The sequence below is a fragment of the Sinohyriopsis cumingii genome, chromosome 10 (assembly GCF_028554795.1).
Source record: "Sinohyriopsis cumingii isolate HCF-2022 chromosome 10, ASM2855479v2, whole genome shotgun sequence".
Lineage (NCBI taxonomy): Eukaryota > Metazoa > Mollusca > Bivalvia > Unionida > Unionidae > Sinohyriopsis > Sinohyriopsis cumingii.
Window position 1 is genome coordinate 79,241,419 of NC_142970.1, and position 244,000 is coordinate 79,485,418.

Below are 244,000 nucleotides of genomic sequence, written 5' to 3' on the forward strand. Positions count from 1 at the left end.
CACATTTATACATATTTTCCAGATTTTATCAATCCCGTGCTGAAAAATATTTAAAATATATATGCTTTTGTTGTTGTTTTGGATTAGGTTGATTATAGCTTTTAAGATAGCGGGTCCACACTGGCCAAAAAAAATCAAGCCAGTTATCTGTTAGTAACACCTTGACTGCAAGAAAATTCTTGTATAATCAAGTTAAGGTTTTGAATATGAGCCATACTTTATCTCTTTATAATTTACATTTATTGCCTGTGTGTATATATTATAGAAGCAGTACACAGGTGTGTTTGATTATAACTCTTGCATGATATCAAACCTTATCTTCCATTTATTATAACTTAACACTAACTATGAAACCATTGAGATACACATGCGATATTACCGTAAGTCTCCAATGATAAGTCCATCTCCCGTATTTACATTTATTGCCTGTGTGTAGATATTGTTGAAGCAGTACACAAGTGTCTTTGATTATAACTTCCTTCTTGATATCAAACCTTATCTTCCATTTATTATAACTTAACACAGCTAACTGTGAAACCATTGAGATACACATGCGATATTACCGTAAGTCCCCATTGATGAGTCCATCTCCCTTTTTTTATACTAAATAATGGTTAATGGAAACTATTTTTGTATTTTTATTAATAAATTAAACCTTCCCTGACTAATCCCCATGCTTCCAGCTTTCAAAAATTCAGAGCACCTCCCGCTCCCCCCAATTTCCAGTTAATTATGAGAGAAAAATTGTACATTAATCTAAGTACAGTTTTGGTTGAATATGGAAACAGAAGTTAGGTAAAACTGTCTGCAGAAAGACAAGTACTACAAAGTTCTGTGTTATAAAATAATTGTTACATCTGTGAAAAAAATGTCAATATTTTCAGAAATAGTCAACAAAACAAATCTGCTAATATTTTGTGCCAGTAGAGATATAATATAGATATATATTTTATTTTTAGTCAAATAAATTTAAAATCTCAGATGTTTAAGCAAAATGCTTAGGACATTCCACGTTTTATATTGTCCACAATTAGAATATTGTAGTTAAAGATCTAGTTGTTCAGAAAGCAGTCACTACTGTTTAATGGGTGAAGTTTGATGATGTCACAGTATATGAATATTCTTGTGTATTTAATCATTATGGCATCAACATTGCACATAAATTGCAAAATCAGCCATTCCTTGACAGTTTGTAAGAATTTACAAAACCCTTCTTAAGTATTGAGATAGTATCACTGTACACATTTGAAATTGTGCATATATCTGCAGAATGAATTAAATAATAAATTATCAGATTAGATTTCACATTGTTTCCATGTAACATCAGCATCATTTGCATTGCATCCCAAAGTCTGATAGATGTTATTCCAGTCTCATCAGTTTTCAACCATGTTTGATCTTTGGAAGTATATTTATTGACAGATTTCATAACAAGCTGTAAACATTTAGCAACATTAGAATTTCCGACTGTTTTCTGAATGTTATTAATTTGTTTGGTGTCAGAATAGTATGTCTTGGATTCTTACAAAATATTGGTGGCAACTGGAAAAAGAGCTGATTGTGTCAACACCAAGCAGTGTTTATTTTAAAGTTTCTATACACTGCTCATTTATGATAGCTTGATGTATGATATTTAGTTGTTAGGCAGATGAAAGGGAACTATGAGTACTCCAAGCAGTGTTTATTTTACAGTGTCTATACACTGCTCATTTATGATAGCTTGATGTATGATATTTAGTTGTTAGGCAGATGAAAGGGAACTATGAGTACTCCAAGCAGTGTTTATTTTGCAGTGTCTATACACGGCTTATTTATGATAGCTTGATGTATGATATTTAGTTGTTAGGCAGATGAAAGGGAACTATGAGTATTCCAAGCAGTGTTTATTTTACATTGTCTATACACTACTCATTTATGATTTCTTGATGTATGATATTTAGTTGTTAGGCAGATGAAAGGGAACTATGAGTACTCCAAGCAGTGTTTATTTTGTAGTGTCTATACACTACTCATTTATGATTGCTTGATGTATATTTAGTTGTTAGGCAGATGAAAGGGAACTATGAGTACTCCAAGCAGTGTTTATTTTACAGTGTCTATACACTACTCATTTATGATAGCTTGATGTATGATATTTAGTTGTTAGGCAGATGAAAGGGAACTATGAGTACTTTCTGGCCACTTATATCTGTGTAACTGATCATTTATGTATGGAGTTTTCTGCTGAATGAAAATGATAATAACATAATTAATTATAAATTAGTGAATGATTTCAATTTACATGGCATTTTGCTTTCAGTTCATGCAGAAATTATTCGTTTGCTGTAACTGAATTTCACGAACTTTAGATTTTCTGGTCTCTGTTCATTGGATAATAGGTTTGAATATTTCTTACCTATCACTGTTGTGTATCGGTTACTTTTTTGTGCTCAAAAACCTCACCCTTTTTTATGTGAATACATCCTCCCTTTGAGTTGAGAATTGTGGATAAGATATGGTCCACTTGTGCACCTGGTATGCACATGCGCAGAACAGTTTCAAGAAATGCTTGTTAATGGAAGTTACCAGAGAAGAACTTCTTAATGTTGTAGTACACTACTTGGGGGTCAGTGGGCCCCCTGCAGTATACTAGTTCTTCAGTTTGGAAGAACACACTTAGGGCTGTGGAGGTTATGGGACCAGTCTCATTGGAGATGGGTGAAGCCCATCCTTAGGAGGGAATCAATGATTGAGGAGTAGATTGCCTCCCTAGAAAGTCTAACACTTCTCATGCTTAGAGTGGTGTTTTGCTCCCTTTTGCTAGGAAGGATATGTACTGCTTGTCTGACATCATGGGTAGGATCATACCCTTCAGAGCAGGAGGAGCTGCACAATACCCAACACTTCCATGGTAGTGTGGCACCCTCCTGAGGGGGAGGAGCAGCATTGCACCTTGCTGAGTGATGAGTCAGACAAACTAGGCTCGGACATATTTATGTCGCCTGAATGGTCCATATCTGGTGACCTATCACCGGTTGCCAGACACCGGTCAGTTTTTGAAAGTGACCAGTCAGTGTGTGCTGACTGTTCATGGTGACCATTGAGATTGTTACCTGTCACCAGTCAACATTCACCTCATTTGGTTGCCCATCTTTCACTGGTCATTACCTGGAGGTCTTATGGTTGTTGTTGTTGTTGTTTTTGTGGGTTTAACGCCATTTTTCAGCACAAGATAGGCTATACATGGCGGCCAGTATTAATGGTGGAAGAAGAACCCAGGAAATCCCTGGAAAGAACCACTGACCCTCGAGAAGCTACTGGCAAGCTTTCTCACATACCCACGTTGGCCGAATCCGAGACTCGAACCTACGCAGACAGAGGTGAGATGGCAGTGATCCATAATGGAGAGTGCTTTAGACCACTCGGCCACTCAGGGCCCCAGGTCTTATGGTACTGGGTTAGGGTTTGGACTGAATTTCCCCCTTCCACACTCTACCATCACAATCAGTGCAGGATTGGGAGTCTGTCCACTGGGTTCAGACTCAGGATGGGGATTGGATTGGTATCCTCCCTCAAGCAGTCTTGTCTTTCCACTGGGACTTCTTGCATGCATAGAGCCCCTAATGACAATGAAGTGTTGCAGGCATTTTGCAGACCACTACTGTGTCACCTTCTCCAACTGAAGGTTATCATGGTGCCATTCTCTTGCTCAGAGTGTACTAGCTAGTGATAATTCCTTCTCTGTCCATATCAACTCCAGTGAATTTAACGTTCAATCAACTCCACTGATGCCTCACATCATATCCCATAAGGAGTAAGTTCTATAACCTTTCTTTCTAAGGAAGGATGGGGAGGGGGACAGCCAAGCTACTGGTACCCTTTTCTGCATGCATTTCTCTCAAACATCCCTATATAGGTGCTTGTTGTAGCCTTTTTTCAGATTTTTGGTCAGACATCATGGATAATGAGTGTTCTTTTTCCTCATGAGCAAGGTTTATCAGGAAACCCTCTGTTAAGGTTCCCAATACTTCTTCACTGATCTCTCTGGTAAAATCAAAGAATGAACGGGGCATTTGAGAGGGTTTTGAATCCCTCAGTCTACTCCTTAATCTTCCTGGTCACCATTGACAATGGAATGTTTCATCTCATAATCGATCTTTCCTCCATATCTTGTTTCTTCTGGAGGAACCTTTCAAGATGGAGACCATGATGTTTAATCCTAATGCAAAGCATCCGTCAGATTGGGCAATCTCCATCAACCTGAAAATCCCAGTGTTCCTCATGCATCACGTTTTTCTTGGATCAGGATGTTTTCCAATTCTGAGTTCTGCTGTTTGGCATCGCTTGGATACCCATCCAGTTTTGGATTAGTAGTGGCATGCCTCCAATTGCTAGAAACTCAGATTCTCCCATACTTTAACAATCGACTGATCAACAAGCTGTTCCAGTGCTGGTCTACAGTAACTCAGTTGGGTCTCTTGTCTAACCTGGAGTAGTCAGAGCTCACTCCATCTCAGGACTTTAGTTACATGGTTATGACTTCCTCAAGAACCAGAAGTTAGTCTGGATCCCATGGGACCTGATAGAATAAATTCTGACACTTCTAGCAGATCTATGAGCAAGACATTGTTTTCGGCTCACCGTTTCTTATCCCTGTTGGGAACTTTGAATGCCATTGCAAATCTGGTTCCTTTAAGATGTCTCTATATGTGCTCTTTGCACTTTCTCCCTCTTGCAGGTAGGAAACCATGCAGAGATTCACTCTTGGCTATGATTTAGTTAAGACTCGATTTACATGCAAACCTGTGATTGGACAGATTTGTGACTTAGGTCCTCAGGCACACACACAATTCCCACTGCTGTATATAAGAGTTGAAGTTCCCTTTGGAAAATTCTTAAAATGATAGGTTGGATATTATTCAAGAATTTCATTTAAAAAACAAAACTAAATAGTAATAATAAATAAATAAATAAATTCAGTCTCTATAAGTTCTTGTCATGCCAAGGGCTATGTGGTACAGTAGGCATTCATGAGTTTTCTCCAGACCCTGGCAGTCGGCTTTTTGGCGGTGTCCTGTTGTTCTATTACAAGTACTTCACACAACTGTCCATTGACAAAGTTCCCCTGTGGATTGCAGGCTCTGCACCTTGCTGATGATGACGCTGTTAAATGGCTGAGCAATCACTGCACATAATAATAATTACAAGTACGGCATATAAATTTAAATAAGAAATTTTATGCAAGTGGTTTTACATACGTAGCAACATTAGTTGATTTTAGTATTTTTGTTTGTTATTTAAACATGCTAATTTATGCACATAAGGGTGAAGGCTTACAAAAAGAAAATGGACGCCCATCTGAGAATACTTGGGGGTATTTTCGGAGTAAGTCAGGGCCTGAGCATTTATAATTCCTCCATTGACAATGTTTTCCACCTGATTGTTATTTCCTACTTAACATAAAGAAGTGGTTTCAAAATATGACGTTGAGTGGGGACAATCGCTCTTACATTACAGTTGTCATGGGATCTTTAAAGGGCATGTCTCATGGGAGTGCGAGTGTTAACAGGCAAATTTATATATGCTTAGTCTTCAGCTTTCTCCAGTAATGTTAATAATTCTGTGCTGTTTGCAGTTGAAAATCAACTTACAAAAGTGAGTAAATATGGTATTGGATGTTTTTTAAATACATGACGGTGTTTTTAATGTTTTTGCGGATTCATGAACCATAGTATATTAACATTACTGTGTCCAATGTTTTATTGATTTGCTATTTTTTTACTTAAAGAAATCTGTCTTTGTAAATAGTCCTTGTTTTCCCAACATTACCTGGTTATAATTAGTAGTAGTTTAAAATTAAATGTAATAATATAAAATTCAATGCAATCATTGAAAATAAAATGTTAGAATTTAAAATTAAATTACATGAGTTAAAATGAGCTTAAGGCTTTAATAGCAGCATTCTGTAGATGTAAAACTTTTTCAACTATATTTTTTTCCAGAAGTATGATTAAATATTATAAAATCAGTTTTTGTAAGTGTTCACTGATTTGGCTAAACCAGGGATTTATACATATACAGGGATTTGAAACTCCCAATCGATAGATGCCCCAACTGCATGATGCATACTGACCAAATCTCAAAAGATTTTTTGGAAGAAAGTGAAAACAAAAGAGCAGATGGAACCTGCTTGTTGTAAAATGAAATTAATATTGTTTAAATAAACACAAACTTCAGTCATTTTATGGTAACTGAGATTTAAATTCTGCTTAAAATTGGTAAAGTGAAATGGCATCAGATCTTTTATTCTGGTATTTGTTTAGATATATTTTTCCACATTAGGCATTTTTGTTATAGCACACAACATGTATTTGGACATAACCAATATGAAGTGAATTTTTTAATTTATAAAGGATCTGGCTTGTAGAATGCATGTCAGAGATCTTTAAAGTTGAAGTTAAGTCTAATGGCAAAGATTAGTTTTCAGGTTAAATGGTTGTGGTCATGGTTGAGGCTATTTCTGAATACATCCTAATACATTGACTTCCAAGAGATTTTCCATTAGCCTAATGCCTAGCTGTGTTAGAAACATCATTTTCCATTGGTTATTTTGCTTGCGCATGAGCAGAAGGGTAAAAGTTAGAGTTCTCTTCCTTTTTTTTGCTTAACAAACCCATCATTTTCGTATCAAGACCACACTTTATTCCAAATGACCATCTTATCCTACTTTTTGTAAAGGTTCACCTGTCTGTGTGCAGTTCAGAAGACTGGTCTGAGTCCAAAAAGTCTAAATTCCAGACACAAAATCAGATTCTGACCACGGGCAAATTTTGGGTGGAAAAAAAAAAACGGGTCCAAAAAATTTGGGTTTTCCCTCTGTATTTTGTAGTGGAACTAAAATGTCCAGATTATTTGGTATCATTGTAGAGCTACATTTTCCTACCTTTCTGTAATATTATATATGCCAAACATATTTATTTCATACAAGGATAATAAGTAAAGACATTAAATCAGATAATTAGATTCAGTGTCCATACTTACATATATCAGATAATATTGTTTACTTTCCATACTTAAATGATATCAAATAATTAAATTAAATACACTGTCCATACCTGATAATATAAATTCATTATCCATAATTTCAGATACATTTGTAGGAACATTTTACTCTGCTCTCCGATTTTAAACATTTATTGCACATTTTTGGTTATATAACTTTAACGAAAACAATCTCAACAATTTGCATTTTTCATATGTTGATATATCCTTCTTTCTCAGTTATTTTCACAAGGCTAATAGTTTGTGTATAACACGCGTTAAGAAAGTTATAACACAAGTTCGATAAGAACATTATAACACAAATTCGATAAGTCAGCTGATTTGTAATTCTGAATATTTTAATCCAGAATTTTTTTATTTTCTTTTTAAAAATGGAACACAGTATTTTAATGGATTCAGAGGAACTTAACAAAGAAATAATTACATTAGCTATCATGATGATAAATGAGTGTAATTAATGCAGATGGAATATTTATTCATATTTGGGTGTAAATATCGTACAATATTCAGATTAAATAACATGCCCAGTGACTTTTTTTGTAGTTCCATTTTCATTTTGACTTTTGAAACATCAAATGTCGGACGGTGCATGCAATAACTTTCAGCATGATTTTTCTTTGCTTATGCTGACACGTAATAACTCTCAAACTTGTTGGGGTCTTTAGACAACATTTCTGATTGCCACCAGCAAATTCATCTAGAACAGCCTTCTTAAAATTAGTTTAATTCTGTTTAACTTTCCTTGCATCAAATATGTAAGTTTTAAAAATCCAATTATTTCACAGATTCCGTCATATTACTTTGGTTCGCCTTTTATATCAATATTGATCCACGTGACCATTGTAAAATTGCACAGTATGATTTAAAAAAGAGACTGCTTGTAAGAACATGCTCTACAAGTCAATAATAAATGGATACTCATAAATATTCATATTTGTTGTCTTTATCTATGTCGCTCTTTCTAACTTAGCATCATTTTATACTCGTTTTTAACCAGAAGTATGTCTATGTAATATATGTATGCGAACACACATTCATTGGTTGATATACATTCCCATGAACCAGATGAAAGAAGACAGACATACAGACAGACAGACAGATAGGTGAGAACCACAAATGTCTTATTCATGCATAGTGTCTAACATCGATATTTCTCCAAATTGTATACTCTAAAATTTGCAACCGTTCAAGGAAATAAAATTAAAATAATCATCAAGGAGACTTGTACATGCACCTGTCTGTTCAAGCGTGGTTGACATTTGTGCATTTTGAAAAAAACTCGAGTTATTTCATGAAAAATATAATGAACATTAATAGAAAAGCAACGGTCTAAATCAATAATAAAAAACCCTTAAGAAGTTATAATTTTTTTCTCGTTGTCGTTCAGCCTCCATTAACTGCTATGATTGAATCTGTACAAAATAAACATATTTTCATTATTCTTCAAGCGAGATAAATTGCAAGCACTTTTTACGCAGCGATACACTTTTGCTCAATCAAATAATACAAACTAGAGCATAAGGTAGTAGTGGAAAGATAATGAAGTTCTGAAATGGGCAGATAATATTTATTTGAAAGCTGGGAGCATTGCAAGTTAGTGATAAAAAATAAAAGATGTAAAAAAAATTGATCAAATATTGATATAATTTCTTGTGAAGGAAATGAAAATTGTTCTTGGATGTTATTAAAAAATTCTTTGCAGTGAACTGTAAGATAAGCGACTCTTTCTTTTTCATTACCTGATAATATACTGAATCACATTAATGAATTATTGTAACGTTACCATCAGAATCTGAATCAAGACATTACCATCAAGACATTACCATCAGACATTACCATCAAGACATTACCATCAAGATATTACCATCATGATATTACCATCAGACATTACCCTCAAGACATTGCCATCAAGACATTACCATCAAGACATTACCATCAGACATTACCATCAAGACATTACCATCAAGATATTACCATCATGATATTACCATCAGACATTACCATCAAGACATTACCATCAGACATTACCATCAAGACATTACCATCAAGATATTACCATCATGATATTACCATCAGACATTACCGTCAAGACATTACCATCAAGACATTACCATCAAGAGATTACCATCAAGACATTATCATCAAGATATTACCATCAAGACATTACCATCAAGATACTAAAGATATTACGATCAAGAAATTACCATCAACATTACCTGATTCATGTTCAAAACTTGCTGTTTTATTATAGTATTTTTAGTTTTATTATACTGTGAAAAGAATACATATTGCAGCAAAAAATGCACTTATTTTGTTTCAGTCCCCATCAAGAATGTAAGATTTATGCCAATAAAAAATCGACTGGTAGAGGAGCCAATGTACTGATTAAAATTTGTAAATCTACTGGTTTGAGATCCTGGTTCAGTCACTTGTATGATATAAGAGCACAGTTTTGATATAGGGGGAATTACAGCCAAGTCGTCCTTGATTTTGTACAGTGTACAGTAATGAATGCGTGGATTTCATTATCTTTGCCCTTTCATATGGCACTTAGACTGTCATATCGGTCAAGCCTTTAACGATGGCTAGCTGTTTCACCTTACTGGACTTTTCAATGAAATAAGGCAGGTGTAACACAACATTTAGTGACCCCATATGTCAAAATAGCCTGCATGGACATTGTATTAAACCGTAAGTACAAACTTTGTGACATGGTCTCTAAGTTTCAGTATATAAACTTAGCTAAGACGGTATTCCAAGGGTGAAACAGCCTGATAGAAATTCACATTGTTATACAATCTACGGTACAGTCATCTCCCTGGAAATCAAAAGTTATATTCTTTGTTGCAGTAATTTAGGCTGCTATCTCGTATATGCAAAAAATTTACCATCGGTTAGCAAATATAACATGCATCCAAGTATAACATGCACTCATTTATTACTTGCAGTTTTTTTGCGTGTAAAAAAATATCTTACATTACCCTTGGACTTACATAATGTGCAGGTGTTCATAAAGATTTTTTTGTTGTTGTGGGGTTTAACGCCATTTTTCAGCACACGATAGGCTATATATGGCGGCCAGTATTAATGGTGGAGGAAGAACCCGGGAAAACCCCGGAAAGAACCGTTCATAAAGATAATAAATAAGCAAAAAATGTGTTGGCTTCTTTGTGTTATAAACATTGTATAAAATATTAGGGTATGATGGAATCATCATTTCTGTTTACCATTGAATCCCATAATTATTTAAATTTCAATCCACATGCTTCACTTGATAATAAGGGAAATACTGCAGCAGAGTCTTTTGAACTCGTCTGGGTGAATTCAAAATTAGTTTCCTCACCTCAAGCCATCTCAACCATTCCACGATGACGCCACATGCTATCTTTGTTAAATCAGGAACGAAACCGTACCTATCCATTAATTCAAAATAAATAAAATAATCACCTACCCATAAATAATCGCCAGATGGCATGAATTACCCACCTTTCGATTTTACAGTAAACATTATGATCAGTTGGGTATGGAATGAATAACACTGGATACTATTTGTAATTGATTCCGTAAATTTGAAATTCTTCTGGAAGTCAACTAGTCTAGCTCAGAATCCGACTACGACAGCGAGTCAGATACAGCATCACATGTCTTGACCATCAATGAATCACGCCTAGCCAAAGTTATGGATGTTTTTCCAGACAGCGAATATGTTAAAATTCAAATTAATTAAAATTTTTAATATTATTGACATTGATACTGATCTACTGTGCTATAGAACTTAATATTCTAAATTTATATCTATGGCACTTTAAGATTTTAGTAAACAAAACATTGCCGCTCTTCATAAATTAATAAGTTATTAAATTGAAGATGATGGTTTTATTGTGTTGATCTTGTCTTCATGTTATTCTAACATCTTTAAACTTCAAAAAATTTAGCTGAAATGTGAAACATAAATTTTTAGGTGAAATGTGAAACAAATTTTTAGGTGAAATGTGAAACATAAATTTTTAGCTGAAATGTGAAACATAATTATATAATCAACATAAGACTCATTTACTATTTCAAACTTGGTGCCTTATTTGAAATAAGAAATGAATCTTTTAGAATACAGTGTATTACTACATCATTGTAATACAAACAAAAATCAAATTGTGTAACACATGGACATGTATACCCCATGAGGGTGTGTGTGTTAGGGAAAAATGTGGATAACATGCATGTTAAAATGGTATACTGTAGACTTTGAGATGTAAACAAGCTTTATAATTTTTCAAAAGATGGATGGGCATGCCAGAATATCTCTTTTCACTGATATCTTTTTTAAGTTTTTAAATAATGGATTGTATTCATCATGACAACCTAGTTATAAAGGAAGAAAGAACAATGCTAGATAGCAACAAACTCAAAGTTCTGTTTGACAGTTTAACCTGAATATGAACTTACATTAAATTACTGGTCTATTTGTAGATAAAAGTCTAACCAGGTCAATTTACATTAAATGTTTTGGGGAAAAAAAAGTACTCTCTTTAGCTACCTAAGAAAATCAGAATATTCTTTCCTATTCTGCATAGAGTCATCTTTCATAAAAGTTGTATTCAGTCATTTATTGTATTGTAATTTGAGGTAATGCCTCAAATTCAAACATAACAAAACTTTTCAAGACTCCAAAAGATTGGATTGGATGTGATGACTTGGCTCCTGCATCCAGTAAAATTCACAGATCCAAATTACAGATACACAATGATACGCCAAGGTGTAGATAGGGTTATCATATTGGAACCATGGCTAGTAAAGATGAGAAAGATGTTGACGGTACATCAAATTTAAGGTTGGTTAGAAGTAAAAAATTTGTTATACCAGAGCCAAAGAAGGAATTGCTAAAAAAGAGTATGGACAATGTTGCAGCTAGTAGCATTAATTCTTTTTATAAGCAGTGTCTCAAATGGATGAAATCGACACTTGAACAATGTCTCAAATGAATGAAATCTTAAGACACTTGAACAATATCTCAAATGGATGAAATCTTAAGACACTCAAACAATGACTGAAATGGATGAAATCTTAAGACACTCGAACAATGTCTGAAATGGACGAAATCTTAAGACACTCGAACATTGTCTGAAATGGATGAAATCTTAAGACACTCGAACAAATTCTCAAATGGATGAAATCTTAAGACACTCGAACAATGACTCAAATGGATGAAATCTTAAGACACTCGAACAGTGTCTCAAATGGCCGAAATCTTAAGACACTCGAAAAATGTCTGAAATGGATGAAATCTTAAGACACTCAAACAAGGTCTGAAATGGATGAAATCTTAAGACACTCGAACAATGTCTGAAATGGATGAAATCTTAAGACACTCGAACAAATTCTCAAATGGATGAAATCTTAAGACACTCAAACAGTGACTCAAATGGATGAAATCTTAAGACACTCGAACAGTGTCTCAAATGGATGAAATCTTAAGACACTCGAAAAATGTCTGAAATGGATGAAATCTTAAGACACTCAAACAAGGTCTCAAATGGATGAAATCTTAAGACACTCGAACAATGACTCAAATGGATAAAATCTTAAGACATTCAAACAATGTCTGAAATGGATGAAATCTTAAGACACTCGAACATTGTCTCAAATGGATGAAATCTTAAGACACTCAAACAATGTCTCAAATGGATGAAATCTTAAGACACTTAAATAGGTCTAAGTAATATAAATACCTCCTGCTTTTCTCTGCTTAGACATCTTTTTATACAGAAGAATTTTTCAATACAATATGATATTTTTTATTTTATTTATGTGCTTGCTGATGCTTGTTTATTATAAGCATGACACTTTGGTTTTCAGAATAACTCTTATTGTTTAGTGTTGAGCTAAATTGTTGCCACATTGTGCTGTATATAACAGAATGCCTGAAGGTAGATTAGCTGTGTTGCCTTCTCTGAATACAGTTATTGTTGCTATTACTGTTATTATTGTAATTATTATTATTATTTCTGGAAACGAAGTTACAAAAAATCCCTGAAGCAATGTCACCATGTATACATGCATCAATATTAAGTTGAAGGCAAGAACATCTGAAATCTAGACAAGACTAGAGGAATGGAGAAAGGTAATCCTCTGCATAGATATTTCTCAGCATTCCTTAATGACTTGCAATCTTTAAAGTACATAAATTTTGTTGACTGATTTATGTTTTTATGTCAATTTTGATATAGTCATTTTCATGTTTAAAAGTGTGAATGCATGAAAAGTTTCTTTGCTTGATTCTTCCACCATGACGTATCAATTTAACTATGACATACTGTGTGAAAGATTTTTGTTGTTGTTGTTGTTGTTGTTGTAGGGTTTAATGCCATTTTTCAGCACACGATAGACTATACACGGCGGCCAGTATTAATGGTGGAGGAAGAACCCGGGAAAACCCCAGAAAGAACCACCGACCAATGAGAAGCTACTGGCAAGCTTTCTCACATACCCACATTAGCCGAATCCGAGACTCGAACCCATGCAGACAGAGGTGAGATGGCAGTGATCCATGACGGAAAGCGCTTTAGACCACTCGGAAAGTTTGTTGTCAATATTTTTCTCCTAAGTAAATTTATTGAGCTTTCCATTAATAATCTAATTCATTTAGTTTTTTATTTCACCAGGCAGTTTTATACATAAAACTTGAAACAGCTGAACAGAGATAAGTGCATTTAAGTTGGTAAGTAAAAGAATAGACATAAGAATAAAATGAATGAAAGAATGAGAAAATGAATGAATGAACAGTAAATGAATATAAGTGAAGGCAAATAGGAGAATTGCAGAATTTACACATGAATGTGAATAAATAAGATGGTAATAAAGGAATATAAAATTTTGCAAAATAGGCAAAATTAGGAATGGAAGCACAGGAGCAAATTACTAGACTGGACAATAAAACAGTCTATCTTCTTAGCTGATATATCACTAATTTCCCCAAATTAGAGGACACAAACACTGTCAAACAAGTCTTTAATTGTGTTATGTACTAAATCTGGTAAGTATTTTATCTTTCAGTGTTATTTTGTATAGATTATATAGATTAATATGGTCAGAGGAACCTTGTTAAAATACATAGCTCAGCATTGGTAGAGGAGTACAATACATTGGTAATGGAGTACAATACATTGTAAAGGAGTACAATACATTGGTAGTGGAGTACAATACATTGGTAATTAAGTACAATACATGCTCAGCATTAAGATCATATTGCACAGTTTTCTAAGTTTGTTCTGTTTGTCTGATGAGGGTGCATCAGGTTGCATGGGTAAATAAGGTCAACTTCTTTTTATAGCAACAAGTTGAATTCATAACTTGCCCTATGTAAAAATATTGTTTGATATGTGCATTATTTACTTCTAAAATTAAAATGAATGAAATGCTGTTGAAACTTGGTAACTTAAAGTTTACAGTCATGTTTTTCTAAACCAGTAAACATAAATTATTCCACTTTTTACAAAGTGTTGTTTCTTTTATATTTTGACATAATACCATCTCACAGTTTAATTTTGCTAATGTTGATAATAGAGAAGCCTGACTGATAATGGCATCAGTGGTGAAAAATGGCGACATAATGGCTTGGAAATGATACAGATACTGCAATCTGGGTCAGTACTAGAAGTTTGTTAATAGCAAAAGGAAGGAATCCAGAATCTTTGAAAATTTCAGATTATAAAATCCATCAGCATAGAATTTGTGAAGCAGTAAGGCTTCCACATTGGGTTTTTGGAGCGTTGAATTTTGAACCTTGTAGAAATTTTAAAACAGAATGATCAGCAGGATGAAGTCTTACCATTAATTAGATTTGCATTTGTTGCTTTGACCGTTTGTTTTGTGCAGAATTTGTCAGTCTGTGGGTTGTGTTTGATTGCGCTGTCATTTGTAGAAGAGGGAAAATCAGATCAATATACATGGTAGTGAAGAATGTATTGCTTTTCTTCACAGTTGACCCAGTATTTCTAGACAGGGGTAAATGGTTGCACAGATTTTTTTCTATGACCTTAAGTGCCCTAATGTCTACTGGCAAATGTACATGTGATTTATCAGTATTAGTTTTCAGCCATACAATGATGGATCGACATAAAAACAATGTTTATTTATTTTGATGGTTTTGATCATTAGAATAAAATGAAAATTATTATTAGGACAAATTGATTCGATAATAACTGTCAGAATTTTAAAATTGTTATTGGGATAGATCTATCCGATAATGACCTTCAGAATTAAACATTGTTATCAGGATAAATTGATCTGATAATGACCATGTCATGTTTGCTCAGCCCCAGTTCGTAAGTTGTGTGTATAAACTAAGGTATTAGTACAAGCTATATTTGATGTCTGAACATAGACGCAGGCTAGAGTTAATCTCTTCACAAGATTACCATGACCAGAGAGAAGATCTGGCATCTTAAATCTGCATCTGTCATTGCTTACCAGTAGTATGGCAGCTGTGACACCTGACATGTAGCAGTGTGTACCATTAGTATGGTAGCTGTGACACCTGACATCTAGCACTGTGTATCAGTAGTATGGCAGATGTGACATCTGACATCTAGCATTCCACATAGCACTGTGTACCAGTAGTATGGCAGCATTGACACCTGACATCTAGCACTGTGTACCATTAGTATGGCAGCTGTGACACCTGACATCTAGCATTGTGTACCAGTAGTATGGTAGCTGTGACAGCTGACATCTAGCACTGTGAACCAGTAGTATGGCAGCTGTGACACCTGCCATCTAGCATTGTGTACCAGTAGTATGGTAGCTGTTTGTTCCTGCCATCTAGCATTGTGTACCAGTAATATGGCAGCTGTTTGTTCCTGCTTACCCACATTATGAAACAGAGATCTAAATTCATTACCAAGAACTGAAGTATTAATAACATTCAATATACACTCTATTCACAATTATTATCATTCCATATTTCCCAAAAATATTTCTGAAACAGTTAGAAATGTCACTTGTATTTTTTGAATTATTACATTTTCCCCAACGTTCACTTAGTGATATACACATGACATGCTACAAGATTCAAGATTGAAGTTGAAGGTGTTAAAAATCCCATACAATGTATATAAAATACAGTATGAAATAGTATAAAATTCATCAAATATAGGGTCATATTTTTATTCAAAATGCACTTCGTCAAAAAGTTCAAGATTCTGAGGTGGTAAAGAATTATAAAATTCTATCATGGAGTTATGCAAAGCTTTTCTAATAGAGTGGAGGTCAATGTACTTGACAAGAATGTGTTCCCCACCCACCCACAGTGGAGACGGGCAATGATCCTGGTCAGTATACAAATAAATTGGGTTGTATATGAAGAACACCTTGAATGAGTTAAGTAACCAAGACAATATCAGTTGATCTTCTATCCATGATGTCAGTTTCAAGGTCTAAGGCTATGACCCAAACGTTTGTACTGCACTTGTCCTGTGAACATGCTAGCTTGCTAAGAAAATTATTTTTGTTATCAACTTTGTTATTTTGGAGTCTCTCAGAAAATCAGAAATTATTTCAGTATCAGAATTTAAGAAAAGGTAATTGAAGAGAATACAAAATGGACCTTAAGTTGATTCCACAGAGTTCTTTTTGGCCAGTTGAGTGTCAGTCCCTTTGATGGACTCTTGGTTTTGAAGTGATATCACAAAAGACACTAAATTAGCACTTATTTATATCAACCATTTTCTAGACCAAGTGACTCTAACGGTTTTCAACACTTTCATCAGCTGGAACAATTATACATACGCAGGAAAGCCAGAGGTGTTCCAAATGCATGTTATGTAGGTTTTGGTTTGGGTTGGTGCTTTATGGCACTTCAACACAAGTAGGTTACCTATTAGCTGAGACAATTGGAATAAAGTGTCTTGCCCAAAGAAACACCAGATTAGCTGACTCAGGCTGGTTTGATGGTAGGTTTCGAACCCACACCCTTTTAGTCATGAGCTTAGCACATAAACAACTGAGTTACAGTTTTTCCCCTATGATGAAGGTTGTCTGCCCAGTGCATACATTTCATTGTTTCTCCTTTGATAAGCCGAGTTGGTTAGCCTTAAGAAAAGGGACTAGCTTTTGAATAAACAGAAATATCATTTGAAAATTGTTTTGCAGATTTTTGTATAGTGTGGGAATATTTTGAGACATGGGGCTGTTTCTCGAAAAATACGGTATGTTAATGGATTTTTTGAGTCTGAAAGTTAATTGGTACTTAGTTTTCTAGAGGGGAATTCTGTGACAGGTAAATTTAATAGATTCTAATGAAATAATTAGACAGCTGTAGATAATTATAAAGCATACACAACTCAAGTCAGACATATAAATTAAATCTACAACTGACATTAACTTGTGGGTTAACAATATTGTTTCTGCCATCAGATCTTGGTCAGAGAAAATTGTGTTAGTAGAGAGAAGGCAGCATACTGGATTGATTTAGTGTTGAGTCAAAATTGGTTTGAGAAGAGGTTTAGGTTTTTTTGTGAACAAATCAGTTATTTGACCCTAATCTATTTTAGCATATCAGGCTTGACTTTGACCATGATATTTCTAGTGCATTTTCTTCCCATTTCTACTTGCAACATATTGATGCATGATGTCTTTATATTGTGATTGATTGGAACAGAGCTTGTTATCATTTTACCATAGGTTTTGTTACAGTATCAAGCACAAATCTTATAGCATTCATCAATCCAACTGTCCTTTTGCGTGTTACTTTTTATTACTGATTGAAATTTTGTGATAAAAAATCAGCTTGTCATCGCTGCAATTGTTATCATTTTTTGCACACTCATGTCTGGCCATTTACAGTATTTTGTAATGTGACTTCAGCCATTAGGCGGATATTCAGTTCATTGATTTAAGTCTTTGGGCAATTGGTCAGTTTATTGACTTAAGCCTTTGGGCAGTTAGTCAGTTTATTGATTTAAGCCTTTGGGCAATTAGTCAGTTTATTGATTTAAGCCATTGGGCAATTGGTCAGTTCATTGATTTAAGTCTCTTGGCAATTGGTCAGTTTATTGATTTAAGCCTTTGGGCAATTGGTCAGTTCCTTGATTTAAGCATTTGGGCAATTAGTCAGTTTGTTGATTTAAGCCTTTGGGCAATTAGCCCATTGATTTGATTCCAGCCATTAGGCAGTTAGCCAGTTCATTAAACTTGGCTTCATATTAGTGTTTATCATGCCTTGCCCATCTGTGCTTGTTCATCTGTGAAGTAAATCAATTTTGTACCTGAGTTCTATTCTGAGGGATTTCAGTGTATCAATGTAAACTTTGTTTACATGTTGAACCAGATCAAGAGAATTAAAAAACCCAGGGCAAACAAAAAACAGGGTTGTTGCAGGTGGTGGTGGTTATCATTATCTAAAGGATTTTATAGACCAAAGCGTTTATTACTCATATTGAGTAAATAATAAAATAAAATATGAAATTTAATGGATGGAATAAACAGAGATCTGAGCAATGATATAGACAGTATGAGCCCTTGTATGTAAAATATAGCAATTTAATCAGTTATATCAATAAAATGAGATTAAAAATGACATTTGAAGGATATACTTCTCTTAGAAATAATGACCAAGTTTATCAAAATTAAAATTAGCCATTCTGTTTAAACTGATAAGACCAATTCCATCATGAAATCGAGTGAAAAATTGAACTCAGTTGCCCAGCATGCCTGCATAACCCGGAGATTGCTTGCTGGTCCATTCAGGTTCAATGTTGATGGCAGGTTAGAGTCAAAATATTCCTTTCCTTTTTTTCTCTTCCTCTCCAGCATCCGTTTCGGTCATCAGCTGTAATTTGGTTGTCTCCTCCCTTTGCCCACTATATGGGTGTATTTATAGAGCTATTTCCCTTTTAAAATAAGTCATAGACAACACAAACATTTGTCAAGATTTTTGTTCTGGATTTTATGGATTTTTCTTTAATCCCCTCTCTCGTCATGTCAGATATCATATTGTAATTCATCAGCAAGTAAGACTAATATGGGTCACTCATTAGCTTGACAACTGATACACAAACCCTCGTTAAGAAGATTAATGTATCTCCCTATTGGCTATTCAGCACACCTAATTGAACCATGACATAATCTTGACCTGTTACCAAACTATTATGCCCTGCTGAGTACTGTAAGTCACTAACTGGACTAAATATCACCTGGTAGGTACCCTTAATGCTAATACTATTGATTCTTGGTTAAAAGAATTCACATTTTATTATGCAAATGAATCAGTGATATTCACTTATTGTCATTACCCAAATATTTGCAGACTAACAATCTATAGTGTGAATATCCTATGACATAGAACTGCTCATTTCTTAGTATACATGATTCATAACATTTAAGACAAATAAATTCACAGTTATCTCAAGAAATTCTTAGCAAGGAAAGAATGTGTGGAATTCTTTGAATAAACAAGTCATCTAACATTTAAGACAAATACAAGCAATAGACTTCTGAACTCATCAAGGGAAAATTGTTGTACGAATTTAAGAAAATAAATTCATGCAATTACAAACTCCTATGATGGAAATTGCATGAGATTGAGTCAAATACTTGGTGATTTTCAAGATCCACTTGCTTCTTCATAGCAGAATCTTTCTGTACCTTTAAGGTTCTGTGTCCCTCAAAATTTTAGACACTTACTGCTTGGACAGTTTTAGTGAGAAAAGATGCTTCCTATTTTTCCTTGGCACTAAGAGCTTCTTGACTTCCTGCATCAACTGATTAATTTTTCAAAGGAGATTGAATTTCATCTGGGAAAGATGCTCCCTGTATTTAGCTTTGCCAGTCAGGATTAAATTTGTCTAACAGCTGTTATTAATACACAGCCATCAAAGTAACAGTAATTTTGTCTAAATTCAGTCCTTATTAAGTAATAATTTGGGGAAAATTTTATTTTATGACACTTATTTCAAATGACCAGAAATTGTCTCTCTATCATCTCAACTTTGTTCTTTTTGATACTTAAACCCCAAATTCACCTTGCCTCATCCATGTGTTGGACACTTATAAAAATGGATTCTAATTTAAAAGCAATCAGTCCCCATGTCAGGGATATTAAACACTAGCCGAGCTTAGACTTAATACGGTACCTAAGCCCATTCGTCAATTTTAATTGTTGCATATCACATTGACCACGGCTAATTTGACTCAGTTACGTGTTGCCATTCACAATGTTATTAGGGTTTGGGGAAAATTATTCCAAGCACTCATTCCTGTGATGATTGTTGCAAGTGTTGCTTGTCCTTGTATTCATACTTAATACTATACACATTTTCACTACACAGCCTATACTTTTATGAAAGAATCATGAGTACCTGATCCAAGCCTGATACCATGAAATACATAGCCCCCTTGATAAACATAATAAGAGACAAGATTTATAACTAGAGGTAGAAATTTCAGCTGCACACATAGCCCTGATTTAATAGTGGTATTTGCATTTACAGTGAAACCTTTCAGTATTCTAAGCATCAGGAGTATTCATTTCAATGAGCGGTCATGCATCTTTATGAGTTAGATATGGGAGAAGTTAAGAGACAAAGATTGTCAGAAATTTATGATTTTCATCTCATCAGACATTGTTGTGCTTGTCCAAGATCATCAGTATTTTGAAGACTTTTGATTGATTGATTGGATTTACGTTGCGTGCATCCAGTGACATATTATTTATTAATATCTTGTCACGCCAAAGTAATGACCCCAGCAGATATTTATACATGTATGTAATTACCTTTTTTACAAGTATATAATTACCTTATACAAGTATGTAATTACTTTTTATAAGGATGTAATTACATGTACCTTTTATACAAGTATATAATTACATTTTATACAAGGATGTAATTATCTTTTATACAAGTATGTAATAACTTTTTACAATATGTAATTACCTTTTACAAGAAAAATAACTTGTGTCTGAAAGAATTCCAGTCATCTCAACTTTTGTACTAAATAATCTGCTTTGGTCAAACAGGTGCATCAGCGGGATATTCTTGATTGTCCCAAAGAACTGGAACATTTCTAGGTCACTGCCCCAACTAGATTTTGACCAATCTGCTGTTGTCTTGACATATTAGCTTGATAAACAGATTACAACAGCATCCATCTGGGTCACTTACACCACTTACATGTATTTTGAATGCTAATAGAAATATCTGCTGGCATCATGTTTTTGGTGTGACAATCTGTCAATAAAGATTGTCTTAAAAATACCAATGATGTGGAGAGAGAGAGTGTGTGTGTGTGTGATTTGGATTTTTAATGTAGTTTTTATAAAAAATAAGTCATATCGCTATGATGTCTATAGTGTGGCAGTTTATAGTGATGTTTAGGGCTGGGGCATCATGCCACAGACATGTAGCACTATGTCCCACCCAGTCACATTATCCTGACACCACACTATCCTCTTAATGCTGAGTGCCATACAAGGCAGCTTATGGTACAATTTTTATGTCTTTGGTATGACTTGGCCGGGGGATTGAACCAGCAGCCTTCCGCATCCAAGGTGGATCCTCTAACCACTTGACCACTGGAGCAGTTAGTAATGTGGGGTAACTGTAACATTGCAAGACCAGATGAAAAATAACACAGACCTTGACAATCTTTGTCTACTAACATTTCACAAGCCTGATTTGTACAGCTGTGTAATAGTTTTTTGAAAGGGAGACAGTGCCTAAATTACTGAAAAGTGACACTTCAAATGCAAACAGCATTATGAAGTCAAGAGTTGTATGTGAAACTGCAACACACATTTGTAATTTTTTTTCCATTTTAGAGTCAAGCATGGATAAAATACCTGTGTAAGAAAAAAGTAAAGAAAGTGAAGTCATTTCAACTGCAATATGTTCTATGCTGACAAGAAGTTTACCAATTAAGCACAGGTTATTTATAACGGGCATGTACCAAATGTTAAGAACTTCAATGCTTCTTAAGAGTAGCAAATGCATTATTATTAAGGTGCAACCACTTGGCACAGTGAAGTTTTACTTGGCCCAGCCATTTCCTACACAGCGAGCACGAGTTTCTTCCAAGTCCCAAACAAACATTACTTCCCATAAACTTTGATTATAATTAATTTGCTTCCTCTGTAATGAGTTCTGTCAGTTGCCTACTCTATAACAAAAGAATCAAAAGCAGGAAAAGAGAGTAATTTGTGTAGTTTTATAAAAAAGTAACATATTAATATTAAACATTGTGTAAAATAGGCAGCTCAGTCTCTCCGATTGTGCAGGTAATTTCCTAACCTCTTGGTCAAGCAGATGTTTTAATTAAATTATTTAGCATTATTTAGCATATATATTTAGTGTGTGTGACAAGTTCCTGTGGTATTTACCTCAGTCTCTATTGCTTTCACCACACATCAGAAGGAATGGATTTCTGTATGCACCTGTCTGATAAAGCAGTCAGATCAGTAGAAATCAACTGTGGCATAAGTAGTTGTAGTTGTAGTTGTTGTAGGGTTTAATGCCATTTTTCAGCACACAATAGGTTATACATGGCGGCCAGTATTAACGGTGGAGGAAGAACCTGGGAAAACCCCAGAAAGAACCACCGACCCATGAGAAGCTACTGGCAAGCTTTCTCACATACCCACATTAGCCGAATCTGAAACTCAAACCCACGCAGACAGAGGTGAGATGGCAGTGATCCATAACATAGAACGATTTAGACCACTCAGCCACTCGGGGCCCCTGTGGCATAAGCAAGGGTATGAGATAATAAATGAGTCAAAAAACTATTGACCAGGTGTATCTTTTGCTTTGACAGGGCTCTGAAGCATGCAAATTGTATAGTAGTAGAATATATGACTTTTCATGCCAAATACTAAATCTGGAAAGATAATGGAGACTAATATTCTGATATAAATACAAGTAATTAGAGGCCTCAGGAATAATAAATTTAAAGTTGTGATGACATTATATATATTTACCATTAGTCTCAAAGAAGGCACATTATAATGAACTAATTATGCTTCTAATGGCCCCAGATTTAAAAAGTTTGCTTTGAATTTATGACAGAAATGCAGCCTAATAGTTTTTAAAAAAATATGCCTGCTATAAGGCGGAGCATGCTATGTTGTGATTTTGTATCTGCACATTAACTCCATATTTACAATTTTCTGACTTTGTAAGTAGCTTGCATTTTGGGCAAGGAAGAAATTTATTTGATGGTGGGCAAAAAAGATCTGAGCTCAAGGTCACAGAGACTGATTAAAGGTAAATTTTTCCACACAGTAACTTGACCTTTTCACCAGACATCTTGACCAAATTCCATAAATTGCATTTGTAGTTAAGAAAGACAAGGAATTGATTTTGAGGTCAAAAAGTCAAAGGTGAAAATTACAGTGATTCTTAGCTGAACAATGGTTTCTGTACAGTATCTAGAGTTCATTGTCACCAAACTTAATGGAAGGCTTATATTTGAAATGAAGATGACACCCATTCATTTTTGGTGTCACTATATATGTATGTATTGGATTGAATGGCACATCAGCAAACGCCAATTGAAGGTTAATTTGTAAAAATGCAAATATAAAGAATTGCCCTAATACTGTATGAAAATAAACTCATCCAAATAAATGTAAACATATGGTACTGTACTATGAAGAATTAAAGAGACAACATTTTTAAATTGTGTTAAATAAAAGATTAAGATTAAATAAATAAACACTTGAAAAATTAAAATTTAAAATATCAAGATCACTGGGATTAAAAGAAGAAAAATGGTTTCTGCAAACGTTTTGTGGCTTTTACAAATTTTTTGTGGACAATGACTTCCATTTAAGAAGTTATATATCTACCTGTCATTTTTTTATTGAAAAGGTAAAGTATTTGCCAAATGAAAGAGTGTTCTGTATGAAAGAAATATAATGACACTATTTAGCTTAAAGTGGAAAAATAATGGACTCGTGTCCTAGGCCCAAAACTAGGACCAGAGTTTGTGGTTGGCTTTGCATTTGAGATGAGAAAGACATTAATAGAATTTTGACTCTAATGTAAAGTTTGCAAATACTGAGAGAACAAAAAAGGTTTCTGCATAATAAATTGAATTCTTTGACTTTTACTCTGACTAGATATTACAGATGGCTTGCATTTAAAGACAAGTAAGGGATGTATTGATTTCAGATTCAAAAGGTCAAGTATCCAGTTGATAAAATAGCATTTTACATAACAGAAGTGATTGAAGCTATTTATCACATGGCAGGCATATCACGTACTGTTCATAGTGTTCTTCTTAATGCTTGTTTTAGTTAGTAATGAAATGAAGTCAGTTTTAGCTATAATGCCCGAATTATTAGATGTTATCTTCCAAGTAGGTCTTCCTCATTACAGATGAATGTTAATTGTGTTAATTACAGATGAATGTTAATGATAAAATTACAGATGAATGTTAATTATGTTAATTACACATGAATGTTAATGGTAAAATTACAGATGAATGTTAATTATGCTAATTACAGATGAATGTTAATTGTGTTAATTACAGATGAATGTTAATTATGTTAATTACATATGAATGTTAATTGTGTTAATTACATATTAATGTTAATTGTGTTAATTACCGATGCATGTTAATTGTGTTAATTACAGATGCATAATAATTGTGTTAATTACAGATACATGTTAATGGTGTTAAGTACAGATGCATGTTACTTGTGTCAATTACAGATGAATGTTAATTATGTTAATTACAGATGAATGTTAATTATGTTAATTACAGATGAATGTTAATTGTGTTAATTACAGACAAATGTTTATTATGTTAATTACAGATGCATGTTAATTGTGTTAATTACAGATGAATGTTAATTGTAATGTTGGGTTTATGTGCAATGTTATCAGCTAACATCTGCCAAGCAACCTTATAAATGAACAGAGGAAAAACATTTTTGAAATTGAAGATTATAGTGAAATCACTATACATAAAAGTCTTTCAAATTTATAATGATGATGCTAATCTGCTATAAGCATCAAATATATTGCTGCCACTACAAAGAAAAGAAAAAAAGAAAATCATTTGAGCAACTTGATGTATAAAAAAACTAAATATTATGATGAGACATCACAGGAAGCATCCTGGCAAAAAGACCTTTCAATATTGGGCAAATGATTTACAAAAATGGATGAAGATGTAAATAAGAGAAACTTTGAAAACAGTTGATTTCATAAGATTTGAAGTCATCTGTATTGGGAGAAATTTCTGTGGAATGTATTCCACTGAACCAAACTATTTAGCAAACTACTCTTGCATTTGACTATTGGGCAGATGTCTGCTAGATGAGTAACCTTGTGCACACTTGGGTGCCTTTTTTCTAATATACCATGCCCAGGAAAGCATTTTCTCACACACAGGCCAATGGGAAATTAGCTTTTGAAAGATCACTTGCTCTGCATAAAAATCAGCTCAGCTGGTCACAAGGCAAGAAATACACACCAATCCATAAAGTTTATAGATTGTTGAATCAGCATGGGGTTGTCACTAACAGACTGTTCATCTGAACTCCAATATGGCCAACACAGTGACCATCTTGAAAATCTTGTTATGGGTATTGTTCTAGATGGCAGGTTAATTCAACCTTGTGCTTTCACCAAACGACTTGTGATGTCTTCTTGGTCCTAAATGGAATTGGTGCCTTATTAGGATCTGAAGACTCTGGTATGGCCCCCATGGCAGCCATCTTAAAAATATTATCATTACTCCTTTATAACAGATGGTAATATAAATATTTTTTTCTTCACTTTTGTAAATCACTTTCATAAATCAGATGATGCCAATCTGATGTCCAGGCAGCCATGTTGAAAATATTGTTACAAATACTTCTCTTAAATGGAAATTCATTTTGTCATGGGTTTCTTTGAAAAGAGTTCTTTTGTGTTTGGTTGGTGCTAAAAAAAACATTATCCAGACTGGCTCACTTTTCCCAAAACTTGAGGCCTTCTTTTTGATACCTGTTTGTTGTAATTTACATTGGTACCAGTCATAAATCCAACATGGCTGCGTTGATGGTCATCATGAAAACCTTGTTGTCACTCTACTTCTGACTGGCATGAGATTTTCACCAAAAGGCTTCTAATGATGTCTACTTGGTCCGAAATGAAAATGGTGCCAATCTGACATCCATTACGGCCACTACAGCAGCTGATCTGAAAATCTTAGTTATTACTAAAGAATATGAGAGACACTTTCAACACTTGGCAGTTAAAAGGAAGAAAAATGGCTTTGAATTCCTGGAAAACCTTTTCTACCAGTAGAGTGTCAGTCCGTTTTAGGTATTCTTGTTTTAAAAAGTAGTAATTACTCCAGGATTTCATAAGCAATCATCCTTAAAATTGTCATGTTTTTCAGGTTATTCATCTATTTGCCAATGCATAATATAATAATTTATAATACTAAACCCATCTGTAAACAACATTGACTCAGATCTTCAGTTACATAATGTTCTGTTGGATCTGTCACATGATCTACACTTTAATCATTAAGATTTTTTAAGCAAACACCACAGATGTGCATTGTGCAATAGTAAACACCATGGTCTCTCAGGGCAGTCATAAAAGTATACTGTGATGCATATAAATTACTACTAACATGTATGATGACCATGAAGTGACCTCTAGTCTCAGGCTATAGCTAATCAATGAGCTATTTTGGAAGGTTTTGTGTCTTTTGGAGACATTTGTTGCTCCCATCATTTTGTGATTTGATAAGCTCAGCAGAAATGCCAAAGTGGAAATAAGCAAACCTAGTTCTGTCTCATCAGAAAGAATGACCTGAAAATATATGCTGATTTAATTCCAGCCATAGCTGAAAGTATTTCCACATGGGAAATAAATGTAAAGTTGGTTAAAGGGACTGTTCCCAAGAGGGATTGTTACTGAAAGGCAGGACTGCTCTGGTAGTCTAGGTAGTTAGAACAACTGCCTTGGATGTGGGAGGTTGCGGATTCAAATCCCGGCTGAGAGATAACAAAGATTTATAAAAATGGTACTAAGAGCTGCCTCTCTTGGTGCTCAGCATTAAGAGGCTAGTGTTATTATGGTCAGCCTGGTGTCAGGATAACATGTCTGGATGGGACATCATGCTACATGTCTGCAGCACAATGCCCCAGTGCTAGACATCACTATAAACTGTCACACTGCAGGCATCGTAGCGATATGACTGAATTTTTTTAAACCTATGTTAAAATTCCAAATCACACACACATATACACGTACTGAAATCCAGGAGATGAGGACAGATTTAAATGAACAATATCAAAAAAGAAGATGGGAAGTGGGTCGATCAGGCAATATGCATTATGGGACAATGTAGACCCAAATGGTCTTGGACCATTGCACTGATATAAGTGCTCCTTCTGAGGTCAAAGAAATATTTGATTTAAATAAATGTCAAATAGGGTCAAAACTCTGTATGGTTGGAACTAAGAAATTAGCAATTGCAGGAAATGGACAATAATGCAGTTAAATAGAAAGTTAATGCAAATGATTTGACAGGTATGCAATGCAACAGAAGTTGTAAAATATTGATCGTTATCGGCAGCTTTGGAGAAGTAATGTCACCTAATGGAGTCCATTTGTGTGTGGCTGTGATAATTATAGACACTAGTTCTTTGCTGTAAATTAAAGTAAAACTAATTCAAGAAGCCAAAACAGATGATAATATTTCATACAAAATGCGTTAGCAGAGACTTGATATTGAGGGTAAACGTTTGATGCTGAGACAGACTGCATTTGTGGTTGCTGCCTGTTTTGCCTGTCTATAAAATTCTTTGGAGGAATACTTGCCTGTTATTTAATTCACTTAGCTGAAAATTTTAATTTGCCCATACGGTACTGTGGTTGTCTCATGTTTGTATGTTGTCACAGCTTTAAGGAGGTAAAGCTTTTGTTTTAAGATGGATGGTTTGTCATCAGGATGTCTGATGGTCATTAAAATGAAATCAAGCATAATACAAAAGAATGTTATCTGTGCTGATATATACCATAAAATCAGGGCTCTATAGTACAAGTCATATGGGTCATGTAAGCATTCATCACTATTTCAGTAATGGGTGTCATTTTTAGAATCAGATCTTACATACCTTTAATTGTCAAATATTCACTTCATTTGGATTCGTGTACATCCATATTTCTTTGGAAGGTCATTTTTTAGATGCCCTGCGAGGTGCATGCAGCAAAATGAATATTATAGTATGTAGACATTTTTTGGACGAAATGAACCTAAAGGTGTGATGCAGTGCAGTCTGGATTTAATGTTGTGCATGGTGATGTCATAATGAAAGCTACGCATATTGATAAACAAGTTCATACTACCTTTGATTTTGACGATTCCACTGGATACACTCTTCACTCTTGTCTGTATCAAAGTATAGTATATTGAAACCATTGTAAAAGACCATAGAGATCAATAATTTTCATCTGGACATTTCTTGATGACAGTTAAGGTGCAGAGAATTCAATAATCAGGATTGAATAGACTTTGGTTAAAGAAAATTAGCGTTAATTTTTAAAAGAACAATTTATATTTAATTTTAAATGAGTAAATGTGCATACATGACCCATATGACTTGTACCATAGTTTAGAATTTAGTAAGTTATACACTCAGGTTTGGAACAAATATGTATACACCTGCCATAAAGTGGAGTTTTTTATGATGTCTGTCTATCCATTTGTCTGTCCATACAAATTTGGTTTCATCACAATGACTTTAGCTTTCCCCAATCTACAGTTACCAAACTTTGTGGATACCTTGCAATTTGGGAGATGGGGCTTACAGGTAAGGTCATAGTTGCTGTGGAAATGATCAATAGGTAAAAGGTCAGGGTGACAGAAAAAAACATTAGTCTTGACATCATGATAGCTTCAGATATCCATCTATTGTAACCAAACACTGTGAATAGGATGAAATGAGTTAGAGGTAGAACCCTATTGACTTCAAAGTTAAGAGAGTAACGATCAAGGTCATTGTGTCTTGAAGAAGAATATGTTCTCTGTTCAATAACATTATTTTTATGCTTGTATTTGGGGGGAAGAAGGCTATTGATTTGCTTACTCTAGAAACATGATGATGGTTTCTGCACAATAGCATTAGTTCTACATCACAGACCTGGCCTATTCTGTGTGAATGATTTGCACTTGAATAGGAAAGAAGCCTACTGATCTTGAGAACAAAAGGTCAAAGTTCAGGGTCATATGGTGACTGACAGAAAAACAATCGTTTCTGCACAGAAATTTCAGTTATCAAAAATGTGTTTGTGTTTAATCTGCAATTCACTGTACTCATTTTTTTTGGTTGTAAATTCGAAGTTACCATATATACTTGTGTATAAAACTGTTTGTACATAAGCTAACCCCCAAACTGAATGAGTATAAACACTAAAAAGTGCATGACCCGTATATAAGCCAACCCACAACTCTGAGACAACAAGATGCACAAGGTATGTTCTAAATGCCTTTATTTAGACAAACTTATATTTTAAAAAAATTACGTGTATACTTATCTCGAGGTTGGCATCCATGATTATTAAAAAGAAATGGTATAAATTTGCTTGAAAAAGTAATTTATTTAATTTTCTGTTTTCTTGTTGTTTCTGCCTAAGTTAGATTTGTGTATAATTTGATCGAACGATGACAAGAATTTAGCAATCGCGAGTTGCTGTAACACTACCTCTCCCTTTTTATTTGATTTTTGTTTGTTTATGCGTTATTGCACTGGACAGTTTATATCAGTACACGGGTAATTTATGCATTGTTGCATTGGACAGTTTATATCAGTACATGGGTAATTATGTTTTTACTTTGCTTTGAAATTGTAAATGCCTAACTCATTAAAATGTAATCCTAGTATGATAAAACAATGAACAACAATATGGTTCAATTCAATGCTCACAGTTTGACTACTGAATGTATTTATATAACGGCACCAACACATGTACATTGTAGGTTTGATTAGGCGCTTAATTAAGTACATCCCTTGGAGTCGAATCATGGGCGCCATTTTGCTAAACTTTAATGATACCGCCAAAATACAATAATGAAGTTTCAGAAATAATGCTTAGAAAATAATGCTAATACCGTAAAAGCTGAGTTATAGTTTGCTTTGATGTAAGCGACATGTAAATTATGCTGGTTATGTGCCTTGTATGATTAAACATGCGTACCTTTTTAAAAATATTACCTCAATTTGTAGGATTGCTTATATCATTGAAAATGAGTAACGCATGAGCGCATGATTCAACGTAAATGAAACAGCTATTAAGGTCTAGCTGAAAAGTTATCTGGAAGAATGCAATTTGGTTGAAACAATGAATAAATCAAAATCTGCATCTAATATGTTTGGGAATAAATAAGGGTGTAAGTGATGTATTGCACTGTGTAAGTAATGCAGATTATAGTTAAGCCTGGTCGCCTGGGTAAACTCAACTGGCTCACAAATTATGAAAAGTCTGTATTTACCATTATTTAATTTTGTGTTAGAGAAATCAGAAAATATGCACATGCAAAATAATAACAAGAACAATCATAGTACATTATAACAGTTTAATAAGTGTTGAGTCACCAAAAGTTATTATTTTTACATGCCTATGTCGTGGGATATGGAAAATATTATTGTTTCATGTTCCAAGATTTACAGCCATTACAGTAGTCAACAAAAAGACCTAAAAACTGTCAAGTTTAGACATTAACCCGTAGATAAGCCTCCCCCCTTCTTCCAGGCCTTTATTTTTTCCTAAATTATTTGGCTTATATGCGAGTATATACAGTATTTTGTGAATAAAATGCAAAATATAAACTTTTTAAATTCCAGATGGAGTCTCAGTTTTCAAGAAGTTCAAATTGCTTAGTTATTAAGACTGATTCATGGTGGGTGAAGGATTGCCACACAAACAAAAGCATGGCTGTGGTGTTATCTATCATTTTCTGATGATATTCCTGAATTTGATCAATTCTGAATTGATTCTTCTTTGGCATTCAGGAGACACCATTCTTGAATTTCAAACTTCTGTCTTGCACTGATAATGTGATTCCAGTTATGAGGCACTTAGTGGTCACATTTAATAACAGAATTATAAAATTCATAGATTTGGTAAACATAACTATGTTCACTTCAGCAGCAATGAAAATTTCCAATAATTGCTACCAAAACATTGTATGTCTGATTGGTGCTGTGCTATGATATTATCTATTGGAGGGAGAGTAGCTACCGCCTGCTGTAGGCTTCGGTGATCACGATAGAAAAATGGATGAATATGATTGGATTGGAGTTGCTCTACTCAGCTTCCTACAGGTGAACAAACAATTTCAACCACTGAGTTTGTATCCCAGCAACTAAATGTATCTAAGTTGGGACTTGGATAGGAGAAAGAAGGACCTAAATGAAAAGTTATGGCTTAAGTAGGTAGATGACTGGCATCATTGAGGTACCATTTATATGGGGAAGCAATGTTCATACTCGGTAAATTGTTGATGAAATATTAATTCTGTCTAGGGATTTGTAGGTATTATCTACATGGACAGCTCTAGGTTGGTTTCTAATGGCACCTTGAATGCTACTAAAATAATTATTGGTTTTGAAACCTTTTGTATGTGCATGACATGGTTAATACATTTAACACTCATCATTGGAAGGAATACTAGGAAATCATTGAATACTAGGAAATCATTGAATACTAGGAAATCATTGAATAAGAGAGATACAGGGATTGATAGATGATAATTCTTTCATCGCAGGCTGCAGGAAAATTTAGAGAAGAAGCAGAATTGTATTTTATGAAGGTAAATACTCTGTTTACAGTTTTACATTGCCTTTTATGGTAGATTTAATACAGCCATTCTTCTTTGACAAATCTGTTTTATGAAAAAAAAACTTTTCCCATGCATATTTTATTAGGGATGATGGCATAGTGTTACCCTTTTGGTTGTGAAAAGGTAAAGGAGCTGTGAAGATTGATGGTGAATTAAACAACAGAGACTGAAAATGTGTCATTATTTGTATTTGTAAATATATAAGGCCATATAAAAAAGATGCATGCTTCTGTTTGCACTTGTTTTAAATTAGGGTAGGCAGGTCAGATCTTTTTAAACATTATATATATTTGATAAGATTTTTTTTAAAAACATTTTTATTTTTTTATTTTTTTACGGCGTGAGTGCTAGGGTTGACAGTGAGAAAAGGAATGGTCGGCTGACCAGGAACACTTTATTTTTTGTGTAAAATTGAACAGTTCAAGCAATATTTTGTTTTGTATGTAATTGGCTACAATAACTTTTAAGCAGTATCTATTGGATTTCCATTTAGTCAGTTATTCAGTCATCATGGGAAGAACATGAATGTTGGGTCATGTGACCATGCTATTCAGTGCTTGAAAGAACTGTTCCCCGTAATCAATAATTTTTTTTCATTGACTTCATCCTATGCATTAATGATGCATACTTGCCATAATACAACATGTCATGATTAAAACAGTTTTGAACTACCAAACCCCTTGGACATGGTTATGTTTATAAAAGCACAATTTTCTGTTCTCTTAAAGAAAACAACAGAAAATTGACACAAACAAAGCAATAAACAACACCTCAGTATATACCTATAACATGTAGCTTGTATAAACAGTAAACAGTTCTACTAATGGCAGTTATACAGCATATTGTCACATGTAGCATGTATAAACGGTAAACAGTTCTACTAATGGCAGTTTATACAGCATATTGTCACATGTAGCATGTATAAACAGTAAACAGTTCTACTAATGGCAGTTTATATAGCATATTGTCACAGAGGCAGTGAAAAGGCAAGGATATCAGGTATAAACATTGACGATTTAATGTTTTCATTAATTAGCTGACAATAGCTAAGTCCTTTGAAGACTGCTGTGGGGGAGCCCATTATGCTCATTTGCATAGGTAAAGTTCACAAAGTGAACAACCCAATTTGTTTTAATTTGTAGGTAAATCAAAGAGATGAATGTTGAAGAAAGAAGTTATTACACATCATTGCCCTGAATGAGAATTTGTAACCCACCTGTATTAAAGATTATTGGCAAGTATGTGAACAGCTGCAGTGTTTCCTTGAAGTCAGATTTTACTGAAGATTCATGTATATAAAACAAAGCATGTTTATTTCAGTTGTTGGATTAGTGTTCAGATAATAAGCAAAATGCAGCAAAAATAAATTTTTCAACTTGTAGTTGCCGGAGTTTTACAGCATATAGCAGTATTTAACGTATTGCACCTGCTGCAAACTGCATAAGTCATTCCAGAATATCTGTGTTAGAAATTTAGCATGCCAAGTTGAACATTCATATTACTTCTCTTCATTATCTTGTTAAAATACTAATCTATTAATTGATTCAAGCTATTCAGGTTCATTTTAGCCCTGAAATAGATTGATCAAAAGATAATAATAAGCACACGTTTGTGTTTGCACAGTTGATTTATGTCTGATAAAGCATTTACACCTGTACCAGACAATAATAAGCATTTGCACCTGGACTAGACAAAGGTATTTATTACCGTTGAATAGCCCTGTAAAGCCCAACCCTATCCCCCATTTCACTTAAACATATTATAGCGCACCCACTCCAGCAATGAAATAGTAAGTCCATATGTGATGTATATTCAATCTTTATAGAGACACTCATATCTTATCATCAAACAGCAACAGATACAAAAGTTACAATTCTGATAATACAGGCATTATGGTTGTCAAGAACAACTCCAATCAGAATCCAGCCTGCAAGTTTGAACATTAGTACATCCAGTCTCTAGTGAGTGCAAGGATAAACACTAATGACACTTGCATTACCTTCAAACCTCCAGTTAATTTGTTGAGATTAGTATGACTGCCTCTAATGCTACTTTAATTTTGCTGTACAATGGATTTAAAAAACAAAAACTTGTTTTTATGTAATGTTAGTATGGATGTGATTTTGTGAGCGTTTGAACATATGTGTATGCATGTTAAGTGATGATTTTTGATAAAGCCACGTCTATCAACTACTTTTTCATTGTGCGTGTATTAAATGCTTTCAAGAAATTATATCGGACAAGTCATTTTATTTTATTTCTGATCATTTGTTATAGGCTTATATTAAAAGATAGCTTAGTCTCAGTTGGATGACATGACCTTTGTTTGCCATGCACTGTGACTGACCCCACTTTATACCTCAGAACACATCTTGAGTCTCACCCCAACACCCCAATGTCTACTACATGTATTGGGGGCCCCGAGTGGCCGAGTGGTCTAAAGCGCTCACCGTTCCGGATCACTGCCATCTCACCTTTGTCTGCGTGGGTTCGAGTCCAAGGCTCAGCTAGCGTGGGTACATGGGAAAGCCTGCCAGTAGCTTCTCGTGGGTTGGTGGTTCTTCCCTGGGTTTTCCAGGGTTTTTCCTCCACCAGTTATACTGGCCGCCATGTATAGCCTATCTTGTGCTGAAAAATGGCGTTAAACCCTAGAATAACAACAACAACAACAACAACTACATGTATCTGTGGATATGGCAGGTATGATGGCATTTTTGTATGTATTAACAACGTATGATCCTATGTATTAATGACATCAACATATTTATTAAACTACTTAGAACTTAATATTTGTTCCTTAAAAGATGTGATTTGTTAAATAGTAGATCACATGTTTCATTTATCTTCTGATAAAATATAATATTGGAAAAGAGATGATTTTGTTTTAAGATAAAATATTGTGTTATGAGTATCTTAAAACGATTTTCCAGTTTTTTTAGATTTTAATAAAATAATTTAGAAATTACTGAGGTTGAGAGTTTTAACACTGAATTATAATAAGGTCTGAGTAAACCAGTCTAACACTGCATTATAATAATTTCTGATTAAACCAGTCTAACACTGCATTATAATATGGTCTGAGTAAACCAGTCTAACACTGCATTATCACAAGGTCTTTGTAAACATGTCTAACACTGAATTATAATAAGGTCTGAGAAAACAAATCTAACACTGAATTCTTAGGTCTGAGTAAACCAGTCTAACACTGAATTATAACAAGTAAACCAGCTGTTTTCATTTACCAGAACTGGGTGTCAGCCAGTATATGAAAAGCTGTGGATTACACATACATGCCATGACATGAAGTGTCAGATGAAAAAAATGAATTTGGACACCAAAACGTCCAACATGGTTGTGTTGAGAAAAAGCCTCAAAGTGTTTTCAACAACAAAACTCCCCCACCATCTTTCTTGCCCACTGCAATATATGCATATAATCTATGTGTATGGACAGGAAACAGTCCTGCTCCAAGCTCAGCTCAAGCTATCCTTGTGACATGCATATAAGGCATTTCAAAATAAAAGTGTTAAGATAAACAACTGCTTTTCAGAGAATTTACTTAATTGGTTGACAGTTGTTTGGGTGATGTGTGATGTCGGTTTCAGCTGTGGGTGAGTTCATTTAGTTAGTTTGCATAGGTAAAGTAAACAAATTTGCATACGTAAAGGAAAAAGAAAAGAACCCAGTTGTCAGAAGTACATAGAAAATGTGTGCTGAAAAAAACATCACTGCATTGTATGATACGGTAGAAACCAACTTTAATTTTGTTATCAGCAGCAATGTTTCTTTGAAGTCAGATGTTTACTCCATGTATAAAGTACCAAACATGATTATTTCATTTGTTTGAATAGGTTTCAAGTGTGATTCATTTATGAAGAGTGTGATTCTGGAAACAATGTGATGTATGCAATGCCCAGCAGAAATAAATTGCAAACTCCAGGTAGACAAGTTTTACTTTGTCAGGCATGAAGTGGGAGCATTTAATTCCTTGCAGTACTTCAAATGACAAGAAATATATGATGTTTGTTGTCCATTAAAGTAGAAGCATCACCTGTATGTTGCTGATGTGCTGAATTGAACAGTCTTTGTATTTATTATTTGATATCTTAATTTTGTTAAAATACTAACTATTAATTGCGGGCCCCAAGTGGCCAAGTGGTCTAAGTGCTCACTGTTCCGGATCTCTGCCATCTCACCTCTGTCTGCGTGGGTCGAGTCTCAGGCTTGGCTAATGTGGGTATGAGAGAAAGCCTGCCAGTAGCTTATCATGGGTTGGTGGTTCTTCCCGGGGTTTTCCAGGGTTCTTCCTCCACCAGTTATACTGGCTGCCATGAATAGCCTATCTTGTGCTGAAAAATGGCATTAAACCCTACAGCATCAACAAGAACAACAACAACCACAACAACAACTACTATTAATTGACCCAGGCTTGTCATGATGAGTTTAGCCATGAAATATGGTAGATTGATTGAATGACAATATTAATCACATGCTTTGATTTGTGCTGATAAAGTGTTAACACCAGTGCTGGACAGGTACATTTATTTCTGCTGTATTACCTGTAAGACCCCCATTAACTTGAAAATATGATGTTCATCCCTATCCCTTAATGAAATGGTCAGTCCTAAATGTGATATTTATCAGTTGTTCTATAGAGACAAACATATCTCATTGTCAGATTGCTGCATAATACTGTTCTGACGATGATGATGGTATGGTAATTATGAATAACTAAATTATGACCAGTGTTCACTTGGAGAATCAAGCTGGGAAGTTTCAACAACAATACCATCCAGTCTCTAGTGAATGCAAACATGAACACTAATGACACTTGTATTACTTTCAGGAATTCCCCCATAAACTATTGAAAGCAGGAATGACTGCATCAGATTAATTGTATATTTTGCCATGCAATGGATTTTAAAGACAGAAACATGCAGTTTGTTTTTATTTAATATCGGTGTGCTTGCAGTTATGTGAGTCTTTACACATGTGTACCTGTATGGCATTGATATTTTACGATCTTAAATCCACCAACTATATTTTTCTTCCTAAATGTGTTAAAAGCTTTGAACAAAACCCCAGACATGTTAATTGTTTTTATTCAGATTTGAACTTCCAACCATTTTCAACAGACTTAATTTAATGTCATTGCAATTTTTGGTCATGTGCACTGATACCCCTGTGACCTTCAGCAATTTATGAGTCTCATCCCCCATCAACACTGTCTGGGAGTATGGCAGGTATGGTTACAAATGGTTTGTTGCTTGGTTTTTAATGGCACATTATTATTGGCTTTATCATGTGAAAGGAAATAGAGATATCTGTGCATTTCCCAAAGACCTCACAAAGTAGCCAACCTGGGCTGGAATGGGCAAACCTGCAACATCTCTGTCATTGGTAATGAATTAACATGGCTCACAAGTCAATATGATGGTTCAGTATGCAAAATTCCAGCAGACTGCTGTGACACAATCCAAAAAACACCACCACAAGTCAGTTTTGTCAGCTTTTTCAGAATTTACAATAAATCCAAACTGGCTGAAGTTTTGTAGGACACTGAGCTATTTACAGTACAGTTAAACCTGTTTTTAAAGACTACTGCAATGAGAGACCACATGTCTTGAGAGACCACCTTCTTGATGCATGGATTTATTATTATATTGTGTTGTGACCTGTCATGAGAGCTCACCTGTCTTGAGAGACCATTATTATTTGGCACAAGCAGGTGGTTTTTCAGGACAGGCTGTACTGTATTTTAAACACATACCCAGCTTCAGAAAAATGTGAAATATATTAGAGAAATCTTTTTTGAATGATAAATCCATCCCAGTTATTCAGATATGAATACCAGGGTTTCTCATTGAATGCATACAGTATTCTTTATTAATGAGTGAAAGGAAAGCATTCATATTTTCTCAATAAATCTGCCATGCATTGATAACATTTATAAGGTCATATTGGAAATCTATACTGATAAACAAGACAATTATTCTTTGGTTTTTTCTCTCTCCAAGTAAAGGTTATTTACCAATTATGGTAATACGGTTTGTATAAACAGGATATGAGTATTATTGATTTCATTGTAGGACTGGGTGTCAAATAAAAATGGACAAAAGAACATTGAAAAGCATCCAGAATTAGTTCATTATTGATTAATGAAGTATTCATGGCAATTATATACCACCTTTACAAGCTAGTCAGTGAGAGTGTTCGCTATGCTGGTTATCATTGACAGCTTACGGAATGGCCTGTTATCCCTCTGTCCATTAGCAAGAGTTGTCACTGCTTCTCTTCAACTACTTCAAGAATTGTCAGAAAACGTTGATCACTGAATGACATTTCACAAAGTCTGGATGGTCCTAATTAAAATGGTGCCGATCTAACATCCATTATGGTCATTCTCTTGAAAACCTTGTTATCACTATTCCTCATGTAAGGAAAGCCATATCAGTATGGGTTTTTCAATGGAAGACTTCTTATAATGTCTAATCTGTGAAAATGATGCCAATCTAATGGCCAGCATGTCCTTCATTTGCAATCAATATAAAAATTTAAACAAAAAGTCGTATAGTGATGGTGTTTTCATGCATTTGGTCTGTTATTAACTTCATCCACTGGAACACTTTGACTTCTTACTATTTTTATTTGAGGTAATTGCTTACTATTTTATTTGAGGTAATTGCTTACTATTTTTTTTGAGGTAATTGCTTACAATTTTATTTGAGGAAATTGCTTACTGTTTTTATTTGAGGTAATTGCTTTCTATTTCTATTTACCAAAATTGCATACTATTCCTCAGTTTTGTTTTTAGACTTCATACACTGGCTGTACATGGTTTGTACAACCTTGAAAAAAAGTTGAATCAGAGGAGTTTCTTTGAAAAGGCCTTGAATGTGTTGATAAACTTTTAATGTTCTTTTGTCCATCTGTGTGTCTCTCTGTCTTCACTTCAGCGTTAAAGTTTTGTTTGTGGTCAGTTTTTCAAGTGCATTTGGTATGTGCATACATTTTGATGTATGCAATACTGATTTACCAAACATTCCATGGTTATCTTGACATGCAGGCAGATTCCTTCAGATATATTGGTCTGTTGTTTTATTAGACCCAATGGAACAAATCACAAGTCATTATGATTTCAAACATGAATTGACTGACACCTGTCACTTTCAGCCAGAATTGTTACTCTCATACCTTTTTTCCTGTATTGTTCATCTGCAATGTTGATCTTGTGTCCTGTTAAAAAAAATCAGTCTTTTGTCAGTTGGAATAAGTTTATTACACCAGTCTGATTTCTGGGGAGTTCAATACAACATGTTTCTAATCAACCTCACGGCACTGCTAAAATTGCTTTCTATATTTGAGTATTGTCATACAAGGTACAAAATCAATATGATTTGATCAAGAAGTGTGAACATGTTTGGATGAGCAAATTACTTTCTATTCCCCTAGTTTTCATGAAACTTTATATGTTGTCTGTACATGGTTTGTACAACCTTGAAAAGTCTTTTTGAATCTGATTGGTTACATTGCACTTCTGTAAGAAGCTGTACATGTTTGATAAACCTTTTATATATTACAATAATATTGGTTATTTTATACAGGAAATGTGCATTAATCATCTTGAAGAATACTTTTATAACCCATGTTGTCATTTGCACCCACAGTGAATGTTATTCATGATGTTTTTTTGGTGAATGTTGTTCACCTGGATATAATACGGTTATTTTGCACCCTTCACTGTCATGTGTGAAATGCTGCTTCCTTGAAGCAGTTGTTATTTCTCTTTCCCGCTTGTTGTGATTTTGTTGGATCCAATTTTCAATTCGATAACATTTTGAAACCCTTGAGGATAACCAATCATGATTCATTTATACATCTTCATGTCGGTGAATAATACATCAATATTTTTACCCAACATTTGGATTTTGGATAGTGGATACATTTGTGTCATTACACATAAATTTCTTATGAAGAACAAAAACTAAAAATAAAATAAATAAGAACAGTAGGTTTATTTGGTGTATTATTAAATAAGGATTATATTTACCTACTTTATTATACCAGTTTGATGTATATTTACCTAATTTATTACATCAGTATGATGTATATTTACCTATTTTATTACACCAGTCTGATGTATATTTACCTACTTTATTACACCAGTCTGATGTATATTTACCTTCTTTATTACACCAGTCTGATGTATATTTACCTACTTTATTACACCAGTCTGATGTATATTTACCTACTTTATTACACCAGTCTGATGTATATTTACCTTCTTTATTACACCAGTCTGATGTATATTTACCTACTTTATTACACCAGTCTGATGTATATTTACCTACTTTATTACACCAGTCTGATGTATATTTACCTTCTTTATTACACCAGTCTGATGTATATTTACCTACTTTATTACACCAGTCTGATGTATATTTACCTACTTTATTACACCAGTCTGTTATATATTTACCTACTTTAGTATATCATGTTGGGGTTGCAGCAAATTCAACAGTTTGTTTTATTTTTGTATAACGTATGATAGATGATCTATGTAGCAAAAAAAAATTACCACAAGTTATGGGACAGGAGAAAAAAAAATCAGTAATTTTATCTTGCCCCCTCCTATTAAATAAATACAGTACTTACTGTCTCTTCTCTTGGAAGATTTTATTCAAAAATTTGACAAAATTTAACATTTGTTTCTGAGTTTTACTATAAATAAATCTTATAAAGTTTTGTAATGAAGGCCAGTTGGAAAGGGAGCCATAAAAGATTTTTTTCTTCTTTCATCTTGATAGGGGTGTCACATTTGCTCAGCCCCAGTTTATAAGTCATTTATAAACTAAGGTATTATTACAAGCCATGTTTGATGTCTGAACATTGCCGCAGGCTAGAGTTAATCTCTTACACATGGTTACCAGACCTAAGAGAAGACCCGACATCTTGGATCGGCACAGGCGTTAGCTTGAGTGACTTCCCACCTATGTGTTACAGCTTTGTCCTAAGATCAGAGGAACACGCGAGGAATGGGGCATGTTCTAAATCTGTCCCCACATGGACAGACAGTGAGAAGGACATTTTCCAGTAAGTTTGATTGGATTGAATCAAAGCGACATCCAATTGGAATTGAGATGGAGGGTGTGATAACAATTTCAATCTGAGTTATAACTTATAAGTAGCAAGTGAAAATGTAGTCTTGCCTAGGAAGATTACTGAGCAATATAGGGTTGCTATGAAAAAGAGACTCGTAATTTGGTGGTTAAACTTTGAGAGGAGATTCTAAGGAAAGACAAAGCTTTGTAAAGGAAGCTTCTTGGGGGGACAGAACTTCCAGTTTAGATAAGTCCTAAGTCTCTTTGGGGTTAGATTGTAATGAGACTAGCAGAGCAGTTGGAGTCAACAAGTCTAGTTGGTGGAGAGAGTTGAGCAGGAGGAAAAGGAGTTGAGGAGGAGAAAGTGGAGAAGGAGGAGGAGTATAGAGAAGTTGAGGAGGAGAAGGAATTTGGAGAAAGTTGGGAGGAAGAGGAGAAGGAATTGGAAAAATAGGAGAGAAAAATACACAGATGAGTAGAATACAAAGACAGGTTGAACTCAGTCTCACACTACTAATCAAATGATGCAATAGACTATCACAGGGTTAAGTGGAAGGAGTTGTTGTTGTTGTTGTTGTTGTTGGGTTTAACGCCATTTTTCAGCACACGATAGGCTATACATGGCGGCCAGTATTAATGGTGGAGGAAGAACCCGGGAAAACCCTGGAAAGAACCACCGACCCACGAGAAGCTACTGACAAGCTTTCTCACATACCCACATTGGCTGAATCCGAGACTCGAATCGGCGCAGACAGAGGTGAGATGGCAGTGATCTGTAACGGAGAGCGCTTTAGACCACACGGCCACTCGGGGCCCCTAAGTGGAAGGAGAGTACTGGGGACATTTTAATCATTTGACTATTAAATTGTCATTAAATTGTTTTCATTGAATTTCACTTTGTTTGGTATATTCAATCATTTAACCATCGGCATTGCTGACTGGGGGCTTGGAGCTTTACATCTCTCTTTCACTAATTTAACTTTCAACCAACATTGAGCCTGACTGTGGGACTTCTATAATAATTTTTAAAAAATATTGGGAGCACCTTGATTTATAGGATTTATAGGGCAAATTAAAAGAAAATGATATCTTGATTTATAGGATTTATAGGGCAAATTAAAAGAAAATGAAATCTTGATTTATAGGATTTATAGGGCAAATTAAAAGAAAATGAAATCTTGATTTATAGGATATATAGGGCAAATTAAAAGAAAATGAAATCTTGATTTATAGGATTTAAAGGGCAAATTAAAAGAAAATGAAATCTTGATTTATAGGATTTATAGGGCAAATTAAAAGAAAATGAAATCTTGATTTATAGGATCTATAGGGCAAATTAAAAGAAAATGAAATATTGATTTATAGGATCTACAGGGCAAATTAAAAGAAAATGAAATCTTGATTTTTATAGGATTTACAGGGCAAATTAAAAGAAAATGAAATCTTGATTTATAGTATTTAAATGGCAAATTAAAAGAAAATGAAATCTTGATTATAGGATCTATAGGGCAAATTAAAAGAAAATGAAATATTGATTTATAGGATCTACAGGGCAAATTAAAAGAATATGAAATCTTGATTTATAGCATTTAAAGGGCAAATTAAAAGAATATGAAATCTTGATTTATAGGATCTATAGGGCAAATTAAAAGAAAATGTAAACTTGATTTATAGTATTTAAAGGGCAAATTAAAAGAAAATTAAATCTTGATTTATAGGATTTATCGGGCAAATTAAAAGAAAATGAAATCTTGATTCAGTTGCATCAAAATAATTACATTTTCTGAGATACTTTGCATTGCCATCATATCATCCTGCTTTATCTGAAAACTTATGTGAAGATATTAGGCCAAACAAAGAAATACATGGTTGTGGTTACATTGAGAATTAAATTTAGGCCAGGTAGATACGTCTGTACAAACTTCTTTTTTCTTTTGTTGGTCCAGATGGAAGCATAAACTACATACTTTTTTATTTGGCCTAATCTGAAGGTTTCTTAATTGTTTTTCTCAAAAGGATGTTTAGCTTTTTTGTGTAATTAACTAACTTGTGTATTTGTGATAGTCCTCTTAAATACTGGCTGAATTTATTAATTGATGCCAAATTTTGTCAAGTCCACATAATGGAAGAAGCTGAACAATGTGATTTCTTTAATTGGCATCCATGTGTGTATGCATTCATCTAATGGTGCTTTGATCCATCTGTGTACTGATTCTCAATGTTACGGTTTTATTTTGCGGTCACGTTCCCGTGTGCAGATGTCCAAAGAGCTGTGTTACCTTTGCTTGATATGCAGGTTGTGTCCAGCTTCTTGTAGATTTGTTGGTCTCGTGATCGCTGTATTAACCAAGCCAGTGAAATATTTACATAGTACTGATTAATTTGAACATTATGGCTGTTTCCTGGTATTTCCGTCAGTATTGTCCCTGTTTGTGTGCCAATCTTCTTATATCATTTACTTGTCATATTAATCTTGTGTCCTGTTCCAATTGCTGTCTTTGTCAGTCTTTTGTCTGTTGGACTTGTGATGATTTCCTAGATAATCTGGTAGTGTTATATGATTATAGGGCTGATTACCGTCATAATCTAGTAATATTATATGTTTATAGGGCTGATTACCTATCTGGTAATGTTATATGTTTATAGAGCTGATTTCCTATCTAGTAGTGTTATATGTTTATAGAGCTGATTTCCTATCTAGTAATGTTATATGTTTATAGAGCTGATTTCCTATCTAGTAATGTTATATGTTTATAGAGCTGATTTCCTATCTAGTAATGTTATATATTTATAGAGCTGATTTCCTATCTGGTAATGTTATATGTTTATAGGGATGATTACCTACATAATATGATAATGTTATTTGTTGATAGGGCTCATTACCTACATGATCTGGTAAATCTGTCTTTACAATTAACCTCTTAGGAGACCTAAAATGATTTAGCTATATCCATTGATCATTTTATTCTTTTTGCAGGGAAATCCTGCTTTAAAGTGGGATTGGGGTCCATGGGAGCTGACCTTGTATTTACTAAAGCATGGTATAATTAGAATATAAAAAAAATCAATACATTTGTGTAAGTGTTGCGGGTGGGAGTCGAGTGGGGTTGGGGTAAACAAACATAAGGTAATAGGTATTACCAGTTTTTTTAAAGTCTGGATTAATATGACTCTATGTTCAACAAGAAGTAATCATTGCTGTGTAGGAACATTAATTACAATCTGTAAGCTTTACATTTCTGACAGTCTGCCCAGACAGACTGGGCTCATTAGCCTTGGCAGGCAACCAGTCTAAGAGAAGGGAAACTCTGACCCCAAACCCGGGCAGATGAAACTCGTTAGCCTTGTCAGGCAGTTCATCTAGGAGAAGGAAACTCTGATTCAAAACCAACCAAGTCCCATCCATTGGATTATGGCTCCACTGCCTTGTGGATATCTTCGGGAGAAGGAAAGGCTACGGGAGTAAACCCAGACAGAAAATCAGGAGTGGAGCCCCTAAGGCGGCTGGGGGTCGACTACGACCTCCTTCCGGCAGCTCCTGCATCCAAACTGGTGCCAAATGTCATGCTCAGCATTCCTTTGGACCCCACCAGCAAGGACGAGAGGGGGATCCTGACGTCTGGGTAGCCCAGGATCTCCATACTCCACGCCCAGGCTTGCGCCCTGGAGAGGACACTCCAGTCTCGCTACTGAGTGAGGAAACAACACGGAAGCTGACAGTTTACGGGTTATAAGTCCCACCCGATTGGCGTAGGGAAGGGGCGCCACGGGTCAGCTTTGACGGTGGGAGGGATCATCGTGTCCCACAGGCCAACTATCACCCGCCTCAAGCCGGGCAGCCCCCGGTCAATAAGGTGTTCACCCGCCATCGTCTGCCTGCTCCAGTGGGTGTCTGGAGCTCAGTGTGTTGTTCAGCATGACAAGCAGACGGTAATTCCACACCAGACAAAAGAAACAAGAAACCAATAAAGAAGACTCCAGCTCTTCGATTTGCAAGCTGGAATGTGCGCACCATGTGTACAGGCATCTCCGACGACCTCAGAGAAGTGGACGACACCAGAAAGACAGCCATCATCGATAGAGAACTCACCAGACTAAATATCAGCATAGCTGCCCTCCAGGAAACCAGGCTCGCCTCTAGTGGCTCCCTCAGAGAGGAAAACTACACCTTCTTCTGGAAGGGTCGAGAACCTGAGGAGCCCCGTCAGCACGGAGTGGGCTTTGCCATCAAAAACAATCTCCTGGCCTCGGTTGAACCTCCCACAGGGGGCACTGAGCGTTTCTTGTCCATCCGCCTCACCACTACTTCAGGTCCTGTCAACATCATCAGTGTCTACGCCCCAACCCTCACGTCATCAGAAGACGTGAAGGATCAGTTCTATGGGCAGCTGGACGAACAGATCAAAGGATGCCCCAAAAATGAACCACTATTCCTCCTCGGCAACTTTAATGCCAGAGTAGGTGCGGACCAGGAGTCCTGGCCTACCTGCCTCGGATATCATGGCACTGGAAAGACCAACGAAAATGGCCAGAGACTGCTGGAGCTATGCACCTACCATGGCCTGTGCATCACAAACACCTTGTTCAAGTGTAAGCCACAACACAACGTGTCATGGAAACACCCCAGATCTCATCACTGGCACCAACTCGACTTGGTCATCACCAGGCGCTCTGCCCTTAACAGCGTCCTCTCCACCAGAACCTACCACAGTGCAGACTGTGACTCCGACCATGCCCTTGTGAGCAGCAGAGTGCGACTACAGCCACACGCGCTACACCGCTCAAAACCAAAAGGACGTCCTCGCATAAACACTGCACAGATGTCAGTCCCTGCCAAGGTGGAGGAGTATGTGTCTGCCCTGAACAAGGCTCTCCAGGACCTGCCTGAGTATGACGCTACAGCCAAGTGGAACGCCATGAAGGGTGCCATCTACAGTACAGCTATGTCAACGTTTGGCAAGAAGGAACGACCCAGCCAGGACTGGTTCAATGCACACCTATCAAGGATGGAGCCACAAATCGAGGAGAAACGAAAAGCCTTCATAGCTTACAAAAAATGCCCTAATGAACGGACGCTTGCTGCTCTCAGAAGTGCCCGAAGTAACACCCAACACATTGCTAGACAGTGTGCGAATGAGTACTGGCAACAACTGTGTGTAGGAATCCAGCGCAGTGCCGAGTCCGGACACATCCAAGGCATGTACAGTGGCATCAAGAAGGCTCTAGGCCCTACAGTGAAAGGGGTCGCTCCCCTGAAATCCCTGACGGGAGAGAAGATCACAGACCGTGGGCAACAGATGGCCAGATGGGTGGAGCACTACTCAGAACTATACTCCCGAGAAACGTCAGTCACTGATGCAGCCCTCAGCAGCATAAAGAATCTGCCCACCATGGAAGAGCTCGACAAAGTGCCAACCTTAGAGGAGCTCAGCAAAGCAATCGACTGCCTTCCAAACGACAAAGGACCAGGTAGTGACAGCATCCCGCCCGAAGCTATCAAACGTGGAAAACCAGCATTGATTAAACCACTGCACGACCTACTTTGCCGCTGCTGGGAGGAAGGAGTAGTCCCCCAAGACATGCATGATGCCACAATTGTGACCCTTTACAAAAACAAGGGCGACCGCAGTGACTGTAATAATTACAGAGGGATCTCGCTCTTGAGTATTGTTGGTAAAGTGTATACCCGCATCATACTCAACAGGCTGCAGTTGCTGGCAGACCGTGTGTACTCGGAATCACAGTGCGGCTTCAGAGCAGGCAGGTCGACGACAGACATGATCTTCTCCCTACGACAACTCCAAGAGAAGAGCAGAGAGCAAGGTCAACCACTCTACATGATGTTCATCGACCTCACCAAGGCCTTTGACTTGGTCAGCAGGAAGGGCCTTTTTGAACTTCTGAGTAAGATCGGTTGCCCCCCAAAACACCTCAGCATGATAATCTCTTTCCATGCAGATATGAAGGGAACAGTCCTGTATGATGGATCATCCTCAACTTCCTTCCCAATTAACAGTGGTGTGAAGCAGGGCTGTGTGCTGGCACCAACACTTTTTGGGATCATCTTCTCCCTGCTCCTGTCCTACGCCTTCGACACGTCCACGGATGGCATATATCTACACACCAGGTCTGATGGGAGGCTGTTCAACCTGGCACGACTGCGCTCAAAGACCAAAGTGAGAGCTGTGCTCATCAGGGAGATGCTTTTTGCAGATGACGCAGCTCTTGTGGCCCACACCGAGGAAGCCCTCCAGAGACTGGGAGACCGTTTTGCTGTTGCCTGCACACAGTTTGGTCTCACAATCAGCTTGGAAAAAACAAATGTCAGCGTGCAAGATACCACCATTGCCCCTTCAATCAAAATCAGCGGTGTCACCCTGGAAGCAGTCAACAACTTTACCTACCTAGGGTCAACCATCAGCAACACTCTCTCGATTGATATGGAGCTGGACAGAAGGCTTGGAAAGGCAAACACCATCATGGCTCGATTAACAAAGAGGGTTTGGGAAAACAACGCGCTGACAGAGCACATCAAGGTCCGAGTCTACCAGGCCTGCGTTCTCAGCACCCTTCTGTATGGAAGTGAGACGTGGAGTACCTACATGAGGCAAGAACGCCGGCTCAACTCCTTCCATATATGGTGCCTAAAACGCATCCTGAAAATCAGCTGGCAAGACCGTGTTCCACACAGCGAGATCCTGCAGCATGCAAGTACCCCCAGCATGTACTCCCTGCTAATTAAACGCCGCCTTCGATGGCTGGGTCACGTCCGACGCATGGAGGATGGAAGGCTGCCAGAGGACATCTTATATGGACAGCTGGCCACTGGCATGAGAAGAGTCGGACGCCCCTCACTCCGTTTCAAAGATGTGTGCAAGAGGGACATGAAGGCATGCAACATTTCACCCGATGGCTGGGAAGAGCTGGCTGAGGACCGAGGCACCTGGAGACTGATGGTAAACAATGGCATATCAGTCGCTGATGCGAGGAGAGGCCAGTTGGCGGCAGAGAAACGTAAGAGAAAGAAGAACGCAACAACAACCACAGTAACGCAGACTTCCCAGTATGTCTGCACCAACTGCAGTAGGGACTGTCACTCACGTATAGGCCTGCACAGCCACAGCAGACGTTGCCAACAGAGACAGACAACACCCCAAGGGCGCTATTCGCATGGTCTTTCGAGACCGAGTTGCCAATGATGATGACATTTCTGACATTTAACTGAATTATTTTTATTTGTTACTTTGGCTGATGTTTTCAGGAATATATATATATATATATATGTGTGTGTGTGTGTGTATATATATATACTTTGTCAAGTTCTGACATTTTGTTTATAAAACTCCCAACAGGCAAGCACATTGTTAAGGAATTGCAAGATTTTGCGAGAGCGTTATTTTCAGGTATTGTGAAACTGGTCCAGTATACCAAAGTGAATTTGCATACTTGATGAAGTGTAAAATATAAATTTATACAGGTGAACTTTGTACTCACCATTGTACCAAAGTGAATTTGCATACTTAATGAAGTGTAAAATATAAATTTATACAGGTGAACTTTGTACTCACCATTGTACCAAAGTGAATTTGCATACTTGATCAAGTGTAAAATATAAATTTATACAGGTGAACTTTGTATTCACCATTGTACCAAAGTGAATTTGCATACTTGACAAAGTGTAAAATATAAATTTATACAGGTGAACTTTGTATTCAGAATTGTACCAAAATGAAGTTGCATACTTGACAAAGTGTAAAATATAAATTTATACAGGTGAACTTTGTATTCACAATTGTATTGTGCATCAACATTATGAGTTAAAACTTGCATTCACATTTGTATGGAATGTGGTTATTTAATGAATTTATAAGGATTTTATATTTTTTTCTTCATATTTAAATTTTTTAATTATTTTACTACATTGTTTAGAATTTTAACATTGTTATTATTTATATTGCAGTACATCATTTACTTTTTTTGGAAAGGGTTTTTCTTCTTAAAGTTTTTGTGATATGCTTAATTTTTTTCATTTAATTGGGACCTCATAGCGATTATTTTGCCATGGTGCAATTAGCACTAATTCATACATGTGTTGATGTCAAATGTTTTTTTTATTACTATAAATGCTGTTACGGTCTGGTGGTGGTAATCCAGATGATGATTTACCTATGTGTCTAATTGCCCAGATTGAGTGAATAATACAAATATGAAATTAATGGATGGAATAAACGGAGATCTGAGCATAGATAAAGAATAGAACAACATGTATAAAATATAACAATTCAGTCAATTAGATAAACAAAATAAAATTGTACAAGACACTTGATAGATTTCTACCAGAAATAAGTACTGAAAATTATTTAAAAAAATGCAATTAGCAGTTCTGTTTATACAGATATGACAGATTTCTTCATAAAATCGAGTGAGCACTTGAACTTGATTTTCAGGTACGACTGCATTACCTGATGATTTGGTTGTTGGTCACTCCAGATTTCATGCTGATAGGTTGGGGTGAATCTGTTCCCTCTGGCTTCTCTGCAATGACCTATCATGCATCCAGAATCTTATGAGTCTCAACTACAATATGAATTGCATTTCTTCTGTGTCCTTGTATGGGGTTGCTTCCCTTTGAAAAAAATAGATAAATACGATATAGTCCTATCACAATTCAAACAGACACTAACTGCTAATACGGTTCCAGGTCACGACCTTTCCATACCATGGAGTAATTTATGTGCATACTACTTCATTAAATAGTATAGGAATTTAATGTATTCCCTTAATGCATCCAGCTACCATATAAATTTTTGCTCATTTCCTTCCATAAACAGAACATGCACAGGAAGATTAATGTATTTCTCTGATGGATCATTTATCGTCACTAATCGATCTATAGCACAGTCTCGCCTAAGCTTGATAAACAAATATGCCCCTGCTGTGTGAATTATTAATCACCATCATGACTAACATCAGACACATGTACACATATGGTGTACACAATAAATAGCGCTGATTATTGCTTCAATGCTAATACCATCGATTCTAGGTTTTAAAAAAATCACATCTTAATTACACAAATGTCTTATCTGTATTATATGCTAACTTACAATTCAGTGACACAACTTCCTATATACCTAAGAATAATAATTCCAGGCATACATGATTTCTGGGTCAATGTAAAATATAAAAAAGTCAAAATCTTCATAATACTGAATACACATCTGAGAAGCTCATGCTTGATTCAAAGCCCATCTCTAATTTGTATCTGCTGAGGATATCTTGTCCAATAATAACCAATTCCACAACTTTGGAACAAATTTATTAAACTGGCCCCCTGGTCTTATCATGAGAGAATTTTTAAAAATATTTTAACATAATTCGACTTTGCACATGCAATGTTTATGATGATGCACTTGTGAATTTTTTGCATTAATACGGCACAGTCTGGAAATTTTTCCCCAGCAAGCATACATGCATATGCAGAAAAGTAATTAAAATAATTAATTATGTTAATTAATAAATATATTACCATAATTAATTATGCAACTCTTACATAATGGGCACATTTTCACTGTCTCTATCCTTCATTTGGGGAACGCGCTATATTTTAAAGGGGGAAAGGAAAATAGTTGGTCGTTATTATAGCACAAATAATGCTAAAAGACAATGAGGTATCTTATTTGCTTAATAGCTTTGCCACCTTAACTTCATTGTTAGTACTGTACTGTCATCTTTTTCTTGGATACTAGCATTATTGTAATAAATGTTTTAACAAGTACTGTTACTCTGGTAACTCATTTCTGACTATTGGGTTCACTGGCAGTGAGCTGTACAATAGAATTTTCCACTACCTAATTTTGCTGTCATTTGAGTTTAGTGTTTACTTTTTATCTGCCAGCATTTGTGTTTAATAATTCTCATTTTTGTCTGAATTATTTATCTTTTCAGGTTAATAATGTATTGATTAAATGACAGATTGTGTATTTGCATATATATAGTCCCTTTTGTTAGTAATCCAGCCTAAGAATAAATCTTTGTCGATGTAAATGTGTTCAGCCTCAAAGATGGATTACAAATTCAGACAACAAAGACTTTACATTATGTTATGGCAGACTACTGCAAAAACCTACGATGTCTTGATTGCCAAATTTTGTTGTTTTAAAATGGATGTTAATTGCAATCTTAGTGACTCGGACCATTGTTAGTGCAAAATACTGAGGTGGACAAATGTGTGGAATAGAAATGTAATAGGCATGTTTTACTGACTTGGATTTTCCTGATGGAAAAGTGCACTCAGTGTACAAAATAAGTCATTAGACCTTAGGGATATAGGTGAAAAAGTTTGGAAAACACATGATCCCATACTTAAGTTGCAGCACTGCATTTTGTTATTTTCAGTTTTATTATTTATATTTCTGGTTTTGTTGTTGAAATAAATCTGATTTAACAAAAGTAAGATTGCTTGTTTACATATGTGTAAATTGTAAAATATAAGAATACATGAAAGAACTTTTTGACCAAAATCTTGATCCCTTTACGTGAAGGTCGATGACACAGAGCCATACCTTTGAAACTCACAAAATCCAATACTATACAGATTTGGCATGGTTTTAAATAGTTTGGGTGAAAGACAGGAAACTTCCTGCTTGCACATTTTTTAAAAATAAATATGACAAAATGGAGAGGTCAGCTTGGGACAAATTGGCAGATTTGCAGAAATTGATCAGCAGTTTTGACTTCAAATTATAAGGATTTCCATTTACCAGATTTTTAGCATGCAAATTGATAAAAATGACAATGATTTAATAAATTTACTTTTTCTATATTAGATTATGCACACCATCTCATTACATCAGTCCTTTCACAATAATTTGATGCCATTCATGTTCTTCTTATATGTGCCACAAGCATTTTTAGCTTTTCATTGCCTGGATTATATTTGTGGCAGTCCTCATTATTGTTGATCTCAGCACCTAGGAGATAATGAATTGTTACCAGATCCAGACTTCCTCTGGATCAATCCGAATATTACTCATAACAGAAAATGTCCTCTACTGAGTCCACCTTGAAGTTTACATTATTTCCTGCCTGTGGGTTGATTCAAATTGCTGACTGCCTGTGGGTTGATTCAGGTTGCTGACTGCCTGTGGGTTGATTCAGGTTGCTGACTGCCCGTGGGTTGATTCAGGTTGCTGACTGCCCGTAAGAACTGCTCAAGATTAATGCCATCTGGGTTGAATTTGGGAAGTTTTTCTTAGATCAGCTTCACAGGAATGGCAGAATTCATATTCATGCCTCGTTAGACTTGATTCCAACCAATGAAATTAATGTTCCCATTCATTATTGAAATTCTCATGGATGGTCAGATTTTGATGTTTTGGAAATAATGCATAATTTGATATCTCAATGGATTTAAATACAAAAGCCATGTGTTTTATGCCACTGGAGCTCTTAGTAATGACTAATCCACCATAATCCATTAATGTCTAATTGTTTCTGAATTGCTTTTGATCACACATAGTATTTGTTCATCTCAACAAGCTTCAAAACTTGCAGCCAAGATGACCCTGCCAAAAGAAAAACAATGTCAGTTTTTTTATGCTGCATGAACTCTTTAGTAATTGAACCATAATCCATTAATGTGTTGACCCCTTTAAAAATTACTACTAATCACAGATAGTTTAATCCAGTGATTACATTTCTTGTTGCTATCTGTAAAATTATTTATTAAAGTGTTTGTGTAAGCCTCCAGTCATGTGATCACAGGAAGTCTTTACCGCATATACTAAATTGGAAGTAACATGTGAACCTCCAAAAAGGTTTTCCACACAGCATGAGGGGTGTCTCCTGTCTGTCCCATCACTCACTGAAATCTCCTATGCACTCAAAATTATTTTTTTAAAGAAATTTTAGAATGTGTTTATTTTACATGTGCTCACCAACAATGCATTTGTTCTGAATTGTAATGTTGGTGAGCACATATAAAATAAACACATTGTTAATTAAAAAATTTAAGCTTTATTCAGGTTTGATTCTGTTGATTTCTAAGAAATGTGACAGTGCATATTCTTACCTTGACAAAAGAATGTCAGTCAAGGTAAGATAAAGGTGATTGGTTGGGTGTTGTACAGTACAGCAACACAAATTGGTTATTTAGTACCAAGGCAATTGGGGTAGAATGCATTGCCCAAGGCCCAGGCTGATCCGATGATAGGATTTTAACTTGCAACCTTTTTGTCACAAGTCCAGGACACTAACCACCAAACCACCATGGCTTCAGATGAATATGTGGTCAGAAAGATTTTGCAATGATTTTCATATTTTCATAATTGGCTTGTAACTAGCAAACACTACATCAGCACCAATTTAGAGGATAATAATATTTTGTGCAATATATTGTGAAGATGGATGCAGCAATGGTTTCACAATGGGGATGTGGGATGTGGTTGGAATAATGTCAAAAAGTAATAAAATGTACCAATATTTGTGTTTCTTTGTTGAGCATACTTATTAAATTTGTCTTTTTCTGCTTAATTGCAGGTCATCATTATTGAACTTGATCATTAATCAATTTGACTATAGTGGAGGAATTTAAATGATTTGGTGGTGGAGTGTGAACAAACGAGATGCTTTCCATACGGAAAAGTCATCCAATAGACAGCCAGGGAAGTGCACCAATTCGGGATCTAGGGTCCTTCGTCAGAAATCCTGTACCCAGTGAATCTGAGATTCAAGGTAAATTATGTTCTTTTCAACTTGCTAATCTGATTGAAATTATTTTAATTCAAAATTTTTGACAGTGCTGATAAGTTAGAAAGAATACTGAATTCTTGAAAATAATGTTTGGATTGAAGACTATATTATAGAAAATAAAAGTTTCACACTTCTTGGAAAAATAATGCATTTGCTAAACCTGCCCTTTCACCAAAAAATAATTCACAAAAGCAAGTCATATTTAAAAAAGAAATATGATTGTATCTGTATATATTGGGTATTTATCTTTGGCCGTTTCCACTTTTTTAAATCAGAAATTGTGATAGCACATACCCCAGATAACATCTCACAAATGCATTGGCTCAAACCACAGCAATGCCATTAAGCGTTGTGGGTGATACATTTTAACTTGTCTGGCCATTAAGCCAAATGGTTTATGGTCTGTAAACTTCTATTTTAAATTTCTGTAAACCATGGAACTAAATTTCCACCAAATATGGAAGAGAGCATTCTGGCTTGAAGGTTTTTCAACTTTATACAAATTATCCAGACTCATCATCCAGTATGGACACCATTACTATACAGTAAATAGAACAGCCATTAAACAATTTCTTTACAAAATGCTAAACAAATTTTTATTACAGTTGATAGCGACTTGGTAGGAAGGGTTGTCAGGTTTGTACGAATGATGCTGGTTCGTCATAGTATATGGCTAGCATTACTAAAAGTAGAAAAATCTTGAAACATATTTTTCTGAAAAACCACTCCATAGAATATGACCAAACCTGATGGAAAGTACCTGACCATCATGAAGTGCTTTCAATTTTCTACATATGCTGATCCACAGAAAATGACTGCATTTGCCAAAAATCAAAAAATCTTTGAAAGGTTTTTTCACAAAAACCACTTAGAAGAATTTGACCAGATTTGACAGGATTTGCATGCTGGTATGATTTAAATTTATACACACAACTGGTAATCCTCAATCAAATATGGCCACCATTAAAAATAATGGAAGCTTATTTAACAGCTTATTCTCAAAAACACTGCAACAGAACAGAATATGACCAACTTTGAGCATGAATATGACCAACTTTGAGCAACGTCAGGTTAAGAACCATACTGTGAAGGGCTTGAAAGTTGAAAAGCTGCCCTAAAATAATGCATTGTAACATTTTGTCTCAAAAAACACTCAGCAGAACAGTTTTGACTGAAAGCATCCTGACATGAAAGCCTTTCATGTTTGTACAAATCTAATGTTCAATTTATTTGCCATTACTAAATATAGAAATACTTGTAACCAACGTCACTTGTACGTATGTGTGATTTCTTTTTCTTTCAACAGCAGATTCTGTCTTAGCCAGAGTAAACTTATTATATTTCGTGATGTACTTAAAGTCTTTAGTACTTAAAGTCTTTAGTACTTAAATTCTTTAGTACTTAAAGTCTTTAGTACTTAAATTCTTTAGTATTCTTTGCTTGGAAATCTTTATCATGTTTTGTAATATGTATATGTCAGTTCATTTTAATGTTTGAGTCTTTGAATAAAACCATGTAAATCTTGCCCTGTCTAATGTACCACACTTGACAGGTAAGTTTCACACAATGTCCTCTATTACATAATTATTTAGCAATGACTTTCCCGTTGGTGCAATAAAACATTGATTCACAGTGACCACTTGTGACAGGAATTAGTCAGAATTTCATAATTGATAATAGGTTCCACTTGACCAACTGATATTTGATCATAATTGTTTACTAAGAGCAAATTTTAATTTTTGTTTGTTATACAGTTATATGTTTGATCAAGAGTTCTATATGTTAATAAATGTACAGGGGTAATATGTTAATAAATGTACAGGGGTAATATGTTAATAAATGTACAGGGGTAATATGTTCATAAATGTACAGGGGTAATATGTTAATAAATGTACAGGGGTAAACTCTTGTAATGACATGTATAATTTAACCTGATAAAAATATTACATTTTGTTTCTGTTTTATTGTTATTTTTGTTTTACAACTTGGTTAAATGAAAGCAACTTTCTACGCTGATCAGTTTTATGTAACTCAAAACTGTTGCAATCCCCATAATACTTTAAATCATATGTGATGTGCCTGACATTTAAAGTGTAGTAGGACAAGTTTTTCTTGTTTACAAATACTGCAATCAAAGTATCTTTTATTTAGACTGCAAAAATGATTAAAATTTATTCAAAAATTTAACAGTATAATCATGTAACCATAACTGTATTCCAAATCATAAACAGTTGCACCTATGCAGTATGGTATGGTTTTATATTTATAAGTTATGAAGTGAATAAATTGAACAAATATAACAGATCAACTGTAGCAGATCAGAAGTCCTATAGCTTACCATTTGCACAGGAATTTACTAACCTTTGCGTTTTGCAAGTGACTAAAAGGAAGAAGCAAAGTTAGGATACTGGTCTTTTTCATAGTACGTACTGGAGTACATGTTTAGTGAAAATAATTTTAAAAAAATGTGTCCTGTGATTAAATAAATGAAAATAGCTGAACCCGCCTTCTTTTGCATACTCTTTTGCAGAGTTTGTATATAATCTTTGTCATATCTAAATTCTGCTTTATGAGTGGTCTGCCCCTTGCTTTTTTAAAATGTCATTTAGAATCCTCTGTTTTCCTCCCAGACATATGGAGAAGGAACTAGTCTGTTCTGTGTGCTTCATAGTAGTGTCCCTTTCTCTGCAATCGATTATGGAGTTTCACAGTTGATTACCTTATTGGTTCACTGAACCAACTGATTTTTATTATAATCAATAATTGGAATAACACTAATGACCACCATATCCAGTTCATGACACAGAAAATCATGGATGGAATTATCTCCAGTCTGGTTCATGATGCATGTACTGCATGTTGGTTCTGAATGAGAATGGTGTTCCTTAGATTGCCTGTGTATCTGACATGGCAGCCAGAGTTTTGTATCACTACTTCTTCAGAATGGACAGTTATAGTCACAAAGACTGTTCACAGAGGATCTCATGTGATACCTGGTTGGTTGCAAATGAAAATCGTGCTGGTCAGAGATCCAATTTTAAGCTCCATTGTTGTCATCTTTAAAGATATTGTCATCATTTTATTTTACCTTGAACCAGAAAAAAGTTTTTTTCGGTAACCAAATTTGGTAATTTTGAGCTTCTCAAGAAAATCAGCAGTTAAAAAGTATAGTAGGGCAGAAGAAATATATTTTTCTTGGATTCCTGGAAATTCTTGAGGACTGAAGAAATGGATTTATCTCGGATTCCAGTGGAAATTATACAAGGACAGAAGAAATGAATTTATTATGGAAATCCCACAATTCTACAAGGACAGAAGAATGGATTTTTGTTGGATTCCTGGAAATTCTACTCATCTGGCAGAACATAAATCCATTTGAGTGATTCTTGTCATGAGACCTTGGCTCAGTTCATTTGTCAGCATAAATCCCTGTGAGAGATTCTTGTCAGCTCAATTGTCAGCATTCTGCATCATTTTTTGGTATAGCTCTTGAGATCAGACTTACCTAATTTTGTCCCTGATTGTAACATGCAGCCAATTTCCATTCCGCACATGACCGTAAACAAATTTAGTAGGCAATTTGTCATGTATGAGGGTATTTGAAAAGTTCTGAATACATGTATTTTGTTTTAGCTTTTTTGTTTGCATGAACCTGTCAACATAGTGTCATGCCAACCTATAGACAAATTAAAGTTCTGTGAAATGATTCGCAGCTAGCTACAGCAAATGTAACATAACGTTGGTAAAAAAAAACTTATGGAGACCATTCACTATCTCGCTACAAAGATTATATTATTGAAGGGAACAGTTAATCGATTCTCACATCTGAGGTTATTAAACTGAAGGAAACAGACTTCTAATGCAGCAGCTAAGAAGAACCCTACCATTGCCACCTGCACCACATGCCAAAGTAGCAACTAATCCCACAACCATCCCACAGGGCTCTAGTGTAATTCACTAAGCCTTGGACTGGAAAAAATAACAAAGCCCCCCCTGAAAAAAATTGAGGGACCCAAAATAAGCAGCATACAAACAAATAGGCAGAGCACAAACAGTCAAAGGAAGCAGCATTCCCCAAACTGGACTTGTATAGTAAACAAGAGATATTTGTTAATAGGGAACTTTCTTGTGAATGGCATAAATAGAAAAGGTCATAGAGGAGGTATCCACTGTCACAGTATCACTGAAGCATCAGTTGAGACCATCAATCAATGTATCAAGCTCTTAACCTGGAAAACTTTTCATCTGTCTCAGCTGGAGGCTATGATTCCTTTAGTGGAATTGATCTAGAGTATTGTCAGGAAAAGATGGATCAGATTACATGTACATCAGAAATGCTAATTCACAATGTCCGATAAATGTCTGTGGTACATTTATACCCCTGTAGAGACTGATATATCGGAATACAATCACATCAGCCCTAATCTTATCCAAGACTACGGTCTGATCATTTTTACAGTGCAACCTCACACTTCACTCAATCGACTTCTCACCTGTTGGAGTCAAAAGGGTTCCTGGATGCTATTGAGAAAAGTTGCCCAAATGCGAAGTTGGTTAACGATTTCCACTCATGAGTCTTTACCAGAAAAAAATTGGTTAAAAGTTTAAAGACTTCAGAAAGGAGCCACCAGAATTATCTGTGACAACAAAATTGAAAATCTCCACAAATGTATGAAGGATTTGAAGATTATGTCTGCCTATGAAAGAAGAAGCTACATTTATGTATAAAGTTTCTAATGGTTCTGTGCCCAACTATATAAATGATATGTTCAGTATAAGGACAAATAATATCAATACAGTTTCTAGTCTATTGATGCTACTCTCTCTGTCATCTAATAGCTTTCTTCTTCCTAAGCCCCAAAAGGAATTGTATAAAAATAGTTTGGTTTCCTTGAGTCCAATCATTTGGAACTGTCAACCTAAAGATGTTAAAAGGGTATCATCAGTGTCTTCCTTTCATCACAGAGGTTTGAAATGGATGCAATCCAGATAATGTCTATAACCGGTTATGGCCAACATTATAGTATATTTGTATATGTATATATTATATAACATGTCTCAGGGTGTTCATATGTGTGTATATCTGAATGAAAAACTTTTCAGTTATGCATCTTTGTGTATACAATGCTCTGTGTGCTGAATCAATACTTAGCTGCTTATTTTGATTGTGACCTAAAAATGTAGGAGGAGAACCAGTCAGAAAGTATACTGTAAAATCAGCCACTCATAATGTATACTCCAACTGATATCAAGGCTGACTTAGATGAAGTTTACTTGTATAAATCTTTCTCAGGTCTTATAATTTTGAGGTGCTTCATTATTTTGAAAATGTACATAAACCAATGGAAGATGACGTGCTCTGGAAGACCAATGTTGATAATTGGGAATTAAGTAACTGCTTTGAATGGGACAATTGATGAAAATACATTGATACACGGTGGAGGATATCAATATCGGAGGCATTGATTTGTCAGCATTTTTTTAAATAATTCTTTTGGGAATCAGAAAGGTTTGTGCATGATGGTTATCACATTTGTTTCATGAATTTTTCACAGGTGATGAAAGTTGGATTTACTTTTTTTCAACATGACAAGAGAGAAAAATAATAAAGTATAGATCGGAGAAAACAAGCAGAGACCACATTTTGTTTGATGTAGTCAGACTCTTTAGAGATGTTTATATGCAGGCCTTTTGATCATCACCATGCATTTTTATGCTCCATGGAATACGACTGAACTACCTGTCTATGAAATGGTACCAAAGTATCCATGCAGTCCACAACCATGCACCATTGCACAAATCTTGGTTGAACATTATTATATATTTCTTGTACATGCCATGTTTTGGTAGAGTAATTGTCTCATATTGTGAAATGAGGTTGGGTAAAAATTTATTTATGGTCAGATTTCACAGCATCAGCATTGGCTCTACAGAACTTTATACTGGTACTGATATTATCAGGCTCACAGAACTTTATACTGGTACTGATATTATCAGGCTTACAGAACTTTATACTGGTACTGATATTATCAGGCTCACAGAACGTATAATGGTACTGATATCAGGCATACAGAACTTTATACTGGTACTGATATCAGGCATACAGAACTTTATACTGGTACTGATATTATCAGGCTCACAGAACTTTATACTGGTGCTGATATTATCAGGCTCACAGAACTTTATACTGGTACTGATATTATCAGGCTCACAGAACTTTATACTGGTACTGATATTATCAGGCTCACAGAACTTTATACTGGTACTGATATTATCAGGCTCACAGAACTTTATACTGGTACTGATATTATCAGGCTCACAGAACTTTATACTGGTACTGATATTATCAGGCTCACAGAACTTTATACTGGTACTGATATTATCAGGCTCACAGAACTTTATACTGGTACTGATATTATCAGGCTCACAGAACTTTATACTGGTGCTGATATTATCAGGCTCACAGAACTTTATAATGGTACTGATATTATCAGGCTCACAGAACTTTATACTGGTACTGATATTATCAGGCTCACAGAACTTTATACTGGTGCTGATATTATCAGGCTTACAGAACTTTATACTGGTACTGATATTATCAGGCTTACAGAACTTTATACTGGTACTGATATCAGGCATACAGAACTTTATACTGGTACTGATATCAGGCTCACAGAACTTTATACTGGTACTGATATTATCAGGCTCACAGAACTTTATACTGGTGCTGATATTATCAGGCTCACAGAACTTATAATGGTACTGATATTATCAGGCTAACAGAACTTTATACTGGTACTGATATTATCAGGCTCACAGAACGTATAATGGTACTGATATTATCAGGCTCACAGAACTTTATACTGGTATTGATATTATCAGGCTCACAGAACTTTATACTGGTGCTGATATTACCAGGCTCACGGAACTTTATATGGGTACTGATATTATCAGGCTCACGGAACTTTATATGGGTACTGATATTATCAGGCTCACAGACTTTCCTTTTTGCACAATAACCCATTTAATAATTATAGGTTACTGCATTTGTGTGGGAAAATATGAACGAGTTTTACTGCTGGAAATACTGCAAGACCTTGTGAGTGCAGTATATCCATCTGACAAAATGAGTTCATATTTTCCCATACAAATGCAGTAACCTTTTTATTATATGCTCATTTTCTTATTCTACCTACGGCTTAATTATGTGAATAAAAATACACTACACAAAACAAAGTGACTGAATGTATGCCGCATTCCGAACTAAATACACAAATGCTGATTCATCACTACATAACAACAACATTATTAATGTACACATAACTCTGCCCAGATAAATTAGAACTTAGTCTTGCACTTGATATAACTTTCAAAAGAAAATGGCCTTTTGGTTAACTTAAAATTGAAATTTGGAGTCATATTGTGAATGAATGCGCATTGCAACAACTTTTCCATTTTATCTGGAATGAATCGATTTTGGTATTTTTGTTGTTTCTGTGAAATTTCTTGATTATGGACTGGATTTATGTGCCAATTCTACATGAAGTACATCGGATTTCAGCGTAGACGGAGTAGCGTGTTGACATCTGCAAGTGTGTTTCTGTTCTGCCATTGAATATTTGAAATCATAATGTGGGAAAAATATGAAGACTTTCAATTGCAATGATCAAAAAGATGCTTTGAAATGTAATGTTTATTTCATTTTGAGTACAGTAAGGAGGATGTAATTGCATTTGGAATATCGAAATTACAGTATAATTTTGAAATGTGTAATCAAGCTAGAGAACCTATGACATGGCTCATGTAATTCAGATTTGCAGAACTAAGAAAGTACATTTTGAGGAAATTCAGGATGTAAAATTGTAAGTATATTTTTTGTCATTCATATTAGCAGCTAACAAAGACAGTGTATGCCTTGCCACTTGCATGTTATTTGTAAAGACCCTGTCTGGCATCTATAGCTAGCCTAAATGCGAAACATTGTATCAAAAGTTTATGCAGAATGTGCCAAAGCAGCTGGTATGTGGCAGTCCATGAGAAATCTGCTTTAGTTCATTAAGTTGGTTTACTTCATCCACAGACAAATATAATAAAACAAAAGTGTTGGAATCTGTGTCCATTATTTACAGTAGAAAGTAGTTCCTTTATTCATGCGAGTTCTATATGAATTGCATGCGAGTTCAGTATCCTAAAATACTGCATGATTCAGACAATGTAAAGTTAACGGAGAAAAAAATGAGCATATAATAACTTTTTTCATGACATCTTGACTTAGTTTAAGTTTTCAGTGTTCAGTCAACAATATATTTTTGATTAGTTGTGGACCTTGGTTCTTTAACCCACCCACTTTGTTTCCACACAATAATTCCCTTATTAGTTTTGGTTTTGAAAAAAAAATTGTATGCAACATTTTATGAGTATAACTTAAGCACAGTATCATTATCAGCTGCAAGTATCATCATCAGGTAGAGTTATGGCCCCTGAATGTTGGACCCACACATTTTGTATGCATCTTTATATTGATGGGCTCTCGCCTGGGTTCCAAAGCCGTGTATTACATCATCAATTAGTGTCTTCCTTTGAAAATGTACCTTAACTCGTATACTATATCACCATTGTCATATAGGCCAGTAATCTCCAAAACTATACTATACTCCCCTATTTGAAATGAAAATTGGCAGATGTCAGTTCCTGGAATTAACTTTACATTTCTTTTAATTAGAACACCGGTCCGCTGAGAAAGTGTACATAGGCCTTCATCTCCCACACAAACATCATCGTCGTCATCGACATCAAGATAGAAGTAACAAAAAAACTAGTGAGGAGCCAAGTCAGGATTCTTCTGCAGCACCAGATTGTAAGTTCTTGTATTTGAAGGTTTCTGTAAGAAAATAGCAGGTAACTTTCCATAACGTCCAACTCCATTAAATAGCTGCCTTTTCTATACAGCTAATTGTCTAGTTTTTCCAAACTGTAAATTTTCAAAGTGGATTGTACATTAAGGATATATGTAATTGAACTCACTTGGGCGTAGGTCCAAGTAAATTTATTTTATGGCCCTTCATCTGTTTTGCGGCATACAAGCTCCATCAACAGTCATTTTCATCATTATCTCCAAAACCAATGAAAAGAATTTGACCACATTTGAAGGAAAACATTCACATGTAAAGATGTTTCCAGTTTATACAGTTGATGCAACTCTGCAATGAAATATGGCTACTATCTCTAAAAGGAAAAACACTGTTAAATGACCACTTCTCCAAAATTGCTTAGACCAAATAGAAGAGTGTGGTTCTGGTTATATTTTCAAAATTAGGGTTGGTAGGTTGGTACAAACCTTTTTATGATTTTTTGTTTGTGTTGATCTGAATGGCTTTAAGTGAAGCATAAACTAGAAAATGAGTGTCATTTGCATCTTGACTTACATCCCTTTGTTAATTTTCTCCTGACATTTTTCTCCTTTTTTGCTCCAGAAATGATATGGTCAGCAGAAAAAAATAGGGTTGGTCTGGTAACCAGAACCAGACATACTTTTTTGCCAAATAGGTTTAACAGAACATGACCAAAATTGACAGAAAGCATGCTGGTTTGAACACTTTTAAGATTTGTACAAATGAATCTCACCTATCTTCAGAAATGGCCATTATTACTAAGAATAAAAACTTCAAAATAAATTCCTTTAAGAACCAGCTGAATAGAATTTTACCAGATTTGGCAGAAAGCACCCTTGAATCAAGGTCTTTCAGTTTTATACAAATCATACTGTTCCACCATCATATATGGTCACCACTACTAAAAAAATGTGAAAGAAATAAATCGCTTGTCAAACCATGCTTTGCATAATTTTGCTAATTTTTTTGGGCTTTTACTTTTGACCAGATAACGCTAGCCTGTCATCAAATATGGCCTGAGCTGCTGAAAATGACGTAACCTTTATGTGACTTTACCAAAATGATGCTGCTGAACAGAATTTAAGTAAATCTGAAAGGAAGCATTTTGGCATTAAACTCTTAAAGGACTAAGGACACTGATTCACTTTCATATATGGCCACTGTTACTAAAAATAGAAAAACCTTTAACTGACTTCCTAAAAACCACTAGATGGTATTAGATCAAATTTGGAAGAAGTATTCAGACATGAAGGCCTTTTAAATTTGTACAAAGTATATTTATCTTTCATAAAATATGGCTGGCTATAGTAAAAATATAAAACCATTTTTAAACAACATCTCTCAATCTGCTGAACAGAATTTGACCAAATTGAACCAAAAGCACTCTGGCATGAAAGCATTCTGGCAAGAAGGTCTTCCAGTTTGACCAAGTGATACTATCCATTCAGTATGACCATTATTACTAAAAATAGAACAATCTCAAAACAATATCTCCAAACCTGATTGGCAGAATCTGACACAGTTTTGCAGTAGGCATTCTGGTTTAAAATTTGAATAATAGATGCTTCCTGATAAGGTCACTAGCAGACAATATTCTGCCCATTTTACCTGGACGATGGGTAGCCTTGCAGTTTCTCCTATATGCAGCCACTAAAATTGACCATTTCTAAACAAGGCACACTGAGGTAAAATCAACTTATAAATTACAAATATAGATACTAACAGAAAGCCTGATTTGTGTTCTTTTTATGTATTTTTGTAACATTATCTTGAGATTCAGTGAATTTATTTCAACTTCCAAACACCTTATAAACTCAATGGTAGATTTGCCAGCATACCACAAATATGGCTGCTGATGATGTCATTCTGGATCTATCTATAATGCCAATATGGCTGCTGATACTGTCATTCTGGATCTATCTGTAATGCCAGTATGGCTGCTGATGATGTCATTCTGGATCTGTCTATAATGCCAATATGGTAGCTGATGATGTCATTCTGGATCTTTCTATAATGCCAATATGGCTGATGATGTCATTCTGGATCTATCTATAATGCCAATATGGCTGCCATTACTAAATTCATGGCTTTGTATATCAGAAACAGAGAACCTGAAATAATGATGGCACTTGCCAGACATTATTAATGTGCTAATCTAGTATCTGTAAATTGCAGTATAAAACATTAACAGGAGGTATGTAAAGTAGTAATAAAAAGAAAATCTTGATATACCCAAGCTATTGAATGTCTCCCATTTTGGTTCCAGGTTGCTTTCACTTCTGATTTGTCTTTCTTTTTTAAACCTGTACTGTAAAATTTAGCAATATGTATACCACCATACAATATAGTTGAAAAGCACATGTTTTGAGTTACTGATGTAATATTTTTGTTGTGCATACCTTGAGGCCATCACATTGTTTACTGTTTCAAGGTATTGATGTGATATTTATTGTGCATACGTAATAAGGCAGTTGGACTGTTTACAGTTTCATGGTTTTGATGTGATGTTAATTGTGGCGTATCTTGAGGCAGTCAGACTAATTACCAGTTAAGAGAATATGATGCCATGAGCACATACGCAGAATTACCCCAATTGACAGTTTTGACTCCTGGGGACAAACATGGAAGGAAGATGATATTCCACAGATGAAATTACCATTCAGCATCATAGAAAGCCATTCTGATGTGTAACTAACATGGTGATTATCTCCCTTAACATGATGAAATAAAAGTAATTTGATAGAAGGTTTTACAATTCAGGATTTATTTATTTCATTGATTGAGGACACGTTCTGTAGGACAACATTATGTATCAGCTATGATCATAATAACGTATACCTACACTGTGTTTAAAAGTACTCTCTGTTGGCACTATAATTGACTCTGGGACTTTTTTATAACTCATTTATAACTCTACTAGTGATAGGCCAGGAGAGCTCTTGCTGTTAAGCTGCTGTCTGTTGTCTGTCTGCATGTTAGCACATTCCTCCTCTTTGTAGGCAATAGTGTGGTATAATTGATTCTGGAAATTATTGACCAGTGGTTCTCGATGACCTTGAGCTTAGCTCAAGGTATGCAGTCTTGAACTAACATTACTGTGCTGAAATCACATGGACCAGAACAGCTTATGGTGTTTGGCTGTTGTCCATTTTCCTGTTAGCACACTCCTTCCAGGTCACTATGAAACTTGAAACATGTATTCATCCCATGTTCTTGTTGGTCCTAAATGAAAATGATGCTGTAGAAACATCTAGTATTGTCACCACAATGAGTATTTTAAAATCTTGTTATCATTACCCGTCCTGAATGGATGTTCATATCAACATGGAGTTTTCATGTAACAATTTCTTATGGTGTCTACATGGTCCTAAATGAAATGTGCCAATCTAGCATCTGATATGGCTGCTGTGGCAGCCATCTTGAAAATCTGGTTACAGCTATTCCTTCTGAATGGACAGTCATATGGACATGTTTTTTTCCTCACCAAAATACTTCTTACGATGTCTAGGTTCTGAAATGAAAAGTGTGCCTCTTGGACATTCAGTAAGGACACCTATTGATTTAGGGTCAAAGGCATTGTGACTGAAAGAAGGTTAGAGATTTTTGCATAACTTTAGTTCTTGACCAAAGTTTTTTTAGAGGTCATGCATTTAGGGTATGGACAAGGTTTATTGATTTTGGGGTCAAAAGGTTCAGGATCATTGTCACTGAGGCTTAAGAAAAAATGGATTCTGCAGAATGATTTCTTTTCTAGAATAAGTTTCTTGACCAAACTTTATGGATGGTTTGTACTTAAAAGTAATAAGGCAATACACCGCTCCCTCGATAACTCGCGCCTGGATAACTCGCGATCCTGCTTATAACGTGGTGTCCGTCTTGGCTCCCGATTTTTTCCAGAGAAAATGTATTTAAAATATCTTTAAAATATGCTGAACATGAAAAAATTACGATAAGAATTGATAAATTAAACCTTGATACATTGCTCGTTTTATCATCGAAAATGGTGATTAATGCCCGTAAAAATATAATCCATATTTTGAAATGTGCAAGTTCTAAAGAAGAATTAATTTCAGAGATCTCGAAAATGCTTAACTACGCATATTTGGACGCCAATTTTTGATCTGAGATGCAGAAAATCACTGAGGCGGGAGTCCTCTGTGCGCATGTAATAGGTGCGCAGGAAAATTCAAAGATTTGCCGGTCCTGTTTCAGCCACCTGCGTTGTGGGAAAATGTGTTGATCAGTTAACTGTGCTGATATTTACAATAACAGAATTCAGTGACTGAAAGACTCTTTGATGTACTGTTGCCATTTTATAAGAGTACATTAAAAAAAAAAAAAAGAACATGATGCAACAGCTAGGTGGCTAGTTCAAAGGTTTTGACTGGCGGCCAAGTGAGAAAATGTACTGATATTTAGTGATTGAATTCAGAGGCAGAAAGACCCAGTTTTAAAATCCTAGCGAGACCTCTGTTTAAAGATATCATATATTATGTAACTTTTTAAGATAAATAGTTGTCAGTATACTGTAAATAAACAGTCTGGTGAAATAGCTATCAATGAAAACTTCTGGTAAATGCTAACAAGTGGCAACAGAGAATGAAATAAACACCAATTAACCGTCTTCCTGTGTGAAAGTCACGTTCTAATCCTTGAATTCCATTTCAGTGTAAACATTATAATCACAACATATTCTGTTCATTGAAAACATGAAAAGAGTCAATCGACCGTCACATCGAAACCCGTGAGTACTTCTGGGAGAACCTAATTACATGTACATGCCAGCTTTGTTTTGATAACAATTTGGGGAAGTGTTTGTTGCATTAAAAAAAAAATCGATTACAAGAGACCTCGGGTGCTGGATTAAGGGTCTTGGAGCTGCCTTTGACATAAAGCAAAACAGTAACAGAGACAACGACGATGATAGTGACTTCGAATGTTTCAGTGAAACTGATGTCATTAATGCCGAGGCTGTTTGGGAGAAATTAATACAGACTCATGTTCCTGAGGAATGCATTTCTCTTGATGATATGGAGGAGTGGATTTGTGCTGACAATGATTGCCCCAGTCAGCCGAATACATGTCAGATGAAACTATAATTATTTCTATAGCGAACAAATTTGCAGCAGAAGACGATTCTAACTGGAGTAACACAAGTGTTGAAAGTGATGCAGACACAGATGTTGCACCCCCACCCCTCTGCACAGGAAGTAATCAAATATTTTGATATTGCCATAAGGTGGCTGGAGACCCAAAATGTTGACTACGTAAAGCTCATGCAGTTGAGAAATCTGAGGGATTTTGCTTGGCGGCAGAGAAACCAAGGAGTAACACACACAAAAAAAATAACTGATTTTTTTCAAAAAGTGAATTGATATTTGTCAAGCATGGCACAAATGGCAAGTATTAGCTTGTTCTAATTTACGTTGTTTTAAATTTGTAGACCAATTAAATATGTTAGTACTGATTAACCCTTGTTTGCTTTTTTTTGTTTTCCATTTTACTTCTATCGCATTCAAATCTATCTATCTATCGTTCGATCGACACTGTTTCTCGAAAAGAGTTGATCTTTTGTATATAAAAAACCCATCTAATTTGGATCAAACAATAAAACTAGAATGTATCCAATTCAACATAAAAAGTAGTGACGTAGTGCACAATGTGTGAAGTGGTACACATGTTAAGCGAACGGAAACCACATGGAATAATGTTTTCGATGATCGCCTCAATATGCTGTAATTTATCCTGAAATTAATGTTGTCCTATGAGGAAATAATGAAGTACACCGTTATGAAGAGATATTTATTAACAGTTAATCTCAGAACGATTATAAAGTGAGTATTCAACAGTATAATCTGCCTACCCTCATCTTATTTCTCTGTTATGTCGTCAATCACTTTATTGGTTTTGGGCTTATTTTATAGGTCCCTCGATAACTCGCGCCTCACTTATAGTGCGGTCGATGTTTCTGAACCCTGATGTGCGCGAGTTATCGAGGGAGTGGTGTAAATAGATTCTGGGGTCTAAGAGTCAGATTCAAGGTCAATGATAATAAAATAATGGTTTCTGCACAGCAGCTTTAATTCCAGACTGCATACCTTCACCAAGGTCGATGGAGACCATTAAACAATGTATGAACAAATAATGTGCCATTCATGGCATGCTTTATTCTAAAGATAAATGAGAATACTGGCATTTGTTTTAATTTATTATCAGCAGCTGGTAATTGGTATATTTTTCATCCTAAGCTATCTCAGTATTAAGTGTCTGGCTGAATAGACTGACTTTACAAGTCGGGTCCACATGCAAATAACACAGACCCTAACCTGCCATCACATAGTGAACTGGCAGATCAGGGTCTTAGGTTTTTGTTCTGCTGATTACTCCTAATGAACTGTGGAGAGCCAGATCTGGTGGCGCATTAATCACTAACAATTTTTGACTGAGAATCTGCAAGAATGTTCATGTGCCCTGGAATATGAACTGTTCTTGAAAATCTTGTTTTTAGTGCTCCACTGGAACAGAAAGTCATATTGGCAAAGGCTTTTCACCCAAGTACTTTTTTTGATGAACAGTTGGTCCCAAATAAGAATGGGACTGATGTGACATCCAGTATGCCCCTAACAGAAGCAATCATGAAAATCTTATGATAGCTGCTTCTTAATGGAGAGTCATGTGGTTTCTGCCAGAAGCCTCTTTATGATATCTGTTTGGTTCTAAATTAAAATGGTACCAGTCTGACCTTTAGTATTTGTTTGTCATGGTAACCATTTAAAATTCCTATTATTTCTATTCTTCCCAGATGGATGGATGGTCTTATCAGTATGGGTGTTTCATGAATGACTTCTTATGATGTTCAGTTGGTCCTAAATGAAAATGGTGTGACATCCAATATGGTTACCATAGCATCCATCTTGAAAATATATTTATTGTTACTCCCCTGAAGCGAAAGTCATATTGACATGGGGTTTTCTCCATACAACTTCTTACGATGTCTTGTCGGTTATAAATTGAAACGGTGCACCTCAGATATCCAATATGGTCAACACAATGGCCATTTTTAAAAACTTGTTATGGCATCTTCTCTTGAATGGATGGTGATATCAGCATGGAGTTTTCATTTCGAGACTTTATGATTAAATGAAATGTTGCTGATCTATGTCTGTTATGGCTACCATGGTAGCCATCTTGAAATTCTGTTACTTCTCCAGAAGAACATAAAGTCATATTAGCATGGAATTTTCATCTAAAGACTTCTTATGATCACTAAGTGAATGTGACTACAGATGATGCTGATCTGACATCCAATATGGCCACCATTTCAGCCATCTTTAAAATCATGCTATAGCTACTTCTTTTTATCAGATAGTTATATTGTTATATTGTCATGTGATTTCTACCAGTAGATCTCCAATATATGGCTGCCATGGTGGCCATTTTGAAAATCCTCTTATTGCTACTTTGTATTGTCAAGGGCTTCTCACTGAAAGACTTTTTATGGTATTAAGTTGATCTTTGATGAAAATGGTGCTGATCTGACATCCAATATGGCCACCATTGCAGCCATCTTGAAAATCTTGCTATGGCGGTCATAATCCAAATAGGGTTTCAACAAAAGACTTCTAATGATGTCTGATTGGTCCTAAATCAAAATGTTGGTGATCTTGCATCTGATATGCCTACCATATTGTCTAATTTGAACATCTTGTCAATTCTCATAAATGTTGAGCATAGTTTCAACACTTTGGACTTAAAATGAAGAAATGTTTTTATCTTCATAACCTGGAAATTCTTTTTGGCATCAGTCCTCTCCAGCTTGAGGGATTCTTGTTATTATCCTCATGACAAATCCCAGAAGAATGCTCTACAACCAATTCTAATATTGTCAAAGACTGTGGAAATACAAAAAATGTTAAATACAATTCCATTTGTCTGAAAACAGTATGGTGATGTGTGCAAGGTGTTGTGGGAATGAGATAATTTTTATTGGTACATGTAGTAGTAGGGTGACTTTTGACTCGAGACCAGATTGTTTTATCAGCTAACTTATCATTTGGCATATAGGTACATATCAGACTGGTGATTTATGTGATGTCCACTTGGGCCTCTTGTTTTAGCATAAGTTTGACTCTTCTCTTTGAGTCTCTGAGTATTCTCTTTAAGTCTCTTTGTATGCTCTTTGAGTCTCTGGGTATGCTGTATGAGTCTATGGGCATATTTGAGAGAAATGTACTTCATAGTAGAATATAACCTTAGTTTTTAATTGAAGCATCTGTTAACAGATTAACCTCTGGAGGTTTTTGTCGTTTTCACCAGAAATTCGAGTAGGAAACACATTTTGAAAGGTGTTTCTGATTAAATCCTAATAAATCAACTTCCAGGTGATTTTCCAATAATATAATGCCTAGTTGTTTTAGAAACATCGTTTTTCATTGGCGATTTGGCTCGCGCATGAGCAGACGGATAAAAGTTGGAGTTTTCTTTGTTGCTTTTTTTGCTTAACGGACCCATTATTTTTGTATCGAGACCACTCTTTTTTTCCAAATTCCCATCTTATCCTACTTTTTGCAAAGGTTCATCTGTCTGTTTGCAGTTCATACCAGTCTGCATTAGATCTGAGACCAAAAAGTCTAAAATCCGGACAGAAAATCGGATTCTGACCACAGGTGAATTTTAGTGGAAAAAAATTGGGTCCAAAAAATTAGGTTTTTCTCTCTGTATTTTGTAGTGCAAATAGAACTTCCAGATTATTTGGTATCATTGTAGAGCTACATGTGTCTACCTTTCTATAATACCACCCACTTTAGTGTATCATTTATGACCTTGATGCTACAGAGCTTGGCAGTAGGTTACTACCTCCTGCCACATAAACTTGTCACCAGGGGCTAATGTGTTAATATTAGGTCTGAGTGTTTTAAAATTTGCTAAAATTGTCTTTATTTGCTGACCCTAATTTACTTGAAAAGCTTTTTTAACACAGAACATCCATTCTAGAAATGTCTATTTGTATACATGTTGAAAGAACCACATATTACGCGGGTCAAAGAATTGGATCGCTAATTCATTTCACATATCTTTATTGCATTGGCATAGAAACCACACATGCTTTCATTCATTAGAGTCCATTAGAGTTCGAGAATTTTGCATCATTTTCTTGCACCTTGTGCTGCTAAACAAGGGACTCCCTGGTATGTATATTATAACATTGCCTCACACCAAGAGTCCATATGCTGTTTTGTCAGTGAGGAATTAAATATAGGATATCTAAATGAAAGTAAATATTTATTGTCAACTACAATACATAGATTGAAGTTTGATGAAAAGCATAATGGAAAAAAATAAATCCTTTTTCAAGCTAATGGGTTCATCTTAAAATATTTCGTACTAGATTTTTTATTGCCCCACCAGTAGACTGGTGCTCTGTCTGTAAAGTAATTAGTGATCCAATACCTCAAAATGGCTGTTACCTTATATCCATCTTTATTTGTACTCTCTTAAACAGCCACATTACATATTTCCAAACAAACTAGTAAAATCCTGAATGGGAAAGGAAAGTTGCCTCAGCAACTGATAGCAGTCAAATACAGTGGCCAACTGTGTTCAGGTATGCCTCCCCCAAACACCACCATGTGTGGCCTGCATCAGGAAATCATTTGACATCATTTTTCCTCATGCTAAGATAATTATGGTCCTCAGCCTAAATATTTGCAAAATATTAATTTTATAATCTTAATGCTCACATATATTGTTCCTAGATTTCTTGCTATCCTCTCATACACTTCACCAAACATAATGATAATAAAAATAATAATAATAATAATAATAATAATAATAATAATAATAATAATAATAAAGACTTTATTAAGAGAAGGTAACTCAATTAGTTACAGAACTAATCTACCTTGAGGCCTTCTATCTGTTATGTACAATATATATGGTATATACAACATGATGTGAAGAGTTTGGCTTGACACTAAATAATTAATTTAAAAACTCAAAGTATCAAGCCTGGAACACATGCACAGGCATCTGTGAAAACATAAACATATATAAAACATAAAATATCATCCTGCATTGAAACATTCAACTATGAAAATGATGCAAAATTACAGAAAAGCATTTGGTATTTTTTTGTACTAGAACTGTTCAATTTTCTAAAGATTTCATCATTTAAGACATTGATTATGAAAAGAAGAAATGTTAGGAGCCTGCCTTATGTCACTGGGAATGTTGTTCCATACCAGTGGACCAGTATATTGAAAACTTTTCTTAAACAATTCCTTCTTTGGCCTTGGTATAATGTAATTTTTACTTCTTATGGACCTTAAATTTGGAGTGCCATCAACATCTCTTTGGTGAAAGATATTGCTTAGATGGACAGGAGTGGCTTTTCTGGATACTTTATACATCAATTCGGCCTTTCTATGAAATATTCTTTCATGTATTGTTAAAACCTTTATATTATTCATTTCATCCAGAATATCGTCTATACACTGATATAGATTTAAATGGCGAGCCCTCTTGTGGAGTCTTAAAAGTGTTGTTATGTTTGAATTAGAGGTATTACCCCAAATTACATACAGTAGTCCAGATATGGCTGAATATAACTTGTATAAAAAATGACCCTATACTGAAGAGGAATGTATGTTTTGATTTTCCTCAGTAGCCAAAGATAAGAATTAATCATTTTTGAAATGTGTTTAATGTGAATAGACCAAGTAAGATTGTTATCTACAAATACACCAAGAATTTTATAATGAGAGGTCATATTAAGGCTCACATTGTCAAATAGAACCTGGAGTTTTATGTCTCTATCTAGCCTTGCTCATTTCTGTTGTGTTGTAACTAGTAGGGCTTTTGTTTTTTCTGTATTTATGATCGTACTGTTTTCCTTGCACCATACTTGAAGTCTGTTGAAGCATCTTGTAAGTTATTTTCAAGTATTGTTTTGGTTTTACCCATCTCAAACAGTATAGTACATGTATCATCTGCATTGAGGTCAGTGTAAGAAAACGAAGTTCCAATCTTAAGAGGTAAATTGTTGATAAATAGAATAAAGAACAGAGGTCCAAGGATAGATCCTTGTGGTACTCCACAATTAATATTTTTACTTTCAGAAAGTGGACCATTTAAAGATACTTTTTGCACTCTATCGGTTAAGTAAAAAATAAACCCATTTAGGGAGTTTTTGCTACATTGATATATTTTTAGTTTTTCAAACAAAATTTCATGGTTTACCAGAACTAAAGCTTTGTGAAAATCAACTATAATAGTGCCTACCATTTCTCCTTGATCTGATGCTTTCAGCCATTTATCAATCAAAGATACAAGTGCAGTTTCACAGGAGTGATTCTGGTGAAAGCCAGACTGATTATATGAATAAGATCATAAGTGTTCAAATAGTTGAGAAAAGAATCATGTACACGTTTTTCTAGTAATTTGGAGACACAAGGAAGGATAGAGATGGGTCTGTAGTTATTTACATCATCTTTTGTTCCTGCTTTATGCAATGGTATAAACTTGGCAGTTTTCCATGTTTGTGGAAATGTATTAGACCTAATAATTTCATTGCAAATGAAAGCTATACTCTCTACAATTGCAGGTGCAGCTACCTTTAGTAGCCTTGGTCTTATCATATCAAGTCCTGTAGCTTTACAATCATCCATTTTTTAAATATATTTCAACACAAATTCTGGACTTATTTCAGGAATTTCAAACTTTATATTGTTTGGTAGATTTTTAGCACAAAAATGTTTGAGTTCCAGATGATCAGATGAGCTTGAATAATTTTGTGAGGGCAAGTGTATTTGGAGGGTTAGTGAATTCATAAGCTGTGTTATCCCAACAAAATCTTAAGTAAACTTTGTGCAAAGCATAAATGGAAGTAGAATAATCTGTCTCTTATAAATAAATGTGGATTAGCCAGTAGTTTTGATGGGAGCATCGGACAGTATAATTTCTTCAGTGTGTATGTTTCAGTTGCTGCAATTTTGTATGCGTCTCAGATAGCACTGATAGATAGATTGTCAACAAACACTATACAAGTTTTGTGTTGATTATCAAATGATATTGAATAAAATCATGAAATTTGTGGTGGTAATGTTATCAATACCACCCATCACATTCCCTCCTTATCTGTGTAACAAAATTAATTTTAATGTCACATTGATCCTGACATTTAATTCCACACAGCTGCCGTGGTGTATGCTGACTTTAATTCCACACAGCTACCATGGTGTATGCTGACTTTAATTCCACACAGCTACCATGGTGTATGCTGACTTTAATTCCACACAGCTACCATGGTGTATGCTGACTTTAATTCCACACAGCTGCCATGGTGTATGCTGACTTTAATTCCACACAGCTGCCATGGTGTATGCTGACTTTAATTCCACACAGCTACCATGGTGTATGCTGACTTTAATTCCACACAGCTACCATGGTGTATGCTGACTTTAATTCCACACAGCTACCATGGTGTATGCTGACATTTAATTCCACACAGCTACCATGGTGTATGCTGACATTTAATTCCACACAGCTACCATGGTGTATGCTGACTTGAATATTGAAGATATTGATTTTTTTAGACTGGTTGTACTTGGTTCCATAAGAGAAAATTATCTGAGACAGGGATTTTCCAAAGCCATCTCTGAGGTCAATACAGGCCACATTTCTAATCTCAGATGCTTTTCCCCCAATTTTGACCTAGTCAGAAAGTGAAAGGAGACACATTTGTAATGCTTTCCATGGAATGATTGGTTCGGTATTAGTTTACATTGAATCTGTGTAATTTCCCTAATTCTATGAGCCCAGACTTGGGAAGATCCCTGTAATATATGTGTCTACATATTTGACCATGTTACTCATTGCCAACATTGTTTAAGATCTTTAATATGATTCCTGCTTATATTATATTTTCTCAGTCTTTCCCAAGGGTAAGTAAAAGAGTCAGACAATTCTGGATTTTCTGTTAATTGGGATTCTGCATACCATGCATGTTAACAAAGATGGTTTCCTCTTGGCTGTCTAACGTTTTCATGTTAACAAGACTCTTTCTCCTTGGCTCTCAAACCTTTTCATGTTAACAGAGATTGTTTCTCCTTGGCTGTCTAACTTTTTCATGTTAACAGAGACTTTCTCCTTGGTTGTCTAACTTTTTCATGTTGACAAGACCATTTCTCCTTGGCTGTCTAACCTTTTCATGTTAATGACTATTTCTTCTTGGCTGTCTAACCTTTTCATGTTAACAAGACTATTTCTCCTTGGCTGTCTAACCTTTTCATGTTAACTAAGGTTATTTTACCTTAGGTGTCTCACTTTTTCATGTTAAGATCGATTACTTGTGAAATGTTGGCATATTAACTGTTTTAAAAATGTATATTTTCACAGCAAAGAGTCCAGGTAGTTAAAAACCATGAAAAAAAAGTTTGTGTGCATTTTCTTGTGCTACTCATGTTTGACAATGTATCCACAAGTATATGTGTTTGTGTGTGTGATTTGGAGTTTTAACATAGGTTTTAAGAAAATTTCAATCATATCACTACGATGTCTGCAGTGTGGCAGTTCAGAGTGATGTTTAGCACTGGGGCATAATGCCACAGACATATAACATGATGTCCCACCCAGTCACATGATCCTGGCCTCCTTATGCAGAGTGTCAAGTGTGGCTAGTACCATTTTTGTAGGTCTTTGGTATGATTCGGCCTGTTTTCAAACCCGTGACCGCCGCCTCCGCTTAAACCACCAGGAGGGTGTATCCACAAGTAAGGGTCATTACAAAGAAAAGTTTGCAAAAAGTACCCTGTCAAAAACTGTCCATAAAATAATAGGAGAACCAGTAAATAATTGTAAATATCAAAATTTGTCAAGTTCACACATGCTGAAAATCACATGCTCTCTTATAATGGGTATATGGATTTCGTACGTACAATCCCGATGAAGAGTGCACCAAAGTCATGGGAACTTGATCCAATTCCAACATCACTGCTGCTTGAGTGCTTAGACCCAGTATTGCCTTCACTAACTGATGTTATTAATACCTCTTTCTCATCAAGGGAATTCCCATCATTTTTCAAAACTGCCATTGTAAAGCCTCTGCTGAAGAAACCAACACTAGACCATAACGATTTAAAGAACTACCATCCAGTTTCTAATCTCCCATTCATATAAACAATCTTAGAAAAGATTGTTCTATCCCAGCTTGTATCTCATCTGAATTTAAAGTCTTTTTAGCAATGTACAATCTGCATATCGCCCTTGCCACAGTACTGAAACTACTCTTCTAAAAGTAGTTAATGACATTCTCTCTGCTTTGGATAGCGGAAAGATTACAGTCCACACCTCCTTGATTTGTCTGCAGCATTTGACACAATAGACCATGATATATTACTTCACCATCTCCAGCATGTATTTGGCATTCATGATACAACCTTACTGTGGTTCAAGTCCTACTTGGTCAACAGGACACAAATTGTGTCTGCAAATGGAATACACTCCAGCCAGTTGATCTATGTTGTGGTATTCCACAGGGGTCTGTTCTTGGACCTGTTGTCTTCATTCTATATACTCAGCCTCTCTCAAGTGTCGTAGGTCATCATCCAGTGTCTCACCAATTGTATGCTGATGACACCCAAATATACAAATCTAGCCACCCAACTGAAGTAGAGAGGTGCATTTCTGATGTGAAATCATGGATGACATGTAACAAGCTGCAGATGAATGATGATAAAACTGAGGCCATTCTCATCACAACACAAAGACTTTCTCATTCACATCCTTTACCTCAAACAATAAATATCAGCAACACCAACATTAAATTCACACAATCAGTACGAAACCTAGTGTTACTCTGGACAGTATTGTCACATTGCACCAACATGTCATGAAAATATGCAAGGCTGCATATCTTGAGCTGGAACGCATCAGCTCCATTCACAAATATCTTTCAGTTGATGCTACATAAACACTTGTGTGTTCATTAGTACTTTCAAGACTGGACTATTGTAACTCAATTCTGTCTGGTTCATCTCAATATCTACTCCAGAAACTTCAGAAAGTTCAAAACACAGTGGCTTGGATCATACTTAGAGTACCACGATCAGAGCACACCTCCCTGCTGCTCTGTACCCTACACTGGCTATCCATTCGATCCAGAATCAAACACAAAATTTGTTCTCTGTGCTACGTTTCACTGATGGACTCTAGTCCAACATACCTATCCTACTTCACCCATGTGTACACACCAGTAAGATACTTACGCTCCTCTTCTGACAATCGTATACTCATTATTCCTACTATGAAAACAAAGTCATATGGACAGCGTTCTTTTGCATACCAGGGCCCAGCAACATCGAATGAATTGCCCACTGAACTTAGACACAAAGACACAAAGTGATCCCATTCAAGAGTGCTCTCAAAACTCACTTATTTCGACTGCAAGAACAAACTTAAAGACCTAATAATGTTTCCTACTTTAAATATTCTCAGTATGTTTTTTTTAATGTTTTCTAATTCATGGTGTTTGTTTTTGTAATCATATAATTATATATGTTTTTTATGTTATAGGTGTTGTCAAATGTTGTAAAGCGCTTAGAGCTTCTAAAGATTAGGCGCTATACAAAGTCCTCATTATTATTATTATTATTATTATTATTGGAGAGTGAATATTTTTAGTATGACTTAGTTATCGAGATCACATTATTTGTCCACAACTGAATCATTTATCACATCATATATCACAAGACATTTTAAGAGATGTCATACACTTTTAGTTGCCTTCATAATTGCTTTTCACAGAACTGTTACTGCCAAATTAAAATTTCACTAGAACATCTGTTGGACTTAGATTAGTACGTATTTAAAACGTCGTTTGTAAATAGGCAAAATGGTTTGTACAACCTCGAAAAATCATTGAATTTGAGGTTTTAACCTTGACAAGTTTTAATTTGTTGAAAAATTCTTTGAATTTGGCCCAAAACTCTTAAATTTATCAAAGGGAACACAAAATGTTAAAACTGAAATCAAATATGTTACATTTGAAATTGAGATTTGTAAAAAAAAACATATTGTTAATAATCAATGAATAAAGAAAAAATTGGACAAAATTTGGTGGATCTCAATGATGCACAACATGTGTCCTTGAAAACTCGGTGAAAATACACTCTCCAGTCCTGCATGAACCATGTTAAATAATGAATAAGAAATCAGTTCATTATTGGATACATTTTTTTTTTATCAAATGATGCACAATACTGGTAGTGAATGAGGCAACACAAGGACAATGTTCAATTTCCATTAGACAGAATACACCTTGAAAACGTTGGGAAGTCCTTGAAAGTTCTGGAAAATAAACTTGCCAATGCTCTATGAACCATATATGCAGTCATTTATGTTATATGCCTTGATAAAATTTATAAAAGAGAAAACCTATTGCATAGACTTTTATTATGTATTTAAAATGTGCATTGTGTGTGTGGGATCCCTCTCAAACGTTTGACCCAAGGTCTAAAAGTAGGGGTCAAGCAGGTGGCCCCTCTAACCACCTGCATATTAAAGTTAATTAAACATCCATAATATTAAAGCCTGTTGGTTTCCAGCAGCATCGTAGTGACACGAAGTTTGATCAGCTTGTGATATGAATTGATTCTCATGTCAAGAACAGGAGACATGGAAATATTGTGCGGTGTTTATCGATTAATTATTTCTAAAATATGTCTGTTTATTTATGAGGTTTGCAATGTTAAAATACCTAATATATCTTCTTTTTAGCCAACTTAGCTGACTGATATATTATTATTATTATTATTATTATTATTATTATTATCATGTACACTACTTATTAGATTCTTGTAGGAAAGGTGAAATATTTTGTGTAGATAATTTGACACTTTTAGAAATTATGTGACTTATAATGGTCATGTGATACAAGGAGACTGGTGTAAATGTTAGGTAATTCAAGCCCCTCATCCTGTCCTCTGTTGTCATATTTTGATGGCCTCCTTCACCTTCCTCTTCCATATATTGTCCTCTGATGTGTCTTATGTTATGTCATTAGGCTCGAATAAACAGTAACACAAGAAAGAGTGAAAACAACCAGTTTTGAAAAATATAATAATTTATTTCCCTGGAAAAATTCTGTAAAAATGAAAAAATATGAATTTATGGTTTTAAGAACCAAATCCACTCATAATCCAAGAATAATCCATGAATACAATTTTAGAAGTCCTGATAATAAAATGTTCTAATGATTTCAAATTTGAGTCCCAACGAAGAATCCAAGATGGAAGACAATGATGTATGTTATAACCTGTAGTGTGTTGAAGTCTACGGTTGCTTGTAGAAACAAGAAATATCACTCTGGTTTTGGAAATCTGAATACATTTTTATAAGAGCTGTCTTTGTTCAGGAATTTCATATGAGCACACATATTTTCCAGGAGAAAAAAGAATTAATCCTTTTTAATCCAAGTAATTTGAAATAACTCCAAACAGCACAACATACACCTTCCAGTGTAAGATGTTTACATATGTATAAAAAATCACATAGCCCCTTGATAAGACCCAATCATTTTACTCTAAGAAATAAAATATAAAAATTGTTTAGATCTTAAATCATGTATTCCCATCATGACCTTGACAACAACCAATCATTTTAAAATAAAAATAGAACTTATTTACATGGTTGCTACTAATTTTGAATCAAGGTCAGGATATAGGTCAACACCTGGTGTTTACTAAAACAGTCAAAGCCAAACTATTTTCTGGAAAAAGTATCATCTCCAGTGAATAAATTTACATTACAATAGCATGTAATGAAAAATAAAATAAAAATTAAAACTGACAAACAATTAAATTGAAATTAATATATATTAAATCATATATAATTAAATCAAATATACATAACATGTGATAAGTCAGGTGATCAACATTAATCAGTGATGAAGACAGTGTGATATTGCCAAAAATTCCAAACTCTTAAGATATTTATACTCTGAGCAAGGGAAATTACTAATGATCATGAACTATCCAGAGCAAGGAAGCCACCTTTTCCATTAATAATGATTTATTGTGAAAAATTGTCGACTGATATCACCAATATTAAGATGCATTATATTTTCTTTCTAATGTTATGGTCCCTCATTATAATGCTCACTCTCTATAACACAACCTCTTGTATAACATCAATATGGTTATGGAATTCCTTTTACCTAGTGAATTTAAGTACTGTTTTGTTTATTTTATCTTGCTTAATTTCAGTTTTTATTTTTGGCTCATTATAATCTGTCATTGTGTAATTTCACATAAAACACAATATTACAATGTGGCTTTGTATGAATTAGTCTTCATGTTTTAAAATGTGTTCATGAAATATGGATGCCTTTACCATAGTGCCTGACAGTGACTTAACACAATGTGTGCTGGATTTGGCTGACAGACAAGGTAACTTGATATGTTCAATCATGGTTCTTGCAGTGGAACATTACAATATCTCATTATTACATAGTCTTGTAGTGGGACATTAAAACAATGCATTATTACTCATTCATGTGGTGGGACAATAACATATCTCATTATCAGACAGTCTTGTGGGTGGGACATTAAAATATCTCCTTATTACAGTTTTGTGGTGGGACATTAATATACCCCATTATATTAATTTTGCATTGGAACATTAAAATATCATTACACAGTCTTGTGGTAGAACTTTGACATATGCCTCTATAACACTGTATTTGTGATGGGACATTAAAATACCTCATTGTTGCACAGCCTTGTTGTGGGACATTTAAATATCTCATTATTACACATTCTTGTAGTGGAACATTAAATTACCACATTTTAACACAGTCCTGGAGTGAATCATTAAAATACCCTATTATAACACAGCATTTATAGTGGGACATTAAAATACCTCATTATTGCACAGTCATGTTGTTTGACACTTAAATATCTCATTACAGTCTTGTGGTGGAACATTAAATTACCCCATTATAACACAATGTTGCAGTGCAACATTAACATACCCCATTATAACACAGTCTTGTGGTGGAAACAGTCTTGTGGTGGAACATTAACATACCCCATTATAACACAGTCTTGTGGTGGAACATTAAATTACCCCATTATAACACAATGTTGTGGTGGAACATTAACATACCCCATTATAACACAGTCTTGTGGTGGAACATTAACATACCCCATTATAACACAGTCTTGTGGTGGAACATTAAATTACCCCATTATAACACAATGTTGTGGTGGAACATTAACATACCCCATTATAACACAGTCTTGTGGTGGAACATTAACATACCCCATTATAACACCGTCTTGTGGTGGAACATTAAATTACCCCATTATAACACAATGTTGAGGTGGAACATTACCATACCCCATTATAACAATCTTATGTGGTGGAACATTAACATACCCCTTATAAAACTGTCTTGTGTTATAAAAAACAATCTTATGTGGTGAAACAGTAACATACCCCATTATAACACAGATTATACTGCCTACTCTGGAAAAATGAATTTTCCCTATTTTAATAACTGCTGACATGGTGTACTTTGGACTAATTTTCAAACTAATTTTTCAAGCATATGGGGTCAGTCATTTTGGTTAGCCATGTGCTTAGATCATGTTCAGTTTCCGCAAGTAGAAGATATCAGGAAATTTCAGCCACAGTACATGAAAGGAGCATAGAGGTATGCCAGCATTCTATCCAGTATGCATGCTGCAAATGCAGACAACTTCAGTTTACACCTGTCACTCTCTCAGAAACTCATATCTGTAGAGCACCTAATTAATGGTTACAGTTCTGAAAAGTAATTTGGTTGACTGATATTCCCTAGAATGGGTTTTCTTTTCCCAGCTGTCAAGTTATTGTCTTTAATTGAATACATACATATTTATTGCTTTGTTGTGTAGTTTTTCCTGCTCTCTAATTTTTCATACAAACATCAGTCTGTGAAGTTAAAAAGAAATAAAAATGTTGTTTTCTGTTATATTTTTGTACAGGAAAATATTTTTTGCTCCAAGTTATAAAACTCAATATAATGAAGAAAATTGTAATCAATATCTGTACCTTTATGGACCCTAAAATAGAATTGTGTACCAGAATTACATAAGATAAAGTCATTAATGAAAGGGCACCCAGATGCTAGTTAGAAACATAATGATGGGAGGATAAGATGTTTTTTTAGCAATCTCATTAGAAAGAAACATGCATTAAAGATTAAAGCATATTTGCTATTAAAATGGCAAAACTTAATTCCATGCACAATTTTTGTCAATTAACAGTCTCAAAGGAAAGGCATGCATTTCAAATCTATTTAATATTTTGTACACACACAGAGAGCTCTCTGACATTTGCACACAAGTCTGCCACAAATGTTATTGTATAGTCACATACAAATACATCAGACCTGGAAATTGGAAAACTTCTGAGCTTGATTGGAAGCTTGCGTTGGAGTTCAAGATTTTCTATCAACAAAATAAAAAGGGACTTTTCATGTGTAACGTCACTTTCTATTGACTGGAAGTGAAAACTGAAACCCAAGCTCAGACTGCTTTGATTTACAGTCCAGAGCCTCAATTGTTAGAACTTGTGTTTGGACACAAGAATGGTCCATGTAATATTACATTTTAAATACTTGGATGCACACATGAACAGAGCACCCTGTTTATGTTCATACAAAAGATTGGCCAAGGATGAATAGTAAATCATTTTTAACAGCTGTTGCAGATGTGTAGCTTTTTGCAAAAACAAAATTTTAAACTTAGATATTGACATAACTTGTGAGTTTAATATTAGTAATACAAATAATGTTGTATTGCATAGCTGGTACTTCATGCTGAGAATTTGTCCTTCCCTTAGGTGAACCGGAAGATCCCAGAACACAAGATTGCCCCAGGTACACCCCGCAGAAAGCTTGCCCATGTGCATTGTCCTTGCTTCGTGTTTTGCATCTTATTTGCATTTTCTCTTTATGTGTATAGTTTTATATTGTGGTATCACTCTTACCAAGAATTTTTTCTATTTGAAATGAGCCCTTGGGAGAACTATTCACATTTTTTCAGGTTATGTTTGGGATAACCTTTCTCACCAACCTGCCCCTTCTCCGCCCTCATCCACCAGATTGAGACCTTGGTCTCTCTCTGTATCAAGCTTTAAGATTCATACACGTTCATGGTTAATTAAACTTTCCACTTACGATTCTGAAGCAGCTCAAATTGGTATTTCCATGGGGAACTGGATCTGCCTGTAATTTTAGGACATGGTGACTTGTAATCTTAGCAGCATTGTTAAACTGCTAAAGGCTGACTCTATGTCACCTGGGTTACTCTTCACTTGGAAGAGCAGCAAGATCATATTGACATGTGTTATTATTGTCAATGTTTTGTCATTGAAGCTTCTCCACCTCCACAGGGATGTTGCTTTGGGCAAATCCATTGTCTTACTAGAGCACAGTAAGGACCTTCTATGGGCTGCTCCCCTGCATGCAGAGACTCTCATTGGAAAGCTCATCCCCTCCTTGGCTTCCGAGTAATGTAGAGACCCCAACACCGATCCAATGCATCCATTTTGATTTTCTTTAATTCAGTACTACTGGTATTACTCTTTACAACATTGTTATCATGCACTCACCTATAATGTTTTAAACATAATTGGCTACTACTATTTGTATGAGTTCTGTATGTCCTCTTCCTTGAAGCCTTGTATTATTATTATTATTATTATTATTATTATACTATATTATCATTATTTGGGAACAATAAAATAGTTCAGCTTTAGTATCACTTGAATGAAAACTTTTTTATCCAAGCATGCTGTGATTAGTTCCACTGATCCAATGTTACTAGTAAATATTACCTGGAATCTAAGACTCTTAGTGTCTTGGTCATTTGACTCATCAATAACAATAGTACATTTTTAATTGTGACTCATATTTATGACTTTCTCATCAAAGTAAGGACACTAAGATTGGGTCACAATGTGAGTAATTTTTTGTTGTCTGAAAATCATGTTGCTGAAGAATATGAAAGACAGTTTCAACACTCAGCAGTTAAAAAGAAATGGTCTTATAGTGCATGAGTCCCTTCAAGAGACTGTTGTTTACTTGATGTTGAGACAATAAGAAACCAATCAGTACATTTTTTTGTGTGTGTGTGTGTGGCCTGAGATTTGAAACAAAAAGATTTTCCCATCACCAAATAGCTTGAGAAAAATATTCTTGCTTTAATTTGTGGAAATAAAGTTCTAGTTATATCAAGTATATTATTTGAAGAAAAAAATCTATCTTCAGGTAAAAGCGAAGAAAAAATTTCAGAGGCTCCCCAATAAGTGATATTAAAAATGGGTTTTAAGGCTTAGTGTTCTGTGAGTGGGGCAAAAAAGCCACCATCTGAATAGCTTTGACTTCAATTTTCACATGTGCAAGAGCAGTACTTTTTGTCAACAAGAGGATTCCTACTGTGATGCTGAGAGAATAAATCAATGATCATTTGTTTTTTCTTAGAATATTTCGCTTCTGCAATACCAGTGGGATTGAATCTATAATTATATAGAAGGGACTTCTGAAAAAGGGCCTAACATAGAAAAGCATCATTACATTATTTTTCCGCAAAAGTTAATTCACTTCATCAGAATGCTTGGCAAATCAATAGATGAATACGAGTAACAAATCATTACTTAAATTATTCGTGTAAATCTATTTTGGATGATTTGCTAATTCGTATTGAAGGGCCTGGATATCACTTAGCATTAAGGCATGAAATATTCTGTCATGAATTAGTCAGACTTTGTTGCTATTATGGGGGTATTATTTTGCAAAACTGAATTGATCATTTGTCATGTGTTGATCGTGGGTTTTGCACATGTTGCAGTTATATCAGCTGCTGATCTCTCATACCCACATTTATTCAGGGACATTTAAACCTGTTGCAACCAATTTGTCTCCATTGAAATTATTACATATTTCTTTGCATTGTGAAATTTCCTGTGCTGTCCCATACTTTTCCAAGTGCTCATTCCATTGTATACTAAAACAGTGTTCCTTGTTTGGCTTTAAACTGCATGTGCATGTCACAATATTTCGATGCCAGAGGAGGAACATGTCTTAAAGTTAATGATGAAAAGATTCAGACATAACAGTTTACTAATGGTTCATCACAGTGCTTAGACTAATCCACATGCTGCTTCCAGTTCATCTTGCCACTGAGGTTCGACATGTAATGCATATGAATATCTTTTAAAGCAACAATGGTAAAATTATTAATTGTGAGAAACCTCTCCATTATTAATTGAGAGGGACCTCTCCGTTCATGGTTCTTTTGTCAGATGCAGTTAAAATCTCTGTGCTAAGAGGGTTTAGTCAGTAGTAGGTCATAATTGGGTTTTAGCAATGTGGCAAGATTAATGTTCTCACCATCATTTATTTGCCTTTGAATGGTATTGGAAACAAGATTCATGTTCTTACCATCATTTATTTGCCTTTGAATGGCATTGGAAACAAGATTCATGTTCTTACCATCATTTATTTGCCTTTGAATGGCATTGGAAACAAGATTCATGTTCTTACCAACATTTATTTGCCTTTGAATGGTATTGGAAACAAGATTCATGTTCTTACCATCATTTATTTGCCTTTGAATGGTATTGGAAACAAGATTCATGTTCTTACCATCATTTATTTGCCTTTGAATGGTATTGGAAATAAGATTCATGTTTTTCCCATCATTTATTTGCCTTTGAATGGTATTGGAAACAAGATTCATGTTCTTGCCGTCATTTATTTGCCTTTGAATGGTATTGGAAACAAGATTCATGTTCTTGCCGTCATTTATTTGCCTTTGAATGGTATTGGAAACAAGATTCATGTTCTTGCCATCATTTTTTTGCCTTTGAATGGTATTGGAAACAAGATTCATGTTCTTGCCATCATTTTTTTGCCTTTGAATGGTATTGGAAACAAGATTCATGTTCTTGCCATCATTTATTTGCCTTTGAATGGTATTGGAAACAAGATTCATGTTCTTGCCATCATTTTTTTGCCTTTGAATGGTATTGAAAACAAGATTCATGTTTTTGCCATCATTTATTTGCCTTTGAATGGTATTGGAAACAAGATTCATGTTTTTACCATCATTTATTTGCCTTTGAATGGTATTGGAAACAAGATTCATGTTTTTACCATCATTTATTTGCCTTTGAATGGTATTGGAAACAAGATTCATGTTCTTACCATAATTTATTTGCCTTTGAATGGTATTGGAAACAAGATTCACGTTCTTACCATCATTTATTTGCCTTTGAATGGTATTGGAAACAAGAGTCATGTTCTTACCATCATTTATTCGCCTTTGAATGGTATTGGAAACAAGAGTCATGTTCTTACCATCATTTATTCGCCTTTGAATGGTATTGGAAACAAGATTCATGTTCTTACCATCATTTATTTGCCTTTGAATGGTATTGGAAACAAGATTCATGTTCTTACCATAATTTATTTGCCTTTGAATGGTATTGGAAACAAGATTCATGTTCTTACCATCATTTATTTGCCTTTGAATGGTATTGGAAACAAGATTCATGTTCTTACCATCATTTATTTGCCTTTGAATGGTATTGGAAACAAGATTCATGTTTTTACCATCATTTATTTGCCTTTGAATGGTAGGAGAAACAAGATTCATGTTCTTACCATCATTTATTTGCCTTTGAATGGTAGGGGAAATAAGATTCATGTTTTTACCAACATTTATTTGCCTTTGAATGGTATTGGAAACAAGATTCATGTTCTTACCATCATTTATTTGCCTTTGAATGTTAGGGGAAACAAGATTCATGTTCTTACCATCATTTATTTGCCTTTGAATGGTATTGGAAACAAGATTAATGTTCTTACCATCATTTATTTGCCTTTGAATGGTATTGGAAACAAGATTCATGTTCTTACCATCATTTATTTGCTTTTGAATGGTAGGAGAAACAAGATTCATGTTCTTACCATCATTTATTTGCCTTTGAATGGTATTGGAAACAAGATTCATGTTCTTACCATCATTTATTTGCCTTTGAATGGCAGGGGAAATAAGATTCATGTTCTTACCATCATTTATTTGCCTTTGAATGGTATTGGAAACAAGATTCATGTTCTTACCATCATTTATTTGCCTTTGAATGATATTGGAAACAAGATTCATGTTTTTACCATCATTTATTTGCCTTTGAATGGTATTGGAAACAAGATTCATGTTCTTACCATCATTTATTTGCGTTTGAATGTTAGGGGAAACAAGATTCATGTTCTTACCATCATTTATTTGCCTTTGAATGGTATTGGAAACAAGATTAATGTTCTTACTATCATTTATTTGCCTTTGAATGGTATTGGAAACAAGATTCATGTTCTTACCATCATTTATTTGCCTTTGAATGGTATTGGAAACAAGATTCATGTTCTTACCATCATTTATTTGCTTTTGAATGATATTGGAAACAAGATTCATGTTCTTACCATCATTTATTTGCCTTTGAATGGTATTGGAAACAAGATTCATGTTCTTACCATCATTTATTTGCCTTTGAATGGTAGGGGAAATAAGATTCATGTTCTTACCATCATTTATTTGCCTTTGAATGGTATTGGAAACAAGATTCATGTTCTTACCATCATTTATTTGCCTTTGAATGATATTGGAAACAAGAGTCATGTTCTTACCATCATTTATTCGCCTTTGAATGGTATTGGAAACAAGATTCTTGTTCTTACCATCATTTATTTGCCTTTGAATGGTATTGGAAACAAGATTCATGTTCTTACCATCATTTATTTGCCTTTGAATGGTAGGGGAAATAAGATTCATTTTCTTACCATCATTTATTTGCCTTTAAATGGTAGGGGAAATAAGATTCATTTTCTTACCATCATTTATTTGCCTTTGAATGGTATTGGAAACAAGATTCATGTTCTTGCCATCATTTATTTGCCTTTGAATGATATTGGAAACAAGTTTCATGTTTTTACCATCATTTATTTGCCTTTGAATGGTATTGGAAACAAGATTCATGTTCTTACCATCATTTATTTGCCTTTGAATGGTATTGGAAACAAGATTAATGTTCTTACCATCATTTATTTGCCTTTGAATGGTATTGGAAACAAGATTAATGTTCTTACCATCATTTATTTGCCTTTGAATGGTATTGGAAACAAGATTCATGTTCTTACCATCATTTATTTGCCTTTGAATGGTAGGAGAAACAAGAGTCATGTTCTTACCATCATTTATTTGCCTTTGAATGGTATTGGAAACAAGATTCATGGTCTTACCATCATTTATTTGCCTTTGAATGGTAGGGGAAATAAGATTCATGTTCTTACCATCATTTATTTGCCTTTGAATGGTATTGGAAACAAGATTCATGTTCTTACCATCATTTATTTGCCTTTGAATGGTATTGGAAACAAGATTCATGTTCTTACCATCATTTATTTGCCTTTGAATGGTATTGAAAACAAGATTCATGTTCTTACCATCATTTATTTGCCTTTGAATGGTATTGGAAACAAGATTCATGTTCTTACCATCATTTATTTGCCTTTGAAATGTACTGGAAGCAAGATTCGTGTTCATACCATCATTTATTTGCCTTTGAATGATAGGGGAAACAAGATCAGTCATCAGCAAGTACTTTGGTTTTGGAGTAAAGAAATTGAGAGGCACCATGAAAGGAAACTGCAAACTTGATATAAAATGCACTGGAATTTATATATTATTAGATAAACAAATTAATGGTTCTTATTGACTAACCACCTTAAAAGTGCATTTTTATGTCAGAATCAACTTTATTCTGACATCTGGCCTGAGCACTCTATGCTGTGCGATCTCTGCATTTTTTTGTAATCAGTTTTTTTTCTTCTGAAAGCAGATTTCACCAGACAAGGTACTATCTTATAATGGATCTTTTGGACAAAATAGTGTCAGATTATCTGCTGCTCGCTAGTAATTAACATATTTATTTTGACTGACCTCTGTATGTGGATGATAAGCAAAATCCTCTTCTTTTCACTCATAGAATTAAATCCATCAAAACACTCATATTTTCTGTAGTAATACATGTCAGAAAGAACACCTGTCTGTATTCATTGTCTGTTGGTCTTTTCAAAAAAATTCTAACTCCTGCATGGAAAGAAGCATCACTCCACCACTGGAAATGTCACCAAAAATAAAACAACAACCAAAAAACAAAAAAACAACCCACTAGATGTACTTGTGGGTCTATCTATGCTACTGGGACTAGCTACAATCTACCAACTTTTGAAGGCAGGAAAAGTTATTGCTACAATTGGCTGAATGATGGCTAATTTCTTTTGTTTTTAAAATGTACCCAGAAAATTAGTTTAGCTGAAACTTCAAAGAAAACCAATCACCTTTGAAGCACTGATCATTCTGTATAAATATTAAGCACATGAAAAACAAATTCAGTATCAATCAATGTTCTACAGTTATTTGAGGTAACTTCAGTCACACATGCACCCTTTATCAAAGAAAGCTGACTACAATCTTCAATAAAGACAAATAACCATAACCTTTCATCAAAGAAAGTTGGCACCAGACTTAAATAAAAGCAATGGAATCTGATAGATTATTGCATTTTCCAAAGTGACTGGAACATATTTATTGTGTCATGAAAGTTGCATTTTTGCAGGAAAAGGTTCTGCTTACGGTCTCTATTAATTAAATTTACAGTATTTTGAAACCATAGATATATGGTGACCAAGTTAATTAAAGATGGGGTATCCTTCAGAGATGTTTGTTAAACTTTCTAATTTGTTCAAGTTTTCATTTCCCTATCAACATCCTCTTCCACTGGGTAGCCTCAGCAAGAAATGATACTGTCTCCAGCTGACCAAAATCTAGGCCAATTTAAGTGCATGCTATAGCCATATGGTACTTGTGACAGTTGTAGTAAATTTTGTATTGACAACCTGATTTGTGTTTTCTAATGGGATGTGAGTCATATATAAGTTTTATAACATGTGATCTATTACTCAGATTCATGGATTTATTATATAAAAGTACAATACTTATTATGGATTGTGCAACACAGATGTAAATTGTCAATATACAAGTGTTTTTCAGACTATTTTCTCTTCATTTAATCAGAATCACAAATTTTTGCACCCACTTTTATTACCCCCTCCCCCTGGCCTGCCATATTTGAGGTAAATGCATCATTTTCTTTAGCTAACTTGGTTGGTTATAACATGGTTTGGTCTATAACACGGTCAGGTTCTGTGGACCCCAACTACTGTGTTATAGTGGTGTCAGACTGTAATGTAAAGGTTTCCAAGTACATTGCAGGCTTGATCCTAAGTCAGTCTGTTAGAGGCTGGCAATTGATTTGGTTGTAAAAGTCAACTTTCACTACCAGTGAGACACTCCTAACATGCCTCCTGTGTGGAGTGATAGGCACTTTCATCATCACCATCCATATGGACATTTTGTGCATGCACTGCAGATTCAATACTGTATGGTCACCATATATGTTGTTCTATATCATGCGAGTCCTTTGCCTCCTTTTGTATCTCTAGCAGTGTTTTAAATCGTTATTTGCATGTCAGAATGTAATTATTTTAATACATGCTCGCGTAACTGAGTTGAAATCCTGATACCTAATTCCACCAGTTTTACCCACAATTCCATACTGGTTCTTTTTATAATGCCATTCTGACTTTAGTCAATCACTTGTTGCGGAAATAAGACCTAACAGCAGTTGAAGGTAGCATTAGTGTTGGCCTATATCAGTAAAAAAGCACACACTGAAAACTTGTCTCATTATGTAACATTGTTTGAGACGCATCTCTGATAATTATTAGTATATTTTATGTACTTAGCTCTTCAAGTACAGTGCAAAAAGAGCTCAATTAGATGCACAATTCAATTTTGGGAATTTAAAAAAAAAAAAAAATTATCCCTGGGAGAAAAAACAGTGCTATGGTCAGCAACATAAAACAGGGACAGTCAGCTGATGGGAAACATACTTTGTTTGCTTATGAGTTGCATGAGTACATCCACATTTATCAAAAGATGCTGAAACTCAGTATATCGTCTTCATCTTCAATAGTAGAAATCCTCCCATGCCAGTATGACATGCCTAACAGTTCTTGAATTGTCACTGTACGATGTTTAAGCATGGCAGTGATTACAAACACAGAGTGCACATTGAAGAGTTAAAACATTAACATAACTAACTTGGAGTACCGTTAGACAGAAATTTGGAGCTTAAATCGGTAAGTTAAATATACAGAACAAGATGCAATTTTGTTTAAGTTCAGTTTACTATTTTTGTTTGTTGGATGTAGATTGGAAGTGGCATTCACCTCTTTGCCACTCACCCAGACAGGTGATGCAGTCTCCATGGGACAAAATTGTTTTTGGTGCTAGACAGTTCAACATGCATGACATGAAATAGGCTTCTCAATATGACTCACATCTGTAATGTGGCCAGTTTCACTACAGTAATGACAGTAGTCATCAGTTATTTTCTTGCAGATCCTGGAATTCATGCTCATGTGGAGAAGTAATTGAGCTGTACCATGTTTTTATTGTGTATGTGTGTGTGATTTGGATTTTAAACGTAGCTTTTAAAAAAATTCAAACATGTTGTTATGATGTTTCTAGTGTTGCAGTTTATAGTGATTTCTAGCACTGGGGCATTATGCTGCAGATGTGGCATCATGTCCCACCCATGTCACATTAACCTGACACCAGGTTGACCAGTCCTAATACTAACCTCTTACTGCTGAGCGTCAAGCGAGGCAGCTGTTAGTACCATTTTTGTAGGTCTTTGGTAGGACTCAGCCGGAGTATAAACCTGTGACCTCCCAATCTGAGATGGATGCTCTAACCACAGTTTTCATTGCATAAATGTACATTTATCTTGTTTGTGTACTGTATGAAAAAGGAGTAGTACTGTGGTACATATTGCATCTTTAAGTTTGCATCGAGATTGATCAGACTGCGTATTGCAGATCAATCAAAATGTTGTATGATGTTTGTACATCTGCATCTGTTCAAGGTGGTATTTAATGTTTGTACATCTGCATCTGTTCAAGGTGGTAAACCTGAAACAATGATACTGCACTCATACTATTATAATGCAGTCATTTTTTCTAGACCTATCGTGGTACATGACATATAGATTTCACCATCTTATAACAGTCACCACTCCATTGCAGACAGTATATGCCAAACCGAAAGGTAGATCTCTTATATAGGTTTTGCCAGTCCCAAAGGTGATTCTCTTGTTCAGGTTTTGCAGTTCATATTTTATCCATATGCCTTTTTTAAAAAGTTAAACTAAGGTCAGGAATGTTGTGATAGTCTCAGAATGTTCTGTCCATTCATCAATCGATGTATTTGGGCCTAACACTGCCATATCAAATTTATGGGTTTAAATTTCCAGAACTTGCTTCATAATTTATTGGTCTATTTGATAGCTATGTGAAAATGAGGTTTTTGTTGACTCCCTCTGATCATTGAGAAGGTGATGGGGTGAAATGGCCAAATGTACTAAAAGTTAAATTTTAGTGACAGTTCCATGTTTTTAACTGAATTTTATATATGCAGGCATAGCAAAAAGACATAATAACTGTGTCCAACAGGTTTTAGATTACAACCCCTGGGTCTTTATAATGGATCAAGAAAGGAGGATGTTGCAGTATTTTTTTGATCCATTTTTTATTCATTATCCTACTATATTATAATTTACATATTGCTTAGTACAGTTATAATAGTTATATTCCTTATCACTAGAGTTATAATGGGTATATTCCTTATCAACAGTGTTATAATGGGTATATTCCTTATCACTAGAATTATAATGGGTATATTATTATTACTAGAGTTAAAATGGGTATATTCCTTATCACTCGAGTTATAATAGGTATATTCCTTATCACGTGAGTTATAATGGGTATGTTCCTTATCACTAGAGTTATAATGGGTATATTCCTTATCATCAGTGTTATAATGGGTATATTCCTTATCATCAGTGTTATAATGGGTATATTCCTTGTCACTAGAGTTAAAATGGGTATATTCCTTATAACGTGAGTTATAATGGGTATATTCCTTATCACTAGAGTTATAATGGGTATATTCCTTATCATCAGTGTTATAATGGGTATATTCCTTATCATCAGTGTTATAATGGGTATATTCCTTGTCACTAGAGTTAAAATGGGTATATTCCTTATAACGTGAGTTATAATGGGTATATTCCTTATCACTAGAGTTATAATGGGTATATTCCTTATCATCAGTGTTATAATGGGTATATTCCTTATCATCAGTGTTATAATGGGTATATTCCTTATCATCAGTGTTATAATGGGTATATTCCTTGTCACTAGAGTTAAAATGGGTATATTCCTTATCATCAGTGTTATAATGGGTATATTCCTTATTATCAGTGTTATAATAGGTATATTCCTTATCATTCGAGTTATAATGGGTATATTCCTTATCATCAGTGTTATAATGGGTATATTCCTTATCACTAGAGTTATAATGGGTATATTCCTTATCACTAGAGTTATAATGGGTATATTCCTTATCATCAGTGTTATAATGGGTATATTCCTTATCACTAGAGTTATAATGGGTATATTCCTTATCAACAGTGTTATAATGGGTATATTCCTTATCACTAGAGTTATAATGGGTATATTCCTTATCATATCAGTGTTATAATGGTTATATTCCTTATCATCAGTGTTATAATGGGTATATTCCTTATCACTAGAGTTATAATGGTTATATTCCTTATCAACAGTGTTATAATGGGTATATTCCTTATCACTAGAGTTATAATGGGTATATTCCTTATCACTAGAGTTATAATGGGTATATTCCTTATCATCAGTGTTATAATGGGTATATTCCTTATCATCAGTGTTATAATGGGTATTTTCTATATCAATATAAGCAGCAGGGAGGGTGAACAGACCACTTGCTGGAAGGACCATTTATGAAAAATAAAACTTCCTAAAAAAAAAAAATGCAAGGTCAATAACGTCAAAACAAAGTCTCTAACTGACCAAGATTTCTCAAATTGGGTTAGCTCATTTGGTTACTTCATCTTTGTTGTTCGTGTTTTCAAATTTGTATGCGTGTTTTTGTTTACCCACCTGGACACTCATTTTTGGTTGTCACCCTCCCTGTTGCTGTTTCTTAACCAAAACTTTTATCAAGATCTACATGATATCATGACCGAGGATCATGTAAATTTATTGTGATAAATCCGTGTGGGGTAGTTTGGTCACGTGAAAAGAAGTTTTTGAACTTAATCATATCCATATCACCACTACACCAAATTTGATGAATATTTCATAGAGTATGTGTATTGACTCCATTAAACACAACTAAAATATTGCAGTTATCTTTGATCACTTTAGATATTTGTGTATATAGCTGAGTAACATATATAACATTGGTGTTTTTGTATCTGCCTTGAGAAAATATCCGAGCTGGATTTTGATTGTTTGTCCAGCATTACATTATCGTATACTACGAGATTATTAATAAATCCATCGAGGTCATCCACAGATGGGGCTTCATCAATATCTGTGATAAAATCAATAATATTATTACCATCCTCATCCAACAATTTTGCATTTTCATTAAAATCTTTAAGCACATCGTAGCATCTCTGATCATCTACGGATGGTGCCACTAAGTATAACTTATCTCACTTGTGCCATCTCATTATCAAATTAAGCAGTAATTGTGTTTTACCTGATCCAGATGGACCTATTATTATCATTCGGATAGAATTTGGTAGCACTGGATGATGTTTAACTGGCTCTTGCTTTCATGTCACTGAGAAATCAGTGATATCCATGTTTTAGAAATATAATAAATAATATGAATTTATATTCCGTTTGATGCAGAGCATCCACCCCCACAAGTGGATTAACAACAATAATTGTAAAAAAAAGTATGCACTTACAGCTAAATGTGTAAAATGTGGTACAAAATAATATAAATTTATCTCTGGACACGAAGTATCTGGTGGTGATATCACTGGTTCACTGGGAAAATTACCATGAGCTCTATGGGCTAAATAACCAGGAGAAAACATTTTCCTAGATATAATTATTGTGGTCCTGGAACTTGATATCAGACTTGACGAACGAGACCAGCCAAGACCTGGAGAGTATTCAATAAATGCAATTGATCAAGCATTCATGATGTAGCGTAGAAAAATATGGATTTACAACAATGACATATTGATGATGTGAAGTTAGTTCACTCGTTAAATTCCATTTAAAATAATTTTTTTTAAAAATTGCCAGCTTCCTTGTGAAATCTGCAATGAAAGGTAAACTAGTGCTAGGAGCTGGTAATTAATCATCCGATTATTAAAATAATGGAATCTATTTATTGTTGCCCAAGTAGATATTGGAGGGGTAAAGCAGTGATTGGTAAACTTGCTGATGCAGCAAATGTCACATGTTCAGTTGCTGCAAAGTGGTTAGCACAACAGGCAATATGGCAAATTTAACTGCCACCACCTAAACAAATTCAGTATGCACATTTTGATGTCAGTGTTCCCAATGAAGTTCATCAAGCAGATATTTTGTTTTTACCACATGATACTATTAAAATTGGTAGACGTCAATCACGTACATACAAATAAGTGCTGACTGTCATTGATGTTATAAGTAGATATAAAGAAGCAGAACTACTATCAACTAAAACAGCAGCTGAAGTTCTATCTGCTTTTGAACGAATTTATTAATGAGGACCCTTTCAATGGCCACAGCTACTACAGGTTGATCCTGGCAAGGAATTACTTGGTGCAGTATCATCTCTGATGAAAAAACATAATGTCAAAATTAGACAAGGACATACTGCAATTCATTGTGATCAGGCAGTTGTTGAACAGTCTAATCAAACATTGGATATCAATATGTGAAGGAAATAATTCAGAATGATATGAGATCTCATGAATGGGTTGCAAGATTACCAAGTTTGATAGCTGCGTTAAATAATGAAATTACTCATGCAATTTCTATGAAACCCATGAATACAATTACAAAACAAAAAATATACCAATGCAATGACATTCATGCTATACAAATATGATAACTAATATGGATTTATTTTGTGTTCGATGTAGAGCATCCACCCCCACAAGTGGATTAAAAACAATAATAAAAAAGCAACAACAAAAAAAGCGTGCACTAACAGATAAATGTGTGAAATGTGGTACAAATAAATACAAATTTATCTCCAGACACAAAGTGTCTAGTGGTAATAATGCGACTTCATTAGGAAAATTACCAGGAACTCCATGAGCTAAATAACCAGGAGAAAAACATATTCCAGGATATAATTATTGGGGTTCTAGAACCCGACTTGATATCTGACTTGACAAGCGATATCAACCAAGACCTGGAGAGTGTCCAATAAATGCTGTTGATCAAGCATGTCACGTTCATGATGTAGCTTATAAAAGTTAAGATTTACAACAACGACGTATTCCAGATGTGAAGTTGATTCACTCGTTAAATTCCAAAAAAGAAAATCTTTTAGAGAATCATTAGCTAATTGGTTGGTAAGATATGTGATGAAAAGTAAACTAGTATTAGAAGCCAGTAATTAATCAACCAATTATTATAAAATAATGGAATCGATTTATTATAGCCCAAGAGGATATTGGACAGGTGGAGCAGTGATTAGTAAACACGATGATGCAGCAAAATGTTACATGTTCTGTTGCTGCAAAATGTGTAGCATGACAGGCAATATGGCATATTTAACTACCACCACCTAAAAAATTTCAACATGGACATTTTGATGTCAGCACTCCTAATGAAGTTCATCAAGCAGATACTTTATTTTTACCACATGATACTATTAAAATTGGTAGACGTCAATCACGTACATACAAATATGCGTTGACTGTCATTGACGTTGCAGGTAGATATAAAGAGGCAGAGCCGTTATCAACTAAAACAGCAGCTGAAGTATCTGCTTTTGAACGAATTTATCAACAAGTACCCTTACGATGGCCACACCTATTACAGTTTGCTCCTGGCAAGGAATTTCTTGGTGCAGTATCATCGCGGATGAAAATAAATAATGTCAAAATTAGATGACATACAGCAATTCATCAGCCAATTGTTGAACAATTTAATCAAACACTTGCTGAGCGGTTATTTGGATATCAATATGTGAAGGAAATAATTCAGAAAGATATGAGATCTCGCGAATGGGGTGCAAGATTACCAACTGTGACAGCTGCCTTAAATAATGAAATTACTCGAACAACTGCCATGTTACCTATTAATGCAGTTACAAATGAACATATACCAATACAACGATTTGAATTTTCAAAACAACCACTACTAGGTAATGTGACTGTCAGATATGTATATGAACCCGGTGAACTTGAAGGTGGTAAAACGACTAATCCTTTTTGGAATATTACGGCACATAAAATTTCCAGTATGGTAAGATCCATGGGTAGACCAGCAATCTGTGGACTAGACTCAACTGCTCCTCAATGTGGATTTGTACGCAAGCAATTACAAGTAATTCCTGAAGATACATAATTACCACCACATTCACTTTTATGAACTAGCACCTTTACATCAATTACACTCAAGACAGGTCAGCATCATATTTTCACGTGTGTGACCAAAATTATGATTAATTCTGTCTATGGTAAATTGTCTTGGATTATTATTTGAATATTTCCAAAACATTACTGTGTTACAGCTCACACAATGATTATTCTGTTGTTTTAGTGTCATGATAAATTCAGCATCGAGAGCAAAGTTGAGCTTTTTTTTTGTCACTGTTTATAACTAACTTGTTTTTTTCTTACTACTTCATCGCTAATATCAGCAGCAGTTTCTGTAAAGTCAGTAATAATCTTTCACAGCTGAGATATTCTTCAGACTCAAGATATACGAGATAAACTAAATTTGACGATTCAATACCATCATCACTAATCCAGATATTGGTATCAGAGATAGTTAATCCTTGTGATAAATGAATCGTTATAGCATATCCTAGAGTCCACAGAGTTTTGTCCATCATTAATGCGCTCTCAGCAACACTGACAGAAACTAAAACAATATCATTCAGTACAAGATTTTGTTTATCTGATGATCCTGGTATATCAACTTCAATGTTCTGTCGTCGCGTATCTGCTGGTTGATAACGTAATGGTATGGGTAGATTTCAAAATTGTTTTTTATGTCACATAAATAATTGTTGAAGTGTATCATGAACTTTCTTTCTGCTTGCAACTGTCAAATCATCTGGTCTCCATAAATTCAAAAAATTGTTAATAGGAGTTTCTGAAATGATTTCTCGCATTATTTCACACTGAATTTTATTTGGTTGTAGTCTGATTAATTTTTTTAACTCTCTTAACTCTGGATCAAGCACTCTATGATCATCAATTATTTCCTCATAATAATCCAAAAACTTTTTTAGCGATTCCTGTGGAGACAATCCAACCAAAATTTGGCAGTTGACCATGATTGCCGCACATTATTACAGAAGTATTTTTGGTCAACAACCAATCAAGAAATAGTTTTTGTGTTTCTAGCGGCACTATACATATTTCATCCCAAATAATAATCCTTGGAATATATCTTTCACCAATTCTTTAAGAAGTCCATGTATCTCCCTTCCATCGAAAGAAGCTGTGATAAGTGTGAGATTTAACTCCTTGTTCATTCATTTCTCTATCGAGTCTGTTGTAGGTGTTAAAACAACCATATCAAGTCCACTAAATAATTCAATCACATGAGTTGTTTTACCACAACCTGCAGGCCCATTGACATAAACAGTCTTATGTCTAGCTACAGGATCATATACCGATGGTGCTGATGATACTTTTGATATTTAATTAATTTTGTAATAAATATTTTTAATTTGAACATCAGTAAATTCAGAATAACTAAGTATCTTTTCTTGTTTTATTCTCCATTCACCCCATGATGCATACGCACCTATATGTAATTGTTCTAACAATCCTGCATGTTTTTTATTGATATAAAATGAATCCATAGTGACTCTAACCATGTTGTCAGGAAATCTGTTTAGCCTCAGTAATAAATTTATCGAAACATACGCGAGCATTGAAGATCTTAAATAAGTAAACTGCGGCTGTATCAATTATTTGGTCTGGGTCTTTGATAGCAGCAATACCTTCCGGAGTATATTTATCCATAATGTTAGTTTTAACTCTTGGCAGAGGTTGTGGTTGAACTTCAGGTTGTGGTTGAGGAGGTTGCTGAGGTAGTGGTTGAGCTGCTTGAAGACAGCCAACAATATCAACAGGCAATGTCTCAAGTGCTTTTTGAGCCGCTTCAGTTGCTGTAATAATTTTCTTGGTTGGTTTGATAATTGGTTTGAATAACTGTTCTGTACCTTCTCTAAAATTCCACCTAAGACTCATGATGTGCTTGTAGTTGCTGTTTGACCGCATCACGAACAGGGATATATTTCTTAATTGATTTTAGTCACTCTCGAGCTAATCTAGCTGTGCGAGATTCCATTATTGATATAATACTGATTTAATTACTCATACAATACAGTAGCAGAGAGGGTGTGACCACAAATAAGTGTCACTGTGGGTAAACAAAACTTATAAAAAAATTGAAAAACAGGAATGACAAAGATAGAGTAACAAAATAAACTAACCCAATTAGAGAAACTCTTGGTTTTAGTTAGAGGCTTGGGTTTAATGTTATTGACCTTAAAATTTTCATTTTTCGTTGGAAGTTTATATTTCCTTGTCAGTAGAGTTATAATGGGTATTTTTCTTGTCACTAAACATTCTTCAGGTACTTGTAGATTATGAACAACAGACCATGGGTCTTGGTAAAAACCAGAGGAATTATTATTATTTTGATCTAAAGTCTTCTACAGTATAGTGCCATATGTACTTGCTTTTAAGTTTGTTGTTGTTGTTGTTGTGGGGTTTAACACCATTTTTCAGCACACTATAGGCTATACATGGTGGCTGGTATTAATGGTGGAGGAAGAACCTGGGACAACCCTGGAAAGAACCACCGACCCACGAGAAGCGTCACTGTGGGTAAACAAAACTTATAAAAAAATTGAAAAACAGGAATGACAAAGATAGAGTAACAAAATAAACTAACCCAATTAGAGAAACTCTTGGTTTTAGTTAGAGGCTTCGGTTTGATGTTAATTGACCTTAAAATTTTCATTTTTCATTGGAAGTTTATATTTCCTTGTCAGTAGAGTTATAATGGGTATTTTTCTTGTCACTATACATTCTTCAGGTACTTGTAGATTATAAACAACAGACCATGGGTCTTGGTAAAAACCAGAGGAATTATTTTGATCTAAAGTCTTCTACAATATAGTGCCATATGTACTTGCTTATAAGTTTGAGTCCAACTGCAAACTTTATAGACACAGATATATTATCACATGATGTGCAGGCTGTTCTGGGTCTATGTAATTATTTAGAAGTAATCATTAGAACAAACAACATAGACTGGTGGATTATGTGATGGTTGATCATGGTCTATGTTGTTTGCAGTTGGACTCGACTTATTTCTAAATATATATAGTAATAAAAAATGTTTTCAATTTGGAAATATTATTTATAATATTTTATTCAAGTTGTTTGTGGGTTCTTGCTCTTATGGGACCAGTCACTGGTCACATGCTTTAACTTAGTCAGTTGATGTTCACTGATTCTTTTACTTCTTTTCTTTGTTAGCGGTGACTCCAACCCAGCGTGTGCAGGTTTTACTTGGGCGAGATTCAGATGACAATGAGGAACACAAGTCTCACGATCTTTTCTGTGAGATGGTGGAGCTCAATACAAAGGGAGAAACAGCCTTTTGGAAAGAAACAGCCAGGTAAGTTGATATGTTTGGGTTAAAAACCTCAACAGAATAAGAACTTTTAGCTTTTGTATCTGGTTCCTGTTAGATAAAAATAGAGCAGTTATCTCCCTTAATTTGCTCCTACTTCCCTCACTTCTGCATGTTTCTCCATTTTACATGTATCACCAAAACAGTAGTATCCTAAATTGCCATATAAATACTTTAGTTGCTAAAAATGCTTCCTTACTTGAAAACATGTCTGTCATAATAGGTTTTTGTAGTCCATGTACTGTGAAACATTTCTTAAGCCTGAGCAGTGCCATCCCAGCTGATGTAAGCGACTGTCTTAAGCCTGAGCACTGCCATTCCAGCTGATGTAAGCGACTGTCTTAAGCCTGAGCACTGTCATCCCAGCTGATGTCAGTGACTGTCTTAAGCCTGAGCACTGTCATCCCAGCTGATGTCAGTGACTGTCTTAAGCCTGAGCAGTGCCATCCCAGCTGATGTCAGCGACTGTCTTAAGCCTGAGCACTGCCATCCCAGCTGATGTAAGCGACTGTCTTAAGCCTGAGCACTGTCATCCCAGCTGATGTCAGTGACTGTCTTAAGCCTGAGCACTGTCATCCCAGCTGATGTCAGTGACTGTCTTAAGCCTGAGCACTGCCATCCCAGCTGATGTCAACAATCAGGGTACACATCGGCCACCTACGCACTCACAGACCATTTGTTCCTGCTAAAACACTGGATGACTGAAGTGGTCCTTATCGACTTGATGGATGAAATGAAAACTGGTTAAACTTACGGCAAAAGATCAACTGCCTTACTGACACGGACTCTTCAGGGTTGGCAGGTCTGCATCAGCCTACCCACCTTACTGACACGATCCGCTAAGTAATAGTGACAGGGTAAAGTAATAGTTGCCGTTAAAATGTAGACTATGTTTAATTATGCAGTTCTTACCTGGCAGCAAATACCATCCTCCCAGCCTGCTCTAACATCTTGAGTAATCATTGTTTGTGAAAAAAGTGACAGGTTATATCTACCTTCTGCGCATGTCCATGCAATGTAGAGTGGCATGCAAAAGGTCATAAGGTCATACTGACTTTTCTCCTGTCTGTTTGAGGATGTATTCACATCTAATGGATGCTGCATTTTTGGCATGAAAATAGATAGTGACATGCAAGTATTGCTTAATTTAAATTAATTTTACCCCAGCCCTAAATCTATATATTAGAGCTCTGGTCAATGAAGTCTGCAAAGCTTTATGGTGATCATGATGGCCGTCCAGGTAAGATTTGGCTTCCACAGTATAATTTTACTGGGAATTATTGAATTTTCCCACATTTGGTGTGAAAATTTCTATTAGTAGGATCTGCCAAAAATTACAACTTCCATTCTTTTATATCATCATTTAGAGAAGTTATGGTTCCTGATTGCCTGTCCTCATAAGTTTTGTTTCAGCACTAACTTTACCAAGGATTTTGGGATTTCATCCAAAATTTGGTATTCAGGTCAATATTGATGAGATCTTCAATGAGTTTGAATTAGAGGCATTTTTCACTACACCATTTACAGGAGTTATGTCCCCTGATTGCCCAAGCACCGCTTTTGGTTTTTGTACCATATATATATATATATACCATTGTTTGTTTGATTTTAACAGAATTTGCAATGCAGCTTTATATTGCTAAGATGTGAATGATTTTGACATTCAGTATAGGAGTTATGCTTCCTGATTCCTGATTGCCCATTGTCCAGACTTTCATTTCCACAGCATAACTTTACCAAGTATTATTGCATTTTACCCTAACATGGAGTTGTAGATTTATTGTGAAAACACCTTGACTATGTTCCATTTCCAGTATTCCACAACATTATTTAAAGCCGTTATGGCCCCTTATTGCACAAGTCATGAGGATGGTTTTTGAGTATTACTTTACCAAGGTTTTTTGGATTTCAGCCAATTTTGGCATCCAGCTTAATATTAATGAAACCTAAAATGAGTTCCATTTCCGTAACATTATCTACAAGAGTAACCAAATTCGGTGAGTGGTTTTATGTTAACAAGACTCTCCAGCATTCTATGACATCTGCAAGAGTTATCCTTTAGTGTCCATCTTCTTGTCTTTGTTTCTGCAGTATTACTTTTACAAGGATTGTTGGGTCTTAACTAAATTTGGCATGTAGTTCTATATCGCTGAGACCTTGAATAAGCTTGATTTCCTGTATTTCATGTCATTATTTAAAAGAATTATGGTCCCTGCTTTTCCTGGTTCTCCCAGTTTTGATTTCTGCAGTGTCACCTTTATTTTCAATGCTTTTTAGATTGGAGCCAAATTTAGCACACAGTTTGATATTGATAAGATCTTGAATTCTGTGACATTGTTTATAGGAGGTACAGCCCCATTATTGTCCCTCTGACTTCATTTACTGGAGTTACAGCCCCTTATTTTCCTCTGAAATCATTTACTGGAGTTACAACCCCTTATTTTCCTCTGAAATCATATACTGGAGTTACAACCCCTTCTTGACCTACTGACTTTGATTTTAGCAGCACTACTTAACCAGGCTTGGTTGGATTTCAACCAGTGTATAATTTTATATCCCTGATAAGTTTGATTTCCAGCATTCTATGCTATTCTAAGTTAAGAATTGCTTTCAACATCCCTGTTGTCCACTGTCCATCTGTTAGCACAGATTTGTTAGCACTGCTTCTTTTAACAGCTTGGAGGATTGTTATTAAATTCATCCCATGATCTGGTTGGTCATACATGAAGATGGTGTCACCTGAGTGGCCAACTTGAAAATCTTGTTATAGCTGCTCTTCCTGAATTTATGGGCATATCAACATAGAGCTTTCACAAAAAGACTTCTTCTCAGGTCTAGTTTGTTGTAAATGAAATTGCTGATAATCTGACCTCCAGTATGGTCATTATGTTATTCATCTTGAAAATTATGTTTTAACTATTTATTCTAATTGATTAAGACATCTCAACCTAGTTTTTTTTGTGCCAAATGATTTTTATGATCTCTAGTTGATTCTGAATGAAAATGGTACAAATCTCAAATCCAGAATGGCCACCATGACAGCCGTCTTGAAAATCTTGTTATTGCTGATTTGCCAAATGGAAAGCCATATTGGCATGGGGTTTTCACCAAAAGACATCTGACCAAGTCTAGTTGATCTCAAATGATGCCTTTCTGACCTCCAGTATTGCATTTCTGTTGACCATTTTGAAAATCTAATTTCTACTTCTCCTGTTTGGATGGTCATATCAATATTGGGTTTTCACCAAAGAAAATCTAGTTAGTCCAAAATGAAAATGGTCTGACAACCAGTATGGCACTATGGCACCCATCTTAAAAATTTTGTTATGGTTGTTTCGCCATTGCAGAAAGTGATATTGACATGGGGTATTCACCAATGACTTGTAATGAAGTCTAGTTGTTCCTAAATGAAGATGGCATCAATCTGACCTACAATATGGGCACCATGGCAGCTATCTTGAAATCCTTGTTATGGCTACTGCTCCAGAACTGAAAGTCATATCATCATTGGGTTTTTCCCAGAAGACTTCCTATTCTGTTAATTTGGTCACATTTACCCTTCTGCTCATGAGCGAGTCAAATAGCCAACGAAAAACGATGTTTCTAACACAACTAGGCAGTATGTTATTGAAAGATGACCGGGGATTTGGTGTTTTCGAGTCTGTTCAGAAATAGCTTTCAAAATGTGTTTCCTACTCAATTTTCAGGAAAAAATGACAAAAAGCTTCTTGGGTTAATGTGTTAATACTGGTCACCAAAGTGGCCAGCTTGAAACTTTTTTTTATTTATAGAAATATTAAAGATATTTGAACATTCAACAGTTTAAATGGAAGAAATGATCTTATTTTAGATTCCTGGAAATTTCTTTTTTACCAGTATAGCATTGGTCCTTTTAGGAACTCTTGTACCTTATATTTTTATAACTTTATCTTTATTCAACATTTTGTGGCCTGGATTATGCTTTTGTGTTGTTACATACATATACATACATTCTACATAACATTTGAAATGGACTGGCTATTCGCCAGCTTTGTTCTTATAGCATTTTTGTCACCAAGATTTGTTCAGTCAAAATCTGGCATGGTCCTTTATATTAATGAAATGCTGTGTGAGTTACATTTCCAACTCTCTGCATCGTCTTTTGAGGAGTCATGACCCTTAATGCTCCCTTTGTTTTCCTCACATTTTTAGGCTGCCCTGCTAAACAAAAGGTTCTATATACTGACTTTATTGTAATGTCTGTCCTACATTTTTTGAGGACCGTGGTCACAGGTTTGAACCCTAGCTGAGTCATAACGTAGATTTATAGAAATGGTACTAACAACTGCCTCACTAGGCACTCAGCATTAAGAGTTTAGTGTTAGGACTGGTTGGCCTGGTGTCAGGATAATGTGACTGTGGGGGACATCATGTTACATGCCTGTGGCATGATGCCGCTGTAATAGACATTACTATAAACTGCCACACTGCAGGCATTGTAGTGATGACTGAATAATTGTTAAAGCTACATTAATAATCCAAATCACACACACGCACATTTTTTTAGCATAAGCTTATGTTAAAGTTCAGTATCAAAAGGTAGTAAGTGGGGCCCATTTAAGGGCTCTAAATCCATAAGAAATTTCCTTTTCTTCAGATGGATCAAATTTGAAGAGGATGTGGATGAGGGAGGAGGTAGGTGGTCAAAGCCTCATGTAGCAACGCTGTCCCTCCATTCTTTGTTTGAGCTTCGATCCTGCATCATGACTGGAGCAGTCATTCTGGATATGGATGCAGAAGATTTGCCCCAGGTCATTGGTATGTACAGCCAAAACTGTATTAAGCAGCCACCTAATATGAAAAGGGCAAACTTGTATCTTAACATGGGTGATTTCTAAATGGAGGTTCAGCTGTTAACTTAACAAGGATCATACTCTAAATTTATTATTATTAATAATAATAATATTATTATTATTGTTGTTGTTGTTGATGTGTTATTTTCATTATTGTTACTGTTCTTTAATCAGTTTTATTTTAAAATAAATTGTTTGCATATATTTTTAAAAGTTTGTTTCTTTAAATTTTTTTTAGCAATCAGATATTCAAAGAATTCACTTACAAATTTGTATTACTTGTATTTAGGAATTTGCATGGAAATGGATTTCATGTATTCATTTCTTCAAGCTTTCCTATTTGTGTTTCTCGTATAACATATTTTATATATGATAATGAGACATCTAACTCAGAAGCATAAAAATGTTTTGTCCTTAGATCTTTGTTCTTGTAAATTTGGCATACCATTCCTTGAAAAGTTTGAACCAACAGAATACTTTAAATGAAACATTGAGTGTAATGTTGGTCTGTTATCTTTTGGATAATAAAAATCAACCTAAATGCATGTTAACATTGTCATCTCAAACATGGATGGCTATTAAACGAAGATCTGGTATGTAAACTATCACTACCATAATTCTTGTATTTTTATTCATATGAACAAATGATTATTCATTCCATATAACACAAAAGCTCTTTTGTAAAAATTGTTTATCAATTCGAAGTACTGACTGTGTGAAAAACAAAAGGATTGGACTGCAACAGAAGTTTGTATTAAACATACTACTCACTGATCTAATCATAAATAATAAACTTATCAATTTTTGTCTTATTTTCCTCTCAACTTTCACTGATCTAACTGTAAATAATAAACTTATCAATTTTTGTCTTATTTTCCTCTCAACTTGTGAATTTTATCACTGTTAAAAAGAAGTACTCAGAAAGGCTTGTTAATAATGAAAGAGATTAAACAATATTGTGTTGATATGTAAGATCATGTTTATTCAGAGTATATTGGTGTTAGATGTTATGGTGTGTTATGTTAGCAATGTGATTAAGATTTTGAAAATCACTTTCACCATTTTCTTGCTCTATTGTTCCTAAACCAGAAAAGATTATGGGATGGCCTTTTGTCCATGGTACATTGTGTATCATCTGATGTCTGTCTCTTAGCAGGAGTTTGTTAATGCTACTTGTAGGATTGCCATCTACATGTACATTCATCTCAAGGTCATGTTGCTTGTACATGAAACTAGTGCTGCTTAAAAGTCCAGTATAGCTACCAAAGAAGCCATCTTGAAAATTACATAGTTACTTCCCCAGAGTTGATGGTCATATCAAGATGAGATTTCATTAATTTAAGACTTCTTATTTTGTCTAGTTAGTGCTGAATGAAAATGGCTACGCTAATACATTCAGCATTGTGATCAGTGGCCATGTTGAAAATTGAATTGCTACTTCTCCTGAATGGCTGCTTATTACAACATTGGGTTTTCAATAAAAGACTTTTTATGATGTCTGTTTGGTTGTAACTGAAACTGGTGCCTATCCAACATCTAATACGGCCATCATGGGAGCCATCTTGAAAAGTTTGCTATCTTTACTCCTGAACAGAAAGCGATATTTTATCCTGAGGTTTTCACCAGAAGAGTTCTTACCATGTCTAACTGGTTGTAAATGTTGTTGTATTTGTTGTTATTATGGGGTTTAACGCCATTTTTCATCACAAGATAGACTCCACATGGTGGCCATTTTAATTGGTGGAGGAAGACCTAGAGAACCATTGAACCAGAGGAAGCTACTGGCAAGCTTTCTCTTGTTCCCACATTGTCTGAGCTTGACTCTAGAACCCATGCAGACAGAGGTGAGATGGCAATGATTCTTAACAGTGAGCGCTTTAAACTACTTGGCCACTCAGGCACCCTGGCTGTAAATGAAAATGGTGCTACTCACACATACAATATGGGCACCAATCCTTTTATAGCTGCTCCACCTGGATGGTGGTACATTAGAACGGATCTCATAAGACCATAATAGTCTTGTTGGTCTCTCATGATAGGTCATGACTCTATATAATCAAGAAGTCTTTGCACAGAGAACCAAGTTTCTCAGGAAAGGCGGACTCACATAGCAGTGGTCTTTCATGACAGGTTTCACTGTATCAGTCTGGGTTTTTTCACTGAAAGATTTCTTATGATTTCTAGTTGGTCCTTAATGAAAATGGTACCGTTATGAAATTCAATATAGCCATCACAGCAGCCATCTTGAAAATTATTGGTATTCTTCAATGGAAATTCTATCAGCATGGAGTTTCAACAGAAGACTTTTTATTGTCCCATGGTGGTATTAAAAATAAATTGTGCTGATTAGATGTCTATTATGGTGCCACGATTGCCATCTTGAAAATCAAATTATTACTCCTTCTAGATGGAAAGTTATATCAGCACTGAGTTTTCACCAAAGACTTCATCTGATGTTACAGTCAGTTCTAAATGAAAGTGGTCCCAGTCTGAGATTCAGTATGGCCACAGTGGTAGCTATGGCCCCAGTGTACCTTGAAAATCTTATATTGCTCCTAAATGGAGAGTCTTATTGACCATTAACTAATGAGCTGATGAAGGAAAATGAGGCCAACCATGCTTGGTCTGACCACTTTGAATGGACTCAATGGATTTAGGTATCAGAAGTTTTAATGGCATTCTTATACTGCCTTTCGCCTGGAGGAATTACAGTTAGCATAACCCTTGAGCTCTCTAGTATCCAAGACACAAGACAACACAATGTGTTTAAATACTGTTTTAATTCGTAGGCGAGAACTCTCTTGAAATTAGGTGAGGTAAAAAGCTGTAATAAATGGAAACACAACCATTACAAAACATGAAATTACTACATCAACATTAAATTAAAGAAACGTATATGTAGTACTGAAACAATCAACATATATCGAAAGTAAAAGCTTCCTTATGTCTTTCCATCCTTTTAAATTTAATAATGAAATAATGTCCAGTATGTGCTTCCATACTTTGAAATTCACTAACAGGTACATTTCCATTAATATTTCTACCGTGGCTTAACAAAGATTGTTACTAAGAGGGTTTAAAAGATGACACAAAAGGAATGTTTATGAGATGAATCTCACACAAATAAAGGGTATCATATGCACTCGCAAGCCATGTGGCATTGCGTATTGTTAACTATCCCTATGTTGGAACTTATTGTCATTTTCAATTAACTTCCATATCGGAAATTAAATATGAGTCCTTAATGATAATTCACAAATTTACTCACACTGTGGTGGGCTTCAGATTCAACGAAAAGAGCTGTGAAGGCATGTTCACATTCCTGACTGGACGTATTACAAACGAAAATAGGAAACTGATATTTATGAAGAAGAGTTAAAAAGGGGAGACAAATCTAAAGAACCACTGTGGCTGTTCCAACGGTAACAGCATAATTCTTATAATGTAGTGTACATGCAGATGATCAGAGGTTAATGGGTGGATATAGTGTACATGCAAATGATCAGAGGTTAATGGGTAGATATAGTGTACGTGCAAATGATCAGAGGTTAATGGGTAGATATAGTGTACGTGCAAATGATCAGAGGTTAATGGGTAGATATAGTGTACATGCAAATGATCAGAGGTTAATGGGTAGATATAGTGTACATGCAAATGATCAGAGGTTAATGGGTAGATATAGTGTACATGCAAATGATCAGAGGTTAATGGGTGGATATAGTGTACATGCAAATGATCAGAGGTTAATGGGTGGATATAGTGTACATGCAAATGATCAGAGGTTAATGGATAGATGTAATGTAGCATTCTGTCAGAGAAATTTAATTGTTTAATTGCCATATCATTTTAATCACAAAACGTAGCATTGTTTCCGACTTTGCTAGAAAGTTGAATTTGTATGGGTAACAACACTGTTGTGTAAAACGCATGTGCAAGTCACAAATATTTTATGTCAATTTTTTAAAAATTTACTAATTACTAAAAAAATGAATTTATTCCAATATATTTTGATTTAAAAATACAGTGCTCTAGGTGGATACAAGAAGAGGGGCAGGTACTCTCTCTCGGCCTGTAATTGCTTCTTCAGCTCTTACTGCCCATACTTTGGCTCTTCCTTTTGCCTTTCTCCTGATCAATAAAAATGTTAAAACTGTTAGGAAAACTAAATGTTTCTGGTTCACTGACTATCTCTGTTTTTCATTGCTGACCCTAGCACTTGTTTTCTCCCAGGGTTTAAAAAAAAGTGAAAAATGTCAGACTTCTTTTTACAAAAATTCCCTAAATGGATTCATGGATCTAATTAAGCCACTTTTGGCAAGAGCTTGATGTGCTTATTACCTACCTACCCTAATTTTTAAATCAGTGCAGTAGGAAACATATTTTGTGGAGCCTTAGTATGTATTGATTACAAGTGCTATGCAGTCCATCTGATTTTTATAAGTTCAAGGTCACGGACCTCAGCCAGACTCTGGATGGCTTGCACTGGTAGGAAGGAAGACCTCTGTTGAGTTGGGGAACAGATGTGAAGGTCGCTGATGTTAAAATGGTTTTTGCTCAATACCTGAGTGAATATTACAAACCTGGACCAGACATTGTGCATGACTTAAAGTGCACTTACAGTGAGCAGTTACAGTTATAAAGGTCAAGGTCACTTTGACAGAAAAGATGAAAAAGGGTTTCTTCAGAATAACCTTATTTCAATAACAGGGAAACTGCACAAGCTTTGTAGATAGTTTGCACTTGGTGTAAAGAAAGGCCTCTTGATTTTTGGGTCAACCTGACAAGTTCAAGGTCACTGGATTAAATATGACAAGTAGTTTCCACACACCAGAAACATTCTAGTTTTAGCTCATGTATCTTGATCAAATTTTTGTGATGGCTTACATTTTGTATGAGAAAGAAGCCTATTGATTTTGTAGTCAAAGGTCATCTCAGTGTGACATAAAAAGAGAAATGATTTCCTCATAATAACTCTAGTTCTAGATGTCATGCCACAGTGTTTGGGTTATGTAGCTGAAAGTTAATTGCCCACAATGGCCCAAATAAATACATTATTTGGTTCAGTAAATTTTAATAAAAAAAATTTCCTTTGGGCAAAGAGCCTGTTTATAGTAGGGTTAAAAGGTCAATGTCAGGGTCATTAAGACCAGTTGGTTAGTAGCTCAAGAATCAGTTAACTTGGCTAGGCTGTGCCTACATAAATAACCACTAATCATTGGCAGACATATAATTCATTATTGATTGCACTTTTGCTTAATGTTTAATACACATGTATATACATGCTTTTGCATTTTTATTTTTCAAATAATCCTAAATTAATTTATTGGATGTTACTTGATCGCAAAAAATGCCCTTCTTTAAGTGCACATATTGCAGAATTTCTCCCACTTGCCTGCACATCATGAAAAAAAACTCCTAGTTAGAGAACTGCAATGGTAGCATGTCCACAAATGAAGTATTAGAAGTATGTTACATGTACTGTTCATAAACCATCCATGTTGCTGTTGAGAACACTTGTACTGAAGCTGAACACAGAATTTTTACATAGTTGCATCCACACCTTAGATTAAACTCACGGCTAAAGTTTCATTTGTGTGGTTTGTTTCTCATGTACAGTTGGTCACAGTCATGTTACTTGCAATGTGGACAAATCTTGATGTGTGTAAAACCAATTTAGCAAAGTTTGGGGTACAGGCTCTAAAAGGATGCTGTGTCCAACTTCTTGTTTGGATATGCAAATGCTACTGTAGTGTTAAAAGTGGGGAGACATGGGTTAAAAGTGGGGAATCATAAGTTATAAAGTGGGGAGACAGGTTAAAAAGTGGAACTTCATTGGTTAAAAAGCAGGTAGATATAGGTTAAGAAGTGGCAAGCCAGTGGTTAAAAAGTGGGGAGACATAGGTTAAAAAGTGGTAAGGCATAGGTTAAAAAGTGGGGAGACAGGTTAAAAGTGGGGAGACAGGTTAAAAAGCTGGGAGACAGGTTAAAAATTGGTGAGACAGGTTAAAATGTGAGGAGATGTATGTTCTTTTTGGATGAGAGGATGATTCAGGTAGTTTACATACAGAGACTTGTACTGTACCATATATACTCACTTAGAAATCAGGTCCAACTCTGAACTGCACAGACCCTAATCTACCATCACAATACACCTCTTCCTCGATAACTCGTGCACAGTGGGGTCCACAAACATAGATCGCACTATAAGGAAAGGCATGGGTTATTGAGGGACCTCCAAAAATAAATAAAAATCAACATTTACATCAAGAAAAATGTAGAGGGGGTAGGGAACTGGGCTGTTTAATGACTGAATCCTCCTTTTGCAATCACATTGATAATAATTGTTAATAATGTGCTTTTTCTAATGAAGTTGTTTGTTATTCTGTATAAATAACATTTATTTTCAAACGTTCCAACATGTAAGAGATCGTTCCATCTGGTTTCAACAACCATCACATGTACATGAAAACATGTGTATTACATCACTGCTTTTTGTTTTGTTGATTAGTCTAGTTCCTGGAGTGATTTTTAATAGTATACTAGCAAGTCAGGTGTCAGAGTAGCCAGAAACTAGACTATCTGTTGATATACCACCAAACATGATTAATTTTTTTCAAAAACTACCAACATTTATTTTGTGAGGCAATCGTCTACATCAAAACATAATTTTTATATTGTTCAGTTAGTACAATATTGATGTTGTGATTTCATTGAAAGTAATAGTGAAACTTCATATCATTCTTGAGGATATCTCTAAGTTCCAGTTCAGGAATTCTCAGAAGATTGCTTGCCCACAGTGGTCCGTATTTGTGAAACCAAGCTCTTTATTTTATGAAAAATTCATTTTGCTTGGTTGCCTTGCTATCTTTGATAACAATTATGAAAGAGTCAGTTAATTTAAGGTAGTTTATGTTACATAATAAAATTGATTCAAAAGACACAATTAGCATGATAGTGCCTAATACAGATGAGGCCAGCTGTTAATTCATTGCAACAATGCAACAAATACTTCCACAAGTCAGTTATCAAAACTCAGTGGACACTTAATTAGGTTCTCAGAGAAATGCTTGTGGACGTAGCTGTTACGGTAGATTGACACATTTTACGTTTAAATACACATTGCATTTGTGATGATTATGCTTAAGTGAAACTAAAAGATAGAACTAAAATACAAATTTCACTTAATAAAAATTATATAATTTCCATTTAAATATTAATGTACTGCCTACACTAGACGTAAGTGATATTTTCATTGATCAAAATTTCCTTGAATATCTTTAATTATGGTATACTAAAAATGTAGTTTGGAAAGACTTCTTATTAAAAGTTGATAATTTCAAAATGTTAATTAAAGTTTCCAGATCATATCTACCGTTTTCGACCATAAAACACACGATATATCAACATTTCAATTACTAATTTAGATCATGAATTATTTTCAAGTTCAAGAAATAGGGATAATTTTTTGTGTGGCATTTTCTGGTTTTAAAATATGGGATCCATGCCTGAGCCCGTGTTATAAGCGGGTTCACGAGCTATCAGGGTGTGAGTTATCGAGGGAGTGGTTTATATACTAATAGATCTGAGTAAATGCAATTTGTTATCAGTAGAACAAACAACATAAACCCTTATTTGCATGCCCCATAATGCAATGGCATCACAGTATCTATGTAGTTTGTAGATAAACTTGACTTATAAGTGAGTATGTATGATTCCTGTTAATTAACCAGTCAATTTGTATTGCAGACCTGGCTTTGGATAATATGGTGGCTGCCAAGCAGTTGGAGGAGAACTTGAAGGAGCAGGTTCGTGGTACACTACTTTTACGTCATCAGCACCAGAATGAGAGACATTTGTACCGAAATAAAGACGAGAATTCCAGTAAAATTAATCTCCCTATTATGCGCTCATTTGCAGAAATCAGCCGAAAGTTTTCAGAACCACGCTTAAACCAGCAGAATAATGGTAAGAATGGAATTTGATTATTATGTGAATGAATGTTACCACTTTTGCTTGCTTTTTCACTGGTCATGTTCTTGCTGTCAGTCGACTGAACTCACAACCAAATGGGCAGAGTTGACCCAGGTTAACCATGACACACTGCACCAGAAAAATAAGGTTCTACACTGTTTATGTGTATATCAACTCCCAACCAACTGGGAAGAGTTGACTCAGGTCAACCATGATGTACTGCACTAGCAAAATTAGGTTCTACACCATTAATGTGTGTATCAACTCCCAACCAACTGGGAAGAGTTGCCCCAGGTCAGCCATGACACACTGTACCAGCAAAATCATTTTCTGAACTGTTCATGTTGTGTATCAACTCCCAACCAACTGGAAAGAGTTGACACAGCTCAACCATGACACACTGTACCAACAGAATCAGTTTCTGCACCACTGTTCATATTGTATTTCAAATACCAACAGACGCCTCTCCCTCGATAACTCATGCACAGTGGGGTCCACAAACATTGACCACACTATAAGTGAGGGAACGAGTTACTGAGGGACCTCCAAAAATTGAGGGAGTTAAGGGACTGGGCTGTTTAATGACAATCCTCATTTTACAATCACATCGATTTTAATTGTTAAGAACATGCTTTTTCTAATGAAGTTGTTTATTATTCTGTATAAATAACTTTTATTTTCAAAATGTCCAACATGTGAAAGATCATTTACACTGGTTTCAACACCAGTCACATGCATGAGAAAACATCTGTGTATTACATCACTGCTGTTTGTTTTGTTAATTAGTCTGGTTCCAGGAGTGGAATTTAATAGTATCCTGCCAAATCGGAAGTCTGTTAGCAAGGAACTAGACTATCTGTTGATACATCACCAAACAACATTCCTTTTTTCAAAAACAAGCATCATTTATTTTGTGAGACAATCGTCTCCGTCAAAACTCAGTTTGTGATTTGTTCAATTAGTACATTATTGATGTCGTGATTTCATTGGAAGTAATAGTGAGTGAAACTTCTTATCATCCTTGAGGATATCTCTAAGTGCCAGTTCAGGAATTCTCTGAAGCTCATTTACCCACAATGATCCGTATCTATGAAACCAAGCTCTTTGTTTTACAAAGGATTCTTTTAGCTTGATTGCCTTGCTGTCTTTGATCACATTTATGAATGAGTCAGTTAATTTAAGATAGTTTATGTTACACAATAATATTTTTAACAGTGTTCAATTGATCCATGAAGTGAGTTCACCCGACATATGACCGAGGCCGCTAGATTTTAAGTTTGTAGCATTTGCTTGCCTTTTAACTTTTCTTTTAATCCGCCTCCTTTATTTGATTCAAAAGACATAATTAATATAATAATACAAAGGAGGCTAGCTTTTAATTTGACGGAACAAAACAACAAATACTTATGCAAGTCAGTTACCAAAACATGGTTGGCACTTAATTAGGTTCTCAGAGAAACGCTTGCGGACATAGCTGTTAAGGTAGATTGACACATTTTACATCTAAATACACATTGCATTTATGATGATTACACTTAAGAGGAGCTTAAAGATATAATTAAAACACAAATTTCACTTAACAAAAATTATTTGTATCTAGGTATTAATGTACTGCTTCACTAGGCATAAGTGACATTTTCATTGATTGAAATTTCCTTGAATATCTTTAATTACAGTGTATTAAGAATGTTGTTTGGAAAGAAAATGTAACCACTTGTATGACTTCTTACTAAAAGATTATAATTTCAAAATGGTGATTAAAATTTTGAGGTCCTATCTACCATTTTTGACTATAAAACAAGCATTATATAAACATTTCAGTTACCAATTTTGATTGCGATTTTCTTCAAGTTTTAAGAAATAGGGATCATTGTTTTGTATTTTCTGGTTTTTAAAAAATGGGATCCACACCTGACCCCGCATTATAAGTGGGTTCGTGAGTTATCAGGGTGCGAGTTATCAAGGGAGTGGTGTACTGGGAACAGTTGACCCAGGTCAACCCTGACACACTGCACCAGCAAATTCAGTTTCTACATTGTTCATGTTGTGTATCAACCCCCTGCAAAATGGGAATAGTTGACCCAGGTCAACCATGACACACTGCACCAGCAAAATTAGTTTCTACATTGTTTTTGTTGTGTATCAACTCCCTGACATATGGGAATAGTTGACCCAGTTCAGCCATGACACCCTGCACCAGTTTCTACAGCTGTCCATGTTATTATCAATTCATGTGATATATTTGACTGGAATCTTCTATGCAATATGCTGAATTGCCACATATGGTACTCCCTCACTATATGGTGACTCCATATAAGGAAGACCCTTTTATAAGGTGGGTGTGGTCATGGTTCACATTTCATTATTTAAAAGTAAAATTACTGTGAAATACCCTGATATAAGGTTACCTTGCATACAAGGTACTTTTATGCCTTACATTACAATTATAATGAGGGAGAACTGTCATTGTGAGGTATGGGCAGTCTTAATCATTACAGTAGCATTCATATTTGCAAGATTATCTTGAATTCTGTTTACCAAGATTTTATATCTGTCCAATCAGAAACTATTTCATTTTCAGATGTGTTGTCTGACCAATCAGAAACTGTATGTCATTTTCACATGTGCTGTCTGACCAATCAGAAACTGTAACTAATTTTCACCTGTGTGGTCTGACCAATCAGAAACTGTATTTTATTTTCAGATGTGTAGTCTGACCAGCCAAAAACTGTATGTCATTTTCATATGTGTTACAATTTTATCCCATTGTTTAGGTGATAAAGAGGAGTTGACGCCTGTCTGCATGACACAGAATCTTCAGGAAACTTCAGAAAATCTGGAGGTGGGAGGAGGAATTGAGCAATCTCATTCTGGAATACTACGAAATGCCAGCAGCTGTGACCTGAGGGAAAGTGCCTCCACACATAAAGTGAGCGAAAAAAAGAGAAAGGGGAAAGAAAAGGGCCAGTATTTGGTATCAAAATCTTACCATTTAGCAGTCAGATTTTTGGACAGAGTCTAAGTGTAAATCTGTACAGTAGAACTCATGTTCACATAAATTGTGATCAGTGTTTGTGTATTGAAATACATGCACATTGAGGATGTGGTACTGTTCTGGCCTTGTATAGTGTTAGCATATTGAAATACATGTACATTGAGGACTTGGTACTGTTCTGGCCTTGTACAGTGTTAGTATATTGAAATACATGTACATTGAGGACTTGGTACTGTTCTGGCCTTGTACAGTGTTAGTATATTGAAATACATGCACATTGAGGACTTGGTACTGTTCTGGCCTTGTATAGTGTTAGTATATTGAAATACATGCACATTGAGGACTTGGTACTGTTCTGGCCTTGTATAGTGTTAGTATATTGAAATACATGTACATTGAGGACTTGGTACTGTTCTGGCCTTGTACAGTGTTAGTATATTGAAATACATGTACATTGAGGACTTGGTACTGTTCTGGCCTTGTTGTTGTTGATGAGTTTAATTATAGTGGCGTGCGCACAATTGTGCATGTGCTACTTTTTTCTGACTGCACCACAGCCTGCTAGTTGTTCCTGGGGAAGGGAATGGTGCCACCTCCCCCAGGCTTTTATAGGTTCAAGGAACCCTGATAGTTTGGCCTCAATCTTACAGTTGAAATGGTTGGCTGTCATTAGTGGGAAGGAGAGCTTGGGAATGGTCCTGGTTGCTTCACATCGCTGGTTTCTTGTTGCATTTGCTTGGTGTTTCTTGCTTTTTTATGAATTTTTTTGTTTTTTATTTTTTTATTTTTTATTTTTTTCCAAAATGTTCAAAAAAAGGTGGTGGTGGTGGTGTTCTGGCCTTTTACAGTGTTCATATATTGAAATATGTGTACATTGAGAAGTTGGTACTGTTCTGACATTGTACATTGTTCATATATTGATATATGTGTACATTGATTAGTTATTACTGTACTGGCATTGTACATTGTTCATATATTGAAATAACATTAAATACATGGTACTGTTGTGGCCTTGTGTAGTATTTATATATTGAAAAGTACATTGATGACTTGGTACTGTGTTCATATACACTGTTTCTGTGTCACTTCTGTCAACAGGATTACAGTAAGGAACCCTAAGGTGGTTTAAATTACAATGATACTTTTGTAGCTTCTGTGAACAATATTATAATGAGGGAACAATATGGTTGGCATCATTTATAAAACATGGTATACTTCTGTTGCTTATGTGAACAGTATTTTAATGGGGGAACATAAGGTGGCTTCACTTATAACAATGGTACATTTCTGTGGCTTATGTGAGCAGATTTATAATGGGGGAGCATTAAGGTGGCTTCAGATTGAACACTTTACACTTCTGTGGCTTATAGGAAAAGAATTATATTGGGGGAGCAATAAGGCATCCTCAGTTGTAACACAGTATACTTCGATGGCTTATGTGAACAGAATTATACTGACGGTCCATTGTACTGTCTCAGTCTCATCCAGCAATATATTGGACTCTTGATATAATTCTATCTCTTTAGTCAGACTTTGGAGTCAAATATTTTCCAAAATGTTGTTTATAAATGAAATTTTCTGCTTTGGCTACAAGTCATTTATGCATTCTTTCTCCAAAGTTTCAAAGATTTAACCCTTTACCTTATAGAGCATAGTTACAAAGTGCAGCGCGCTGTAAATAGAACACCTGTTACCTAGTCGACCCCATACGCATAGGCCTGCCTGTGAACTGTTAAGCAATGTAGTGTATGTTACGTTTAACAGCAATTTTAACCATTTTACATTTTTGGTACACATCTATTATATGTGGACAAATTTAAGAGTAAAGTCCGATTGTTATAGCTGTGTAATTATTTATCACGGAAGAATTTTTTATGTGCTTTAAAATCTTGAGAGAACTTGTTTACCGTCATGACAGTGAGGCTGCATGACCAACCGTAGTTGCCATTTCTCATACTCAAAATTTACAACTTTTTCGTCTGCGTCTACATCACTAAGTCATCTGAATTTGATAATTTATAAAAACTAACTGCTGCCTACATCAATATCAGAGCCTTTACCTAGGTTATTGAATCTTTCATCGTTGTGATTCTAATCGTGAAAACTTCATAAGTACTGAATGAAATCCGCGACCGCCATTTTGGAGAGTGGAGATTACGACCCAGTTACTTTAAATAGCAGATATCGACCAGTGCATAAACAGTGACCATGTGATCTGACGTAATTGTCATTCGCAGAAATGAATGTACTATCTAATGGGGGTTTTCCATGAAGGTGGCGCTACGAAAACCAGCTTAAAATGGCTGATGTTTACAGACGACGTCAAAAGGCGCTTCCGAGCAACTTGTGTAGAGGCGTCAAAAGGCGCTTCCATGCAAATGATGTAGAGGTGTCCAAAGATGCTTGCATGAGGTAAAGGGTTAAGTTAAATAAAAATTTCAATTATGATTTTATTATGTCTGTTAATTTTGAGTTTGGGTCAGGGGTCCAGTTTTACCAACTTATAATTTAAAATCAGGTTTGAAATATTTGATTGGTCAGAGTTACAATGACTTAAATTTGATTGGTTCAAATTGTTGGATTCTAGACTTTTAGACTAAGTGCAGATTTAAGTTTTGCTGGTGCAATCCCAATAGACCTAGAATTGATTTCACCAACATAACTTAAATCTGGACTTAAATTTTATGAATGGCATCCTGCAATCTGAGATTTAAGTCTGACTTGAAATTCACAAGCTCAATGACAGTGTCAAAACTTTAATGTTAGACTTGTGTTGATGAAATTGGGGCTTGGTATTTTAAAGTTTTTCATTTGCTTTATAGCATGAGGGTTGTGTGTGCTAAAACCAGTATTTAACATTGAGTATGGGCCACAAGAAAAGACCCACAGGCCACATTTGGGAAATAGGCCTGTAGTTGGACCACTTTGTTATTCAACTGAGTTTTCTATTTGGCAGTGGTACTTGTTGTTTGGATGCATTTCTAGATTTTTATAAGCACACCAAGCCATAAGGCCAAATGATTTTATGGTATAGTCCTGTGTCAATTGTCCATCTGCCAACAATTGCTTGTTACCACTATGAACCCACATTTCTGATCCAATTTCAATCAAACATTTAATATGATTGTTGTTGTTGTAGTTGTAGGGTTTAATGCCATTTTTCAGCACACGATAGGCTATACATGGCAGCCAATATTAATGGTGGAGGAAGAACCCAGGAAAACCCCGGAAAGAACCAATGACCCACCATTGAATATGGACTAGTATCATTAAAATTTTGGTCAAGTTGGATAATGAATAAGTGATTCATTCATATTAAAAAGGTGGCCTTGCATAGGACCAACTGACATTATTACCACCCTGGAAGCTGTATTTCTGATTTGATTTAAATCAAAATTGGTTTATATACTTTTACTGTATTGTCAGAATTTTGAATGTATCTTTGTATCATCAGGAGACCTCTCTCATGACCTAAGTGGTTAAAGCGTTCCCCTCAAATGCAGGAAGTTAGGGGTTCAAACCCTGGCCAAGGCATACCAAGACTTATAAAACTGGTACCAGTAGCTGCCTTGCTTGGTGTTCAGCATTAAGAGGTTAGTGTTAGGACTGGTCAGCTTGGTGTCAGGATAATGTGACTGGGTTAGACATGATGCTGCATGTCTGTGGCTTGATGCCCCAGTGCAAGACATCACTATAAACTGCCAAACTGCAGACATTGTAGTGATATGACAGAAATTCTGTTAAAGCTATGTTAAAAATCCAAATCACACACACACACACAGACACACACACACACCCCCCCATCAGAATCTTAGACATGTAATGAGCACCTCCATGCATAATACACCTCTTCCTGGATAACTTGCGCACAACGGGATCCACAAACATAGACTGCACTATATGCGAGGCATGAGTTACTGAGGGACCTCCAAAAATTGAGAAAAAAATCACTTTGACATTGAAAAAACGGCGGGGGTGGGGGGCAGTGTTAGGGAACTGGGCTGTTTAATGACTGAATCCTCATTTTACAATCACATCGATAATAATTTTTAATAACGTGCTTTTTCTAATGAATTGTTCGTTATTTTGTGTAATAACATTTATTTTCAAAATGAAAGATAATTCCAACTGGTTTCAACAACCATCATGTGTATGCGAAAATCTGTGTATTATGTCACTGCTTTTTGTTTTCTTTATGAGTCTGGTTCCTGTAGTGGTGTTAAAATAGTATCCTCCCAAATTGGGAGTCCACAAGCAGGGAACTAGACTAATTGTTGATACACCACCAAACAAGATTCCTATTTTTTTAAAACATGCAACATTCATTTCGCGAGACAATGATCTATGTCGAGACTCAATATTTGTTTTGTTCAGTTAGTACAATATTGATGTCATGACTTCATTGGAAGTAATAATGAAATTTCTTATCATCCTTGAGGATATCTCTAAGTGCCAGTTAAAGAATTCTTTGAAACTTGCTTTCCTACAGTGGTCTGTATCTGTGAAATCGAGCTCTTTATTTTACGAAGTATTCATTTTTCTTGGCTGCCTTGTTATCTTTGATCACAGTTATGAAAGAGTCAGTTAATTTAAGGTAATTTATGTTACATACACAATAACATTTATAAGTGTTCGATTGATCAAATGAAGTGAGTTCACCCGAGATATGACTGGGATGCTAGATTTTAATTTTGTAGGATTTTCGTGCCTTTTGACTCTTCTTTTATCCCACCTCATTTTTTTATATTCAAAAGACATAATTAATGTGATAATACAAAGGAGGCCAGCTTGTAATTCAGTGCAACAATACAACAAATACTTTGGCAAGTTAGTTATCAAAACACAGTTGGCACTTCATTAGGTTCTCAGAGAAATGCTCATGGACATAGCTATTATAGTTAAATGGACGCATTTTATGTTTAATTATAAGATGAAAAATTGCATTTATGATGATTACACTTAAAAGGAACTAAAAGAAAGAACTAAACACAAATTTCAATCGATAATTTTTTAAAAAATTTGTATTTATTTATTAACATACTGCCTCCACTCGGCGTAAGTGACATTTTCATTGATCAAAATTTCCTTACATATCGTTAATTGTGGTGTACTAGGAATGTTGTTTGGAAAGAAAATGCAAAAAAAGTGTGATCTATTTTTAAATTTGATATTACATAGTGTTGATTAAAATGTCCAGGTCCTATCTACCGTTTTTGATGATAAAACGAGTAATACATGAAATATTGCTCACAATTTTCTTCAAATTCAACAAGAGGGATCAATTTTTGGGGTATTTTCTGGTTAAAAAAATGGGAGCCACATTATAAGCAGGTTCACGAGTTATCGGGACACAAGTTATCGAGGGAGTGCTGTAATGAGATGATCATGTATCTGATTGGCTGAGGATATGACTGTTCTGGAGGCCATATTTCTGATTGGCTGAGGATATGACTGTTCTGGAGGCCATATTTCTGATTGGCTGAGGATATGACTGTTCTGGAGGTCATATTTCTGATTGGCTGAGGATATTACTGTTCTGGAGGCCATATTTCTGATCTGATTTTGATCAAACTTTGAATAAAGGATTATATAGCTTGTATCTGGAATGGCTTTAATAATTAGCATGATCCAAACACAATGAAGAAGGTGATGTGTGTTTTTTTATAGGGTGGGTTCAGACTGTTAGAACTTGTTCCCAGTCTAGAGACTATTTGTTTTTATCCAATCTGGGTAGATAGACAAGATCTTAGGTCTGTAAAATTGTGAATTAGATCAATGTATATTGATGAAGTCATTTTGCATTTAATTGATTGAGCTTAGATCATGTATATTGATGAAGTCATTTTGCATTAATTGATTGAGCTGAGATCAATGCATATTGATGAAGTCATTTTGCATCTAATTGATTGAGCTTGTCAGCACTTTAGTGGAGTGTTTTGACCAGATGTTAACAAACTTTGTGGGTTTGTATTGTCAGTGAGTTTTATCGTTTGCAAACTCTGCACATATTAACAAAATTATGTGCAGTTAGAACTAGTACTTAATATGTATGCTATGTAATCAGTTTGTTTTCTGTTTTAAAGAATGTTGATCTTTCTCTAAAGGAAAGCAAGGGGAAGTAACCCTTGATATTGACCACTGGGAATCAGTAATATAGATCAATGTATTGTGAGTGACCAGAGAGATACCAAATGATGAAACAGTTGACCATCGACATGTACAATTGCAGGCTTGCATATGCTATGTACATTGTTGTAGTTAAGGATCATATTTGTACACAGTTGTAGTTACATGTTTGCAGGTTCTCAAATTAGATGGTCCTCAGACCCTCCATTTTACTGGTAACAATATTTTTAAAACTTGCAATAATTTTCAGTAGTACATAGAATTTATTGACACTAAGTCTGTTTATTAAAGATGATGAAGTAGGTACCTAAATGTTTAACCTATAATCAAAATAGGTGTTTCATAATCAAAACAGGTGTTTCATAATCAAAATAGGTGTTTCATAATCAAAATAGGTGTTTTGTAATCAGAATAGTTTCATAATCAAAATAGGTGTTTCATAATCAAAATAGGTGTTTCATAATCAGAATAGTTTCATAATCAAAATAGGTGTTTCATAATCAAAATAGGTGTTTCATAATCAGAATAGTTTCATAATCAAAATAGGTGTTTCATAATCAAAATAGGTCTTTCATAATCAAAATAGGTGTTTCAATAGCTGACCAACAGACCATGAAATCAGTCTGATTACTGTTATTATCACATGAATTTACTGTCAATACACAACAGTAAAATCAGTGGACACATTCCACAACAAATGATACTTTTGTAGCTTCTGTGAACAATATTATAATGAGGGAACAATATGGTTGGCATCATTTATAAAACATGGTATACTTCTGTTGCTTATGTGAACAGTATTTTAATGGGGGAACATAAGGTGGCTTCACTTATAACAATGGTACATTTCTGTGGCTTATGTGAGCAGATTTATAATGGGGGAGCATTAAGGTGGCTTCAGATTGAACACTTTACACTTCTGTGGCTTATAGGAAAAGAATTATATTGGGGGAGCAATAAGGCATCCTCAGTTGTAACACAGTATACTTCGATGGCTTATGTGAACAGAATTATACTGACGGTCCATTGTACTGTCTCAGTCTCATCCAGCAATATATTGGACTCTTGATATAATTCTATCTCTTTAGTCAGACTTTGGAGTCAAATATTTTCCAAAATGTTGTTTATAAATGAAATTTTCTGCTTTGGCTACAAGTCATTTATGCATTCTTTCTCCAAAGTTTCAAAGATTTAACCCTTTACCTTATAGAGCATAGTTACAAAGTGCAGCGCGCTGTAAATAGAACACCTGTTACCTAGTCGACCCCATACGCATAGGCCTGCCTGTGAACTGTTAAGCAATGTAGTGTATGTTACGTTTAACAGCAATTTTAACCATTTTACATTTTTGGTACACATCTATTATATGTGGACAAATTTAAGAGTAAAGTCCGATTGTTATAGCTGTGTAATTATTTATCACGGAAGAATGTTTTATGTGCTTTAAAATCTTGAGAGAACTTGTTTACCATCATGACAGTGAGGCTGCATGACCAACCGTAGTTGCCATTTCTCATACTCAAAATTTACAACTTTTTCGTCTGCGTCTACATCACTAAGTCATCTGAATTTGATAATTTATAAAAACTAACTGCTGCCTACATCAATATCAGAGCCTTTACCTAGGTTATTGAATCTTTCATCGTTGTGATTCTAATCGTGAAAACTTCATAAGTACTGAATGAAATCCGCGACCGCCATTTTGGAGAGTGGAGATTACGACCCAGTTACTTTAAATAGCAGATATCGACCAGTGCATAAACAGTGACCATGTGATCTGACGTAATTGTCATTCGCAGAAATGAATGTACTATCTAATGGGGGTTTTCCATGAAGGTGGCGCTACGAAAACCAGCTTAAAATGGCTGATGTTTACAGACGACATCAAAAGGCGCTTCCGAGCAACTTGTGTAGAGGCGTCAAAAGGCGCTTCCATGCAAATGATGTAGAGGTGTCCAAAGATGCTTGCATGAGGTAAAGGGTTAAGTTAAATAAAAATTTCAATTATGATTTTATTATGTCTGTTAGTTTTGAGTTTGGGTCAGGGGTCCAGTTTTACCAACTTATAATTTAAAATCAGGTTTGAAATATTTGATTGGTCAGAGTTACAATGACTTAAATTTGATTGGTTCAAATTGTTGGATTCTAGACTTTTAGACTAAGTGCAGATTTAAGTTTTGCTGGTGCAATCCCAATAGACCTAGAATTGATTTCACCAACATAACTTAAATCTGGACTTAAATTTTATGAATGGCATCCTGCAGTCTGAGATTTAAGTCTGACTTGAAATTCACAAGCTCAATGACAGTGTCAAAACTTTAATGTTAGACTTGTGTTGATGAAATTGGGGCTTGGTATTTTAAAGTTTTTCATTTGCTTTATAGCATGAGGGTTGTGTGTGCTAAAACCAGTATTTAACATTGAGTATGGGCCACAAGAAAAGACCCACAGGCCACATTTGGGAAATAGGCCTGTAGTTGGACCACTTTGTTATTCAACTGAGTTTTCTATTTGGCAGTGGTACTTGTTGTTTGGATGCATTTCTAGATTTTTATAAGCACACCAAGCCATAAGGCCAAATGATTTTATGGTATAGTCCTGTGTCAATTGTCCATCTGCCAACAATTGCTTGTTACCACTATGAACCCACATTTCTGATCCAATTTCAATCAAACATTTAATATGATTGTTGTTGTTGTAGTTGTAGGGTTTAATGCCATTTTTCAGCACACGATAGGCTATACATGGCAGCCAATATTAATGGTGGAGGAAGAACCCAGGAAAACCCCGGAAAGAACCAATGACCCACCATTGAATATGGACTAGTATCATTAAAATTTTGGTCAAGTTGGATAATGAATAAGTGATTCATTCATATTAAAAAGGTGGCCTTGCATAGGACCAACTGACATTATTACCACCCTGGAAGCTGTATTTCTGATTTGATTTAAATCAAAATCGGTTTATATGCTTTTACTGTATTGTCAGAATTTTGAATGTATCTTTGTATCATCAGGAGACCTCTCTCATGACCTAAGTGGTTAAAGCGTTCCCCTCAAATGCAGGAAGTTAGGGGTTCAAACCCTGGCCAAGGCATACCAAGACTTATAAAACTGGTACCAGTAGCTACCTTGCTTGGTGTTCAGCATTAAGAGGTTAGTGTTAGGACTGGTCAGCTTGGTGTCAGGATAATGTGACTGGGTTAGACATGATGCTGCATGTCTGTGGCTTGATGCCCCAGTGCAAGACATCACTATAAACTGCCAAACTGCAGACATTGTAGTGATATGACAGAAATTCTGTTAAAGCTATGTTAAAAATCCAAATCACACACACACACACAGACACACACACACACACCCCCATCAGAATCTTAGACATGTAATGAGCACCTCCATGCATAATACACCTCTTCCTGGATAACTTGCGCACAACGGGATCCACAAACATAGACTGCACTATATGCGAGGCATGAGTTACTGAGGGACCTCCAAAAATTGAGAAAAAAATCACTTTGACATTGAAAAAATGGCGGGGGTGGGGGGCAGTGTTAGGGAACTGGGCTGTTTAATGACTGAATCCTCATTTTACAATCACATCGATAATAATTTTTAATAACGTGCTTTTTCTAATGAATTGTTCGTTATTTTGTGTAATAACATTTATTTTCAAAATGAAAGATAATTCCAACTGGTTTCAACAACCATCATGTGTATGCAAAAATCTGTGTATTATGTCACTGCTTTTTGTTTTCTTTATGAGTCTGGTTCCTGTAGTGGTGTTAAAATAGTATCCTCCCAAATTGGGAGTCCACAAGCAGGGAACTAGACTAACTGTTGATACACCACCAAACAAGATTCCTATTTTTTTAAAACATGCAACATTCATTTCGCGAGACAATGATCTATGTCGAGACTCAATTTTTGTTTTGTTCAGTTAGTACAATATTGATGTCATGACTTCATTGGAAGTAATAATGAAATTTCTTATCATCCTTGAGGATATCTCTAAGTGCCAGTTAAAGAATTCTTTGAAACTTGCTTTCCTACAGTGGTCTGTATCTGTGAAATCGAGCTCTTTATTTTACGAAGTATTCATTTTTCTTGGCTGCCTTGTTATCTTTGATCACAGTTATGAAAGAGTCAGTTAATTTAAGGTAATTTATGTTACATACACAATAACATTTATAAGTGTTCGATTGATCAAATGAAGTGAGTTCACCCGAGATATGACTGGGATGCTAGATTTTAATTTTGTAGGATTTTCGTGCCTTTTGACTCTTCTTTTATCCCACCTCATTTTTTTAAATTCAAAAGACATAATTAATGTGATAATACAAAGGAGGCCAGCTTGTAATTCAGTGCAACAATACAACAAATACTTTGGCAAGTTAGTTATCAAAACACAGTTGGCACTTCATTAGGTTCTCAGAGAAATGCTCATGGACATAGCTATTATAGTTAAATGGACGCATTTTATGTTTAATTATAAGATGAAAAATTGCATTTATGATGATTACACTTAAAAGGAACTAAAAGAAAGAACTAAACACAAATTTCAATCGATAATTTTTTAAAAAATTTGTATTTATTTATTAACATACTGCCTCCACTCGGCGTAAGTGACATTTTCATTGATCAAAATTTCCTTACATATCGTTAATTGTGGTGTACTAGGAATGTTGTTTGGAAAGAAAATGCAAAAAAAGTGTGATCTATTTTTAAATTTGATATTACATAGTGTTGATTAAAATGTCCAGGTCCTATCTACCGTTTTTGATGATAAAACGAGTAATACATGAAATATTGCTCACAATTTTCTTCAAATTCAACAAGAGGGATCAATTTTTGGGGTATTTTCTGGTTAAAAAAATGGGAGCCACATTATAAGCAGGTTCACGAGTTATCGGGACACAAGTTATCGAGGGAGTGCTGTAATGAGATGATCATGTATCTGATTGGCTGAGGATATGACTGTTCTGGAGGCCATATTTCTGATTGGCTGAGGATATGACTGTTCTGGAGGCCATATTTCTGATTGGCTGAGGATATGACTGTTCTGGAGGTCATATTTCTGATTGGCTGAGGATATTACTGTTCTGGAGGCCATATTTCTGATCTGATTTTGATCAAACTTTGAATAAAGGATTATATAGCTTGTATCTGGAATGGCTTTAATAATTAGCATGATCCAAACACAATGAAGAAGGTGATGTGTGTTTTTTTATAGGGTGGGTTCAGACTGTTAGAACTTGTTCCCAGTCTAGAGACTATTTGTTTTTATCCAATCTGGGTAGATAGACAAGATCTTAGGTCTGTAAAATTGTGAATTAGATCAATGTATATTGATGAAGTCATTTTGCATTTAATTGATTGAGCTTAGATCATGTATATTGATGAAGTCATTTTGCATTAATTGATTGAGCTGAGATCAATGCATATTGATGAAGTCATTTTGCATCTAATTGATTGAGCTTGTCAGCACTTTAGTGGAGTGTTTTGACCAGATGTTAACAAACTTTGTGGGTTTGTATTGTCAGTGAGTTTTATCGTTTGCAAACTCTGCACATATTAACAAAATTATGTGCAGTTAGAACTAGTACTTAATATGTATGCTATGTAATCAGTTTGTTTTCTGTTTTAAAGAATGTTGATCTTTCTCTAAAGGAAAGCAAGGGGAAGTAACCCTTGATATTGACCACTGGGAATCAGTAATATAGATCAATGTATTGTGAGTGACCAGAGAGATACCAAATGATGAAACAGTTGACCATCGACATGTACAATTGCAGGCTTGCATATGCTATGTACATTGTTGTAGTTAAGGATCATATTTGTACACAGTTGTAGTTACATGTTTGCAGGTTCTCAAATTAGATGGTCCTCAGACCCTCCATTTTACTGGTAACAATATTTTTAAAAGTTGCAATAATTTTCAGTAGTACATAGAATTTATCGACACTAAGTCTGTTTATTAAAGATGATGAAGTAGGTACCTAAATGTTTAACCTATAATCAAAATAGGTGTTTCTTAATCAAAACAGGTGTTTCATAATCAAAATAGGTGTTTCATAATCAAAATAGGTGCTTTGTAATCAGAATAGTTTCATAATCAAAATAGGTGTTTCATAATCAAAATAGGTGTTTCAATAGATGACCAACAGACCATGAAATCAGTCTGATTACTGTTATTATCACATGAATTTACTGTCAATACACAACAGTAAAATCAGTGGACACATTCCACAACTTGTGATTACTTGTTTTGATAATATATGAGGACTTGATGTAGACAGTTTTCATTCCCAGTAATGCAGGTCACTGTTTCTTGTAATTTTGTATATAGGGAAAAATAAATATTGTTTTCCAAAATAGCAAAAATGATGTGTACAAAATATAATTTTGGGGAAGTGATCATGTACAAGAAATAAAGGACCCAAGATGGTGGAGGACTCAAAATATATACATGATCGTGTTACGTATATTTAATTTTTATTGTGTGATTGACCTTTGTGCATGATTGTGGGTAGGAGTATGGTCCTGTCTGATTAATGGAATTTTTTAAAAATCTGTTTACTTGGATTTGAGTTCAGGACATTGGTTTTCCACATGGAAAATCTATGGTTTACATTATTTCTGTTAGTTTGTTAAAATGTAAGTAAATAGACCTGATATTGTTTGAGAAGATGACCCACATCTTGGTCCTCTTATTGTGTCTTAGTTTTTATAGTATGGTTGTTTGCATCAGAATTAATAATTTCTATCTTAACATCTGTAGTGGATTTAGTCCTTTTAGTTGTGTTCAGTTATAATTTATTTAAGTTATTCATTGGAATCACAAAGTGCTCATTGATAATTTGGGATTAAATCACTATTTTGGGATTATTGTGAATTCATTTAAAGACACTGATCCAGTGGCCTAGTGGTTAGAGCATCCGCCTCAGATGTGGAAGGCTGTGGGTTTAAACCCTGGCCAAGTCATACTAAAGACTTATTAAAAAAATAGTACTAACAGCTGCCTTGGTAGGCACTCAGCATTAAGAGCTTATTAGGACTGGTTGGCCTGGTGTTAGGATAATGTGACTGGTTGGGACATCGTGCTACATGTCTGTGGCATGATGCCCCAGTGCTAGACATAACTATAAACTGCCACACTGCAGACATCGTAGCAATATGACAAAAAATTGTTAAAGCTGCGCTAACAAAAATTATAAATCAGGAAGGTGAATGTAACCATTTATATATTTAAAAATCTAAATCACACACACACATTTAAAGACAGTCTGGATTATATCATTGTGATACATTAAGACTGTTACCACATTTCAGATTATTGGCATATCAGTACAATTAAGATGAACTGTTTTTGGAACACCACTGGAATTCATTTGGAATGTCAGTACTTTTGGACTTGTGATAGAACTTTTAAGATTGTGCGGTATTTAATTCACAATACTGCAGATTCTTTTTAAACTTTCACTTCTTTGTTGTAGGGAATAAGTTATTTGTTGAATTTTACTAAACATGTTGGTTTTCATTCTTTTCTGTTACTTAGTTTAAAACATCCTGGCTGAGTCATACCAAAGACTTACTAAAATGGTACTAGCAGCTGCCTCGCTTGGTGCTCACCATTAAGAGGTTAGTGTTACAACTGGTTGGCCTATTGTCAGGATAATGTGACTGGGTGGGACATGATGCTACATGTCTGCAGCATGATGCCCCAGTGCTAGACATCACTGTAAACTGTCACACTACAGACATTGTAGTGATATGACTGAAAAATTGTTAAAGCTACGTTAAAAATCAAAATCACACACACAAACACACACAAGATATGATGCTGTAGCAGACTTGGTTCTTCCACAGGAAAATTTGGAAGCAATCTTCAAGTCCAAGAACAGTTGTTGGAACAAATGTTTAGCATGATCTCAACCAAGATAGGCAAGTTATGTTCAATGAAAAGTCACAAACAATGTTTCAGCATTGGTAGCTTGCAGGTATTCAGTCGATGGCTTAAAGTGTTCCAGAGCTGAAATCTACTGGTTGCTCATCATTTTGTGACTGGGTGGGACATCATGCTACATGTCTGTGACATGATGCCCTAGCGCTAGGCATCACTATAAACTGCCACACTGCAGACATCATAGCAATATGACTGAAAAATTGTTAAGGTGGCGCTCTACAGTTTAGTATTTTACATAGGGTTAGGATTTTAAAGAAAAAGAATTTCCCCGGATTTCCTCACTGGTTATACCGGCTATTTAAAAAAGACCTTGTATATCTTAGGTATAATGCAAAGAACCTTTAATTCCCTTTATTTTGGTGTATGACTGATGGGTGTACTATGGGTTATAGAGTATACAGCTTGGCCTTACTTCAGATGTGCACCTTGGTCATTTTCACTTCCTGAACTTCAGAGGTAAATTGTATAAAAAAGAGCCAATAACATTTTTTTACATTTTATATATTTGATAATTCATTCATTGCACTTTCAGAAGCTGGTATTGTCTAGTCTGGCAAAATTCATTTTCCCTATTTTAATAGCTGCTATGTATAGTGTACTTTAGACTAATTCAGGCTGATTTTTTAACACAAGGGAGCAGTCATTTTAGTTAGCAGTGTGCTTAAATCATGTAAAATTTCCAAAAGTACAATATTCAAAAGAAATATCATTCACATTACATTAATGTATCATAGAGGTATGCCAACATTCTCTCCATTGTGCATGTTTTAAATGTGAACTACTTCACCTTACATACGTCACTCTCTCAAAAGTACATATTAACTGGTGAGCACCCCCTAAAGCTATGTTACATTTCTGGCATTCACTTTTTTATTGTATTCATCACATACAAGTACTGCCATTGTGACAAGCATGACAAAGTCCCTTTGAGATTCTATCATAGATAATAGTTGATTGTTTCTTATATTTTATTTTTCAGTTGAACTTGCATTTTATGAAGAAAATCCCACATGGTGCCGAGGTGGCTAATATACTTGTTGGTGAGGTGGATTTTCTTAATCATCAGATCATTGGTTTTATACGCCTCACAAAAGCCACCATGATGGGGGATTTAACAGAGGTTCCAATTCCTACGCGTTTTATTTTCTTCATTCTTGGGCCAGAAGTGAACCAGAAAAAATACCATGAGATTGGCAGGTCGATTGCTACTTTGATGTCAGATGAGGTAAAGATATTTACATGCCATCTTGATTTAATTAACATATTTAGCCCATATATTGCAAATCCATGTATGAACAGCATTGATCAAAATCTAAATATAGACATTTATTGCTGCCTCCAGACAGCTGTACTGAGCTATTACCCCATTTCTGTATCTTGCTTCCAGAAATATATGCATGAAGAAATTGCATAGAAACAGTTTTTTACATTGAAATGGCCAAATCCATAAAAATTTAAGTATAATAATTACTGAATTCATTGATGATAATTTCCTTTCATGAAAAGTAAAAGAGCACACTGTGTGTAGCCTAGAGGGGTTCTGCAATTGCCATCTCAGTGCACTCTGTCTGAGAAGCTGTCATCTGTATATTGTATATTCATCAATAGACACTGAGGCAGATTAAAAGATGATAATAATAATAATAATAATAATGATGATGATGATGATGATGATGATAATAATAATAATAATAATAATAACAATAAAAATAAAATAATAATAATAATAATAAAGACTTAATTTAGAGAAGGTAACTAAGTTTGTCACAGAACTTATCTACCTTGAGGCATTCTAGCTGTTATGTACAATATACACAGTATATACAACATGATGTGAAAAATCAGGCTTGACACTAAATCAAAATAACAAGGGTGAAACATATTCACAGGCATCTGTGAACACTCAAGCACCATAGGCCCAATTTGTTTATTTAAGGGATAATCACATGTAAAATATTAGGATGTTTAACTTTATTTTGTAATGATATTTTTAGATATCTATTGGTCCAAGCAATTCAGATATCTATTGGTCCAAGCAATTTAGATGTCTATCGGTCCAAGCAATTTAGATATCTATTGGTCCAAGCAATTTAGATATCTATTGGTCCAAGCAATTTAGATGTCTATCGGTCCAAGCAATTTAGATATCTATTGGTCCAAGCAATTTAGATATCTATTGGTCCAAGCAATTTAGATATCTATTGGTCCAAGCAATTTAGATATCTATTGGTCCAAGCAATTCAGATATCTATTGGTCCAAGCAATTTAGATATCTATTGGTCCAAGCAATTCAGATATCTATTGGTCCAAGCAATTCAGATATCTATTGGTCCAAGCAATTTAGATGTCTATCGGTCCAAGCAATTTAGATATCTATTGGTCCAAGCAATTCAGATATCTATTGGTCCAAGCAATTTAGATATATATTGGTCCAAGCAATTCAGATATCTATTGGTCCAAGCAATTCAGATATCTATTGGTCCAAGCAATTTAGATGTCTATCGGTCCAAGCAATTTAGATATCTATTGGTCCAAGCAATTTAGATATCTATTGGTCCAAGCAATTCAGATATCTATTGGTCCAAGCAATTTAGATGTCTATTGGTCCAAGCAATTTAGATATCTATTGGTCCAAGCAATTCAGATATCTATTGGTCCAAGCAATTTAGATATCTATTGGTCCAAGCAATTCAGATATCTATTGGTCCAAGCATTTTAGATATGTATTGGTCCAAGCAATTCAGAATCACTTGTGTAGTGATAGGTTGTTGTGTAGTTTCTGTCTCAATCTTGGTTGAATAAATATTCCCAAAAGTCATTACATAGAAAAGTTTGGGAAAAATGTACTCTGTCGCTAATTGTGCTTAAATTTATAGCTGAAATAGTATGTACAAATTCGTTCCATTAGTACAGTGTAAAGAACATACACTGCTCTTTTTAAATAAAGAAAGGTAAGTGTAAGTTGTTTTTTATATTTTATATTCAATATAAAACAGAAAGCCTGCATGGCTGAGTTACATCAGAGAGTAAATTGCTAAAGATTTCCAAAGGTTTGTTTACCTTTATAAACTTTATAATTTTCTTTCACATAATAGTTGTTGCAGTTATTCAAATTGTATAAGAACTTTTCATTTTCATTATCTAATAAGACATGGAAGAGGCAACCATGTCATTTTACATCTGATTTCTCAATGAGTTCATAAATCTTCCACCTTGCTAGAAATGCCATTTTTGAGGCTTCAAAGGTTTAGCTGGGTCACACTTAAAACTTTTGAGTGCTGCACTGCTTAATGCAGTGATGCTGTTTGGGGCTTAATACCCTCAGTGGAAGCCAAAGATTGGAGGGACAAACAACACCAATCCATTATTATGGTTCAGGGCCCATTGAAAATGTCCAAGAAGGTCGGCCATCCTGATTGGTTGATGATTCATCCTTCCAGGATTTTTAAACAGGGTGAACAACAGCAAGAGCAAAACAAACAAATCCCAGCTTAACCCTTTACCTTACAGAGTGTATGGCTTTGTAGGCAGTCAATATACATGTACCAGAGTTGCACAGTGCAGTGTACTATAAATAGAACACCTGTTACTTGTTTGACTCCATACATATAGACCTGTTTGCCTTCTGTTGCAGCAGTGCAGTGTATGATGTATGTTCAGCATCAATTTTAACCATTTTACATTTTGGGTACAGATTTAATATATATAGAAAGATTTAATTTTAAAATCTGATCATTGTAGTTGTATAATTATTTTTCATGGAAGAATCTTGAGAGAACTCGATCACTGTCAAACCAATGAAGCCTTGTGACAGCCATTTCTCATACTTGAAATTTACCAGTTCTTTGTCTATGTCTGTATCACTAAATAATCTGAATTTGATAAATTATAAAAACTCAGTGTTGCCTACATCAGTATCTGAGCATTTACCTAGGTTATTGAAGCTTTTGTAGTGGTGATTCTAATCATGCAAACTCCAGAAAGTAGTTGAACAAAATCCACAGCCTCCATTTTGGAGAGTGGAGAATCCAACCTAGATATTTTAAATAACAGATTATGACTAGAGCTTACACATGATCAGATGTAATGTTCATTCACATCAATGAATGTAGTATTTAATTGGGGGTTTTCCCCAAAGGTGGCATTACGAAAACCAGCTCAAAATGGCTGATATTTAAAGCAGGCATCCAGTATCACTTTCATGAGAATGGTGTTGAGGTGCCCAAACTCACATCCATGTGAAGCTGTTAAAGGTGTCCAAAGGCAGGCATTCCCATGTGAATGGGGTAGAGGTGTCCAAAGGTATTTCCACGAGAATGGGGTAGAGGTGTCCAAAGGCATTTCCATGTGAATGGGGTAGAGTTGTCCAAACTCACATCCATGTGAAGCTGTTAAAGGTGTCCAAAGGCAGACATTTCCATGAGAATGGGGTAGAGGTGTCCAAAGGCATTTCCATGTGAATGGGGTAGATGTGTCCAAAGACGTTTCCATGAGAATGGGGTAGATGTGTTCCAAGACATTTCCATGAGAATGGGATAGAGGTGTCCAAAGGGATTTCCATGAGAATGGGGTAGAGTTGTTCAAAGGCATTCCCATGTGAATGGGGTAGAGGTGTCCAAACTCACATCCATATGAAGCTGTTAAAGGTGTCCAAAGGCAGACATTTCCATTTCCATGTGAATGGGATAGATGTGTCCAAAGATGTTTCCATGAGAATGGGGTAGATGTGTTCCAAGACATTTCCATGAGAATGGGATAGAGGTGTCCAAAGGGATTTCCATGAGAATGGGGTAGAGGTGTCCAAAGGCATTTCCATTTGAATGGGGTAGAGGTGTCCAAAGACATTTCCATGAGAATTGGGTAGAGGTGTCCAAAGGCATTTCCATCAGAATGGTGTAGAGGTGTCCAGACATTTCCATGAGAATGGGGTAGAGGTGTCCAAAGGCATTTCCATGAGAATGGGGTAGGGCCTAACTGGAAATTGCCTCGGCCGAATATCCCGTTTTTCTGTACTATTCAGAAGTATTCGCCTTGGCAAATAATATGCGCATAAATGATTACAAGTAAAATAATTCAATAAATATCAAACTTTTTAAAAAGAAGTTTTTTAATACATAATAATTTAGTTAAAAATAAATTATAATTACACAAACAGTTAACATTCCATTGGACTTCATGAATCATGATTGATGATAATTTATTTAACTCAATTTCCTTTAGTAGTTTCACCAGCATTCCCCAGGTTGCATAACTTTTCTGCTTTTGGTAAATATTTTAGTGTAGAGATGCCATTTGTAAAAAAAATCTTAACAAAATTTAATTATTACGTATTCAAAATAAAATTAATAAATAATAAATATATATATTAAAATACTCATCGAAAAATGTCTACTCCGAAATCAAGTAGCAAGATTTTGAACTTTTTCACTATAAATGCTGTGGACGAATTGAAGGCAAATTGTGATGTCTGCAATGAAAGGCTAACACGAGGCGGCAAAAATGCTCATTCGTATGGAACTTCAGCTCTAATAAATCACCTTCGATCCTTCCATCACTCTGAGTATGATGAATACACCAGATCCACAGAGAGCCACAAAAGAAAGAGAGATGATGAAAAAGATTTAAAGAGGAAACACTCAAAGCAAGGTAACCTCGATTACTTCATAGAGAAAAGACACCATTCGGACAGAATGATCCACGCAAGCATGCAATAACTAAATCAATAGGAGAAATGATAGCAGTTGATATGCAACCGTTTTGTTTGGTTGAAGATATTGGTATATATGCAACCCCCCCCCAGACTTTCCCCATGGTTTCAGACTAAATTTTTTCGTCTTATAGGCGATATATATGGTACAGGAAAAGTTTAAGCTTCACATACGATAATGAAATGGTACTCTCCGGAGTCACACCTACTACTGGGTTCGTGCCTGGATCTGGCAAATAGTACATCCAAATACTCGGATTCGGTACTCGGTGAAAATTATCTACTCGGTTAGGCCCTAGAATGGGGTAGAGGTGTCCAAAGGCATTTCCATGTGAATGGGGTAGAGGTTTCCAAAGGTACTTACATGAGTAAATGGTTAAAACTCCTTCCACCCATCATTTATAGATGAAGCAGTTATAGAGACCAAGAGAGGAAATCTACAGTTTCCTTTTCCTTCAGTAGGGTGGGATACAGTTGGCCCTATAAGGAGTTGCACCCATGCGCAGAGTCATCCTCTTCCTAGTGGTGAGGTATTTGCCATACTAGCCTTATACCCAAGGTTTGGTTGGACATCGTGGACAATGTGTGGGTTGATGTACCCGAGAGTCTGTCTCTTTTGTTGGGAGACGGTGACCTAATCTTGAATCAGGAGAAGTCATATATTATCCTATCTCAGAATTTATGTTTACGTTGCATTGGAATGAATTCTTTCCTTCCAAGGAATAGTCTTGTGTACTACCTGACAGAAGTCTCAGTCCATGTCTTTGATGTCCTTGAGTCTCTGTCCATGTCTTTGATGTCCTTGAGTCTCAGTCCATGTCTTTGATGTCCTTGAGTCTCGGTCCACGTCTTTGATGTCCTTGAGTCTCGGTCCATGTCTTTGATGTCCTTGAGTCTCAGTCCATGTCTTTGATGTCCTTGAGTCTAAGTCCATGTCTTTGATGTCCTTGAGTCTCGGTCCATGTCTTTGATGTCCTTGAGTCTCAGTCCATGTCTTTGATGCCCTTGAGTCTAAGTCCATGTCTTTGATGTCCTTGAGTCTCGGTCCATGTCTTTGATGTCCTTGAGTCTCGGTCCATGTCTTTGATGTCCTTGAGTCTCGGTCCATGTCTTTGATGTCCTTGAGTCTCAGTCCATGTCTTTGATGTCCTTGAGTCTCGGTCCATGTCTTTGATGTCCTTGAGTCTCGGTCCATGTCTTTGATGTCCTTGAGTCTCGGTCCATGTCTTTGATGTCCTTGAGTCTCGGTCCATGTCTTTGATGTCCTTGAGTCTCGGTCCATGTCTTTGATGTCCTTGAGTCTTGGTCCATGTCTTTGATGTCCTTGAGTCTAAGTCCTTGTCAAAAGAGGAAGATATTCCATATGTCTTGTTTGACTAAGGAATCTGCCTGAGGTCATGATTTTTTATATTTCTGGTCTTCCATTTGTTAAATGCATGAGGGAACATTAAGCTGGAACCAGGGACTAGCATCCTGGAAAAGAAGAAAGTAAGTGTTACATAATTAGAACTATAAATCACCCCCCCCCCCAAGCTACATGCTGTAGTAATTTGATCTTAATTCTAGATCATATCTTTCCATCAGCTTGAGAAAATTTTATCTTCTCATGATCTACATTTTCTGATTCTGACAATTCAGCATGATCTTGTTGTTGTTGTAGCTGTTGTTGTAGGGTTTAATGCCGTTCTTTTCAGCACGTGATAGGCTATACATGGTGGCCAGTATTAATGGTGAAGGAAGAACCCAGAAAGAACCACCGACCTACGAGAAGCTACTGGCAAGCTTTCTCACAGCGTGATCTAGCAGTCAGAATTGAGTTAGAAGGATAATATGTATATTATATACTGGTGTCTCTAATCATGTCCAGCTATATTTTGACCGTAGCTCCGTATTTGTTTTATGCAATTACACCGACTTTGATTGCCAGATTATTTACTCCTTACACAGGTATTCCATGATGTGGCATACCATGCCAGAAACAGGGATGACCTGGTGGCTGGCTTGGATGAGTTTCTAGATCAGGTGACAGTGCTGCCCCCAGGTGAATGGGACCCAAGTATACGAATCGAACCCCCCAAAAGTATACCATCTCAGGTAGGTGTCAGATTTAACATGATAGACATGGTATAGTACTATATTTACTTGCTTATGAGTCAAACTGCACAGGCCCAGATCTGCTGGCACATTATGCGATGGCAGATCAGGGTCTATGTTGTTTGCAGTTTAACTCAACTTACAAGTGAGTATAGGGTATTCCATAGTCAAATATGATTGGAGTATATTCAGCCTTTCCTATTTCAAGTTGAACTCGGGGGGGGGGGGGGAGTTGGAAACATATTTTCCAGATTTCAGGTTTTGATATATTTCAAGCATTTCTGCTTGAAAAATGCAGTCGAGATTATTTCATACATGGCATAATGTAGTCATTGTTGGTGTTATCAAATATGTGTTTTATATCAAGTTTGTGGAAGCTATTGTTTGTGCAGTCAGTCATGAACTTAAAATAGGCTTAATAAGCCATTCACCAATTTATGAAAAGTAGGCATTTGATGTCAAACTGACAAATGTTATTTTCTTGTACTAAGTCAGCTTTGAATTTCCAGCAATCTTATATACTCTTATATGAAAATATAACTTATTCCCAATTGGAAAATATGTTATTTGAGTCTCCAACCCCAACTTTCAACACTGGATGGGAATATGTTAGGTACATGTATATATATGAAAAGAAGGCCACAGCAGTCTATATCTTTATATCTTACCTTCAGTATTGATCGTCATGGACATAGGCAAGTACATAACTATTGTATGCACATAAATATGGGTAGTTGAACTTTGCTGTTATCCAACAATACTATTTCTTGTTTAGTCTGTGTTAGTGCTGTCCAACATATTTGACACCATGCGTCACTGAAAAATGTTTTTCTTGAAGCTGAGGGCCGCAGCAGTAAACTGAAAAGCAATGACTATATAGCTGCTCGGGATCTGGCAGGCTATTTAAAATCAGGGTTGGACAGCACTGGTCTATGTTCTTGTTGAGATTTCCCAAATTTCCTTTTGTCTGTTTTTATGCTGAGATTGCTCACATTTCCTTGGATTGCTTAAATTTCCTAATATCTTTTTTCTTGCTGACATTGCTCAAATTTCTTTGGATTGCTTAAATTTCCTGAGGTCTGTGTTGTTGCTGAGATTGCTTAAATTTCCTTATGCCTATTTCTTGCTGAGATGGTTTAAATTTCTTTAGGTCCATTTACTTGCTGAGATTGCTTAGATATTCTTAGGTCTATGCTGTTGCTGAGATTGCTTAAAGTTCCTTAGGTCTGTTTCTTGCTGAGATTGCTTAAATTTCCTTAGGTCTATTTCTTGCTGAGATTGTTTAAATGTCCTTATGCCTATTTGTTGCTGAGATTGCTCAAATTTCCTTCGGTCTATTTTCTTGCTGATATTATTTAAATTTCCTTAGATATACACATTTGTTTATGTAATTTAGGCCAAATATGCAAGTTTGAAGTTATTTGGTTTGCACTAAGTCTACAAATTTGGGAGAACATCCATATAGTTCAGACTGTACAAGTTTGGGATAACATTTATGTGGTTAGTCTGTATGTTTGGGATAACATTTATGTGGTTAGTCTGTATGTTTGGGATAACATTTATGTGATTAGTCTGTATGTTTGGGATAACATTTATGTGATTAATCTATGTTTGGGATAACATTTATATGATTAGTCTGTATGTTTGGGATGACATTTATGTGGTTAGTCTGTTTGGAATAACATTTATGTGGCTAGTCTGTATGTTTGGGATAACATTTATGTGGTTAGTCTGTATGTTTGGGATAACATTTATGTGATTAGTCTGTATCTTTGGGACAACATTTATGTGGTTAGTATGTATGTTTGGGATAACATTTATGTGATTAGTCTGTATGTTTGGGATAACATTTATGTGGTTAGTATGTATGTTTGGGATAACATTTATGTGATTAGTCTGTATGTTTGGGATAACATTTATGTGGTTAGTCTGTATGTTTGGGATAACATTTATGTGACTAGTCTGTATGTTTGGGATGACATTTATGTGGTTAGTCTGTATGTTTGGGATAACATTTATGTGATTAGTCTGTATGTTTGGGATAACATTTATGTGGTTAGTATGTATGTTTGGGATAACATTTATGTGATTAGTCTGTATGTTTGGGATAACATTTATGTGATTAGTCTGTATGTTTGGGATAACATTTATGTGATTAGTCTGTATGTTTGGGATAACATTTATGTGGTTAGTCTGTATGTTTGGGATAACATTTATGTGGTTAAGACTATCTTATACTAAATCTGCCGGTTTGGGAATATTTGTGTGGTTAGGACTATGTCTGCAGTTTCGGAGAACATAATGGTTCAGGCAATCTTAAGTTTGGAGAACATTTATGTGGTTCAGGTTGAATTGATTATGACTAAATCCACACATTTGGGGCATTTTAGTGTGGTACAGATTTAATCTTCATTTTGGAAGAACATCTGTATTGCTTAGATCAAATCTGAATATTTTGAGTCACTTTTATGGTTTAGACAAAATCTGAATGCTTGGGGAACATTTATGTGGTTGAGACTAGAACTGCATGTCTGTGGGAACCTGTCTGCAGTTCAGACTAAATCTGCATGTTTTTGTGAACATATCTGTGGTTTAAACTGAATCTGCATTTTAGCAAGACACTGGTTCAGGGGAAAGCTGCATGCTTGGGAAGTATTGTTGGTGTTCTGACTGAATTTGTACATTTGGGAGACGTTGATATGGTTTAGAGTAAATCTGCTTGTTATGGGGACATTTTATGTGGTTAAGACTAAATCTGTATGTTTTGTGGTCATTTGTATTTGTTCATAATAAGTATTTATGTTTGTGGAACATGTCTGGTTTGGAATAAGCCTTTACGTTTGTGGAACATGTCTGGTTTTGACTAAGTCTTTATGATTGTGGAACATGTCTGGTTTGGACTAAATCTGGATCTTTGTTGAATATTTCTGTGGTTCAGGCTAAATTTACATTTTGTAGAATATTTATGTAGTTCAGACAAAATCTGAATGTTTGTGGAACTTCTCTGGTTCAGACGAATCTGGATGTTTTTGGAACTTCTGTGGTTCAGACAAAATCTGGATGTTTTTGGAACTTCTGTGGCTCAGACAAATCTGGATGTTTTTGGAACTTCTGTGGTTCAGACAAAATCTGGATGTTTGTGGAACTTCTGTGGTTCAGACTAAAATCTTTATGCTTGGGGCACATCAATATGGTTCAGACTAAATATGCATATTTGGATGATATCTGCATGTTCTGTGGTTATTTGTATGGTTGTTACAGTCTTGGTGTTTGGGGGAATATTTGTATGGTTGATACAGTCTTGGTGTTTGGGGAATATTTGTATGGTTGATACAGTCTCGGTGTTTGGGGAATATTTGTATGGTTGATACAGTCTTGGTGTTTGGGGAATATTTGTATGGTTGATACAGTCTTGGTATTTGGGGAATATTTGTATGCTTGAGAATAAATCTTAAGGTTCCAATGCAACTTGATTGGTTTAAACAAAATCTTCATGTTTCAGGGCTTCTTCATTGGTTTAAACTAAATCTTCATGTTCCAGGTGTGTTTGTTTAGTTTAAAGGAGTTCTACTGCATACATTTTCAGAAAAATAACTTTGCTTTCATTTTCTCTGTTTGATTTGAAACTAAGCTTATGTTCAGTCTAATAAGTATGAAAATTGCATTTTAAGACTGCTAAACTTTGACCTAAATAGGGGTGTTCTCATCTAAAAATAGAACTTGACTATGCTAGTATGATCACATGACAAATCAAATTAGTGATCTAGGGTATAAGCAATGTGGAAGTGGATGGTGATGCTTTCATGTTAATTTAGTTGATAATAAAAGATTATGTACAGGTGTTGAAAATGGGATGAATTGTTTGAATACATAGCACTGTATTCTCCTTCAAGTGCAGCAGTTTTAATATGCAGTTTTAGAGCAGTGGATAAAGAAAATAATTGCTTGTGTAATGGGATCGTAGGATTCCTCTCAAAATGCTTCCAATTGAATGTGTGCCAAGACTTGAATTGTCTTTGTGAATAAATCAGAATTTTGTTTCTGTATTTGTAGGAGTCCAGAAGAACTGGGGATCCACCAATGCCAAATGGAAAGACTATTATCTTTGAGATTGAAGAGGGTCATCATGACGCATCACTACTACGGTCAGGAAGGTAAGTTTCAGAAAACAACACAAAGACCGATTCTTGTCATGTTTGTTTCATTCATACATTTCTCTTGACAGATGTGTTTAACTTGAACATGCACTGGATTAGTCAAGTAAATCAAGTGGCATAAACAGAAAGAACAAAAATTCCTTCATGGCTGCCTCCTTGACAGATGTAATTTTTAATTCCTTTATAACTGCTTTCATGGCAGACAGAATTTTCTGTTTTTCATGATTAGAAGTTCAGAAGAAAAGTATGCTTTATATGTACTGGTTCTAGACTGATGTTCTTTTTTCAGTTTTCAATCTCAGTAACAACTCATGAAGAGAATTATGTACTTGGTCCAGTTGTTGCCATCTTGGAACAAAAATTGCTCTTTTGTCTGTAAGGATTATTGGGAAATTAGTCACTTATTTGAGGAGTTGGAAACCATATTAATGTGTTTACTATTGCAAATCAAGTTTCCAACATTAAAGTTTTCAAATCTTCAAACACGAGTCTATATTATTCCCATCCGAAACTCTGTACAAAGATATTTTTGAAAATAGGCTGACATTTCAAGCTACAAAATGCTAATTCACAGGGATATTAATGGGAGCCAAAAGGGTTTGAAAATCTCCCCATTTATTGTGGATTTTAATGATGCAAAATTTGATGTTTGACCAATCAGAAAACATTTTTAGATGTGTTAGAATGTTTTGCACTGAGTTTTAACACCATTTCAGTGTGTAACATGAGTGGCCTGACTGAATGCTCACTTATTGTTTTGCCAGGTTTATGACATTTCATTAAAGATATTTAATTATATGACATTTCATTGAAAAAGATGCTTCACTGATTTTCTTAAAATGTGTCTTTTATAGAGAGTTTTAAAAAAAGCCATTGAATAAATGACAAAAGGTTTACTTATGCCAAATTCTTCAACACTCTTTTAGGATAAATGAACATGAAACATTTAAATGAAATGTTGTAGTCAATGAAATCTCGTTTAATGAATTGTCATGCCCTGTGTTTTGCAAGCACAGAAGTAATATAGATCAGGTCATTGGTGTCTGAGTGTTGTTTATTTTTTGCATGCTAGTGACCACTTTTTATAAAATTGTACAGAAAGCACTTGTCTCATACTTTTATTAGATTTTGCTTACGAAAGAATAAAAGAACTTAAAGCAGATGTAATTTCTTTTGATGGCTAAGAGCCAGGATAATTATTTATAAAGTTTGTTATTTTTTAGATGGTTTACATTATTCAGTTTGGTTTTAGAGTCACATGATTCATAACCAGGTGTTCCAAAAGGTACTGTTATTTTCCTGGTTAGCTTTTGCTTTGACCCATATTTGCGGGTCACAAAAAAGATATCTAAAATCTATAATAATAGTAATAATGATTCCCAACTCTATGAATTTGGATATAAAACAAGTGCCGATGGGATCATGACATTAAATCAAGTTGAAACAGGATCCAGGTTTTGATTAAACATCAGTGAAAATAAAAACCTTTTGGAATCGGTAATGAATTCTTGATCTCCTTCAATAACTGTTTTACTTAATATAGCATTAAAATGTTGTCTACCATATTTTCTTGCATATAAGTGCACGTTCTTACATGATCATGCAGGTATTTGGAATGGTTTTTGGAATGTTTTTTTGGAATGGTTTTTGGATGGTTTGACGTGTGTTTTTGTGCATTTAGCAGTACTTAAAATGGAAAATTGGCTCGCTTTTCAAATAGAGATTTTGTTTTAGTTCTGCCACTCCGGGGCAGTCTCACGTCATTTATAAATGAAGGTACATTAATGTGGTAGTGGCATTTATGTTTTGACCAAAAGTGGGTAAATTGTGATATTTTTGGTGTCAAATGGGCAGGAATGGAATAACTCAAATAAAGCAAAAATTATGTTGCCATGTTTTACATTCTCTACAGCAGGTTTACTGCAAGGTCACAAGATCAGGTTGCATCTGCTTTGTAACTTGCCCTAAACAACAGCTAATTAAAACTGAGTAATCTAATTAATTATCTTATGTTAACATTGCTCGATGACTTGAGGTCATTTTTTAGGGTAGTTTTTGAAAAATTATTCATTAGAATTAGTGATCATGTAAGAATAACAATTCTACATGGTTTGCTTTGTGCAAACATTTGCTTGAGCTCTTGGGAATAACTTTAAGCCCATGGGTTGAGAGTGTTCCCTTTTGATCTGGCAAATGTTTGATGAAAAATGTTGACTCTAATCTGTAGTTGAATACAACAGCATATCATGGTCAGCACCATTCATTCTACATGATACCCAGTGTTGCATCCAGACATGGGATTGTACAATTCATGCATTCCTGTAATTTGCTTCAGCAAAAATATGCATGGAGGGTAGGAGTAATGCTGCAAATTTGCTGTGTTCTGGAAACTTGAGTGGGATCTGCCTAAATCAGTAAAACATTCAAGTAAAATACATGCCAAATTCAGTAATGATAATTTCATTCCATGAAAAGTAAAAGTAATACTGTAGCAGATTTGCATATACATGCTATATCTTTTGCCTGGAGGAATTCTACAGTTGAAGTCTATGCACAATCCATTTTGCCTAAAGTAATTCTACAGTTGAAGTCTTTGTACAGTCTGTTTTGCCCAAAGGAATTCTACAGCTGAAGTCTTTGTACAGTCTGTTTTGCCTAAAGGAATTCTACAGCTGAAGTCTTTGTACAGTCTGTTTTGCCTAAAGGAATTCTACAGCTGAAGTCTTGTTACAGACCATTTTGCCTGAAGGACTTCTACAGCTGAAGTCTTGGTACAGTCAATTTTGCCTAAAGGAATTCTACAACTGAAGTCTGAGCATCATTTAATGTGCTGTCACCCATATAATGTAAATGTGTATTCATGTTTTGGCACTAACACAAACTACTGGCTTCGTTGCAAAATAAGAACAATAATTTAAAATTGTTTTTGTGCGGATATATAATTAACTAGCTAGTTTGTATTTAAGGCAAAGTCTTGCCCTTAAATAATTCCTGCTCCTCCCATTTCTGGAAGAGGGAGGGGGATCAGAATGTCTTTTGCAAAGTCCTTAGATGCAACACTGGAGATTTTAAGTGAACAACATGGATTTGGCCCCCCCCCCATTTTTTGCCCTCCCTCATCAATGGGAGATAGTATCTATGTTGTTCACAATTGTATGAGCGTTTTACAGGATTAAAATTGGTAACAGCCAGATGTCACTTGTCACCACATGCCATGACAATGGTGTGGGGTACCTTGTTCTCTGTTGTCCTGACTGTCTTGTAAATGTGTCAGTGTACACTATTTCTCCTGTGATAAGCCAGGGGTGGATGGGGCAGTACAATTAATTTTGTTAAAAGAATGGTGGTGGGTGGTGGATGTGGGTAGTTGTAAACCCTTGGGTTTAGAATCATCCCTTTTAATCTGACAAATGTTTGAGGAACATGGAGCTTTTTGAATTGAAATTTTTCCTAAAATTTTTCTTAAAGTGGTTGATAGGATTATAATTGAGCATGGGCCTATCATAGGAGATTTGTGGTGTTATTTATCTCTCTTTTATTCTAACATTCTAACCCCCTTCATCTCTCTAGACTTCCCATGGATAGGAAATACATGTAAGTATATATAAATCAGTCAACAGCCAGCATCTCTTGGACAACAATTCTTCATGTGACAAACTGTTTTTTCACATTCTTTATAGAGACATTATTTAATTCATCTCAACTGTATTGCACTAAATTACAGAGTCAAGTCAAACCAACACTAAATTACATGGTCAAGTCAAACCAACACTAAATTACAGGGTCAAGTCAAATTTGTAAGTTTACTAGTTAGTGCAGAAAAAGTATGAATTCTAAAAATGAACAAAGTATACGGTGTATTAGCCAGTCACTGGTCATTTTAACTGAGAATTTGTTAAACTTCTCACTATAAAAAAACAAAAATGACAGTAATTTTTGTTATTTTAACTATATTAACTAAAGATTAATGCAGATATTCTTAACACTGATAAAAGAAATAAAGTGTTATAATAATAAATGTTTCAAAGACCCGTATCTCTACCTCTCTCTCTTTACTTCTCAACTTCATCTTTTTTTATAATCTACCTCTTGCTATAATGTTGGGACATTGTAATAATACCAGGCATCCATGAATTAAAAGAATTTAGTTTGCAACTTTATATCGATATACTCTTGCATATGTTTTATTGTGATGTGATCTTGTTTGCAACTGTTTTAAGCCCTATTATATATAAAATGAAAATTAAAACAAAACAAAATATGCATAGACATCATGTACTTTTGTTATACTGAATTTTAGCATGTAGGGAGGAAGAAATTAATAATTTCTACAGTATTTTAATAAATAACTTTTACCAAAAAAAATAAAATTGAATAACATAGTGTAATGGATATGTATAATCTAGATGATATTTGGTTTCAAAAAGCACTCCACCCAGGCATCCCATGCAAAAATACTTTCAAAATGATGAATTATATCTGTGGTCAGCAACCCAGCATAGCATGCCACTTTTTCTGGATTAACTACAAAATAAACAAGCGCATGCCACCAGTAAGAGAAAATTTAGATTTTTGGCTACCCTTCGCATTCCACTCAAAACCTCTTGACATGCCACCTTGTGGCATGCATGTTGTAGGTTGCCAATCCTTGAGTTATATGTTGCACTGTTGAAAACGACCCTTCAAAAACTGAGTTAAGGTATGACCAGTTAGATAGTTGGATCTCCAGAGATTGTTACAAAAATGAGAAAAAATGGTAATTGGTGTTAAAGATATTATTACCAAAATAAGGGAAAAGGGTGTTTGGTGTTCAAGAGATTGTTACCAAAATGAGGGAAAAGGGTGTTTGGTGTTCAAGAGATTGTTACCAAAATAAGGGAAAAGGATGTTTGGTGTTCAAGAGATTGTTACCAAAATAAGGGAAAAGGGTGTTTGGTGTTCAAGAGATTGTTACCAAATTAAGGGAAAAGGGTGTTTGGTGTTCAAGAGATTGTTACCAAAATGAGGGAAAAGGGTGTTTGGTGTTCAAGAGATTGTTACCAAAATGAGGGAAAAGGGTGTTTGGTGTTCAAGAGATTGTTACCAAAATGAGGGAAAAGGGTGTTTGGTGTTACAGAGATTGTAACCAAAAAGTGAAAGGGGGTGATTGGTGTTAAAGAAAATTTTACCAAAATGTGGGAAAACAGAAGTAAGTTTGGGAAGCCTCCTCTTTGAATATTTTATGTTCCAGGTTCAGAAACCTTTGTTGTCCTTATGAACCATCAGTGTTGCATGTGTTTTCAACTAATTTCAGGTCTCCTAAACAACCAGACAATCAGTAAATCTCTTTATTGCAATAACATCCTCATATGTACCACAAAGGAAATGTTCTTCAGCTTTTGTTTTATTTAAACAACAAAACAGCTAAAACCTGAGATCAGGGTGATTTTGTGGTGACTCAGAGTCATTTTATGGCAGAACCTAAGGTCCAGTGTGGTTTTATGTTGATCCAGGGTAATTTTATGTTAAAACCTAAGATCAAGATGATTTTATGGGGATCTAGGGTAATTTCATGGTAAAACCTAAGATCAGGGTGATTTTATGGTGACCTAGAGCAATTTCTTGGTGAAACCTAAGATCAAGGTGATTTTATGATGACCTAGAGTAATTTCTTTGTAAAACCTAAGATATGGGTGATTTTATGTTGATCCAGGGTAATTTTATGTTAAAACTTAAGATCCAATGTGGGTTTTATGTTGACCCAGGGTAATTTTATCTTAAAACTTAAGATCAAGGTGATTTTATGGTGACCCAGGGTATATTCATGGTAAAACATAAGATCAGGTTGATTGTATGGTGACCTAGAGTAATTTCATGGTAAAACCTAAGATCAGGGTGATTTTATGGTGACCCTGAGTAATGTCATGGTAAGACCTAAGGTAAGGGTGATTTTATGGTGACCCAGGATAATTTTTTGTTAAAATCTAAGATCAAGGTGATTTTATGGTGGCCTAGAGTAATTTCATGGTACCCTCCCACTTCAACCAGAATAGAATAAACACTATGCAGATAATGTCATATAGCCATTTTATTGTCTGGATTATGTACTGTGCATTTTATGACAGCTGTTACGGGTAACTGTTAATCTTTTGGTACATTCAGAATTTATTTTAAATAAAATACGAACTGTCATTTATGGTATGTATAAAATCATTCCAAAATTGATTTACATGTATCTTTTTCATGAAGTGAATCTTTGCACATGATGGTTTACTATGTTATCTAAAGAAGTCATGCAAATAAATAATAATAATAATAATAATAATAATAATAATAATAATAATAATAATGATAATGTTTTATTTATTGAAAGTAATAAAGCACAAAACTATTCTATCCTGAGGACACAGTGCCCTCAACCAATCCAAATTTGGTAGTCATACAACTTTTTAAACAGATAAAGGAACATAAAAATAAATAATGAACTCACAAAAATGAAAATAAATTTTACTTGCATTGACAGTTTTGCGACCTTATTTTGGAAATCCCCACTCTACCGTCATATTTTCTTTGGACAGTTATATTATTGTGATTATAGTGCTGTATCTTGTTCTCAAGTAAAATAATGTGTTTGAATATCAAGTTAACCTGAAATAAGCTGCACTCCGGAATTTTCCATTCCAGATCTTACTCTCGTTTGATTTTAGTATGCATTAATAATCCACCAGCATTTATTAGCCAGCATTTATTATAATAAATACCTATGTTTTCTTCATTTCTTTTCTTTCTCAAGAAAAATCTGTAATTAAATAAAAAAGTGTGTGTTGGTATCAATTTAGACTCTTTTGTCGTTATTTCAACCTCAAAATAAATTAAAATTTGTAGGGTTAGCTTAAATCTAAAAAATGTACTACACTATCAATTGTCAGATATTTGCAAATCAGCTGTTTACCATTAACCTTTAATGTTTTCATTGCCAGATAACATTGTTTTAAAATAGATATTCATTGCCATTGTACAGTTTTTATCAGCTACCTCGACTTTGACCATTGCTGGCACTAATGGAGACATGGTTGGACATTCACTGATGAAAATTTATATTCATATTTTTCGATTTTTTGTTGATGGTCAAGATAAGACAAAAGATGTTGGAAATACATAAGATCTCACTCAATGTGCAACACTGGAACAGTACCTCAGAAGGTGTGTTTTTGGAGTATTGTTCAATTTTAAACCAGCATGAAAGAGCTGTTTTTTTTAAAATTCACAAATAATTTAAAAAATCCATTTACCATTTACTTTTACTGCATACAATATACACCCTGATCTGTCATCAAATAATGCACTAGCAGAGATAAGGTCTGTGTTTGTTCAACTGATTACTCCTAGCAAACCATCTGAACCTAGATTTGCTGGTGCATTATTCAATGGCAGATCAGGATCTGTGCAGTTTACAGTTGTACTTGACTTTTAAACAAGTATATATAGTATATTACGATTTACTGGAGACTTCAAGGGTTGTATTATTTTATTAATATTTAAGCTTGTAAATGTTTTTAATTTTGCTTTCCTATCCCAGAAAATTAACTTGACAATCATCAGTAGTATCTTAATTGGACTGTACACATTTAAAAAGTTTGGCTTTCAGTTTTCAGCTGTGCTAGTATCCCTTGCTGTGTGTGAACTCTTATTTCATAGCGTTAGTAGTGCTGTTGTTGTTGTAACCCTTACTATACAACTGATGTTGTTACAACTAGATTATTATTATATTATTATAGTGGTCCCTCACTACAACACCCTCATTGTAATGCTTTCCTTCCTATGTTATTATCATGGATTCCCCCCTTAAGTTTGCTTACCGTATGTACTTGTTAATAAGTCCAACTGCAGACGGCACATTCCCAGATATGCCATTGTATAATGCACAGACAGATCTGGGTCTGTATGATTTGTTAGGGTTGATTAGTATATAATATAGACCTTGATCTGCCAGTACATTATGTGACAGCCGATCAAGGTCTATGTTGTTTGCAGTTGGACTTGTGAGTATAGGTGGTATTTTTTTTATGATCAATTAATTTCATCAAGTTTTGGTCCTTAGATAATAAAGACCAAGTATAATGTGGTTTTGTAAATTAAAGAGTTTGATGGGTATATTATTCATTATTAACAATTAAAGTGTTTATTTAATTGGTATATTATTATAAATAATTAAAGTGTTTATTTGTTGGGTATATTATTATTAACAATTAAGGAGTCTATTTGTTGGGTATATTATTATTAACAATTAAAGTGTTTATTTGTTGGGTATATTATTTATTATCAATTAAAGTGCTTATTCATTGGGTATTTTATAATTAAAAATTAAGGAGTCTATTTGTTGGGTATATTATTATTAACAATTAAAGTGTTTATTTGTTGGGTATATTATTATTAACAATTAAGGAGTCTATTTGTTGGGTATATTACTACTAACAATTAAAGTGTTTATTTGTTGGGTATTTTATTATTAACAATTAAAGTGTTTATTTGTTGGGTATATTACTATTAACAATTAAGGAGTCTATTTGTTGGGTATATTATTATTAACAATTAAGGAGTCTATTTTTTGGGTATATTATTATTAACAATTGAAGTGTTTATTTGTTGGGTATATTATTATTAACAATTAAGGAGTCTATTTGTTGCGTATATTATTATTAACAATTAAGGAGTCTATTTTTTGGGTATATTATTATTAACAATTGAAGTGTTTATTTGTTGGGTATATTATTATTAACAATTGAAGTGTTTATTTATTGGGTATATTATTATTAACAATTAAAGTGTTTATTTATTGGGTATATTATTATTAACAATTAAGGAGTCTATTTTTTGGGTATATTATTATTAACAATTGAAGTGTTTATTTATTGGGTATATTATTATTAACAATTGAAGTGTTTATTTGTTGGGTATATTATTATTAACAATTGAAGTGTTTATTTATTGGGTATATTATTATTAACAATTAAAGTGTTTATTTATTGGGTATATTATTATTAACAATTAAGGAGTCTATTTGTTGCGTATATTATTATTAACAATTAAGGAGTCTATTTTTTGGGTATATTATTATTAACAATTGAAGTGTTTATTTGTTGGGTATATTATTATTAACAATTGAAGTGTTTATTTATTGGGTATATTATTATTAACAATTAAAGTGTTTATTTATTGGGTATATTATTATTAACAATTAAGGAGTCTATTTTTTGGGTATATTATTATTAACAATTGAAGTGTTTATTTATTGGGTATATTATTATTAACAATTGAAGTGTTTATTTGTTGGGTATATTATTATTAACAATTGAAGTGTTTATTTATTGGGTATATTATGTATTATCAATTAAAGTATTTATTTATTGGGTATTTTATAATTAAAGATTAAGGAGTCTATTTGTTGGGCATATTATTATTAACAATTAAAGTGTTTATTTGTTGGGTATATTATTATTAACAATTAAGGAGTCTATTTGTTGGGTATATTATTATTAACAATTAAGGAGTCTATTTGTTGGGTATATTATTATTAACAATTAAAGTGTTTGTTTGTTGGGTATATTATTATTAACAATTAAGGAGTCTATTTGTTGGGCATATTATTTATTAACAATTAAAGTGTTTATTTGTTAGGTATATTATTATTAACAATGTAGGAGTTATTAACAATTGAAGTGTTTATTTGTTGGGTATATTATTATTAACAATTGAAGTGTTTATTTGTTGGGTATATTATGTATTATCAATTAAAGTATTTATTTATTGGGTATTTTATAATTAAAGATTAAGGAGTCTATTTGTTGGGCATATTATTATTAACAATTAAAGTGTTTATTTGTTGGGTATATTATTATTAACAATTAAGGAGTCTATTTGTTGGGTATATTATTATTAACAATTAAGGAGTCTATTTGTTGGGTATATTATTATTAACAATTAAAGTGTTTGTTTGTTGGGTATATTATTATTAACAATTAAGGAGTCTATTTGTTGGGCATATTATTTATTAACAATTAAAGTGTTTATTTGTTAGGTATATTATTATTAACAATGTAGGAGTCTATTTGTTGGGTATATTATTTATTATCAATTAAAGTGTTTTTTTGTTGGGTATATTATTTATTAGCAATTAAAGTGTTTTTTTGTTGGGTATTTTATTATTAACAATTAAAGTGTTTATTTGTTGGGTATATTATTATTAACAATTAAGGAGTCTATTTGTTGCGTATATTATTATTAACAATTAAGGAGTCTATTTGTTGGGTATATTATTTATTATCAATTAAAGTGTTTATTTGTTGGGTATATTATTTATTAACAATTAAGGAGTCTATTTGTTGGGTATATTATTTATTAACAATTAAAGTGTTTATTTGTTGGGTATATTATTTATTAACAATTAAGGAGTCTATTTGTTCGGTATATTATTTATTAACAATTAAAGTGTTTATTTGTTGGGTATATTATTATTAACAATTAAGGAGTCTACTTGTTGGGTATATTATTTATTAACAATTAAGGAGTCTATTTGTTGGGTATATTATTTATTAACAATTAAAGTGTTTATTTGTTGGGTATATTATTTATTAACAATTAAAGTGTTTTTTTGTTGGGTATATTTTTTGTTAATAATTATGGAGTCTATTTGTTGGGTATATTATTATTATTGACAGTAAAAGTGTTTATTTTTTCGGTATATTATTTATTAGCAAGTAAAGTGTTTATTTTTTGGGTATATTATTTATTAACAATTAAAGTGTTTATTTGTTGGGTATATTATTATTAATAATTAAAGTGGTTATTTGTGGTGTATACAATTTATTAACAATTAAGGAGTCTATTTGATGGGTGTATTATTATTAACATTTAAAGTGTTTATTGGTTGGATATATTATCATTAATAATTGAAGTGTTTATTTGTTGGGTATATTTTTTATTAACAATTAGTGTTTATTTGTTGGGTATATTTGTTATTAACAATTATGGAGTCTATTTGTTGGGTATGTTATTTATTAACAATTAAAGTGTATATTTGTTGGGTATATTATTATTAATAATTATAGAGGTTATTTGTGGTGTATACTATTTATTAACAATTAAGGAGTCTATTTGCTGGGTGTATTATTATTATTAACATTTAAAGTGTTTATTGGTTGGGTATATTATCATTAGCAATTAAAGTTTTTATTTGTTGGGTATCTGTTTGTTAATAATTTAGGAATATATTTGCTGGGTATATTATTATTAACAATTAAAAGCAGACCTGCCAACTCATAAGATTTTGCCGTACGTCTTACAAAAATTACCCTTAAAAAAACAGACTTACAACATACTATCAAAAACTACGGATAAATGCTCGTTGCCGAAAAATCCGGATATTTGGTTCATCCGTGTTTTATTTGGATCCGGGTTTTATCCTAGAATTAGTCAAAGTAGTCAGGAAACCATCCTAACTTAACAGCAGTACCCCAGACGCTTTAAACTGCACATATTTGTTCATGCTAAGCATCTGCTTGATCAAACTGTTGATTATAGAATCTTTTTAAATGACGTAAAGAAAGAGGTGCTTTATCCCGTGCTTGTATTGGAATTTGTTTAATATTATACCTCCATGTTTAAGATGAAAGGGAAAATAAGCTTCTTGAAAAGTGTTAAAAATCAACACAGAAAAATAAAAAGGAGTATTCAGACTCTCGTCAATAAAAGCTGGAAAGGACGCAATTATATTTATTGGACATCACATGCCAGTTTGAGTATGTCTTGTGGCGGGAGATATGATTGCCGTCGTCATGTGAAATGGAAAAGAATTTCCAAGAATTATGTCAAGTTGAGAGATAGCAATAAGTCATTGAACTGCTTAGGGTTTGGAACTAGAGTTTCTGCGGCTGTACTAGTGCTAAATAAACTCCACGCATACATGACAAACTTTTCAGTTGAACATAATGTTTATTGTCGATGCGTCAAACTTTTAATTACGTTTTTCCAGCTTTACAATAGCAGTTAATTATATTTTATTACACCGTTACTGAAAACTGGTCATTCTTACGGAAAAAAATCAACTGCCTTACTGAGACGGACTCGTCAGGGTTGGCAGGTCTGTAAATGGTCTATTTGTTGGGTATATTATTATTAACAATTAAGGAGACTATTTGTTGGGTATATTATTATTATTAACAATTAAGTAGTCTATCTGTTGGGCATCATATTAATAACGATTAAGGAGTCTATTTGTTGGGTATGTTATTCATTATTAACAAAGTGTCAGTTTATTGGATATAGTATTCATTATTAACACTTAAGGAATCTATTTGTTGGTTATATTATGATTAACAGTTAAGGAGTTCATTTGTTGGGTATATTGTTATTAACAAATAAGGAGTCTGTTGGGTATATTATTATTAACAATTAAGGAGTTTATTTGTTGGGTATATTACTATTAACAATTAAGGAATCTTTGTTGGGTATATTAGTATTAACAGTTAAGGAATCTATTTGTTGGGTGTATTGTTATTAAAAAATAAGGAGTCAATTTGTTGGGTATATTATTCATTATTATCAATTAAGGAATCTTTGCTGGATATATTATTAACAATTAAGGAGTCTATTTGTTGGGTATATTATTTATTAACAATTAAGGCATCTATTTGTTGGGTATATTATTAACAATTAAGGAATCTATTTGTTGGGTATATCATTATTAACAAGTAAGGCATCTATTTGTTGGGTATATTATTAATAATTAAGGAATGTATTTGTTGGATATGTTATTATTATTATTATTATTAACAATTAAGGAATCTATTTATTGGGTATATTATTAATAATTAAGGAATATATTTGTTGGATATGTTATTATTATTATTATTAACAAGTAAGGCATATATTTGTTGGGTATATTATTAATAATTAAGGAATGTATTTGTTGGATATATTATTATTATTATTAACAGTTAAGGAATCTATTTGTTGGGTATATTATTATTAACAAGTAAGGAATCTATTTGTATATTATTCATTATTAAAAATTAAGGAATCTATTTACATGGTATATTATTAGTAACAATTAAAGGGTCTATTTGTTGGGTATATTTTTCATTATTAAGAGTAAGAGTGTCTATTTGTTTGGTATAGTATTGTTAACAATTAGAGTCTATTGGGTTTATTATTATTAACAGTTAAATGCTATTTCTGGGGTATTATTCATTATTCACACAATTAAAAAGATTATTTATTGGGTATATTATTCACATAATAAGAGAGGCTATTTGTTAGATGTATTATTCATTATTCTTTAAAATTCAAAAGCCGTGCTTGTAAGAAACCTCATTATAGGATAATCTCACTTGTTATCATAATTTGATAGTTCCAATAAATCATGAAAGAGCAGTCTATTATCATAGTTAACCCACTCCATCTTCTCTATCTTCTCTTTTGTTGTTGTCTTAATACCAACCCACATCAGGCTTTTATAGTCTGACCTTTAACCTTTTCCTTTTTAATTTTCCTTGTTTCACTGTGAAGAGTCTGTCAGCATTCCCCTTCACATATATATTTGGGCATAAGGGGTCAGGCCACTATTAATTTTCCTATATATTGCATATATAGTTTCTCTAAGCTAAACTCGAAGCAATATTACAATCACACTTGAACTTCATTGAAATCTTTTTTGTACTTCAAAGGACTCCATGAGAAGATATATAGGTCAAATGACTGGTCAGTACACATGTCCAAAGTGATGGTTAATTCATATTTTTAGCTACTTACAAAGTTTTTGTAGTTTTTCCATTCATTCAGGGTATTCTTTTGCATTTCAAGACTCCTGTAAAAGATAGTCGGACTCGGATTAACATTGTTCCCTTTATTTTGCACTAAGTGTTTGGTGGTACCTTTCTACAGCAATGTTTTCACTTTACTGGTCAGCACTGCTACAATGTTGGCAGATGATGCACTGGATTGCAAGGGTAACAGTGTCATTATAGACCTAGATTGCAATGGTGACAGTGTCATTGTAGACCTGGATTGCAAGGCTGACCGTGTCATTATAGACCTGGATTCCAAGGGTGACAGTGTCATTATATACCATTTCACACACCAGAACTTGACAGCACTTGCCCAGCATGTATACATTTAAAAGCTGATCTGCATCTACTTGAGTTAAGGATTCTCTTTCAGGTTCTATTAAACATAGGTTGTGACTACAGTTGACTCCGGTTAACTGCACAACCTCGGGCCCATCACGAGACTGTGCAGTTAACCGAAGTACGGTATAGTACAGCTTTAAATCAGCATGGCATAAATATAGGTGAAGAATAATGTATAAAGATGATTAGAATCCACTCTTTCAGCGTTTACTTAAATGAAACAAGAGTCTACAATGAACAACACTAACGTAATATTGTTAGATCAAACACAATGAAATTGACGATTTCCGAAAGAAAACGGCAGTTGATGTCTGCACACAAGTTTTACTATTGGTGAATTGCCGACTGTGTTTTGTAAAATGGTTCAGATAGCTCACATTCTGTCTATTCCATGAATCTGCGTAAATTCTGGAGTGACTGAATAGCGACTTTAGATGAAACCTGGTCATCTACTGCGTCGTCGTCATCACTTCTTTAATCATTTTCTACTGAGTTGTCGATTTCACCTTCTGTCTGAAGATCGTCATCTATTGCAACATATGATTGTAACCACGCTATTGCCCCCTGGTGGGCAGGAATATACATGTATCTACCACCTATGGTGTCCTTTACATGTCAATCATTTACAAAGTTGCATTTACCGGCTTAATTGTCAGCTTTTTTGAAGCGCTACAGCAGTAGACTGGCAATAACTGATCCTGACTATACATTGTGCAGTTAACCGGAGTAAAATTGTAATGAATAATGTGCCTCGGGCAGAACATTTATCGTGCCATTATCCGGAGTGTGCATTTAAGCGAAGTGCAGTTATCCGAAGTTTGTTATCATTGAAAAGCATTGGGGAAAAACGGGACCAGCGTGACAACGTGCAGTTATCCAGAGTGTGCAGTTAACCGATGTGCAGTTAAGTGGAGTCGACTGTATATCACATGCAACTTTTGCATGTGCACTTCTTCTGCCACGCTACTTTCACAACTGCTTTGAAATGCATCATGTAGTATGGAACGATTCTTCCCAATTATTTCATGGTGTCAGTTCTTTTGAGGAATATTTCATAATGTAATCAAGCAAAATCTCTAAATTCAGTTATGAACTTCTTAACTGACTACTGACTGCATTTCATCCCAGTTTGACCCCTGTCATAGTCTCATTTTGGGGAAATATTTTAGTCAAAACTCTTTGATTTGCATGCTAAGACAAGAGCTCCAATCGGAGATGTTTAAGACAAGTGGTCCAATCAGTGATGTTTAAGACAAGTTGTCCAATCAGTGATGTTTAAGACAAGTGGTCCAATCAGTGATGTTTAAGACAAGTGGTAGTAGGGCCTTGGGCATCTTTTAGCATTGTATCCATGGGTAACAAGATCATTCGGTGATTGCTGATACAAGATACTTTTTAAAATGTATACAGGCGAAGAAATGGCAATTGTGATAGATTAAGTTTTTGTATTGGGTACTCAGCCAGTTGTTAGGAAAGATAACATCACACTCGTATCACTTATAGTAATGGGACCAAAATCATAGTTTCACATGAAAAATGCTAATTTTTCAAAAGATCAGCAATCATGAAAAGGTGGCCCTGTATTAGAAAAGAAAAATGGCTTTAGGAAGGTTGGACAGTGGTGTTGGATCTATTGGATGAAGACTTGAGTAATGTCATTGAGGCATTGTCCCACTGTGCTGGTATGAAATTTTCTTTGTGACTTTTGCTGATGAGGCCATTGTATCCCCTGAGTGCAGGTAACATCTGAGGCAATCCAAATCCTCCACCTTGTTTTCAATATCAGACCAGACCTAAAAGGAGCTGACATATATTTCTTTAATTTTATAGATCACTATGTTGTAAGTCAGTTAAGTGAAAATGTGCTGGGCACAGAGATATTCAGCAAATGAAAAATGTTAAACTGTATATAGTGACACTTGGAAATTTGAAGCCGTGAGCATACATTAGAGTGACCTACTGATTGTCATCCTTAAAAAAATGAGGTTATTTATTAGACGTACATAAGCTACATGTAGATTAACTTAACAATTAACAGATCAAATATTTAATGAGGAACACCAGCATTTATGAGGTTTATGATGGTGGGAGTGGAGGAATTTTAATTGTTGGCACAACCATTAGTACATTACATTATACAAGAAAGTTTGGTGATAAGGAAGTAAATTAACATGTTAACCCCTGGAGGTTTTTGTCATTTTCGCCTGAAATTCAAGTAGGGAACACAGTTTGAAAGCTATTTCTGAATACATCCTAACACATCAACTTCCAGGTTATTTTCAAATAACCTAATGCCTCGTTTTTCATTGGCTATTGGCTCGTGCATGAGCAGAAGGGTAAAAGTTGGAGTTCATATCAAGACCACTTTTTATTCCAAATGCCCATCTTATACTACTTTTTGCAAAGGTTCGTCTGTCTGTTTCCAGTTCATACTGGTCTGCCTTAGATCTGAGACCAAAAAGTCTAAAATCCAGACACAAAATTGAATTTTGGGTGGGGAAAAAAATCTGTTCCAAAAAATGAGGTTTTTCCGTCTGTATTTGTAGTGTAACTAGAACTTCAGATTATTTGGTATCAGTGTAGAGCTACATCTCTCTACCTTTCTATAATACCACCCACTTTAGTGTATCTTACATAGGCTTGAAGCTACAGAGCTCGGCAGTAGGCTACTACCTTCTGCCACGTTAACTCTTCGGCAGGCGTTAATGTGTTAAAGAGATGTTACCATAAAGGATGCTAAATCTCTATGGAAATAACAGTTCTGGATGTTTAAAGTGCCTGTAGCCTTGTCATTGCCTGTTGGGTCATATATAGCTTAGTCATTGCCTATTGGGTCATATATAGCCTAGTCATTGCCTATTGGGTCATATATAGCCTAGTCATTGCCTATTGGGTCATATATAGCCTAGTCATTGCCTGTTGGGTCATATATAGCCTAGTCATTGTCTGTTGGGTCATATATAGCCTAGTCATTGCCTGTTGGGTCATATACATGTATAGCCTAGTCATTGCCTGTTCGGTCATATATAGCCTAGTCATTGCCTATTGGGTCATATATAGCCTTGTCATTGCCTATTGGGTCATATATAGATACAGCTAGATTCTGTATCCATTACCAAGTAGGATGATAGATACTGATCCCACGAATTCCCAATAAGAATGAATATATCTTCATCAGATATTTAACTATGTAGGGAATGTAACTATACAGGATAATTAACTATGTGGGACATGTAAAGTATGTATGACATGTAAACTGCAGGATACATAACAATGTGAAATGTAACTATGCAGGTATTTAACTATGTGGGGCATGTAACTATGCAGGATATTTAACTATGGGACATGTAATTATGCAGGATATTTAATGATGTGGGACATGTAACTATGCAGGACACATAATTATGTGGGACATGTAACTATGCAGGAAATTTAAAAAGTGATTTATTTATACAGTTTGCTCTTGTGTTATTGAGCCATATTAGTGAAAACTTGTCATAGTAGTAAACCCATTTGTGTCTGTTCGTATCCATCCATTCTTTGCTAATGACAACCAATGCATACTAATAATAACATAGACACATTAATGATAAAAACATGCACAAACCCTACTTGATTTACATGTACTTTTTATGACACTGTCATGTCTTGTGGAGGGTGTCATTTAGGGCAAACTTTTTCTGTCCATCTCATTGTGTCCAGTCTATCACAGATTTTGTTATTGCTCTGCAACTTATGAAGGACTTGATAAATTGAAATCAAGTTTTGTAAGGCTTCACATTATGAAAACCTTTAATAAGTTCATAGGGGCCCTGAGTGGTCTAAAGCGCTCTCCGTTACGGATCACTGCCATCTCACCTATGTCTGCGTGGGTTCGAGTCTCAGATTTGGCTAATGTGGGTACGTGAGAAAGCTTGCCACTGGCTTCTCATGGGTCTGTGGTTCTTTCCGGGGTTTTCCTGGGTTCTTCCTCCACCAATAATACTGGCCGCCATGTATAGCCTATCATGTGCTGAAAAATGGCATTGAACCCTACAACAACAACAACAACATTAAGTTCATTTTCAGATTTCTGAAAAGTTTTGTGGAGTTATGGCCCCTGTTTGACAAGATGCTTTGCCCAGCAAGTTAGATTAAGCTCCATAACTTTTGAGATGATTTCAAAGATTGAAAAGAAATTTTATGAGGCATTACATTAAGATTATAGTGAGTTTTGATTTTCTCTGAATTTTGGCAAAATTTTATGGAATTGCCATCCCATTTTGACGTGGCACTTTTCATTATAATTTTTGCTCAACAACGGTTGAAGAACTTATGTATTGGACAGATTTGATTTGAAGTTGAGAAGACTGAGGATAAGCTTGATTGTGACATTTTTCTGGATTGTTTTCTTGGAGTTATGGCCCCTGTTTAACTTTGACATCTTCCCTTTGTGTCATCTTAGCAGGGGCATCTATGTAACCTGGATACAATTTCAAATAATTGCATCTGTACATATTAAATTAAACATGTACACACAATGATTTATATGCAAAATACACAGTGTAGTATGTGAATGGGAATGCTGTCAGTTAGCATATTATCCAAAAATGGTAAATATATCTGCTTTCATATTTGACACTGTTTTTAACTTTTCAATCACATATACAAACAATACAGAAAAAGCTAACCTGAAGCTTTTGTCCTCAAACTAATGACTTCGTCAGTAGACTGGTTTAATCTCTACTGACTGTTAACATTGCTTGATGGAATGGTGATCGACAACAAGCCTGGTTTGAACTGGGAGTTATGGAATTGGTCTACATCCATGCACACAAACCGATGCTGAATAGGTACAGGAGCTGTTACAACCTGCATCATATCTGGGACAATCTGTTAATATCGCTCACCATTCCATCAAGCAATATTAAGAGTCCTTATCATGAGGATGCAATTTTCAGGTTAGCTTTCTCAATATTGTTTGTGTGTGTGATTGAAAAGTTAAAAATATTGTCATGTATGAATAATAATACTACACAGTTAAGCTTTCACCAAAGTATAGGTCTGCTTTATTTAGCAATTCATTTAGTCTCTCATCAAAGACTGCTTTCCTTTCATTAATTTGCAGGCAAAATACAGGTTATGATGGGAACAAAATATACAGCGTATAAATTGCATGCTTGGAAAAAGAAAAAAGATTTAATTGATTTTCAGCCATAGTTGTTTGTTAGTATTCAATCTGGAAAGGTGTAACCAACTCAAAATAATAATTTGGTATGCATTGCAGATATTGTCCATATATAATATATGTATAATAATATCCACATGTATAATCCATATTGTTGCTGAAGCTCATAGCAAAAAATAAAGATAGACACAAACAAAATGTAACATTTTAACAATCTACTCAACACACTATATACTACAAAAGTGCACAAATTATTCAGCAAAAATGAATGAAGAATGCAGTTACATGATGTTCAGTATACCACAATATGCATTTAGTAGTAGTAGTAGTAGTAGTAGTAGTAGTAGTAACTAAGTCATTGGTAGCAGAGCTGGTAGTTGGGGTAGTAACAGAAGAAATAGTAGCAGTAGTTGTAGTGACAGTAACATTTAGCATAAGTACGTTGTTAAGTATATTTCAAGAAAGATATGGCTATTAATATAATGGATGTACTCCACAAGTTAAGTCCAACTGCAAACAACATTAACCCTGATATGCTGACACATTATGCAATGGCAGATCAGGGTGTACATTATTTGCAGTTGGACATGTAAGCGAGTATGTATGTACTCACAAGTCAAGTCCAACTGCAAACAACATTAACCCTGATATGATGACACATTATGCAGTGGCAGATCAGGGTGTATATTGTTTGCAGTTGGACTTGTCAGTGATTATATATGGTATTTTAAAACTGCATATTTATTTATTTTTTTTTGGTATAACTTTTTATGGTTTTGTAAGCAGCCACCTTTCTTTGTGTACTTAGATGCATGGATTTGTGTTAGATGAATGTTTCCCAAATGGATAGAAGATCATGGATTGGTCCATGCATTGTATGGTTTGATTGGACAGAACATCTTTATTTGGTCCATGAATTGTATGGTTTGATTGGACAGAACATCTTTATTTGGTCCATGAATTGTATGGTTTGAAGCAACCCTGAAATCCAAAACAAGAGCCACTTTTTTGTGCAGCTTGCCTTATATATAGCTTCACAGTAACCCTAATCTAAGAAATTTATAGTTCAACAGACATAAAGACATACAGACATGCACTCAGTTTTTAAAAAATGCCAAATTCACAGAACATGTACTTACATAGACAATTATCAGTGCCTAATTCACAAGAGCATGTAATTACATAGACAATTATCAGGGCCTAATTCACAGAGCATGTAATTACAATTATCAGTGCCTAACTCACAGAGCATGTAATTACATAAACAATTATCAGTGCCTAATTCACAGAGCATGTAATTACATAAACAATTATCAGTACCCAATTCACCCAGCATGTAATTACAAAGACAGTTATCAGTGCCTAATTCACAGAGCATGTAATTACAATTATCAGTGCCTAACTCACAGAGCATGTAATTACATAAACAATTATCAGTACCCAATTCACCCAGCATGTAATTACAAAGACAGTTATCAGCAACACTGTCATGCATATATTGTATTACACAGTGACATTTCAGTGCATATCTGTATTACGCATCGACCCAGTCATACCTATATGTATTACAGAATGACTAATCTGTACACATAAACTATGTATTACGCATCGACCCAGTCATACCTATATGTATTACAGAATGACTAATCTATACACATAAACTATGTATTACACATTGACCCATCCATACCTTTATGTATTACAGAATGACTAATCTATACACATAAACAATGTATTACACATTGACCCATCCATACCTTTATGTATTACAGAATGACTAATCTATACACATAAACTATGTATTACACATTGACCCATCCATACCTTTATGTATTACAGAATGACTAATCTATACACATAAACTATGTATTACACATTGACCCATCCATACCTTTATGTATTACACAGTGACATGTCTCATACAAATGGAATGACCTATAAGTATTACACAGTGACCCATATATACACATAAACTATGTATTGCACAGTGGGACTTCCATACCTATATGTATTACACAGTGACATGTCTCATACAAATGAAATGACCTATAAGTATTACACAGTGACCCATATATACACATAAACTATGTATTGCACAGTGGGACTTCCATACCTATATGTATTATAATTTCACTCCCATATATATACTGTATGTATTACATTGTGACACTTCCATACATATATGTATTACATAGTGACACTTCCATACATAGATATATTACACAATGACACTTCTACACATAGATGTATTACAAAGTGGCACATCCATACATATATTATGCAATGACACTTCGATTCATATATGTATTACACAATGATACTTCCATACATAGATGTATTACACAATGACACTTCCATACATAGATGTATTACACAATGACACTTCCATACATAGATGTATTACACAATGACACTTCCATACATAGATGTATTACACAATGACACTTCCATACATAGATGTATTACAAAATGACACTTCCATACATATATGTATTACACAATGACACTTCCATACATAGATGTATTACAAAATGACACTTCCATACATATATGTATTACACAATGACACTTCCATACATATATGTATTACACAATGACACTTCCATACATAGATGTATTACACAATGATACTTCCATACATTGTTGTATTACACAATGATACTTCCATACATAGATGTATTACACAATATTTCCATGCAGAGATGTATTACACAATGATAACTTACATACATAGATGTATTACACAATGATACTTCCATACAGAGATGTATTACACAATATTTCCATAAGGAGTTGCATTACACAATGACACTTCCATACATAGATACATTACATAATGACACTTCGATTCATATATGTATTACACAATGATACGTCCATACAGAGATGCATTACACAATATTTTCATAAGGAGTTGCATTACACAATGACACTTCCATACATAGATACATTACACAATGACACTTCCATACATAGATACATTACACAATGACACTTCGATTCATATATGTATTACACAATGATACTTCCATACAGAGATATATTATACAATGACACTTCCATACATAGATGCATTACACAATGACACTTCCATACATGGATGCATTACACAATGACACTTTGATTCATATATGTATTACACAATGATACTTCCATACAGAGATGTATTACACAATGACACTTCCATACATAGATGCATTACACAATGATACTTCCATACAGAGATGCATTACACAATGATACTTCCATACATAGATGCATTACACAATGATACTTCCATACAGAGATGTATTACACAATATTTCCATATGGAGTTGCATTACACAATGACACTTCCATACATAGATACATTACACAATGACACTTTGATTCATATATGTATTACACAATGATACTTCCATACAAAGATGTATTACACAATGACACTTCCATACATAGATGTATTACACAATGATACTTCCATACAGAGATGCATTACACAATGATACTTCAATTCATATATGTATTACACAATGATACTTCCTTACAGAGATGTATTACACAATGATACTTCAATTCATATATGTATTACACAATGATACTTCCATACAGAGATGCATTACACAATGATACTTCAATTCATATATGTATTACACAAGGATACCTCCATACGGAGATGTATTACACAATGACACTTCCATACATAGATGCATTACACAATGACACTTCAATTCATATATGTATTACACAATGATACTTCCATACATAGATGTATTACACAATGATACTTCCATACAGAGATGCATTACACAATGACACTTCCATACATAGATGTATTACACAATGACACTTCCATACATAGATCTATTACACAGTGTCACTTCCATAAATGGATGTATTGCACAAAAACATTTCCATAAATAGATGTATTACACAGCGATACTGAAATCGAGATAAAAAGCTTTATGTAGCCCTCATGCTCCATCCTATCTGTACAGAAGATTTTTGTTATGAACATTGCCTGATTTCAGTATAATATATTTATAACCATTGCCTAATAGGGATATAATATTTGTTATAATGCTTGTTTGATAGGAATATAATTGTTTTTATAACCCTTGAGAGATAAGTTAGAGATTGCAGAAATTTTGTAAATACCGGTACTTTTGTACCAGTAAGGACAGAAAAAGATGGAACAATGCCAGATTTTACTAGTAGAAATGTTAATAAGCCAATATCATCGATGCATCATTTTTCACTTGCATGAATCTAGGAACATTATATTGAGAGAAAATGAAAATGCATTTCTCACCTTTACCTTTGATAATAAATGTCACGACCCTTACAGTGATACCACGACAGAGGTTTAATCACTATAAACTATAAAGTATAGATTCCTGTAATCAAATACATAAAGGAAATTTCCAAAGTGTGTGTTGCAGAGTGAAGTTTTTCTTCAAGACACCTTTATTGAGATCACTCATTCTATTACAGCAAGCACGTGAAGTCAGTATATTGCAAGTTGTAAATTCCAAATATTTTCTCAAATTGTTGTATACCTTTCTTTGATTTTTTCCATTTGTAGCAGTGCTGTTTAGAGGTGATTCAGATGCTTTAAAAATTAGTTTGTTTATTCAGTCAGAGAAACAGTTGTATTCACATTATCATATGTCCATTCTCTCCAAAAGTCCATGCACTGCAATACACTGAATTAGCAATTAGTGTAATAACAGTGATGTAATAATCAAATGATCTCATCTTACAGAGCAGGATGGTAAACATATTGATTGCAAAACAAAGCAAATATCCCTCAATATAGTAAATGAAAGCCAGCAAGGTGTCAAGCATACAGCGCATGGTAACCGTTTTATGGAACATAATGTGGTTTGATTTTGTAGTATATAAATTGGTTTTGATAAGATTTTTCTTCTGATGATTGTTTTCTGATCTTCATAATTATGTTTATAGTCCAGATAATCATGTTTATGGTCTGGATAGTGATGTTTTCAGTCAGATAATTACATTTTTAGTTCAGATAATGACATGTTTAGTCCAGATAATGACATTTTTAATACGAATAATGTCATTCTTTAGTTCGGATAATGACATTTTTAGACAATTTAATGACATTTTTTTGTCTGGATAATGAAATTTTTTTAGTCCAGATAATGATATTTTTAGACAATGACATTTTTTTGTCTAGATAATGACATTTTGAGTCTGGATAATGACATGTTTAATACGAATAATGTCATTCTTTAGTTCAGATAATGACATTTTGAGTCTGGATAATGTCTATCCGATTAAAATATTTGTGATCAGGCTAGGTTTATTGGTCTACTTTAGCAGGGGATGGGCTTTTTGTCAAACTTGCATTTATTGTTATGGAGAAACTATATTATATACATTCATATCCCTCCCTTTTTAATTTTGCATATTTATTTCTTCAGACTTTTTGGTGGTCTAATCAATGATGTCCGTCGGAAGATTCCATGGCTTGTCTCAGACTTCAGAGATGCAGTCCATATCCAGTGTTTTGCCTCATTTGTTTTCCTGTACTTTGCATGTTTGACCCCTATCGTGACCTTTGGGGGACTTATCAGTGATGCAACAGGCACGAATATTGTAAGTTTTAGCTCACTTGGTGATGTGATCTTAGGGTATTGCTCTGAGTCAGTCATGCATTGTCAGTCTGTGTACAATTGCTTGTTCTCACTCTTGGGTTCATACTTCTGATCCAGTTTCAAACATACTTGGAAAGTGAGTTCACATAAAAATCTAGGTCAAGTTCCGTGATGTGCAAAGTCTGTGCATATTAGTTAGGTGATCTTGCATCTGATTAGCTGGAAGACATATTTTTGATCAGAATTTATCAAGCTTTGAATATAGGCTTATAGTATTACAGTCTTGGGCAAGTTTGATAATGAGCATACAAGTACGGTGATGTTCCATCTGAATGAAATAATACAAGTAGCTAAAATAAAACAGTTCAAACTATTCAAATGGATTCATTACCACGCTCACATTACAAGCAGCACAGCAGTGTACTAAGTGGTTTTACAGTGAAAGACCACTCTGGTGGCCTAGTGGTTAGAGCGTCAGCCTCAGATGCAGGAGGTTGTGGGTTCGATCCCTGGTCAAGTCATAACAAAGACTTCTAAAAATGGTACTAACAGTTGCCTTGCTTGGCACTCAGCGTTAAGAGGTTAGTGTTAGCACTGGTCGGCCTGGTGTCAGGATAATGTGACTGGGTGGAACATCATGCTACATGTCTGCGGTATGATGCCCCAGTGCTAGACATCACTATAAACTGTCGCATTGCAGACATCATAGCGATGTGACTGAAAAATTGTTAAAGCTTCATTAAAAATCCAAATCACACACACACATACAGTGAAGGATAACTGTACAATGTTACCATCATCAGTGTATCTTATTTTTATCTCACCTGCACAAGAATGATGAGATTTAGCAGCCTCTTTACCAGAATCATTGCCAATTGCCATTTTATTGGTATTGGTGTCATCATTGGCAATAACCATGCTATTGGTGTCATCATTGGCAATAACATTGGTATTGGTGTCATCACGGGCAGTAGCCATGGTATTGGCATTGGTGTCATCATTGGCAAAAGCCACGGTATTGGCATTGGTGCCATCATTGGCATTAGCCATGATATTGGTATTGGTGCCATCATTGGCAGTAACCATGGTATTGACATTGGTATCATCATTGACAATAACCGTGGTAATGGCATTGGTGGCATCATTGGCAATATCCATGGTATTGGCATAGGTGACATCATTGGTAACAGCCATGGTATTGGTATTGGTGGCATCATTGGCAGTAACCTTGGTATTGGTCTTGGTGGCATCATTGGCAATAGCCATGGTATTGACATTGGTGTCATCATTGGCATTAGCCATGGTATTGGAATTTGTGTCATCATTGACAATAACCATGGTATTGGCATTGGTGGCATCATTAGCAATAGCCATGTTATTGGGATTGGTGTCATTACTGGCAAAAGCCATGATATTGGTGTTGGTGTGATCATTGACATTAACCATAGTATTGCCATTGGCATTAGCCATGGTATTGGCATTTGTGTCATCACTGGCAATAAACATGGTAGTGACATTGGTGGCATCATTGACAATAGCCATGGTATTGGCTTTGGTGGCATCACTGGCAATAGCCATGGTAGTAACATTGGTGTCATTGGCAATAGCCATGGTATTGGAATTGGTGGCATCAATCATATGTCTTCTATATTTGTGCTGTATTCAATTCAGACTTGGGGTAATTAGTCTAAAGTTTAGCTGCTGATATACAAGGAGTTCCTCTCTGGTTTGCTGAAGCAAAAAGCATGTTTCATTGCAGGGAACAAAATTAAAGTTTGGTCCTACAACAGTATATCTCCCAGAGTAGTAAAATTGAGGGTTAAAAAAAAAACTTTTTTGTCAGACTTGGGGGTCAAATAAAAAATGTGGGAGTCATAAATATACTGACAAATTTTCATCAGACCCGTACTTTTTCAGCTTGAAATAGGATATTGCAACTTATACAACATAACTTCAGAATGAAAATCTACAGGCAAAAACACAATCACCTTAATGTTTTTTTTGTTTTTTGTTTGGTTTTAATGTATAAAATGCCATTTGAGTATTTTAATTGCCAATTGCAATTGGACGATTTCTAGTGCCGATATAGCTATTGGATCATACAGGTAGGGCGATATGCATTAAGAAAATGATTTTCTTCCTTCTTTCTTGCAGGCAACCATTGAAAGTCTGCTGGGTGCTGCTGTTGTAGGCATTATTTATGCTTTCTTCTCTGGGCAACCTCTGTTACTCCTTGGCATGACTGGTCCTCTTCTTGTTTTTGAGGCAATTGTATATGACATTTGTAGGTAAGGGTTACTTCTCTGTTTATCCATGTCAGACAAATTTAGATTTCTGTATTGTCTGTAATTTGTTTCATATGCTTTTTGTTAAGTTTGCCATCATTATTAGCTCATTTTATTTCATAGTGAGTTGTTGCAGTATATCATGGGAAAAAAATTATATCACCACAATGACTATGCCACTTTTATTGTGTCAGTGGAGATTTCACTTTTGGAATTAATTTATTTTCCCATTTAGGAAGTATATCTGCCCTTATGTATATTATTTAGATCTGTATTTCCATATTTAGGCCTATTTAATTTCTTTTCTTTTTCTGCTCTTTCTCTCCTCCCCAGTTGGGACGAACAGAACTTAAAGATATGTGAAAAATATAGAATCTATACCATACATTTATTTAATTAATAGGGAGGTGTAATAAATGGCCATAAAATGAACTCCAAACAATAAAATGTAGGCTTCGAGTATTAACTTTGTTAAATTAGTTCTCAAACGAAACCTGCAAATTATTAGTGACTGAAATCATGAACTGTTGCTTTTCAGTGGTCAGTCATCCATACAATCCATCTTGTACACTTTCTGAGAAATAGACATATTTTTAAGAAAAACTCTTGGTTAAATAAATATAGTAATAAGATTGTTAAAGTAGTGATTCTGCATCTCAACTCAATCATGATCATGCTTGAAAATGATGGAGAAATCTAGCATTTTATGATGTTGATTGCAAACTGAAATTAAGTGTCGATCAAAATTTGGGTGCATCTCTTACTGACCTAGACTGCAAGCTGCCATGGTAAAAAAAATTATGTTTGATTGCATAAATGAACAAAATAACGAACCAGAATCGATACAAGTAAAGTCACAATCATTACAAAATCTTATGTTAAAAGATGTTAGGCTCTGAAATCTGTCAGATATGAGCGCTTTGTCATATTTATGCAGAACCCTTTCTCCATCAATGTTCACTGTATTAACCTGTGCAAGAAATGTGTTAAGAAGAAACAATCTTTTCATTTTTGATTGAAAACAGTCATTAATTTTGCCAGATACACAATTTTAAGCATTATGTGTATGTATAAGATAAGTTTGTTAACGATCAGTGTCCTAAAAATATTGTGAATCTGAAACTTCTTTTTATCAATGCAGTAATGCATTCATTAAATGTATTGGCACAGAACAGCAGAAAGATCCATGCAGATTGACTGTTTTTGCCCCTAACAAATATATAATAAAAAGAAAACAAATTTCTTGTCTGTAGATATAAGAACACTTGTGAAGTGGAAACATTTCATATTACCCACTTGTGGCTTCACAACTCAATGATAATACGATGTTTCCCACTTCAATCTTGAAATACGTTTTTATGTTTGCTAAAGAAAACATATCTATCCACTTTGTATTGTTAACTTTGGTGTACAGTCATATATCTTTATGTCCATCCATCCATTCGTATATAATATCCTTGTGTGGATCTGTACATTCATACTGTATATCTTTATGTCCATGTCCATTCATACTGTATATCCTGATGTCCATGTCCATTCATACTGTATATCCTTATGTCCATTCATACTGTATATCCTTATGTCCATGTCCATTCATATTGTATATCTTTATGTCCATGTCCATTCATACTGTATATCCTTATGTCCATGTCCATTCATACTGTATATCTTTATGTCCATGTCCATTCATACTGTATATCTTTATGTCCATGTCCATTCATATTGTATATCTTTATGTCCATGTCCATTCATACTGTATATCCTTATGTCCATTCATACTGTATATCCTTATGTCCATGTCCATTCATATTGTATATCTTTATGTCCATGTCCATTCATACTGTATATCCTTATGTCCATGTCCATTCATACTGTATATCTTTATGTCCATGTCCATTCATACTGTATATCCTTATGTCCATTCATATTGTATATCTTTATGTCCATGTCCATTCATATTGTATATCTTTATGTCCATGTCCATTCATACTGTATATCTTTATGTCCATGTCCATTCATACTGTATATCCTTATTTCCATTCATACTGTATATCCTTATGTCCATGTCCATTCATATTGTATATCTTTATGTCCATGTCCATTCATACTGTATATCTTTATGTCCATGTCCATTCATATTGTATATCTTTATGTCCATGTCCATTCATACTGTATATCCTTATGTCCATTCATACTGTATATCCTTATGTCCATGTCCATTCATATTGTATATCTTTATGTCCATGTCCATTCATACTGTATATCCTTATGTCCATGTCCATTCATACTGTATATCTTTATGTCCATGTCCATTCATACTGTATATCCTTATGTCCATGTCCATTCATATTGTATATCTTTATGTCCATGTCCATTCATACTGTATATCTTTATGTCCATGTCCATTCATACTGTATATCTTTATGTCCATGTCCATTCATACTGTATATCTTTATGTCCATGTCCATTCATACTGTATATCCTTATGTCCATGTCCATTCATATTGTATATCTTTATGTCCATGTCCATTCATACTGTATATCTTTATGTCCATGTCCATTCATATTGTATATCTTTATGTCCATGTCCATTCATATTGTATATCTTTATGTCCATGTCCATTCATACTGTATATCCTTATGTCCATTCATACTGTATATCCTTATGTCCATGTCCATTCATATTGTATATCTTTATGTCCATGTCCATTCATACTCTATATCTTTATGTCCTTGTCCATTCATACTGTATATCCTTATGTCCATGTCCATTCATACTGTATATCCTTAATGTCCATGTCCATTCATAATGTATATCTTTATGTCCATGTCCATTCATGCTGTATATCCTTATGTCCATGTCCATTCATACTGTATATCCTGATGTCCATGTCCATTCATGCTTGATATGCTTATGTCCATCTGCACATTCAGATATCCTTATGTTGATCTTTCCATATCCTAGATTAACCCAAGTGTTCAAGTTTTTCTCAGTTTCCGGCTGCTGTTTGTTACATGTCATGTTGCTGACATCATGTTACTGTATTTGTCAATTGTTTCTAGTACTATAGTACATTGAGGAAGTGAGTGATGTCATGTTGCTGACATCATGTTACTGTATTTGTCTAGGGTTTCTAGTACTATTGTACATTGAGGAAGTGAGTAATGTCTTGTTGCTGACATCATGTTAGTGTATATGTAAATGATGATTTAATTAACAGCAAACTTCCTTACTGGCAGTGACTTTTCCTTGGAGTCTATTTATAATGCTTTATCTTTTACCATTCATATGCCAGAGGTCATGGTCTCACATGAACAAGCCTTATCTTTTACCAATCATATGCCAGAGGTTGTAGTCTCACATACATAGCAGTAATTGCAGGCAGAAAATAAATTGATTAGAGTGGAGTGATCTTGTATTTGAACACTTCGGCTGTAAACAGTATTGTTTTATTACTAATAACTAAATTTTACCTGCAGCATTGCAGCAGAGCTGTTAAAATAGATGTTAATGCATTACAACCACCACAATTCATATAATCAATTCCTGATATAAAAGATGTAATCTCCTTTTAGTCAAATTTGTACTTTCATCAATGAAGATAAGTTTATTTATAAAGCATTTGTCTGTATGTCTCTCAGTCTGTTGATTCTTGATTGAAAAGAAAGAATCATTACTGACAACCTGGCTATTTTTATTTTTTTAATTTATTGTTTTATATTTTATTTGTTATTTATTGTTTTATTTTTATTTGTCTAAATTGTGATGTTCATCCAGTTAGGTGGAGTGATACAATCCCAAATTTGTTAGAATTATATGTTTTTTTTTCTTCAGAGAAAATGGTTTCAACTACTTGGAGCTTCGTTGGTGGACCGGGCTGTGGATCGGAACTATTATGTTATCAATCGTAGCCTTCGATCTCAGTGGCTTGGTGCGATACATTACCAGATTTACGGAGGAGAGCTTCGCAGCCCTCATTTCCCTTATCTTTATAAAAGAAGCTGTCATGAAACTAGTAGATGTGACTGAAGAAGACCCGGTAGAAATTCATCCTTATGTGAACCCTGATTATGTCTGCCAGTGTGTGCCAAAACCGGAAAATAATACAAATGTTACTTTAGTGACACTATTAAACACAGCATCATCTACACTTACCCCATTTGATGGGCACAAGGTTACACGTGAAGACTGTGAGGAATATGGTGGCATACTGAAAGGAGAGGGATGTAATTATGTACCAAATGTATTCATCCTTTCCGTCCTTCTTTTCTTGGGAACATTTACAATAGCATGTACTTTGAAGTCATTCAGGAAAAGCAACTTTCTCCCAGCAAAGGTAGGTATTGTCTGTTATGTTCTGTATAGTCTGTCAGTTATTTATACCAAGCTGATCATAAATTACAATATGTGAGCTCTCACTCCTCTCACAAAGAAATAAGTACTCTTGTTGTCAGTTGTGGGATTTATGACAGTTGGTACGAGGTACAATAAAAAAAAACTAAAACAATACAAAACATGTACTTAGAATACAAGACGAACATAATAATAATATAACAAATACAGTACACATTATATAACCCACCCACCGGCATTTATAATTTTATCACAAAAATAAAAACAATCCCTTACCAGACTCCAAGAGTATTATTTTCCCGAAATATATTAACGTATTCAATCCCTTTGTCTTTCACTTGCCAGAAAGACTAATCTCTGCACTGCTCGAGGTGTGTATGACTCTCTCTCTCCTCCAGTATAATTCCCTAGCCATTTATTAGTATCGCAGAGAGGTGGTTTTCATACACGTGACGCATGGGAATCATGCACCGCAATCAGTCGCTCACTCACAACAACCACGCACATTAGCACACGGCGCAAGTCCCGGGTCACAATAGATAAGGTGTTTATTTGTCAAGTATTGTACTGTCTGTTATGTATATCAGTATGGAACATTTTCATTCCTTTTACCACTTGTCCTGCCAGGCATGGGGTTGAAGTGTATAACATCTAATCATTCATGTACCGATTACATGCTCACAGAGATGTTGCCACTTGTCCTGCCAGGCATGTGGCTGAGGTGTATAAGATCTTATCATTCATGTACCAATTACATGCTCACAGAGATGTCGCCACTTGTCCTGCCAGGCATGGGGATGAAGTGTATAACAGCTAATCATTCATGTACCAATTACATGCTCACAGAGATGTTGCCACTTGTCCTGCCAGGCATGGGGCTGAAGTGTATAACATCTTATCATTCATGTACCAATTACATGCTCAAAGACATGTTAACACTTGTCCTGCCAGGCATGGGGCTGAAGTGTATAACATCTTATCATTCATGTACCAATTACATGCTCACAGAGATGTTGCCACTTGTCCTGCCAGGCATGGGGCTGAAGTGTATAACATCTTATCATTCATGTACCAATTACATGCTCACAGACATGTTAACACTTGTCCTGCCAGGCATGTGGCTGAAGTGTATAACATCTTATCATTCATGTACCAATTACATGCTCACAGAGATGTTGCCACTTGTCCTGCCAGGCATGGGGCTGAAGTGTATAAGATCTTATCATTCATGTACCAATTACATCCTCACAGAGATGCTGCTTGCCAAGTGTCTTGTATCTTTTAGAACTCAGTGGGGGAAAGATTATTCAGATTGCTTGTACTTCCTAAGATCTGTCATACCTGATGTGCAATTTTTTAAATTTTTTGGGTATGAAATTCATTAATTTTTTCATCTTTTATCCAAGATTTCAATCAGTCTCATACTAATTGAAAACATTGTACCTTTATGATCAAGATCAGCTGTTATGTTGCAGAAACTATCAAAGCTTTCCAGTTGAACTGTCCTCCAGAAGGGTAAAGCAAATTGTTTGTTTGATCATCCGTTAGGGAAATATGAAAAGCACACCAGTAATGAGTCAGTAGTGAGTCATCCTGTTATAGATAACATTAGGGAAGTCAGAGAGATAGAAAGATCATATAATGTGGATGGAACTGGGGTGGAGGAAATATCTGAAAGTTTGTTGCACACCACACAGTGCAGAAAGCAATGGATACAGAAATAGGTAGCACCTTGTCACTTATGCCTTCCAAAAAATGTAATCCTTGGACTCAGATATCTTAATAACAACATGCATGAATTGTGGAAAATTATGTTTGGATATCCTATTTAGACGACAGATCTGTAATGGTTCCCCCTTTATAACACAACAATTGTGCTATTTTGACAGGAGATTTAGTTCTGACAGCCAAATTCACTCTGAGGAAGAGGCTAACATCTGAAATGGTAAATAAACTGAAAAGTCTGCAGATTTGAGGGCGTTCAATATATTATATTTTGGTTTGAAAAGTCTTTGAGTGATAAGAAACAAGAATATTTACCAGCTGAGTAAACTGAACTGGGTATAGATACTTAATACAGTTTGGCCCATTTATCTTGACATCCTGTGGCCTGAGGTAATATTGTCAACATAAGCAGATGTCAAGATAAATGTTGGGAGGGGAAGGCTGAAAAAAAAGAAAATATTTTGCATACAGGTTAAATCTGTCAGTGACCTGTCATCAGTGAGTAGGATTTACACTGTGAGAATATTAATAATGGGGGACATCTGCCTTTGCAAGAAAATCCCATCTCTTCTGATCACCACTCACCTTAATCTGATCTGGAGAAATGGATGACAGTTTGTTATTTTGAACAAATTTTATGCAATACCAGCACTGTGCTTCAAAATTATGATTAAAGAACTTATAATTTGAGTTAATTTTTTTACCTTTAAGCTTGTCATAAAGGTACATTCTGACAAAACATCATCCTCGTCATGTATATGTACACACTGAAGGAATTAGTTCCCTTTGTCTTGGGAACTCGCCGCTTTTGAGGTTAATTTTCTTGAGTTTACCTACAAAATTATGGGGTAATGATGTCTGTGACCATATTTTTTCACCAGCCTTTGTAAATATGCTGATGTTATCAAGATGTAAACAGTTTTACAACCAAGATGAATGTATGTAATTAACGTGATCTTGGATGACCTATCTTGCATTTGATTGGCTGAACTTTATTGCATTTTATTGGCTGATCTCTCACATTTGATTGGCTGTAAGCAAGGTGAGCAGTTGGACCTTGTTTTCTTAAATAAAATAAAAACCACATCCATTCTTATCATCACAGTTGCGAACAGTCATCAGTGACTTTGCTGTTCTGATTGCCATTCTGTCGATGGTTGCCATAGATGCTGGAATAGGTCTTGCAACACCCAAGTTGGAAGTACCAGAAACTTTGAAGGTAAACCTAGATGTAATTTGTTTGCCACCAGTCTTTGCCTAAAGGCATTGGGTTATGGAAGTAGAGAGCATCTTTCTGTATGTCTGTCAGTCTCTTGATTTTTGTTTGATTTTCCATTGAGTTTAGTTTCATTGTACCAGGGATGAGCACATTATAACCACATCTTGCAGAAATACGGGCCATCTTTGAAAATAGACATCCTGATGGTCTGTGAACTCAGTAGCATTCACATTTTTGTTTTGATTTTATGCAGTTTGATACAAAACATGATTCTGACAAATCAAGATTTCAAGCATTTAATGATTTAGAACATTTTAGCATCTGTATATTTTGTTTGATTTCCATGAAATTTAATGTCAAGCTTTATTTTTATCTGATGCATGCTTTTTTTCTTCTCAGATGTGCTTGAAATAAAGTGGGCATGCCTCTCTTCATTCCCTCAATAATCAGTTTTGTACACCTTATGCAGATGCTGTTGTTATTAGTCTAGTGGTTTCCAGGCCCTGGGTTGGGAGGAGTGGAGGGTTGTGGATGGTCGCCAGGATAGTTTTGAGGGTTCCAAAACTTATACAAATGTGAAAACAGGGTCTTGAGGCACAGAAAAAAGTATTTTTTAGGGTCACAGCAAAAAAATGACGGGAACCACTGGATTGGTCACTAACAGAATTTGTCAAATGTATCATGCCATTACTTCTGGAGCATTCCCAAAAAAGAATGGAATTATGAGTGACTTCATTGACTGAATTAATGGTGGCATCACTTAATTCTAAACTGGGGCTTTAAGGCATGAAATTTTTGTTTGTTTGTTAACACAGTAACCCCTAGAGGTTTTTGTAGTTTTTGTCTGAAATTTGAGTAGCAAAACACATTTTGAAAGCTATTTCTGAATACATCCTAAAACATCAACTTCCAGGTGATCTGTCAATAACATACTGCCTAGTTGTGTTAGAAACATCATTTGTCATTGGCTAATTGATTCGTGCATGAGCAGAAGGGTAAAGGTTAGATTTTATTGCTTTTGCTTAACAGACCCATTATTTTTCGTATTGAGACCACTCTTTATTCCAAATACCCATCTTATCCTACATTTTGTAAGGGTTCATCTGTCTGTTTGCGTTTCATACCAGTCTGCCTTAGATCTGAGACCAAAAAGTCTAAAATCCAGACACAAAATGTGAGGTTTTTCCCTCTGTATTTTGTAGTGCAACTATAAATTCCAGATTATTTGGTATCATTGTAGAGCTACATCTGTCTACCTCTCTATAATACCACCCACTTTAGTGTATCATACATGACCTTGACACTACAGAGCTTGGCACTAGGCTACTACCTCCTGCCATGTAAACTTGTCACCAGGGGTTAATGTGTTAATTTGATTAATTTAACTAAATTTAACTGTCAAACATAGTTGTACAAAGTTATTTACATTTGCTAATACTGAAGATAAAAGAATTCTACTGTTTCATGCAATGCAAAGTAAAGAACAGTTTATGTACCCTTGGGACTTGGAACTATCCCTAAAACTCTTAAATATTTTTAACATTTAGAGACATTCCAGAAATCTCTCCTGATACGGCTTTGATCAAACTGTCGGTAGATTTTTTTGATCTGAATCTCCCTTTTCTTTGTTATTTTCTGGAAACCATTTGGTTACCAACCTAGTCTTCAATCACCAGTCTTAAAAAGCCTCTAATTCTAAACAGGTATCACTTATTATCAGACAACATGTCTAACATTAAAGAGAGCATTCTTTTCAATATGACCTTGATAAATTAAAAAAAACGTGTTACTCATTATTATATACTTAACATGTGCCTATCGTTTACTTGTATGAATTTGTCCAGATGTATGCAGCCTTCTTGTGCAAAATGTATGTGCATTGATAATTCTCACATATTCTATTGGTCCCATAGCCTTTGATGAATTGCGGCTGGACTTGGAGACCGCTCCGATGGCCTAGTGGTTAGAACATCTGCCATGGATGCAGGAGGTCATGGGTTTGATCCCTGGCCAAGTCATACCAAAGACTTATAAAAATAGTACTAACGGCTGCCTCGCTAGGCGCTCGGATTAAGAGGTTAGTTTTAGGACTGGTCAGCCTGGTGTCAGGATAATATGGCTGGGTAGGACATCATGCTACATGTCTGCAGCATGATGCCCCAGTGCTAAACATCACTATAAACTGCCACACTGCAGACATTGTAGCGATCTGACTGAAATTTTTTTAAAGCTGCATTAAAAATCCAAATTACACACACACACACACACACACACACACACATGCAGAACTTAGAAGATATTATTAACATCCAGTTAACAGTTGCATATCAATCTATTTTTACACTCCAGTAATTTTTAAAGAGTTATGCCAAATGTATATCTTAAAGTTAGGTGGATATAGCATTTTGTCTGTGAGTTCACTCATACATTCTTTTGTTTTGCTTATTCTATTGTTTGTTATACCTGCAGTATGTTGGAACTTATTTCACTTAAACTCATGAAAACTGGTATGTGGAAGAATAATGCAACCATATAAAAACTTGGTCCCAATGACATGATATTCATGCTTTGGGGGTGCTCACCAGTTGTAATATACTTTTGCAAGATTGACACAAGTAAGGTGAAATTGTTTGCATTTGAAACATGCACATTGGAGAAAATGTTATACCTCCATGCTACTTTGATGTAATGTGGCTGACATTTCTTTAGATATTGTACTTGTGGAAACTGTACATGATCTAAGCACACTGCTAACTAAAACGACTCCACCTTTGTGCTAAAAAAAATCACCCTGAAATAGTCTAAAGTACACTATCTTTAGCACCTATTAAAATATGGAAAATGAATTTTGTGACTAGACAGTACCATCTTCTGAAAGTGCAAGAAATGAATTACCAAATACATAAAATGTAAAAAAAAAAGTTATTGGCTCTGGTTTTTTTTACAATTTACCTGTGAAGTTCAGGAAGTGAAAGTGACCAAGTGAGGCTAACAGTTTTTTTAAAAAGTGCAAATCTGGAGTAAGGCCTAGCTGTATACTCTATAATCCATATTACGTCCATCAATCATACACCAAAATAAAGGGAATTAAAGGTCCTTTGAACAAGACCTAAGATATACAAGGTCTTTTTTTAAATAGCTAGTATAACCCAGGGAAATCCTTTTTCTTTAAAATTCTAACCCAATGCAAAATACGAAACTGTAGAGTGCCACCTTTAATGACTTTCTTATTTTCAGTAATTTATTCACTACAACTGTGACATAATGTTCATGCTTTAATGACTTTCTTTTTTTCAGTCATTTATTAATTACATCCTCAGTGTCTTGGACTTTATTTCAGTTGCACACATGAAAATTGGTATATGAATGCATCTCAACAGGAATAACAAAATCATACCAAAACAAGGTCACTGTTACCAAATTTTCACGTGTTGCTTGTTTTCAACCATTCATTTACTATGTCATCAATATCATGACCCAGTTTTCCCTAAATTCATGGAAATTGATGCATGTCTGCAAGAGCAACTTGTCCATACCAAAACTAGGCAACTGTGATGCAGTTAACCGCTCTGGTGGCCTAGTGGTTAGAGTGTCTGCCTTGGATGCGGGAGGTCATACCAAAGACTTACAGAAATAGTACTAACAGCTGCCTAGCTTGGCACTCAGCATTAAGAGGTTAGTGTTAGGACTGGTCAGCCTGTTGTCAGGATAATGTGACTGGGTGGGACATCATGCTACATGTCTGCAGTATGATGCCCCAATGCTAGACATCAGTTTAAACTGCCACACTGCAGACATTGTAGCGATATGACTGTTAAAAGTACAAATCACACACACACACATGGTGAAGTTTTTATGCTTGAGTGACTTTTGTAATTTTAGGCATTTGTTTATTATATTAGACCATATTTCATCTATGCTTAAGTCATTGACCACATTTTTGCATGTGAGTGATTTTTGGTCTTATAGCCATTCATATGGCTTTGCCCTCAATATCTTGGACCCTACTGCAGTTACAGTCATGAAAGTTGGTTGTTGTTGCTGTTGTAGGGTTTAACACCATTTTTCAGCACAAGATAGACTGTACATGGCAAAGTATAAATGGTGGAGGTAGAACCCAGGAAAACCCGGAAAGAACCAGTGACCTACGAAAAGCTACTGGCAAGCTTTCTCACATACCCACATTAGCTGAACCTGAGACTCGAACCCACGCAGACAGAGGTGAGATGGCAATGATCCGTAACAGTGAGCACTTTAGACCACTTGGCCACTCAGTGCCCCCCATGAAAGTTGGATATAGAGATGCATCACAGGAACATAACATAGCCCTACAAAAACCTGGTGACTGTGACCTAATTTTCATTTTTTGTGTGACCTATGCATTGTCAGCTATTCACTCACTACATCATCCTTATCCTTGAGAATATTTTACCTGCCTTTGTGAAAATTGGTATATGTCATTGAGTTTCATTCAGTCATAGCAAAAACTAGGTCACTGTTAAGTAATTTTCTTGCTTGAGTGACCTCTTTTTTTATAGCAACCATTTATTCAATATGCCCTTAATATCTTGGACCATATTTCATCTAACCACATGATAACTGGTATGTAGGTGCATCTTTGAACAACTCACCTGTATAAAAAGTAAGTCACTTTGACTTAATTAGAACAATTTAAGTGACTTCTATATTTTAAGCTATTTGATCTATTCAAGGAAATCGGTATGTGGATACAGAAAGTGTAGCCCAGATCTTGCTAAAAGTAGGTCACTGTGACTTTTTATGTGTGGGAGACTTTTTGCTATACCACCTCATTCCCTCAATTGTCTTTGATCCTATTTCTTGTATCTGTATGAGAGTAGTTTAACAATACCAGAAACGTCACTGATGTGATTTTCACTATTGAGAGGGTTATGTATTTTCAAAAATGCAGCAGGCATGTGAACCTCCTCCAGGGCATTGGCCTGATAAGAGATTTTTAAAGCCACACCCCTATTATGTAATTATGTGGATACAACTGGGTCACAGGCCATTGGTTGCACTACACTCTCAGTATCTTATCCACAGGCATACAAATTAATATGTGAACGCATTTCAAAGTGAGTAACTTAAATATACCAAACTAGTCAGAATGACCTATTTTTTGTGCTAGTAATTTGAGCCATTTGTTTGTTACATGCTGTGTATCTTTAACTTTATTACATTTAAAATTACCAGTTTCAGTCCTACATTTATGAAACTTGTTATATTGATCCATCTTAATTCATAATTAGCAGGGGGCCCCGAGTGGCCGAGTGGTCTAAAGCGCTCACCGTTCCGGATCACTGCCATCTCACCTCAGTCTGCATGGGTTCGAGTCCAAAGCTCGGCTAGCGTGGGTACGTGGGAAAGCCTGCCAGTAGCTTCTCGTCGGTCGGTGGTTCTTACCTGGGTTTTCCAGGGTTCTTCCTCCACCATTAATACTGGCCGCCATGTATAGCCTATCTTGTGCTGAAAAATGGCGTTAAACCCTAGAACAACAACAACAACATAATTAGCATGATGGCTTAATTTGTCATTTGTATGGAATCACAGCCAGTGGGTAGTGGGTTAAAATCTTGTCCAGGTCAACCTGAATCAGTTGTAATGGCTAATGTATTTGCAAGTCTGTTATGGCTTATGTCTTTGCAAGGCTGTTAAATCCCATTTTGCTGCACAAGTCCTTCATACTAGACTCTATTATTCACTGCTCCATTAATGTTTCATGTTTACATTTAAACACCTTGTTTACCTATTGTTTATTCATAGTTGCATAAATTCTGTTGTTCGTACGTTTTTGGATGCATTCAATTGCTCATTCATGGTTGCATAAATTCTATTGTTCATACATATTTGCGTACATTCTATTGTTCATTCATGGTTGCATTCATTCTGCCATGTTTGGCTTGCACTGTTCAATCAAACAGAGGCTGCATGTGCATCAAATGTACACATTTCTGGCTTACTTTGTTTTTGTTCTTTTTCTACAGCCAACAAATCCAAACAGGGGCTGGGTGGTGAACCCTTTTGGGGGTAATCCATGGTGGCTTGCTGTTGCAGCTCTGATTCCTGCCTCCCTTGCCACCATCTTGATGTTTATGGACCAACAGATCACTGCCGTCATTGTCAACAGGAAGGAAAATAAGCTTATTGTAATCACATAGTACTTGCCTTTATATCTGCTGTGAAATGAGAAGCCATTATCACCACAACATGAAAAACTTTGCAGTTCTCAAAATAGTTTACAATTTACAACATCTTTTAGCTCTCTGGTTCACAGACAGGAAGTGCTTATTAGAATGCCTCTTATACGTAGTCCATGGTCTGTCTTTGGAGACATGACCTTTTGTTAGGTCTGTTTGGTCCTAATGAAACTGCTGCTGCTCAGACACCGACCATCTTGAAAAAATCTTGTTATCTACCGCTACTTTTTCCAGATGAATGGTGAAACCAACATGGGGTTTTTGCACAAAAACTTCTTATAATGTCTAATTGGTTCTAGATAAAAATGGTGCCAGTCTGATGTCCAATATAGCAGCCCTCTTGAAAGTCTTGTTATTGCTTCTACCTGAACAGAAAGTCATATCATGGTTTCTATTTCTGATATCTAGTTGACCCTAAATGAAAATGGTCCTGCTAGTTCTCCTGATTGGATGGTCATATCAGTGTATGGTTTTCACTTGATATCTAGCACACCACAGATGCACATGGTGCTCATCTGATGTCCAATATGACTGCCATGGCAGCCATCTTGAAAAATCTTCTTCTAGCTACTCCTGCTGAATGGAAACTCACATTACAAGAAAACCTTTATGGCTAGTTACTGTCACTCAGAATTCCATTATGGACACCACAGCTGCCATCAGGAAAATTATGTTATCACAACTCCACCTTGAATGGATGGCTATATTAACATAGGGTTTTCACAAAAGGACTTATAATATTGAGTTGGGCCTAATGAACATTGTTCCAGTAGGACATCCAATATGGCCACCACAGCAGCCATCTTGAAAACCTTGTTATAGCTACTCATCTTGAATAGAAAGACATATGCGCATAAGATTTTTATCAGGTCTAAATCCAGCATCTTTTTATACACTGCCATAGTTCAGAGTTATGTTGTCCATCCATTTGTTACCAATTTGGATTCTACACAGTAACTTGAAAGTGTCCACCATTCACAGTTTCCAACCTTAGTGGATGGCTTTCATTTGGGATAAGATAGAACCCTATCAAGTTTAGACTCAAAAGCTCTAAGATCAAGGGTACCTGTGTCTGAAAGGTGGATTTGGTTTCTGCACAGTAGCTTGAGTTATTAACCGTCTACAGTTTTCAGACTTTGTGGATACTGTACACTTTGGGTATGGAAGAACCCAGTTGACATTGAACTCAATAGGTCAAAGGTCAGGGTAACTCAGAAAGAAAGGTTTCAGCACAGTAATGATTTCAGCAAAATACACTATACATTGTGGATGAATTGTACGTGGTTTAAGGAATAACTTTAAGGACATTTTAGTCAAATGGTTAAATGTTGAGATCTGTGACCGTGAGGTTTGTTTTTGAGGATTTATTGCCATTTTTCTTCACATAATAGCGTTATACTTGGCAACGAGTATGTTTTGTGGAAGAAGAACCAATAAAGAATCAACAATCCACAGAAGCTACTGGCAAGCTTTCTTACATTTGGCCAAAGACTCAAACTCACATGGACAGAGAGGACTATTATTTTGGGGAGTCAGAAGGTCAAAAGTCAAGGTCACTGACTTGAACAAGTAATCAATTTCTGCACAGTTACATAAGTTCTATATGACAGATCAGGTCAATATTTGTGGATGACTTGCACTTCAGGTAAGGAAGAAACCTATTGATTTCTGGATAAAATGGTCATAGGTCAAGGTGAAAAAAATGTCAGGTACCTACATGAAGGGCTGTTAAACATGATGCTGATGTATAATGCACCAGTGTCACCAATTGCTTGTACATGTAATAAATGTATAGTGAGTTTGACCAGAATTATATTTCACATTGAAAGATCATCTCAGAAAAAAATACAATTTCTTTAGTAGATATGAGATTTGAGATGATGATTTATGAAAATGAAAGATTTTCTATGTTTTTCCTAACTGTTTTGACTCTTGTAGGAACGTTTTTTGGGCTACAGAGTCCCATTCTGAGGTTAAATTCATTTTTGTATAACATGTTTTGGCAATATAGTCCCCTTATGAAGTGAAGATTTAATGCATATATTTTTCTATGTTATTATTTTTCTGTCTCCAGATTTTAAGTAAGAGTGGAGTTATTTTTGCATTTTCTTCCTTGTGTAAAATTTGACATAATCTTGCCATCTGTTCATAATTAACTTAATTATGACTATATGTTTTAAAGATTTGACATGTGTTACCTATATCTTTTATTTTATATACATTTTACAGAATTGTACCCATGTATGTTTCTAGATATTTTGTTCTACTTCACATTTGCATTTATTTAGAACAAATTTCAAAAAAACAATTGTGCAATTCGATTTTACATTTTTCAGACTTTACTTTAGTCACCAAATGGTCACTGTTGTGCTGATGTGCCATAAAACGCTACTGCTTGCATGCATTCATGCAAGTTTTTGGTAACCTGAAACCATACGATCCAAATGAGCTTCTTTAAATAAAGTCATTATTATTATTATTACTATTATTATTATTATTATCATTATTATCACAGTAAGTTTGCAGAGCCTCTCATACTAATGACTGAAATAAAGTTATAATTATTTTCCTTTTTTTCCAGAAAGGTCATGGGTATCACCTAGATCTCTTTGTTGTTGCCATCTTAATCATTATATGCTCCACACTCGGACTTCCCTGGTTTGTGTCAGAAACAGTTGCCTCCATCAACCATGTTAACAGCTTGAGGAAGGAGTCTGAATGCAATGCACCAGGAGAGACACCAAAATTAATTGGTGCCAGGTGAGCTTTCTCAGCTTCTCTCTCTCTCTCTCTCTCTGTCTGGAAGCCATGATGGTTCATTCATTAATGCCAGTCTACTGTTGAAACTTTGAATCCTCATAAATCAACAGGAGTTGACTATTGAATTTTGTCTCCAGGAACACCATCTATGATTAACTGATAGGTAATTCATGAAAACTCTGCATATGAAAGAATATTTAATGCCATATTTATTTTTAAATATATGAAGATATTTATTTGCCTTAGCACTAAATATTCTTTTCTGTGCAAAATTTTCATTAACAACCAACAACAAAAATCAGACAATCTCCCTTTCTCTTCTCGCACACATGTACACACATGCATGCACACACGTGGTATCTGATGAAGTAATTAACTCTTAAATCTGTCAACAATATGAGTAGTTTTAATTTAATTGTCTTGCCTGTTGTAGCCATTATCTAGGAATGTGTATTGTCATATATACTCATGCATAAAATCTGTTCACATAATGGCCAACCCACCTCCCCGCAAATTTTATTGGTAAAAACATTAGAAAGTGGATGACCTGAACATAAAACAACCCACCAAACCATCACAAGATTCACATGGTAAGTTCTAAATGCATTTATTTCATCATCACTGCTGCATGTTATTGTCATCATCTTGTGATGAAAAAGCACACCAACTTGTGCTTTGAAATTTAAAATATCAGTAAATAAATACCAACATGTATTTAACCAACATATTTGGGGAAAGCATATTGTAAAATATTTTTCAGTGAAAATTTTCACTGCAATGCTGAAGTGAATCTGTCAGTGGGCAGAAAGGTAATAATGGTGGACATTGCATTATCTAGGCAGTACTTGTTCATTAGACTGGCTGTATTTGTAAATCATTTGGCACATACATTAAGGAAAATACAGAATTCATAAAAAGTATAATCTAAATATTATGTGAGTGAATATTTAGCTTTAAAAAAAATTATGGTCCAAAATGTATTGCATAACGTGAAGTTGTTGAATTCAGTTCGCTTTATATATCGTCAGTGTGTTATGTAAGGTCAAGGTTGATTTCTAACATCACCCATTTTATGAAAATAAAAACAGCCAAACAAATAATATCTAACAAATAGACAACAATATTACAAGTACACACACAAACATTGAAACCTAAAATTTGCCCTCATATCAGTGGTTATTGTAACAAAATTAAAATGTGTGTGGTCATAGTAAGGAAATCACCATTTCTAAAAATAGATGCAGTCATATAGTAAAATGGTGCTATTTTACTCTTGGAGGTGTAGGATTCAGTTGGAAATAGGGATCTCATTCGATCAAAGATGGAATTTAAAGCTTCATTTCGTTATCATTGAATAGCTATGGTAATGTTTGTTTTCTGCAATGATGAAATTAAACATCAAAGTTTTGAGGTTACTATATATTTAGAGCCTGAGAATATTCACACTTTACGTGTTACTAATTATAGATTTTTCAAACACAGTTCAGTCTCCTTCAAAAAACAATATTTTCACAAGTTATTCATTAACTTGGCCTGCTTTCCATACTAGGGCATATTAAAGGTTATTACAAACATATTTTAAAGTGTGTTATTGTTATTGGTCATTAGTTATATGGTTAAGGATAGGTAGATGCATCTAGTTATACGTGTGTATAATAAGAAAAAAGATCACCATGCCTAATGTTTCATTTCATTGAAGAGTTGATCTCCAATATAAATATCCACTATTTAGTAAATCATTTCTTCTCAGATTTTTGTGATCATCGAGGAAAGATACAAAACATGACAATAAACGATTTACAATTGTACTGGAGCACATAGCTACTCCTCTGCAGTGATCATACTTTGGTGAAACACATGACATTCTATGCTGAAGAGATGGACGCTGCAAATGATACAGCCAAATTTGGTGTCCTTTTGTCTCTATTCTCTTTGCTTGGTGCGGTATTTATGGGTTAATTTTTTTTCTTTTAAGTGTCTGCAGTCTGTGTGTGTCACACTAGGGCTACAACAAGTTTGCTGGATGGCAACTTCCTGTACTTGAAACAGCTTGGCCAAATTAATTTGAAAATCTATTTGAATTTCTTGCTTCATGCCTGACTCTTGCAGTGACTTGCTGCCATTGTTATAAAGGCATTGATTATGCATATTTTGATCTTTGATCAGGAAGGGGACATGTAATGCCATTGTTATAATGGCATTGATTAGGCATATTTTGATAATGAAGGGGACATATAATGCCATTGTTATAATGGCATTGATTAGCCATATTTTGATAATGAAGGGGACATGTAATGCCCCCATTTCTTGTATGCTTGTCCAGCTGGATATTTGGCCGAGTTGGCCACATATATCAACCCTCGGTAGTAATCTCATTACTTTGTAACTGCCCTTGGACAGTTGACCAGTTGTACTGTCCCATCTTTCTGTTTCTGGTTGGTAGTATCAATGAGGGTTGGGTCTGCTGCTGTGGATAGAACTAAGACTGGTTTCTTGTCCTTCCACAGTGTGGTGGTTGGGTTTCAATCCTGTCTGTTTAGATGGTCTCCTTGCTCCATGTATGTGGATTTTTAAATTCCTCTGGGAAGCCTTTACTGTTTTTTTGTCATGGTGCCACTAGTACATACCATGTCTCAATAAATTTTGCACCATTCTGATGGATGTAAAAAAGTTGTCAAAATATACTTGATAAAAGTTTCTTCACAATGGTTTTGTCAGTCTTTGGACAACTCGATAGCCGAGACCCTTTATGCTGTCATTCACTTGATGTTATTTTACTTTGCTTGGTAAAACTCAAACTGGTGACAGAAACCAGACAAACTGTCACAGCACATCCACACTTTCAAGCTTGATTGTCTTCAGTGGAAGATATTGCTTGGATTTGTGTCATCCCTTGAAAGCAATCTTCCTGATGGACCATATAATGAATTGTGCGTGAAATTTTAATCAAAAGGAAGATCTGTATTGTCATCAGTAAGTTATACTTGGGTGCTAGAGGAATTTTTCAAACCTTCTGCATGGAATTACAGCTATGATTCCATCATTGGAGAGAAACTTGTCATTTGACCAATAAAAACTATAGTCAGGAGCTAGAATTATCCCTTAAGGGATGAACATTCCTAGAAAGGCAGACATCTCAAGCACACTAGTGTCTGACCAGTTTGGTTTCATGATCCGCCTATTGTTCAGCTGCAAGTGTATTTGTTTTCAAATACTATCTCTTCAAACATTCCAAAATATAAATTGAAATAGTCTGGTTCTGGTGCTGTTTCCTGCAGACTATGTGATGGTCCTGACTGCTGAGTAAATTGACTTGGGTCATTGTCTTGGATGTCTGCAAACCAATTTGGCTGATCATCGTCAATTTTGCTCCAATCAGATTACATGTCAATGTCGATATCTGATGACAAAATGTCATATCCTTCATCATAAATGGCAACATTATTGATAAAATCTGGTATTTCGTCGGAACTGAATCCAGACAAGTCATGAAATTGCAATGATGAAATCAGGGAATTCCTTACATAATACAAAATATCACTTCCTGTATCATTTGTTGGTATTTTTTCATTGAAACTATGCATATTGAAAAAATAGAAGAAATTAGCAACACGAACATTCTTAATTTTGATATTTTATTTAATATGGCAAACCAAACAACCCTACATTTTGTAGAAAATTATGATTTTGTTTAGGCAAAACACAAAACTAAGATAGATCGATGATGATCTTAGTCGATCTTTATTCAGAATTTATTATCATCAGTCTTTCATGAACATGAAACAGTTATGTTAATATATGCAGGTTATGTGCCTTATACAATTAAATGTGTGTACCTTATACAATTAAATGTGTGTACCTTTTACAATTAAATGTGTGTACCTTTTCATAAAAATGACCTCAATTTGTAGGATCATTTATATCATTGTAAAAGAGTACTAATAATGAGTGGGTGGATCAGTGTAAATGAAACTGCTATATACATCTTGCTGAAATGTGATCTGGAAGATGTGATTTGGCAGGAACAATAAATAAAGCAAAATCTGCATCTAATATTTTTGGAAATAAACAAGGATATAAGGGACACAAAGCACAATTTGCATGGTTTAAATATTGTACAATATAGTACATCCTTGTCTCCTGGATAAACTTGAACTGGTATATGAATTAAAAATTGTTTATTTGCCTTAATTTAATTTCATGTTGGAAAAAAATTCAGAAAATATGCACATGCAAAATAATAACAAAAACATCCATAGTAATTTATAACAGTTTATTGGTATTATTGAAAGAGCTGGTAACTGCTGTGTTACTTGTGTCAATCTTTACAATATTGCATGACTTTTTTTGTCTACAAGTGTTGTGGTTTTTTTTTACATGCCAACAAGTCTTGGGAAACAGAGAAAACATATAACATATTTGTGTCCCAAGAGTTACTGCCATTGTAGTAGTCAACAAAAAAAAACTTTAAAATTGTCAAGTTTTGACCTTGGCCCTAAGATAAGCCAATCCCACCCTCTTTCTTCCAGGCTTTTATTTTTTCCTAAATGATTCGGCTTATATGTGAGTAGATATGGAACTTCTTCAGCAGAATCAGCAAACAAACTTCAAGATTTTGTGCAGGATTTATTAAAAATAAATGAAAAAGGGGGATATTTTCTAATATAGGAGGGATTTAATGACACAACAGATTTCCTGAAAAATAAAATGCACAATTTTTGCAAAATTCAAGTGAAGTTTTGGCAAGATTTTGGAGAGATTAGTGCAAATCATACATCCAGGAATGGGGGCCCCGAGTAGCCGAGTGGTCTAAAGCATTCACTATTACTGATCACTGCCATCTCACATCCGTCTGTGTGGATTCAAGTCTTGGGTTTGGCCAGTGTGGGTATGTAAGAAGGCTTGCCAGTAGTGTACCATAAGCTGGTGGTTCTTTTCCGGGCTTTCCCAGGTTCTTCCTCCACCATTTATACTGGCCGCCATGTATAGCCTATCTTGGACTGAAAAATGGTGTTAAACCTTACAACAGCAACATCAACAACAACATTCAGGAATGGACCCTGTTTTGTGCAAAAAGTTTTTGAAACTCATGTAACTTAACATCATACAGTTGTTTATGGGCAGAGTAATAGAGTTATGTTTAACCTGTCTTTGTTCCTTTGATTACACCAGGGTCCATCCTAATAAATTAGTCAGAAATGTATAGGATTATAATTCATAAAGATATCCTTTGTAAATATTTGCCAACATTTGGTTCAAATATGGGAATGGGCATTACCAGTTTATTTATTATTCCTTTAAATATAATTGACTTGTTTTTTTAAAAATTTTATTTAAAAATACTAAAGTGCTAAATAAGATTAAAACCATTATTGTTCTTTTTTCTTGGTGTGAAATTATAACTAACATGCGTTTTCCGAGTGAATTTTTGTTGATTATAATTAAGCATTAGGTGTCTTGGACTATATTTGTGTTTATTAAGAATAGTTAAAACTGTTTGAGAGACCATGATATTTGTTTGCATAATGGGTGGTATTTGAAGACAGGTTCTTTTGTACTTAAATATCAGGTTTTTCTTTTGGATTGTTCACAGTCAATGAGAAGGGTCTTTTTAAGGTACATTTCACATGAATTTTGTTGAGTGAGCAAGATTTAGCATGTATTACTTCTGATATTTCTTCCCTTTTTTTGAGCATCTGCACTGTTAACCTGCTACCCCATTTATTTGGGGTTTTTATGCTGAAAACCAAGGGCTTTTTACTATGAATGCATGAAATTAATTCTTTTGATTCTGGTCTCTTGTTTCATGCATAGTTATTTGTTGATTGTGGTATGATAAAACGCATTTTGTATCACTTGATTGTATACATGATGATATTGATTTTATACATAATGTTATTGTATCATTTGATTGTATACATTATGTTATTGATTGTACATGATGTTATTGTATCATTTAATTGTATACATGATGTTATTGATTTTATACATAATGTTATTGTATCATTTGATTGTATACATTATGTTATTGATTGTACATGATGTTATTGTATCATTTAATTGTATACATGATGTTATTGATTTTATACATAATGTTATTGTATCATTTGATTGTATACATTATGTTATTGATTGTACATGATGTTATTGTATCATTTAATTGTATGCATGATGTTATTGTTTGTATACATGATATTATTGATTGTATACATGATTACGGGCCAATACGAACTTAAAACTTGTTTATTATTGTGATTTATCTGTGGTAATTACTGGTAATTTGATCAATCTTTTCATTATCACAGGGAACAGAGGGTTACAGGCATTGCCATTTCCCTGATGATTGGACTGTCCATATTTCTGACAAAAGTTCTAAATGTAAGTACCCCACATTTTAATTTTTTAATTTGTTTATGTAGCATTTGTTATAGAGATATGGAAAATCTCTCCAGACTTAAACCACACAATCAATATTCTCTTAATATTGAATCATTTTTCTGGTGCTGAATTTTTCCTTTAATTCCAGTAACATTTATTTAGCAAACTGAAACGCCTCTGCTCTGAACACTGAAAAAAGATTTCAGTCCCAAACAGTGCTGGCCCCCAAGATGTTGTGTATATTAAGTGTTCATATTGTACAGTGCTGGCACCCAAGATGTCATGTATATAAAGTGTTCATACTGTACAGTGCTGGCACCCAAGATGTCATGTATATTAAGTGTTCATACTGTACAGTGCTGGCACCCAAGATGTCATGTATATTAAATTTTCATACTGTGCAGTGCTGGCACCCAAGATGTCGTGTATATTAAGTGTTCATACTGTACAGTGCTGGCACCCAAGATGTCGTGTATATTAAGTGCACAGGAATCAAGTGAAAACTCCCGATTCAGCAATCAGTAAAGTACTTTGTAAAAAAACATATTCTGTCAGCTCTGTCATTAAGTGAATCACACCATAACATCAAAAAATAAAATATTTACAGTCCAAGGCACTAGTACAGTATTGTTCTATGTACACTGAACTTCACCTTTTATATACATTGGTGTAAGACAACCTTTCTTGCTGCACTGTACACATCCAGATCTCCACTGAACAGTACTACTGTAAGAAAATGCTGTACTAGTTTTCTTTTCTTTTACATTTCAACTTGACTAAGCTTTTCACAGTTGTACTGGAGTCTGGTAGGGTCACAAGGCCAACATAATAATGTTTTAGACTAAATGACAGTTTTGAATTGGTCAAACGCCTTCTTGGCTGTTTTTGTGTAAATTCAGCCTGCTATATAAATTTGTGTTTAATTGAAATAAAATATAACACCAGAACATGTAAACTGAGTGATTCTATATCTGTGTCTGTTTCAGAGTTATGCACATTTGCATTTAAACGATCAGTATGTTCAACTGCTGTGTATACTTGCATATAAGTTGAGTCAAACTGCAAACAGCATAGATCCTGATATGTTGTTGTGCAATGTGCTGGCAGATCAGGGTCTGTATAGTTCCTTTTACTGAGTACTTTTCACAAACTGCATAGACCCAGATCTGCCCACACATTATGCAGTAGCAGATCTGGGTCTGTGCAGTTTGCTGTTGGACTTTACTTAAACGCAAGTATATATGGTAATAACACTTTATGGTAGTTGAGTATGGCTTGCTATGCATTCATTTTTTTATACTGTAAATTGTAATATTGTTGTGACATTGAGTACAAGTGATAAGAATATTCACACTGACATATTTTATCTTAAAGAGACCTTTGCTTTTGTAATTTAATTTTGTAATTTCACTTTTTTAATTTGCTACTTAATTCTGATTCATTCCCCAGCCATCAGCATATGAAGTCCTTCTGCATATGATCATGTCCTCTCATCAAAGGATGCAACTCCATATATACTTTGTAATTTTGCTCTGTATTTCCAGTTCATTCCCCTGCCAGTAGTGTATGGAGTCTTTCTTTATATGGGTGTGTCCTCGCTTCAGGGGATGCAGCTAGTGAACCGTGTTCTTATAATCTTCATGCCCCCAAAATACCAGCCTGACTACATGTACCTCCGACATGTGCCGACCAAGAGAGTTCATATCTTCACTGGGATTCAGGTTCTGTGTCTGACCATACTCTGTGTCATCAAGACAGTCAGGGTCATCTCCATAGCATTCCCCCTCATGGTGAGTTCCATTCCTCTTAGCAAGCTTCATGTTGTATTTATTGTGAGAGTTCACGGTCCTTCCGATGCTATTTAGCACAGATGGGAAAACTCTGTATTAAAAGGTTTCTGAGTGGTCTAAAATGCTTGCCTTTACTGATCATTGCCATCTCACCTCTATTGGTGTTTGAGCCTCAGTGTGGGTATGTGAGATAGCTTGCCAGTAGCTACATTTGTTTCAGCAGTTTTTCTCCGGGGTTTTCCTTGGTTCTTCCTCTGCCATCATGTATAGCCAATCATGTCCTGAAGAAAAGAACAACAACAACAATCTGTATTGAATTTGGAATGGGAGCAAAGGCCCATCATTTGGTTAAGAAATAAGGTCATAGATGATGAAATATTTTAGAGTAAATTGCAAAACCTACTGAACTTACTGATTCTGCATGAATTGGAAATATTTGATATTGGGATCAAGGACTCCTGAGGACCTTAAAAAATTCTAAATATGCCGGAGATTCTTTAAAAAAAATCCTTATACCTAAACAATTGAAAATTGGCAAAAATTTTAGATTTCGTCAGAACGAAGAGTTTGTTCTTGGAATGGTATTAAGGCCAGTTCTTTCGATTTAGGTCTTGGCGATGTGTTTTGTGCGGAAGGGAATGGACTGGATCTTCACACAGCGAGAACTACAGTGGCTTGATGACATCATACCCGAGTCCCACAAGAGGGAGAAGGAGGATGAGGAGAAGAAGAAAAAGAATGAGGTAATAGTGTGGGAAGGTGCAAGAAAATTATGGTTTTGTCTTGCAATCTCAATGGTCTTCTAATTGCTGTATGAGTATATAGTCAGTTTATTATATGCTGAAGTGTGAAATATAGAGACTTCATGGCAAAATAATTTTAATATTTTTTCATTCCTATATTTTTACATGTGAACAATATATCTTCATATTTTCACATCTGAAAATATAAGATTCTCATCATGTCATGCAATGCTTGATTGTATGTGCCTACAAAAGTCATACCTGCAGCAACAAAAACAAGTACTTTGTGAGCTAGAGCAAATAAATAGAAGCTGCCTTACATTTCAGACATGGAAATTAATATTTGTTAAAAGAAATTTGACCACATGCCATTTGTGTCTCTCTGAAGTTATATCCCCAATCTTAACAACTACAAACCCGCTGTGATGCATTGCTCAATTGGACTTGCATTGTTTTCCGATAGGGTCAAATAGTTTGTAAAATGACAAAATGTAATTTACTGTAACAGATTAGATCAACCCAATCCTGCCGCTTTCTTACTGTGCATACTCATGTATAAGCTGAATAATTTAGGAAAAAACAACAGCCTGAAAGGGGGGGGGGGCAGCTTACCTGCCGGCCAATGTGTAAACTTGACAGTTTTTAGGTATTTTGGTTGACTACTGTAATGGCTGTAAATCTTGGGACACGAAACAATAATTTTTTCTGTGCCCTAAGATGTATGTAAAATAAAAGTAACTTTCGGTGACCCCACATTTATTAAACTGTTATAAAGTACTATGATTGATTTTGTTATTAATTTGCATGTGCATATTTTCTGATTTCTCCTACAAACAAGTTAAATAAAGGTAAATAAAGACTTCATATATGTGTGCCGGTTGAGTTTACCAGGGAGACCATGCTGAACTATAATGTACAGTACTTACACAGTGCAAAGCATGCATAGCATCACTTAAATCCTTGCTTATTCCCAAACATCTTAGATGCTGATTTTGCTTTATTCATTGTTTCGACCAAATTGCATTCTTCCAGATAACATTTCAGCTAGTCCTTAATAGCTGTTTCATTTACTTTGAATCACGTGCTTACGAGTTACTAATTTTTACTGATATAAGTGATCCTACAAATTGAGGTAATATTTTTAAAAAGGTACGCAGATTTTATTGTTCAAGGTACATAACCATCATAATTTACATGTTCCCAAAGAGTGGTAATAATAAAGGCTAAAATTCTCATAGAGATCAACATCAATCAATTTTAGTTTTGTGTCTTAGTTGAACAAACATCATAACGTTCCACACAGTGGAAAGCTTAATGTTTCGCTGTCTCCTATGTTGATAGTCGGCGAATTTGTCTTTCATTTTGCAACAGCAGTACAGGCCAGTTAATCGTTAAAACCCTGAAACTGGATTGTGATTAGAGAGAATTTTGACTGGTAACTATACCAGTACATTGATGTGAATTTTTGCCTTTTATTCCATAATATTAGCACATTTACCATAGGTTTGTAAAACAGGATGTAACGCATACCTATGAACTTTTCAAAAGCCAAGTAGGGAGACTGAATACAAAAAATAGAGATTGGGACCTAAAATCAGGAGTTTTTTCGTGACATTTTTAAAGCCTTGTTTTAACTACATATTAATAGATCGTCCTGGTCCAAATGCATGAAATTCGCAAAAAAAAGTCTCGCCACTTTTCCCTGTGACATGACCTATTTTCCTCCAGGACATGCCCTATTTTCATATTCTGGTCAGCTGTGGCTGAACTGCACAATAGCTAAAGATTAGTCTTAAATAAACAAGCAAGAAAGCCAGCACGACCAATTAAAAGTGAATCCTTATCGATGCAACTATTTTGTGAAAATGGCATTGTAATTCAAAGAAACCACATTCTACAATATTGTGTGTTATGCAAGCACCAGCAATTGATTAGCAAATAAAGGATTCCCAATTTTGTTTAACTAAAGGTACCAAAATATTGATCGATCTTCCTGGTCTAATATGCGTGAAATTCACAAAAAAAGTCTCGCCATTTTTCCCTGTGACGTGACCTATTTTCCCCCAGGACATGCCCTATTTTCATATTCTGGTCAGCTGTGGCCGAACTGCACAATAGCTAAAGATTAGTCTTAAATAAACAAGCAAGAAAGCCAGCATGACCAAATAAAAGTGAATCCTTATCCATGCAACTATTTTGTGAAAATGATTGGCCCTCCATCGTAATTCAAATAAACTACATTCTACACTACTGTGTATTACACAAGCACCAGCAATTGATTGACAAATAATGGATTCTCAATTTTTTTAACTAAAGGTACCAAAATAGCCAGCCATATGGTACTGTACATGTGGCAACTGTTTTCCCCTCTTTGTATATCCGACCATATTCCTTTATTGTCAAATCGTAAAGCATTTAGTATTGTTTATTATAAAAAATATATTCTGAATTAGTTTTTTTAGGACACATTTGCTGTGTGGTATTTTCATTCCTTCTTTTAATTTAATGATGGTAATTAACATTGGTATATATGGTATAAAAATGACAGGTGTTCACTCGTGTAAGTTTCTTTCGTAGAAATGGCACTATAGCATATGGAGTTACAGCATTCGTAGCGATCATTCTTAGGATTGAAATTTATTGTAGATGATAATATTGTAGTGGTTTACTTTTTTGTTCTGGTTTATTTTTTTTAATATTTTTTTTTATTATAGAGGTAAAAAAATATTAATTTACATGAATAATGTGAAACATAACATTCTGTTTAGTGAAGAAGCAAATTCTTTACAGTAAAGTAATTATTTCATCACAACAATAATTCGCAGGTGATACAACAGAACATGTAGGACTTTTCTTGTTTAGAAGAAATGAAAATCAAAGACATAATGTAATAACCGAGAGTACTGTGCAAAAATTGGAAGATATTATGAAATCAGGAGGTTGGCGTGGAGCTACCCCAAAAATCAGGAGTTTGTTTCTTCCTCTGGCGTGAAAGTTGACAGGTATGGTGTAAGGTTGCTTACATCAAAGCAAACTACAACTCAGCTTTTACGGTATTAGCAGCGAACCATATTGTTTCTTCATTGTTTTGTCATACTGGGACTACATTTTAATGAGTTAGGTATTTACAATTTTAAAGCAAAGTAAAAATGTAATTACTGGTGCACTGATATAAAATGTCCAATGCTATAATGCAAAACAATAACCGAGTCAAAAGGGAGAGGTAGTGTTACAGCAACTTGTGATTGCTCAATTAGGCAGAAACAATAAGAAAACAGAAAATTAAATAAATTATTTTTCAAACAAGTTTATACCATTTCTTTTTAATAATCATGCACAACAACCTCGAGATAAGAATGTAATTTTTTCAGTTTAAGTTTGCCTAAATAAATGCATTTAGAACTTGTGGATCTTGAGGTGTCTCGGAGTTGTCGGTCTGCTTTTATGCGGGTCATGCACTTTTTAGTGTTTATACCTGTTCAGTTTGGGGGTCGGTTTATACGCGAACGGGCTTATACACGAGTATATACGGTAACTCACATACATTTGAATGATCAGCCTATGAACATTAGAATAACTTACGAAAAGTGGGTGGGGGTGAGCGTGTTCTTCAAAACATTGAATGTAATCTTCTAAACTTTGATTCTGGGAAAGTTTGGTATATAATTAAAAGAAATTTTTCTTTCCTACGTTATTACTGGATATATGTCTTCTTATGGTAATGAAAATTGTGTATTTTTTAACTTGTGACCTTGCCATTGATTAAAATATGTTTTTGGTACCACACAATGAAATATATCCAGTATTAAAATATGAAAAGAAAACATCCTCTACATAGTGTATAAATATATTGATGTTTAATGACCACTCAGTGGTACCATCTGGGCTGAGTAGGTAGCTGGTATGTGTGTGTGTGTGTGTGTATATATATATATATATATATATATATATATATATATATATATATAATGTCCAAATCTGAAAATGACATTTGTTCTCAGTACTTAAATGATGAGTTTGACTTTCTATATTAGGTAATTTTTAGATGAGTTAGGGTTTTAGCTCACCTGAGGGTAAGACAAATTGAGCTTACGGTATGGCCCTGCATATGTTTTGCAGTGTATGTTGTCCATCCTTCAGCAATTGTTTGTTATTAATCTGGAGTCGATACTTTGGAGTTGATACTCTGGAGTCTATACTCTGGAGTCGATACTTTGGAGCAGAAGTTAATCAGACATTGAATACTGTTTATATTGAGCAAGAATCACAAATATTATTGAGATTGTCTTGCATCTGAGAGCTTATTGCTTTTGGAGGATGTACTTCTGATCCAATTTTGAGATCTGGTTATGTCATCACAATTTTGCACAAGTTTGATAACAAGTTACAGGGTTTGATTAGCTGAGCTTATTTCTTGCCAACACTTCCTATTTACATTTCTGGAGAAAAAGGACTTGTGAGCAAACCCTACAGACCAGAGAGGGCACTGGATGACTGTATGCATTCATTCTAATGATAGCACTGGATGACTGTATGCATTCATTTTCATGATAGCACTGGATGACTGCATGCATTCATTTTAATGATAGCACTTGATGACTGCATGCATTCATTTTAATGATAGCACTGGATGACTGTATGCATGCATTTTAATAATAGCACAGGATGACTCTATGCATTCATTTTAATGATAGCACAGGATGACTATGCATTCATTTTCATGATAGAACTGGATGACTATGCATTCATTTGATGCTATCTCTGGATGACTGTATGCATTCATTTTCATGATAGCACTGAATGACTATGCATTCATTTTGATGATAGCACTGGATGACTATGCATTCATTTTCATGATAGCACTGAATGACTATGCACTCATTTTAATGGTAGCACTGGATGACTATGTATTCATTTACATGATAGCACTGGATGACTATGCATTCATTTTAATGATAGCACAGGATGACTGTATGCATTCATTTTCATGATAGAACTAGATGACTATGCATTCATTTTCATGATAGCACAGGATGACTATGCATTCATTTTCATGATAGAACTAGATGACTATGCATTCATTTTCATGATAGCACTGGATGACTGTATGCATTCATTTTAATGATAGCACTGGATGACTGTTTGCATTCATTTTAATGATAACACTGGATGACTGTTTGCATTTCATTTTAATGATAACACTGGATGACTGTATGCATTCATTTTCATGATAGCACTGGATGACTGTATGCATTCATTTTAATGATAGCACTGGATGACTATGCATTCATTTTAATGATAGCAAAATGCTTTGTGAGGGGACAGTTTGTTAATGTTTTGATAGTTCTGCCATTCAGCAAGATAAAACAGAATATTAAGTTTTACATAAAACATGATTATAAAAAGAAAAATGACAATAAAGACTTTTTTTTACAAGAGAAGAATATAACTAGGTAGATAGAGTTTTGCTTATTACTTAGTTAGGATGAAATCTTTGTCATAAGGGAAACTGGTCTTGGAGCTTTGTTTTTATTAAAATTATATCCCTTCCCCAACTTTCACACACTTAATTGGGTAAGGGATGGGAGGAAATAAAATATATAACAAATCAGTGACTGTACTGCATCCTATACTCAGCAATAGGTGACTGGAAAATAAAAAGGATTTGCACTCCTTACTTATTCTTGTCTTGATGTGGTTGTTTTGGGTTGGTTTTCCTAAGTTGGTTATGATGATTCAGTAATAAGCTAAGACATTTTTGTATCATAATTAAGGTAAGACATTATAGTATCATAATGAAGGTAAGACATATTTTAATGTCATAATAAGGTAAGACATTCTAATGTAATAATACGGTAAGACATTTTAGAATCATAATAAGGTAAGATATTTTGCTGTCATTAAAAGGTAAGACATCTTAGTATCATAAGGTGAGACATTTTAGTATGATAATAACATAAGACATTTTAGTATCATAATAAGGTGAGACATTTTAATATAACAAGGTAAGACATATTTTAATGGCATGCATTAGGTAATGCATCTTTTAATGTAATAAAAAGGTAAGATATTTAGTATTATAATAAAGTAAGACATTTTATTATCATAATAAGGTAAGACATTTTAATGTAATTAAAAGGTGAGACATTTTAGTATTATAATAAGGTAAGACATTTTAGTATTCATAATAAGGTAAGTTGTTGTTGTTGTTATTGTAGGATTTGATCAGAGAATATACTGGTATAAAGACCTTTAAAATTTACCAAAGGGTATACTGGTATAAAGGCCTTTAAATTTACCAGAATATAATGGTATAAAGGCTTTTCAAATTTACCAGAGTATACTGGCATAAAGTCCTTTCAGATTTACCAGAGTATACTGGTTTAAAGTCCTTTCAAGTATACCAGAGTATACTGGTTTAAAGTCCTTTCAAATGTACCAGAGTATACTGGTATAAAGGCGTTTCAAATATACCAGAGAATATGCTGGTATAAAGACCTTTCAAATTTACCAGAGAATATACTGGCATAAAGGTTTTTCAAACTTGTTGGAGAGTATACTGGCATAAAGACTTTTCATAATAAGCAGTGTACTGGCATAAAGTTCTTTTAGACTGAGGAATCTTTATGATTACAGATATCCATCAAGTGTTCTTTTATTCTCACTTGGAATTCTCTTTTGGTCTCACCTATGTATTTAATGCAGGTGAGATAATAGAGGACATTATTTGTGGTACAGTGTCCAAGCACTGACAAATTTGGGAATCTTGGGCATAGGGTAATTCTTGAGCAATTATCCCTTTAAGGCCACACTATTGGTGGTAGTCAGCCACCTTTTTTAATTTCACACATTTCGAAGAATTCTTTTTCACTTTATGCAGTGGAATTGATATGGAAGGTAGTAGCAGATGCTTTGCTTTTGGGCACTCTGTTACTGGTTCTTCCAGTTTTCTCATTTTGTTTGAAGTCTCATTTTCTCCTGACAACTGTATGTGTTGAAGAGGTAGACAAGAGTACTGATGCACTCTCATATAGACTCATTGGGCTCTCACTGGTTTTTGGATTTATTAGATTGGATTCCTGCAGAGGGTCACCTTCACTTCCGATAGAATATAAACTGTGGGAAGATGACTGATTGGATGTGGAGGCATTCCCTCCCATCTGCTGGAGTGTTCTGTTCACACCTTGTCCCTAACTTGTTTTGTTGCTACTGTAATGCGTCACAGGGAAAAATTTGGGTTGATTCATATGTTCAACTGATCAAACTGATTGCGTATATGATTATTAATAGAATATGTATCACCTTCAAAGCCGCCAATAGGTTAATGAGAGCAGCAAAGTTTGCATCAACAAGTTAAGGATGTACTTCACAGTCAAACACATAGCAAGTTATGGTTGTACTCCACAGTTCAGCACTTGGCAAGTTAAGGTTGTACTCTATAGCCCAACACTTGGCAAGTTAAGGTTGTACTCCACAGTCCAGCACTTAGCAAGTTAAGGTTGTACTCCACAGTCCAGCACTTGGTAAGTTAAGGTTGTACTCCCCAGTCCAACACATAGTAAGTTAAGGATGTACTCCACAGTCCATACATAGCAAGTGAAGATTAATTTGTGACTAAATGATAAATGATGGAAATAGATGTGAAGTAAATTCTGTTTTGTTTGATAATAGATTTTACAGAAGGAAAATATTGTATATTCGTATGCTCCACCAAAGCAGTTGTTGAGGCATATTGTATTAGCTTTGTCCTTTTGCCTCTCAATCCATCTATCACACCTTGGTTAAATTTTTGGTCAGTGACATAAATGCATTGTGGTAAGGTATTCATGTTCCATAAACACAACATGGCAGAGTAGCTGGGAGTACCAATAATAGATGCATTTTACTCGATTCCCTTGTCTTGGTGTCAATTTAACATAGATTATGTTTGTCTCTGCCAACATATTGTATTTTTCTGTCCACAGCAGCAGTCCTTAAAGTCCCTCAATGATGGTGGTGAAACTGTGCAGGTACCTCTTAGTGGTGGTAATGTGATAAATATCCCCGTGGAGCAAATCATCGTCAGCACAAGTGTTGACAGTACCATGAATATAAGTCAAGAAATGGCAAAAACTACGATTTGGAAAACTATCCAGGCCAACGATTCCATGTCGAATTTGTCCAGTTTGGACAAAAAAGAGGACAGCAGCAGCAAAAGGTACATGGTTTCCACAATATCATTTAATAGTTTTACATCTTGCTGTCATTTTAATAAATAGTATCATTATACCACACTTATTATTCTCTCACCTGTTCATTATGTTAGGTGAGCTTATATATTCTAATCCTTTGTCGGGGCCCCGAGTGGTTGAGTGATCTAAAGCGTTCTCCGTTACGGATCACTGCCATCTCACCTCTGTCTGCGTGGGTTTGAGTCTTGGATTCAGCCAATGTGGGTATGTGATAAAGCTTGCCAGTAGCTTCTCATGGGTCGGTGGTTCTTTCTGGGGTTTTCCCAGGTTCTTCCTCCACTATTAATACTGGCCGCCATGTATAGCCTATCGTGTGCTGAAAAATGGCGTTAAACCCTACAACAACAACTAATCCTTTGTCGATGTCAGGTCTGTCTGTTGTCCATCATCAAATTGCTATTTTCAGCTTCTACTGAAAAGCCACTGAACCAGTTTCACCTAAATTTGGCAGAGAGCTTCTTTCAAATTTATAAGAAATAATGCCAATCCACCATAAAATATGGCCAACATTACAAAAGCATAAAAACATCTAAGCAACTTCTGAAAACAACAGCTAGGCAGAATTTGACAAAACACCATTCCTACTCGAGACCTATACAACTTTTACTAATTATGCATTTATTGAATATAAAACATAAAGAACTTTAGACTTTTATAAAAAATATGATTGAACAAAATTTGGCAGAAAACATCCTAGCATGAAGGCACTTAAAGTTTATGCAGATGGTGCTGATGTGCCATAACATTTACCAGTAGTTCTTCCTAGGGTTTTCCCAGGCCCTTCCTCCACCAGCTGTACTAGCTGCCATATATAGCCTGTCATGTGCTGTAATAAACCCCAAAATAAGACAACATAAAATTATGGCCATTACTAAAATTAGAAAAGGCTTTTTTATGACATTTTCTCAAAAACACTGGATAAATATGACAATTTTAACAGAAAGCATGCAGACATTGAAGCATTTTAAATTTATGCATATAATGTCAGTCTGCAATCCAAATGGCGTTAAATCAGATCTTTAACAACTTGTAAATTCACATGGAATAACACAACTATGCCTCCTGGCATTACTTTGGATTACCTAGCTATATCAACTGATAATCAGAGGAAGCAATCAGATGCAACTCCATTCAGTCGAAATGGTTGTTTTGATCATGTGACTCGAGCATCTATGGGTATCACATGATGAACAACTCATCATGTGGCTGTTAGCATATTTCAGCATAATGTCAGATTGTGAAATGGATGGATTAGTTTTACAATAGAACCCAAATTGCTCAGAACACTGTCAATTAATCCATCCATTTTGTAATTCTTGCAAGGCTGTATTTCAGTACATAATGCAGTGAGCAGTTAAGACCACAGATTTGGCATTATGAGGACAAGTTTTGTAAAAATTTCTAGCAATATGACAAACATTTTAGATCCAACTACTGTATTGTAATGAGGGAAAGCTGTGTAACTTTTCAAGCAGTATGATATATAGACCCCAACTGCATATTATAATGAGGGAAAGGTGTGTAGCATTTCAAGAAGTATGACACAAGTTATAGACCCAAACTACTATGTTATAATGAGGAAAAGCTGTATAACTACACATTATAATGAGGGAAGGGTGTGTAACACTTCAGGCAGTGACACAAGTAATAGACCCCCCTTCACATTATAATGAGGAAAAGGTGTAGCATTTCAAGCAGTATGACACAAGTTATAGACCAAACTACTATATTATAATGAGGATACGCTGTATAATTACACATTATAATGGGGGAAAGGTGTGTAACATTTCAAGCAGTGTGACACAAGTAATAAACCCCACTACACATTATAATGAGGGAAATGTGTGTAGTTGTTGTTGTTGTAGGGTTTAACGCCATTTTTCAGCACATGATAGGCTATACATGGCGGCCAGTATTAATGGTGGAGGAAGAACCCGGGAAAACCCTGGAAAGAACCACCGACCCACGAGAAGCTACTGGCAAGCTTTCTCACATACCCACATTGGCTGAATCCAAGACTCGAACCCACGCAGACAGAGGTGAGATGGCAATGATCCGTAATGGAGAGCACTTTAGACCACTTGGCCACTCGGGGCCCCGGAAATGTGTGTAATGTTTCAAGTAGTATGACACAAGTTATAGACCCCAATTACACATTATAATGAGGGAAAGCTGTATAACATTTCTAGCAGTAGGACAGCAGTTATAGCCCTAAATGAGGGAAAGCTGCCTAACTTTTCAAGAAGTATGGCTACAGTTATAGACCCCAACAAGTCCATTATAATGAGGGAATGGTGTGTGACATTTCAAGCAGTATGATGGCAGTTATATATCCAAATGCTACAGTACAATGAGGGAAAACTAGCTTTTCAAGCACTATGACAAGTTATAGACCCAACTACTACATTATAATGAGGGAAAGCCATATAACTTTTGCAGTATGACAGCAGTCACATAAACATTATGAGTCTATGTTAGAGTCTTTGTAAGTCATATTGACTTTAGGTTATCATAACAAGGCATTCAGGTGTTCTTGTTAAAGGATTTTCACAGGAAGAATTTTTTTTTTCTTTTTTAAGGAGCAAATACCAAGGCAGTGGATGCAAGCTGTCAAGCAAAATGAAGACAAGTGACGAACTACTGCCACCAATTCCTTCTAGTCCTGTCCAAGCCAGGAGCAAAGATTTTTCCAGTTTGAGCATTGGATCTCAAAGCAAAAAGAAGCTGTCACCTGTCAGTTTTTACATTGATGAGGAGGAGAAAGAACACCTGATGCCTGAGATTCACATTGGTACGGCTAACAATGTATCCTTTAAAGAGGACAGCAGTTGTTGATTTTCTTGTAATGTAACTAGTTACTGTTGGTCCAAATATTTGTATTTTGTGAATGGAGTTGGTACTTCTAGTCATGATGTACCTACTTTCAGTTATTTTGTGTTCAAGTGTACCATAGATTTGTGGTCCATCTGCAAAGAAACACACATACTGGAGATTACTTAAATTTAATGTCATGTTACTGGACACATCAACAAATTTTATGTCATGCCCCACTGGGCACATCAACAAATTGGATGCCTTGCCCCACTGGACACATCAGCAAATTGGATGCCTTGCCCCACTGGATGCATCCACAAATTCAATGTCTTACCCCACTAGATACATCTACGAATTTAATGTCTTACCCCACTGGACACATTCACAAATTTAATGTCTCGCCCCACTGGACACATTCACAAATTTAATGTCTTGCCCCACTGGACACATCCACAAGTTTAATGTCATGCCCTACATTATTTGACTCCAAATTAAACTCCAAAGTATTCAATTTAATTAAAATGTTTTGTTTCTTAATATGTTTGATTTCTAAGTTGGAAGTAACATTTATTGCTTAAAATACTGGGTCGAGTTATATGACTAAGAAACAAGGTCTTTTTGTTAATAAAGTCATGAAAATTAATAAAAAAACATTATCCAGTGTATTAATGACACAGTTTTTTAGAAATTAAGCTTTATGTTTTCTTCATTGGATCATGTTATTTCAAACATTATCATCATTCAGTTTGTGGAAATCTAAAACTTGTGAGAATTAGATTTATGTGATTTACACCATGTACTAACCCATTAACTCACATACGCAATTTTGGGAGTTCCTTAAGACTCCTTGGTACAAGCACATTTTGATGCCTGTGCACCAGCTGTGCAGAAGTCTGTTCCAATATAGGAGTGAACATCAGTCATATTGAGGTGATTTCATTGTGCCATCTTTATGGGAAGTCCACTATTAGAAACTATAGACATTGGCCATGACATCACGTCGCCTGACTGCTGTTTAACATGTAGTCATAATCTGCTATTTAAAGTAACTGGGTCATATTTCATCTTTATCCAAATGGAGGCCATGGACTTCTTTTAGCACTTTCTTGAGTTTGGATAATTAGAATTGTAACTATAAAGGCTTCAGTAAATTAGATATAAGCTCTGATATTGAGGTAAGCAACTATGATTTTTGATAATTTATCAAATTTAGACAATTTAGTGATACAGATGTAGAAAATGAACCAGTAGATGTAGAGGTTAAGTAAGTTCAGTTTCAGCTGGTCAGCTGGTCACTTTGCTTTCTCTCAGGATTTTAAAACTTAGAAAAAATAATCCATAAAGATAAGATATATGGACTGCCACCAATGCTATGAGGTAAATGGTTTAAAAAAGTTAAACATGAATCTGGAACAGTATTTTATTCATTTATAAGCCTATTTAGCCAAAAATTTGATGTTTGACCATCTTCCTTGCCCCCTCATTTTAGTTCTTTAAAACTTTTTTAAAAACCAGGCAAAACGATTCATTCTTATCCTTTCTTGTAGGAAGGGGCAAATTTGTAAAATCCTTAAAATTGATATAAATGAAAGAATTTTCGTATTTTTCCTATATTTAGAAAAAGAATGCTTATACATTCCTATATTTCAAATATATATTTCATCTGAAATGTTGCAGAATAATTGGTAATGCTCTAAATCAGTTCAGTTTCAATCAAGGAATTATTGCATGTGTATCAGATGGAGTACTAGTTTAGTAAACAAATCATGCCTTTTTGCACCACAGCTGTAAAACAAGTTCATTATATCCTCCCACATGTTGTAAAAATCATTAGGCCGTCCCACATGTCTTAAGAATCATTAGGCCCTCCCACATATCATAACAATCATCAGGCCCTCCAACATGTCATACAAATCATTAGGCCCTCTCATGTGTCTTAAGAAGTAGTCAGTGGAGGCAGAAAACACTGTGTCGCAATGGTTAGTGTGCCAGGCTCCTGACTGAAATGGTACGGGTTCAGATCCGACCATTAGATTAAAACTCTTGGATGGCTACTGTCTTGGGGCAAAACACATTATCCCAATTATCTCAGCATTAAATAACCTTCTATACTGCATTGGAGTGAAGCACCAAACCAGTCTTAACCAAACCGTTTACCTAGTCTTCACGGTTCAGAAAGAAAGTCCACTTAGCTACTTTACTGCTCTTTAACAACGTTTAAAATTATCATGTCCTTATCGTTGAAATGACTTATATGAATTTAAAGCAAGCCATGAGGAAAAGAAAAAGAAAATTCTTATTTTTGATTATATCTGATAGAGAAAGAGGAAAATCAGTTGAACACGTGATTGAAATGTAGACAGAGGATTTATTTTATTGGCAGTCATAAGATTTTGTAAATTTCATGAAAATAATGAGTTCATTGAACCAGCCAAATATCCATAATATCTTCATAAGTTAGTTTATGGAGCAGATTTTAAAGTGTTGTGTATTAAAATGTTGTTGTTGTTCTAGGGTTTAACGCCATTTTTCAGCACAAGATAGGCTATACATGGCGGCCAGTATAACTGGTGGAGGAAGAACCCTGGAAAACCCAGGGAAGAACCACCGACCCAGGAGAAGCTACTGGCAGGCTTTCCCATGTGCCCTTGCTAGCCAAGCCTTGGACTCGAACACATGCAGACAGAGGTGAGATGGCAATGATCCGGAACGTTGAGCGCTTTAGACCACTCGGGGCCCCTGTATTAAAATGTCCTGTTTTAATAAATAGGGCTTTGTTCCATACTGCCTTCTCGGATCAAAGGGTTTTATGTCCCCCTGGTCATAAAAGTGGGGTTCTTAGGTTTCTTTGGTCTAAAACTGAGTAACAGAAAGAAGTGAAACCAATAGGTTTTGTAAAACTTATCAAATAATTTAATTCTATAAGTTTCAGAATAAAAATTTAAGAGAAAAATAAGCTAAAAGTCCAGAAGAATAAAGTGTTCCAAATGAATTCCCTGTACTGTATTGATGTTCCAATATCCTTGAATGTGCTTAAGTGCCAACAGTCTTGATGTTTCACAGTGGCATTGTCAAGAACATCTTTGAATGAATTCTCAATGATTCCAAAATATTATGTTAGTCCAGACAGCCATATGAACATTTTGTAATTCTAATGAATAATCCAAACAAAGGAGATTATCCCAAAGTTGTCATCAGGTCCAGTATATATGTATTGGACCTGCTGACATCTTTGGGATAATTTCTTACTGGATATTATTTGTTTTGGAACATTAAAACAAATAATCTATTATATAGCTCATTGCAATCTACAGGCATTGCTAAAATTCACCTAAAGCATAATGATTTTCTTGGAGTTTTCTGTACAGTGCAGCCATATAGGGAAGGGAGGATTTATTTATTTCTACATTAATAAAATAAATGGTTCAGCTGATAACAGTGTCTGTCAGATGATTTGTTAAAGATATATTATCCATCCATCTGTCTGTTACCAATTTTATTTTCCCACAATAACTCGAGTTGGCCTCTCTTTACAGTTACCAAACTTTGTGTGTGACTTTCATTTGGGGTGAGGAAGGCCCAATTGATTTTGAGTTTGACAGGTCAAAAGCTATGGTAATTGTAACTGAAAGGATATAAATCATTTGTGCACAATAACTCGAGTTATCCATTATCTACAGTTATGTATCCTTGTGGATAGCTTGTAATTGGATTAAGAATGAAACCAATGATTTTGATATCAAAAGGTCAAAAGTCAAGGTCGCTATAACTAAAGGAAGAAAAAAGGTTTCTACACAATAACACTGTTTCTGCAGTACCTGGACCAAAAATGATTGGTTTGCACTTTTGGGGGAGGTGGTGGGTAAGGAAGAAGTCTACCCATTTAGGATATAAAAAATCAAGGTCACCAAGGTACAGAGATTTTAGTGAGATGATACTGAAAAGAAAAGTGCTCTTAAAACAAAAAATAACAACAAATAAAAACATGTTGAGTAATAATGTTGATTAAAAAAATATTCCTGTGCCATGCACATGCAAAATGTTTAGTTTAGAAGTACAATTAAAAATAGAAGAGTATGATAAAGGATATACAAAGGCTGTATGTATTGAAAATTTAGGTTTCATGCATTTCAATATTGATAACTATAAGAAAAAAAAAATAATGTTCCTTATTTTTTTGTTTAGAATTGCAAAAGTTATGGGGAATTAATCTTAAATTCCATGATTTTCGGCATAAAAATCAGCTTGTTTAGAATTGCAAATGTTATGGGGAATTAATCTTAAATTCCATGATTTTCGGCATTAAAATCAGCTTGTTTAGAATTGCAAATGTTATGGGGAATTAATCTTAAATTCCATGATTTTCGGCGTTAAAATCAGCTTGACAGCCTGGATTAATTATGTTGTAACTTCATGCTGTCATAGAAAAATCACTTAAAAAAAACTTCTTAATGAAGAGGATGTTGCCATATTGGGGGTATTCAAATTTGTAATGCAGTCAGAAGATCCTGATCTCAAAATGAGAGTTGAATGTCATTTGACCCCTTGATTTACATAAAGATGATGTCATTTGACCCCTTGATTTGCATAAAGATGCCATTTGACCTCTTGATTTACATAAAGATGATGTTATTTGACCCCATGATTTACACATAAAGATGATGTCATTTGACATCTGATTTAGATGAGGAGGATGTCACCATATTAGAGTTATTCAGGATTGCAATACGTTCAGAACTTCCTCATCTCAAAATGAGACTCGAATGTAAATTTTCACCAGAAGAATACCCAAGTGTAATGTTGGTGGATGCAAATACACTACATTGTTTCACCTGAGGGAAGTAGTCTCTTCTGCTTATCAGTCATTGTCAAGGTGCAGTACATAGTTAAAAATGTAACATACGCCACTGACCAATACTTGATCATTGGTGTCCATATTATACATTATGACAAACAGTGGTGTGATCACGGCTATTAATGTAAGTTCTTTTTTATGAAAGTAGTTCCCTTAATGGTGTATGATTAACTTTTGTTTGACTGAGGATGATTCAAGTGTTCCAGTAAATTGAATGTACTTTGTATGATTACAATATCCATTTTGCCTGAGAAGAAAGACGTTTTATTATTCCTTTATACACAGTTTTAAGCTCTTTTGCATGTAATGTTAAGATTTTTTAGAACTAAATCTATATATAATAATAATAATAATGAGGACTTTGTATAGCGCCTAATCTTTAGAAGCTCTAAGCGCTTTACAACACTAGACAACACCTATAAGGTAAAAAAACATAATAATATTATTACAAAAACAAACAAAATGAAATTAGAAAAACATTATATGTAAAAAGAACTTGCTGAGAATATTTCAGGTAGGAAACATTATTAGGTCTTTAAGTTTGTTCTTGCAGTCGAAATAAGTGAGTTTTGTTACAGAACTTTGCAGAGAACATAAATAACAGTTAAGCTGTTGGGATAGACAATTCTTACCATGATCATTGGAAAGGTTTTGATGTTATGATTCCACAAAGACTGGGAAATGTAGGGAAATCAATAAATACTGGAAGCAGTCATAGGTGTAACATTTTTAATTTTTCACTTGTTAGTATTAATACTTTAATCAGTATTTATTACTTACATGCACAGTTATTAATATTACTGTTTGAATTAGTATGGATTATATACTTCATTTATGTATTAGCATTAATAAGAGTTTGATTAGAAGGGATTACTTGGGGGATAGGTCATTAGCAAGGTATTAGTAAAATTAAAAGAATAGTGTTGTTGTTCACATTGTGTCTGTGATATTGTCTCATTCATCAGGGATCCAGTGCAAATTTTAAAGGTTAAACATTTTCAATTTTTACACTGTATTTTGAACAATAATTTATTTCAGTAGTCTTTGACTAATAAATGCTGATGAATTAGCTCTCTTTGCTGGTTGGAATAATCTTTTAACACCTCTGCCTAAAACCACAATGTAATTGGTTTTGACTGACCACCTAATTGACCAGGTAAAAGTAGCCTTTGAAATAAGGTGACTGCTTATTATTCAAAATGTTTTTCCACCTTTTCCATTCTGACTGTTTTCTTTATTTGTGTGTATTTATCAGAAACATTTATTTAAGGGTCAACTTTTTGCAGTTTATTGAAACTGTGTGTCTTGTCCATGGATTAAATATTATCCATTATCAAAATCATTCTAATAAAGATATCAGATCAATCTGACATTGCAGCAGTAAATTTAATTTTTAATCGAATTCTATAATTAAAAAAATGGTTCCATCCTGAATGATTTTAAAGAAAGCTTCATAGTTATAAATAAACATGTTACCTCTCTGAAACTAAGATACTTAAATAACAGCAAAAATGTTTCAGTTTTGGTGTCCTTTAATATAGAGGTAAAATTGAATTAAGTGACCTTAAAAATCCTTTTTGAGCAGGTATCCTTTAAATTGCGGTAAGTTTTACTGGATCTTTTATTTGGTTTAATAAGGTGACAACCTTGCATAAATTAAATAGGAAGTACACAGACACACACACACACACACACACACACACACAAAATCAGTTTTATTTGGAGTTGGAATCCATTGTCATGGATAATACCGTACTTGCATTTTTTGCTGGAATTTTCAGTAAGGTTATTACTACATGTTTGTACCTGTCCTTTGTAATGGTCATTTAGTTTGTTTGAAATCACATCGTTACTAGTTCATAAAAACCTACCTATTATTCATGCACCCTTTCTTCTTCTGTACTTGGCAAATATTTGTAAACAACGGTTAAAATATATTTTTGTTATTTATTTTTGGTAATGTGTTATTATTTTATATGCCATTCATGTAGTGTGTAATGAATTTCCAACTTGATGAATCTGGTAAATAAGGAGTTCAGTTCTTAATAAAGAATTTTTCAGTTTCAAATAACTGTTAACTAGGCTAATATAATTTAATTAAATGCATTCTTTTATGCTTCCAGTTTGATATACATCCTGCATTTGTAATTCTGGCTGATATCCAATTGTTAGCTCTACTGGTCTGAAGAGCTTATGGGATGGCCTGTTGTCTGACATCTGTCTATTTGATGGCACAAGTTTGTAAACACTATTTCTCGTTAACTACATGAAGGATTGGCATGAAATTTTGTGCACATTGGTTCAAAATAAAAATGGTACTGTTTGTTATCCAATATGGCTGCCAAAATGGCCATCTTGTAAATGTTATTGAGTGAATGGTTGTATCAGTCTGTTTCTTTTTGGACTGAAGTACTTCTAATGTCTGGGTGGTCCCGGTTTTGATCTGACAGCCAGTAATGCCACCATGGCAGCCATCTTCAAAATCACCTGACAGGAAAGTCATATCAACATAAGGTTTTGTTAGAAGACTACTTCACGCATCTAGTTGGTTCTGAATGAAAATTGTGACACAGACGTTCAACAGTAGCCAGTTTGAAAATTTTGCTATTACTGCTCCTCCTGAAGGAAAATTAGATTTTGACTAAAAGGCTTCTTATAATATCTGGTTGGTCCTAAATGCCTGGCATATTTAGCTAGATGAAATGGTATTACTGCTCTACTCTAAGACTGGATGCGGGGCCCCGAGTGGCCAAGTGGTCTAAAGCGCTCTCCGTTACGGATCACTGCCATCTCACCTCGGTCTGTGTGGGTTCGAGTCTCAGATTCGGCTAATGTGGGTATGTGAGAAAGCTTGCCAGTATCTTCTCGTGGGTCGGTGGTTCTTTCCGGGGTTTTCCTGGATTCTTCCTCCACCATTAATACTGGCCGCCATGTACTGAAAAATGGTGTTAAACCCTACAACAACAACAACATATGACTGGATGCAGCTGAAAGAAACTGATTCAATCAGATCCCATTTTACATTTAAATTTGGAGATTTTTAGGAATAATCATAGCAACCTCTGGACACAACATGTCACATGTAAGTTTTTAAATGTTTTACACAAGTTTGAATTCCAAGTCCAAGTCTGTGGACATCGCCTTATTGAGTACCTAATAGGTCATATAAAATGAACTCACTCATTGGTTAAATGATTTTGCTTGCTTGTCTACAAGAGGGCATTTTTTGAGAAGATTGTTTCAGCTAGCTAAATATGCCAAGGGTTGATTTGGAATGAAGTGGATCAATGACCCTTGGCTAGCCAAGATGCTTGATAACTTACGAACAATAGACCATTTGAGAAATACAATAGACCAATTACAGAAGTGCAATAGATCCTTGGTTAGCAAAGATGCTTGATAACTTATGAACAATAGACCATTTGAGAAATACAATAGACCAATTACAGAAATGCAGTACACCAGTTGGAAATACATTAGACCAGTTAGGGAAAGACAATTAATCAGTTAGGGAAATACAATAGGTCAGTGAGAGAAATACAATAGACCAGTTAGGAAAATACAGTAGAGATCTCCATTTAGGAGGTCTAACAAATGAGCATGTGTACAGTTTATTTATTATATGAGCTATTTTAAAAAATGCCATATTGAACTAAATTTTTAGCTTTAGCAGTGTCAATTAAAATACATGGTTCCATTTTATTTCAGTGTAAATAATTTACCAAAGGCATTTATTGTTTGTATGTGTGTGTGTATGTATGTGTGTGTGTGTATATATATATATATATATATGTGGACATGATTTGGGATTATATCATGTGATTATGTGTTATTATATCATTATGTTATTACATGTTATTAAATATTATTGCATATTATTATTATTATTACATGTTATATTGTTATTTCATGTTATTATGTATAATTAGATATTAACATGTGAAATTAGAATAAAAGTATTATAAGATATTTAATGTTACAAAGTTGTAAATATCAAGTTGAATGTTTGTTTACAAGTAGATTTTTGTACCCTCCCATCCATTCAGGTGGGAATATATTGTAATCCGTATGCCCATCCATCCGTCTTTAGATCCTTCTGTCTGTCCCCCAGTTTTTAATGGCTATGGATGAAAATTGGTAAATATTATTTTCATCAACAGAAGATGCATATATCTATGAAGCACTTTGCTGTCGTAATTTGTATTATTTATTCCCTATTTGACTAGTAGCATGGCACAATCTCATTAACACAACTAGTACCTTCATTCTCGTGGATTTGACTTAGCACAATCTCATTAACACCACTAGTCCCATCGTTCTCATGGATTTGACTTGGCACAATCTCATTAACACAACTAGTCCCATTGTTCTCATGGATTTGACTTAGCACAATATCATTAACACAACTAATCCCATTGTTCTCATGGATTTGACTTAGCACAATCTCATTAACACAACTAGTCCCATCGTTCTCATGGATTTGACTTGGCACAATCTCATTAACACCACTAGTCCCATCGTTCTCATGGATTTGACTTAGCACAGTCTCATTAACACAACTAGTCCCATCGTTCTCATGGATTTGACTTAGCACAATCTCATTAACACCACTAGTCCCATCGTTCTCATGGACTTGACTTAGCACAATCTTGTTAGTATAGCTAGTCCAAACTTGATACATATGCAGTGTGATCCCACTATAGCATGCTTCATTATAACAAGGAATTCAGATACAACTCGGTCATGGTGTGGGTCCCAAAATTTCATATACATGTATTTTTCTTGTGCACGAAAAAAAAAATCTTTCTTAAAGGTGCAAGGAAACAAAAACTTTAAGTTTAATATCATCTTGGGGAAGAGATTGCGGTTGAATAATACAAAATGATCGTGGCATGGCTCCTGCAATGTATTTATATGTATTTTTCTTGTACACGAAAAGTAGTTTTTTCTTCTTAAAAGTACAAAAAATAACATGTAAAAATTTTATTCTGAGATCATTTAGGGCTTTGCCAATGTTGCAAACTTGAATTTTTTTCCCTCATTGGTGGCAAAATGTACCATTTGGCAATTTTTTTATTGGCAACATTGTTGGCTGTTTTAAATTTGCATATACAACCTTTGGTTTGGAGTGGCGAAATTCAGAGGCCCCATGAAAGTAAGCCGCAAACTGGATATAAAATGCACTGAAATTTATTGTTACATAAACAAATTCTTTGTCCATATTGACAGACCATCTAAACAGTGCATTATTATGTTATAATCCGCTTATCTTGACATCTAGCACGAGTACTGTATGCTGTGAGATATCCGCCTTTTTGTTGTTGACATTTCTGGTAATGGAGATCAACCGGACAAGGCATTATATCGTAATCTACCTTTCGTCAGATTTTCGGCCGCTGGGTAGTAATTAATATATTTACAAAGACTGACATTTATATGTGGATGCTAAGTAAAATTCCTCTTCTTTTCAGTCAGAATTAAACCCTTCAGAACACCCTTTGTTAAATTTCTAATGCATGCATGGAAGGCAGCATCATGTTGCTAACACAAATGTAAAAAAACACCACACCTTATTTATTGGTTATTCAGTGGGCATGGAGGAACAGTAACTAGAATAGACCAAATGATGGCCTAATCCTTTTTAAAAAATGTGCCCAGATAAAATAGTTTGCAGAAATTTCAAAGGAAATAGATTACCTCTAAAGCATCGATTGTTATGAAAACGTACTCGGCAAGTGGAAAAAAAATCAGTAACAATCATGCAATACAATTATTTGATGTTGCCAACACAGTATGAAATGGGCTTTTGGTTTGGTTCTCCAAAGCTGCCCTTTAGTGGTGAATTCAATAATGCATGCACTCTTCATCAAAGAAAGCCGACTACAAACTTCAATAAAAACAAAGAACTTTTCTTCAAAGAAAGTCAGTACCAGACTTAAATAAAAGTAATGGAATCAGATTGATTTTTGCATTTTCCAACATGACTGAAACACATTAACTGTGCTTTGAAAGTTTCCTTTTTGCAGGGAAAAAGTTTATACTTATGAATGCTACCAACGGCAGCTTAAAATGCTAACTATCTTCTACCGACTTGGGACGTACTGAAAAGTAAATGTGCTTCATCATTCGTTACGTGATTGTGCTATGTTTTTCCACTGAATTCAGACCAATATGACCTGTGACAAAATTATTGAATGTTTTAAATCTGTGTGTATGCATATTTTCGATGGAATGGCTTGTTTTGTGGATTCAGTGATGAGATTTGTGGGTGAGTACATGGCATTGATACTCTGTTCATACTATACATTAGACATGTATATATAAACAGTATTCATGTATATATACCTATTCATGGTTCTCTAAATAAAGCAAACAGTTATATATGCCTTCCATGTTTTGACTACAAGTGTATTTCTCATTTAATATGCATTGATTTAAGATGGTAACTGTGCCAAAGAAGCCTTATTTTACTGCCCGCATTTATTACCTCCCCCTGCAGTTTTTTCTTCACATAACTGACCTGGTTGCTTATAACATGGTTCGATCTATAACACGGGTTCTATGGCTCCCATCTATCATGTTATAGCGGGTTCACACTGTATTTATCATTTCAAGATTCACTTAGTGACAAATCCTTGTGCCCTGTTGAATTTGTGTAAGAGTTATTACCCCTTCTGATTACAGCTGGATGCATGTATGACTGAATTGTGTGTATTAATTATTTACTATTGCAGTTTTCTGTGAAATGTATTACTATCATCATCTGAAGATGTGTATGTTGACCAATCATCATACTTTGCATAGTTTTTATTTGAAATGCCCTTTTTTTAAAAAAACAAAACAAAAGACTTGTGTCCATCACAATAAGGGATGGGCTTCAGGAGAGGGGCATGTATAATTACCATAGCAATTTGTCCACCATTTCTCTGGTTTGTATGTACAGTTACTGGTATATATTTTGATTGAAAAAGTTTTATTTCTAAATATGTAATGTAAAAGTTGACTACAAATTCCCAGTGTGATATATTTGATAACATGTAATATAGAGAATTAACTTTGAATAACCAGTGTGATATGTTTGAATACATGTAATATAAAAAGTAAATTCAAAAATTCCTAATGTGATATGTTTGAATACACATCTTTGCAGATCGTTAGGGGAACAAATGTTTAATCATTCCATATAATGGAAGCTAGGACTGCAGTGGCTTATTTTTTGTTTTGAAAGCTTGTTGTATAAATGATTAGTGTTAAGATAATGTTCTTTTTTATTTATTAGTTTTATGACAAAACAACACTTTGAAGGTTATTATTGTGCCACGGCAAGTAGTGCAGTGTGCCTTGCCCAGGGACACAATACAGTAGCTGATCTTGTTATACAAGTGTGATGCCTGAACCATTTAGTCGGTTTTCATAGTCAGTTCACTTTGACTTTTTTTGAGGAAGAGTACTAGTAAGTTAGTTATTAGAGTTCAGTACTTATGGCACGATATTCAATACCAATGATGTTGCCCCTGGTGGCTAAGTGGTCGAAAGCGCTTGCCTTTGCTGATCACTGCCACGTGAGGAAGCTTGCCATTAGCTTCCTGTAAGAATCAGGTTCGTCCTCCACTAGTTAATCTGATCACCACATATAGCCTATCATGTGCTGAAAATGGTGTTAAACCCACAACAAAAAACTCAATATAGATGGCATTTTTAGAATTAATCAAAATCATGTAGCCAGGATTGTGCTGATGTATTCTTAAACCCTATACCTACATCTGTACTGAAGACATGTGCAGTAATACATCTATTATGAAGTTCCATTCCAATATAAGTATTGACAATGCAGAGAATAAATACATTGGAAATGACTAGTCATGACTGGATGCTAATTTTACAGAATTTAAATTAAGATTACTGGTAATGACAAAACCATTGTTTATAAGGTCATCATGAGTCCTGCTTGATTTTCACAACACATAGTAGTTGTGTAGAGAGAAATGACTATGTATTGCTTAACTAGGGTATCGGTGAAAAAGCATATGCTGTTTTTAGCAATAATTGTCATAGACCAAGTGAGCTTGTTCGTCGTCATCAATTGTCCATATGTCTATTAACACAGATTTGTTATTGCTACTCCTCGTAAACTTCTTGCAGGTTGCAATGAAACTTGACAGATGTTCATGATATGTAGTTATATGTATATTTTGACAAACCTTGTTACATTAACAATATTTTTGAGTTGGCAAACCATATACTCTTGAATGTGTACGTTTTATTTCATCTCAGTGTGTATATATCTGTAAATGGTTTGAATTTGAAATGACATTGAATTCAAGTCTAGATGAAGAACTCAGATGCACCCCTCAAAGGGATTGAAACTCATCATCACAGTCTCACCTCAGTCAGAACGTCAGTTGGTCGTTTCTGTCAAGGAATGACCTCAGATGTGGTTGTAAGAATACATGTAAATTTAATGGATTTGGTGAGTTGCAAACACTGTTCCAAATATGACTTTGTTTTTCATCCACTGCAGTATTGTGCTGTGTTAACGAAATTAGTTCCAAATATTGTTGTTGATGATGCTGAAATTGCATCTGAGGTTTCTGTCTTATGGAAAAGGCAGCGAATGATCCATTTGATTGCCACATACTACACCTCTCCCTTGTGCACAGCAGGGGTCCACAAACATATACTGCACTATAAGCGAGGCGCAGTTACCAAGGGACCTCCAAAAATTAAACAAGATTGCTTTGACATCAAGAAAACGGGACGGGGGAGGGGCATTAGGGAACTGGCCTGTTTATTGATTGAATCCTCATTTTACAATCACGTCGATAATAATTTTTTATAACATGCTTTTTCTAATGAAGTTGTTCGTTATTCTGTTTAAATAACATTTATTTTCAAAATGTCCAACATATGAAAGATCATTCCAACTGGTTGCAACAACCGTCATGTGTGCGCATAAAAAATCTGTGTATTATGTCATTGGTTTTTGTTTTCTTGATGAGTCTGGTTCCCATAGTAGTGTTTAATATTATCCTGCCAAATCCGGAGTCCCCAGAGCAGGTAACTAGACTAACTGTTGATACACCATCAAATAAGATTCCTTTTTTCAAAAACACGCAATATTTCATGAGACAATCGCTTTGTTGAAACTCCATTTTTTTTATTGCTCAGTTAGTACAATATTGATATGATGAATTAATTAATTGGAATTAATGATGAAACTTCTTGTCATCCTTTCGGATATCTAAATGCCAGTTTAAAAATTCTCTGAAACTCGCTTGCCCACAATGGTCTGTATCTCTGAAATCAAACTTTTTTCGCTGCCTTGTTATCTTTGATCACAGTTATGAAAGAGTTGGTTATTTTAAGGTAGTTTATGTTACATACACAATAACATTTATAAGTGTTTGATTGATCAAATGAAATGAGTTCACCTGGCATACGACCAGGGACTCTAGATTTTAAGCTTGTAGGATTTTCATGCCTTTTTAACTTTTCTTTTATTCCACCTCCTTTATTTGATTCAAAAGACATAATTAACGTGATAATACAAAGGAGGCCAGCTTTTCATTCAGTGCAGCAATACAACAAATACTTCTAGAAGTCAGTTATCAAACATGGTCGGCATTTAAGTAGGTTCTCAGAGAAATGATCGCAGACATAGCAGTTACAGTAGATTGATGCATTTTATGTTTAATTACAAGAGAACACATTGCATTTATGATGATTACACATAAAGAAACTAAAAGACAGAACTAGAACACAAATTTTAATTGATAATTTTTTTAATTTAATTTGTATTTATTTATTAAAGTACTGCCACCACTCGGTGTGTGACATTTTCACTATCAAAATTTCCTTACATATCGTTAATTGCAGTGTACTAGGAATGTCGTTTAGAATGAAAATGTATAAAATTGTATGACCTATTTTTAAATTTGGTATTTCATAGTGTTCATTAAAATTTCCAGGTCTTACCTACCGTTTTCGACAATAAAACGAGCATTACATCAAAGTTTCCATTACCAATTTTGATCGTGATTTTCTTCCAGTTCAACAAATAGGGATAAATTTTTGGCGTATTTTCTGGTTTAAAAAATGGGATTAATGCCTGACCCCGCGTTATAAGCGAGTTATTGAGGACTTGGTGTACTGAGGTTTCTGTCTGATGAAAAAGGCAGCGAATGATCCATTTCAGTGCCACATGCTGCTGAGGTTTTTGTTTGATGAAAAAGGCAGCGAATGATCCATTTCAGTGCCACACACTACTGAAGATCCTCTCTGAGGCACAAGAGGAATGGAGAAGACCGTGCATGTTAGACTCTGTTATATTTTCTGAATTATTTCAGACAATTTCCCAGTAAAGGCTGTGGCAAGATCTACATTTCAGACTCTTAGCCTATTGATTATTTAAATGAGGTTGAACACAGAACTTGTTACATCATGCCAAAGAAACAGGAGCTGAATGCCATGGATGCAGCTGACCTGGGTAGGTATCAAACCCAAGGCTCATAAATCACAAATCTGACAAAACTGAAAATTGAAGGTACTGGTAGCTTATATTGCTGTTTTATGCCTGCTGTCTTTGTTTGTGAATAGTATTAGATTGTGTTCCAGAAATTAGATTTGAGTTCATTTTTTATTATGACGAGATGAAATTGGATCAATAAAGTAATCTGACATAATTTATTAATGTCTTTCCAAGTCTCTTAAACTCTACATAACAATCCATCTGTTTTCTTACCCATGAATGACATAAGTGTCACTTTCTCACCAAATTTGACATAGCACCATTACGCTGTTATTTATTTAAAGCATTTTTTCCCACTATTCAGTTGAAACCATTATAGAATGCCAGATATACTTAATTAAAAGTTTAGTCCAACTGCAGACAACATACACCCTGATATGACATCAAATAATGCACCAGCATATCAAGAAAGGTCTATATTTTGGTTTTACCATTCATAAAAAGCTGCAGAGACCAGGATCTGGGTCAGTGCAGTTTGCAGTTGGGATTGACTTGAACACGAGTACATACTGAAAGCTTATACCCAGATATGCTGAGAATTACTGCCTCACCTGGGTAAGCAGAAAGCTACATCCCATAATGCCTTCCCTTGCAAGACACTCCATGGAACTTTGATAATAAGACTATTTTGCTTTGCTTGCAACTTTGTTTTTAATATGTAAGAATAGTAATGATTTTAGTCTTAACTTGTGTGAGTGTGATTTGCATTTTTTTAAACATAGCTTTAACAATCTTTCAGTCTAACCGCTACAATGTCGGCAGTTTATAGTGATGTCTAGCACTGGGGCATCATCCTGCAGACTTGTAGCATCATATCCCACCACCCAGTCAGATTATCCTGACACCAAGCTGATCAGTCCTAACACTAACCTCTTAATGCTGAGCACCAAGCGAGGCAGCTGTTAGTACCATTTTAGAAGTATTTTGTATGACTCTGCAAGGTTCAAACCCTTGATCTCCAGTCTGAACTTGTATTATGTAGCATTCATTTTGTTCCTTTGTCTTATGTGCTTTTAAATGCTACCTTTTTATATACAGAATGTCTCTATGGATTAATTGATGCAACTGTTTTTTGAACAAAGGGAAATGCAGAACAGTCAACATCCTTAAAAATCTGTTTACTTACACAGTTGTCTAATTTCTATCTAACATACATACTTTTCATAATTATCTCCCTTGAGTACTTGTCCATTTAATACCTGTAAACCTTGGCTCTTTGTCTAATACCCATCTGTCATGGTACTTGTCGAAAGTCTGTCTTCTGTTACCTTGCATATTTGTCTAAAACCTATCCGCTGTGCATACTTTTCTAATAATTATCTCCCTTGAGTACTTGTCAATTAATACCTATCTACCATGCATATTTGTCTATCTAATAGAAACGTTTTGCTTACTCAGCACATGATATAGATGGCAGCCATTGTATTTGGTGGAAGAAGAATCCAGGATAGATGTACCAGTACTTGTGTGAGAGAGAGATGGGGAGAGGAGTGCATATTTATTAAAATCTCCTTCACCATACTGTTGTCTTGATTGAACACACTAACCGACTTTTTATGCTCAAGTGATCATCAATTCTTTTGCAGGCTCACTTTTCTTACTGTGCTGGATCTAGTTGAGAAACCTAATTCACTCAATTCCAAAAAATATTTACACATTCCCTCTGTCAAGGATCACCTAGAATATTCATTTATTGCACCAGATGAGTCATAATGAGCATTACTCATTGCATCCTACAAGAGTCACATGGAACATATCACATCCAAGCATACAAGGCTCATTGCATCAGACAAAAGTCACACTTAACATTACTCATTGTATCAGACAAGGATACTGACCATTACTCGCATCAGACAAATGCCATACTGAACATTACTCCTTGCATCAGACAAGGATACTGACTTACATCATACAAATGTCATACTGAACATTACTCCTTGCATCAGATAAGGATCATATGGACTATTACTCACTGCATCGAACAAAGTTATTGAACATTACTCATTGCATCGAAAAAAGTTATTGAAGATTACTCATTGCATCAGACGAGGCTCATACCTTCATTTATTGCATCAGGCAAAGGTCACACTGGATATTACTCACTGCATCAGACAAGGGTCACAGTGAACATTATTCATTACATCAGACAAGGGTCACAGTGAACAGTATTACATCAGACAAGGGTCACAGTGAACATTATTCATTACATCAGACAAGGGTTACAATGAACATTATTCATTACATCAGACAGGATCACAGTGACATCATTCATTGCATCAGATGATGGTCACAGTGAACATTGTTCATTACATCAGACAAGGGTCACAGTGACATCATTCATTACATAGACAAGGGTCACAGTGAACATTATTCATTACATCAGACAAGGGTCACAGTGAACAACATTCGTTACATCAGACAAGGGTCACAGTGAAAATCATTCATTACATCAGACAAGGGTCACAGTGAACATCATTCATTACATCAGACAAGGGTCACAGTGAACATTATTCATTACATCAGACAAGGGTCACAGTGAACAGTATTCATTACATCAGACAAGGGAAACTTTCATTCATTGCATAAGCCTTGACATTTGCTTTTTAATGCAGACAAGGTAAACCCCTCACTGAGTGCTACAACATTGAATATGTTGATGTCTGACAGACAGACAGATGGACAGAGATCATTAAATGTAAGGACCTGAATGGCTTGGTGAGTCTTAAATTGTTTCCATGTATCAAACCAAACACTAGATTTATACAATGGCATAAAATTTCTATTAGTTTAGATGGTGCATGGAAGGCAAAGCAAGCAAACAAACATGATTTATATTAATGTTTTATTTACAACTCTTGCTAGCACACATTTTCTTGCCAACTATGGACCCATCTATCAGCCAAACTAGATCAACATAAATCTACCAGAGTCTTGACATGTTTCAATTAAGTCTTTCATCTGTCTACATGTCCTGGAAATCAAAGTACCAGGTTGATCAGACTGCATTTTCATACAATATACCTTATTTACTATGCATGTAATTACATTTAATATGCATTCATTAACTTCATTATGCCAAGAACATTATATCGTTACATTAGTACGACATGTGATGTAACAATCATGTCACCCTGTTGCTATTAAGTTACATCGGTGCAACACATATGTCAATCATTTGTTACTAAGTTACACCAGTGTCATGTACCCTGTTTAATTTCACAGTTGTCTGAAGGCAGTGAAATACATACAATGTCACACTGCTATCAAGTTACACCAGTGTGACATACCCCACTATACATTACAGTGTGACTAATAAGTTGTGTCTAAGTGTGAAATATAGCCTGTAGTGTATCATCTGCCTAACTTCTATTAAGTTACAGCAGTGTAACATACACTCTGGAGTATATCGTCACATTTGCTATTATCAGTAAGCTATGTAACTGTGTGACATATACCCCTTAGTATAATTGTATTACACAACTGGTATCAAGTTACAACAGTGTGATACATATTATATTCAAGAGGTCACATGTCATGTAACTTGACAGCAACATCACCAAGTATCTGCAATTGAATAAGGAACTGAATGTCCCTCTTTGTGTTTATCTACAATGTAACTTACAAAACTTCATGAATACAACATCCTGCTACAGTTACTTATTGCACACAAAATTCAACTTGTTCTACATTTTATTTACTGAACACCCATGTATGATCCTTTACTTTTGTTTAGCTGTCTTCATCCAGAGCATGTAGTCAGATGAAGATAACAGCATATTTACAAACTGCATAATGTAAATACAAAAGTATTAGTTCATGGCACCACAAGGACTTAACTCTATTTCTGTACAAATGAAAAATTCTATACAAATAAGTACACCCTTTATGCGAGTAATTTGAACAAGGGTAATAATTAAGAACGAAAAATATGTACACTCAAAATATCAAACATAATGTAATGGCTGGATGAAGCTATCTGAACAGTCTAAACACATTCTATGTACAGTCCTCCCTTGCTATAATGATTTCAATGGGAACCATGCAAGTTCACAGCCTTGTGTGCAAGGTCACCTTATAGGGAGGTATTTTATATATATTATTGCTAAATAATGAAATGGGATTGATGATCGTATCCACTTTGTAAATGGGACTGACTTGTGTACCTTACAGTGACAGAAAACTGTTTACTGTTTACAAATATGTGAACAGCATTAATCTAGATCTGCCACATTGTAATGCACAGGAAATCATGGTTTGTGCTGTACAATTTAAATCATACACAGAATGGCCAGGATGTTATTTAATAGCAGATACAAATATTGTTACCATTGGCTGTACACATATTCAAGCATGTAGTTATCCAATGCTTTTTTCCTGCAAGAGTTAGCACTCAGTATAGTTCACACCAGCACAACACTTTCCCTGTGTATGGTCATACATTCAGTTACACTGGTCAAATTATATCTATTTATTATACACGTGTCCCATTACAAGGTAACTTTTGTCTATATCACAGTACATTTTTAAGGCTGCCCTTAACAGTGTTATAGAGAGAGACTACTGTATTTATCAGTGTACACTGCACACCCATCCATCCCATTACAAGTCAACTTTTGCCTATATCACGGTATAGTCTAGGCTACCCTGAACAATGTTATAGAGAGAGACTATTAATTAGTGTACACTGCACACCAGCCATCCCATGTGTCCCATACAAGGCGACTTTTGCCTATATCATGGTATATTGTTATAGCTACCCTGAACAATGTTATAAGGAGAATCTACTAATAATTAGTGTACACTGCAAACCAGCCATCTCATGTGTCCATTTACAAGGCAACTTTTGTTTTTATCATGGTAGCCTTTTATGGCTCACCTGAACAGTGTTAAAGATCATTTTGTGTCATTAAGATTTGAATAATCCAGGAGACTACAAATATTTACAAAATGTATAGTTTTTTATAGTTTTTTTTAAAAAAATTATAAACATCAAAAATGGAGTCTTAAATATTCAAAATAGGGTTGTGTTCATAAGCAATTCAGTATCAGAAAGAAGCTTTGCTTACTTAACAATAACCCTGTAAGAATTCTTGTGACAAAGAGTTCTCAATGTAAACAAGAGATTTCTTCATCCTGTCTTGCAGATATTACTTACACTAAGACAAACATTTCATAATAGTTCTTTATTCCAAAACAATCATTTTACAAGAAGATATTCGAACACAATCATTTTACAAGAATTCCTTATTTGACTAAATAAGCTAATATGAACTAGTTGCTTTACTGACATAATCAATACTGATGGAGATATACCATGACAAATAATCTGATTTTTCAGATAAAAGATGACAAATTTCCAGAAGGAAAAAAAACAACAACTCAATCTATCTAAAATAGGAAACACAATGGCTTTACAAAAAAAATTTATTTGCACCCACTCGACTCTATTATTCTACTGATATGAAGAGAGCAAGGACAATATCAATAATGAAGTTACAATAAAATTAACAATTTCCTATTCAAGTCAGAAGTACTTGCACTACACAGGTGCAATTAACAATTTATTCATCAAGTCAGTGTCTACTGTGCGCATGTAAGCTGCTGTATTACTGAAATAAAAACATTGTTTAAAAGAAGTGTTATTCCCCGAATTTAGCTTTTATCTGTAAACCTCCTTTACTCATATTTCTTATAAAATAATTAACTGAAATGAGGCAATTGTATAGTTGCTTTAATTTTGTAAATCTGCTATTTCTATTTTACTCATTAATAAATCTGATTTTGATAACAATTTAAAGTATGGGCTGTAATCATCTATTGGCAATTTTCGTGATGCATACTGTACAGCTGGCTATAATATCATTTACAGACAAGATACTGGAAGCAGTCGTATTGTTACACAACAAGACCATCTAAGCTCCCTCATCAGCTATATTGCAACAAATAATTCATCAAAAGATGCTAAAATAGTGTGTGGCAACTACAATTTCAGTGTTTTCATAAAACATGTAAACGTTTTTAGTTTTTTTTAGTGATGTAAATGATTAAAAGCCACCGATTTGTCTGATTATTGTAACATAAGGTTGTTATACCAATAAAATACAAGCCCATTAAAAATATGAGTAGATTGGTTATTCCTGTCAATTAATTAATGCTGAATGACCAGCATATTCCTTTTTTGATAAGACCGATCGTAAAATGTTTTTCTCTTATATTTGAAAAATCTTAAAGCCTTACAAATTATACTCCCATTTAAAACAAGGTTTCTTATTTCAAGTCACTAAGCACCAACAATGACATACGCTAAACACCAACAATGATATACAATCAAAACCAGCAATGACATACACTCAAACAGCTACTAAAATATTAGATGGATCTATTCCTATGATGACAGTATCTCAAAATTGTCATGAAGAACACTACAAACAGACATTTCTTACGTATACTGGAGGCATATGTTGGTTTTGATAAATTTATCTTAATTACACATTCTAGTTTTATCCCAGCAGACTTTACACAAGCCATAAATGAATATATTTCCCAAACACATTGTCATCAAGCAGTGTCCTTCATTGATACTGATGCATACCACTACCGCATGGCAACATCCAAACTTTTGCTCTATACCATCCAACTCTTCTGTGTTATTCATACCATTAATAAAGATATTTTGAATGAAGATGACGTATAACACAAGCATTTTTATTTAAATATTTGTTAATCTGCTTCCTACACTGATGTTAAGAGATAAGGTAACAGATACAAGTTATAAATCGGAGTACATAATAAAAAGGTTACTGTATGTGAACTATGATATGTTAGGGTAACTTGTCTTTCAAGTTATCCAGCATATAAAAAACCTACTATGACACCTCATCCACCTGACCTATATAATAAACTATTACAACATATACAATAACTATTACAACTCATCCACCCATCCTATCTAACAACCTATTACAACTCATCCACCCAACCTATGTAACAACCTTTTAAAACTTGTCTACCAAACCAATATAACAGCCTATTACAACTCGTCCACCCATCTTCTCTAATAACCTATTACAACTCATCCACCCAACCTATATAATAACCTATTACAACTCATCCACCCAACCAATAATTAATTACAACTCATCTACACACCCTATACAACAACCTATTACAAACTGTCTACCCAACCTATACAATAACTAATGCAACTCCTCTACCCACCCCATACAATAGCCTATCACACCTCAACCACCCAATCCACATAATAACCCTGAGGTCTCAAACTCAATTTACCCTGAGGGCCACATGAGGGCATTTTCAATGGCCCAAGGGCCACAGGATACGGCTTGGGGTGCCAAATGTAACCCGCATTTTTGGGACCCCAGCAATAACCTAATACAACTCGTCCACCCAACCTATATAATAAACTATTACAACTCATCCATCCAATCTATAAAATAACCTATTACAACTTGTCCACCCAACCTATACAATAAACTATTACAACTCATCCATCCAATCTATAAAATAACCTATTACAACTTGTCCACACTACCTATACAATAAACTATTACAACTTGTCCACCCAACCAATACAATAAACTATTACAACTTGTCCACCCAACCAATACAATAAACTATTACAACTTGTCCACCCAACCTATACAATAAACTATTACAACTTGTCCATCCAACCTATACAATAAACTATTACAACTTGTCCATCCAACCTATACAATAAACTATTACAACTTGTCCACCCAACCTATACAATAAACTATTACAACTTGTCCACCCAACCTATACAATAAACTATTACAACTTGTCCATCCAACCTATACAATAAACTATTACAACTTGTCCACCTAACTTATACAATAACTATTACAACTTGTCCATCCAACCTATACAATAAACTATTACAACTTGTCCACCCAACCTATACAATAAACTATTAGAACTCATCCACACTACCTATGCAATAAACTATTACAACTCATCCAGACAACATATACAATACAACAATCTATAATTGTGTATAACAGGCAGAATATACCCAGATCTGCCATCACTTAACTGATAAATTATTATCTACCCAGTTTGCTCAAAATGTATTGATCCTGATCTTATATGGGTCTGCAATTACACTGGATCTGGTTGTCAATAATACATGACCAGAGATGGGACATTCTCATAGACTAATTAATTAGGTACAATACTTTAAACTTTGATGATGAAAATGTAACCAAATGCAACAAAGTGAAAAACCAAAAGATCTGTCAAAGGGACTGATACTCTACTGCCCCCCAAAATTATTTCCAAGAATCCAAGATAGGACAATTACTTTTTATAAACTAATGAGTGTTGAAACCAGCTGTTGGCCATATTGGATGTAAGACTGATACCATTTCCACTGGGTATCATGCTGACCATCATGGCAGTCATCCAGGATGTAAGATCAGTACGATTTCCAATTATATATTATAAATATCAAAAGAAGTCTTTGGTGAAAACCCAGTGCTAATATGACCCACAATTCAGAATCATCAGAGATAAGATTTTCAAGATGGTCACCACTGAGGTCATACTCTAAGTCAGATTGGCACCATTTTTATTTAGGACCAACAAGATATCACAAAAACTTTTTGATGAAAAGCCCATAACTGATATAACAATTAGCAATAAGAAGATTTTTAAGACGGCCACCAGGCAGGCAATATTGGAAATCAGCTCAAGTAGGGCTAACAAGACATCATAATTGATTTTTTGCTGAAAATCCCATCTCATTATGATGATCTATCCAGGCAGAGTAGTGACAAGAATTTTAACATGGTCACCATGTCGGCAACACTGGAGGTAGCATTTTTAATTAGGACCAACTAGACATCATAAAAAGTCATTTACTGAAAACCCAATGTCGATATTTCTGTTTAGCAGTAGTCATGATAAAACAAAGATTTTCCAAATGGCTGTCACCATGGTCATACTGGCCTCGTTACATTTAGGACCAAGCAGACCTCCAGATAAATGTGCTTGTAAAGTTTGGTGGCAATCCTCTCCTGAGTTTAAGAGGAGTAGCAATAATAAACTTGTGCTAATAGATGTAGACCAGAATCAAGTACATCACATAAGCCCTTCTGGTTTATAACCAGTACAGCTAACAAAACAAGATAGAAGACCTTTACATTTGAAATGCATTCACTAAAAGTAACTACTAAAAACTTTTTGGTATGGTTACTGCAAAAGCATATATGATAGACAAGTTCAGCAAATCCGAGAGAAATTAAAATTTTAATGCTGACCATTTCAGTCATCTGAGAATTCTTGGATCCTGCTTTACTTAACAGGGGTTACAAATGTGCTAAAATTGCAACCAAGTTCGAGACCTCCTCCTGTATTATAAATCAATCATACTGTTTCTACTATGCTTTGATAAAATCAAGCAAATACCCTTTGTTTTGAATTTCAAATTTCATGTTCTAGTCTTTTAGGCAAATGTGTTAGCTTTTTCATCACTCAAAGTTCCAGGCAGCACAACAAACAGATGTGATTTCGTGTGTGTGTGTGTGTGTTTGATTTGGATTTTTAACGTAGCTTTAACAATTTTTCAGTCATATCGCTACGATGTTTGCAGTGTGGCAGTTTATAGTGATGTCTAGCACTGGGGCATCATGCCGCAGACATGTAGCGTGATGTCCCACCCAGTCACATTATCCTGACACCAGGCCGACCAGTCCTAACACTAACGTCATAATGCTGAGCGCCAAGTGAGGCAGCTGTTAGTACCATTTTTGTAAGTCTTTGGTATGACTAAACCGGGGATCGAACCCACAACCTCCCGCTTCCGAGGCAGACACTCTAACCACTAGGCCACTGGAGCGGTCAGCTGAGATTTCACATCCTCTAATATGTCAAGTTTTGTATAGCAGACAATAGACAGTCACGTATGATGTCAGAGCAACACATGGGGGAAAAAACTAAATGTATACTTGGTTACAACTTCATTTTGTGGGTTAGTCTCAGAAATGGATCTTTGATGTGTTTCATTGGGCACAACCATATTGGAAAAGAGAATGAACCTCTTAAGTGAAGAGTTCCCAACACAGACCAAGGGAGCTAACTCTTCAAGCAAATACTAACACATGATGGTGGCACTGTAACAAAACCAGTGTGTGCTTATTATCATGAAATTAAACCAGCCTTTTCATTATCTTTTGAACCAGCTGGCTCAATATTGAAAGTATAATGCTCAGTCACTACAGTGTTGTAATAGCTGATGGCTGGAATTTTAAAATTTGAAAAGTTGTGGAACCAGCTGTTGCCAGCTAATAAGGTTGTTAAACTCATAAAATCTGCCCAAATCCTAATTCTTTTAACCATACGGTGTATATATTATATTAAATATGGTAAATTGGAGTATATCTGCACATAATGGATATTTATTCAGTGAACAGTTAAAATTCAACAAGAAAAAGAACATCATCACAAAGCATGGCAAGCATTCCACTAAGCTCTTTTGTAACCTGTAACAACAGATATGGAAACTACATTTCTTCTGAGTATGCATCATCATAAATACATCATGCAATGTAACAATCTTTGATACGTTATTGTAAGGGCCCATTCTATCACCTGACAAGTGACTTTTTGAAAGAGAAACTCAGATTGGCTCATTCAGTCAACTTGAAAGCCATGTTAGGTCACCATAGCAAAATGATGTTGCATGCAATTGCAGTGGTTTGTTCAGCAGGTTCACATTTGTGAGAAACAAGGAAATCTCTGCACAAAGAAGTGTAATGGTTTGTCATTCATGGCTCGAGACGATGGAAAATGAATTGCAATATACAACTGACATCAATCCTATACATGATGCACATAAAATAAACAAAGCAATCAAACTAAACAAGAAAAACCAAATAATATAGCTGCAAAAATCACACAAAATTAAACACAATTACCCAAAATTACAACCAAATTCTCCCAAAATTAAACACAATTACCCAAAATTACAATCAAATTCTGGATTTAATAATGTAAAGTTAGAAGAAAAGAATTTATTTTGATATATGACAGTGAATTTCTTTTCACCATCTGCTGTCTGTTAAAGACTTAACACTAATAGACACTTGGACAGGTAAAATTTTGTGAACAGTGACATCACTGCAGCAATACTGGTGCTAACACAACAGTGTATTCGTGACAGAACCAGGCTACCAAATCAATCAGTAGAGTAGATTGGCTTCTAAACCAGTAGATTTTTTTATTGACAAAATTTACAGGTTCTAAGTGAACTGAAAACCAAACAAGTATATATTTTTCGCATAAGATCTATGCTGAATCAAACTTTTGACTTTCACAAATATTTTCAAATTTTCTGTCTCAGTACAAATTGATAATGTGTGATTTTGTATACTGGCATGAACGTTTCCGTGCCATCTCTGAATTTGGAAATGTAACTTTAACCAATTAAATACAATAATATGCAGTGAGGAACAGTAAAGTATGCTCTGCAACAAAATTTATGAACGAAGTCTCTGCAAAAACCCCTTTATCCACTTTTGATCCAGTTTTAAACAATGCCTTCAAAGTGGGTTACAGAAGAATTATTGGTCATAAGTGATGATGCAGGAATATGCCTGGTGATGTCGTCTTCTTCCATATACTATAATGCATGAATATACCTGGTGATGTCGTCTTCTTCCATATACTATGATGCATAAATATGCCTGGTGATGTCATCTTCTTCCATATACTATGATGCATGAATATGCCTGGCGATGTCGTCTTCTTCCATATACTATGACCCATGAATATGCCTGGTGATGTCGTCTTCTTCCATATACTATGATGCATGAATATGCCTGGTGATGTCGTCTTCTTCCATATACTATGACGCATGAATATGCCTGGTGATGTCGTCTTCTTCCATATACTATGATGCATGAATATGCCTGGTGATGTCGTCTTCTTCCATATACTATCTTAAAATCCACTTTACTTGAAACATAATGCAGGCTCAAAACCTTTGCCTCTCACATGCACACTTCAATTCTGATTTTCATTGCTTTACTAAATTTCTCGCAACATTTCTTACCAAGGAAATGCTTCAGCAATTGGAAAATGCACATGTTTTGGCAATTTGACATCGACCAACAAAAAAAGAGCTGACCTTATATATTCCTCATGACAATTTTTTAAATACCTGCTCAATTGTTTCTGCTGAAATCAATGTCTGGTTGTACCTGCTCAATTGTTTCTGCTGAAATCAATGTCTGGTTGTACCTGCTCAATTGTTTCTGCTGAAATCAATGTCTGGTTGGGATCTCTTTTTTTAATCTTGCATCTGCCAAAGATCAGCATAGTTTATAAACATAGACTTAAAAGCCATCATTGACCACCTCTGATCCCTTTATTACTGTAACTCCCAAAGAAACCTTCCAACTCTGGCTTTTAAACCCTCCAAACTGCAGCAATAGGGTCATCAATGTATAGCTTACTGTGTATTCATGTTAGCCTTTGTTTAACAATTCTTAATCTCTTACACAGCAAACAACATTGCACGGTAAAACAGTTCTGGTCTCCATATGTTTTCTGTAATGTACAGATAAAATGTATAAAAATAACATTTATTTTTCTTTCTTCAAAATGGAATTGTTGTATTACTGTCAGCAGAATCACATGTATGCAACAACTGTCTGCTAATGGGTACTTAATATCAATTAAAACGGATTCAAGAGGTAGAGCATATCTGTAAATTTCTAGCATGAATTGAGACAGGCTACCATATGTACTTGCTTACAAGTCACAAATGCAAACAACATAGACCCTGATGTGCTGTAACACATTGTGCAAGTAGATAAAGGTCTATGTTGTGGGTTCAACTAATTACTCCCATCAGACTGCATAGACCCAAATCTACTAGTGCATTATGCAATTTGCAGTCTGGATCTAACCAATATGCAAGTATATACGATATATATGATTTTATCCCTTGCTTGCTTGCATCTTTGAATACAATGATGGTTATTGGTCTGATGTCACATGCTGCAATGAAATGCTACTCCATTCACAAACCTACCACACTAACAGGTAAGACATGGGTCATTTATTTTACCTGCATTTTTTTTTACTGATGAATACAAAATTTTGCTTTCAAAAATTACCATAAGCAACATTGCAAATTCAAAATTCAACATATCATTTATGAAAAATACATATATATGAAAAATTTAAAATATATTTGTTATATTATGAATTAATAATAAATTATTAATGAACATTCACACTAATATAAACACAATCTTACGAATGTAATACTAACAAAATAGTATCAACTATTCAAATTTTGATACTTTTAAAAAAGGACATTACAGTGACTGTAATTTTTATACTCTCCAATTGTAAGTACAGTTTTTTTCCTTCTCTTAAAACCATAATTTAACGATCTTAGCAAGCTGTACCCTTGCATTTTTATATGAAAAAATATATGCATTAACACATTTAGACTAGAATTGTGGTGTCCAGACCAGTTTGTATATTAAAAACAGTACAGATTTCATCCACTTTAAGTTTCCACAGAAAGAAAACTTATTTTGTGCCCATACGGTAATTAAAAGAAAATCAACATTAAAAATAAATTCTGATAGCAAGCCAAAAACCAGATTTGGATCAAACACACACATCGTAAAAGTCCTAAGCACTTTCCTAAATCGATATGAAACTTTGCACTATATCATTATTCATTATGTCATTATACAAAAACTATACAAAGTGTCTGGTTCTTCTACAAGATGTACCAAAATACAAATTGGCAACATTAGAGAGAATCATAATAAAATCAATGGACATTTTTTTAACACGCTAATAATCATGAAATGGAGAAAAATTGCACCCTATACTTGTTAAAAAAGTTAAATGTTTGGCTTTGGTCTTAATTTTGAATTTAATTTAATTCATTTAATGCTGATTCATTCATGGACATGTTGCTGGACCTTCTGTGCACATTTTAGTTGAGCAAAACAACTGAAGGTTATGGGAAGAAATTTGTATCCATGACTACATAATAGATGTACTGGGTAATAATACATGCAATTTCTACAAAATAACTCAAAAAGACATTTGAAAATGGAATAATAATATTACAATTGCAAATTACTATGACAGTTTTCCCCACCTGAAAACCGGTCAGGTAAATCATTCAATATATTTAGTATGCTGCATAGTGTGCAAGTCAATGAATTTATCGGTTTCGTGTCATGTGATTTTAAGCAAAATTTGACATGGAACCTGGCAATTTATGTACTATTTTCCCTCATGCTGGGCTGTTGCCATCACAAGATGAAATAGTGATAGACAAGTACTTCTCTTGATGGAATAATGACCTCGTGCGATGAACTAGTGCTGGACAAGTACCATCTCTTGTTGGAATATTGACCTTGCAAGATGAAATAGTGATAGACAAGTACCTTCCCTTGATGGAATAATGACCACGTGAGATGAACTAGTGCTGGACAAGTACCATCTCTTGTTGGAATATTGACCTTGCAAGATGAAATAGTGATAGACAAGTACCTTCCCTTGATGGAATAATGACCACGTGAGATGAACTAGTGCTGGACAAGTACCATCTCTTGGTGGAATATTAACCTTGCAAGATGAAATAGTGATAGACAAGTACCTTCCCTTGATGGAATAATGACCATGTGAGATGAACTAGTGCTGGACAATTACCATCTCTTGTTGGAATAGCGACCTTGCAAGATGGACATGCACCCACTCTCATTGGAATAGTGACCTTGAAAGATGAACTACTGACAAATTAAAATTCTTGACTCAAGCAGCTTAGTACAGCGTCACATCAGGGTGCATCAAACAGAACAAATATGTCATAAAAGTTCTCATCACTTTACTTCATCTTGCTAAATTTGATGACATCATGCATATTAACAATACACTTGGGTGATAACGATATTGGCTGGTCCTTAAATTTGTGACTGATGAATTCGACCTAGCGGGTAAGATCTAAGAGGAGAATACAATCCTCCTAAGTTAAAGAAAAAATTGTCTGGAGACACTTTTTCCACTTATTTGCCAGAAAGGTGCAAAGGAGCATCCCCCAATTTGTAGCTGTGCAACAAAACAGTCATATGCAAGTACCCTATTGTATGGTGCTCTCAATTATATTATACTTAAGGTACCCTTTCTTTGCCATGGTAACATAAAATATACTGAATGTGGAAAATTTTAAGTACTTAATTATCCAATTTTGGACATAGAAAGTAATTACTTTTCTCACTGTCACATAATTTGCATGCAAATGAAAATGAAAGTTTTTCCTGAATGTCTTGCCTTGAAAATTAATATCTCTTTTGTGTCCTGATATGCCTGGCACATTCAGTACTAGTGGAATGTTGGTTAAATAAATTCCTTTCATCTTGCAGATAATAAATTTTATCATGATAAAGTCTTGGTGTTTCCTTCTGCACGTAAAGTACTGGTTGGAGTTCTGTAGTTTTTCTTCTCGTTCATGTAGACATTGTCAATTTAGGTGAGCATGAAGGTTTAGTTGTGTTAAACACAAGTTTCCAGCCAAGTTATCACTTTTGGAAAGAACCACCTAATCATGAGATGCTACTGGCAAGCTTTCTCATGTACCCATATTGACAAGAAAAGACAGTTCCAAATTTTTTAAAAGATTGTGAAATTCACAGCTGAATTGTGACAACTAGAAAATTTTCCAGAGGACGTGGATGCCCACCAGCAGGGTATAATCAAAGAAGCCTTTAAGATTCAAAAGTAAACAGGGTCAGTAACTCAATCAAAATTTTGCTGGAAGAAAAGCAAGAAGATCTTACATCATCCCTTATTTTAGTTACATGCAGTCCTTCTAATGTTTTGTGCAGAAATAAATCCATCATGCAAGAGCAAGCTTCTATGTCAAATATGTGAAACTACTCAAATTTTCTAAGGTAATAAGTGAACTTGACCTAGGACTTCACAACATCAAGCTGGAGATAAAATGAAGACCTTCAAAAGTCCGGGAGTTGGGGGGGGGGGAGAGAGAGAAATAAAACTTATTATCATTATTTAAGGAATGCAGAGATGTCATCAGCCCCTACTGATGCAAAACAGGAATATCAGCCTAAACAGATTGGAATCTAAACACGGAAATACTTTAAATTTATATTGAAAATTTAGTTTCAGCATTAAAACTCGCTTTAGCAGCATTATCAATCCCCCGACCAGCAGTCACCCACTTTTTAAGGGCAGAATCCCTTGGCACAGACAAGCACATGTTCAAACTTACCCCTCAAGGGCAGCTCCTTCTTTAACATGGCCATTTTACTGCAAAAGTGTCAAATTTACTCCAAGTCAGTGGCCACATGATGGCTGTTTACAGAATGAAATGTTGCTAACAGCTGTTAATGTCTCAACTCAACACAGTGATGTTTGTTCTAGCATGCCAAAGAACTTACTTTAATCCACATAAAGAGGTAAGTAATCTGATTATCCATACTGCCATTTTTCCTCAGATGTTAGCTTTTGTCACTTTGATAATTAGTGGCTTTAATTAACACTGATAATTATCAAGATGACATAGGCCAACTGTTGAGAGGCATATTACTGTTCAGTTCAAATCAACGTGACATCCAGTTGCTAGATAGTAAAATGGTATGTTAGCCTTTTTGGCTTCCAGCTAATAGGTTGCAATATGTACTTAACTGGGTACCAGACTAGAAAATTAAACCAACCAAAAAAGGTCAATGTCACAACCTCACTTCCTTTGTAAACACTGAGCATCTTGTGCGATAAGTACATATTGCCCACAAAGGAAGAGGTTGTTGCAAAAGTGCAAAATGTCATCCAACATTCTCAGTTTAGAACCAAACGGTGAAAGCTATTAGACAAAAGAAATGAGAGAACATTGTTTGATCACTACGAAAATATGTCATAAAGATTCAAATAAACATCATTCAACTGCAGGGAGTGGGAAGGTGGAATTGACAGATGTACAGGGATGGTTATTACCAAATGTTTGTGCCCAGATTTTGCTGACAAGGTGGAATTGACAGATGTACAGGGATGGTTATAACCAAATGTTTGTGCCCAGATTTTGCTGACAAGGTGGAATTGACAGATGTACAGGGATGGTTATAACCAAATGTCTGTGCCCAGATTTTGCTGACATGGTGGAATTGACAGATGTACAGGGATGGTTATAACCAAATGTCTGTGCCCAGATTTTGCTGACAAGGTGGAATTGACAGATGTACAGGGATGGTTATAACCAAATGTCTGTGCCCAGATTTTGCTGACAAGGTGGAATTGACAGATGTACAGGGATGGTTATAACCAAATGTCTGTGCCCAGATTTTGCTGACAAGGTGGAATTGACAGATGTACAGGGATGGTTATAACCAAATGTCTGTGCCCAGATTTTGCTGACAAGGTAGTCTGCACAAAGATTGAGGACTATACATATTTTGAACAAAAAATAACATTGATATTCATTTCATCACATTATCATTATGTGATAACATTTCTGTCTTTGAAAGGAAGTTTTTAAATATATGAAAATTAGTTACACCTTTCATACTTTATATGTAGTTATTATTCACATCTGTCTGATCCCCCTCAAGAAAGACAAACCCACATTCCTGTTGCAGATGGGGTAGCTGTATAAGAGGGAAACCATTGTACCTGTGATTAACTTAAATATAACAATAAAAATGGATATCTACTAAATTAAGTAATTCCTGAAATAAAAATACATTTTATGGATTTCAGCTATATTGACAAAATCTATAATATTAAATGTATTCATCAATTCTGTAATGATACATGTCAACTCTATAATGATATACGTCAACTCTATAAACATACCCAATAATTATGCCAATGTTAGAACTGAAAGCTGGCAGTGGAAAACATACTTAATACTGGCTGACAAACCACTGCTTATAAAAACATGCCCTTGACTCCTAGGTCAAAAGATTGAGAAAGCATGTCATAGAACAAATTGCTTTAGTTTCACGATAATTTGTCCAAAGCATGATGAAAATCCATCTAGAGGTTTAGGAAATGTAATCAACAAATAAATACTTGAACCAAATCCTTAATGAAAATTTTCAAAGTGTGTGACCTTGACACAGAATGAATTGTGTTAGCTTCATAGTTTTCATACAAAGCATGTACAAAAATCAGCAAGAAGTTTTCAAAATTTAAGCTAGTAAGAAAATCTTTAATCAAAATCTTAACAAAAACTTTGACCATAAAGGTCAAAGGTAAAATCACATAAGTCACTGAATAAATTGTCTTATTTTGATAATGATTCATTCCAAGTATGATGAGATTTCATGGGGTTTAGGAAATATTGGCAAATGAAAAACCTGTAATTTAAACTTTCATCCAAATTTTGAATGATTATAATCGAAAATGTCAATGAAACAATTGTCATCGATTCGTAATGATTCATTCAAAGTGTGCAGAAAATCTTTTAATGGATTTAGAAAACATAAACAAATGAAAAACTTAAAATAAAACCTTAACATAAAATTTCTCTGACTGTGACCTTGAGCCAAAGGTAAAATGATTGGTCTAGCTTCATATTCATTCATACCAGGTATGATCAAAATATATCAAGAGGTACATGGCATACAGCTCCCCCATCATTATCATGTGGTCCATAACCACTGACCTGATTAAATACTGAACCACATTACAGTGAGAACCACACATGTATAGAGTCCTGATATAATCAGAAATGCAAGATAACCAAAACCCACATTGGTATGATTTTGGTCATGGGTCCATAGTAGAATCAACATACACTATTATACATTGATATGATTCTGGTCATGGAAGCATAGTTTCATTCGACATTGTTATACATTAGTATTGGAATGATTTTGGTCATGGAGGCCATAGTATCATTCCATTGTTATACATTGGTATTGGAATGATTCTGATCATGGAGGCCATAGTATCATTCCATTGTTATACATTGGTATTGGAATGATTTTGGTCATGGAGGCCATAGTATCATTCCACATTGTTATACATTGGTATTGGAATGATTCTGGTCATGGAGGACACAGTATCATTCCACATTGTTATACATTGGTATTGGAATGATTTTGGTCATGGAGGCCATAGTTTCATTCCACACTGTTATACATTGGTATTGGAATGATTCTGGTCATAAAGGCCATAGTATCATTCCACACTGTTATACATTGGTATTGGAATGATTTTGGTCATGGAGGCCATAGTATCATTCCACTGTTATACATTGGTATTGGAATGATTCTGGTCATGGAGGCCATAGTATCATTCCATTGTTATACATTGGTATTGGAATGATTTTGTCATGGAGGCCATAGTATCATTCCACATTGTTATACATTGGTATGATTTTCGGCAAGGGGTATCAAGCCACACTGTTATACATTGGTATGATTTGGGGCATGGAGTATCAATCCACAGTTATACATTGGTATGATTTTGGTCATGAAGTATGTAGTGGTACAGCAATTATATCTGGAAGCACAATATAATGAGAAAGAGTTGTACACGGAAAAACCTTAACAAATTGTTGACAACATAATGGCCATTGCCAACTTGGAAAAGTGCTACGTCATGAATGCTTCCAACTAATATTAACCCAACAATAAAATCAAAGTTGCATCTTCTGTTTGGCTACTCCAATTAATGCAAAAAATCATCTTCAGAATTAAACAATATCACACTAAAGGCTAGTAATAAAGTGTAAAATCAACCGGGACATTAATAAGGTAAATGTACAAAATAAACAAAGCAAAATCAATACAAGTTTTGGACCTTTAACTGCAAATCAAAAAGCTATTTGTGCATGTACATGTTAAAAAGTACATAAAAAGCACAATAAAAAACAGAAATATAAAAAAAAATATTTAAATAAAAAGAAATAAAGAGATTTTACATCAGCATGAGGATTTCTAATTTACTTTGGTAAATCGACAATCTTTATTTCATCTTGAAAATTTATTTATTTCAAACTTCATCAAAATAATTTTGCACCCCACTTACTATTTACAGAAAAAAGAAAAATGTGATCTTGCAAGAAAAATTAAACTTAAATGATGAAAGCTAATTTGTTCAACTTTATAATAAAGTAATCCACTGATAATCAAGATGCAATTCAAGCATTCTGATCAAATACACACTAAAAATGAAATTTTCATCATCCACTTCATCTGCACCCATTTAAACAAAGGAGTCAGAAGGATTTAATGACTGTGCACATTCAGATATCTCCCTCTCTAAATGCACACACACACACACACACACATATATATATATGGATCTAGATAAGAGAAAACATATCTTTCACTGTTTCATGCAAATATCATGACTACATGTACTGAATACCAGGTATTTTACTGCATGCACTTAACCTAATGCAGTCTTGACACTTACAAATATGAATAAAAAAAAGCAAAGCAAACATTGACAAAAGAAAGCATTTCTAATGTGAAAGTTAAAACAGTTTAAAGCAATGCAAAAACTGAATTTTTTTCTTTAAAAACAACTTTTACATACTTCCCTTCTCATACTTAAAGCTTAAAATTCCAAATATGTGAAATTATAAAAAAAAATACAAAACAATTATCAGTCTCATGTTCACAAACTTGCACTTCATAGTGTCTTGCATAAAAAATGTTATATTAGTAATAACTGTTTATCATAAACAGCCAGAACAGATAAACAAGACATCTGTAAGCTTTATGAATGCACTTGAAAATGCTGTATCTTATCTGTACCCTCACAGCAACCCTACTCATAAAATATTAAACACAAAACACAATAAAGCAACATCCAGTGTTATAGGAAATTAACAATTATGTCTTGTTATTTTTTTTGTACATATAAGACAAAAACACAAGACTAATCTTACAGCCCAATTGGCTGACTTTATGTGTAGTTGGTATATTATACACCCCCATTTTATTTACATGACTGCCAATCTTGGCAAAATTTACCTTTTTTTAAGAACTGTAAAACTATTTCATCATAAAATGCAATAAACAATAAATGAAGTTGCATGTAATATAACTGAACTGCATTTTTCATAAATAATAAATGAAGACACATGTAATGTAACAAGACTGCATTTTTCATAAACAATAAATAAGTCATACAGAATGTAACTGGACTGTATTTTTCATAAAGACTGAATGAAGTCACAGAGAATGTAACTAGACTATTTTTCATAAAGATTGAATGAAGTCACACAGAATGTAACTAGACTGCATTTTCATAAAGACTGAATGAAGTCACACAGAATGTAATTAGACAGTATTTTTCATAATAAATAAGTCATACAGAATGTAACTGGACTGTATTTTTCATAAAGACTGAATGAAGTCACACAGAATATAACTAGACTGTATTTTTCATAAAGATTGAATGAAGTCACACAGAATGTAACTAGACTGTATTTTTCAATGAACTCACACAGAATGTAACTAGACTGCATTTTTCATAAAGACTGAATGAAGTCACACAGAATGTAACTAGACTGTATTTTTCATAAAGATTGAATGAAGTCACACAGAATTAACTAGACTGTATTTTTCAATGAACTCACACAGAGTGTAACTAGACTGCATTTGTTATAAGAGCCAAGTTTGCAAACCAGCTGGTTTAGCTAGAAAGGAAGGGTAGAATAAGATACATATAAAGTGTGTATTGTCAAGTAGGT

The 244,000-nt window shown here is 34.8% G+C and overlaps 1 protein-coding gene and 1 long non-coding RNA gene across 2 annotated transcripts; one reads left to right on the forward strand and one right to left on the reverse strand.

Moving 5' to 3' along the window:
• Positions 1-53,608: 53,608 nt before the first annotated feature.
• LOC149790455 (electroneutral sodium bicarbonate exchanger 1-like) lies at positions 53,609-222,419 on the forward strand. Its single transcript, XM_089973223.1, has 19 exons — positions 53,609-53,717; positions 101,426-101,567; positions 106,219-106,379; positions 114,161-114,379; positions 117,160-117,314; positions 132,448-132,693; positions 139,123-139,269; positions 143,323-143,423; positions 168,188-168,362; positions 170,516-170,649; positions 174,482-174,983; positions 177,831-177,944; positions 183,950-184,111; positions 186,744-186,922; positions 193,228-193,300; positions 194,845-195,090; positions 195,699-195,833; positions 203,798-204,030; positions 206,644-222,419. The coding sequence occupies exons 1-19, from the start codon at positions 53,609-53,611 to the stop codon at positions 206,897-206,899; spliced, it is 3,489 nt and encodes a 1,162-aa protein (XP_089829349.1). The 3' UTR covers positions 206,900-222,419.
• A 2,670-nt stretch (positions 222,420-225,089) lies between these two features.
• LOC149790456 (uncharacterized) lies at positions 225,090-243,548 on the reverse strand. The gene is made up of 2 exons (XR_016423856.1): positions 230,198-243,548; positions 225,090-230,162 (listed from the first exon to the last, which is right to left on the reverse strand). It is a non-coding gene; the product is annotated as an uncharacterized LOC149790456 (long non-coding RNA).
• Positions 243,549-244,000: the final 452 nt, after the last annotated feature.

Excerpts from the sequence above, each read along its gene's own strand:
- LOC149790455 (XM_089973223.1), top strand. The coding sequence starts at position 53,609 with ATGCTTTCCATACGGAAAAGTCATCCAATAGACAGCCAGGGAAGTGCA. Across the intron at positions 184,112-186,743 it reads GGAAGGAAAATAAGCTTATT|AAAGGTCATGGGTATCACCT; the intron begins GTAATCACATAG and ends CTTTTTTTCCAG. Across the intron at positions 195,834-203,797 it reads AGAAGAAGAAAAAGAATGAG|CAGCAGTCCTTAAAGTCCCT; the intron begins GTAATAGTGTGG and ends TTCTGTCCACAG.